A 271,664-nucleotide genomic window follows, 5' to 3' on the forward strand; every position below is an offset into this window, starting at 1 on the left:
TCTTTTATCGGCTCGCGCCTGTCTGCCTCTCCTTGCTGGCCTTCCAGACATGGTAATGGCCTGAAGGGAGTTGGGTAAAACAGTAGTTGGGTAGTTTATATTGTGCTGGAGGCACACAACACCCACTAACTCCTGCAGATGCCTTTTTTATAGAACAGCAGAGTTAAAGGGGTATATACAGATGTATACTGTGCTGTGCTGGAAGCACACACAACTTCCAATAACTCCCGCAGATGCCAATCGGGCCCAAATAGAGAACAGCTATGTAGGTGGATAATAGCGGTATGTACTGGGTACAGAGCAGGCACACAGCACGCACTATCTCCTGAGTGACACTACTGACTGCGAGCTCTATTGTTAAAGATGGACCACTAGCTATATAGGTGAGGTGAATATCACGGTGTATACTGCGGTCAGGGCACGCAGACAATAACAAGAAAACAGCAGAGTTAAAGGGGTATATACAGATGTATACTGTGCTGTGCTGGAGGCACACACAACTTCCAATAACTCCCGCAGATGCCAATCGGGCCCAAATAGAGAACAGCTATGTAGGTGGATAATAGCGGTATGTACTGGGTACAGAGCAGGCACACAGCACGCACTATCTCCTGAGTGACACTACTGACTGCAAGCTCTATTGTTAAAGATGGACCACTAGCTATATAGGTGAGGTGAATATCACGGTGTATACTGCGGTCAGGGCACGCAGACAATAACAAGAAAACAGCAGAGTTAAAGGGGTATATACAGATGTATACTGTGCTGTGCTGGAGGCACACACAACTTCCAATAACTCCCGCAGATGCCAATCGGGCCCAAATAGAGAACAGCTATGTAGGTGGATAATAGCGGTATGTACTGGGTACAGAGCAGGCACACAGCACGCACTATCTCCTGAGTGACACTACTGACTGCAAGCTCTATTGTTAAAGATGGACCACTAGCTATATAGGTGAGGTGAATATCACGGTGTATACTGCGGTCAGGGCACGCAGACAATAACCAGAAAACAGCAGAGTTAAAGGGGTATATACAGATGTATACTGTGCTGTGCTGGAGGCACACACAACTTCCAATAACTCCAGCAAATGACAATCGGGCTCAAATAGAGAACAGCTATGTAGGTGTATATAGTGGTATGTACTGGGTACAGAGCACGCAGACAGCACGCACTAACACTACTGACTGCAAGCTCTATTATTAAAGCTAGATCACTAGCTATATAGGTGAGGTGAATATAGTGGTGTATACTGCGTTCAGGGCACAGACAGTAACCACTACACAAGAGCAAAATAGTAAATCAGCCAAAAACGATTGGTGTGTAACTGTGTTGAAGGTACACAGAACACCCACTGCTTCAGATGCTAACAAACACTACACGAGGCCACCTGAAAGGCAGCTTTATATAGTGTGGGGCGTGCACTACACAGCCTGAGCTATGATTGGCCACAGGCAGGATGCCTGTGGCCAACCATTGCTCTCCTCGCTACTGGCGCTGCGATTGGCCAAGCATGCGGGGTCACAGTGCATGCTTGGCCAATCGTGAGACAGCAATGCATTGCGCCATCGCAATGCATTGTGGGCCACACGAATTTTGCCGCGAACGGCCCAAACGTTCGGAATTCGGCGAACGCACGAACGACCGATGTTCAAGTCGAACATGCGTTCGACTCAAACACGAAGCTCATCCCTACACAGGATATAAGGCTGCTGCTCCACAGTGGGATACACACACATAAACATAGACAAAGTCAATGGAAACTTTATGTTATCCAAAAAAGGAAGACGATCGCACCACAGTGATTCCACACTTCTTATCACTATAGTGTCCCACCACCGACAAAATAGTGCGCTTACCAGACGGTAAAAACACAAGGAGCGTTTAGAGTACCAAGCCACCGACAGCTCCTCGCCTTCAACAGACACTTTATCCTTTATCCCTCAGGAACGAACGATCCATACACTGTAGCCGCTCCACATTCTCATAAGTAACCCAGTTTCACGTTGGTAATGTAAAAAGAAAAGAAGCCTCCCATAGTGTAAAAAACTTCAATGCTTTTTTAATTAGTAAAAATACACTTACATAAAAACAAACGATTTCCCCATGTAAAAACAAGCCGGCCGGCAAAAAACGAGAGCCCGTCCTCCTCTCATAACACGTGGTGACGTCACAGCGTGCCCTGCCATACGCGTTTCGTCATACGTGATGTTTTCAATGGGGGGGTTGACTATTTGCAACAAAATGTTTGATGGTTCTGTGATCACGCCCCAATATCTTAGCAATTTCAAAAGTGTTGCATCCCTCTTTGGATGTATGTAGTACATCTAAAGAGCTGAACTGGGTAACTGTAGTGTCTCCCTTTTATTGTAAAACCCTGCACAAACTCTTGGAGCTATATATAGTGGGTATATATATAAAAAAAACACTCCCCCCCCAATAAAATATATACAAAATAATCACATTTTGTTGCTTCGCAGCCTGAAATTAAGACAAATATAAGATACAACCTTTGGCTTGGGGAGGGAGATCGCTGTGAAACCGCGGCAAATCCATGCCTCAATCTCACATGCAAACAATGCCAAAATGGAAGTCACTTCCGGTTTCAGATGCACCATTTCCTGACACCGGTACAACCAAGTGACACATCTAACCAAACCAATCTGTGCTTTGTTGGGTGGTGTGAAGGCCAGGGTAGACATTGGACCCCCTAATGTCTCCATAAGGAGTACCTATCACCTGCCTAATGCTATTACATAGGGATTTATTAACCCCTTGTGATAGCAATCAAATAAAAATAAATGAAAAACATAAAGGAAAAAAATAAAAATAAAATAAAAATATATATATATATATATAATAAAAAAAATTTGCATAACCCCTGTTGCCCACACACCTGCGCATACGCAAGAACGCAAGCCCAGGGTGTGCATAGATATGTAAACCACAATCGCACCACACATGTGATACATGACCGCAAACATCAGAGTGAGAATAATAATTCTACACCAGAGCTCCTTGTTAATTCTAAACTGATGAGCTTTAAAGGCTTTTAAAGGACAACCTATGGCAGGGGTGCCCAACCAGTGGCCTGGGGGCCACATGTGGCCCTTGGAGCCCTCTGATGTGGCCCTCGACCTCCTTCTTTAAGATGGCAGGTTGGCAAGCCCATATCACGGGTTGCCGACCAGCCATCCCAGAGCAGCAGTTTTGTGAATGAAGCCACTGGTAGTGGAAGCAAGTGGCTGCGGAGCAGAGCCACATAAGTCAATGCTTCCTGTATAGTGCCTGCCAAACCAAATGCACTCCACCTAGGACAGCAACAGCCAGAGATACCAGAATGGAAGATGGTTATTAAAGGTAAGTTTACTACTAAATTCAAAGTAGATATGGATATATCTGTTTTGCAGTGGTTACTGAGCTGCTTTCACACTGCATTGAGCCATAGACGTCTGTTATTACCTGCGGGTTTTTGGCGCCTTCAGAAAGTGCGCCACACCTGCAGGATATAATAGAAGTTTATGGCAAAGTGCAGCTAACCCACAGAAAATCCACAGGTTCACTGTGCTACACCCACGCTTTGGGCAAATAGCAGCGCATCAGTGTGAAAGCAGCCTTAGGCCCCTTTCACATGATTGGTCAGACCCAATCGGACTTACTATTCACCACTATGGAGCAGCAGATGTAAACGGACTTGTGTCTGTTTACACCCGCCTACCTAAAAACAAAAAAAAGAAAGGGATCTGCCCCTTCCGTCTGGACGAATCGGATTGGATCATAGGGCCCATAGAGTAGAGTAGCCTGTGTCTGTGGACACGGACCTGTCATCCTCCCGCTCCGCTCATTGTGGCCCGCAACCAATTCACATAAGTGGCCCTCGCTCTTCAAAAGGTTGGGCACCCCTGACCTATGGTGATTTTTGGGCACCGTCGTTTTTGGCGATATTGCAGGTGCACACAATTTTAATAAATGGAATGTATGGTATCTATTTACTCAATGCAACCTCATCTTTTAAATTTTAACCAAAAATGTGTATTATATTGTGTGTTTTTGCCTTAAAATTAATTTTATTATATTTTTCATGAAAATTTGTATTTATTAAACAGTTGCACAAATATCATGTGACATACAAATTTGCAACTATCATCTTTTTATTCTACAGGGCCTATGCTTTTAGAAAATATATAATGTTCTTGGAGTTAAAGTAATTTTATTGTCAAAAATTATGATTTTTACATGTATGCGCAAAACAAAAAAAATTGCTCTTGAGCCAAACTGGTTACAACACAATTAGGTAAAGGAAGGATTAGGAGGGCCTTGCAATCAAAAGCAGCATTTCTCAACCTTTTTTCACCAAATTCCTTTTTAGGTCTTAGGGAACCCCTGCTAAAATAAATTCATGGGGGGGGGTCATTGGGAAGAAAGACAGACAGCTAAAAAGATCATGATGTCATGGTGATGGTTCTGCCAAGGGGTGTTGGTCCCAGAACTATGTAGGCACCATTATATAAGAGGTCAATCAGCCACAGTTCAAAAGTTCAAAGAACCCCTAATAACCTCTGGAGGAACCCTACGGTTCAAAAAAACCCTGGTTGAGTTGGCGGATGCAAAGGGAGGGCATGTGATACAAAGGTCAACTCTGGAGCTATTTTATGAGATTGACCCTGGGCTGCTGCTGCTGATCCTTGATCCAACTGTGCCACATCTACCTACTATAATTTAGAGGTCTGATCGTTTTGATTAGGAATGCACATATAGCTGGCGCAGCACTTCACAAGAATTTCTCTGGTTGGATTTGCACATCAATCTTGAGACAGTTTATGAATTTGGGACTTTTTACTTAGGAAGGGAAAACCCTCACCATGCCAACATCCAAAATATATGCGTAAGGATTGAAGAAGTAAAAAATAAGTGGACTTTGTGGGCACATAATGAGAGAGAAAGACAGTAAAAAAAGTATACATTTTATTACAGCATCTTTAAAAAACATATAAACAACACCCTGTATGAACACAGTTACCAGTTACCCAATAATGCAGTTACAGAGGGCTGGATCTAAAGTACAAGAATTGGTTTGGTAATATATCAAAGTGAAAAAGGAATTATTGATCCAGCAACGCCTCCAAGAACTTGCTCATAGATGCGTTTCACTAAAATATTAGCTTCTTCAGGACAGATACTGGGTAGGTACTGGTATATTTAAAAACAAAAAAGTCTTAAGATTGAAGATGTAAAAATATTAAAATGTAGGTCACACACAGAGGTAAGGGGTCAAAGATTCTCACTATAAATGTTTTCCAACAAGGTATCTGAAAACAGAACCAAGGTAAAAATCATAATACCCTGCTCAAAGGGGTAATATCTAATTATAGATTCTGTTTATTTTCTTTGTTAGAATAAATTAAATTTAGAATGGAATCTATTTGAAATTAAAATTTTGGAAGATGCGGGTAATATTTAATTATAGATTCTGTTTATTTTCTTTGTTAGATTCCATTCTAAATTTAATTTATTCTATTTGAAATTCAAATTTTGGAAGATGCTTATATTCTTTCTATTCTAATGTTTTTTTTCTATTCTATTCTTTTCTATTCTATTCAAACTTATTCTTTTCAAAATTTGAAGTTCAGAAAACAGTTAAATTGTTATATTCTTTCTATTCTATTCTATTGTTTATTCTATTCTATGTTATTCTTTTCTATTTTATTATTTTATTTTCTATTCTATTATTTTATTTTCTATTCTATTCTGTTCACATTGGAATTTATTCTATGTAGTCTTAAGGTATACCTTTTTATTTTAACCTTTTGCTTTATTTGCTTCGTTGTATCAATACTTTTGTGTTTACTTTTCTTCCAGGATTAGTCTTTTAAAACTCACACTTAAAATGTTCTGTATGTTCAGCATCTCCCTGGGTTGTCCCCTGATACCTTCATATATTTATTTACTCCAGCGGCTCTTCTCACATCCTCACTGTGTCTGGCACGCAGCCAAGAACGTAGCCCTCCCTGGTATATATAAATAATGGTAGAAGACGTCACTGGATCACCAGGTGACACAGAGCGGAGTGCAGAGGGCATGCAGTGTACAGTATGGAGCTTTTTCAGGTCATTGCTCCTGACACAGGAACACCAAACCCTCGGGATAGGCCGAGATGTGTATATAGAAGTCACAGCGGGAGACAGGATGTCAGATAACAGGGACAAGATAGGATAACACTGGGCGGATCTATTCTGAGTGCAGGCCAGATAATAAATTATAAATATGTGTTGCATTAAAGCTGAGCTCCAGCCAATTAGCTAATACACACATTTAATACATATATGGGGGCTGTTTTACCAGCCAAATAATTTTGGCTGCTAAAACTGTCCATCCAGCCCTGACATTTACACAGCTCTCACACACAGCACAGCCATGCCTGGTGGGGCAGCAGGCCTGATTTTTCACTGCTGCAGTTCAGTGACACTTACAGGCAGGCCCGGACTGGGACAAAAAATAGGCCTGGGCAATTTAGACTGAGCAGCCAATTTTCCAGCAACCGCCCATTCGCGAGGGCAGTTGGTGATGGGATAATCACAGAGTCAGTCCTCTGTAATGTAATGGGGGCACTGTGATATAAAGGGGACTGCACTGTAAATGAAACTGTAATGATTACAGTCCCCCTTTACAGTACCCTTTTCATCAAAATGCCCCTACCAATCACAGCCTTCCATTACAGTGCCCCTTGCAGTCATGCCCCCTCATTTTTCTCTGTAATCGCAGTGGCCCCTGTTACTGTCTGCCTCCCCTGCACAGTCCTACCTTTGGCAGCCTGCATGTCCTCTACCATCTCTCCCACCCCTCCAACAATGTCATCCTATAAGCAGAGTAGGGAGCGGGAGGAGCTGTAGATCAGGATTATATTAACAAACGGGTGATTACCTGCTTGTTGTTATTAAAAGACTCCCACTTTATTGAACCTGTATTACCATTGATTAGGTCTTTCTGCACCAAGGCTTTGTTCTCTTCTTTTTTCACCTATAATATTTTAGGTTTTCCCATTTTCTATTTTTCTTTTTTTTCTTATTCCGGTTTTTTACTCTTCATGTTCTTTCATTTTTATCCTTTATTTTTTATTTCTCCTTTTTTTCCTTTTCTTTTATTATTATTTATATTTTTATATTTATGTTTTATTTATTTTTTTCACACTTTATTTATTTTTTATTACTTAGGTAATTTTCTTGTTTTTTTTTTGTTTTTTTAAAGTTTATTTTCATAAATTTTTCTCAGTTGTACCTTATCCTCTTAAATTGTCTCCTTTTCCCACTCATTTATTCCTTTTTTCCTATTTTCATTTCTCTATTATCTTTATGCTTTTTTTATTTTTCACTCGTATTTTTCTCTAATTTTCCTCTCCTTTTTCTGTTTCTTTTTTCCTTGTTTTTCCCCTTTCTTTTCATATATCCCCCCTTTTTTTATATCTTTTCTTCTTCCTTCCTCCTCCTCTTCTTCCCCCTTTCTTATCTCCTTTTTGTCACCATTCATTTTCATCTATTTACACTTTCCTGTGTCCTCCATTACTCCTTTTTTGGTTTACCTGTTTTCCTTCTGTGTCTCCTATTCCTTGCCTCCCGCTCTGATGGCTTCACTTCTCTCTATGCACTTACACTTGCTTCTCACGTTTCCTGTCTTCTCACTCCTGTTGGTTTTTTGAATGGACGTAATCTGCCTGGGTGGGCGCGGTCTCCAGACGTCATACGTTTCCATGACATCAGCGGCCCCAGCCCTGGCAGCGTCCCCGTTGCCTAGCTATCGCCGGCAGCAGCGCGCGTGCGCGGACAGCAATCACTGTTTTGATTGGATCAGACATGCTGCCTAGCAACCACGGATCCCTGCACTCACGCTGTTCAGTGTCTCCGGCTCCTCCCGCCCCTGCTCTGCTAATAGATTACATTGTCAGCAGGGCAGGAGAGCCTGGAGAGGAGACACAGGCACAGCCGCACGGTGAGAGGTGACCGCGGCCTGTGTTAACCCTCTCCAGGCCGTGGTCAATGCTTAACTACCGATGTGCGGCCCGGTAATCACCAGGTATCGGACTGCGGCCCCGATGTTGATCCCGGCGGGTCCGGCCCACCGGGCAAATGCCCGGTGTGCCCTATGGCCAGTCCGGGCCTGCTTACAGGTCTTGTCCCTTCCCTCAGCCTACAATTGGACAGTAAAAGGAGAAGCAGCAAACTGATAGGTTAATCTTTCTGGCACAATGCTCTTCCCCCCATCAGCATATATTATGATTTGCTGGAGTTTGGATAGTCAAAGGCATCCCTATATATACATATGATAGGAAACGAGAAATGGGACTTAAAAGGTGCCACAAAAACTTGCAAATAGATATATAAAAATAACAAAATTTATTAATACAAAAATGTATAAAACCAACAGCATTTCATCATACAAAAAACATATATTGAGTAAACAAGAGCAGTAACTTCTTCGCTCTACATGTTTCACCAAATAATGGCTTCCTCAGGAGACTTCAGATAAGCACTGCATGTATGGTCACTATAGAGTAAAAACAATATATTAGAAAATGCAAAGATGATAAACAACATCGCTTCATAAACTCAAATGTATACAAAAATTTAAATTTTCTCAGATGTGCATTAAATGTGGAACTAAACCCCAAATCATCCCTACCTAAACTGTGATGCGCGTCCCATATAAACATCATGCGGCTATTGATATTACGGAGATATCTGATGTGCCAGAGAGAAGGACATAAAAACTCCAAGAAAGGGGCTTTCCGTCTGGAAAAGGGGATATATTATTTTATATCTCAATTCCAAATACAAGGAAAAAAAATAAATTTAAATAACCAAAGAAGAGATCTAAACTACCAATTGATCCAATGTTTGGGGTTTGCTAATCAAGAGAAAATCCAGTCCTAGCATCATTTGTCACTTTAGCACATGAGCACTTTAGCAAAACTGATTGGCTCCTGGTGCTGTTTCTCCCTCGCCCACTCTGAGCTCTGCTGTGGAGGGATTGCAAGAGGCTCATGCTGAGGCATATTTGGGTACTTGCACTGCTTGCAGTAACTGCTTTAATTTGTTTCTTTTATATCTGCCTTGAGTTTAGCTTGAAAACCCAACTCAGAGCTACTGTTAAATTACCCATGCAGACCCCCCCCCCCCCCGCACTGCATGGGTTAAATGCTTGTTTTGCTAAGGGAGAAAGGAAAGAGTGCGAATACTTACCTTATTATCTGCTCCCCCCGAGAGCTGACACTTTCCTCTTCTGTCCAATGCTCTGGATCATGGGTCTTCAAACTATGGCCCTCCAGTTGTTCAGGAACTACAATTCCCATCATGCCTAGTCATGTCTGTGAATGTCAGAGTTTTACAATGCCTCATGGGATGTGTAGTTTCACAACAGCTGGAGGGCCGTAGTTTGAGGATCCCTGCTCTGGATTGTGGGTGGGCTTCCACTGTCACCTGTACAATGATAGACCCAAAGAAACCATTAATGATTGGACTTCTATAGTAATTATCTATAAGGCTTGGAGATCAGAACGTCAATGAACTCCATGCAACTTCCCCAGGCACAGGAGCAAAACGATCCTCATTCACAATAGAACAATAGAACATCAGCGCTTGAATGGAACTAGGTGGTGGTGGGGGGAATGGGATCGCAAAAAACAGGGCTATGTGTTTTGTGCAACAGCACGTTTTCAGGGGGGTAATGTGTGCTGGGAAAACCTTTGTTTATTTGTGCTGTACAAAGTCCTTCTATGTACGCCTTACTTCAAAAGCTAATTATAAATTGGGGTGGCTGGCATTTTTGCATAGTTTGCGTGCTGAAATCAGAGTGGAGACTCACTGGATGCCTGCAGCTGCCTTTGTGTTCTTTCTAGTCTTCTAATTTGTCCCTGTGCTCTTAAGGAGGAATGGGTTGCCTTCAGGCATACCTGCCTTTAACCACTTACCAACCATATGCTGTAAATATAAGGCGACTCCCCTGGGCTGGATCACACAGCTGTACGTGATTCTGCACTTCCAGGTCTGGGGCGTGCACGGTGTCACCAGCAACCAGGAGCCATTTAGCGGGGAATGGAATGTCCACTGGGACCCGCAGATCATTCGTGATGCAGGCAGAATGGCGGTCTGTAAACAAGGCAGATAGCCATTCGGTGAAAAGGGAAGGTTGTGATCCTGTGTTCCTACTAGGGATGGGTGAACAGTTTGGCCTGAGCATAAGTTGGGGTCGAACTTTCATTGTTTGGACATTCAGCGAACATCCGAACAAACAGGGCCTTCAACCGTATGTACGCCCCCCCCCCCCCCCCCCAAACCGACCACAGTGCATTGCAAGCCCTAATTGGCTGAAGCAGTGAAATCCTCATTTTTTGAGGGGGAAACACATGTACTTGGTTACTTTCACTCCATTTAGCGGTCATCCAATACTCATTCACATAGGGTGGGGGGGCCGGAATCTGGGGTCCCCTTATTAAAGGGTGCTCCCGGATTCTGATAAGCCTGCAGACCCCGACAACCAATGGCCAAGGTTGTCAGGAAGAGGCTCTTGTCCTCATCAACATGGGGACAAGGTGCTTTCGGGTGGGATTCCCCTTTAAACCCATACCAGGTGACGGGGCTCGCGAGGTGTCAGTCTCGCCAATGGAGGCGGCGACATTGACTTCCTGCGCTAGTCCCGTCTATCTGGAGCCACGTTCAAAATGAATGGACTTTACTCCGTGTGTGGGCAAGTCCGTTCATTTCAAAAGTCCGGCGGACTAGCACACAGACAGGTGGATTGTCCGCCAAACTGCCGAGTCTGGCGGACAATTTTGAGTCAAGACTTCTTTCTAAGTCCACCGGACTTTTGGGAACAAAAAGTCCGCTGGAGCCCACACACGGGCTTATTGTCCGCCGGATAATCTGATCGTGTGTACATGGCATAATATGAATAAATTCACATATATAAGTTCATGAGTTAAATCTGTGTGCAAAATGATATATGTGAATTTATTCATATTAGTGTTTATTACTTGTTGGACTTTGTTTTTTGAATTTCACCTTTTACACTCCAGGAGAACAGTGGATTTATTCAGAAATTTTTATTTTTCACATTTCTTTTTTTTTTTTTTTTTCATGTATGTCATTATATCATTAGACTAGGATTGACATATAATTTTTCACTTGATGCACCTTATATACACACTGGATGTTAAAGATTGCTGTTTGGAATCTGTGGCATTGGTGCACTTTACCAGTGATCTAGAGAAGAGTAGAGAAGATTTTTTATTTGCACTTGCCTATTCTGTTCTGCACGCTTACATGTCAGGTGTGTGAGCAGTTCTATTTAGTATTTATATACATATTGATTCATTTCTGCACTTTAGTTATTAGTTACTTTTATATGTTGGCAGCTTCTCCCATCCTTTTATATCCTATTCTATACAGTTTGGTTTTGCGCATTAGTTCCCCATTTCTTTATATTTGATTTAAAAATTACGTTTTTCACAAACTTTTTTTTTATTGATACATGTCCCCCAGCGCCGGACCCTGACCCCTATAACCATTGTATGCCCAATTACTTGCATATAAGCCTTCAAAATGGGCACTTTTTGAACTTTCGCAGTGTTCAAAAGTTCTGGTGAGATCTGTACAGGGGTTCGTTCGGCCCATCCCTAGATCCTACAAAGCAGGAACACTGATCTCTGCCTTCCCATAGTAAAAGCACCTCCCCACACAGTTAGGAAGCACTCCCTAGGCCCACATTTATCCCTTTGATTGCCCTGTTAACCCCTTCCCTGCCAGTGTCATTAGTACAGTGACAGTGCATATTTTTAGCACTGATCATTGTATTTGTGTCACTGGTCCCCAAAAAATGTCACTTAAAGTGGTTGTAAACCCACAATCCCAAAAAAAACCTGCAAGACAAAGGCATAATGAGCTAGTATGCATAGCATATTAGCTCATTATGAATTACTTACCTTAGATCAAAGCCCCTGCAGCGGTCCTCATACACTGCTCCAACATCTCTCCTGGAGCTACTTCTGGGTACCGCGGGCTCCGATTCTGTAATTGGCCGGAGCCACGATGACGTCACTCCCATGCATGTGCGTGGAAGCCGCCAGCAACGGCACACTCATGGAAGCAACGGCATGTACGTGCCATTACCTCTTTGCGCATGTGCCAATGATGTCGGCACATGCAGATGCAGGGGATATCTCCTAAACAAGTTTAGGAGATATTCGGGGTAGCTACAGGTAAGCTTTATTATAGGCTTACCTGTAGCAAAAAGTGGTTGTAAAGGGTTTACAACCACTTTAATGTCCGTTTTGTCCACCACAATGTCGCAGTCCCGCTACAAGTTGCTGATCGCTGCTATTGGCCCTCTGATCCCTCCTGTATTGATTTGTATTGTAAGTGTACTGTCTGCCCTCATGTTGTAAAGCGCTGCGCAAACTGTTGGCCCTATATAAATCCTGTATAATAATAATTACTAGTAAAAAAAAAAATTCCATAAATCTATCCCATAGTTTGTAAACTCTATAACTTTTGTGCAAACCAATCAATATATGCTTATAGGGATTTTTTTTTTACCAAAAACATGTAGCAGAATACATATTGGCTTAAACTGATAAGGAAATTCGATTTTTTTATATTTTTATATATATAAATATTTTTTAATTGTTGGTCTTTTTTTAATTATTGTGCAAAAAATAAAAACCGCAGAGGTGATCAAATACCACAGAAAAGAAAGCTCTATTTGTGGTAAAAAAGGACATACATTTTATTTGGGTACAGCATTGCATGACTGCGCAATTGTTAGTTAAAGTAACCAAGTCCACCGGATAGTCCGATCGTGTGTACGCGGCATAAGAGGAAGAAGAAGAAGAAAGGAGCATGCAAATAGGAGGAAAGAGAAGAGTGACAGAGAGTTGAGCTCATCATGGCGCTGCTTCTCCTTTCACTGTCCGGTAACAGGCTGGGAGGGGTCCAGGATGATCTGGGATGAGAGGAAGGGGCTTGAATGATGCTGGCCATCAGACTGAGGACATCTAATGGTAGAAAAAAAATACTGCGGGGGAAATCACTGCATTGAAGCTGAATACTTCAATAAAAATGAGTTTTGTTATTTTAACCTTTATTAGGCTATTCATTTTTATCTTGTTCTGTCTTCGCCACATGTTACCATGTGAGCAGCTCTACATGCAGCTAAACCTTCCTATGCACCAAACAAACAGACTGTATGAAACATTTCTGAAGCTTTATTGAAATGAACAGGGTGATGTGAAACTGGGAACAAATAGAAAGAAGCATACAGTAAGGATACATTAAATATAACAATAGTGTCTTTGTTACTGAAGTTTGTGGTAAGATACTAGGTACAAGTAGATCCAGTTCTTACCAGCGATGCCACCACTTAGACAAGACCCATGTGTAGCTCTCCACTGTAGACATGCTAAGGTGATGAATAGGCTTTGCAGCTTTTTCTTCTTTACATGTGCTCTTGCAAAATGAAACATAGGATCTCCAGGATGCTTCTCACTGACATGAGGGATGATGGAAACCTTACAGGTTTGTTCAAACACTAATAAATAAAGTTCTGTTAACCCAGGGGTGCGCCCGTCTATTGTGGGCGCCACCCCCCCATCCATGCCCCGCCATCCTCCCTATCCATGCGTCCGACCCCTTTCAGGACGCTGGGCGCCTGAATTCCAATGGCGGGGATGGGTGGGGGTTGTGTTTTTTGAAGCACTAATTAGAGCCAGAGGCTCTAATAGGCTTCAAAATAGGGTTGGCTCGGATCGCAGAGCATCGTGTCCGAATCCCACCCAGGTGTGTTGCAACAGAGAATTAATATTCGCTGTTGCAGCACTGATCTTCCTCCTGGCCAATTTAGAAGTGAGGCTGATACCTGTCCCCCAATTTTCTGAAAGGACAGGCGATCCTTTCGGACACCTAGGAGGAGACGCACAGTGGGATCTAGGAGAAGAGCCACTGGTTGATGTCTGGATGCTCGCCAATGTCCGATCCCCACCGCTGCCTGTTGCCCCGATCCCCGCTGCTTCTCGGGTCCCCCCCCCCCGATCCCTGACGCTCCTCGGATGCCTGATCCCGCCAGCTAGGTGGGGTAACGGCCGGTGGACCGATCGGCAGACAGCAGCGAGTGGGGGGGTTTGATTGTTTGCCAACCCCCCAAACAAAAAAACATCAGCTGCCACTGTGTTAACCACCTCAGCATTACCCCCTTCCTGCCCAGGCCAATTTCAGCTCTGTCACACTTTGAATGACAATTGGGCAGTCATGCAACACTGTACTCAAATTAAATTTTTATCATTTTTTTTTCACACAAATATAGCTTTCTTTTGGGGGTATTTGATCACTACTGCGTTTTTATTTTTTATTTTTTTGCACTATAAACGAAAAATGAATGAATATTTTGAAAAAATACCAATATTTTTTACTTTCCGCTGTAAAACATATCCAATAAAAATATAAAAAAATAGAATTTCTTCATAATGTATTCAGCTGCATATCTTTGGTAAAAGAAAAATCACAATAAGTCTATATTGATTGCTTTGTGTAAAAGTTATAACGTCTACAAACTAAGGTGTATATATATATATATATATATATATATATATATATATATATATATATATATATATATATATATTTATATATATATTTATGGTTCAGAGCCCTATGGCCGGTACGGATAAGGATGACAAACAGGGTTAACATAAAACTTACCACTTGAAATAGACCTGAAAGTGTGCCTTGGTCTAACATACGGTATACCAAAATAAGGGGGCAAAAACATACAGGTAGGGATTGTGCTTTATTGATTTGATTTATTTACTCAGTGAGCTTGGCAAAGGCCTGGGCCATCTCCACTTGTGGATTGGGGATATAGCGGGCGAAGCAGTTAGACTTCCATCTGCCCAGTTTTTTGATCACGTGATCCGGGACTCCTTGCCGGGAGGCTGTTGAGGCTGCCCCGATGTGGAATGAGTGTCCGGAGTACTGAGCCGGGTTGAGATGGAGGATGCGTAGTAGAATTCTAACATGTTCCATGAACCGGGCCGTACTTAGGGGTTTAGCCTGGAACGGCAGGAGTGGACTAGTGTCTGGTTGATCGGCCAGCAGGGACCACAGACGGGTAAGAGTAGAGACTGGTCACCAGCTGTTATTAGTTTTGTAATAGTGAACATCCGTACCAGAGCCAGTCTGCTGTGTCTTGGAGACTGCCAGGTGTAGGGTAAAATGATCTCCGCAACGGACCAGGTGGTGTTTGCGAAGCGTGCGTCCTATGGGGCTGCTACAGGTGAATTCTCCTGGCCGTAAGAAACCATAGAAGGCCAGGTGTATGGCTGCCTGTAAGACTATGCTAGAATGTAGGCCAAAAGGTGACGTGGCCAGGATGTCTGACATTTTTCTAAAAACGTCTCCTGTGATCGGCAGGCGTTTGGTGCTGCACACCGGCTGCCGCCTCTGGATGCCGCGCAAGACGGCTCGTACCGCATGGCAGGAGAACACCGAGGGCTCAGAAGGGTTTTGGAGCGACGTGAAATGTTGAATACCGGCTAGATACAACCGGATTGTATTGTGCGACAAAGTGAGTTCTGAGTGACAGTAGGTGACAAAGGCCAGGATTTGTTTGATGCGGGATGTCTCTGTATGGTGGCATGTCAGAAAACGGTTGAAGGCCCTCCAGGCCGCCTGGTATGCCTTGAGGGTGTTGCGTGAGAGTGATAGATTGATGAGGTCTGTTGCTGCTAGAAGGTGTGGGGTTAGTCCAGGCTCAGCTGAGACCAGGCCGGGATAGGTGCTGATGTTGGCACGGCTTCCGGTACCTGTTCGAAAAACGAAACCAGATTAAACCGTGAGAGAGCATCTGCAGCAGAGTTGTGTCTACCAGGGATGAAGGAGCAGTAAACGTTAAATTGGTGTAATAAGGAGAGCTGGACCAGCCGACGCAGGAAGGACATTATTGTTAAAGACCTGGACCTGCCTTTATTGATAATCTCTGCCGTGGCCAAATTGTCTGTTGAGAACGCCACGGTCTGACCTGACCAGCTGTGACCCCAGACATGCGCTGCTGCTACTATGGGGTATATCTCAAACAGGGAGGATGTCTCGGAAAAACCAGGTATAGCCAAAATTTGGGGAGGCCAGGGAGCTGAGAGCCATAGGTGGCCAAAAATTGCCACGAAGCCTGTGGAGGCGGCAGCGTCGGTCACCACCTGGGGCGAGAGAGAGGACACCGATGGAATAAACAGGGATACACCATTCCAAGATGACAGAAACTCTTCCCACATGAAAAGATCCGCCATGGCGGCGGTATCAAGGCTGAGGACCTGCTCCGGATCCTGGGTGTGGGATAGTAGCGCTAGTAGGTGGGAAACGAAGGAGCGACCCTGGGAAATGATGCGCATGGTGAAGTTTAACATGCCGAGGAGAGACTGCAACTGCTTCTTGGTGCATGACCGGGAATGGGTGAAGTCCCTCAGGACGGTCCTGATGCGAGATAGCTTGTCCGTGGGGAGGCTGGCCTGCATGGTATTGGTATCCAAATTGACCCTGAGAAAAGTAATGGCCTGCGCTGGACCATCGACCTTATGCTCTGCAATAGGGATATTTAGATTACCAAAAACTACCCTCAATCTATCCAAGTCCCCAGGCATAGAAGTGGGTGGCTCAATCAACAGGAAGTCGTCGAGATAATGTATGACCTCCCGACATCGGGCTACGTGTAGTAGAACCCACTTAAGTGCCTGGGCAAAAGTATCAAAGAGCCAGGGACTGCTCTTGGACCCGAAGGTCAGTTTGGTTGCAAAGTAATAGCGGTCCCTCAACTTAACGCCGTGCCAGCACCAAAGGGACGGGTGGATGGGGAGGAGCTTAAACGCGTCCGCGATGTCGGCTTTAGAGAGCCAGGTGCCTGTACCCGTCTTTAGTATGGCGTGGATAGCCATGTCCACTGAGGCGTATTTAAGTGAAAACTCCTCGGAGGGGATGAGGGAGTTGAGACTGGGAATAGAAGAGGAATAAGGCGCTGACAAGTCATAAACCAATCTTAGTTTATTTGAAAACTTTCCCTTAACAAGCCCGATAGGGCTGACTCTCCAGGTGTTGAAGGGGGGCTGGGTGAAAGGGCCTATCATAAAGTCCCGATCTAGCTCGGCTTGCAGGAGCTGGTCTATGGCTGGTTCGTCCAAGGTTGCTGATCGTAGATTCCGGCACTCATGCGTCACATGGGGAAGAGATATGAGACCCGTATGAAAACCTTGGGTGAAGCCTTGCATCAGATAGATGGACAGCATTGGAGTGGGGTGACCTGCCAGGTAGAAACTCAGCCAGGAGACGTTGACCTGGCTTAGTCATTTTTTCTTGAATTGTTTCACCTCACATGTAAGCCTGGGGTGAGCCCTTTGACACAGGGTACAGATATGGAGCAGCTTGCATTGGCTGAAGTTGCATGACCCGTAATTATAGTTATTACAGATCGCTGCGCCGCCTACAGTTTTGACCGGACGCCCAAACCTGTCTACCTGCGGTAGGCGTGCGGGGGCCTTTTGACCCTGAGCATCACCCGAGGTTGAAGGGTTCTCTGAGGGGCGAACTGCCGTTGAGATGGCACACCAAGTGGCGGTGTGGATGGCTGACTGACAAATAGCACAGAGGGGAGAACGTAAGCCCACAAAGTGGCGGCAGAACAATTCTGTGTCTACGACGCTCCAGTCAGTTGGCACCTGAAACTGTCGAAATCTAGCGGCTGCTCTGGCAGAAAAGGAGCGATGATAGTCATAAAATCCGAAGCCACCGTATTTGTAGCCCAGCTCCACCACTAAGTGGAGGTACCGGTCCAGCTCCTCCCTCATGTTGGGGGAGGAAGAGCAGAGGACGTCCCTCAGCATGCCAAAGGCCAAAGTAAATTCGATAACAGAAAGTTTCCTGTCCAGCCTGGGGTCTTTGGTCTTGAGGACCACCGAGACATCTCCCCATGTGTACGCTTTGTTCTCCGCGAGATCGTGCACGGAGATGAGCAGGGAGGCAAGATTGGCGTCCTTGCCCTCCAGGATGTCCTTCCTGACATTGGCCGGAACCAGATGGGAAGGGTAAACCACGGTGCCGCCTCCTGAGGTACCTGTGGGAGGAACAGCCACTGCCTGTGCCGTTGGTTCAGGAGAAGAGCCGGGCAGGGGAGTTTCCAGGAGCGCTACCCTATTCTGGACCTCGGAGACTGAGGTAGCCAGGGAAGACACTAACGCATGCAGTTGTGTAATGGAAGAGGCGATGGACTCCAGGGAGGCCTGCTGGACACTGGGGCCTGTCATGGCTGGAGGTGGGAAGAGGAGTTTGAAGAGCTCGGCCTTCCGGGCAGTCGCAGGGAAGGGAATGCTTCTACGCCTCAACTCCGCTGTCAGCCTGGGAATGGTCCAAGCCCTGAGGGACCGTAGGCTGCCATCCTCTGAAGCTGGGGATGGGGACAACGGGGCTGTGAGGTCCTCACTGCCAGCTAGAGACATGCTGGAATAGTCGGATCAGCTTGTGTTTGGGGTTGACTTTCCTTCTGAGCGGAACCTATATAGGGTGACATTAATTACAACACTCGTTGGTGATCTCTGATGGGATACATACCTAATAGAGAGGAGGGGCACTCCTGCTTCCGTGCGCCTCCTCCCCCGTACTCTCATATATATTTTTCTTACCTAAGAAGGCACCGTCCAAACTGGTGCAGGGTGGACCTACTGTGACTCGACTGACCTAAGAACATGAAAGTAAAATTGCTGAGAGTTCCGACCTGTTTAAACAAAAATGGCTAAATAGTGACTTGCGTGAGGTGACAAGGTGTGTTGTTCCCTATTCCCTATTCATCGATTCTTTTTATTTATTTTTTCCTTCTTTTTTTTTTTTTTCCTTTTTTTTTTTTTTTTCCATCATCATTCATTTTTTTCCATTTTTTTTTCCCCTTTATTTTTTATTTTTTTTGAGATGAAAAATGAAATGAAATGAAATGAGACGAACGAACATAAACGCAATGTTGCCTTTGCTGAGAACCTGCCATGACAGAGGCGCAGCTCGGTCGTGTCGCCGGCGCAACTGACAGCAAGCCGGACTCTGGAGCATGTACTGAAATGAGGCAACTTAGTGAAATGAGGCCAAATGAGCACGGCCCCTTGGCTAGAACCCGAATTTGTAAAACAACTAGGTTTGAACTGAGGTGCAGGAGGTGACAGTGAAATGAGTGAATCCGCCATGATAGAGGCCCGAATCGCCATGCCGTAATTTTGCGACTGAGCACGAAACGGACTCTGGAGCATGTACTGAAATGAGGCCAGTCCTGGGGCACGCCGAGACGATTAAGAGCATAGGCGTGACTATTCATGTCGGAGCGTGATAGATGAAACGAAATGATACCCATGACAAAGACAGGGGTCAATGGCTGCGCTCAAGAATCGACAGTGACCCTGTTCTCTGGAGCATGTACTGAAATGAGGCCTGTCCTGGGGCACGCCGAGACGAATTAGTGCACGGGCGTGATTTATTCGTGTCGGAGCGTGATAGGTGAAACGAAATGATGCCCATGACAAAGACGGGGATCAAATGGCTGCGCTCAAGAATCAACGGTGAACCCTGTCTCTGGAGCATGTACTGAAATGAGGCGAAGCAGCTGGGCACACCGGAACGAATCGGTGCATGTATCTGCGACAGGATTTGAACCGGAGCGTAATAAGTGACACACCATGACAGAGACCGGAATCAACGACTGGCCCACCGATTCGGTAAAGAATCCGTCTCTGGAGCATGTATAGAAATGAGGCCAAACAACTGGGCGTAACGAGGCGAATCGGTGCATCGGTATAATGCGACAGGTTTTGTAACGGGGCGTGATAAGTGACCAGAAATGATATGCCATGACGAAGACAAGAATCGAAAACCGAGCCTGAACCTGCGAACGATTCTGTCTCCGGAGCATGTATTGAAATGAGGCCGACAACTGGGGCACACCGGAGCGAATCGGTGCATCGGAGATGCGACTAGATTCGAATCGGAGCGCGATTCGTGACCGAAATGAAATGAAATGAAATGATTTGAAATGATCGAAATGATTGAAATGATCGAAATGTTTGAAATGATCGAAATGATTGAAATGATCGACATGATTAAAACGATCGAAATGACTGAAATGAACGAAATGACTGAAACGAAATGATTGAAATTCTCCGGTTTGGTTTAGAATGTAGAACGTCTGTTTGGGAATTTTCGAAATGATCCGAACGATTCGGACGTAGAGACCAGTGATTTGGTCGGTATGCGGAAGGTTTAGAAAAGTGAAATGCTCGATGCGGTGTCATGAACGGGTGACCACGACTTTTATGAAATGGAAGAAATGATTCGAAATGATCGAAATGATTGAAGTAATTGACATGTTTGAAATGATCGAAATGATTGAAATGATCGAAATGTTTGAAATGATCGAAATGTTTGAAATGACCGAGGTGATTGAAATGATCGAAATGATCGAAATGATTGAAATGATCGACGTTCTCCAGTTAGTTAGACCTTAGAACGTCTGTTTGGGATTTTTGAAATGACCCGAACGATTCGGATGTAGAGACCAGTGATTTGGTCAGTATGCGGAAGGTTTTTGAAAATGAAATGCTCGATGTGGTGTCATGGACGGGTGACCACGACTTCTTTCGAACAAGAGCGTGCAACGATATCGGAAAAAACGATGGTGACATTTCAGTGAGTGGTTCGTGAGTTCAACACATCACAGTTTAGTGATATGAAATAACATGAAATGAGAAAATGGGAGCCGAAGCCCTACCTGCGACAGCCGGACCAGATGCGTCGTACGACACCAGCAAGTTTTCGAGTATTGCGACACTCAGACAAATACACGAACGCACACGACGACAAAACAGACTGTAACACGAGGACAAAGACAGGACTTCTAACGAACACGGAACTCACGAACACTGCACTCACTCTATCGAATGGTCTCGAATAGTCGGCCCTAGAACTGTGACGTAGTAACGTTATATACCCTTCCGGGCTCCTCCCATAATTTCAGGCCACCATACTGGCCTTCTTATATATATATTGGAATTTTTATGTATTTTTTGTTATACTATTAATGGCGGTGATCAGAGATCAGTAAAATAGGATTGCAATAGTGTAGCAAACAATCTGACACAAACTGATGCTGGGGGGGAACTGACTAACTGCCACTGACACTAATACAGTGATCAAAAGCTAATAATGTGCACTTTCACTGTACTAATGACACTGGCTGGGAAGGGGTTAATATCTAGGGTGATCAAGGGGTTAAATGTGTGCCTAACAATGTTTAGTGTGTGTATTGTGCGCTGTTATTACTAAGCAATGTGCTGGTTTTTACTCCCTGCTTTTCAGGGAGCAAAAAGTACCAGTTACTTACCGGTAACTGTCTTTCTGGGAAATCTTCCAGGACGGCACACCTGAGAGATGAGAGGCTCCTCCCTACAGGAAACACAATCAATCGACAGCTGTTTTAAGTCCCCACCCTTCCCCTTGATCCTCAGTTTGTAGAGAAGTAACTCCTGAACCAGGTTCACAAGGGAAATCATTCCTCATAGGTACTCACCTTCTAGTGTTCTAGAATTTTCCCTCCTCCAACGGGCGGGAAGTAGGCCTGCCGTCCTGGAAGATTTCCCAGAAAGACAGTTACCGGTAAGTAACTGGTACTTTTCTCAAGTCATCTTCCAGGACGGCACACCTGAGAGGATAAACAAGTACCTCAGGCCTACCTTAGGGTGGGGCCACTGCAAAACCCTCTTGGCGAACCTTGGCTCTGCAGTGAGCTTTACCTCCACTCCATACGCTCATATGCTTGATGAAGGCATGTTAGCTGGATCATGCGGCTGATCTGCAGGTCTGCTCCACAGATGTTCCTGCCTTTTCCGCTTCAGATGCAGTATCTAGGTGAAATGGGCTCTTAAAAATGGAATCAGAAAACATGTTAAACTTGTAGGTTAGCAATGTTGCCTATCTCACACATCTAACAACCATGGCCTATTATGCCTGTAGGTGCTACTTAGAACCACTAAAAAGATAAATAAGAGACCTGTGTAAGACAAGGACACTACATTAATCAATAAGAGGGCCTGTCTTAACACTATCCTGTTGAGGGAAATAAAACTGCTTCCCTTTTATCTTTATGTCAGCAAAAGACTAAAGGGAAGCCTACTTAAGGGAAATAGATTAACAGAAACTTGAACCCTGGGTTTAAGGCACGCCCAATCTATGTCCTTACTTACGCCTGAGAGCCTTCTTCAGGAGATTAAAGTCCCTAACAGGAGTAGACTACCCATATTGCTATGTCTAGTTTTGCTAAAAGGGCAAAATGAAGGCCATGCACCGAGCCGAAACCTATTCGATCGGGTATACATCATCCTCAGGCCCTAATACTCCTCTGAACAGAACTCTCCAAGTTCTTACTAAACAGGGCGATTCATTATCCCCTTCCTCCAGTGTCCCATAACCCTACAGGGCTTCAACCCTAGGAAATGGTTCTGGCATCCCTGAATGCAAGTGGTCAAGGTTTTCTGACATGTGGCAGCTGCAGCCCGAACTCCTGGCCCCTCCATGGAAAAGAAGGCTGAAATACAAAAAGGTGATACATGCATTAATAATATCACAAATAAAATGATCATAGATTGTGGGCACGGCACAATAGATTTAGACAGAAAGGACACAAGCATAGACAACAATGTTGTGTGCCTGAGTGTGACTAGCTAAACCAATATATCAAATATGGGAAGAGACCCAAATCTGAACCTCAACGTAGACAAACAGTCCTCATAGTCTGGTTTTCTGATGTGCTGCCAAGACGTAAAAACATTAAGACTCAAGCAAACCCTAAATGCTGCGTATTTCTTTAGTGCAGCTAGCTAGGTCATAACTGATATATAAATACGGAAAGGACAGGAACCCCCTTTACTGTTGTGCTTTACCTATGTACAGCAAAACAAGGCTATAAAGACAGAAAGACCCAAACTTCTATGTTGTGTATTTCTGACAAACCACCAAATACAGTTATAAGATTAATATGAACACCAACTGCCGTGTTGTGCATTTCTGCTATGCCACAGGGAAAAATATGGAACACAAGACAATCCTTTCTGTCATGCACTTCTGTAGTGTAGTTCAGATAGAACCAACACTGAGAAAGGACACAAGCAACCTGCAGCATTGTGTTTTTCTGAAACAGAAAGCACCAACAAGCTTCAATCTTGAGTATTTCTGCTGTGCAACAACATAAAAGCAGACACTGAGGAAAAAGACAGACAGCCTTTACAGCTGCAATCTTTCTGGTCTGCTGCAAAATAAAACAATAACGCCATGATGAGTATTCCTGCTGTGTAGCAAAACCTCAATCAGAAGGGACAGATAAGTTTAGGGTTCCCACACCCGTGCGACCCAACCTGCGACTTGGGACTGCAAGACGCATGAGAAGTCATATACTATGGCTTCCAATGGGTACCATTTGTGTCTGTGCGACACCAGCAGTCCCTGATTCCTGGATCCACAGACCTCAAGATTACACAGGTCGCAGGGAAAAAAACAAATAGCAATCTTCAGGTCGAACAAGTGAGGGGTCCCCAATGCTGTGACTCCCTGGAGGATTGCAGCCAACAAACCCCTGCTGTGTATCCCTAAGATGCAGAAAGGTAGATCCATTAGAAACACTGCTTAGCCTGATATACAAACGATAAGGCAGTAAATATAGGACATACAGGACACAAACATTCAATCTTTGTGTATGTCTGATGTGTAGTAATATACCAATACTGAGCAGAGAGGCCACCATCCTCAATGTGTCTCTCAGCTGAGCAGCAAAAACAAAATCAGAAAAAGACAAGCAACCTTCACTGCTGTGTCCTTTCTGATATGCAGCCAATAAGGCAGTATATGCAAGACATAAAAGGACAGACAACCTTCAATCTTGTATATGTCTGATGTGCAACAATATAACAATTCTGAATAGAGATAGCACATCCATATTGAAGCGATTTGGCCTTGCGACTCAACATGTCAAATCGCATGGCTAAAATCAGCACAACACCACTTTGTGGTGCTACATGGATTACCAAAGGCAGTATATGTACTACACCTGGCAGGGGTTCAATTTGTATTTCTACTATGTAGCCCAACAAATTCGAACCATCAATTTTCACTGCTGCCTTTCTGATAAGGCAGTAATACAGGACACAAAACCTCACAGACCTTAATGCTGTATAAATCTGATGTGCAACAATAAAACACTATGAATAGAGATAGCACATCCATATTGAAATGATTTGTCATGCGACTCAACATGTCAAATCGCATGTTTAAACTCGGCAGCCATTGCTGTTAATAGCACTGTCTGAATCAGCACAACGCCACGCAGATCAGGACCATCAGACTTCACTGCTGCCTTTCTGATAAGTAACCAACAAGGCAGTAAAACAGGACACAAAGCCCCACAGACAGACCTCAATCTTGTGTATGTCTGATGTGCAGCAATATAACCATTATGAGCAGAGATGTCACCCACACAATGATGTGCATTTCTGCTGTGCAGCACAAAACCAGGAAGTACAGACCACCTTCACTGTTGTATTTTTCTGATCTGTAGCCAAACAAAGCAGTACCTTTAGTATATAAAGGACAGCAAACAAGCTTCAGTGCAGTGCATTTCTGATGTACAGCAATATAGCCCTTATAAGCAGAGATGTCACAAATCTCAATGTGTATTTCTGCTGTGCCACAAAAACATCCCAGCAAGCACAAACCTTCACTACTGAGGTCTACTGGTGTGCAGCCAATGAGGAGTCATGGTCCATCCCTTTATGAAATAACCAACAGGCAATTTATTTCATAGGCATAGCCTGGGCTGTAGATACTAAACCTTCACCACCAGAGAAGGAACAGATCCTAAAATGGTTGGACACCCTACTATTAGTAGTAGTTGTTGTCCTACCTTACCTCCATAGACTGAGCAAACGCTAGCCAGCACATATCCAGGTGGTGCTGATTAGCAACTAAAGTCTCAATGAGCCCAGCCCTAGAGACCAATTTAAGACCTCTCTAGAAGAGGTGGTTACCAGTTTAGCCTGGGAGGTAAATAGCTATTTGCAGGCTTCAAACAATTAATTATGTAGCTCTTGCATAGGTTTGCACAGAAAATCCTCAATTAAAAGGATGTAGGGAGCGATCTATGGTGAATCGCCTTTAGATCTGCCACTGCGTGGATTGTAGCCCAAACCAATAAAAAAAGTTTCTTCTTACCTCCTACACTATAATATAAACACAGTGTAAAGGTGGAGTGGGAGGTTGGAGCTTATGAAAGTTAACTATAGCCCCAAAAGGAGGATCTGTGACAAGGGAACCCCTACTGTGCCACACAGTAGCTTGGTCTCTGCCCATCCTTGAATGTTAGGTCAGCTTTTAAACATTGTGAAGCAACTTCAGATTCCTAGCAGCTGGGCTAATAGGGCCGGTAACCTAGTGCATCTGCTGACCAGGGGAGCTTCTGAATCCACCAACCACTGCCCAATTAATAACCTGTTCAGTGGTATACCTGGCCTGTAAGTAACTTTGTATCTACCAGGTCCCCTCTGTACGCTATATTCATCCCTACTAATGTACCACAACTGGGCATGTAGGGAGAGGCTGGCAACCTACTGCTGCGATAACCACAGTGTCTCTGCTGTAAGAGGGAGCTGTGGCTGGTGGTTTTAGCAGTGGTGTCTGCGCTATTTGTATCCCGACCCCAGGTTCTGCACTGCACCAGTCAGTATATACACGGGGAAGGGGGAGCAATGGCCTACCTACCTCTTTCTCATCTGAGGTGGTTTAGGCACACTCGTTCCTCTGCACCACCTGTCCACCATACAGCTTCTCTGATGTAAGAGGGAGCTGCGGCTGGTGTTTTTAGCAGAAGCTTAAGGGCTATTTGAATCCAGACCCCAGGTGAGATCTCAAATGCCCAGGAACCCTCTGGCTGGAATTGGGGATTTTGCAGCTAAATTCCCACGGCAAAAGGAAAGTAAAGTACTCACCGTTGTCGTCTTCCTCTTTTTGCCACAGCCAGCGGGCTTGCTTTTCCATCCTTATGGTCCACACGCAAGGAGGATAGCCGCCAAAGTGCTCCCCCCCCCAACTGCTGTCCCCATAGGGAAGTCAGTCTATATACATGGGGGGGGGGGGGGGCAATGCCTTCCATTCCTCATTCCCATCTTCATATCTGAGGTGGTTAAGGCAGACATCCACCGTAGTAAACTGGTGCCTCCTCGCTCTAGAGAAAGGAGGATGTGGGCGCCTGCTCCTACTGACTCTCAGCCTTCCCTCCTGGGTAAGAACGCCGCTGCCATTTTCCCGAAGTTTGAAAATGACGCGGGTGCTTGTTGCCACGCCCTCTCCGGCAGCCCACGCGAGCTACCGGGGACCCAGGAGTCGGGGACAAGCCCCCTGGAAAGAACCGATGGCCAGCACCCCCGTCTGAACAGCCACCTGTACAGGTAAGGAGGGGGGAGACAGGATAATGGCCCCTGAAGTTCTGGGTACACCACTGTACCCAGGGTCCTTCAGCTCTCAGGGGGGCTCTTCCAATTTCTGCTGCCCGCCCTGAGGAAAAGATAGGGGAACCCCCCAGGAAGGACAAGAATATCCTACCAGACCCAGAGGCTTCCCAGGCTTGTGGTCCGGCTCCCAGGGGGAGACCACCAGCCCCAGGCTTCGGGTCATTTGGAAAAAAACAAACAGTTTCGCTGTGTAGGGAGAAACACAATCAAAAACTGAGGATCAAGGGGAAGGGTGGGGACTTAAAACAGCTGTCGATTGATTGTGTTTCCTGTAGGGAGGAGCCTCTCATCTCTCAGGTGTGCCGTCCTGGAAGATGACTTGAGAAAAAAAAGGGTACATCGTTGCTGTCAGTAGAGAGCCCTGTGTTGCTTACCTACACAGGGCTGTCTTCCATCATTTGCTCAGCCAATCAGTGGGTTCTGGCCGTAAATCATTGGCTAGGCCCCGCTGATCGGCTTGTGCTGTAGCGAATGGCAGCACGGCCGGGGTGGTGGGTGCACGCTTGCGTACTCCCTACCCAGGAATACAAAATCACATACATGTACGGGATCCAGCGCAGCAGGGCCGCCCTAATGTAGGATTGCACACTGACCACTAGGTGGCGATCAAGACAAATTTAACATGGAAACAATAAACATTATAAACTGTTTGCTGGAGGCATGACAGATGGAGTTCTGCTTTAACTTTTAATTTTCAAGAGTTGATTGTCAATATCTTCCAATGGAGTTAAAAAAAAAGCCCCTTTATAAAGTGTACCTATAGTGTGGATGAATATTGAGTGGCATCCATGACCTTACTGTACTAGGAGAATCCCAGCTGCATTTATATAGTGTCCGTACAATGCTGGCTGTGGCTTGCTCATATGTGGAAAAAGTGAACTCTGCGTGTTTTGGGAATGAACTCACCTTGAACTCGCTGCCTTGTCCAGGACACTTGCTCCGTGGGCTGCGCTGCAGCAAGGGAAGGGCTGGAGCAGCTGCGGGAAGGAAAAGACTTAAAATAACTTCGTGTTTTCTGCGGTGACAGATTGATTGGAGAATGCGGATTGCAATAAGGTGAAAGGGACCCTGATTTAGAAAAATATGTTGGCACAGCTAACCCGTCCAGGAGTCTGATGCTTATCTGTGCAAGCAAATACACACAGGATGCATGGCACATAAAGATAAACATATCAACTAACTTTTCACCAACAATTCAGAAGTTTGACAAAAGCATGTATCCTAACACAAGAGTAATATAATATCTATTTATCTATCTCTGCCTATCAGGAATGAGTGAAATTAGAAGTTTTAATTTTTCTGAAATTTTAAAGGAAATTTCGAGAGTTTTGGTGAAATGTGTCATTTTGGCAAAAAGCATTGGAGAAAGGGGAAATGAAATGTTTTTTGTTGGTTTTGGTAAGGATGAAATGGGCTTTAAATGGCTTCTGAACGATAATGAAAGCTCCTTTGGTTTTTATTCAGATTTTCGAGTAGACAAAATACAGCATAAAGTCAATGATTACAAAACAAAGCAAATGTAAAGTCAGCAAAATGAATTACAAACTTTGAATATTGGCATTAAACACCTGCATAGAGTTGTAGCAATCCAACAGAAGAAACAAGGATTGCACAAGAAACGACTTAGAATATTTTGTGCAATAAAAGTAAGAATTATAATAAAACGTAAAGAGAAACAAATAAGAAAAGAAGGCACCAACCATACATAGTAGCAGTGGTGTATTTAGGTTCTGAGCTGCCCTAGGCCTGAATAAATTCATGCACCCCCTAATTTAAATAGGACCCACCCTTTCCTGTCAAAGCCACACCCCTAACTATTTAAGACACACCCTAACATCTGTAAACCACACTCTGACCTCTTTAGGCTCCACCTTTTCCTCTTAGAGCTCCACCTCTTCCTCTCTGTACATTAACACACACAATCACGCACTATTTACTCCATACTTACATCAATCAATCAATCAATCAATCAATCAATCATCATCAATCAATGAAACGGACATGATGATGTTTTTAATAACTTAGATAACTTTAATTAAACGTATCAGGGCCCATCAGTACAATCCCATCAGTGCAGACTCATCAGTACTGCCTCTATCAGTGCAGCCTACCAGTGTCTATCAGTGCAGCATATGCCCACGTACACACGGTCGGAGATTTTGGCAACCAAATACGTCGGATTTTGCCCGTCGGATTTAGTCCGACGGATTGTGTCCGAAACTGTTGCATACACACGGTCGGGCCAAGTTGGCGAAAAATCCGATTTTTCAGAATGTGATGACGTAATTTCGTTACGATGGGACTACATTCAGGCTAGTAGCCAGTAGCTTTGATGTAGGAATTTGATCTGAGCATGCGTGGCACTTGGTCCGATGAAAATGCTCTACACATGATCGGATTAGGTCCGTCCGGCCCAGTTGGTCGGGAAATATTTCCAACATGTTAGAAAATTGGGTCGGACGGAGATTCGGACGGAATCAGTCCGATGCATACCACACACAGTCGGATTATCTGACGACACGGTCCGATAAGACTCTTTCCGACAGATTCTCAGACCGTGTGTACGTGGGCTATCAGTTCTCATCAGTGCAGCCTACCAGTGCTCATCAGTGCAGCCTATCAGTGCCGCCTATTAGTGCCCATCAGTGCCACCTATCAGCGCTCATCAGTGCAGCCTACCAGCGCTCATCAGTGAGTGCAGCCTATCAGTGCCACCTATCAGTGCCCATCAGTGCTGCCTACCAGTGCTCATCAGTGCAGCCTACCAGTGCTCATCAGTGCAGCCTACCAGTGCTCATCAGTGCCGCCTATCAGTGCCCATCAGTGCCGCCTACCAGTAGTGATGGCCGAACGGTTCGCCCGGCGGTCGTTTCGCGGCGAATTTCCGACTTTCGCCGTCCGCGGGTTCGAACGCCTTTTTCCGTCGTTCGCCCCGGCGGACTTACGTGTTTAATGTATACAAGAACTTTAACCTTTCGTGACACGTTTATCATGTGTTACAGGACAACCAATTGAGACATGACAGCTCATGGACACTTGGACATTCCCCCTAACCTATAAATACACCCGATCCGGTGGCCATTTTACATTCTTTCTTCTGTCACTGTAGGGAAAGGATCCTGTGTGGAGTAGTGATGGACGAACTTCCGACGGGACGTTTCGCGAACGCGAAATGCGAACGGACCCAAACGTTCGCGAAACCGACCGTTCGCCGCGGGCCCCATTGACTTCAATGGGAGGCGAACTTTGCAAACCTTCATGTCGAATTTGCGGCCACGTGGTAATTATTAGGGGGTAAAACGTAGTCCCACCATCTGGACAATGACATAATACATGTATGAGGTGAATTTGGGATCGATAACTACAAGCATTTTTATTTTATTTGGGAAATTGTTCTAACAATTCAGGACTATGGAGCTAATGAAGGCAATGGAGGAGAGGGAAGGTCAGGGACCAGGGTAGGCAAAGAAGAGGGTGCAGGAGATGATCACCAGCAGCGTGACATACCGGAATGACACATGCACCGTGATAGAGGCATCTGACAGCAGCACCGTAATACAGAGCACTGACAGCAGCACCGTGACATACAGCGCTGACAGCAGCACCGTGACATACAGCGCTGACAGCAGCACCGTGACATACAGCGCTGACAGCAGCACCGTGACATACAGCGCTGACAGCAGCACCGTGACATACAGCGCTGACAGCAGCACCGTGACATACAGCGCTGACAGCAGCACCGTGACATACAGCGCTGACAGCAGCACCGTGACATACAGCGCTGACAGCAGCACCGTGACATACAGCGCTGACAGCAGCACCGTGACATACAGCGCTGACAGCAGCACCGTGACATACAGCACTGACAGCAGCACCGTAAGCAGCCCCAGGAGGAAGTCAGCACAGCACAGGGATGGTGTGATCCCCTCATAATAAGAACCCCCAGGAGGAAGTCAGCACAGCACAGGGATAGTGTGATCCCTTCATAATAAGAACCCCCAGGAGGAAGTCAGCACAGCACAGGGATATCATAAGCAGCCCCAGTAGAAATATGACACCGCTCAACCTCTTCAAAGAGGAGGGTAGGGGCATATAGTACGGTGTGCTTTTTTGGGTCAAGGAAGTGAGCCAAATGAATTAAGAAGGTCTGTGTGCTTGATTAAAAAAATAGTTTATAGACATATACATGGTCTACTGGTCACATGTGTTGAATTCCTCCGAGATCCATGCCTCATTCATTTTTAGAAATGTGAGGTAGTTAACACTGTGGTGAGCTAGGCGAGTACGCTTATCGGTCACAATCCCCCCTGCTGCGCTGAACGTCCTTTCGGACAGGACACTGGATGAGGGGCAAGCCAACAGTTCGATTGCAAATTGGGCAAGCTCTGGCCAGAGGTCAAGCCTGCCCACCCAGTAGTCTAGGGGTTCATCACTCCTCAGAGCGTCCACATCGGCCGTTAACCCAATGTAGTCGGACACCTGACGGTCTAGGCGTTCCCTGATGCTGGATCCGGATGACACCTGTCGATGGGTCGGCTGAAAGAATGACCTCATATCCGAAGTCACCAACACATCTTCAAACCGGCCTCTTCTTGCAGGCGCTGTTGGATTGGTACCCGCAAATCCTTCTCTGGGAGTGGGAATTGCTCCTCTGCCAGCGCACGCAAAAGCAGAATGCAGCATTTCTCGAAGCAAGGCCTGGAAGTGCTGCATTCTGACAGCCCTCTGCGACGGCGGTAACATTTCCGCCATTTTGTGTTTGTACCGGGGGTCTAAGTACGTTGCCACCCAGTACTGGTCCTTGACCCTCATGCTTTTTATACGGGGGTCCCTATTAAAACACTGGAGCATGAAGGCCCCCATTTGCACTAAAGTGGAAGCGGTGTGGTGGCCTGGCTCCTGCTCATCATCCAGGATAATGTCGTCCTCTTCATTCTCCTCTCCCCATCCTCGCACAACAGGGATCCCAGAAAGGTTTAAAGCATGCTCTTCTTGCTCCTGCTCATCCGCCCCGGCACCATCCTCCTCTGACTCCTCATCAGACTCCTGTTGTTGACTTGTCTCAGATAGAGTAGCCCCCCCTGGGAATTCATCCAGCATTGCGACTTCCTCATCTTCCCGCTCCTGCTCCTCCACAGCCTGATCAATGACACGACGCAATGCACGCTCCAGAAAGAAGGCATAAGGTACCATGTCACTGATGGCGCCATGGCTGCGACTGACCAGTTTGGTGATCTCCTCAAATGGCCGCAGAAGTCTGCATGTGTCGCGCATGAGCAGCCACTGGCGCGGTGAAAAAAAACCCAGCTCCCCAGAACCGTTTCTTTCGCAGAGTTCATACAGGTAGACGTTAACTGCACGTTTCTGCTGGAGCAGCCTATCAAGCATATAGAAGGTTGAGTTCCATCGCGTCGGGCAATCGCAAATAAGACGTCTGACCGGCAGATGGTGTCGCCGCTGAATGTCAGCAAGGCGAGCCATGGCCGTGTAAGATCTTCTGAAATGGGCCGAGATTTTCCTTGCCTGCCGCAAGATGTCCTGGACCCCAGGGTATTTGACAAGGAATCGCTGCACGACCAAGTTTAAGACGTGTGCCATGCACGGCACGTGCGTGATTTTGCCCTGTTTCAATGCGCTAAGCAGATTGGCACCGTTGTCACACACCACTTTACCAACTGTCAAATTGAGCGGTGTTAGCCACTCATCTGCCTGTGAACGCAAAGCTGAAAGGAGTGCCGGGCCAGTGTGGCTCTTTGCTTCCAGGCACAACAGACGCAGCACGGCATGGCAACGTCTCACCTGGCATGTGGAATAGGTTCTGGGGAGCTTGGGCGGTGCAGTGGAAGAGACGCTAGCAGCGGAAAAGGAGGAGGCAGCTGAGGAGGAGAGGGAGGAGGATGGAGTAGGAGGAGGAGAAGAAGAGTCAGGCCTGCATGCAATCCGTGGCGGTAAAACCAAATCTACACGGGTGCCACGGGTTACATGCTTGACGGCCGTCAGAAGGTTCACCCAGTGGGCAGTAAAACTGATATACCTTCCCTGCCCGTGTTTGCTAGACCACGTGTCTGTGGTCAGATGTATCTTGGCACCGACACTGTGTGCCAGAGATACATTCACTTGCCGCTGAACATGGCCATATAGCTCTGGGATGCCCTTCTCTGAGAAATACTTCCTTCCTGGGACCTTCCATTGTGGTGTTCCAATGGCCACAAATTTGCGAAAGGCCTCCGAGTCCACCAGTTTATATGGCAGTAGTTGGCGGGCTATGAGTTCTGACAAGCCAGCCGCCAACCGTTGGGCAAGAGGGTTATCCGGCATCATCATTTTTTTACGCTCAAACATTAGGCCCACGGAAGCCTGCCTTTTTGCAGAAAAATGTGAGCTTGGCGTGATGGAAGGTGGAGTGGAGGACAATTGTGAGGAGAGAGGAGAAGGAGAAGTAGAAGACGAGGCTGGACGGTGAGAGCCTGCAGTGTGGCTTTGTGTGTTCCGTTGCTCCCACTGGGCTCGGTGATGGCTGCTCATGTGCCTTCTTAAGGCGGTCGTCCCTAGGTGAGTATTGGGCTTACCGCGACTAACGCGTTGACTGCAAAGATTGCAGATGGCAACGCTATTGTCAGCAGCGGACACGTTAAAAAAAGCCCACACTGCGGAGCCATGTGCCGGTGTCCTGGGAGCGCCAGATGTGACCGTACATGGTCGATGACTCGCTCCTGATACATTTGCAGTCTGCTTTGTCCCTGCTGTGCAATGTAAGTCATTGCTGCTTCTCCTCCCTATCTGCTGGTCCATATCTCCCTCTGAACTCCCCTCCTCTTCCTCTCTTGTGGGCACCCACGTGACATCACTAGACACGTCATCATCAACGTCACCTTCCCCACCGCTATAAGTAGAGATCTCGGAGTAGGCAGCAACACCGGGGACCAACCTCCTCCTTGGGCTGATCTGGGTACTGGCGTCAGACTGCTGAGTAGCGCTTGTTGCTACCTCCTCTTCCTGATCCAATACCAAGAGTGGCTGCGCATCAGAAATGTCCTCTTGATATGGATCGGAAAATAATTCCAGTGACTCAAGCGGAAGGTATGTGGTGGTGGTGGTGGTGGTCGTGTTGTTGGTGGTAGTGTCTTTGGGGGTGCACATAGCAGAGAGTGAAGAAGAGGGTGCAGATCGAGAGGATGAGGAGGGTGCAGAAGAGTAAGGCTGAGCGAGCCACTCAACCAAGTCTGGTGCATCCTTTAAAGTAATTGAACGCACCTTCTGCAACTTCCCACTTTGGCTCAAGCCTGTTGCTCCTGCCCTACCCCTACCACCCCTGCGGAAGGGCCTGCCTCTTCCTCTGCATGTCATTTTTTAAATGACCCTGTGACAAAACTCTTAGTCCCTATACCGCTGAAGGACTGCTGCAGTATAGGTGAGCGGTCAGCAGTGGTGCACGTCAACCCTATCTATTGTGGACCTATAGCGGTCCTTACAGAACAGCAGACTGTACCGCACTCAAGCCTATGTACCGTAGCACCCTATACCAAGTTACCAGTCCTTATAAGAACTTTTGTGGACCAAGCAGGTTGTGTATTAGTGTTTAGCAGACTGTACGTCAGTCCCTATACCGCTGAAGGACTGCTGCAGTATAGGGCAGCGGTCAGCAGTGGTGCACGTCAACCCTATCTATTGTGGACCGATAGCGGTCCTTACAGAACAGCAGACTGTACCGCACTCAAGCCTATGTACCGTAGCACCCTATACCAAGTTACCAGTCCTTATAAGAACTTTTGTGGACCAAGCAGGTTGTGTATTAGTGTTTAGCAGACTGTACGTCAGTCCCTATACCGCTGAAGGACTGCTGCAGTATAGGGCAGCGGTCAGCAGTGGTGCACGTCAACCCTATCTATTGTGGACCGATAGCGGTCCTTACAGAACAGCAGACTGTACCGCACTCAAGCCTATGTACCGTAGCACCCTATACCAAGTTACCAGTCCTTATAAGAACTTTTGTGGAACAAGCAGGTTGTGTGTTAGTGATTAGCAGACTGTACGTCAGTCCCTATACCGCTGAAGGACTGCTGCAGTATAGGTGAGCGGTCAGCAGTGGTGCACGTCAACCCTATCTATTGTGGACCGATAGCGGTCCTTACAGAACAGCAGACTGTACCGCACTCAAGCCTATGTACCGTAGCACCCTATACCAAGTTACCAGTCCTTATAAGAACTTTTGTGGACCAAGCAGGTTGTGTATTAGTGTTTAGCAGACTGTACGTCAGTCCCTATACCGCTGAAGGACTGCTGCAGTATAGGGCAGCGGTCAGCAGTGGTGCACGTCAACCCTATCTATTGTGGACCGATAGCGGTCCTTACAGAACAGCAGACTGTACCGCACTCAAGCCTATGTACCGTAGCACCCTATACCAAGTTACCAGTCCTTATAAGAACTTTTGTGGAACAAGCAGGTTGTGTATTAGTGTTTAGCAGACTGTACGTCAGTCCCTATACCGCTGAAGGACTGCTGCAGTATAGGTGAGCGGTCAGCAGTGGTGCACGTCAACCCTATCTATTGTGGACCGATAGCGGTCCTTACAGAACAGCAGACTGTACCGCACTCAAGCCTATGTACCGTAGCACCCTATACCAAGTTACCAGTCCTTATAAGAACTTTTGTGGAACAAGCAGGTTGTGTGTTAGTGATTAGCAGACTGTACGTCAGTCCCTATACCGCTGAAGGACTGCTGCAGTATAGGTGAGCGGTCAGCAGTGGTGCACGTCAACCCTATCTATTGTGGACCGATAGCGGTCCTTACAGAACAGCAGACTGTACCGCACTCAAGCCTATGTACCGTAGCACCCTATACCAAGTTACCAGTCCTTATAAGAACTTTTGTGGAACAAGCAGGTTGTGTATTAGTGTTTAGCAGACTGTACGTCAGTCCCTATACCGCTGAAGGACTGCTGCAGTATAGGTGAGCGGTCAGCAGTGGTGCACGTCAACCCTATCTATTGTGGACCGATAGCGGTCCTTACAGAACAGCAGACTGTACCGCACTCAAGCCTATGTACCGTAGCACCCTATACCAAGTTACCAGTCCTTATAAGAACTTTTGTGGACCAAGCAGGTTGTGTATTAGTTTTTAGCAGACTGTACGTCAGTCCCTATACCGCTGAAGGACTGCTGCAGTATAGGGCAGCGGTCAGCAGTGGTGCACGTCAACCCTATCTATTGTGGACCGATAGCGGTCCTTACAGAACAGCAGACTGTACCGCACTCAAGCCTATGTACCGTAGCACCCTATACCAAGTTACCAGTCCTTATAAGAACTTTTGTGGAACAAGCAGGTTGTGTGTTAGTGATTAGCAGACTGTACGTCAGTCCCTATACCGCTGAAGGACTGCTGCAGTATAGGGCAGCGGTCAGCAGTGGTGCACGTCAACCCTATCTATTGTGGACCGATAGCGGTCCTTACAGAACAGCAGACTGTACCGCACTCAAGCCTATGTACCGTAGCACCCTATACCAAGTTACCAGTCCTTATAAGAACTTTTGTGGAACAAGTGAGTTGTGAATGTTTAGCAGACTGCAGCAGAAGGGCAGCAGTCAAGTATAATATCCTTTCTATATTTGGAAGAAAGAATATTATACATGTACAAGCCTATTACTGTACCACTGATACCAGTCCTGAAAAGAACCTTTGTGGAACTAATAATAACAGCAAGTCTTTAAAATTACCCTCACTGCCTGACAACACTGCTTCCTTCCTGTCCCTATACAAATTGGCAAAAAAAGAGAACGATTAGTGGTTACTGGAACAGCTCTTTTGTGGACCTTGATAGTAACAGCTAATGATGATGATGATGATGATGATGATGAAAGACTAATCTGGCTGTCCCTGTAGCATACACCGTCCTTTCCCTTTCTCTAAACTAACAAAAGACACTCAGGCTGCTGCAAGAATCAGCAGCACAGCAAACCTATCAACACCTAACACCTATACCAGTCCTGAAAAGAACTTTTGTGTACCAAATAGCTAGTGGTTTATCTCTCCCTACTCCACACAGGAACCTGTCCCTATCTTAACAGAAGAAAGAATGTAAAATGGCCACCGGATCGGGTGTATTTATAGGTTAGGGGGAATGTACAAGTGTCCATGTGCTGTCATGTCTCAATTGGCTGTCCTGTATCACATGATAAACGTGTCACCAAAGGTTAAAGTTCTTGTATACATTAAACACGTAAGTCCGCCGCGGCGAACGACGGAAAAAGGCGTTCGAACGTGCGGACCGCGAATGTCGGAAATTCGCCGCGAAACGACCGCCGGGCGAACCGTTCGGCCATCACTAGTGTGGAGTAGGGACAGAGAAAACGCTAGCTATTTGGTACACAAAAGTTCTTTTCAGGACTGGTATAGGTGTTAGGTCAGCAGCCTGAGTTTCTTTTGTCAGTTTAGATAAAGGGACAGAGCGCTGTATGCTGCTATTTTAGGGACAGCTCAGCCAGATTAGTCTTTCTTCATCATCATCATCATCATCATCATTAGCTGTTACTATCAGGTCCACAAAAGAGCTGTTCCAGCTAATCGTTCCAGCCTACTCTTTTTTGCCAATTTGTATAGGGACAGGCAGGAAGCAGTGTGTCAGGCAGTGAGGATAATTTTAAAGACTTGCTGTTACTATTAGTTCCACAAAGGTTCTTTTCAGGACTGGTATCAGTGGTACGGTAATAGGCTTGTACACGTATAATATTCTTTCTTCCAAATATAGAAAGAATATTATACTTGACTGCTGCCCTTCTGCTGCAGTCTGCTAATCATTCACAACTCACTTGTTCCACAAAGCTCTTTATCAGGACTGGTAACTTGGTCTGTCTAGGGTGCTACGGTACATAGGCTTGGGTGCGGTACAGTCTGCTGTTCTGTAAGGACCGCTATCGGTCCACAATAGATAGGGTTGCCGTGCACTACTGCTGACCGCTGCCCTATACTGCAGCAGTCCTTCAGCGGTATAGGGACTGACGCACAGTCTGCTAAACACTAATACACAACCTGCTTGGTCCACAAAAGTTCTTATAAGGACTGGTAACTTGGTATAGGGTGCTACGGTACATAGGCCTGAGTGCGTTACAGTCTGCTGTTCTGTAAGGACCGCTATCGGTCCACAATACATAGGGTTGACGTGCACTACTGCTGACCGCTGCCCTATACTGCAGCAGTCCTTCAGCGGTATAGGGACTGACGCACAGTCTGCTAAACACTAACACACAACCTGCTTGGTCCACAAAAGTTCTTATAAGGACTGGTAACTTGGTATAGGGTGCTACGGTACATAGGCCTGAGTGCAGTACAGTCTGCTGTTCTGTAAGGACTGCTATCGGTCCACAATACATAGGGTTGCCGTGCACTACTGCTGACCGCTGCCCTATACTGCAGCAGTCCTTCAGCGGTATAGGGACTGACGCACAGTCTGCTAAACACTAATACACAACCTGCTTGGTCCACAAAAGTTCTTATAAGGACTGGTAACTTGGTATAGGGTGCTACGGTACATAGGCCTGAGTGCAGTACAGTCTGCTGTTCTGTAAGGACCGCTATCGGTCCACAATACATAGGGTTGCCGTGCACTACTGCTGACCGCTGCCCTATACTGCAGCAGTCCTTCATTGGTATAGGGACTGACGTACAGTCTGCTAATCACTAACACACAACCTGCTTGGTCCACAAAAGTTCTTATAAGGACTGGTAACTTGGTATAGGGTGCTACGGTACATAGGCCTGAGTGCGTTACAGTCTGCTGTTCTGTAAGGACCGCTATCGGTCCACAATACATAGGGTTGCCGTGCACTACTGCTGACCGCTGCCCTATACTGCAGCAGTCCTTCATTGGTATAGGGACTGACGTACAGTCTGCTAATCACTAACACACAACCTGCTTGGTCCACAAAAGTTCTTATAAGGACTGGTAACTTGGTATAGGGTGCTACGGTACATAGGCCTGAGTGCAGTACAGTCTGCTGTTCTGTAAGGACCGCTATCGGTCCACAATACATAGGGTTGCCGTGCACTACTGCTGACCGCTGCCCTATACTGCAGCAGTCCTTCATTGGTATAGGGACTGACGTACAGTCTGCTAATCACTAACACACAACCTGCTTGGTCCACAAAAGTTCTTATAAGGACTGGTAACTTGGTATAGGGTGCTACGGTACATAGGCCTGAGTGCAGTACAGTCTGCTGTTCTGTAAGGACCGCTATCGGTCCACAATACATAGGGTTGCCGTGCACTACTGCTGACCGCTGCCCTATACTGCAGCAGTCCTTCATTGGTATAGGGACTGACGTACAGTCTGCTAATCACTAACACACAACCTGCTTGGTCCACAAAAGTTCTTATAAGGACTGGTAACTTGGTATAGGGTGCTACGGTACATAGGCCTGAGTGCAGTACAGTCTGCTGTTCTGTAAGGACCGCTATCGGTCCACAATACATAGGGTTGCCGTGCACTACTGCTGACCGCTGCCCTATACTGCAGCAGTCCTTCATTGGTATAGGGACTGACGTACAGTCTGCTAATCACTAACACACAACCTGCTTGGTCCACAAAAGTTCTTATAAGGACTGGTAACTTGGTATAGGGTGCTACGGTACATAGGCCTGAGTGCAGTACAGTCTGCTGTTCTGTAAGGACCGCTATCGGTCCACAATACATAGGGTTGCCGTGCACTACTGCTGACCGCTGCCCTATACTGCAGCAGTCCTTCATTGGTATAGGGACTGACGTACAGTCTGCTAATCACTAACACACAACCTGCTTGGTCCACAAAAGTTTTTATAAGGACTGGTAACTTGGTATAGGGTGCTACGGTACATAGGCCTGAGTGCAGTACAGTCTGCTGTTCTGTAAGGACCGCTATCGGTCCACAATACATAGGGTTGACGTGCACTACTGCTGACCGCTGCCCTATACTGCAGCAGTCCTTCATTGGTATAGGGACTGACGTACAGTCTGCTAATCACTAACACACAACCTGCTTGGTCCACAAAAGTTCTTATAAGGACTGGTAACTTGGTATAGGGTGCTACGGTACATAGGCCTGAGTGCAGTACAGTCTGCTGTTCTGTAAGGACCGCTATCGGTCCACAATACATAGGGTTGCCGTGCACTACTGCTGACCGCTGCCCTATACTGCAGCAGTCCTTCATTGGTATAGGGACTGACGTACAGTCTGCTAATCACTAACACACAACCTGCTTGGTCCACAAAAGTTTTTATAAGGACTGGTAACTTGGTATAGGGTGCTACGGTACATAGGCCTGAGTGCAGTACAGTCTGCTGTTCTGTAAGGACCGCTATCGGTCCACAATACATAGGGTTGACGTGCACTACTGCTGACCGCTGCCCTATACTGCAGCAGTCCTTCAGCGGTATAGGGACTAAGAGTTTTGTCACAGGGTGATTTAAAAAATGACAGGCAGAGGAAGAGGCAGGCCCTTCCGCAGGGGTGGTAGGGGTAGGGCAGGAGCAACAGCCTTGAGCCAAAGTGGGAAGTTGCAGAAGGTGCGTTCAATTACTTTAAAGGACGCACCAGACTTGGTTGAGTGGCTCACTCAGCCTTATTCTTCTGCACCCTCCTCATCCTCTCGATCTGCACCCTCTTCTTCACTCTCTGCTATGTGCACCCCCAAAGACACTACCACCAACAACACCACCACCACCACATACCTTCCGCTTGAGTGCAAATGGGGGCCTTCATGCTCCAGTGTTTTAATAGGGACCCCCGTATAAAAAGCATGAGGGTCAAGGACCAGTACTGGGTGGCAACGTACTTAGATCCCCGGTACAAACACAAAATGGCGGAAATGTTACCGCCGTCGCAGAGGGCTGTCAGAATGCAGCACTTCCAGGCCTTGCTTCGAGAAATGCTGCATTCTGCTTTTGCGTGCGCTGGCAGAGGAGCAATTCCCACTCCCAGAGAAGGATTTGCGGGTACCAATCCAACAGCGCCTGCAAGAAGAGGCCGGTTTGAAGATGTGTTGGTGACTTCGGATATGAGGTCATTCTTTCAGCCGACCCATCGACAGGTGTCATCCGGATCCAGCATCAGGGAACGCCTAGACCGTCAGGTGTCCGACTACATTGGGTTAACGGCCGATGTGGACGCTCTGAGGAGTGATGAACCCCTAGACTACTGGGTGGGCAGGCTTGACCTCTGGCCAGAGCTTGCCCAATTTGCAATCGAACTGTTGGCTTGCCCCTCATCCAGTGTCCTGTCCGAAAGGACGTTCAGCGCAGCAGGGGGGATTGTGACCGATAAGCGTACTCGCCTAGCTCACGACAGTGTTAACTACCTCACATTTCTAAAAATGAATGAGGCATGGATCTCGGAGGAATTCAACACATGTGATCAGTAGACCATGTATATGTCTATAAACAATTTTTGGAATCAAGCACACAGACCTTCTTAATTCATTTGGCTCACTTCCCTGACCCAAAAAAGCACACCGTACTATATGCCCCTACCCTCCTCTTTGAAGAGATTGAGCGGTGTCATATTTCTACTGGGGCTGCTTATTATGAGGGGTTCCCACCATCCCTGTGCTGTGCTGACTTCCTCCTGGGTGTTCTTATTATGAGGGGCTCCCACCATCCCTGTGCTGTGCTGACTTCCTCCTGGGGGTTCTTATTATGAGGGGCTCCCACCATCCCTGTGCTGTGCTGACTTCCTCCTGGGGGTTCTTATTATGAGGGGATCACACCATCCCTGTGCTGTGCTGACTTCCTCCTGGGGCTGCTTACGGTGCTGCTGTCAGCGCTGTATGTCACGGAGCTGCTGTCAGCGCTGTATGTCACGGAGCTGCTGTCAGCGCTGTATGTCACGGAGCTGCTGTCAGCGCTGTATGTCACGGAGCTGCTGTCAGCGCTGTATGTCACGGAGCTGCTGTCAGCGCTGTATGTCACGGAGCTGCTGTCAGCGCTGTATGTCACGGAGCTGCTGTCAGCGCTGTATGTCACGGTGCTGCTGTCAGCGCTGTATGTCACGGAGCTGCTGTCAGCGCTGTATGTCACGGAGCTGCTGTCAGTGCTGTATGTCACGGAGCTGCTGTCAGCGCTGTATGTCACGGAGCTGCTGTCAGCGCTGTATGTCACGGAGCTGCTGTCAGCGCTGTATGTCACGGTGCTGCTGTCAGCGCTGTATGTCACGGAGCTGCTGTCAGCGCTGTATGTCACGGAGCTGCTGTCAGTGCTGTATGTCACGGAGCTGCTGTCAGCGCTGTATGTCACGGAGCTGCTGTCAGCGCTGTATGTCACGGTGCTGCTGTCAGCGCTGTATGTCACGGAGCTGCTGTCAGCGCTGTATGTCACGGAGCTGCTGTCAGCGCTGTATGTCACGGAGCTGCTGTCAGCGCTGTATGTCACGGAGCTGCTGTCAGCGCTGTATGTCACGGAGCTGCTGTCAGCGCTGTATGTCACGGTGCTGATGTCAGTGCTCTGTATTACGGTGCTGCTGTCAGTGCTCTGTATCTCCTGCACCCTCTTGTTTGCCTACCCTGGTCCCTGACCTTCCCTCTCCTCCATTGCCTTCATTAGCTCCATAGTCCTGAATTGTCAGAACAATTTCCCAAATAAAAAAAAAATGCTTGTAGTTATCGATCCCAAATTCACCTCATACATGTATTATGCTATTGTCCAGGTGGTGGGACTACGTGCTACCCCCTAATAATTACCCCGTGGCCGCAAATTCGACCTAAAGGTTTGCGAAATTCGCCTCCCATTGAAGTCAATGGAGCCCGCGGCGAACGGTCGTTTTCGCGAACGTTTGTGTCCGTTCGCGTTTCGCGTTCGCGAAACGTCCCGTCGGAAGTTCGTCCATCACTACCTACCAGTGCCCATCAGTGCAGCTTACCAGTCACATCAGTGCAACCTACCAGTGTTCATCGGTGCAGTCTATCAGTGCAGCTTAAGAGTACCACCTCATCAGTGACAATCAGTGCACCCTCATCAGTTTCAAAATATCACAGCTTACCGGTGTAAATAAATTAATTATGTTTTGATTATAGCATGGCGGACATTGCAGTGCATGCATTTTCACTAAATGTGGATTGTTTAATAGGTTTGCATTAATTTCAGCATGGAGCACTTTGCATGTGCTGGAATCTATGCAAACTTATTAAACAGTACACATTCAGTGAAAGTTCATGTACTGCAAAGTTTGCAGTACATGAACTTTTGTTGACTGTGGACTGTTTCATGAAATTGTAGCATGCATGGAACACTTTATTGCAATATGCTCTGAAAATTTACATTTAATCCATATTGAGCACTTTATATGGACATGATGACTTACAAAAATAATCGTAATTTACTTACCTGCTGTCCTGGCCACCACCCCCGCAAAGTGCTGCCCTAGGCCTTGTTGGCCTAGGCCAAGATACAGCACTGCATAGTACTATGGGTATTCAATACTAGAATCAGTACTCAGTGCTAACTATGAAGGAGCTTGCCTACCACTAGGGATGAGCGGAACACCCCCCGGTTCGGTTCGCACCAGAACTTTCGAACGGACCCCACGTTCGTTACAAACGTTAGAACCCCATTGAAGTCTATGGGACTCGAACGTTCGAAATGGAAAGTGCTAATTTTAACGGCTAATATGCAAGATACTGTCCTAAAAAGGGTTTGGAGACCTGGCTCCTGCCCCAGGGGACATGGGTCAATGCAAAAAAAAGTTTTAAAAACGGCCGTTTTGGCGGGAGCACTGATTTTAATGACGATTAAAGTGAAAAAAAAAAAGTGAAATATTCCTTTAAATATGGTGCCTGTGGGGTGTCTGTAGTATGCCTGTGAAGTGCCACGTGTTTCCCGTGTTTAGAACAGTCCCTGCACAAAATGACATTTAACGGAAATAACACCATTTAAAACTGCTTGCGGTTTTAATGTTATATCTGGTTCCTGCAATATGGTTGAAAATCATTCAGAAAAATGGCATGGGTAGCCCTCCCTGCCCATTACCAGCCTATTTGGGTCTTGTACGCATATTAAGGGGAACCCTGTACCCATATTAAAAAAAGGAAATGCGTGTGGCCCCCAGGCCCTATATACTCAGAACAGCAGTATACAGGCGGTGCAAACAAGACAGGGACTGTGTAGGTTTGTTGTGTTAAGTTGAATCTGTTTGTAATTTTCAACTGGTACATTTTTAAAGTGTAGCAAGTGTTCCAAGCTTTTTGGAAAACATAGGGAAGGGTTATCACCCCTGTATAATTTGTTTTGTCGTCCATCTTTTTTCATCTCACTTGCTGCTGTCTCCTTGCGTTTGCAAGTAGGAGATGTTTGTAAGTTGGATGTTTGAAAGTAGGGGCCTGCCCTATATGCTCTGCAGAAATGGCGGAACAAGGTGTTGGTTTTGCCACAACATTGTAAGCCCTCAAAGTGACTCTTGGTGGGCGCTGGAGCGCCCTGCTGTGAACGATTATATCAAGAATTGTAATTACATGCCATTGTTGAACAGTGGTAGAAAAATTGACCTTTGGTGGTTGTGGTGCTGGTGCCACAACACTATAAGTCCTCACCGTTACTCTGGGTGGGCACAGGAAGGGGCCCTCCTGTGAAATATTATATCAAGAATTGTAATTACATGTCCCTGTTAAACAGGGGCAGAAAAATTGGGCCTTAGGCACTGGTGCTGGTGCCACCACACTGCAACCTCTGCCATATACTCTAGTTTTATTGCAGGAATTAGCCCTGCTGCAAAGCATTGCATCAGAAATTGTACTTAAACGCCCCTGTTAAACAGGGGCATAAAAATTGGGCCTTAGGCACTGGTGCTGGTGCCACCACACTGCAACCTCTGCCATATACTCTAGTTTTATTGCAGGAATTAGCCCTGCTGCAAAGCATTGCATCAAAAATTGTACTTAAACGCCACTGTTAAACAGGGGCAGAAAAATTGGGCCTTAGGCACTGGTGCTGGTGCCACCACACTGCAACCTCTGCCATATACTCTAGTTTTATTGCAGGAATTAGCCCTGCTGCAAAGCATTGCATCAAAAATTGTAATTAAACGCCCCTGTTAAACAGGGGCAGAAAAATTGGGCCTTAGGCACTGGTGCTGGTGCCACCAAACTGCAACCTCTGCCATATACTCTAGTTTTATTGCAGGAATTAGCCCTGCTGCAAAGCATTGCATCAAAAATTGTAATTAAACGCCCCTGTTAAACAGGGGCAGAAAAATTGGGCTGCTGGCATCACCCAGAACCAAAAATGTTCTTCCAACATATCAGCGGAGGAGGAAGAGGATAGACAATCAACATAACAGGACAGTCACTCAGCATCAGCATAGGCAGTCTTGAAGGGATGTGGTATTTCAAAAAAATTATTCGGTTACATCAGCTTCAGGTGCTTGGTAGCTGTGGGTGATCCAAGACTGATTCATCTTGATGAAGGTCAGTCGATCAACTGATTCGGTGGACAGGTGCACCCTGTGATCGGTAACAAAGTCACCAGCAGCACTGAAGGTGCGTTCCGAAAGAACGCTGGATGCAGGACAGGCCAGTAGCTCAATTGCATACTGTGCAAGCTCTGGCCAGTGATCCATCCTCAAGACCCAGTAAGCCAGAGGATTTTCGGTGGGAAAGGTGTCCAAGTCTGACCTTGCCCCTAGGTATTCCTGCACCATGTAAATCAGACGCTGGCGATGGGTGCTGGAACCAATCATACCTTGGGGCTGCGGACTAAAAAATTGTCTGAAAGCATCAGTCAGACGGCCACCTTCTCCACCGCTCCTTCTGACCAATGCCTCAGCAACACGTTGTCCAGGACCAGGAGTTTGTAACCTCCCAGTCTCTGGGAACGCGTTGCACAGACCTTTCTGCAAGGCCTCCCGGAGATGTCTCATCCTCTGCTCCCTCTGCGATGGCAAGATAAGGTCGGCAACCTTACCCTTGTACCGTGGATCAAGGAGAGTGGCCAGCCAGTAATGGTCCCTCTCCTTGATCCGAAGAATACGAGGATCCTTCCGCAGGCTTTGCAGGATCAGGGAGGCCATGCAGCGTAGGTTAGCTGAGGCATTCGGTCCGGAGTCCTCTGGGTCACTAAGGACAACATGATCCGCAGCTACCTCCTCCCAGCCACGTACAAGTCCATGTGTTTCTTGGGACTGTAAATCATCCCTATAAGACTGCTGCTGCTGATGCTGATGCTGAGTGCCAGCCTCCACCTCCATGCTGACACAATCATCCTCCTCCTCCTCTTCCTCCTCCTCATCCTCTTCCTGTGTGATGGGTGGCACAGCAGGAACACTGTCTGGATAAAGGGGGCCTTGAGAGGCAAGGAAGTCCTCCTCTTCCTGCCTCTGTTCTGCCTCAAGTGCCCTGTCCATTATTCCACGCAGCGTATGCTCCAAGAGGTGGACAAGAGGTACAGTGTCACTGATGCATGCACTGTCACTGCTCACCATCCTTGTGGCCTCCTCAAACGGTGACAGGACAGTGCATGCATCCCTGATCATGCCCCACTGGCGTGGTGAGAAAAAACCAAGCTCCCCTGACCCTGTCCTGGTGCCGTAGTCGCACAGGTACTCATTGATGGCCCTCTGCTGCGTGTGCAGCCGCTGCAGCATGGCCAATGTTGAGTTCCATCTGGTGGGCATGTCACATATAAGGCGGTTCTTGGGCAGGTTCAACTCCTTTTGGAGCTCAGCCAGCCGAGCACAGGCATTAAATGATCGGCGGAAATGCACACAGACTTTCCTGGCCTGCTTCAGGACATCCTGTAAGCCGGGGTACCTGCCCAAGAACCGCTGCACCACCAGGTTAAGGACGTGAGCTACACAGGGCACATGGGTCAGTTGTCCCTGTCGGAGGGCGGAGAGGAGGTTGGTGCCATTGCCGCAAACCACCATTCCTGGCTTAAGCTGGCGTGGCGTCAACCACCTCTCGGCCTGCCCCTGCAGAGCTGACAAAACATCCGCCCCAGTGTGGCTCCTGTCTCCCAAACAAACCAGCGCAAGCACGGCATGGCATCGTTTTGCCTGCGTACTTGTGTAGCCCCTGGAACGCCTACGGAGCACCGCTGGTTCTGAGGACAGAGCACTGGAAGAGGCCATGGAGGAAGAAGAAGAGGAGGGGGTGGAGGAGAGAGGTGTGTCACAACCAATAGTAGCATTTTGGAGGCGTGGTGGCGGAACAACCTCCAACACTACTGCACCTTGTCCTGCATCCTTCCCAGCAGCCAGAAGAGTGACCCAATGGGCCGTGAAAGACAGGTAACGTCCCTGTCCATGCCTGCTGGACCATGAGTCAGCGGTAATATGCACCTTACCGCTGACCGCCCTGTCCAGCGAGGCAAGGACATTGCCTTCCACATGCCGGTAGAGAGCCGGAATCGCCTTCCGTGAGAAAAAGTGGCGTTTGGGGACCTGCCACTGAGGAACCGCACATTGTACAAACTCACGGAAGAAGGGCGAGTCTACCAACTGAAAAGGCAGCAGTTGAAGTGCTAGCAATTTAGCCAAGCTAGCATTCAACCGCTGGGCATGTGGATGGCTGGGAGTAAACTTCTTCCGCCGGTCCAGCAGCTGGAGCAGGGACATTTGCCTGCTATAATCGGACGTGGGTGTACCACTAGCAGAGTTCCCGGAAGCACTTGGCTGTGACACACCTAATTCTACACCTTCATTCCTCTCAGAGCAGGTTTCAGAGAGGACTGAAGGTCTAGTGGGGTTGGAGATGCCATGCCGCTTTGTTCTTTGGTGTGGGTCTTTGAGGTACGCTTGCCAACGAGCTGCATGGCAGGTCAACATATGTCTGGTCAAGCATGTGGTGCCCAAGCGGCTGATGTTTTGGCCACGTGAGATACGCTTGAGACATATGTTGCAAATAGCAGCGGTGCGATCTGATGCACTTGTCTCAAAAAAGGCCCACACCAAAGAACTTTTAGAATAACGCGCAGAGGCAGCGCCCTGCACAGGCGGAGCTCTGCGGTGTGATTCAGTCGGTGTGCTGCCCCTAAGCTGGCCCCCGGAGGGCATCCTGCCTCGTTGGACATGTTCCTCCTCCTCCCTCCTTCCAGGCACCCACGTGGAGTCAGTGCCCTCATCATCCCCTCCCTCTTCATCGCTGTAGCAAACCTGGCAGTATGCTGCAGCTTGTGGAACATGACTGCCAGATTGCTGTCCTTCTTGAGCATCCCCTCTCTCTGCGCTCACGCTACTGCCTTCCTCTAGCTGAGTGTCATCATCAGAGCCCACCAAACACTGGGCATCCTCCTGGAGCATGTACCCAACACTGTGCTCAAAGAGTTCAGGAGACTCGTCAGGAGGACGTGGTGGGTCTAGGGAAGGAGTCACTGATGATGACATTGAGAGGAGGGAAGACGATGCGTTGGCAGCTGCTTTGCTACTACCCTGAGACTGGGTGAGAGAGGATGAGGAGGATGAAGAGGGCTTGGTCATCCACTCTACCAAGTCAGAGAAAAATGGAAAAAAATAGGAATTTTTTCCAGGAAAGGGTTAGGGACTTTTAGGAAGCCAATGCCGGGTAAGGTCATGTATTTCCATCCCTGGGGACTTACAATGATATCATGATTTGGTAAAGTCATGAATATCCATCCCATATACATTTGGACAAAAGGGCGTATCTAAAAAAAGATAAGGAAGGTGGGACTTTGTATGAAGCACCGGACAGCAAAAGGGTACTAGGATGAATATACGGAATTTTATTGGAAAGCTCAGTTGAAATTTTAAACATACATAATATCAATAAACAGTTACATGCATAATAATTGGGTCATTTAGGTACAATCCATACAAATTGATGGTGATAACAATAATGAGCAATAAAAATAATAGCAATACAGTTAATAGTAGTAATACATTAATATAGATACATAAAATTCCACAATTCATCTCCAGGGAAATAGATAAAAATGGTATTCAAATGGTATTGCCTGCAGGACCTATGGCCTCACTGAACCTGAGAGGATAAATTAATAATCATTTGAAAAATCTTGGTAGGTGAATAAGTACACGGCAACCGGTAGCTCTACGCATTTCGTGGCTTTCACGCCACTCGTCAGGAGCAAGCGCGTGTAAAGTCTGCAAAACATTACTAATGTAAAATGAGAAAAAAATTAACACAGGTGCGGAAGACAAGGTTGGGGGTAGAATGTAAAACCCCAATAACCAAGGCATACCTGCTGAGGTTGAATGAGTTGCTGATATGGTGGCAGGGCCCCATAGATAGTCCGATAGTAACTCCCACCGGGAGCTGTGGTGGAACCCGACAGACTGGAAAGGGGGCAACACCCAGGGCAGGCGCGGCAAGCGAGGATGCTCTATAAGGGGAGAACACGGTGTGATCAAAACCATAGGGGAAGGGGGTAAATAGAAAGGGGAGGGAAGGGGAGGAAGGGAAGAGAAAAAGAGGAGGAGGAAGAAAAGAGAAGAAAGAAGAAGGGAAGAAGGGAGGGGGAGGAATAGTGAGGGTATGGGGAGAGATGAGAGGGAATAAAGTGTGTGCACATGGTAGGGTGTGATGGGGGTGATGGAAGATGGACAAGGATAAGTGGTGGAAGAATGGGGGCCAAAAATAATAATAATATGAAGTGCAGGGGGACAAATTTACCTAGTGGGGATGAGAAACCCCATATGGGGGAGCCAAGGGGATCAGGAGTAGTCAAATTAAACTGGTATGTGTAGAGAGGGCCACGCATGCCGGGACCGCTCGGGGATCGCCCCTAAATAGACCAGGTGAGGAAGGTCCACCAATGGCACGCCGTGCACTGGAGGGCGGAGCCCCATGCGGCGTATTGCCGGAACTCCAGCATCGGCGCACAGTCACCTCCTCCATTGTACACGTGCATAGTAAACACATCCTGCACGTAGCGGCGTCACAGAGACGCCGCGCGTACAGCGTGAGGTGCGTGACATCGACGTGCAGTAACGGTGCGTCCGTCCTCCCCGGTCATAGAAGACGCAAAGGGGAGGAGAGGAAGCCCGGAAGGCACGTCGCAGCTCCCGGAACAGGAGAAAAACCAGACCACAGTGGCGCCCAAAATATATCCACCAACAGCAAACACAATGTCTACTATTAGACCTGTTTAGAATGTAACATTAACATAATTGGGAAAATAACAAGTTAATATGGTACAAAATTAATAAGGTAAGGTAGGGGACAAAACATAGGTCAGAAAGGGCAGGGAAGATAATGCAACTCGACTGGTAAAGCTAATCCGTGTGCTTCCATCCCTAATTATATTCAGAGAAAAATGGAAAAAAATAGGAATTTTTTCCAGGAAAGGGTTAGGGACTTTTAGGAAGCCAATGCCGGGTAAGGTCATGTATTTCCATCCCTGGGGACTTACAATGATATCATGATTTGGTAAAGTCATGAATATCCATCCCATATACATTTGGACAAAAGGGCGTATCTAAAAAAAGATAAGGAAGGTGGGACTTTGTATAAAGCACCGGACAAAGTCCCACCTTCCTTATCTTTTTTTAGATACGCCCTTTTGTCCACTCTACCAAGTCGTTGGCATGTTGCGGTTCAACATGTCCAGCTGCCGAAAAGAAGGACAAGCATGTCCCATGGCCACGTGTTGATGACAATGCACCGCGTCCACGACCAGCACTGTTGTCTCTAGACACAGAGCCTGCTTGCCCTCTTTTATCGGCTCACGCCTGTCTGCCTCTCCTTGCTGGCCTTCCAGACATGGTAATGGCCTGAAGGGAGTTGGGTAAAACAGCAGTTGGGTAGTTTATATTGTGCTGGAGGCACACAACACCCACTAACTCCTGCAGATGCCTTTTTTATAGAACACCAGAGATAAAGGGGTATATACAGATGTATACTGTGCTGTGCTGGAGGCACACACAACTTCCAATAACTCCTGCAGATGGCAATTGGGCTCAAATAGAGAAGAGCTATGTAGGTGGATTATAGCGGTATGTACTGGGTACAGAGCACGCAGACAGCACGCACTATCTCCTAACACTACTGACTGCAAGCTCTATTCTTAAAGATAGATCACTAGCTATATAGGTGAGGTGAATATAGTGGTGTATACTGCGGTCAGGGCACAGACAATAACCACTACACAACAGCAAGATAGGAAATCAGCCAAAAACGATCGGTGTGTACTGTGTTGAAGGTACACAGAACACCCACTGCTTCAGATGCCAACATACTACACGAGGCCGCCTCAATGGCGGCCTTATATAGTGTGGGGCGTGCACTACACAGCCTGAGCTATGATTGGCCACAGGCATCCTGCCTGTGGCCAATCATGGCTCTCCTCGCTGCTGGCGCTGCGATTGGCCAAGCATGCAGGGTCACAGTGCATGCTTGGCCAATCATGAGCCAGCAATGCACTGCGCCATTGCAGTGCATTGTGGGCCGTAAGCACCACGCGAATTTTGACGCGAACGGACCAAGTGTTCGGATTTCGCCGAACGGACGAACAGCCAATGTCGAGTCGAACGTACGTTCGACTCGAATACGAAGCTCATCCCTACCTACCACTAACCAGGGGGCATTTCTGGAAATGCTAAACTCCATCATTTCCACTTTGGGGGTTATTTACTGAAACTGGAAAGTGCAAAATGTGGTGTAGCTCTGAATAAAAACCAATCGGCTTCCAGGTTTTATTGCTAAAGCTTAATTGAACAAGCTAAAGTTAGAAGCTGAGTGCTCTAGCTTTAGTAAATCCCCCCTTTGTCTGGAAGCTAGCACAGGTTTGGGAGGTATATGCAAAGAACCTTTCATATTAAGGCTCCTTTCACATGGCCGATCTGTTCGGGTCCATCTGCCAGTTTTTCAGGTGGACCTGAATGGATGCTCCATAGAGGTCGATGGAACGTCGGATGTCAGCGGTGACAAGTCCGCTGAAATCCGACATGCTCCAATCCGAAAAAGTGTAACAGAGAAAAAAGCTATTTTTCCATCCGTCATCGGATCGGGTGACGACGGATACTGCAATCTGTCGTCACCAGATCTCCCATAGGAGCGCAGTGTGCAGAGACGGACCTGTCCTCTGCCTGCTCAGCGGAGATCGCTCCAACGATCCCCGCTGTGCAAGTGGATATCTACAGGGCGGATCATCACTGATCCGCCCCGTGTGAAAGGACCCTTACATTGTGTGCATACTTTAAGGATGCCATGTCAGGATGAAAGGTTTGGGGCTGTAGCTTTTTTCCAATTAAAAGTAATGGTAAGACGGGCAGCAATCAATACATGTTAAAAAAAAAGGGAAATTCAGAGAAGGGAGGATTATTGTGGTGCCAGAACAACTCAGTCAAGAAGTTGTTAAAAAGGTAAATTTTATTACAAAATATAAAGTAAAGGTAATATAAACACATGAATTGCTAAACAAAGCTACACATTAAAAGGGGAGCACATAAAAATGTACTAATGACCAAGATAGTATAGGCCTATATATAAGTGCAGGTCAGGTCTTCCCTACATGTTTCGCCAAGACATTGGCTTCCTCAGGGGGTAAGAGGCAACCAATAAAAACACAATTAAGTCTGGAAAGAATTTGAAACAGGGGCGCTGAGAAGGCCAGTGATGGTACAATTAAACAAGGCCAAACTGGAATTAGATGGTATGACTGAGGTAGAGTGACTATCAAAAATAATAAACTTATCTAGGCTATCAGAAAGTAGCTCAAATGGACGGTAGGCGATATGCAAGGTGGAGTACCTGGGCAGAAAGTCAAAACACTCCAAGGATATCCAACCAAAAAATCCTTGTATAAAAGGAACGAAAGAAACAGCGCCCCTAGGAACCAGCAATCAATATATGGGTAATTATGGTTCACGTTTGCACTGGGAATTTATTGATTGTAAGGTTAAGGATAGCTAACCCTGGGAAGGGGCAATTATATTTCCTGTAATTGAGGACATAAAGGCAAATATGGAGTTCCAGAAACTATGGAGACTTTTGCATTCCCATAGTATATGTAGCAGATGGCCCTTTTTGGCACATCCTCTCCAAGGAAGCTCCTTTCAACGGTTCTGAATCTCTTCTTGTGCCAAAAAACAACATTTCAATATCCTCATTATTTTATTTATTATTATTATTTTAATACATCTGCTTTTTATCCCATACACTATAATATTTACACAGCTGAAGGTTTCCCATAGTATAAAGCAGGGGTGTCCAAACTTTTTTCAAAGAGGGCCAGATTTGATGAAGTGAACATGCTCGAGGGCCGACCATTTTGTCTGACATTCTTTAAACCATTAAAATTCGATCTAAGTGTGTTCATCCGAGCACTAATACACGGCCCAACAAGAATTATCTTGCCTTTGTGCTGTGTGTGGTGAACAGATGAGCTCGGGTGTGTTATTTGGATATACTGTATTTAATCGGCTTATACCACGCACCTTAACTTTAAAAAGGAAGTCTCAGGAAAAAAATAAAAATAAAAAAATCTTACATTTTAAATAAAGACATGTGAAGCAAAATAAGGGTCAGTGCCCATCTGCAGCCCCCAGCGTATTGCCATGAATGCAGCCCCCAGCGTATTGCCATGAATGCAGCCCCCAGCGTATTGCCATGAATGCAGCCCCCAGCGTATTGCCATGAATGCAGCCCCCAGCGTATTGCCATGAATGCAGCCCCCACCGTATTGCCATGAATGCAGCCTCCACCGTATTGCCATGAATGCAGCCCCCAGCGTATTGCCATGAATGCAGCCCCCAGCGTATTGCCATGAATGCAGCCTCCACCGTATTGCCATGAATGCAGCCCCCAGCGTATTGCCATGAATGCAGCCCCCAGCGTATTGCCATGAATGCAGCCCCCAGCGTATTGCCATGAATGCAGCCCCCAGCGTATTGCCATGAATGCAGCCTCCACCGTATTGCCATGAATGCAGCCTCCACCGTATTGCCATGAATGCAGCCCCCAGCGTATTGCCATGAATGCAGCCCCCAGCGTATTGCCATGAATGCAGCCCCCACAGTATTGCCATGAATGCAGCCCCCACAGTATTGCCATAAATGCAGCCCCCAGCGTATTGCCATAAATGCAGCCCCCAGCGTATTGCCAGGAATGCAGCCCCCACATTGCCAGGAATGCAGCCCCCACATTGCCAGGAATGCAGCCCCCACATTGCCAGGAATGCAGCCCCCACATTGCCAGGAATGCAGCCCCCACATTGCCAGGAATGCAGCCCCCACATTGCCAGGAATGCAGCCCCCACATTGCCAGGAATGCAGCCCCCACATTGCCAGGAATGCAGCCCCCACATTGCCAGGAATGCAGCCCCCACATTGCAAGGAATGCAGCCCCCACATTGCCAGGAATGCAGCCCCCACATTGCCAGGAATGCAGCCCCCACATTGCCAGGAATGCAGCCCCCATATTGCCATGAATGCAGTCCCCACATTGCCATGAATGCAGTCCCCACATTGCCATGAATGCAGTCCCCACATTGCCATGAATGCAGTCCCCACATTGCCATGAATGCAGCCCCCATATTTCCATGAATGCAGTCCCCACATTGCCATGAATGCAGCCCCCATATTGCCATGAATGCAGCCCCCACATTGCCAGGAATGCAGCCCCCATATTGCCATGAATGCAGCCCCCACATTGCCATGAATGCAGTCCCCACATTGCCATAAATGCAGACCCCATATTGCCACACATTGCCATGAATGCAGCCCCCATATTGCCATGAATGCAGCCCCCATATTGCCATGAATGCAGACCCCATATTGCCACACATTGCCATGAATGCAGCCCCCATATTGCCATGAATGCAGCCCCCATATTGCCATGAATGCAGCCCCCATATTGCCATGAATGCAGCCCACACATTTTCATGAATGCAGACTCACCATTACCATCAGTGCAGCCTGATTCATGTCCTCTGCAGCCTTGGAGGAGACAGGGAGGGGGGCGGGATGAGCGCCGACAGACATACAGGAGAAACTCCTGTTTCTATCGACGGCCTCTTTAATTGAAAGTCCCGCCTCCTGTGATGGACAAAACGGTTGTCCAATGGCAGCGCAGGACGGGACTTCCTTTTAAAGTATCCAAGGCACTCGTTCCGCCCCCTCCATGGCAGCCAGCACATCTATCTTTTGTGGCCCCCGGCGATCGGGGATTCGTTGGGGGCCACAAAAGATATATATGGGAACATGACCAGACGGGCCGTCCGAAACCGGAATGCGGGCCGCGATTGGCCCGCGGGCCGGACTTTGGACATGCCTGCTTTAAACCATTAAAATTCGATCTAAGTGTGTTCATCCGAGCACTAATACACGGCCCAACAAGAATTATCTTGCCTTTGTGCTGTGTGTGGTGAACAGATGAGCTCGGGTGTGTTATTTGGATATACTGTATTTAATCGGCTTATACCACGCACCTTAACTTTAAAAAGGAAGTCTCAGGAAAAAAATAAAAATAAAAAAATCTTACATTTTAAATAAAGACATGTGAAGCAAAATAAGGGTCAGTGCCCATCTGCAGCCCCCAGCGTATTGCCATGAATGCAGCCCCCAGCGTATTGCCATGAATGCAGCCCCCAGCGTATTGCCATGAATGCAGCCCCCAGCGTATTGCCATGAATGCAGCCCCCACCGTATTGCCATGAATGCAGCCCCCACCGTATTGCCATGAATGCAGCCTCCACCGTATTGCCATGAATGCAGCCCCCAGCGTATTGCCATGAATGCAGCCCCCAGCGTATTGCCATGAATGCAGCCTCCACCGTATTGCCATGAATGCAGCCTCCACCGTATTGCCATGAATGCAGCCCCCAGCGTATTGCCATGAATGCAGCCCCCAGCGTATTGCCATGAATGCAGCCCCCACAGTATTGCCATGAATGCAGCCCCCACAGTATTGCCATAAATGCAGCCCCCAGCGTATTGCCATAAATGCAGCCCCCAGCGTATTGCCATAAATGCAGCCCCCAGCGTATTGCCATGAATGCAGCCCCCAGCGTATTGCCATGAATGCAGCCCCCACATTGCCAGGAATGCAGCCCCCACATTGCCAGGAATGCAGCCCCCACATTGCCAGGAATGCAGCCCCCACATTGCAAGGAATGCAGCCCCCACATTGCCAGGAATGCAGCCCCCACATTGCCAGGAATGCAGCCCCCACATTGCCATGAATGCAGCCCCCATATTGCCATGAATGCAGCCCCCACATTGCCATGAATGCAGTCCCCACATTGCCATGAATGCAGTCCCCACATTGCCATGAATGCAGCCCCCATATTTCCATGAATGCAGTCCCCACATTGCCATGAATGCAGCCCCCATATTGCCATGAATGCAGCCCCCACATTGCCAGGAATGCAGCCCCCATATTGCCATGAATGCAGCCCCCACATTGCCATGAATGCAGTCCCCACATTGCCATAAATGCAGACCCCATATTGCCACACATTGCCATGAATGCAGCCCCCATATTGCCATGAATGCAGCCCCCATATTGCCATGAATGCAGACCCCATATTGCCACACATTGCCATGAATGCAGACCCCATATTGCCATGAATGCAGCCCCCATATTGCCATGAATGCAGCCCCCATATTGCCATGAATGCAGCCCACACATTTTCATGAATGCAGACTCACCATTACCATCAGTGCAGCCTGATTCATGTCCTCTGCAGCCTTGGAGGAGACAGGGAGGGGGGCGGGATGAGCGCCGACAGACATACAGGAGAAACTTGTGTTTCTATCGACGGCCTCTTTAATTGAAAGTCCCGCCTCCTGTGATGGACAAAACGGTTGTCCAATGGCAGCGCAGGACGGGACTTCCTTTTAAAGTATCCAAGGCACTCGTTCCGCCCCCTCCATGGCAGCCAGCACATCTATCTTTTGTGGCCCCCGGCGATCGGGGATTCGTTGGGGGCCACAAAAGATATATATGGGAACATGACCAGACGGGCCGTCCGAAACCGGAATGCGGGCCGCGATTGGCCCGCGGGCCGGACTTTGGACATGCCTGCTTTAAACCATTAAAATTCGATCTAAGTGTGTTCATCCGAGCACTAATACACGGCCCAACAAGAATTATCTTGCCTTTGTGCTGTGTGTGGTGAACAGATGAGCTCGGGTGTGTTATTTGGATATACTGTATTTAATCGGCTTATACCACGCACCTTAACTTTAAAAAGGAAGTCTCAGGAAAAAAATAAAAATAAAAAAATCTTACATTTTAAATAAAGACATGTGAAGCAAAATAAGGGTCAGTGCCCATCTGCAGCCCCCAGCGTATTGCCATGAATGCAGCCCCCAGCGTATTGCCATGAATGCAGCCCCCAGCGTATTGCCATGAATGCAGCCCCCAGCGTATTGCCATGAATGCAGCCCCCAGCGTATTGCCATGAATGCAGCCCCCACCGTATTGCCATGAATGCAGCCTCCACCGTATTGCCATGAATGCAGCCCCCAGCGTATTGCCATGAATGCAGCCCCCAGCGTATTGCCATGAATGCAGCCCCCAGCGTATTGCCATGAATGCAGCCCCCACAGTATTGCCATGAATGCAGCCCCCAGCGTATTGCCATGAATGCAGCCCCCAGCGTATTGCCATGAATGCAGCCCCCAGCGTATTGCCATGAATGCAGCCCCCAGCGTATTGCCATAAATGCAGCCCCCAGCGTATTGCCATGAATGCAGCCCCCAATGAATGCAGCCCCCACATTGCCAGGAATGCAGCCCCCACATTGCCAGGAATGCAGCCCCCACATTGCCAGGAATGCAGCCCCCACATTGCCAGGAATGCAGCCACCATATTGCCATGAATGCAGCCCCCATATTGCCATGAATGCAGCCCCCACATTGCCATGAATGCAGTCCCCACATTGCCATGAATGCAGTCCCCACATTGCCATGAATGCAGTCCCCACATTGCCATGAATGCAGCCCCCATATTTCCATGAATGCAGTCCCCACATTGCCATGAATGCAGCCCCCATATTGCCATGAATGCAGCCCCCACATTGCCAGGAATGCAGCCCCCATATTGCCATGAATGCAGCCCCCACATTGCCATGAATGCAGTCCCCACATTGCCATAAATGCAGACCCCATATTGCCACACATTGCCATGAATGCAGCCCCCATATTGCCATGAATGCAGCCCCCATATTGCCATTAGTGATGGACGAACTTCCGACGGGACGTTTCGCGAACGCGAAATGCGAACGGACCCAAACGTTCGCGAAACCGACCGTTCGCCGCGGGCCCCATTGACTTCAATGGGAGGCGAACTTTGCAAACCTTCATGTCGAATTTGCGGCCACGTGGTAATTATTAGGGGGTAAAACGTAGTCCCACCATCTGGACAATGACATAATACATGTATGAGGTGAATTTGGGATCGATAACTACAAGCATTTTTATTTTATTTGGGAAATTGTTCTAACAATTCAGGACTATGGAGCTAATGAAGGCAATGGAGGAGAGGGAAGGTCAGGGACCAGGGTAGGCAAAGAAGAGGGTGCAGGAGATGATCACCAGCAGCGTGACATACCGGAATGACACATGCACCGTGATAGAGGCATCTGACAGCAGCACCGTAATACAGAGCACTGACAGCAGCACCGTGACATACAGCGCTGACAGCAGCACCGTGACATACAGCGCTGACAGCAGCACCGTGACATACAGCGCTGACAGCAGCACCGTGACATACAGCGCTGACAGCAGCACCGTGACATACAGCGCTGACAGCAGCACCGTGACATACAGCGCTGACAGCAGCACCGTGACATACAGCGCTGACAGCAGCACCGTGACATACAGCGCTGACAGCAGCACCGTGACATACAGCGCTGACAGCAGCACCGTGACATACAGCGCTGACAGCAGCACCGTGACATACAGCACTGACAGCAGCACCGTAAGCAGCCCCAGGAGGAAGTCAGCACAGCACAGGGATGGTGTGATCCCCTCATAATAAGAACCCCCAGGAGGAAGTCAGCACAGCACAGGGATAGTGTGATCCCTTCATAATAAGAACCCCCAGGAGGAAGTCAGCACAGCACAGGGATATCATAAGCAGCCCCAGTAGAAATATGACACCGCTCAACCTCTTCAAAGAGGAGGGTAGGGGCATATAGTACGGTGTGCTTTTTTGGGTCAAGGAAGTGAGCCAAATGAATTAAGAAGGTCTGTGTGCTTGATTAAAAAAATAGTTTATAGACATATACATGGTCTACTGGTCACATGTGTTGAATTCCTCCGAGATCCATGCCTCATTCATTTTTAGAAATGTGAGGTAGTTAACACTGTGGTGAGCTAGGCGAGTACGCTTATCGGTCACAATCCCCCCTGCTGCGCTGAACGTCCTTTCGGACAGGACACTGGATGAGGGGCAAGCCAACAGTTCGATTGCAAATTGGGCAAGCTCTGGCCAGAGGTCAAGCCTGCCCACCCAGTAGTCTAGGGGTTCATCACTCCTCAGAGCGTCCACATCGGCCGTTAACCCAATGTAGTCGGACACCTGACGGTCTAGGCGTTCCCTGATGCTGGATCCGGATGACACCTGTCGATGGGTCGGCTGAAAGAATGACCTCATATCCGAAGTCACCAACACATCTTCAAACCGGCCTCTTCTTGCAGGCGCTGTTGGATTGGTACCCGCAAATCCTTCTCTGGGAGTGGGAATTGCTCCTCTGCCAGCGCACGCAAAAGCAGAATGCAGCATTTCTCGAAGCAAGGCCTGGAAGTGCTGCATTCTGACAGCCCTCTGCGACGGCGGTAACATTTCCGCCATTTTGTGTTTGTACCGGGGGTCTAAGTACGTTGCCACCCAGTACTGGTCCTTGACCCTCATGCTTTTTATACGGGGGTCCCTATTAAAACACTGGAGCATGAAGGCCCCCATTTGCACTAAAGTGGAAGCGGTGTGGTGGCCTGGCTCCTGCTCATCATCCAGGATAATGTCGTCCTCTTCATTCTCCTCTCCCCATCCTCGCACAACAGGGATCCCAGAAAGGTTTAAAGCATGCTCTTCTTGCTCCTGCTCATCCGCCCCGGCACCATCCTCCTCTGACTCCTCATCAGACTCCTGTTGTTGACTTGTCTCAGATAGAGTAGCCCCCCCTGGGAATTCATCCAGCATTGCGACTTCCTCATCTTCCCGCTCCTGCTCCTCCACAGCCTGATCAATGACACGACGCAATGCACGCTCCAGAAAGAAGGCATAAGGTGCCATGTCACTGATGGCGCCATGGCTGCGACTGACCAGTTTGGTGATCTCCTCAAATGGCCGCAGAAGTCTGCATGTGTCGCGCATGAGCAGCCACTGGCGCGGTGAAAAAAAACCCAGCTCCCCAGAACCGTTTCTTTCGCAGAGTTCATACAGGTAGACGTTAACTGCACGTTTCTGCTGGAGCAGCCTATCAAGCATATAGAAGGTTGAGTTCCATCGCGTCGGGCAATCGCAAATAAGACGTCTGACCGGCAGATGGTGTCGCCGCTGAATGTCAGCAAGGCGAGCCATGGCCGTGTAAGATCTTCTGAAATGGGCCGAGATTTTCCTTGCCTGCCGCAAGATGTCCTGGACCCCAGGGTATTTGACAAGGAATCGCTGCACGACCAAGTTTAAGACGTGTGCCATGCACGGCACGTGCGTGATTTTGCCCTGTTTCAATGCGCTAAGCAGATTGGCACCGTTGTCACACACCACTTTACCAACTGTCAAATTGAGCGGTGTTAGCCACTCATCTGCCTGTGAACGCAAAGCTGAAAGGAGTGCCGGGCCAGTGTGGCTCTTTGCTTCCAGGCACAACAGACGCAGCACGGCATGGCAACGTCTCACCTGGCATGTGGAATAGGTTCTGGGGAGCTTGGGCGGTGCAGTGGAAGAGACGCTAGCAGCGGAAAAGGAGGAGGCAGCTGAGGAGGAGAGGGAGGAGGATGGAGTAGGAGGAGGAGAAGAAGAGTCAGGCCTGCATGCAATCCGTGGCGGTAAAACCAAATCTACACGGGTGCCACGGGTTACATGCTTGACGGCCGTCAGAAGGTTCACCCAGTGGGCAGTAAAACTGATATACCTTCCCTGCCCGTGTTTGCTAGACCACGTGTCTGTGGTCAGATGTATCTTGGCACCGACACTGTGTGCCAGAGATACATTCACTTGCCGCTGAACATGGCCATATAGCTCTGGGATGCCCTTCTCTGAGAAATACTTCCTTCCTGGGACCTTCCATTGTGGTGTTCCAATGGCCACAAATTTGCGAAAGGCCTCCGAGTCCACCAGTTTATATGGCAGTAGTTGGCGGGCTATGAGTTCTGACAAGCCAGCCGCCAACCGTTGGGCAAGAGGGTTATCCGGCATCATCATTTTTTTACGCTCAAACATTAGGCCCACGGAAGCCTGCCTTTTTGCAGAAAAATGTGAGCTTGGCGTGATGGAAGGTGGAGTGGAGGACAATTGTGAGGAGAGAGGAGAAGGAGAAGTAGAAGACGAGGCTGGACGGTGAGAGCCTGCAGTGTGGCTTTGTGTGTTCCGTTGCTCCCACTGGGCTCGGTGATGGCTGCTCATGTGCCTTCTTAAGGCGGTCGTCCCTAGGTGAGTATTGGGCTTACCGCGACTAACGCGTTGACTGCAAAGATTGCAGATGGCAACGCTATTGTCAGCAGCGGACACGTTAAAAAAAGCCCACACTGCGGAGCCATGTGCCGGTGTCCTGGGAGCGCCAGATGTGACCGTACATGGTCGATGACTCGCTCCTGATACATTTGCAGTCTGCTTTGTCCCTGCTGTGCAATGTAAGTCATTGCTGCTTCTCCTCCCTATCTGCTGGTCCATATCTCCCTCTGAACTCCCCTCCTCTTCCTCTCTTGTGGGCACCCACGTGACATCACTAGACACGTCATCATCAACGTCACCTTCCCCACCGCTATAAGTAGAGATCTCGGAGTAGGCAGCAACACCGGGGACCAACCTCCTCCTTGGGCTGATCTGGGTACTGGCGTCAGACTGCTGAGTAGCGCTTGTTGCTACCTCCTCTTCCTGATCCAATACCAAGAGTGGCTGCGCATCAGAAATGTCCTCTTGATATGGATCGGAAAATAATTCCAGTGACTCAAGCGGAAGGTATGTGGTGGTGGTGGTGGTGGTCGTGTTGTTGGTGGTAGTGTCTTTGGGGGTGCACATAGCAGAGAGTGAAGAAGAGGGTGCAGATCGAGAGGATGAGGAGGGTGCAGAAGAGTAAGGCTGAGCGAGCCACTCAACCAAGTCTGGTGCATCCTTTAAAGTAATTGAACGCACCTTCTGCAACTTCCCACTTTGGCTCAAGCCTGTTGCTCCTGCCCTACCCCTACCACCCCTGCGGAAGGGCCTGCCTCTTCCTCTGCATGTCATTTTTTAAATGACCCTGTGACAAAACTCTTAGTCCCTATACCGCTGAAGGACTGCTGCAGTATAGGTGAGCGGTCAGCAGTGGTGCACGTCAACCCTATCTATTGTGGACCTATAGCGGTCCTTACAGAACAGCAGACTGTACCGCACTCAAGCCTATGTACCGTAGCACCCTATACCAAGTTACCAGTCCTTATAAGAACTTTTGTGGACCAAGCAGGTTGTGTATTAGTGTTTAGCAGACTGTACGTCAGTCCCTATACCGCTGAAGGACTGCTGCAGTATAGGGCAGCGGTCAGCAGTGGTGCACGTCAACCCTATCTATTGTGGACCGATAGCGGTCCTTACAGAACAGCAGACTGTACCGCACTCAAGCCTATGTACCGTAGCACCCTATACCAAGTTACCAGTCCTTATAAGAACTTTTGTGGACCAAGCAGGTTGTGTATTAGTGTTTAGCAGACTGTACGTCAGTCCCTATACCGCTGAAGGACTGCTGCAGTATAGGGCAGCGGTCAGCAGTGGTGCACGTCAACCCTATCTATTGTGGACCGATAGCGGTCCTTACAGAACAGCAGACTGTACCGCACTCAAGCCTATGTACCGTAGCACCCTATACCAAGTTACCAGTCCTTATAAGAACTTTTGTGGACCAAGCAGGTTGTGTATTAGTGTTTAGCAGACTGTACGTCAGTCCCTATACCGCTGAAGGACTGCTGCAGTATAGGGCAGCGGTCAGCAGTGGTGCACGTCAACCCTATCTATTGTGGACCGATAGCGGTCCTTACAGAACAGCAGACTGTACCGCACTCAAGCCTATGTACCGTAGCACCCTATACCAAGTTACCAGTCCTTATAAGAACTTTTGTGGAACAAGCAGGTTGTGTGTTAGTGATTAGCAGACTGTACGTCAGTCCCTATACCGCTGAAGGACTGCTGCAGTATAGGTGAGCGGTCAGCAGTGGTGCACGTCAACCCTATCTATTGTGGACCGATAGCGGTCCTTACAGAACAGCAGACTGTACCGCACTCAAGCCTATGTACCGTAGCACCCTATACCAAGTTACCAGTCCTTATAAGAACTTTTGTGGACCAAGCAGGTTGTGTATTAGTGTTTAGCAGACTGTACGTCAGTCCCTATACCGCTGAAGGACTGCTGCAGTATAGGGCAGCGGTCAGCAGTGGTGCACGTCAACCCTATCTATTGTGGACCGATAGCGGTCCTTACAGAACAGCAGACTGTACCGCACTCAAGCCTATGTACCGTAGCACCCTATACCAAGTTACCAGTCCTTATAAGAACTTTTGTGGAACAAGCAGGTTGTGTATTAGTGTTTAGCAGACTGTACGTCAGTCCCTATACCGCTGAAGGACTGCTGCAGTATAGGTGAGCGGTCAGCAGTGGTGCACGTCAACCCTATCTATTGTGGACCGATAGCGGTCCTTACAGAACAGCAGACTGTACCGCACTCAAGCCTATGTACCGTAGCACCCTATACCAAGTTACCAGTCCTTATAAGAACTTTTGTGGAACAAGCAGGTTGTGTGTTAGTGATTAGCAGACTGTACGTCAGTCCCTATACCGCTGAAGGACTGCTGCAGTATAGGTGAGCGGTCAGCAGTGGTGCACGTCAACCCTATCTATTGTGGACCGATAGCGGTCCTTACAGAACAGCAGACTGTACCGCACTCAAGCCTATGTACCGTAGCACCCTATACCAAGTTACCAGTCCTTATAAGAACTTTTGTGGAACAAGCAGGTTGTGTATTAGTGTTTAGCAGACTGTACGTCAGTCCCTATACCGCTGAAGGACTGCTGCAGTATAGGTGAGCGGTCAGCAGTGGTGCACGTCAACCCTATCTATTGTGGACCGATAGCGGTCCTTACAGAACAGCAGACTGTACCGCACTCAAGCCTATGTACCGTAGCACCCTATACCAAGTTACCAGTCCTTATAAGAACTTTTGTGGACCAAGCAGGTTGTGTATTAGTTTTTAGCAGACTGTACGTCAGTCCCTATACCGCTGAAGGACTGCTGCAGTATAGGGCAGCGGTCAGCAGTGGTGCACGTCAACCCTATCTATTGTGGACCGATAGCGGTCCTTACAGAACAGCAGACTGTACCGCACTCAAGCCTATGTACCGTAGCACCCTATACCAAGTTACCAGTCCTTATAAGAACTTTTGTGGAACAAGCAGGTTGTGTGTTAGTGATTAGCAGACTGTACGTCAGTCCCTATACCGCTGAAGGACTGCTGCAGTATAGGGCAGCGGTCAGCAGTGGTGCACGTCAACCCTATCTATTGTGGACCGATAGCGGTCCTTACAGAACAGCAGACTGTACCGCACTCAAGCCTATGTACCGTAGCACCCTATACCAAGTTACCAGTCCTTATAAGAACTTTTGTGGAACAAGTGAGTTGTGAATGTTTAGCAGACTGCAGCAGAAGGGCAGCAGTCAAGTATAATATCCTTTCTATATTTGGAAGAAAGAATATTATACATGTACAAGCCTATTACTGTACCACTGATACCAGTCCTGAAAAGAACCTTTGTGGAACTAATAATAACAGCAAGTCTTTAAAATTACCCTCACTGCCTGACAACACTGCTTCCTTCCTGTCCCTATACAAATTGGCAAAAAAAGAGAACGATTAGTGGTTACTGGAACAGCTCTTTTGTGGACCTTGATAGTAACAGCTAATGATGATGATGATGATGATGATGATGAAAGACTAATCTGGCTGTCCCTGTAGCATACACCGTCCTTTCCCTTTCTCTAAACTAACAAAAGACACTCAGGCTGCTGCAAGAATCAGCAGCACAGCAAACCTATCAACACCTAACACCTATACCAGTCCTGAAAAGAACTTTTGTGTACCAAATAGCTAGTGGTTTATCTCTCCCTACTCCACACAGGAACCTGTCCCTATCTTAACAGAAGAAAGAATGTAAAATGGCCACCGGATCGGGTGTATTTATAGGTTAGGGGGAATGTACAAGTGTCCATGTGCTGTCATGTCTCAATTGGCTGTCCTGTATCACATGATAAACGTGTCACCAAAGGTTAAAGTTCTTGTATACATTAAACACGTAAGTCCGCCGCGGCGAACGACGGAAAAAGGCGTTCGAACGTGCGGACCGCGAATGTCGGAAATTCGCCGCGAAACGACCGCCGGGCGAACCGTTCGGCCATCACTAATTGCCATGAATGCAGACCCCATATTGCCACACATTGCCATGAATGCAGCCCCCATATTGCCATGAATGCAGCCCCCATATTGCCATGAATGCAGCCCACACATTTTCATGAATGCAGACTCACCATTACCATCAGTGCAGCCTGATTCATGTCCTCTGCAGCCTTGGAGGAGACAGGGAGGGGGGCGGGATGAGCGCCGACAGACATACAGGAGAAACTTGTGTTTCTATCGACGGCCTCTTTAATTGAAAGTCCCGCCTCCTGTGATGGACAAAACGGTTGTCCAATGGCAGCGCAGGACGGGACTTCCTTTTAAAGTATCCAAGGCACTCGTTCCGCCCCCTCCATGGCAGCCAGCACATCTATCTTTTGTGGCCCCCGGCGATCGGGGATTCGTTGGGGGCCACAAAAGATATATATGGGAACATGACCAGACAGGCCGTCCGAAACCGGAATGCGGGCCGCGATTGGCCCGCGGGCCGGACTTTGGACATGCCTGGTATAAAGTATAAAGGAGTAGATTCCAACCTATCCAATTCCAACCCAATTTAGACCAATGTCTCTTATCAGGGAGGGCACCTTTGACTCACCCCCTTACATATTGTCATTTTTAGATTTATCTCAGTGGTGGTTCTCCCATAGATTAGAACACAACATATTTGCATAAACAGTTTAATATTGCCTTTCACATGCCTTTCACATACAGTATAATATCTGCATATGCAGGGTGATCTTAAAACCAGGCTTTATGGGATCAGAAGGATCCCATAAAGCCAGGCCATGGGAACATTGTTTTTGCAATTTTTTGCTTATTGGAAATTTAAAAGTATTTGAATGCATTGTCTTTTGGTTAAACAATACAATAGGTTTCATTAAAGGAGAGGTAGGGTGTCTTTTGGCCATACTTCTCCTGTTGGTCACCGGAGTGCACCTAGTTCTGCATAGCAGGCTGAAGTCATACCATTGCATCGCTATTTTATTTTATAACCTGGGTTCCTGGTATTTGTTACTAATCGACTAATGATACGAAAGTGTAAGGATTTTACCGCTCACTGTGAGGGTAGTTTGTAAATCTTTTTCCCATCGATTTAGGAATCGGAGCAGGGGCTCAAGGTTTCTGATAGAAGTCATTTATATGAAAAGGAGAGTGCATGCCACACTGTACCCTCAGTCTGACAATCTCGCTCAAATTGGCTCATGTGCCATTGGAAAAGATGAGAGTTGGGCAGTGATTTGAGGTAATATCAAAGTTGTAGGTTGTTCAGTGGTCCCATTGACATGAAATCAGGGTGTTATAGCATGAAATCAGACTGTTAACCTGACTTGGTTGGTTCTGTAATGTTTTGCCTGTGTTTTGTTTTCTGATGCAAGTGGTTAAAGCCCAACTCTGGGCAAAAAAAGTTTTCCCATGCAGTTTTTGTCTAGGGGATTGGAAAAAGCTTATACTCACCTGATCCTCCTCTCCACCTACAAACAGTGCTCCCCCCATGATCCAGCAGTGGACTGTTCCTGATGTCCTCATGTCCAGAGCAGGTCTAAGGGCGCAATGACGTCAGGAACAGTCCACCGCACAAGACCGCTAGACTGTGGGGTGGGGCGCAGGAGTAATGAGGATGAGTCTTGTGCGGATTAGGTAAGTATATCTCCGCTCTCCCCTGGACAAAAACTGCATGGGAGAACTTTTTTTTGGTGGGAGTTTGGTTTAAAAGGCAATATCTTGTAGGCCGGATTCAAACTGTGATTTTCCCAGATGGCAAATAAACATGAGGGAGATGGTGAAATATGCTGTAAATGCCTGATTATATACACTCACCGGACACTTTTAGATAACCTTGCTAGTATCGGGTTGCTCCTTTTGCCCCCCTGATGGGTTTACTTCCTCTTTGTTTCCCTGCAAAGGTAAAGCATAATGGGGTATTATGCATCTCATAGTAGCCCATTATGTGTCACTTACCTGACACAGGAGCCAGTGATGTCACCGCTGTCCCCTCTTTCACGGAGCGTCCATCTTCTTTCTGGGTATCGTGGCTCCGGCACTGTGATTGGCCGGAGACACGATGACGTCACTCCCGCGCATGAGCATGGGAGCCGCCACTAACAGCATATCGCCATTAGCAGCGGCATGCTCGGTGCGCCTCCGTGCCGCTGTCTATGGCGCATGCGCCGTAGACAACTGTGCCTGTCTTTTTGCAAATATCTCCTAAACCGTGTAGGTTTAGGAGATATTTCTTGGACCTACAGGTACGCCTTAATCTAGGCTTACCTGTAGGTCAAAGTGGTCCGTAAGGGTTTACAACCACTTTCAGAACTGCCTTACTTCTCTGTGGCATAGATTCAACAAGGTGTTGGAAACATTCCTCAGAGATTTTGGTCCATATTGATATGATAGCATCACGCAGTGTCTGCAGATTTGTCAGCTGCACATCAATGAAGTAAATCTCCCATTCCAACACATCCCAAAGGTGCTCTATTGGATTTATGGATCTGTGGAGGCCACTGGAGTACAGTGAACTCATTGCCAGTCTGCCCATTATCCTCTTACATCAACAGGACATTTTTGTCCACACAACTGTTGTTCACTGGATATTTTCTCTTTTTCTGACCATTCTCTGTAAACCCTAGAGATGGTTGTGCATGAATATCCCAGGAGGTCGGCAGTTTTTTAAATACTCAGACCACGCATCTTGCTCCAACAACAATGCCATGTTCAAAGACACTTAAATCCCCTTCCTTCCCCATTCTAATGCTCAGTTTGAACTTCAGCAAATTGTCTTCACCTTGTCATGCTGCACATGATTGGCTGATTAACAATAAAGTGGCCGGTGAGTGTATATGCCAGGTCGGTGAAATAGTGGGATGTTTATGGAGTTCTGCTGTTGGAAACTTGGTGCATCACAGTAAGGTGCTTAAGGGTGTAGAGTTGTCCGCTTGTTCCATACCAACTTGCTGCTTTGTGTTGTAGTGTCTGTGCCAGTCCAAAGCTCTCATGAAGTGTACAGCAATCTGGTATACAGTAGTTTAACATCTGGGAGTGACATGCCTCCATTTTGTTCTACAATATGTTCTTTTTATTGTGAGCAGGTTTTGAGGCCCCTGATTATGATTTTGAGAGATCTTTTTTTATTATTCTTTAGAACAAGGAGCACTGAATGTTCTCATTGTAAAAGGAAATCTTACCCTCCTCCTACCCCGTGTTCAGTTATGATTTATTGTATGTATCCCATGTATGAGCAAGATCCTGCTTGGTTAATATTATATAAATCTTTCTAGATGTGTCTCCTCAAGAAATAAATTTCTCGGAATTGAAAGAATGTTTGGATGAGATCCCATCTAAATCAAAAGCTATAAAAAATATTTACCTGGATCGTTCTTTGAACCATAGTAGTAAAATGTTGCGCAAAATGGGAAATCCTACATGCTGTATCATGCTATGCAGGGGAAAAATGCAGATATGTATATGAACTTTGTACCAATCTTCACCTAATATTACCACTAGCCTTTTGTTTTTTTTGTTTACAAACGGTTTTTATTATAGAAAAGGTCATGGTACAAAATATATACAATGAAGGAAAAGTACAAGTGAAGGGGTAATCTTATGTATAAGTATATGGTATATCATGAGGGAAATAACAGGATTTTTAACAGTAGATGCATAATACAAGTGTAAGTATGGTTTCGATAGGTATCAAGAGGTAGTGGTTTAGTAATCTTTATGAATAACATAGCAGTATAACTTAATGTCTTTGTGACATTAGTGATGTTTGTCCGGGACGCCACCACCACCACCTCCAATTAGCAGTAAAATTACATGATGACCTCTCTGGGTATGTTCTATGCAGTTTTAGTTATGATGTGTCCTTTATTGTTTATAATCATTTTTTGTTCTGTTATTTATTATTGTAATTAGATTTTTATCATACAGTGTGACTCCTTCCTGACTATTGCCGCTGACGAAGGGACGGTGTGTCCTGAAACGCGTCGGGTTGTCTGGATCCACACGGATATTTATCATCATTGTTAATCAATTTTAGTTCTTTGATTTTTTTCATATTTGTATATATGTGTAATTTTTGAATAAACTATATTTGTAGTATTGTATCTTTGTTGCCATTAAAGTCCCAGCTCTTTTTGGGGGTTACTTCCTTCTTTTACTAACTGTATAAGGGATGGTGGCAATTATTTAGTAGTGTGGTTGGATGTTCTTTTTCTATGTCCAAGTATTAAATCTTAAACCAGTATATTAATTTGTATATGGTGTCCATTTATATGTATATGCATGGTACCTTACAGTTTAGAACCTGGGTCCTTGGGATGTTAGATGAGCGCCAGTTGAATGCTATAGTCCAATGGATAGAACTAAATAAGGTATGGATTAATCTAGAACTGGCTGTTGGGATATCTTGTATGGGGGTGAACAACAGGCATAATTTAGGTGTTAAAGGAATTTTTCTGCCTGTAATTCGTTCTATCATGGTACCAGCATTGTGCCAAATATTTTTGAGGTGAACACAGTCCCAAAAGGTATGCAATGTAATATTTTTTCAGGGGTAAGATACAATCTATAGAGTAGTTTAGTGGCTGATTCTCTGATAGAAGTTGTTTTGGTGCACTTATGTCGATTTTCAAATATAGTATCCCATTGTTCATGTGAGAATAAGTCTAAATCAGATTCCCACTGGAGCATGGGGTGTGATTTTTCTGGCATGTTGAGTTAATTTAGACTTCTGGATATTAAAGTGGTTTTAAACCCTTACAGACCACTTTAACCTACAGGTAAGCCAAGATTAAGGCTTACCTGTAGGAGCAAGAAATATCTCCTTAACCTACACGGTTAAGGAGATATTTTCCAAAAACGGGCACCAATGTCTACAGCGCATGCGTTCTATACTCCCCCTGACAATGCCTTGATTTGCTTTACCCTCTTATAACCGCTTACGGTCCAGAAGTACCGGTACTGGATAGGAAGGGTGGTGTCAGTGTTTCTGCTGGTAAAAGTAATCCAAGCTGCAAAAGAGTTGTGAATTACTTTTACAGGCGTGGAAGGGGGTCCCACCCCCCTCTCGCAGCCTTTACCAGGTTCTTCCAAGCGATTGGGTATCCCGATAAGGATGCGACCGGTGGCATCCGACTACGGGCAAACAGAGGAACTGATATTGTTCCCTCCACTGTGTGATATCAGAAACTGGAAGCAAGGTGTCGGTTTAATAAGATTTATTATATTATAATTTATTTATTATATTATAATATATTTACCTCTCTATGAGCGTTCAGAGAATATAGCGTAGTGTAGCAACACCTATAGCAGTCCCTGTATCTATAAGCCAAATAAGGCTAGTTTACTGGTACGTGGATGCCCTCAGGAATGCCATATTCACCTGCCAGAAAGTACAGAAAGCTGAACAAAGGGTGAATAAAAGAGTCCCTGTGGTTCCAGGAATTAAGTTGTCAGCAGGGAGATGGCTGAGACTGGTGTCTCACAGGAACATGTGAGAGCAAGTTTGCTTAGCAAACAGGCAAAGGATCAGTCTGGGAGGCAGGTAGAAATGTTGTCAATAAACAGGCAAAGGATTGGTCAGGATTGGTTGATTAGACAGGAAAAAGATTAATTCAGGTGGCAAGCAGAAACATGGTAGAGAAACAGGCCAGGGTCAGTACAGGCAGAGGCAACACTACACTGGTGTGTTGGTGATCACGAACACTGTTGCTGGCTGCACTGCCCTCAGGAGTAAGCCGTCACACCATTTATGTACAACGGCTGTACGACAAGTGGTTAAACTAAGCCTATCATGAGAGAACATGGTAGGCTGCCATGGTTAACTGCTTCCCGACCAGCTGCCGCAGTTATACTGCGGCAGGATGGCTCCCCTGTGCGAGCCATCGTAGCTGTACGTCGGTTCTTTAAGACGCTTTAGCAGGTGTGAGCCCACATACGCTATAATCGACGAGCACCTGCAATTGCTCGTGACAGAGCGAGAACTGGGATCTATGTTTGTAAACAGACAAATCCCAGTTCCCGCAGGGGAGTAGAGACAGATCGTGTGCTCCTAAGTAGGAACACCGATCGGTCTCCTCCCCTTGTCAGACCCACCACCCCTACAGTTAGGACACACTTAGGAAACACAGTTAACCCCTTGATCTCACCCTGCCGGGGGCGTGGGGAGTGTGACTGATCGACCAAATGGGGGGGGGGGGCGTGTGGTTTGTTTGCCGCTCCCCCCCCCAAAAAAAAAAAGGTGGAGCACCAGCCACCACTGGATTTTGTGAAAAGCAATAACCAAATCTCTCCAAATTTGAAGCGCCTAGCAGTAAAAGGCAGCAGTTCTTTAGGCCTCACACTGTAGATAAATAGCGAGGAAGCTATAGAACAGGAGTCCTAGGCATACTCAGATACCAGAAGTTGCTTTTCTTTTGCAGTGGTAGTCTAAGACTAAAGGGCACTGCATAGGCACAACTAACATTTCTACACTTTCTCAATATTATAACAAATCTTCACTTTTTGAGATCATTTCTTCTTTATGTTTTCAAGGATTATTATGACATTTTAACAAAAAAAAGCAAAGAGGAAGCACAGTATCCCTCTTATCACCCTCTTCGAGTAGGATGCTTAAAGCTCTTTATATTTATTTTAAATCTGACTCAGCACACACTGCATTACCCAGTATCCCTTGGGGGCTGGAAGATAATATCCAACTCTCATGCATTCATTCTCCAAGATATGGAATATTTTTTTTACTCTGTGTCTCTAGACTCATAAAATGGGATAGAAAACCAGCTAAGAATATGATTGACACTGTATTTATGAATACCTATTGCTGCCATTCTATGGACTGAGCCATTTTTGGGTTGCCTGTCTCTTAGAGCTGAACTCTATGCAGATTTAAAACACACAGATTTAAAACACACCTGCAGCCACATTACAGTGGTGTTGGGGTGTCACTCCTAGGGTGGACACCGTGCTCATCATGCCGCTGGGGATATTGGGGTAGGTACCGGGATTTATGGGACTATGGAGTGTTGTTCACCTCTGGGTGGTGTGGGAACCTGAGAGCAGATCTGTTTGATTCATGTTGCCCCACAATTCCATGCAGTATATCATTGTTCTCTTGTTAGGCTTGTGTGGAAATGTTTAAAATAGGTTATGTTTTTTACTGTTTATTTTTATTGTTCTATAGAGCTCTCTATCAAATATTGGTCACGTCCTATTCCCCTGATGAAGCCAATGTTTTGGCGAAACATGTAGACCTGACCTAAAACTGTATCAAGGCCTTGATCAATCTGGCCCTTTATTGATTGTAATGTGCTCCCTAACTTTTTATGATCATTATTTGTTTATAAAATGTGTATTTTGATATGATGCAATAAATGAAATATATTTTTTAAACTTGCTTTCTGAGTAGTTTGGCACCGCATTAATCCCTATGTTTTCTACCCCCCACTTTCTGAATTAATTTTTTGGGATGAAGTGCCTTATCTAAAACGGACCCTACTGGCACTTTTCCCAAAACACACAAATCATTCAATATAAGTGTAGCGCCGGTACTCCTAACTGTAAAGAGTTTTGGGACTAATTGTGCTAAATTGTACTTTGGCATCAGTTTGGCTGGGCTGTATAGAAGTTCTGCCTGGTCATAGGTGGGGTTGTACACCTGTGGGAGACTATAGAACATAGTCTGGTTGGACGCATTGGGTACCAATCTCTGTCTCGGAACCAATCAGTGGGAGTTTGTCTCACTGCGTAACCCGGGAAGGGGTACTTAAGGTGCCGAAGTCATGTGGTTTGGGGTTCCGGTCAAGAAGTTGTTACTGACTCCGTGGTCCTGGTCCTCCTGACCTGCCCCCCAGGGGCCCTCATGGCCTGGGGTGTGGATCCATCAGTTTCCGAGCCTCAGAACTAGCTAGTTCGAGGTGCAGTAACTGGAAGGATTCTAAGGTGTTCCGGTGCCTTCTCAGGTTTTGGAGAGGCCCAGCAACTCTACATGCGACCAGGGGAGGACTCTTCCGTAAGAGAGTCACGCACAAGGCTGGCTGCTCAGTAAGAGCCTGGAAGCTGAGCTGCCAAGGACATTGATTGAATCCACAATTCTTACGGTATCGCCGGACCGGCTGAAAGATTCTGGCACAGTAAGAAAAGTTCCTACTTCTACCCTTCCAGTTGTAACTAAGTTTCAAGTTTCCAACCAAGTCTGCGTGAGAGACTTTGAAAAGCTAGAATTACCTTTTGGCTGCTAAACCCAAAACTTAAGGATTTATCCAACAGTTAAAGAGTCCAGTTGCGAGCCGGTGTTCCCTGGACTGTGTACAGAGAGAGACTTTATTTAAAGTCAACAGTTCCAAGCACCTGAGCTAAACTCTACCCTGATACCCTCTATTCCCAACTTGGAGACAGTTTGTTCAACCGTTTTAGGCAAAATATAAATCCTAACAAGGAATTCAAGTGTCGGCCTCTACAGTTACTGGGTTATCAACCCTGGGAACCCCTAGACAAGGACAACGAGTACGAGCTGGAGGAGGTAATCGGTAAGCCCGAATCAAATTCAGCCGCTCCTTCGGGGGTCAGTGCTACATAAGTATTTTAAAACAATACAGTGCCAGTACCTAAATTTGATCTGATATTGGCTTCTTGCAATACCCTGTAGAGAAGGGTTCAGAGAAGCAGCACAAGTGACCAGTTGTGCTGCATGTCAATAGAAGGAGAGAGCGAAGTGACAGAGAAGTGAGCTCATCATTCTACTGCTTGTGTTCAGTCACAGGCTGGGGGAGGGGTAAGACCCATAAATATAACTTAAATACAGCAGAAAAATATCAGGTCTACTGATGCTGTCATTGGCTGATTGCCCAATGGATAGTCAAACAAACAAATTCTTTGGTACGTAAAACAGTTATATGAATTTCATCTGTGTGCTTAGCTGTTTGCATTATTCAGCTTTAAGTTAGCCATAGATGAGCAGATATATTCCTGACATTTATGGGTGGTGATATATCTGCCCTTTCTTTGTCACAGTTGACTAACCTGAAGGCTTTAACCTCCCTGGCGGTACGATTATTTCAGATTTTTGATGCTGAAAGCGGTACAATTATTTTGCATGACAATTTGGCGTTTTATATTGTAGGCCTGTAATTCTTAGGAATAACTCACTTAAATCTGTCCAAAACAAGAGTCAAGTAGACATCCCGGGTATGAGAAAGTTTGAAAGACGAGATCATAAATTATAATATAATAAATAATTATAAAAAAATTAATAATAAAAATGATTCAATGATGTAATCAAATAAAAAACACTGACTTTTTCTCAGTTGCAGAATTGTTGCTGTCATTACTTTCAGTGTTTGATGACGAATTTAGCCACAAATCACTATCGCTTAATTCTGCAAGTGATACTAATTATTATCGCTGTTTTCTAGCTGGTCTAAAACCACTTTTGATGTAAAGGGACGGTTTTGGTTGCTATGGACAATCTCCAGTTTTCCAGGCAGAAAGAACAGTATTTATGATATAAAAGTGCAAGCAGGGCACTGGACAAACCACTAGGGATAAAAGGGATGTGAAATGAATTGATACAGTAATTTCATCTGTAAGATTACAGTGTACTGTATATATATTGTGTTTTTACTTTTTAAATTTGGCGCCGTTCTCCATTCCCGTGCTCGCAGGGAACGGAGCTCGGCTCTGTGATTGAGCAGAGGATGGCTCACACACAGAGTGGGGAGGACATCGCAGGATCCTGGGGACAAGGCAAGTTTGCTGTACCTGAATCCTGCGATGCAATCCTGAGTGTGGCTCGGGGGTTATCGCTTTTGGTGCTGAAGATCCACCCCATGCCACACTCGGGAATACCGTCAGGGAGGTTAAAGCTGAACCCCAGGCAGATATAGACAGCACAAAATAATGTCGCTCTGTCATTAAAGTGGAACTAAACTGTATCTGAGCACCACAAACTGCAAACACACTTTAATTCATTTTAAATATTCAAAGCACACTCACCCATCTTTTAGAGCAATCACTTTGAAAAACTATTTCTCGCCATGGCCATGAATTTTATCTGGTATCAGCTTATTGCAATCTTATGTACTGCAGAGCTCAGTTAAAAAAAAAAAAAAAAACAATACCAAGGATTGGAATGTAAATATGTTTATTTTATTAATCATTATATGTTACATTTTATTCCTAAAACCATCAGTAAGAAGTACGCCCCATCAGGGTGTGCAGGTTAAGTCATCAATAGCCATGGTGATCACAGCCACCTCATTACCTGCTTCAATCAACCTTGGTTATATCTGTATTATACAGTGTATACATAGCTACACTATCAATACAATCACTATCTACTTGTAGAAACCGATACTTCATTGAGTGGCCCAACCAACTGAAGACATGACATGGGGATGCATTTTATACAAATATATTTTTGGGTGCACAAGGGTTAGACAGTTGTTACCTGGGTGTGGGGAGATTACAGTTATTTAGCACTAATACAGTGAAGTTCTTACATAAAATGTAAGTACATATAGAAGCAACCCAGCTGCAAACTTTACAGTGATGGGACCTTTAGGCTGGGTTCACATCGCAGCATGGAGCAGCTCACAGCAGGTGGTCGGTGCGTCCCCATTCACTGCTTCAGGTCCAATTTCAGTCTGAATTTTTGGCTAAATTTGGACCTGAAACGGACCAGAAGACTCACAGGACTCCTGTGCAATTCGCACCGGAACCGCTCTGGAGATGTGTGAACCAACTCCATAGAGAGCCACTCACAATCTCCTGACATGCGAATTGGATGCAGAGAAACCCACATCCAAATTGTAATAGTGTGAACCCAGCCTTAAAGTGTATGGATGGCCAAATCTTTTTGTTTCGAATAGAGTAGGGAGGAGTTAAACCCTCCAGTTCTTTTTTTCTGTCTGTGTAGAGATTTTCCCTCACTTCCTACCCTGAATATATAAGGAATCTTTGCTAAATCTTTGCTAAATGAAGTAATGCTCTTCTTGGATAGTTGTCACCAGAACACGCATTGAAAGATTTCCCCTTCACATCTTGTACTTGTGACAGATGCAAAATTTTGGATTTGCCATTACGTCCTGTGTCAGGGACAATGATCACCAGGACTAATAGAGAGGATGAATTTCCAAAATAAAAGTTTCATCCAAAAGAAAAAATAAATACTTATACATTGACTTTAAGCTCCTGGTGCCCTTCCAAAGATGCCCTTCCAAAGATGCCCTTCCAAAGACTTTTACAGAGGGTGAACCTCCATAACAGTAAAAACCTAATTTGTAGAAAGCAGTAATGGTGTAACACCAATGTCATAGAGTCCAGTAAACTGTTCTATGAAATAACTGGCAGGAATGGGAATGGCTAATTCCTAAATATGTATATACAGTATATATCTAATCGATGACCTATTGAGTTTATTTACCACAGGTACTTATATAGCGCTGCCAATTTACACAGCCCTTTACATTTATATATTGTACATCCTCATCAGTCCCTGCCTTCATAAAGCTTACAATTTAGGTTCCCTAACTCACATTCATACATATACATACTAGGGCCAATTTAGACCGGAGCCAACTAACCTTCCAGCATGTCTTTGGAGTATGGAATGAAAACTGGAGTACCTGGAGGAAACTCATGCAGGCAGAAGAAGAACATGCAAACTCCAGGGAGGTTTTGCCATGGTTGGGTTTCGAACAGACGACCCTAGTACTGCCAGGTGGAAGTGCTAACCACTTCAGCCAATTACTATACTATTAAAAGCCTTATTAAGGGGGAGTATCTGAATCCACAAAATATATTAGATTTCTTTTTCAATTAACTTTTCTGGACTCTATAAACAATGATGTGGGGCCATTACCGCTATAAATTTACATTTCCCTCAGGACCCCCCTCTTGTTGGGTTACTCTGGTGTAGGTGAGCAGCCTCACTAAAATTAGTCAGATTAAAGCGCAGCTCCACCCAAAAGGGGAAGCTCTGCTTGTTCGCATCCTTCCCTGGCACATTTGATCTACGACATTTCCGAACCTCCTTCCTTCCCCCTGCTGCCTTCTGGGACACACACACAGGTCTCAGAAGATGGTGGTGGTTCAGAAAGTGCAACGCGGCTGACACCTGAAGGCTTCACTGCCAGTTTTCCTTACTTACAATGCCGCGGGTGCACCCGAAGCCAATTGACTAATCAACTTGGAGTGCCAACATTACAGGATCACTGGACAGGTAAGTGTCCTTACATTTAAAGTCAGCACCTCTTTGTGTTCAGAGGATATCTTTGGCCTTGTAAAAAAAAATGGATCTCAAGACTACAGGGGTTGGGGGTTGTATGCAGGTCATACACACTCCACTTATTTTTTTTATCTGATCAACCATCAGTTCCAAACTATTAAACATTTTAGATAACAATTGTTTTATATAAACACCAAATGCAAATTTGATAAGTCAGTCAATCGCATAACTTGCAATAACAAAAGTCAATAAAAGTTAGTTAAATGTTACCCTGAAAACTTTGGTTTTGTGCTTACATTGAAAATTACGCAATCAGTGACAATTTTGAACTGGTATTGAAAGAAATATCAATGGGACAAACTATTTGTCAGCGATTGTTTGCCTAAACATTTGCAACCCATCCAATCATTTACAGCTACATCAGGATGTTGTGAAATAGGTCTTAGAGGTCTAAGTAGTAATTCAAAAATATTCAGCATTGACTAGATGCAGTCAAAATAAGCAATCAATTGGTTTATCGAATGCGTGAAACGATATACGGTACGTATGACCGAAATATAAGGACTGCCATTGCTTAGCTGACCTGACAAAGAATGCAAATCAAAGTCAAACTTTTATATATATTTGTTCCAACTTATAGCCTCCAAAAATATTGAAGCATAACATTTTTTACTATGTCAGCCATACTGTAATTTCATTGCTTTCTAAAAAGAATACTCCATTTTAATCTGCAGAAAAATTCAATTTTCTAACACTGATAAAGAAAAAAAATTTGCATATCTTTTGGGCAACTCAGGAAAAAACAGGAACCCTGGAAGGGGGCCCCAGAAGAGGAGGATTGAGGCTGCTCTGTGCAAAAAAAAATTGCGCAGAGCAGGTATGTACAACATATTTGTTATTAAAAAAAAAAAAATAGAAAAAAAGATCCTTTACAATCCTTTAATGCAGAGCTGGAGAAGTACCTGCATTATATGTTAAGCTGACCATACTTAACTCAATATGTGTTTTATTCAGGGTGGATGGAGATGGAGAACCTGCAGCTGCCTAAATACAATGGCACTGACTGCATCTGATAGGATTTAGTCATTTTTCGGATGATCATTTTCCACCTGGATCAGTTGATTTTGAAATCTACCTTTGTTAAACCAGATGGTACTTGTAGGGCCACCCTTGGCTCGAATTAAGGCCAATTCAGCAAGCATTGGCTGGAGTTCAAGCTGTCTATGGCCAACTTTAGATATCAGTAGTTTGTAGCAGAATGGTAGGGCCTCTCCACTCTCATACTATGAAAAATTCTAAGATACTACAGACATAATACAAAAGATGGTAAGAGTCTGTGGATATGATACAGAAGATGATCAAAGGCCGTGGACAAGGTAGGTGTGTGGTTGGAGACTGAACTCCAACAGTCACAGTAAAATTGCTAGAAATCACTACCAATAGAGCCCCTACCACATCAATGTTCCCACCGTTACCTGAAAGTTCAAAAGAGACACAGGCTGAAATCGGGACCTAATTATATCCTGAGGAATCAAACATCAAGCCTGAAATGCATCGAAATCCAGTGAAAACACTGTATCTTATATGAACTTGTCTTGACAATTCTTCCTCTGTCACCTCCTGCAGCATTCGTTTTATGCTATCAAAACGTCTTTAGATCACCTGCCGGACCATCTATACTCCTCATCTTAATCCATGTACAGTAAGTCTTCATGTCTCCACCACCCTGTAATAACAATATTCTAGAAGAACATGAACGAAGCTTGACCCGATTCCTGGCTACAGAAGAAGAAAGTGCAATGTGCAGAAACCTTTAGCAATTACCAAACTGTATTAATTTATTTCTGTAGAATGCTCCAACCTAAAATTTTCCAGACTGTAATCTACAAACAACAATGCAATGGGAAGCCCCTGACTATCTTGCTACACTCTACTGTTGGATGTGGTGTCACTGGTGGCTGGTGTTCAGCTTCCACTTGCTCCTTACACTGCTCCAATGGAAGAATTATTCCATAGCTTATTAGATAGCTCAAAAGATCAATGGTGTCGGTGGGAACTTATCTAAGAGGCAGAAATTGCTTATTGCTCAAGAAACCCCTAGCAACCTCTGGTGGAACCCTGATGGATCACGTGAAAGTAACCCCTGCTACATGTGGGTTTTACAGGTTCAAGACAGATTTACATGACTGATAAGGCTGCATTGATGGGCTGTAATCCTTATTTTTCTCCAAATTTCTTTATTTAAAATTTCATTTTTTTCCCCTGAAACTTCCCTCTTAAAATTAAGGTGTGTGTTATATGCTAATAAATATGGTATTTAAAAAGATTACAAAATTATTTGAAATCAATAATTCCACTGTAAAGGAAATAATGTGGATGTCAAACAACTGCTAATTTGTCCAGGACTGGTTGGCCCAGCCAATTCAACTCAACCTTATACAACCAGACAGTTTACACCAATTCAACCTGCATGAGAGATGTGATGGTTTAACAAAAACAAAATCTCATGCTGTCTAAAAATAATATTACAGCATGATTACAGCTCACAATTGCACATACAGGCAAATACAGGGCTTTCTGAAGACTCCTCAACAAAAAGATAGAGTTGTTTGGTCACAGTAACAGTAGACATGCTTGATAGTTTATCAGGAGAAAAATATAATACCAACTGTAAATCATGATGGTGGTAATGTTTGGGGTTGCATTGCTGCTTCAGGGGCTGGACAGCTTACAGTCATTGACTCAATTATACATTTGGCACCATATTATAGTGTGCTGAATAAGATTGTGAGGCCATCATTTCAAAAGTTAAAGTGGGTCTGGAAACAAGTCTTTTAATATTATAATATTATCACACTAGGAAATGAACCAAGGAGAAGTATTAGAGGGTTTTGGACTACCACAGTCCATAACCCTCTAAAGGAAAGCCACAAAACATTGTGCAACTGAAGGAATTTTGCATGCAGAAGTGGTCAAACATTTCAGAGACTAGTGGGCAGTCACTTTTGCTAAAGGGGCAATACCAGATTTGATACAAAGGCTATACATGCTTTTATACATCTAATAATATTGTTATTGAATAAATGATGGAAAATGCCAACGATTCTTATTCAAGTACATCACCTTTATCTGTAGGCACTTATTGAATACAGATCTATAATGCTTGTTTGTTCAAATATGTTGAAAAAGTCAATAGTTTCCATGGGGTGTACTTACTTTTTCACATCTCTGTATTTTCTCTGGGGTTTAATTGAAGGTGAATAGCAATTCAACTCAACACACATATACAGTGCACTGCCTTACATTGTAATAACGCATCTAAACTGCAGGAACACTAAACACTCACAAGCTTAGATCCGATTGGCTCCTGCTGTATACCTTGAAGCACTTCACACATTACTACTGCTATGCACAGTGCCCAATAAAAGAATCCTATTTGTGTGTCCACCTGTGTACTTCCTACAATTACGACTTCCCGATCCTCAGTGTACAGAGTGTAAATCAGGACGATGAATCATACGGACAAATCACACTATCAGATCCAACATCACATTCAGACAAAGCAAGGAAATTAACAAGAGCTGGGAGTGGAAGAGCTTAGTAAAACATATAAATACAGTAAAATATAGAATTACAGTAAAACACACCAAGCAAGACTTTGAAGTATATATTTATAAAATAAGTTACATAATATAGACAAAAGATAAAAATACTATTTTTTTTTCGCACTATTTTGCAGTTTTCTTATCCTGGATGGAGATTTACAGTAAAAGTTCTATGGGGTTGCTTTAGTAAAACTGGAGAGTGTAAAATCTGGTGCAGCTCTGCATAGAAACCAATCAGCTTCCAGGTTTTTTTTTGTCAAAGCTTAAAAGCATAACTCCCCCCCCCCCCCCCCCGGGAGATCTATGTACATTACAAGGATTATAACAAACTTTGTTGAAGCTTCCTACCTTTTGTTATTCTGAAGAAATCCACGTGTCTCTGTACTGAGTGGGTCTAATGGGAGTGGTTTTATAATTATCAGTCAGCTGTGCAGCTGCAGGGCATTAATGAGGAAATCTGCTGGGCCTGCATCCCTTTAGACGTGCTCCTATTGGAAGTATCGCACCAAAAATTTTATTTTTGTTGCAGGGGATGCCTGAATTTCAACTTGTATATTAGGCAGACTTCTGGGAAAATTGGTGAGCCAATCACACAAGCAGGAAATGATGTTTCTTGGGAGTGGTCAGTACACATTGTGTACAGAACAACTCCAGGTAGCCATATTGCATTGCATTTATAGAAAATGACAGCAGCTGCAGATTGAAAAGGAAAGGCAATTTTTAATAACATTGAATTACAATATGACGTGTGTCACAATTGTATACGCTATATTATTTTTTCTTTATTTGCTATTTTTTTTCTCCACGAAAGTGGAGTTACCCTTTAAGGGAACAAGTTAGAAGCTGATTGGCTACCATGCACAGCTGTACCAGATTTTGCACTCTCCAGTTTTACTAAATCAACCCCACAGTATTCTTAGGCCAATGGCAAACTAGCAATCTGAGAACTTGCCAGCGACAGAATCGCTAAAATGTGCGCTCACATGTCTATGTGTGGCTCCTTCATTGGCTGGATGAGTAAGACGTCACTCAAAAAAACACTGCAGAATCTAAGTAGCCAGAGAGCAAGCAAAGCCTTCCTTATCCAGCAGATGAGTGTCTCACTGCCCTGCTGGGTCCTAAAAGATCAACACTTGTGAGTTCAAGCCAGCACTAGGACCACTAATGCAACATGGGCCTTACAGCTAAACTAAATACACAGATGGAATACATTTGGCTCTGCCTGCATTGATTCAATGAGCAGACAGATGATGGTTCCCGCCGATCTGCAAGGTGACAGATTTGTGTAAATTTCAAGTCTGGTTGAGCAGAATTAAAATATTTTGACAGGTAACAGCTCACATATACACTATATGGATTAATATTTATAGAAACCTAAAATCTAAATGATCAAGTTCAGGTGCACAAAGCTAGCTCTATAAAGACATGGTTTCATGAGTTTTAAGCCTCATACACATGACCGGATTTTCGGCAGACAAAGCATCAAACTTTTGTCCGAAGGTGTGTGCCGTGAATTTTCTTGCATACAAACAGCACACAATTGTCAGCCAACAAACACGAACGTAGTGATGTACTATGTGGAATTTCAGCTCTTGAGCGCTGCCCTTTGGGCACCTTCTGTTAAAAACCTGTTTGGTGAGTATTGATTCCGAGCATGCGTGTTATACTTTCGACTTTTGTGTGACGGACTTGTGTACACACATCACAAAAATCTGACAACAGACTATTGTCCGGCAAAAACTTAGTAGCCTGCCATCCAACATTTGTTGCCCGAAAGTTGGACAACACTAATGGTTGGATTTTAGGCAAACAGTCTGTCTTCACACAATTCCGTGCCAAAAATCTGATCATATGAACGAGGGTTTATGCTTTATTTTATGCTGCATTCATCAAAGTCGCATGACAAGTCATTTTCCATGTTTTCCAATGATAACCATTCATATACACTACCATTCAAAAGTTTGGGGTCACATTGAAATGTCCTAATTTTTGAAGGAAAAGCACTGTACTTTTCAATGAAGCTAACTTTAAACTAGTCCTAACTTTAAACAAATATACTCTATACATTGCTAATGTGGTAAATGACTATTCTAACTGCAAATGTCTAGTTTTTGGTGCAATATCTACATAGGTGTATAGAGGCCCATTTCCAGCAACTATCACTCCAGTGTTCTAATGGTACAATGTGTTTGCTCATTGGCTCAGAAGGCTAATTGATGATTAGCAAACCCTTGTGCAATCATGTTCACACATCTAAAAACAGTCTAGCTCCTTCCAGAAGCTACAAAACTGACCTTCCTGTGAGCAGATTGAGTTTCTGGAGCATCACATTTGTGGGGTCAATTAAACGCTCAAAATGGCCAGAAAAAGAGAACTTTCATCTGAAACTCGACAGTCTATTCTTGTTCTTAGAAATGAAGGCTATTCCATGCGAGAAATTGCAAAGAAATTGAAGATTTCCTACAACGGTGTGTACTACTCCCTTCAGAGGACAGCACAAACAGGCTCTAACCAGAGTAGAAAAAGAAGTGGGAGGCCGCGTTGCACAACTAAGCAAGAAGATAAGCACATTAGAGTCTCTAGTTTGAGAAACAGATGCCTCACAGGTCCCCAACTGGCATCTTCATTAAATAGTACCCGCGAAACACCAGTGTCAACATCTACAGTGAAGAGGCGGCTGCGGGATTTTGGGCTTTAGGGCAGAGTGGCAAAGAAAAAGCCATATCTGAGACTGGCCAATAAGGACAATGACCCTAAACACACCTCCAAATTGTGCAAGAACTATTTACAGCAGAAGCAGGCAGCTGGTATTCTATCGGTAATGGAGTGGCCAGCACAGTCACCAGATCTGAACCCCATTGAGCTGTTGTGGGAGCAGCTTGACCGTATGGTACGCCAGAAGTACCCATCCAACCAATCTAACTTGTGGGAGCTGCTTCTAGAAGCGTGGGGTGCAATTTCTCCAGCTTACCTCAATAAATTAACAGCTAGAATGCCAAAGGTGTGCAATGCTGTAATTGCTGCAAAAGGAGGATTCTTTGACGAAAGCAAAGTTTGATGTAAAAACAATGTTATTTCAAATACAAATCATTATTTCTAACCTTGTCAATGTCTTGACTCTATTTTCTATTCATTTCACAACGTATGGTGGTGAATAAGTGTGACTTTTCATGGAAAACACAAAATTGTTTGGGTGACCCCAAACTTTTGAACGGTAGTGTATGTGTGACTTAAAGAACTTCAAAGTAGTTTATGAACTAATTTGGTCAGATTTCATGCAACTTGCAGTCCATAGACTTCAATGTTAATCCTCTAAAGTTGCATGAAAGGTGTACCTGACTGTTATACAATGCAACAGTTGTGTCACAGTTGTCCATTATCACTGGGCAAAGCCAAAGTCATATCCATGTTGCACCCATTCAAAGTGGCATCAAAATTGCACTCCTAAGTCAGCACAACTTTGGAGTTGTACAAGTGGGAATGGAGCTTTATGTGGTATAATGCCGCGTACACACGGTCGGAATTTCTGACAACAAATGTTCGATGTGAGCTTGTTGTCGGAAATTCCAACCGCGTGTAGGCTCCATCAGACATTTTTTGTCGGAATTCCCGACAAACAAAATTTGAGAGCTGGTTCTAAAATTTTCCGACAACAAAATCTGTTGTCATAAAGTCCGAGTGTGTGTAGACAGTTCCGACGCACAAAATTCCTCGGAATCAAGCAGAACAGCCGCACTGGCTATTGAACTTAATTTTTCTTGGCTCGTTGTACGTATTGTATGTCACTGTGTTCTTGACATTTGGAATTTCTGACAACATTTGTGTGACCGTGTGCATGCAAGACAAGTTTGAGCCAACATCCGCCAGAAATAAATTCAAGATTTTGTTGTCGGAATGTCCGATTGTGTGTACACGGCATAACTTTTGTAGCCTGTACAGGGCCCTGCCCCCAACCTTACTAAACACCATTTGGATGAATTGGAACACCATCTGTGACCCAGGTCTCCTCATTCAACATCAGTACCTGACTCTAGTAACACTCTTTTTGCTGAATGGGCACAAATTTCGAGACTTGTTCCAAAATCTTGCAGAAAGCCTTCCCGAAGTGTGGTGGCTGTTATAACGCCAAAAACGGCCAAGTCCATATTAATTTCCATGGTTGGGGAATGGAATATCCAACAAGTCCATATAGGTATGATGGTCAGATGTTTACAAATGTTTCACCATTCAGTGTATATATTTCAAATTTGTGTTTAGCAATTTGCTTGTATTAAAAGGGCCAGTAGACCGAAGATTGCTGACTCCACTATACATGAAACAGCTATTCTGAACATTCAAAAATGTGTATGCAAAAAGTTCCTTTACCAACACAGAAAAAGAGATAAATGACCTTGCATTCACTGGGCAACTGATCACATCCTTTATCATCCCATGTAATTTGGCTGTAATTTAGGCTGAGAAAGGGCTAATTTGCAGGTTAATTATTAGGATTACCAATAGGAAGTCACCTGCGTGCAGGTCAGAAAAAGATCTCCTCTTGGAAACAGACCTTCAAGGGTTATAAAATGATTTTCTATTACTAGCTGAAAATACTCTTATGCTCCGTAGACACGATTGGACTTTCCAACAACGAAACTATGGATTTTTGCTCGAAGGTTGTTGGCTCCGACTTGTCTTCCATACACACCGTCACACAACTGTTGGCCAACAATTACGAATGTGGCAACGCTGTGACGTACAAGACGTATGACGAGCTGAGAAAAAGAAAGTTCAATAGCCAGTGCGGCTCCTTCTACTTGATTCCGAGCATGTGTGAACTTTTGTGCATCGGACTTGTGCACACACGATTGGACTTTCGGAAAATGTGTGAACCTGCTAGCCAGTTGGCGGAAAGTCCAACAACAAATGTTCAATGGAGCATACACATGGTTGGACTTTTAACCAACAAGCTCACATCGAACATTTGTTGTCGGAAAATCAGTTTGTGTGTATGGGGCATTAAAAGCACATTTATAAACCAGTTTGTATCTAGGTTTACTGTTATGTGCACAGAACTATGGTGGCATTTCCAAGGAGTCAACTAATAGTCCTGAAAATGGAGTCTCATAAAGACTGATTCCATCCTAATGACAGCTGACTCTACTGTCCGTGTGATATGAGGGGCTTATTTGATTGAGCAGCATTTAAAATCATGGAATTCACAGCAACAAAGAGGCTGGGAACAGTGAACATGAGATATCATCATGCCTTCTACTTACTTATCTCAATGGATTTCCCTCCAAACAAGAAACAAAGATGTATTCCATTAAAAGGGGGCTGCAGCAAGAAGAATACATCATTTTAAAGGTAACGTTTAATCCACTTTTCGAACGGACTAGGTCCGACGGAATGAATCTGTCGGATATTACGATCGTGTATGGGCTCCAGCGGACTTTTTTTCCCCAAAAGTCAGACGGACCTAGAAATAAAACATGTTTCAAATCTTTCCGACAGACTCGAGTCCGGTTGAAAAATCCATTTGTCTGTATGCTAGTCCGATGGATGAAAACCGACACTAGGGCAGCTATTGGCTACTGGCTATGAACTTCCTTATTCTAGTCCGGTCGTACGTCATCACGTTCGAATCCGCCAGACTTTGGTGTGGTTGTGTGTGGCCAAGTCCGTTCATTTGGAAAGTCCGTCCGAACTCCGCCGAAAGTCCATCGGGAAGACCTAGTCCGTCAAAAATTCCGGTAGTGTGTATGCGGCATAAGGCTTCATGTACAAGGGACGTTTTTACAACCTCTTCTGAACTATTTAACTTGACAGATAATAACCAACATTTAAAACATCAGTTTTGCCACGTCTACATGCCATGTTTAGCGGGGTTTTGGCACGTTTGCGATTCGAAGCATTCTATTTAAAAAAATATGATTTTTTTTTTAAATAGTCAAAAATAAAGAAACGCCCCTAAAGGAAATGCGGCTAAACACAAGTTACCACGTTTAGACGTGTTTGGCGCTTGAGATGCCTCTAAACTCAGCTTCTGAACCCATTTTTTGCTTTCCAAAAAAAGGCTCTAAACTCAACTAGAAATGACTATTAACAACCATATGTACATGTACTGCTGATAAGATGACATAGAGGAGAGTTCAGGAGCAGTTGAAAAAAATGGCCAACTGCTCCTAAACGTCCGTTTACCAGCAGCAATGTACATGAGGCCTAATGCACATTGTGAAAGGCTCACAGTGTGCAGTGAAATCAGTGCAGGAGAGGAGTCTTCACAACTGTACAAGACTGACTACAGGGTAGAAATTGTGTTAATTGTAATTATCAAAAGCTGCACAATGTTACTTTCCTTTGTGTTGTCTTATCTAAACTTGTATAAAGTCCATGCCAAGTCATTTAAATGACAACTTGAGATTTTTGGCTCTTGGTATATTTGCTCTGTAATATTTTGTTAATGTTCATATTAATCCAAAATCACACTTACATTGCCATCTTGTTAACCTCTGGCTAAATCTCTCTCACAGTGCTTAATTTAAAGGCTTGGTTTTCACTAGTGCGACTTGGGACTACAAAGTCACACGACAAGTTGTACCCCATGATTTCCAATGAGTAACATTCATATCTGTGCGACTTCAAGTCGCAGCAACTTCAAAATAGACCCTGCACTACTTTGGTCCAACTTTGATGCGACTTGAGGTCCATAGACCTCAAGAATACATATGCATTGCTTTAAGACGTATCAAAATCACACGATTTTCAGGCTGCAATAGTGGAAACATAGTCTAAAGGACCAAGCATGACACCATACAACCTGCTTTGCATGACACCATACTATCTGCTTCGCATGACACCATACTATCTGCTTTGCATGACACCATACTATCTGCTTCGCTTCGAATGACATCATACTACCTGCTTCGCATGACACCATACTACCTGCTTCACATGACACAATACTATCTGCTTCGCATGACACCATAATATCTGCTTCGCATGACACCATACAACCTGCTTTGCATGACACCATACAACCTGCTTTGCATGACCCCATACTATCTGCTTCGCATGACACCATACTATCTGCTTCGCATGACACCATACTACCTGCTTCGCATGACACAATACTATCTGCTTCACATGACACCATACTACCTGCTTTGCATTACACCATACTACCTGCATTGCATGACACCATACTGTCTGCTTCGCATGACACCATAATATCTGCATTGCATGACACCATACTATGTGCTTCGCATGACACCATACTACCTGCATTGCATGACACCATACTACATGCTTCGCATGACACCATACTACATGCTTCGCATGACACCATACTACATGCTTCGCATGACGCCATACTATCTGCTTTGCATGACACCATACTACCTGCTTCACATAACATCATACTAACACTAACTTATGTAATCTGTGTAAGAAAGATGTATATACTTATCTATGCTCAGGCCGCTCTGGTCCGGTCACATGATCCGGCTCTTCTGTGTCAGTCAGCACCGCTTGCTGGGGAGAGAGGAAGGAACGCTGACAACAGATGGGCCATGGCAGCCTATGGGTGATGTCACCGCTGCCGGGCATTGCCAGTCGTTGTTGGCACTCCCTCCTCTCCCCTGCAGCCGGCGCTGGCTGACACAGGGGAGGCGGATCACATGACCTGACCAGAGTGGCCTGAAAATAGGTAAGTATACAGACCTTTCTTCAATAGATTTGTCAACATTGGCATTAAGAGGGGGGGTGGAGCATTTTTAAGATTAGTTAGGTATAGCCTGTGCGTCCACTTTAACACCATGCTTTCTATGTTTCAGTTAGATCTATTTCCTTTTTGAATTTTAGCCATATTAGAATAGGATTTACCTATACTTTTATTAGATTCATTAATTAATGTTTCCTTCGGGCGTAGTAAAGAATCATTTCATATTTGAAATTTTACGCAATTCGATTTTGGGTCTTCACAATCATCTGTTTATTTTAGAGCCCTGAAGGAGTGGGGGATCTTTGTACTCTCAAAATATGTTGGCTGTTTATATTGACTTGCTGTGAATGAATTATCATTAAAATATTTTGGACTCTCAGTTCTAATCTGGTGCTTTCATTGGAGGTTCTACGGGTTTGATTTACAAAAGGCAAATAGACTGGGCACTTTGCAAAGTGCAGTTGCACTCTAAAAGAGCAGTTGCTCCAGAGATTAGTAAAGGAGCAGGAACTCTGCTGACTTCCATCATCCAATCACGTGCAAGCAGAATTGCAGTCTTTTAAATTTTCCTTGCACGCGATTGGGTATTCTTTGCAAAGTGAAGCTTTACCTCATTTACTAAGCTCTGGAGTAACTGCTCTTGCAAAATGCACAGTTTATTTGCCTTTAGTAAATCAACCTCTAAGTCCACCTTGTACTGACTGGCAGCCTAGTTAACACACAGCATAATATGAAACTCCAGTTAGATCAATGTAGCTGCAGACTCAGATATTAAAGAGGGGAAGTGGTATCAGTGGACCTATATTTTTAATTCTTTCACACGTTCCTGACAGACCTGGTCCCCCATAAAAAACATTTTCCTTTAATACCCCATTGGAGCACATTGGAGCTAATGTTACGTGGCACAAATAGATGTAAATATTACAGATTTTTTTTTTTTAAGTTTCAGTTTTACACAGAATGAGAAAAGTTACAACGTCTGCCATATTTCTTGGCTTGGCCCCCACTAAGGAGACTTTGGGGTTGATTTACAAAAACTGGAAAATGCTAATTCTGGCGAAGCTCTGCATAGAAACCAATCAGCTTTTTTTTGTCAAAGCTTAATTGAACAAGCTGAAGTTAGAAGCTGATTGGCTGCACCAGATATTGCACTCTCCAGTTTTAGTAAATCAAGTAAATCAACCCCTTTGTGTCACTACCTGTCCGCTGATGGAAGTTCAATAAACAAACATCTTTCTTAGAAAAAACTTCTATCATGTTTTTTTGCTGTCTATGTCCCCAACTGGAGAGATTTCCCCTCACTGTGAGTCATTGGGGGTTATTTACTAAAGGAAAATCCACTTTGCACTGAAAGTGCACTTGGATGTAAAGTCGCTGTAGATCCGAGGGGGACATGCAAGGAAAATAAAAAACAGCATTTTAGCTTCCACATGATTGGATGATAAAATCAGCAGAGCTTCCCCTCATTTCAGATCTACCCCTTAGATTTAGAGTGACTGCATTTCCAAGTGCACTTGCAGTGCAAAGTGGATTTGCTTTTCGTAAATAACCCCCATTGTGTCACTGTAAGGGGAAATTTGTCCTGGTGACCACTGTCACTGGGACAGAAAGCTCAATTCCAGGCAGATATAAACAGGCAAACAATAATGCAGCTCTAATCAATACATAATGAAATGTATTTTTGAAATACATGCAGTGTAAGTACTCAAATTTGACCTGGTATCAGTCTCTTCTACAGCAGAGCTCAGATTGGGGGAGGGAGAAGTATCTCAGAGAACCAGTAAGGTGTGCTGCACTGCAAGGAGCATCCTGATAGGTGGAGAGAGCAGAGTGAGAGAGATGCGCTTATTCGTTTTATGCTTCTTCTTTAACTGTCCCATCAAAGGCTTTAAAGTGTTACTAAACCCAGGACCCTGCATTCACTATATCTGGTCTCCCACAGTACACAGAACATGGAAATGCAATTATTTTAGTAAATCTAAACGTCTAAATACATTTTCTCATCAGCAGTATATAACAGTCTTATGCCTTCTATGAGTAACTGGGTAAAGCTTGTAGGAGTTGTCATTCTGCTCTGACTGTCCGATGAGGCTGCAGGACCCCTGACCCTCTGGACAGTGCTGATTGGCACCCTCCCAAGAAAAAAATAAAAAATAAATCTGTAGCAATACACACAAAACTGAGCATGTGCAGTGTGCCCCCAAGGCTCTGTTCTATCAGGAGATGGATTGGGGACAGTGGAAGAAGGGGAGGATCAGAGAAGACAGGTTTAAACAGCCTATTAACACAATGCGGAGGATTAACACCTTAGGTTCCACAGTGAGTATAATAAGCATACTTTACTGCATATACAGACGGATTTTACTGCTGTGGGTTTAGTAACACTTTAAGTGACATAAATACAAATTCTTTGGTGGGTAAAACAGCTCCCATAGATGTACAGTTTTCCATCTGTGTATTTAGCTTCTTGCCTGGAGGTTATTACACCAAAGCAGGTGAAAAGGGGGAGATCAGAGGTAGAGCTTCCCCTCTTTTTGGAAAGATTTACACATCTCCAGGACAGGAAGTGAAAGGAATTATTTCAGCTGGAAAAAATAAGAACCCAACAGACATTGTAACCCTTTCCCATTGTAATCAGTTTTAGCTGGATCAGACCTTCTGAGACCCACATCCATCAACCATTCTCACTAAATCTCAATACCACTTGACATTCCTCATACATAAACACTGTCCTGTGAAAGATAAAACAACAAATGTGCTAAACTGTCATCATTAAGATCTAGCTACAAGGATGTATTACAGGAATTTCCATATCACGGATGACAAGATGGCTACATACATAGAACATCATTAAACAACAAACCGATAGGACACCGATGAGGTATTTAGATAGCAAAGAAAAAGAAATTGTAAGCACAATACTGCGCAACACAGACTGGGAAGTACGGCATGTCTTTTCAAGGTCTCTTTTTTTTCCCCCTTCTTCAGAAATGTTTATTTTAGTAGTTGTCAGCCCGAAAACAAAAAAAAAACTCCATTAGCTTTAGGTTATTCTGTTAATAAAAGCTCTGCGTCCTTTTTTTTTTTCTTTAGCATAGCATCCTGATATAGATAGAGAATTATCAACCAAAATGCTCACAGTAGGTTCACTTCACATTACACATTTGAACTTCTTGTGTCTCCTCCGTCTTTATCTGGTTAAAATTACCCGACCATTTTTCTTTTGGATGGTGGGATGAGATGGCAGGGGAGATCGTTGGGAAGCTCATGACCTTCTAGTTTAACCTTGATGAGGTGATTGGCTAAGGCAAACTCTTCGTCGTCTAGCAAGCCGTCCTTGTCTATGTCGGCCAGTTTCCAGATCTTGCCTAGCACCGTGTTAGGCAGTTTGGACTTTACCATTTCCCTCTTGGCATTGGCCCCAGTGACCTTGCCATTGACCGGAGACAGAGTGTAGAAGATTTCATCGTACATGGGCTTGTCTCTGGATACCACCCAGTCTGCATCATCGATGCCTTCTCCTGCCCCCTCGCCATAACCGTGTCCAAATGGGCCATTCTGGGTGCCCTCAAATGCACCTCCCTTGACTATCTGAACTGGTTTCTGAGTTTCCTCCTGTCTAACTAGGACCATCAAGTGAGCGATGTCATGTGCTAACATCTCATCCACGGTTTCCAGAAGCTTGTTCTTTATGGGTTGGAATTTTGTGAAGTCTTGGGATTGTAGAAGATCCTAAGCAAAAGAAAAAAAAGAAATTTAGAAGCTCACACAACAGGTATTTAATCTGTACTTGCAGCGTTTCTGAAGTAAAACTCAGTGCACAAAAAATTCCTAATTAAATATGTTCTTCAATAGCCACAGAGGAAATAAATCCACTCTGTGTTCACTAAATGAAACAAAAGAATGCTTGTAGTAATGGATTTTTCGGGGGGAAAAAGCAATTGGCACCACAGAATGAATTCATAAAACCATAATGTTTATTATACAGGTATTAAAATTGTATATAGCACTATGTCCAATATTTGCAAAGTATTTAATTTCAACACCCACATGTCATCTCAAAGCGTTTCTTATGCTTTAAACATCTTCATCAGGAGCACATGTGAACCGTATCCCTGTAGGTGAACTCAGTTGTGTAAAATCAAACATTTCTGTACAGTTTTCTGGAGTAGTAATTCTTAATTCCAGCAGGGAACATCTGAGGGACAGTAAAATTGTAATCCAGAAAAAAAATATTCTCATAGCCCTATAGCTTCTCACATCAAGTCTGGGGGACTTCAAAAACAAGCAACAATATTTATACAAAAATTCTAACTTTTTCTGATCTGGAGCTGAATCCAATCATCCAAAGAAATGATGCATCAACAAGCTCAGATTTACAACCCACATAGCAATGTATGCAATGCAATCCAGTTTGATAGAATATGCTCGGGGGATGGACTCTGAAGTACCTCTCATCTGCTGATTAGTAGGGTTGCATACATTGCTATGTAGGTTAAAGATCTAAGCTTGTTGATGCACCCCTTCTATGGATGGTTAGATTCAGCTCTAGACCATAAAAAATAAAAATAAAATTGTATGAATATATTGTCTCTTGTGTTTGAAGTCCCCCACTCTTGATGTGAGAAACTATAGGACTATTTTTGAGAATTATAATTTTCTGGATTGCCAATTCGCTGTCCCTTGGATGTTTCCTTCTGGAATTGTGAATTCCTACTCCAGCAAACTGAACAAAAACTTTTGATTTTATACTACTGGGTTTCCCTATAAGGATACTGTTCACATGTGCTCCTGATGAAAAGGTTTAAAGCAGTCGAAATGCGCTGAACTGACATATGGTTGTTGAAATGAAAATAGAATTGTATGGACTTTACGTTGCAAATATTGAGCATGGTACTATATTATATTTTATCTAGAGGTCGACCGATATGGGTTTTTCTCTGGCCGATGCCGATATTTAGAAATCATGGCGGCCGATAGCCGATATGTGATGACGATTTTTTTGGGCCGATATGTTAGGCCGATTTTATTTTATTTATTTATTTCCTTTTTTATTTATTATTTTTATTTTTTTTAATCCCCCTTGATCTCATAAAATCTAACACACCTTTCCCACTGGGGCATTTTTCAGGCGCTTTTGGGCTAAAAATAGCGCCTGTAAAGTGCCTGCAAAATGGCTCCCCTGCAGTCTGTGTGAAAGACAGAGTGCTTTCACACTGAGGCGATGCGCTGGCAGGATCTTTAAAAAAATGTCCTGCAAGCAGCACGTTTGGAGTGGTGTATACCGCTCCTCCACCATTCCTGCCCATTGATATGAATTGGCACCACTGCTGAAGCGCATGCTTCACGGGCGCATTTAACCTCTTCCTTGGCCGCTAGCTGGGTTATATGTGCCCCACTAGCAGCCAAATAGCACCGCTAAAATGATGGTAAAGAGCCGCTAAAACTTGCGTTTTACCATCAACGCCTGCCCGCTCCAGTGTGAAAGCAGTCTTCATAAGTGATACAGAAAATTTCTTACATTTAAACATTTATTAAACAAAACAAACCTCCAATCAGTTTACTTGTATGTATGATTTAGATAAAAAAAAAACAAAAAACGATATATTAAATAAAAACAGGTAGTCAAAACTTTTGGACGAAAAAAAAAAAAATGGGCTAACTTTACTGTTTTTATTTTATTTTTATTTTTTAAATAGTGTATTTTTTTCCCAAAAAAATGCATTTGAAAGACCTCTGTGCAAATGCCGTGTGACATAAAATATTGCAACAACCGCTATTTTATTCCCTAGGATCTCTGCTAAAAAATATATATAATTTTTTGGGGGTCTACGTGATTTTCTGGCAGAAAATACAGGATTTTTACTTGTAAGCAACAAGTGTCAGAAAAGATTTAGTCTTTAAATGGTTAAACTGAGAACTCTACACACAGAGATGACTTCATTCATTCAAGTGTAAACATTGTATCTCTTTGCTCTTTTCTTGGCAGACTGCCCAGAGAGGAGGAAAGTCGTTTCTATGACGACTCAGGCAACTTACACTGACTTCTATTACAGAAGTCATTTCAAAGTCCCGCTGTAGTTCTAAATCAGCTTTTTATCAGCACAATCGGCCGATGCCGATTAATTAAAAAATGGCAAATATCGGCCGATATATCGGTCGACCTCTAATTTTATCATCTGTACAATAAACGTTATGGTTTTATGAATTCATTATATGGTGTCATTTATTATATGTCCAGAAAAAAATCCATTGCTACAAGAATTCTTTTATTTCACACATATTTCAAGATAAGGACATATAGGACAGAGAACCTTGTACGTTTTTTGTTTGTGTGCACCAAATACTTTGCAAACCCAGATATTATTATAGCAGTGGTATTAATACTGTGCTTCAATTAACTTGTGCAGAGTGCAGATCTGTGGGAGGGATACAGCAGACCCCACCAACCACAGGCTTCCTGTAGAGAACTACAGGAGGGGGCAGGTACAAGACCAGTCACACTGTGTAAAGAGAGGGAACAGCAGTGACCGGTCTTTATTACAGGAAGCTCCTGCACAGAAGAAAAGTTTTACACTGGATTACTGCAAAAATCTGGAAAAAATATACCAAAATTCTAAATATAATACACATTTCACTGGTATTTAGAAAATATTAACTTATCCCTGAGTTCAGCTTTAAATAGACAAACCATAGGGAAATGTGCATGTATTCCAGGAATGTACCAAATATAATTTTTTTTGCCCATGCCAGCATTTTAACCCTCCACATAATATTGCAGAATCAAGCTTTCCTTGCCACAGAATAGACTAACATCTGAGCATGCAGACCCAGGAGGATCCACATTACTAACATATTATAAATGAGGTCCGTACAAACATAATACAGAGAGGAATCAATCACAGATATCCCTTTACTTGTGCCAGAGCCTTCTTTTGAAAAAAAAAATTAAAAATGTTTTCTGCTTGGATCTTCTTCCCTCGGGACAGAGCCAAGTTTACACCAGCGGGATCTGGAACTTATCACTGCTCCTTGCCATGGCTTATATTAATCTAGTAGATGACAGTGTTGCCTTGGAAAAGTTTGACATTTTCCTAAATAAACAAGAAAGCTCACTTAAATTTAGCCTTTTTTAATCTTTAGAAAAACTGCTATAGAATTTTTCTAAAACCAAACGATGTCCGAACAATATATTTTAAAAAGTCACTCCACTTAAAATGGATATTTCCTGACGACCTCATATATTTCAGTTTTTGGTACATGCTGATAAATTAAACCACCTAACTTTTTTCTTATATCTCTCAGTGACTCCGTAGGTGAGGTCAAAGTTAACAACTAGGTAGAGTAACACAGATCTCGCCCTTTAAAAAATACTTCTTTGTTCCAGCACCTCCAGGCTCCCTTGGGTGCTGACAGATGAAGGAATTATGGAACTACTGACATGTAAGCATTAAACCTTAATGGCTGGACTACTAGCTATTATTTTAAGTAAATCTGCAAATTGAAAAAGATTAAAAACAACTTTTGAAATTAGAGCTGAACTCGCAGCTGGAGACACAGTTAGCCATGTGCCCCACCTCCAAACTGTCTAGAGCAATGATTCTCAACCAGGGTTCCCCCAAAGGTTGCTAGGGGTTCCTTCAGCATTGGGCAATTTCTGCCTCTCAGTTAAAGAGGAAGTAAACCCTGATGAGTTTACTTCCTCTTTCATTCCCTGCAAAGGTAAAGCATAATGGACTACTATGCATCGCATAGTTGTCCATTATGTGTCACTTACCTGACACAGAAGCCAGCGAAGTCACCGCTGTCCCCTGTAGTTCCGAGCATCCATCTTCTTGGTGGGTCTCACTGCTTGGGCGCTGTGATTTGCCGGAGCAGCGATGACGTCACTCCCGCGCATGCGCACGGGAGCCGACACTCTCGGCATATCGCCGCGATCTGCGGCTTACCCAGTGCGCCTGCGCGCCGCTGTCTTCAGGTAAATATCTCCTAAACCGTATAGGTTTAGGAGATATTTCGTGGACCTACAGGTAAGCCTTAATCTAGTCTTACCTGTAGGTCAAAGTGGTTTGTAAGGGTTTACAACCACTTTAAGTTCCCACTGGCACCATTGATCTATTTAGATATCTGTAAGGAAGTAATTCTTCCCAATGACCACAAGTGTAAGGACCATTCTTCCCACTGACCATCACACTAATGTATCATGAGTTGTAGATTTCTAATTTTTAGCAGGGGTTCTCAGAAACCGGAGAACTATTTCAAGGGTTCCTATGTGTTGAAAAGGTTGAGAAAGACTGGTCTAGAGCAACCTTTCTCAACTGTTTTATCCCAGAGGAAGCCTTGACCTAATTTTCCGGTCTCAGGGAACTCCTGCTAAAACCACTTTATCAGAGCCCCCCCCTATATTTGTGGTCAGTAGAGAAACTATCCCTTTAACAGTGTTTAACAGTGGCGGTCATAATGCCATCCTTACAGATAGCGTTGACCCTGAAGTATGCAAGCACATTCAGAAGGGAGGTCAATCTGTCACAGCTCAAGGAACCCCTAGCAACCTCTGGGTTGCACAAAACCCAGGTTGAGGATGGCTGGTCTAGACGATGATAAATAGAGTTACTTTATTACTCCCTGAGGAGCTGGCGCTCTTCTCTGGCACTCCCATGGTGTTGGCAGACACTTGAAGCCTTTGTGTACAATGCAGGACCACTAGTCTTGCACTGAACACGATAATGTCAGGGCGACTGTTTGGGCAGCGATGACAAGCAGCTTTGGGTACTGGTTGTGTAGTATGGAGAAATTCTGACAAAGCAAGAAATAAGGTACCGTATTTTTCGGACTATAAGGCGCACGTAAAAGCCTAAATTTTCTCACAAAATCGACCGTGCGCCTTATAATCCGGTGCGCCTTATATATGACCTGTTGACATCGCTGGAGTTCTTTGGTTAATGCACCCGGAATGATGGCAAGCACCGAATTAGTTTTCTTCACTTTGGCTTTAACAGTATCTGTCAGATGGGCGCGCATGGAGTCACAGATCAATAGGGATGGAGATTCGTGGAAAAAGCCACCCGGTCTCTTGACGTAAACCTTCGGACTATAAGGCGCACGTAAAAGCCTAAATTTTCTCACAAAATCGACCGTGCGCCTTATAGTCCGATGCGCCTTATATATGGAAATATCCATTTTATCAGCCGGTCGTTGCTAGTGCGCCTTATAATCCGGTGCGCCTTATAGTCCGAAAAATACGGTACATGTTTCCCCTTATTCCCAATTCCCCTAGACAAAATAAGGCAGCTCTTGCAGTACGGGCAGGGGCCCACTGTAAGGGTACCTTTTTCTTCAAGGAATAAATATGTGAATGAATGAGCTTGTCAAGCCCAGACAAACTACAGGAGTGGTCTAATAAACCAGGCATACTGTGGGCGGTAATTGTAATGAATCTACCAAATGGATGGATCATATAAAAAACTAAAAGTACCAAATGAAAAATAAGGGATGAAAATTTTAGAAAATGATTGGTAAATGACCAAACTAATGATTTATAACAACAGTATTAAAAGATGTGTGTGGGATAGCCCAGAGTGCTAAAACTAGCTAAAAGTAGGAGCTGCAGCTAGAAGACCAGGGAGGGTGCTCACTTTCCAACCACTGGGAAAATAAAAGAAACAACAGCACAACTCCATGTAGCATTAATAAAAAAATAAATGAAATTTAAATTAAACTTTTTTGAAAAGTAGAAACGTACTCACTAAAGTATGCATGTTTAAGGCATGACATAAAGGTGACTTGGGAGCCAGAAATTTTCGAAGTGCAGCCAGAGGACCACAAGCCTTGACCACTGGATGGGGATGAAGCGTGCTGAAGATGGAGGAAGCCGATGTCACTGCAACTGCAATCAGCGTTCAGCCCAGGATAATGTAATCCCCAACGCCACTGTAGACACGTGTTATAGACATGCCTCAGCCTGATGAATAAGTCAACCAGCTTGGAAATGTGCCCCATGTCTACAACGCATGTGTCTACCATAATGTCGCGGATTCCAGTCCTGGGTTGAACACTGACTGCAGTTGCAGTGACAACAGCTTCTTCCATCTTCAGCACACTTCATCCCCAGCTGGCAGCCAAGGCTGGTGGTCCTCTGGCTGCCCCCTTGGACATTTCTGGCTCCCAATTCACCTTTATGCCATGTCCTACACATGCATTCTTTTGTGAGTGCATTTGTATTTTTCAATAAATTGCCTTTTTTTTCTTTTATTAACTTTTTCTCCATCCACGATTTCAGCTATAACATGGTAAAGGTTATATGGAATTTTAGTTATTAGATTTAGATCTGCTGGGATCTAGGACAATGAACAGGATGGAGAAGCAATTGAGCAGGCACCTGGAGGGGGCAGCTATGTGATACCAGTGGAAGTACTGCATGGCTTCAGGTTTTCTTTCACCTAAACAGAGCCCCTAACATTAAAGGGGTTGTAAACCCTTGAGGTTTTTCACCTTAATGCATTCTATGCATTAAGGTGAAAAACCTTTTGTAGTGCAGCAGCCCCCCAGAGCCCCCCCTTTTACTTACCTGAACCCGATCATTCCAGCGACAGCTCCAGCTGCCATCTCAGGTTCTCATTGGCTGTACTGATAGCAGCATGAGCATCGGCTCCCACTGCTGTCAAAGCCAGTGAGACAGGAACCGGGGGTCAGGGCAGAGTTATGCTGTCTGTGCCAACTCAAGTGGACTCGGAAGCATGCCTACACGAGTGGCCCCTTAGAATGCGGGTCTCCGTGGGGACACTCGAGAAGAGGAGGAGCCAGAAGCGCCGCTGGGGGACCCCAGAAGAAGATCGGGTCTCCTCTGTGCAAGGGTTTTTTTGCTAAGTATGACATGTTTGTTATTTAAAAAAAATAACACCTTTACAACATCTTTAGAGGCGGTTCACACTGAAGCGACTTGAAAGTCGGCACAACTTTGCTAGGCAACTTTGAGGCAACTTCAGGGAATTCCTGGGTAATCTTCCTGTAATGTCGGATCCAAATCACATAAATTAAGATATGGATCTGACTTGCAGGCAATTTCCATTGAAATCTATGGGTAGAAGTCAGCTAGAAGTCGCCTTGAAGTAGTACAGGAACCTTGGAGGCTTACCAGCTAGCAAGCCTTTAGGGCTTGCGACCTAAATCCAGTCGGGGCCTTTAAATGTTAGAGATGTTTAGAGGGCCTTTAATTCGGATCTCCTCTCCCTGGGACACGACACAGTTAATAGGAATCAACTGAACACCTTTCTCCAGCAATGGGAAATATTCAGACAGCTCACTGGAGCAGACCTGAAGTGTGCCCTGGTGTGATGGTCGGTATACCAAGATAAGGGGGCATACCCTATAAATGAATATTTGAGAAGAGGAGTGAATGTGAGAAATGCCCTGAAAAGGGGATGGGAGGGTGGGTATCGCGCACACGAAACCGACAAAGACCACAGGCGAGTGGGCTGGTTAAATACCCCCCGGGCTCCTCCCATAAATTCAGGCCACCATACTGGCCTTCCTACACACATTTATATATATATAAAAGCATAATCAAAAGGCTCACTAATTACTTATCACCATTTTTGCTTATTGTTTTTTTGAATATAATCCTCTCCTTGCAATCATTATATATTTATTCATTCATTTTTAGTTTAGCAGCACTTTATATTCTGATAAAGCTTTGGAGCCTATTTACGAGGTGCTGCATCACTGCAGTCGAAAAAAACTGCCAAGAAATCTGCATCAAACCGGACTGAGTGGGGCACACACAGGTGCAGCATTGTATTCATAAAACTTTGGAAAGGGTTTGTATTTGCAACAGTACTTGAACTATCCTTTCAGCCCCACACCCAATCACTGTCCAAATGCTGCTGCCTTAAAGTGGTTGTATAGTAAATTTTGGGACTTTAACCTACAGGAAAGCCTATAATAAGGCTTACCTGTAGATAAAACAAATATCTCCTAAACCTGTACGGTTTAAAAGATATTCCCCTCGCAATGCGCCGCTGACTGCAGAGGCGCATGCGCACAGGGGATTCTCGGATGAAAGTCCGGCAGATGCCGAACCCTGCCGGAAAGAAATCTCCCGACTATATCGCGGCTCCGGCCACTCACGGCGCCGGAGCCGTGATACCCGGAAGAAACGCAGAGGGAACATGTCAGCTCCCTCGGCGTGGATCGGGCCAGATGTCGGGGCCTTGTTCTAAGGTAAGTATTTCATAATGAGCTAGTATGCGGTGCATACTAGCTCATTATGCCTTTTCCTTTGCAGGTGAGTAAAAAAAAAAAAAAAACGTCAGTGGGTATACAACCGCTTTAACCTCTGCAACATCTCCAAAATATGCCCCTTTCTAACCAATGACACCACAAAGCTCCTTATTCACTCCCTGGTCATCTCTCACCTCGATTACTGCAACTCCTGCCTCATTGGCTTACCTCACTTCCATAACTTTTCCCCAGCCTCTACCATCCTATGGAACTCCCTACCCCAATATGTCAGCTTATCTCCTACTCTGCTTGTAGATGATCCCTGAAAACCATCCTTTTTGGAGAAGCCTATTCTGTCCCAACAACTGTATTTTTATTTTCTGAATCAGCTCAACCCCCAAAGTTATTACCTTTTATATCACTTGACCCTCCCTCCTAGATTGTAAGCTCTAATGAGCAGTGCTCTTTGATTCCTTCTGTATTGAAATTGTAATGTTTGCCCTCATATTGTAAAGCGTTGCACAAACTGTTGGTGCTATATAAATCTTGTATAATAATAATACCTGCATCTTCTTAAGGTTGGGAAAGTCTCCTGGTGAGATCTGGTGTTCTTTCTCAATTCGACTGTAGATATCACCCAGACTGGCAACCAGCTCCTTCTTTTTGTTGTCCTTGCCAAACACCGTTGGCATCTCCTTCTTCAGGGAGCTGATAATATATGCGTGAACCTACGACAACAAAGCAGAATCATGAGATTATTTCTGAAACTCAACTCCAGCCAAAACTTTTTTGTTAATGTGTGACAGAGAAGGGGCAGAGGAATCTATGCCACCCGTTGGATAGATGTTCGCCTATTTCATTTTGGAATTGGAAGTTTTGGAAAATGTCTCCATTGGGGATACAGACTAGAAAAGGGCACTTCTTTTTCATTAAAGTGGGGATAGGTTCTAATTGCTATGCACGTTTCCCTGTCCTGGTAACCTCCCGTCATTTCCTGGTCTGCTTTCACAAGGATAGGAAGAAAGGTTAAATCTCCCTAACAGGGTTAAGCATAGAAAATGTTGTTTTTTTCTCTTCTCAAGTTTATCCAAAAATTTCAAAACCAAAGCCTTAGGGCTTATACACAATCTAATCCCAGCTCTGTGCTAGGACGCTGTGATGTGAATGCTGGAGCCCAGGATGGCAAGCCACGTCCCTGCTCCTCCATACACCAAGCTAGTAGATGGGACACCTGCTGGCACCTCTGCTGTCCCTTGTGACCTAATACTCTGTGTGCGCTCTGCAACAGAAGGTCCAGGACGGCTGCAATGAAGGACCTGGTGCTAGTGCTCACTTGCGCTCACTTATACATAAAAATTTGAAGAGACATTTTTACAAATTTTCTTAGAAAGCATTACTTACTACTTTACTGACACTAAAATAGGCTTCTATGTTCAATCCTTGTGTAATTCTATTCCTATAGAGTAAAGCCTGTTTACCCACATGCCGACCAGCCGCCGCAGTTGAACTGCGGCAGAATGGCACGGCTGGGCGAAACGACGTTAGGTAACGTGGCTTTGCTTTGTGGCAGTGCGCACCCCCCCTGCTAGCCCCCCAAGCCGATGCGAGTGCCCGGCGGTCTCGATCACCGCCGGACTCGGGGCACACGGAGAACCGGGAGCTGTGTGAGTAAACACACAGTTTCCGGTTCTCTGAGGGGAGAACTGACAGATCCTCTGTTCATACAGAGTATGAACAGAAGATCTGTTATCTTCCCTGCACTGTCCCCATCCCCCTTCAGTTAGAACACAAACTAGGACTCACTTAACCCCTTCACTGCCCCCTGGTGCCAGTGACATTTTTACAGTAATCAGTGTATTTTTAATCACACTGATAGCTGTATTAATGACAATGGTCCCAAAAATGTGTCAAAATTGACCGACGTGTCTGCCATAATGTCGCAGTCACGATAAAAAACGCTGATCACTGCCATTACTAGTGAAAAACCAATCAATATATACGATTATTGTGATTTTTTTTAAACAAAAATATGTAGAAGAATATGTAACTAAACTGCCGGAAAAAAAAAATGTAAACATTTTTTGGGGATATTTATTATAGCAAAAAATAAATAATAATGCGTTTTTTTTCAAAATTGTCGCTCTTTTTTTGTTTATAACGCAAAGGAAAAAAAATGCAGGGGTGATCAAATACCACCAAAAGAAAGCTCTATTTGTGGGGAAAAAAAGACATTGATTTTGTTTGGGAGCCATGTCGCACAACCGCGCAATTGTCAGTTAAAGAGACACAGTGCTGAATCACAAAAACTGCTCTGGTCTTTGGCCAGCCAAATTTTCAGGTAATCTGCAATTAACAATGATATGCACTCAGTTTGCACTGTATAAAGTACAGACCACAGGCTGGGATTCAAAACAAATCAGATGTCCTTCTGGGTGTGAATGCTGCTTCCAGAGTTGGAATCACGCGTAATAAGGGGATGGCGGTACTTGAATATCCTGAAGCAGCTTGTGGCCTGTTCCACCTGTGATTACATGGGTGTAGTGCAGCACATAAAGTATCATCTGTGGCACCTGGCACTTGCAATACTGAATCAAACAGGGAGTGGCCCACTATACAGTTAAACAGTGCAGGCTGTAGACAGACTAAGGCCGCGTACACACGCGGGGACTGTTCGCCCAACTTTGTCCGTCAAACAGTTTCGGCAAACAGTCCGCTCAAAATTAGCATGGACGGACATGGCCACACACGACGAACGAACAGTTTGCTGAAACCGTGCGCGATGACGTGAACGGCACGTACGACGGGACGAAAAATACGACGTCCTATACACTGCATTATAACTTTCGGCGTGTAAATCCTTTGTTTCAGCAGACAGTTTTTCGGAATTTCCGAAAAACCTTGTTCAGCGGACTGTTCGCTGAAACTGTCCGCTGAAAGCCCACACACGAGCGGACTGTTTGCCGAAACACTGTTCAGCGGACAAAGTTGGGCGAACAGTCCCCGCGTGTGTATGCGGCCTCAGGCTTGATTCACAATAGCGCGTTTTTTTATGCATTTTGCAGAAATGCAAGGGCATTTTTTAACATGGGTTCCTATGGAACATGTTCACATCAATGCATTTTTGTGCCTCTGTGTTTTTGGAAAGGGTCGGGGCCTTTATTTCATGCAAAATGCAGCGTTTTGCATGTAATAGAAGTCAATGGACCTGCATCAAAAACACAAGTACCGCCTTTTTACCGCGTTTTTGCCACGATTTTCTTTTTTTTTTCTTCATTTTTTTCACTGTATATATCTGGTTGCTAAGCAACCACAGTGTAAAAAAGAAAAAAAAAAACGCTGGAAAATCTCGGGAAAATCGTGGTAAAAACGCGTCTCCAAAAACGTGACAAGCACCGCAAAAAGCACCGCAAAAACGCTCAAAAGCAACATGCATAGATGTGAATCAAGCCTAAGGCTGGATTCACACCTATGTAGTTTTAGTGCTTTTTGCATTTTGCAGATTTGAGCTACAGAACGTGTTCCATAGGAAACCATGTTAGATGGACTGTAGTGCAAATCTGCAAAATGCAAAAAGCACTAAAAATGCATAGGTGTGAATCAAGCCTAAAAATAAAGAAAGTGAAGATTATACTGGTCTGGATCTGTGAACACAGCCCTCAAAAGCACTGGAAGAAATTGGCAGAGTTTATCTTTGTAAAACTACTTGGTGCTGGATATACAGTACAAAAAGAGTTAAAACATTTTAAAAGTGCAATTTATCTTAATGGTAAATATTGTAATAATTAATCAAAATATGTGCTCAGTATAAATAAACAATTGTTTCCCTAAAAATAGCTAATTCAAAACATTCTTGTGTCCCTGGCTTCCAAATATTTAAAATGTAACCATTTAAACATTCACTAAAGGCAGACATCAACTGCGCATTTAACCACCAAATAATGATAATCTTGTGCTAGAGGATAATGCTGCACACTATGTTCCAGATACAGGAAAAAACAAAACAATAAACAAAAAAGTGTGCAAAACCATAAAAAAATAACGATGAAAACAAACAGTAAAGTGATACAAATAATATCAACAATAATAAAGCCACCAATATAGTGGGAAAAAAAAAACATATTCAATCGTATAATAGAACTGAAAGTCCACTCCCAAAGGAATATTCAGGGCTCCAGTAGAGGCCAATATAAACAATGGTGTGTGAAAATGAAGCTCCAGTCCCGAAAGAATATTTCAGGGCTCCACTAGGGGACCAGTGTAAAGTCTTTTGTGAAAATGAAATGCCACAGTTACCACCTCGGACATAAATATATTAATCTTCTTACCGGATAACCAGGATCACCAGATTATAAATAAGAGATCACTAATGCAGCATACACCAAATGCAAATCACACCTGGGTATAGTAACAATCGCCACGCCCACCAAGTCTTCCACTGCCCTATTCCAATAAACGTAACTGTTATTAATGAAGCAGTTAATGTGCCCTGGTTCAATAATAACAATTACTTTTATTGGGGGGGGGTCACATGATTGGAGCACATTCCACTGGTTCCTAAATGCAAACAATGACCGGGAGCATAAAGTGAAAAGTCTGGATGGCCGCAGTCCCATAAAATAACCTTTATTGATCCATGATAGAAAAACGAAAATCCATACAGCAATAGAAAAACGACAAATACAGCACAGCGAATGCATTACACACCTTCACTGGTGCTTAGTCATAGCTATGACTATACACACCTTCCCTGGTGCTTAGTGATAGCTATCACTAAGCACCAAGGAAGGTGTGTAACGCGTTATGCCCGGTACACACAAGCCGATTTTCCGTCAGAAAAAACTTGGATGGTTTTTCCGACAGAATTCCGCTCAAGCTTGGCTTGCATACACGCGGTCACACAAAAGTTCTCGGAACTTTCGACCGTCAAGAACGCGGTGACGTACAACACCACGACCAGCCAAGAAAATTAAGTTCAATGCTTCCCAGCATGCGTTGAAATGTTTCCAAACATGCGTAGGAATTTTGCACGATGAAACTTGTACAATCGGAATTTCCGATCAGAACTTTTTCAGACCGAAAAATTGAGAACATGCTCTCAATCTTTTGCTGGCTGAAATTCCGCCAGAAAAAGTCAGATGGAGCATACACACGATGATAGCATTTTGCAACCAAAAGCTCTCATCGGACTTTTGCTGGTGGAATTTCCGATTGTGTGTACAGGACATAAGCTGTGCTGTATTTGTACCCCCATTGCTGTATAGATTGTCGTTTTTCTATCATGGATCAATAAAGGTGATTTTATGGGAGTGCGGCTATCCAGAATTTTCACTTTATGCTTCCTGATGCATGCAGGGCCAGCACCCTTTCCATATGCAGATGTAGTGGAGCAGAGGGATTTTGTTACCTGGAGTGGTGTATTTTTCTTCAATAACCGGTAGCAGTCGTACACAATTTGTTGTTTGATAAAAACACGCAGTGGGCACGCTTTTAGTACGGAACCTTGGAGCAACGCGGATGTATATATATAAGGCAGCTGGTTGTTAAAGTGGTAATAAACCTTGTAAAATAAAAATCCACCCTGCAATGCAATATCATAACGTGCTAGTATGCATACTCTCTGTGTCGGGGACAGTGACAGCTGAAGCCAACAATTTTGTTTGTAAACAAACATCATGTGATCTCTACGATAATGAACCTTAACCAATGGCTGTCAGTGATAACCCAGACTTAGAACTAGCAGAGCTCACAGCTTTGTTCTTTTAGTTCTAAAATAGTACCAGTTAACTATTCCTTAATATAATACAAACATAGATGAATATTTTCTTAGTATCAGGTGTTAAAGCATCAGCAACGTGACTCACTTTTGCCAGCCGCGCCCTTTTGATCAAGTCATTGAGTTTTCTCAGGGCTGCATTTCGTGGAAGACTCTGGATATCTCTGAAGAGGTCTTGCTCCTCGGCTTCAAACAGTTTGCGATTATCAGGGATGAGAAGTGGGTGGGACCAGAATGAACCAATGTAGACTCTGATCACCTCTGGGGTGTTGACAATTTTCCCTAGGGACCACATGAGAGCACCATAGACCCTCATCAGCTGCTGGGTCTCTATCTGGTCAGCCTTGTTGAGGACTACACGCATTTTGTCTTCATGGTTCTTCAGAGCTTTGATGACTTCTGAGAACTCATCAGAAATGTCCAGCTTGTGAGCATCGAACAGCAGAATGATGCGGTCCACCCTCTCCGCGAACCACTCCAACACGGCTGCAAAGTCATATCCTGCAAAGACACAGTACATGATAGAGTCATTACAGGCCATAGTATAAAGAAAAACATGGAACTGAATTATAAGGTCTGTTGGGAAGAAAATCCTGCACGTTATTATATTAGGAAAAAAAAAAGTTAAGTAACAGAAATACAGGTGAAGTTAATCTTGTGATATTAATAAGACTAAAGCTTTTGTATGCTATTAGAGATTAGGGTTACACCGATACCAGTAATCGGTATCAGTGCCGATACCGAGTATTTGCACAAGTATCAGTAATTGTGCAAATGCACTGATACCTAAAATCGATACTTTCAGACTCGGTTCTTTGAGCTGTCGGTGGGGATGAACAAATGTTCCTCTGTTTAACCCCTTATTAACCCTTAATTTACTCGACTCAGTCTTAATTAACTCCCTATTCTCCTCCATTTAATTATTATTTGACTGATTTTTTTTTTGTTCACGTCTATTTTATAAACGATAAATAATTAAAACTTTTTTTGTTTGCTTTGTTAGCGAATATTTTTACCCATATATATTAACACATATATATATATATATATATATATATATATATATATATATATATATATATATATATATATATATATATATATATATATATACGGTATATATACATATTTATATTTACACATTTCACATTGAAAAAGCGCAAAATTAAAAACCAAACTACATTTAGTTTGTAAATAACTTTTTTAATGCTTTGTACCATTTCTGACAGCTGAAGTGAAAACAAAACAGTTGCGGTAGGTATCAGTAATTCGTATCAGCGAATACTAAAAAAAAAAAAAAAAAAAAAAAAAAAAGAAGTGTATCGGTACTCAAAAAAAAGGTATCAGTGCATCCCTATTAGAGATCTAGACAGGGTTTGTTCCATTCTCTTTACAGTCTTCAGCTGCTGCAAATAAGACAGTTAATAGTGGTGGAAAAAGTATACCTACAACTCAATTTGTTGTGCATCTAAATCTGAACTTTAGCTACTGAACTCTGTAAGCAATGCAATATTTCTTTCAATAAGGCAGCTCAGAATAGACAGGTAAACTTGTGAAAGCTGCAGCTCCACCTTTTGGGTTGAGATGATAACAATGATAACAAAGGAAGTAAATTTAAACATCTGTGGAATAAACACAGGTCTATTTTCAGATAAAAATGTTACCAAAAAAAGGAAAAACTCAATGAACCACTTGGTCTTTCATGTTTCTAACTATTGTAGTGCAACATTACAATTGATTCAAGTAAAAAAAAAAAAAAAAAAAAAAAAAAAAAAAAAAAAAACACATTTTAAAAGAATTTTTTATCTATACCATAATAAATAAAATAAAAAAGATTCAGTATATCTCTGCAATAATGCTAATTTTCCCATATTTTGGCCCTACAAAATGCTTCAAGTACAGAAACCTATGTGTTTATCTTGCCAGAAATCCATTGGACTCCTAACTTTCTGTAGTGAGCTGACAACACTGCTCCTACCGCACTGAAATGTCAGGAAGTGTTGTCAGCCCTGATTACGTTCTTCCCAGCTTGACTACAGAATGACTCCCCATGTTATGGAAGAGAGGAGAGAAAGAGGTGATATGATGTCAAAATCAGGATAAAAGCCTAGGGTGACAATGTGGCTGCTCCATGGTCGGCACCCAGGATGACATCCAAAATAGTATGTCTTTATTAAATACATGTACAAAGCTGTTTTACACGTTATGGATTCATTGATATGCCTCATTTTCACTTCCATCATGTAAGTGTTTTTAACTCTTCCTTGTTATTAAAGTGGAGTTCCACCCAAAAGTGGAACTTCTGCTCACTGTACTCCCCCCGCCCCCCGGTGCCACATTTGGCACCTTTCGGGGAGAGGGGGGACAGGATACCTGTCTTTCACAGGTATCCTGTTCCCACTTCCGGGAGCCTCAGCCATGAGTATTGACATCACCGCCTGTCTCCTCCTTCCCCGGCCACCCGGCCAGTAGGAGAGAAGAGCGGAGCCTCGTGCATGAGCAGTAGGGTTCCCGGCGTGAAGCCGTAAGGCTACACTACCAGATTCCCTTACTCGCAATGGAGGAGGCATGCACCCGACAGCCGATGAAAACATCAGCTTTGGTGCCGACAGGTAAGTGTCTGATTATTAAAAAAACTTTTAATTTTTGCAGCAGTGGGCAGACCTCCACTTTAAAGTGTTTTATTACTGCACTTCGAAGCGCCTTCTTCTCTGCTTTGTTTTTCCTATACAGTCAACACTGTCACCTGAGGACAGGAGATGTGTTACAGGCAAGATCACTAGATGAATATAAAAGGAAAAAATAGCCCTACAAAATGAAAACTAATGCAACCACCTCATCTAAGGACAGGTAAGCTGCAATATTTTACATTTTTGTACATGGGTTTAGAAACACTTTAGGTTTATGAGTCTAACAGTACCTTTCGCTGGAGATATTAGATCTTAACAGTCCTTAGCAGGGACATTTCCTGACAAACATTTGACCATTACAAAAGCCATGCAAAATGTAACATCAATAATTTTTCTTTTAATTACAGAATATGACCGTACTTAAAATGCATTAGGTTTTTCACTTTAAATCATTGTCCTAATAACTTTAAAAGTGCTGGATCTGGGCCAAGCTGGAACTGATCTGCTTATTCCCAAGGTATAAGAAGAGTCATCGTCTACAGAAATATGATGTCTTTCTGGTGAATGATGATCTCTTTAGCAGCGCTGGGCAATGCTGTTCACATTTATCTGCATTAAATGTCACTTTTAGGCTTTCATATTTTCCAAGGAAGGTTGGTCGCTTGCTGCCGATACAGGAAACTGTATTGTTCTCACAAGGTTTATTTGTGTCTGTTATTACCGCCTTGGTGTGTGCAAATACTGGCTAGGGGGTTTCAGAGCAAGATACTATCACAGTGTGTTAGCACATCCAGTCAACACATAGATTCTTCTCCCCTCTCCTTGCCCAAGCCAGCTCTCCAATTGGCCAAATTAGGTTCTGTTGTGCATATTTGTGACATGAGTCAGGTAATTCCCAGTCTGAACACAATTTCAGGAATAACTAAAGCATTGTTAAAATATTATGTTTACTTAAGGTTCACTTCGATTTTATGCTTTTTGTTGAGGTTCACTGAAGACTTTTGAAGAAGGTTTAAATGTAGATAATATATGGCAAACATTTGTGGACATCTGAAAATCCCATTCTATTTTTTTTGTCTTATTTCAGATCAATTGATCTGGCTTTTTGCTGGGGGTCTTTTTGGACCTTCGTTTGGGGGATCCCTGCGGAACAATTTGAGGCCACATGAAAGCATGTTTTTCTATCCTTTTATCTCATTACTATATGGGATCTTTCTTATTCTCACGACACATGGGCCAACTATATTGTCTGGTATGTGAGCCACAGCTACTGTGTGTGCATTTATGTAATTTTACTTCAGTTTTTTATCCTTTTGAGATAAAATATATATACTGTTTGTATTGAATATTCATTTAATGATGTATATATTTTTCTAATAGACACCTGGCTCTGGATGTTAAAAAAACCCTGAAGAAGGGCATCAAGCCGGAAACGTTGGGTTCATCCATTAAGTCTAGATGTGTCTGTATACATATTGCAATCCATTTAAATGTACAAATGCTGATGTACTCTTTTGCCTTTGATGACTTAATTCTTTTTATACAAATATGTTTTCTGTATGTACTTCTATTTTTGATTCAATTTATTGTTTTTGGTAATTTTTAAAGTCCCATCCACCAATGGGGGTTTCATGTGTTTATTCTAAAACTATAGGCATTAATATGAAGTTGCCCCCTACCCCCCTCTTTGTGGCTTTACCAGCCTCCACAATTCTGAGAAGGAAAGCTTTCCATAAGATTTTGAAATGAGCTTGTGGGAATTTGTATACATTTAGTCAAAAGAGAATTGGTGAAGTCATGCGGTGATGCTGAATGAGAAGACCTGACTTGCCATCAGAGTTCTAATTCATTTCCAAAGTGTTCAGTAGGGTTCAGGTCAGAGTTCTGTGAAGGCCACTTGCAATCTTCCATACTTAACGCCATGTCTATGGAGTTGGCTTTGTACACAGGGGCACAGTCATGCTGGAACAGCAACGGACCTTTCTCAAACTGTTACCCCAAGGTTGGAAGCACGCAATTGTCTATAACATCTTTGCATGCTGTAGGCATTTAACAGTTCCCTTCCTTGGAGGAACGTAAACTCAGAATCATTTGGAGTAGTATGTGCCCATATAGTAGGTGTGACACTCAGGTGTCCACAAACTTTTAGCAATACAGCGTAGATCAGTCTTTTTCAACAAGGGTGCCTTCCAGTTTCTTCAGGGGTGCCTTGAAAAAAAAAAGGCTTAAAAAATTGGCAAAAAATTGTACACAAGTCAGTGGGTGGATCAAGCCTGCCTTTTAGTTACACAAAGCCACATGTGCACCATTACAACCTTATAGACACCTATGTCCTAATAACTAATGATATCATCAGTTGATAAGGAGGACATCAGGACCCTGCACAGCATCCTTGTTTGTCCCTCCCCTGTCCCTTTCCATCATCACTGGGGTCATATTAATTGAGCGAGGGAAAGAAAACGAGGGAGAAGAGAAACACTATAATACTAGGATACCAGAAAAAAAGTCAACATTGCTAAAAGGTAGAACAGAGGAGCTGTGATTGACTTGGATGGGATTGAAAATTCAATATTAGGAAAAGGGTTGTTTTGGCTTTAAAACAGTAGTAGCATTAACACTTTTTTGTGAACTTGTACCTACAGGTAAGCCTATAGTAAGGCTTACTTGTAGGTATAGTGAATATCTACTAAACTTGCGCTGTTTAGGAGATATTCACACTGGATACATCCGGTGATGTCACTGGTCTATTCGCTCTGAAGGTCCAGCATACGGTACTGGATCTTCAGAGCTCTCTGCCGGAGCTGGGGGCTATAATGACATCATCACAGCCCTGGGTATTATGCCATTGCCTTACAGGGGAAAGTTTTTGGAATGGGATGTTTTATAGCCACATAAAAGTGTGTTACAGATGTGATGATCGAGAGGCAGCACACCTTTGGGCATATAGTGTACAATAATAGGTGAATATCAGAGCAGATGTATTTGCTCATAGCATATGCAGGCTCTGCTTCCTTCTTCGTAATACCCAAAGTACAACTTTAATTTTTAGTTTTGGAAAGAGTGCAGAGGGATTTGAACAGCTATTAGCTTTTTATTGTTGTCTGTGCCTCTGTTAGGGGGACAAACACTCTCTATTTGCGCTGCTTAAAATTTTTGGATAGTCACCAGAACAGTAATAGAGAGGAAGAACATACACTGCTCTTGCATATAAACATTTAAACAAGACCTTGTCTAAGCTAATCCCAGAATTTGTTAATCACATGTGGATCAAGTACATACTATGTCAACCCTCCAGGACCCCCCCATCCCTAAAGAGAACTACCTCCCTTAATGTTCACAAACAGGACATACTATAAGGTCCTAAACTATGAATAAAAGTCACCCAGCTGTGAAACAACAGAACACTGGTGAAAAAAGAACGACTTGGACAAGCACATTGTTGGATCCCGGGACAGGGGAGTTTCTGTTTATTACAAGCCAGCAGCTACAGTTTTTGAATATACACCAATTCAACTGGAGCTCCTCTTTAACTAATAGTAGTTTTTGTGACATTCAATTGGACCTGGTTAGAATTAATAAAGATGTTACAGAGGCAATCCACATTTTCATGAACAAAATGATGATTTTAACATGTGTAAAATAAAAGATGGCCCAGCAGAGAGAGGGTTACATGTATATGGGAAAATTATCCATTTATTATTAAATCTTGTTTCTGTGTAGAATTGTTCATTACATAGGCATGCTCTGTGTCCTCCTTTGCAATACAGCACAACAGTGCTGGGACAAGGTCATCTACAGCCCAGGGCAAACATACCAAACTGCACCCCCATCCCTCCCTAAGATGTATGAGCATTTTGTGTCAGCAAAAATCCCCCCCCCCCAAAAAAAAAAACTATTTGAGCACTAATCTGCAGGCTTACTCCCTAATATCCTCCCTCCTCTCAGTACAAAGCTGCCTCCTGCTGAAATCACCCCCCCCCCAAAAAAAAAATTCCCCTCCTAGCACAAATTCTTCCATATAATTCTTCCATATCCGCTCTTCTAGCACAAACCCCAAAAATCCCACTCCTAGCACGAATCCTCTTTCCCCATCTCAACATAAATTCCCCCAAATTACCACTCCTAGCACACCACCCCCACATTTTCCCTCCTAGAACAATTCCTACCCCCTGCTGCCCTTCAGGATTCCCCCTCCCAACACAAATCTCCTTCCCCAACCCCCTTGTGGCACCCCTCCCACGTCACATGATTCCACATCACATGATTCCACATTGCACAGGGCAGCCTCCCCTCCTGCCCACCCCTTGCCCTGGCCCTGCAGCACAATAGTGATTGCATGATGTTCCTCTCCGCCAGTGTCTGGTATAAAATCAGTGTGTCTAAGTGTGTGCTCATTGAAATACAGTTTCCTTGTAGGGGAAGTGCCATTATTCGAGGAGACAGTGGGCTCAGGGCCCCTATCATAACAGAATTTCACCAGCACTGCCAAGAACACAGCTACATAAACCAACAATTCTTGATCTTTTTTAAACCAGGTCAGAGGTAATGGAATCCCGCTGTTAGTAAAACAAAGAGCCAAGCGCGGTCCCTGGATTTACCGGACTTACACAGCGGGATTATCACCCTTTACACATCCTGAGCTTAAAATGTTTACGCAGCACTAACCAGCTGCTTACATACATTGTGCGGTGTCACTGAACAGCGCTTCCTCCCCCATCGCCCTGAGAAGGGTGAACGCAGGGCTTAGCGGGCCACTGTCCATTCCAATTAACCTCATGATGAGGAGGGATATATAAATCAAATCTAATGCGACAGCAATCGCAGAAGAAAGTGTCTGGAACGACTGATGTCAAATATGAAGTATCCTTCTCCTACAGGAATTACAAACAACATGATGGAGAATGGCTCACGGCTCTGACTCCTGTGAGAGACTAGAAAATACCTGTCAAAAACAGCTTAGGCTAGGCTGGAGAAATGCATGGCAAGAACCAAAAGCCCAAGAATGCCCTGAATGCCAAAGGGCACAATGCCACTAAATAGGTTGATGCCGTGCCTTATGTATTAAAGAAGGGATTGTTTGTATTGTCCATAGCAACCAATAAACTGGGACATGTATAAAAGTTTTTGAATGAAGAACCCTTGTTGTTCAAAATACTTGTACCAAATTAGCAAAAATGGAAGGCGAAATTTCATTGGCTAAAAAAGTTTGTTTGCTAATATGCACAGAGCCCAATCTTTCTTCCTATAATGGGACAATCTGCCATTTTGACACATTTATTTCAGTTTTTCATAGTTGAAGCCTAACTCTGGGTAGAAATACAATCATTAAACAGGTCCTCCCAAAACCTACCACTCACGGAGCTGCCCAAATAAATTTAACAAGGCGTGGAATCTGTAGATAAAGGGAAGCTGGCAGCTCGATCTTCCATGGTTATGACTAAGGCTACACACCAAAACGCGTAAGCCCTGTAATATTTTGTACCACAACTGGATTAATAAATGTATTAATTGTGGAAGATTGACCTAGGAGGACACTACAAGCCAGTGCAGCGACTGCTCACCACCTTTGGAAATTGCTACAGGTGTTTTCTACTATATTCAATGTGTGGGATCTATGGAGTAACTCTACAGCTGGGACGTATGCAATTTAAGTCTCCCCCATATTTGTTGCTTGAAACGTTCTAGTGGATGGTGCTCTGAACAGTATTTTATATTTGCCTCATGCATTCTTTGCCGGGGGGGGGGGGGGGGGGGGGGAGTATCCATCTTTCTTGATTGGGGACATATTATCCGACACTTACTCTCTACTTGTAAGAAGAGTTCTAAATGAGGTTCTGTCTCCTTTTGACACTTCTTCCTACCTTGTGGACCTGAGCAATTGTTTGGTTGCTTTCTGCATTCATGTTTAGCCAGGAACTGCAACCTGTTGTCAGGAGCGTCTAAACATTCCTGTTCTTTGACAGCTGCTGGTCTCATTTCAGCATCCTGATTTTGGCTATGATGCATCCCTGTCTGTCTGTCCACCTGCAAGCTGATTGATGTGACCAGTATCTGGGTGGAGACCAAACCTGATTTAGGCCAGCCAAGCCTGCAGTCTCATGCTTGTGATATTGCATTTATTACACATATTCCAAACTCACTGTTTGCCCTGCTCTGCTAGATTGGATTCCTCCTCTTACTGTTTATTTCCTGACCCTCTGTCTGGACAGTGCTGATTGGCCCTGTTCTGATCAATTGCACCCTCCCATAAAAAAATTAAAATAAAATTCTCAAGCAATGCACACCAAATTGAGCATGTGCAGAGTGCCCCGAGGCTCACTACTGTCAGAAGATGAATTGGGGACAGTGGAAAAAGGGGGATCAAAGAAGACAGGCTCAAACAGCCTTTTTACACAATGGTGAGAATAAACCTCTTAGGTTCCACAGTAAGTGAGCATAACAAGCTTGCTTTACTGCATATACCGACAGATTTTACTGTTGTGGGTTTAGTAACACTTTAACTTGACATGCAAATATTACACTCAAAGTGCACAAAACTAGCCCACGCAAGGACACATACATTTTTATTTTTTTTTGCAAATAGAACTAAAATTACAAAAATATATATACCAGTGGTATTGTATCATTATGTTTTTTGAAGGGTACCAGTCAAGCACACATAAAGCAGGCAATTCTTGAATGCAGCATTAATTCATGGCTAGAAAAGTGACACAACAAGTTACAACTCGGAAGCCAAACACAATAAAGGTGTGTGACAAGTTGAAGAAGGAACTAAACAATTCCATCAATGTTCTTTCTTATGAATTCTATTTCACAAGTCTGCTAATCACATTATGGGGGATGCAATCAGTTGGACAAACTATACAAACTGAAAAATCTTCCCTTATATAAAGCAGTAGTAAATACCGCTTGCTTCCTTGAACCTATAGCTAAGCTTATAATAAAGCTTACGTATAGGTACAAGGTATATATCCTAAATGTGCACCGTTTTGGAGACATTCACTACTTCTGCAACCGGTGCACGTGCACTGTGCTCTGAAGGGACGGCATGCCATTGAAACGGCCAGGGCCCACAAACCTGGAAGAAACACCAGGTGAAGATGGAAGCCCTGTGAGCCAGGGGAAGTGCGTCGCTGGAGGATTTTAAGGTAAGTCTCATAATGTGCTAGCATGTGATGCATATCAGAACATCATGCCTTTACCTTGCAGGGGGAAAGTTTATTTTCTTTTTAACTTTACTACAGGTTTAGAAAAAGGTCAAAATATTAACCTCTTCGCACCTGTGCCTCCCGGCCCTTTAAGAGGTTTGTGATGCTGGGAGGCAGGGAGGAACTTAAGATCATGTGACTGCGATTGGCTGTCACGGTGGTTACATGATCTGAACACTTTGATTTAGGCGCCGGTAGCTGTGCCAGGAGTGCCTCGGCACAGCTGTATTGATGGCAATTAATGCAAATATGTGGCCTCTCAGCACCAAGAGGCCGCATATTTGTGTGTGGATGGCGCCAAGGGGTTAAAGGCCTTTTGGATGAATGTGTTCTTATTAAAAACTCAAAATACTTCTCCTCCACTACAAATTAGCATTAGGCGTGCTCTAAAAAGTGTGGTCCTGTTTGGTGGCTGCAGGTAAAATACTTTGTTTCCTAATAAGAACACATTAATACATAGGACCTTAAAATGGTTGTAAACTGGAGGATAAAGGACAGCCCCCCCTTTTCACACAGAACACATGGAACAGAGATGATGCTCTCAATCACAGGCTGCGTGCTGGAGCTCCCTTCCCTGTTACCTTTTTTTCCCTCTTAATGACAGGAAAAGCTGTCAGAAGTGACTGATGCAGATAGAGGAACAAGGCAGCGGACAGAAATTACACCTAGTGTTCTGGTTTGAGACAAGTGCACAATATACAGGGATGTGCTTTGTTTATATCTTATATCTGAGGTTTGCAACCACTTTTAGAGTAAGAAGATTGTATCAATATCCCCCTATACATTGACACTTGAGGTTCCATCCCCCCATTGGCACTGGGGGGATTGGACAATGACACACTGGCACTTGGATCCCCAAACAATTACACACTGAAACCTGGGGGCTCCTGAAATAAAACACCCACACTTGGAATGCCAGAATAATGACACACTGAAGCTTGAGGAGGCTGTGAAACAATGATGCACCCACGCTTTGAATCACAGAACGAAGGCACACTGTCACTTTGTTTTCCCTGAACAATGACACACTGACACCTCGGGGGGACCCAAAACAATTACATGCTGACACTTGGGGGGCCTTGAAACCATTACACTCCGACAATCCCAAAACAAAAACACATTGACACTTGGGGGTCTCAGAATCATGACACGGACACGCCAGGGCCCAGAACACTTGGGGTTCATGAACAATGAGACCTGAGATCCCTGTATAAAAAGTCATTGGCCTTTTCTAAAAATGTATGCACATTTCTGTTCATTTACCAACTGTGGTCTATTAGAGGAATTTACGACTGCGTTTTTACTCATATGTGCACAATTTAGAACAATTGTAAAAAACTGCCAGGATATTTTTATTTAATCCCATAGAAGTCTTTCCTCCAGAGCCCATGAACGGAGGTCTATTTTTATCCTGCGCATTACAGATGTATCCTCTTTCTTTCTCCATGATATACACTTCTTATTGGATTGTTATGAGTCTTGATATCTTGGTCATGGTTCTGTTCTGTTCTAAAGGGCACACAAGGACACCAAAGGGTCAAATTTTATAGAGAGGACAACAAAAACAAAGGGGGCATTTATTTTTCACAAAACAATTGACTAATTTGGATGAATTGGCATCCCCTTCCTGCAAGTCTACCAAGCAAACGTGATTTCCTCTGCAACGGGGGAGCTGCGTCCTTTCATCTTTAGCAGAGTGGTGTCATGGGGATTATTTCTTATGAAGAAAAACTTTGAAACTAGAATAACTAACTTTTTTCAGCAGGGAAAGTGTCTGGCTGTTGAGGCAGCACCCTCTGGGGACTGAAAATTTAGGAGAGCGGATCTGGAGCACAACAATGGAGCAGATTCATAGAGAAAGTAGGAAACCTTTACAGCTGCCTTCCACAGCTGACCTGCATCATGGCCCACTCTTAACCCTAACAAGCAGTTTTACTGGTCCTGCTCTTAGAGGCTTGAGTTGTTCCAGCTTTCCTTGAAAATGTGTATATTATGAGACATATTAATTAGATCCACAAAGAACAACCCGCATTTAAACACCAACTGGTTTTATAGGTGGGCTCTGAGAAAGTTAAGTGGCATTGGCAAGCATTAGTAATTGTATGGGATCTGATAAGGACACTACTGCTGATCACCACTTCGATTTATTTATCTGTTCACCTCGTGATGACTATCAGTCCAGAAGTCTGCTTGGTCATCTAATGCCCCGTACACACGATCGGATTTTTGGACAACAAATGTTGGACGTCAGCTTGTTGGTGAAAAGTCCAACCGTGTGTATGCTCCATCGAACATTTGTTGTCGGACTTTCCGCCAACAAATGTTGGCTAGCAGATTCTCAAATTTTCCGCCAACAAATGTTTGTTGTCGTACTTTCCGATCATGTGTCCACAAGTCCATCAGACAAAAGTCCACGCATGCTCGCAATCAAGTACGAGCCGGAGATATAAATTGCATTATTAATTGAGATATCACATACGTCTTGTACGCCACTACATTCGTAATGGTTGGCCAACATTTGTGTGACTGTGTGTATGCAAGACAAGTTGTAGCTAACATCCTTCCAACAAAAATCCACTTTTTTTTTGACGGAATCGTATGTACGGGGCATAACACAGCGGTCACCAACCAGTGGTCTGTGGACCACTGATGGTCCACAAAAAAATGTTGGTGGTCCCCAGGGTTCCTGCTGCACATCAACATTGCAACAGATGTATACAACCCAATGTTTTGAGTGTTCTCACTGTGCGCTGACAGTTAATACTGGGGGCAGAGAGCACTGTGTGTGTAAGGCATGTAAAATCCATGGTAGCGGTCTGCGGGATTCATAATTGTGAGTTTAGTGGTCCCAAGGTCCGAAAGGTTGGCGACCACTGATCTAACACAAGGTGATTAAACAACCTCAAGGCCCATGCAGAGCAAAGTCAAAGGATCACTTTAGGAAGAGGAGAAATAACCTGAAAGTCTGCATAGGAGGGTGACTCCTATCCCATGCCACAGCACTGGTGCTTGCTGATAGGCTTCCCAGGCATCTAGCATTGTCACATAGGGTTGGGAAGAGTCCAAGGCTAGGTAAACTCCAAGTAATGAGTTTGAGCAGGGCTTCTTCTCTTTGCTCCTGACAGCAAAACAGAGAAACAGAGTAGAGAAGAGAAGGTAAGTATAAGCTGCTGGTGGGGGCATTGTTAAAGGGAGCCTAACACTTTGCCATTCATGGGTAGAGCCAGGGCCGTCTTTAATATTGATTGGGCCCTGGGCAAAAAAATTCTTAGGGCCCCCCTCCCCACATGCAATTTCGCTCTTCACCTTCTTTGAGACATACCATAAATAGCAGCTAGACTTAAAATCAGTTTACTGTATCAGATCAGGCAGCGATTGGTTGCCAGAGGTTACAGCATATCATGACTGCTTACTGACTGGTTGCTAGAGGTTACAGCACTCCTTAAGGCTCACTGATTAGTTGCTAGAGGTTACAGCACATTTCTGCTTGTTGATTGGCTGCTAGAGATTGCTGTACAGTAATACTGCTCACTGGTTGCTATAGGTTACAACACATCTTCTCCTCACTGCAGGGGTGCATGATATACCTATGAATGCTGCCTTTATTTACATATCAATGCAGTTGGCCTCAGCTATTTACATATGCATGTCACTGCTATTTACATATGAATGCCAGTATTTACATGTAAACACAGGTCTGCAGGCGAGTCTTCTGTACACAACAATAGGGCAGAGCTGGGCAGCATTAGTAGCAGCACAGGACTAAAACTTCAAGGGACAAGGGAATGTAAACTGGGATAGTTGGCAAGTATGAGGCATCTGCTTTGGGCCCCACAACAATGACAGGGCCCAGGGCAGCTGCCCCTTTTGCCCTGCCTTAAAGACGGCCCTGGGTAGAGCACAAGTTAACTTTGAGGTTATACCTCCACAGGCCTTCAGTTTGCTCTGCCATAACGAAAGCTTGGCACTGTGATTAACCATATTACAGCGTATGACATGGCAACCCTGATCTTCAACAGTAAGCCTTATCCATTATTATATTAGTAGCCAGGGGTGAGAGGCGATAACTGTAGCCTACTGAGAGTTGGAATCTACAAAAAAAAAGGCAGATAAGTCCCAGTTAACTACCACCAGGAAAAATGAAGGTACCATGGCTAGCAATCTCATTGATCATCCTATTGATATTTATGTTCCTTCTCCAAAATCTGGACCTAAACAAGCTGAAGATCCATTCTACTAGTCTAAAGCCAAGTTCTATGTGGCCTGTCCAAAACCTAAAACTGGGCAGTCTCAAACTTTGTTTTCAAGCCTAGGCCTGACCAAAACTTGGGCCTAAACACACCCAAGCATCTTACATCAGATCACCAAGGCCTACTGTATATGGTCTCGCAAAAAACTGGGCCTGCTAAGCTTTCAGTCTTTAGATAACACCACTCTATCATTTATCATTCGGGTAACCCTTGTTATAATTTACAATGTTTTACCCCTTTCTCCTCATTTTTTGCATATCCCTTGGCTTTTCTTGTTCTAAGTTCCTTAAAATTGACCAATAAGTTTGTCTTTCACAGCTATTCGTTTTACAAGAGAGAGCGAGCCCTGTATTGGGTGATGTTTCTAAATCTAGTTCCTTGGAAAACTGGACAAAACAGGTGATTTAGGTTTTGTGTCATACTGTATATACTATGTATAAAGTATTACCTTCATTTTTATTATTTTTTTTACCAAGAAACATAAAGTGAAAGAAAAGTTGGGCCTACAGAAACCTTGAAACTGTTGTAGCAGTCTACTCAGCCTAGGTAGAACCAAGTTCTGCTGGTCTCTGACAATGGCCTGTGCCCAATCTATCCACAATCTGAGCCTTTGGCCTGGACAAGCTTCATTTCTGCCTAATCCATATCTTCTTTTGCAAGCTAGCAGCAGGCAGCTTGTAGTTTATTATTCCTTTGCTATTACACCCAGAGAATTTTATAGTGTAAACACTAGATGATTTGCCAACATTATTAAATATATGATAGCAGTTATAATAATAATACTAGTCAAATAAAAATAAACTTGTAAGTAACTGAATCAATGCAAAATGAGGGTTTTGCATTGCAGCCGATGCTCGTTAGCGGTTACTTTGTTGCGGTTACATTGTCAGAGCTGTTAACAAAACATAAGTTCATGCAAGTCAAAGCCTTATAGAAAGTTGCAAAAAGCTCTTGTGCTTTTGTTTCCAATACCTCCGTAAACGCATCGGTGTAGACCACTATATCCATTCTCCTCTCGTGCTGAACAGGAAAATAAAAAAACAACAACAGAGAAAGACATCAAGCATGCGGATAAATGTCAGCCAAAAACACGTGTTCTGTTCCCTAATAAGGCTGCTAAAGAGATAAGTAATATTGTTATACGGTTCCCGGTTTCCTGGGCAGTGTTAGGTCGCCTCTCCGCAGCTGTACAGAAGATACTCAGGAGGAAATCTGTTACATATTTCAATGTTAAATTCCAAAATTCAAGGACTGAGTTACTGTCAAATTGTGAAGATAAAATACATTTTTGCCAAAAGTGATCTAAGATTTATAGGACACAAGGTTAACATACTGTATTCAACACTGTAGTTTAGAGAAGCATCGTTATTGCCCCCCTTCTTAAAGGGTCTGTTCACCCAAAAATGATATTTTGGTCAAAGGTGCGGTTTTACTAGACTGTGTCATCCCTGGTTTTTAAGGCTTTTTTCCTCTGCTTTTTTTTTTTTTAAATGGGTCCGGCTCCAGGCTCCAGGCTCTACCGCCCATCGGAAAACAGATCCACTGTGGAGTGCTTTTTCAGAGGTGGCTTAAGCCCTTATACACATATGAGTTTTTCCTTCAGATTTACCAAAACCATGTAGTGCAAGGGCCTGCCTGATTGCATACACATTGAAACTTCTAAGGTTTGACCTCATATTATATGGTTTTGGTAAATCTGAAGGAAAAACTCAACAGAAAAACTGATAGTGTGTATGGGGCTTTAGAGATGGTTTACAGGCATTCAGAAGGTGACACTGCCACCTTTTGAATGCCTGTTTTTTTCAATCCTTTGCCATAACCACATGCCAAACACTCGTGGCTTTGTTGCGTATTAAAGTTTAACTCCAGGCACAAATACTCTCATTTAAATATATTCCTCAATAACCACAAAGGAGATGTATGTATATATATATATATATATATATATATATATATATATATATATATATATATATATATATATATATATATACACACACACACACACACACACAGGATGGCTATAGAAATCTACACGAAGGGGCGGAGACAAGACCAGTCACCTCACATAAGGAGAGAGCAGCAGTCTTTATTACAGGAAGCTCCTGCACAGAGGGAAAGTTTCACGTTGGATTACTGCACAGATATGGAGGAAATACACAAAGCACACCGAGATTTATATAACAATACACAAGTCTTTTGTATTTAGCCAACATTTGCTTATGCTGGGGTTCAGCTTTAAATATCTGCAAAGCTGTTGCATATCTAAAGGCCCATACACACGATCAGACTTTTTGACAAGAAACATGCAAATGAGCTGTTTTGGTTGCAACATCCGACCGTGTGTACGCTCCATCGGACAAACCTTTTTGGTTTTCATCGGACTTTTGTTGGCTGTGCGAACGGACAAACTTTCTGGCAACAAAAGTCCGATGGAGCAAAGTCTGATCGTGTGTACAGAAAACCATAGGCCTTTTGTACAAAGTACAAACGGGCATGCTCAGAACCAATGCAAAAGATCAGACAACAATACAGAAGTTGACCAAAGGTGGCGGTAAAAAGCAGAAAAACCACGTGATTTGGTGAAAGTTGGCTGAAAAAGTCCTGCTGTGTGTATGCAATACAAGTTCAGGGCCGACGCCCTTTGTACAAAAATCCAAGGGAAAGTTTGTAAAAAGTCCTATCGTGTGTATGAGGCTTAAGGCTGCTTGATGCCGCGTACACACGGGCGGACTGTATGGTGTACTTAGTCCGTCATACAATCCGACGGACAGTCCGTCATACTTTCGACTGAACGGACTTGACCACACACGGATGCACAAACAGTCCGTCGAAAGCTTGCGCGATGACGTGTACAGCACGTACGACGGGACTAGAAATAGGAAGTCCAATACACAGCAAAGCACCCTTCCGCCGTGTAAATCCTTTCTGAGCATGCGCCATTCTTAGTCCGTCGAACTAGCCTACTGACGAGCGGATTGTCCGCTGAAACCAAAGTACGACGGACAGAATTTCGAAAAATCCGAAATACTTAGTACGCCAGACTGCACGCTGAAAAAGTCCACTGAAGCCCACACACGAGCGGACTGTCCGCTGAAATGTGTTTCGACGGACTAAGTATGCCATACAGTCCGCCCGTGTGTACGCGGCATGAGAGAATATTTCTGTTCTCACAGGATACATGAAACTCTCACACATTTATTTAATCAAATCCAATGAAAAAAATGTGTAAATGAAAGTTTTCTTAAAGCGGAACTTCAATCTCTCAGTCAACATTGACTAGTTTTAACTCTTATGCTGCTAGCATTGGTAAATAGATTGTAATGTATATTATATTTACTTGTTATAACCTTTTTTTTTTTCAGTTACTTCCTGGTTTCCATGCCTAGGCAAATTATGTCATACATCTCAGGAGTCTCAGTAGGGGGAGGGGTTCTCTTAGCTAAGCACTCCCTCCTGCCTGTGTTTCATCAGAATCTGTGACCCATCAAATTAGGTAACGGAAGTGACATTCCGTCAGCTGCGCACATGTTCCACCGCTACCAGGTTTGCTAATCTGACAGAACACCTGCAGTCAGAAGAAGGCGACAGCAGACATCTTACTACACCCAGCTATGTCTTGATTTTCACAGTAATTCTACCAATAAGTGAGCGTATATTAACCTCTACAGATCCGTGCTATAGGCGAATGATGGCTACAGGGCGGACCTGCTTTGCCAGGAAGATGTCTATTGACGTCGTCCCTTGCCCGAGCTGCCTGCAGGGCGTACACGCCGCGCTCTGTGATCAGCGAATCTATGAGACTCGCTGGATCACAGATCGGAGTAAGGGGTCGATCCCAACCCCTTACCACATGGTCAACTGTCAGCCAATGACAGCTGATCACGTGATGTAAACAGAGCCGGTAATCGGTGACAGCGCGAGGAGAGAAAAAAAAGCTGATCACCGACGGCTGTGATGGGGACATTAGTCCTGATCATGGCTAGCTGCTGCAGATCCCTAGTGCCCACCTGTGCCCCTTAGCAGTAGGCAACAGTGCCGCTTACCAGTGCCCACCAGCGCCACTCATCAGTGCCCACAGTGCCACTTATCAGTGCCTCAACAAAGGCGGCACTGATGTACAACACTGATCAGTGCCCATCAGTGTCACCTACCAGTGCCCATCAGTGCCATTCATCAGTGCCCATCAGTGCCACCCATCAGTGCCACCCATCAGTGCTGCCTTATCTGTGTCCATCAGTACCGCCTTAACTGTGCCTATCAGTGCCCATCAGTGCAGCCTATCAGTGCCCACCAGTGCCACCTCATCAGCACATATCAATGAAGGAGAAAAATTACCTGTTTGCAAAATGTTATAACAAACTATGAAACATGATATTTATTTATTTTTTTACATCTTTTTTTGTTTGTTTAGAAAAAAATAAAAATACCAGCAGTGATTAAATACCTCCACAAGAAAGCTCTATTTGTGGGAAAAAAATGATAAAAATGTAATTTGGGTACTGTGTTGTATGACTGCGCAATTGTCATTCAAAGTACATCAGAGCTGAAAGGTGAAAATTGGTCTGGGCAGGTTTAAGTGCCCAGTAAGCAAGTGGTTAATAAATATAGTATGCTGACATCTGTGATGCTGTTTTCATGTTACATTTTGAAAGAAGCTGGACACCAGCAGTAGGAAGGTGGCGGAGGCCATGTTGGTACACCCCACACTGGTCAACGCTAAACCTTTAGCCTTTCAAAATTAAACATCCAAACAGCATTGAAGATGTCAATATACTATATTTATTTATATATGCTCACTTTATTACTAAAATTACTGTGAAATTCAAAACGTAGCTGGGTGTAGTAAGATGCCTGCTGCCGCCTTCTGACTGCACGTGTCAGATTAGCAATAGCAAACCTGGTAGCAGTGGAACGCATGCACAGGTGACGGAACGTCACTTCTGTTACCTAATCTGATGGGTCGCCGATTCTGACGAAAAACACCTGCATGTTTAAGCTCAGGGCAGATGGATTCCAGGAAGTAAATGCTACATGAATTATCTGCCCTTTCTCATGGCCATGCTTTCAATTTTAAAAAATGAATTAATCAATGTTTTTGGTTTTTAGTCCTCAGATGCAACGAAGTTCCACTTTTAAACCTGTGTAAAAACAGTTATGAACAAACCCCCAGGTCGTCTGACGTGATTACAACAAGCTACCCGCAATGGCACTTGCTTGGCCTCAATATCTACAGGACAAAAGCAGGTAAAAATCTAAGATACAATTGTTTAAGATTCTTTAGTATAAAGATGACCTGGAGGGATTTGTTTTCCTTTTAATAAACAAAAGTTTTAACTAAGGTTAGGTTCACGTATGTGCAGGTCGGGAACACATGCATAATTACGTGCGCTCCTGACCCACACACAGAAACGCCCTGCTCTTTAGCAGACACGCAAGGTGCCATTCGTTCTTAATGCCACCCCCACGCATTAGCAGCCAAGCACATATTCGCGTGTGTGGCACAGCTTGTTTTTAAAAAAGGGTCTTCCGGCTACAGCAGCCCATTCAAATGAATGGAGGTTCACCTTCCAGCAGGACAACAACCCTAAACATACAGCCAGAGCTACAATGGAATGGTTTAGATCAGTGATTCTCAACCAGGGTTCCGAGGAACCCTATGGTACCTCCAGAGGTTGGTAGGGGTTCCATCAGCATTGGGCAATTTCTGCCTCTCAGATAAGTTCCCACCGACACCATTGATCTTTTTAGCTATCTGTAAGGAGGCAATTCTTCCCAATGACCACAAGTGTAAGGACCATTCTTCCCACTGACCATCACACTACTGTATCACGAGTTGCAGATTTCTAATTTTTAGAAGGGGTTCCCCGAGACCAGAGAACTATTTCAAGGGTTTCTCTGTGTTGAAAAGGTTGAGAAAGGCTGGTTTAGATCAAAGCATATCCATGTGTTAGAATGGCCCAGTCAAAATCCAGACCTAAATCCAATTGAGAATTTGTGGCAAGACTTGAAAATTGCTGTTCACAGACGCTCTCCATCCAATCTGACAGAGCTTGAGCTATTTTGCAAACCAGAATGGGCAAAAATGTCACTCTGTAGATGTGCAAAGCTGGTAGAGACATCCCCAAAAAGACTTGCAGCTGTAATTGCAGTGAAAGGTGGTTCTACAAAGTACTAGTAATCGGGGGGGGGGGGCATACAAATGTACACTTTGTGTTGGTCTATCACATAAAATCCCAATAAAATACATTTACGTTTTGGGTTGAAACATGACAAAATGTGGAATATTTCAAGGGGTATGAATACTTTTTCTTGGCACTATACGTCAGAAGTATGCCCTTGACTATAACAAGAAGCATGAAGTACAGGAAAAATGTTTTATTAGCTTTACAAATATATTTAGCAGACAAAGAAGGTCAAAGAAAAAAGAAAAGAATGATTGACCCCAACAAACCGCTGTCCTTTATACACAGCAGGAAGACCCAGCGTGGAGCAGAACCGCAGAATAGAGCAGTGCGGTCACTGTGCTGTGCAGCTGGAGAGGGTAAACACAGCTGAGCATAGAGGGACACTTATCCATAATTCATTACCTTCTATTCAGGACACTTAACAGCAAAGGGCCTGACGTAGCTTGTGAATGTTGGGCACAAGTGGAAAATTACACTTTTAGCTTCTGTGCCAAGATCACCATCCTAGTACAGCCCCAGGAGGCTAGTCCAGAAAATTTATAGCATAAATTCAGTTTCCTTTTCAGGGATGCGATCAAGACTAGAATCAAAATGTCATTTTCTACAGAACACTTAAAGCTGTATTCATCTGCCTTTTCTTTTTTGTTTTTTCTTATACCTGCAAGGCAAAGTTATAATGTGCTAGTATGCATCAAATACTAGCACATTATGTGAAACTTACCTTAAAACTAAGCTCTCCAGGGTTACGCTGTCACCGATACCAGTGCTTCCATCTTTACTCGGTCTTCCTATCGGGTTGGCGTGCTCCAGACCTTTGATTGGACAAGCTGCAATGACTTCATTGCATGGTTTTAACTATTAAAGTGTATGCATGGCTAAAACCTTTTTTTTTTTTGGGATACAGCATGAGAGTTTTGGAAGCTCTGCCTTGTTTTTATTACTGTTTGTGTCCCAGCTGGTGAGATTCACTCACTCTAAGCCCTTGTACACAGGGTCGGAGAATCTGTCGGAATGAGTCTTATCGGACCGTGTCGTCAGATAATCCGACTGTGTGTGGTATGCATCGGACTGATTCCGTCCGAATCTCCGTCCGACCCAATTTTCCAACATGTTGAAAATATTTCCCGACCAACTGGGCCGGACGGACCTAATCCGATCATGTGTAGAGCATTTTCATCGGACCAAGTGCCACGCATGCTCAGATCAAATTCCTACATCAAAGCTATTGGCTACTAGCCTGAATGTAGTCCCATCGTAGCGAAATTACGTCATCACGTTCTGAAAGATCGGATTTTTCACCAACTTGGCCCAACCGTGTGTATGCAACAGTTTCGGACACAATCCGTCGGACTAAATCCGACGGGCAAAATCCGACGGATTTGGTTGGCAAAATCTCCGACCGTGTGTACGTGGGCTAATGCCTACTACACACGATAAAAAAAAAAAATTCTTTATAAGCTTATGTCCGATAATCTGATCATTACTACACAGCTTTCGAGAGCCAATCAGGACAGCTCATGCAAAAAAATTATATGAATGGACAAGCACGGAAAATGTTCTTGTACGATAACAGAACAAATTAGTATGATATTTGTAAGAAAAAAAATGGGTGAACAAGATCACACATGCTTGCAAATGAAAGAATACATTACAAACAGTAGGGAATCTTTGGGAGACATCTACTAATTGTGATAACCCTGTTAGAAAATATTTCCCTCCATTCTGGAGAGATTTACTCTCACTTTCTGCTGTGCCTCTAGGACAGGAAGTATGTAAAAATCTTACACAAAGAAGAAAAACCTGACCAGTGATTTAACCATTCTCTCTTCCATTCAAAACTAAACAGAGTTTTTGCAGATACGCAGCATGGATGGCATTTAGTGGAACCAATTCCCTGTATTTTTCTCCTGCAGCAGATGAATGCCAGCTTCTCCTACTCTCCCTCCGGTATTCAGCTGCTGCAGGAGGAAAATACAGGGAATTGGTTCCAGTAAATGCCACCCCTCCTGCCCAGGTTGCCCTTCCTTCGTCTACCCGGGTTCCCCTCATAGGCGTGTGCACAGGATGTGTCGGATGTGCCTGGGCACATCCTAATCACTTCATGCGCATTAGTACTATCACTCTGTGTGGCCGCAGGAAGAAGGGAATGATCTCCCTCTTGTGGATATGCCATAAGAGAAGTGTTTAAGCTGTTCTTTCACTGTGCTACAAGGGAGATCAATGTGTCGGGGTCATATATATGTAGGCACACACACCCACACGTGTTTGAGCTTTAGGCCCCTTTCACACTGGGGCGGTGCGGGCGTCGGCGGTAAAGCACCGCTAAAAAAAAACGCTTTTTAGCGGCGCTTTACTGTTGTTTTAGCGGCAGTATGCGGCCGCTAGCAGGGTGGTTTTAACCCCTGCTAGCGGCTGAAAAAGGGTTAAAACCACCCGCAAAGCGCCGCTGCAGCGGCGCTTTTCAGGCGGTATAGCCGCGCTGCCCCCATTGATTTCAGTGGGTAGGAGCGGTTTAGAAGCGGGGAATACACCGCTCCAAAGATGCGGCTAGCAGGACTTTTTTCACCGTCCTGCCAGCGCACCGCTCCAGTTTTTTCAGGCGCTACACAGGCTCTAATTTTAGCGCTGTAGCGCCTGAAAACCGCCCCAATGTAAAAAGGGCCTTAAGGTGCACAGCCTAATGCAATAGGCTGCGCACACCTATGGTTCCCCATGTATGCTCCCTGGTCCCCCATCCCCATCTTCTCCTCTCCCATCGGCTGCTGTGCTGTCAGGATAGAGAGCAGAGTATATTGACCAAGCCCTTTCTTTTCTGAATGAACACAGTGAGTTATTGGTAATGATCAGTCACTGTGTTCATACCGAACTGAAGCATAGTGTTGACTATGCTTCAGTTTGTGAAAGCACATGGAGACATTCTTGTTCATTCATCGTGTGCAGGCTACAGAAATGGAAGATTGAAGACTGTCCCCAATCTCCTTTCTCTGTCTCAAAAGTGACATATCAGGGCTCTGTTTAGATCCCTTACATTTCACCAGAGCCCCTTCCCCAACAGGGCTGCTAAAAAAAATTAAGAAATACAAAAATGAAATTGTAAAAAATAATAAAAAAAATAAAAAACGACTGACACTGTCCACTGCTCTACTGACTGATACTGACAACTTTTAAGGTAGGCCAAGTTTATATTTTTACAGTGACATTTGTTTAACTATATTTTTCTATGTGTTCCTTACTGTTTAGTACTAGGCCTTGCTAGTTAATTTCATAGGGTGCCAAACTCCAGTGATCTTTGATTTCTTCTTGTTGTTCAGGTGGATCTCCTCCTCTCAAAGGATGCCTATCCTGCTTTAAAGTGTATGTAATGGCAACATATTTCATAGCTGTGTATAATGTGGAAGAATTACTGTCATAAACAGTGATTTGTAAACACTAATGCAGCGTACACTAGATTGGAATTTCGGCCAGCAAAAGACCAATGAGAGCTTTTCATCGGAAAATGCGACTGTGTGTATGATCCATCGGAATTTAGCTGGTCGAATTCCCGCCAGCAAAAATTTTATAGCATGTTCTCAATTTTCCCGATGGAAAAACTTTCTATCGGAAATTCAGATCGTGTGTATGCAATTCCGACACGCAAAAACTCACACATGCTCAGATTCAACTACGAGATGGAAGCTATTGGCTACTAGGTTTTGAACTTCCTTTTTCTAGTCCTGTCGTATGTGTTGTACGTCACCGCAATGTTGGCGGACGGAATTTGGTGTGACCATGTGTAGGCAAGACAGTTTGAGAGGAATTACGTCGGAATTCTGACGGGAAAATCATCAGAGCTTTCTCCGGCAAGAATTCCGATCGTGTGTATGCAGCATGAAAGAAAGATTTTTCGACTTGTATGGATCATATCAGAGGCTACATGAAGATACAAATGTCACAGAGGTTCTTGGGAGCATACTGGAGGCACAGGGCATGCTGCAAGTCACTAGAAGACAAGAGATTTACTGGGGCACACTTGGAGTCACTAGATGACATGGGGGGGTCCTGGAGGCACTGAAAAACAAGGTGGTGCACTAGAGTCAGTGGCGGGACAAGGTCATCCAGAGCCCAGGGCAAAGATGCCAAAGTGCACCCCCCTTTCCCTTAGGGTTAGGGTCAGGGTGCCCCCTACCCCTGCAATAAACCATTGCGCCAGGGGAAGCCGTCCCTCCTGCCCACCCCTTGTCCCGGCCCTGACTAGAGTCACTAGATAATGTGACTGGGACTGCATTTGGGGGTTGATTTACTAAAGACAAATATACTGTGCACTTTGCAAGTGCAGTTGTTTCAGAGCTTAGTAAATGAGGCAAAGCATCACTCTGCAAAGAATACCCAATTATAAGCAAGAAGAAAAAAAAAACAGCATTGGATGATGAAAGTCAGCAGAGTTACCTCTCATTTACCAAACTCTGTAGCAACTGCACCTTGTAGAGTGCAACTGCACATGAGAAGTGCACAGTCTACTTGCCTATAGTAAACCCACCCCTTGGAGTCACTGGGCACCAACGGTGTTGAAGACACTGAGTACCAAAGGCTGGAGGCAGATACAGAGGACACAGGAGGTACAGATGGGTGCTCCAGCAGAGAGGCTTGGCTGAGGAGTAGCTCAAACTCCGAGCCATGTATCACTTTAAAATTTAAGGTGGCGCCAAACAGAACAGTTGTCTACTAATTGGCTGTGGGGTTAAGAGAGCAGTCTCCTGGCTGATCATGGTGCCAGCACTCTGGGTGAAATCTGGAAGTGTCAGGGGCAAAGTGCCAGGGAGGAGACCAAGTGCTAGGATCCCAGGAGATCTGAATGTGACAATTAGAACCTCTGTGTCATTTTTTTTTTCTTTTACAAAGTTTTTATTAATGAATAGGAAAAACAAAAATGTTGTTGGCTTTGGCTGATGGCAGATGGTGGCCTTAAACATTGAGGCAGTGGCAGATGATGGCCTTTACATTGATGTATTGATGAGGTAGAGTTATAAGGGGATATATGGAATCTATAACTGGATACTCTTTGACCCTGGGAATTATGGACTCTTATATGGCTTGATCATGTTATTTGCACTACATCATTGTCCCTTTATCTTTGATAATCCATCAGGAACCAGTTTGATCCAGTTATTACACCTCTTTATAATAGAGAAATATTGGCCCATACCTTGCACCATTGAGGATTTGGACAACATGTATGCCTCTATGTCCACCCACCAGACGCTTCTAGGTTGCTCTATCCTTGTTATTGTTTTCGCCTACTTACCCTCTCTTATCCTGATGAAGGGACAGTACCAAGAAACTCGTTGGCATACTTCTGGATTTGGTACATCCTGTTTATATATAATATTGCTATATTGCTTTGTTTATTCATCAATGTTCAGGCCTTTGAGTATGGATCCAGTAGAGGGTATTTGATTTTATGAGTGGGTTCTTTACACCATTTTATATGTATTGTGGATATTATAAGTGAATTTTAATAAAGTATGAATTTTTATATAATTGATGGTCTCGTGGTGTGCCTATAAAGTCTGCATTTAGGGGTCCTTTTGGGGATGTTTGTCCTCACTTGGACCTCCTCCTACTCTCTAGTCTTATAGATTTGGATGTGGCACTTGGAAAGTTCTCATATTAATAAAAAAAAAAAAAAGTACAATGATACTATTTGCAGTCAAATGCTGCAGTGATTCAACCTATTTATCATGTTAAACAGTGGGGGGTTATTTACTAAAGGAAAATCTACTTTGCGCTGCAAGTGCACTTGGAAGTAAAGTCGCTGTAGATCCGAGGGGGGCAAGGAAAATAAAAAAACAGCATGTTAGCTTGCACATGATTGGATGATAAAATCAGCAGAGCTTCCCTTCATTTCAGATCTACCCCTTAAGCCGCGTACACACGGGCGGACTGTCTGTCCAACTTAGTCCGCTGAAACACATTTCAGCGGACAGTCCGCTCGTGTGTGGGCTTCAGCTGACTTTTTCAGCGGACAGTCTGGCGGACTAAGTCTTTCGGAATTTCCGTAATATTGTCCGTCCAACTTTGGTTTCAGCGGACAGTCCGCTCGTGAGTAGGCAAGTTGGACGGACTAAGTATGGCGCATGCTCAGAAAGGATTTACGTGGCGAAAGGTTGCATTGCTGTGTATTGGACGTCCTATTTCTAGTCCCGTCGTACGTGCTGTACACGTCATCGCGCAAGCTTTCAGCGGACTGTCTGTTCATCGTGTGTGGTCAAGTCCGTTCATTCAAAAGTAGGACGGACTGTCCGTCGGATTGTCTGACGGACTTAGTTGGCCAGACAGTCCGCCCGTGTGTACGCGGCTTTAGATTTAGAGCGACTGCACTTTCAAGTGCATTTGCAGTGCAAAGTGGATTTGCCTTTCGTAAATAGCCCCCATTGTCTCTGGTACAAAAACAGCGAGGAATTCTTCTGATGGGGAAACCTGGCGACAACTGTTCCTTCCCTTTGGAGAGATCTCTGCTTTCATCCTGCTACTTCTCTGAAGGCCAAATCTCTCCATTGAGACACAGACAATAAAAAAAATAAAAAAATAAAACAGTCCTTCTTGTAAAAAATAAAATAAAATAAAAAGTGGTTTAGACTTTGCCTAAACGTAATTCTTTCCAGAACGGCACATGCTTCCACTTCACCGCTGACAGCATGCGGCCTGTCTACAGCAACAAGATCATAGAATAAGAAGTACAACTACGCAGCAAAGCTGGAGGTATCCTGTGAAAGATTTATAACTTTTAGATTATTTGCAGCCTGTGCACCTCAGAGAGAAGAATTCTGTTTCCAACAAAGGCATAAATCTTTATTTCACAAGGTTTCCACAATTTCCACCCTGGCTGAATTATGAACTGTAAAGACCAACATCCTGACTACAAGAAGGAAGTCAAAGTGAGAGATATAAAAAGGGAAAGCACATTCTATTATGGGAAAAGTGATGACTACAAAGGGTTTTTCCTACATGGAGGTTCCGAAAAAATAAAAAAGGTGAAGTAAATAAGTTGCCTTCTAGGGAAGTTCTTGTGAATGGTCACTATTCAGCAGCAGGAAGAATATGAACCTGTTTAATCAAAGACACACTGCACTAAAATGTATTCTTACAGAGACATTTCTGCCTGTAATTTTTTGGGATTGTTTGGAAGAAAAATTGCTTGCAGCAAAAATGGGGGCTTTCTTCAGTGGCTTAGTGGTTAACACTTCTGCCTTGCAGAAATGGGGTCTTGGGTCAGGACACTATCTGCATGGAGTTTGCATGTTCTCCCAGTGCTTATGTAGGTTTCTTCCCTCACTCCAAAAACATAGGTAGATTAAATGGCTCCTGTCCAAAATTGGTGCTATTATGATATTCTATTGAGCGAGCACAAGAAAGCTGCTTCACGATTTACCTCAACAGCAGATGAATTATTTACACTTTAGATTGTATGGTGCTTCATGAGCCTTACTCACAAAATAAATGCACCATCACTTCTTTTGGGCAATGCAACGCACGTGTAATCACATCTGAGTGTTGTAGTGCGTTGAAGGGAAGGTGTGTGCGTTTTTGTATTCTATAGGCGTACCTGAGCAGACCATCCATTGCCCTCTGTTGAATGGCGGATGTCAACGGACGAGTCCATTGACACCTGCCGACATCTGATCCTATCCGCTAAAAACAGATCCGTTCCCCATCCACCCATTGAGGAAAGTGGGCTGTACCTGTGTCCACTCTGCATAAGTAGAGCGCACGCGGACTTATCCGCTTGCTCAGTGGACAAATTTCCCTGTTGAGCAGGCGGATCTCCTGGTAGAGTCCATCCATCTGAAAGGAGCCTTAATGTGGTGTCCACCCTCTCACTTTGATGTTCTATGCCAGGGGCCTCCAAACTGCGGCCCTAGGGTCAGATGTGGCCCTTTGCTAGCCTTTATCTGGCCCTTGGGGCACTATTCCTCCTGCTGACACCAACAATGGGGCACTATATATTCCACTGATACCAATGATGGGATACTATTCCTCCTACTAATAGGGGCACTACTCCTCCTTCTATTGACCACCAAACCTGACGCCAGATTTATTTTAACTGATGCTGGGCCCGTGACATTTTCTGCCTCTGCTGGCCACAATCCGGCCCTTCTAAAGTCTAAAGGACAATAAAAAGGCCCTTTGTTTGAAAAGTTTGGAGTCCCCTGCTCTATGCTAGCACACATGAATACCCCTAACAAGAAGCACACTCTCACTACCTGTTGCTGAGAAAGAAGGGGTGTATTCTTTAGAATACGGTTATGGCACCCATTGGACTGTACAGTCTAATTTAAAGCTGAAGTTTGGGTATGACTTTTCTTGCATAGTTACGTTGGTGCAGCTTGGATTTTTGCATTTTTCATTCCTAACCAATACCTATGTAAGCTGCAAATCATTGTAGTAGTCGCCACTATCACAGTGATGTCAGCAGTCTTCCATGTCCAGTGCACAGCGACTACCCCTCTGCATGGTAACTACAAAGGCCAGTTCGATCAGCACTACTGCCATTCAGAGAAAGCCTTGTATTTTTTCACTGAATACACAATCCCCACCTTGTCCTATCAGAGAATGCCATGTATTGGACCCACTCTAGACCCAGATGACATCTGCTATTAGTGTAGGAGCAAAGACTACTAAAGTAATTTGGAGCTTACATAGGGATCACTCAGGTATGAGATAAACATATTTACAATGGGCCAGGCTGAACGAATATTATGCAGGATAAAAATTGTACCTAAACTTCAGCTTTAAAATTGTTGTAAACAATTACAAACCACTTTGACCTACAGGTAAGCCTAGATTAAGGCTTACCTGTAGGTCCAAGAAATATCTCCTAAACCTACACGGTTTAGGAGATATTTACTAAAAGTCAGTCACTGCTGTCTACGGTCTACTATCGCCATTAGCAGCATGGGCAGGAGTGAAGTCATCGCTGCTCCGGTGCTGTGAGTGGCTGGAGCAGCGATACCTGGAATAAGATGGACGCTCCATACTACAGGGGACAGCGGTGACATCGCTGGCTCCTGTGTCAGGTAAGTGACACATAATGGGCTACTCTGTGATGCATAGTAGCCTATTATGCTTTACCTTTGTAGGGAGACAAAGAAGAAGTAAACCCATCAGGGTTTACTTCCTATTTAAGCACACTTCACAACTATTATAACAGGAAAGTGGAGGCAAGATTGTGAAAATAAAGGTTTTTAAGCATGTAAAACATTTTTAAGCTGTGTATTAAAGCAGCTGTCATAGCCGCTGCTGTAAAAAAAAAATGGACCTTACAAACAGTGATCAATTGCAAGATAGAGAGATATAAAGAAACAATGTTATTTTTTGTATCTACTCTGTTTCATTCACCTACAGATCGAATGGATCTGCATATGATGTCAGTTAAGGGTCAGTTCATGCTAGGAAGCACACGCAAACTCGCTGTACATTACCATGGGATCCACATTCGGTTCATTGCGGTGCAATTTCAGGTCATTCATTTTGAATGGGCTCAAATTGCACTGCACTAAAAGTAGTGCATGCACTACTTTTGGATACTCACTGCAAGCAGATCACAGGGCACAGAATGCATTTGTAACCTGCGTTTGGGGTGCCATTAACTTAACATTGGCCCGTGCGGCAGATTGCAACTGCAGTATGTTTTGAACGTTATGCAGGAACTGCACACGGAATGCGGGTTGGGGCCTAAAGTAACCTGATCAGTAAAAAATAAGTAAATCAATATAATTTGTTGCCATTTAACTCCATAGTTTGCCCTTTATCAGCTTTATTTAATGCCGTAAAAAAATAAAATAGGCACTGGGCAGTTTAGGTCATAATGTGATAGCATGCATGGTATACTAGCACATTGTGACAGACTTACTTGAAAACGAAGCTCTCCAGCGGCCTGTTGTTACCACTGAAGGCGCTTCCATCTTCACCCAGTCTTCCTTCTAGGTTTGCAGGCTTTGGCCATATGAATCGCTGGGTAGGCAATGACGTCACACCTGCACATGCACGCGGGAGTCGTTTATCGCACGGTTCTGTAGGTATGCCGTTCTTTCAGCGCATGCGCCGGTCATGGTACCGACTGCATTTAACGTTAATATCTCCTAAACAGTGCATGTTTAGGAAATATTTACTGTACCTATAGGTAAGCCTTATTATAGCCTAATGGTAAAAATAATACATGGTAGTTTACTCCCACTTTAACTCCTTTTTTTTCCCCCCTAAGAATTAGTATTTCAACTTTTTTCTTCTTAATTCATTTTTGTTTACTGCTGCACTAAAAAAGAAATGTCATTAGTGTCATTTTAAATAGAGCAAATTATAAAAAGTATGACTTTTATTCTATGTACAGGAGCAACATTGAAACAAAGATCAAAGTTGAAAAAAGATCTGTTTCTCTTTGTCTAGATTGTAGAGCTGCACGATTAATCGTTAAAAAAAAATCACGATCTTGATTCAACTCCCTTACGATCTTAATCCAGCATTTCCACGATTTGAGTACAGAGCCATTCTCTACTCACAGCTGTCAAATAAATAAATAAATAAATAAATAAATAAATAAATGGCAGCCGGCAAACTTTATGACAAAATTGCTCAGCGCTGAGAGATAAAAAGAAGCATTGGGGCTTATTTTACTAAAGCTAGAGAGGGCAAAATTAGTCACAATTCTGCAGAGAAACCAATCAGCTTCCAGGTTTTATTGCTAAAGCTTAATTAAACAAGTTGAGGTTTGAAGCTGATTGGATTCTCTGCAGAATTGTGACAAATTTTGCCCTCTCTAGCTTTAGTAAATAAACCCCATTGCATCATTTGGTTCTTTTAGATCAGAGAGATGAACTTCGGTCTGCAAATGGGGTTAGCTTAACCCTTTTAGACTCCGTTCACATCTCCGCGTTCCGAATTGCGGCGATTCCGCCCGTGATTCGCAATAGCAGCAAATCGTGGAACGTCCCGTGCGTTCACAATGCGTTGCCCGTTGATTTTAATAGCACCCCAAACGTGGTGTGATTTTCCCGATTCTTCTGGCGACAATCGCAGTAAAAGCACGCAAACAGAAACGCGGGATGCCCGTCAGTTTTTTTACTGCAATTGTCGCCCCCATACGTGGAGATGTGAACGGAGCCTAAAGCGTAAGTCTTTTTCTGACACTTGTTGCTTACAAGTTAAAATCAGTATTTTTTTTTGCTAGAAAATTACTTAGAACCCCCAAACATTATATATTTTAGCAGAGACCCTAGAGAATATTCCAATATTTTATGTCACACTGTATTTGCACAGTGGTCTTTCAAAAACAATTCTTGGGGAGGAAAAATAGACTTCAATGAAAAAAATAAACAAACAGTAAAGTTAGCCCAAGTTTTTTGTATAATGTGAAAGTTACGCCGAGAATCGTGATCTTTATTCTAAGCAAAAAAATTGTGATTCTCATCTTATCTAATAAGCTCTAATAGATTGATTCAAAAAAATGTAATAATTTTTGGAAGAAATGTCACCAAAAAAAAACGACTTTATTATTTTAAGTAATCACAAAGTTATAGCTGACTATAGGTCCATAGCAGAGATGTAAAAGCTGCTGTGGTCCATAGGGGGTGCACAGATATTAGGCCTAAACTGGTTAAAATTCTGGTGTGTTCTATTGCAGGTTAGTGAAAGTTCTTCACTTAGAGGGTAACATGAATCTGTGACTAATCAGCCTTCTGATCTCAGTTTCCAGTTTCAGGTGACCGATCCCTGGAATGTGGACACCAGGCACTGTATGAGGCTTGCGGCTCTTCTAGAAAGTTTTACTAGGCTTCTAGGACACTGAAGAATGTTTCACCCCTGTAAATATTTATACGTAATCCACAAGAGTGGGAGAATGAGATAACGTAGTGCCGCCAAATCCACACAAGCATCTAACGCAGGCATGTCACTAATAACATGTGTCAATTTTAATAAAGGCCTCACATAAAAGGGAATTTTTCAGAAAAAAACATGGAAGCTTTCTTTGCTAAAGTGAACCCAAAAAAGCAAGCAACCAATGAAGTTTCGGAACACACATTGGGGTTGATATGCTAAAGCTGGAGGGTGCAAAATCTGGAACACCTCTGCATAGAAACCAATCAGCTTCTAAGTTCAGCTTGTTCAGTTAGGCCTGCTTCACACCAATGCATTTTGCGTTTTCAGTTTTGCAGAAACACACTACAGTCCATTTCCCATGGATCACGTTCACATCTGTGCATTTTATGGAAAGGGCCAGGGACCAGCGGGTTGTTTTTGGCTCCATAGACTTTAATGAATCAAAAATGTGTATTGAAAAAACACAAAATGCACCTGGAAAACGCAAACTGCAACCTGCATAGGTGTGACAAAACAAACCTGGAAGCTGATTGGTTCCTATGCACAGCTGCCTCTGTCTCCAGTGCACCCCTGTGTTTTCAGCACATCTTGTATGTGTCAACCTGTGACCCCCGTGGCTCCATTGAATCTTCAAATAATTGGTGATCACTGACTCTAGAGTACCTTGTATCCTGTGTCATCGTGTGGCCCCTGTGATCCAATGCACCCTGAGCATCCTGTGTCTCCTGTGCACCTTGCATCCTGTGCCATTATTTGACCCCTGAGAATTCAGTGAACCTTGAGTCTTCCTGTGACCCCTGAGACTGCAGTGTACTTAGCATCCCGTGTGCACCCTGTCACCTCTGTGACTCCAGTGCATCCTAAGACCCCTGCGACTCCACTGCCTCCCAGGACTCTTGCGACTCCACTGCCTCCCAGGACTCTTGCGACTCCACTGCCTCCCAGGACTCTTGCGACTCCACTGCCTCCCAGGACTCTTGCGACTCCACTGCCTCCCAGGACTCTTGCGACTCCACTGCCTCCCAGGACTCTTGCGACTCCACTGCCTCCCAGGACTCTTGCGACTCCACTGCCTCCCAGGACTCTTGCGACTCCACTGCCTCCCAGGACTCTTGCGACTCCACTGCCTCCCAGGACTCTTGCGACTCCACTGCCTCCCAGGACTCTTGCGACTCCACTGCCTCCCAGGACTCTTGCGACTCCACTGCCTCCCAGGACTCTTGCGACTCCACTGCCTCCCAGGACTCTTGCGACTCCACTGCCTCCCAGGACCCTTGCGACTCCACTGCCTCCCAGGACCCTTGCGACTCCACTGCCTCCCAGGACCCCTGCGACTCCACTGCCTCCCAGGACCCTTGCGACTCCACTGCCTCCCAGGACCCCTGCGACTCCACTGCCTCCCAGGACCCCTGCGACTCCACTGCCTCCCAGGACCCCTGCGACTCCACTGCCTCCCAGGACCCCTGCGACTCCACTGCCTCCCAGGACCCCTGCGACTCCACTGCCTCCCAGGACCCCTGCGACTCCACTGCCTCCCAGGACCCCTGCGACTCCACTGCCTCCCGAGACCCCTGCGACTCCACTGCCTCCCGAGACCCCTGCGACTCCACTGCCTCCCGAGACCCCTGCGACTCCACTGCCTCCCGAGACCCCTGCGACTCCACTGCCTCCCGAGACCCCTGCGACTCCACTGCCTCCCGAGACCCCTGCGACTCCACTGCCTCCCGAGACCCCTGCGACTCCACTGCCTCCCGAGACCCCTGCGACTCCACTGCCTCCCGAGACCCCTGCGACTCCACTGCCTCCCGAGACCCCTGCGACTCCACTGCCTCCCGAGACCCCTGCGACTCCACTGCCTCCCGAGACCCCTGCGACTCCACTGCCTCCCGAGACCCCTGCGACTCCACTGCCTCCAGAAAGCCTTGTGCCTCCTGAGACCCCTTTGACTCCAGAGCATCCTGAGACCCCTGTGGACTCCAGTGGTTCCTGAGACCCCTGTGATTCCAGTGCCTCCCAAGACCCCTGTGACTCCAGTGCCTCCCAAGACCCCTGTGACTCCAGTGCCTCCCAAGACCCCTGTGACTCCAGTGCCTCCCAAGACCCCTGTGACTCCAGTGCCTCCCAAGACCCCTGTGACTCCAGTGCCTCCCAAGACCCCTGTGACTCCAGTGCCTCCTGAAACTCCAGTGTCTCCTGAGACCCATTTGACTCCAGAGCCTCCTGAGACCACAGTGAACTCCAGTGCCTCCCGGGACCCCTGTGACTCCAGTGCCTCCCGAGACCCCCTGTGACTCCAGTGAATCCTGAGACCCCCTGTGACTCCAGTGAATCCTGAGACCCCTTGTGACTCCAGTGAATCCTGAGACCCCCTGTGACTCCAGTGAATCCTGAGACCCCCTGTGACTCCAGTGAATCCTGAGATCCCCTGTGACTCCAGTGAATCCTGAGACCCCCTGTGACTCCAGTGAATCCTGAGACCCCTGTGACTCCAGTGAATCCTGAGACCCCTGTGACTCCAGTGAATCCTGAGACCCCTGTGACTCCAGTGACCCCTGAGACCCCTGTGACTCCAGTGACCCCTGTGACTCCAGTGACCCCTGAGACCCCTGTGACTCCAGTGACCCCTGTGACTCCAGTGACCCCTGAGACCCCTGTGACTCCAGTGCCTCCTGAGCAGCCTGTGATAATTGTGACAACAATGCATTTTAAGACCCCTGTGACTGCAGTGCATGCTGTGTCCCCTGTGACTCCAGTGCAATATGATCCTGTGTCGCCCAGTGCCATGTTGTGTGCTTCTGCAACACCAGTATCTCTACGTAGTTTCAAGTATGTTCCAGCAATCACCTAGACCGGTGATGGCGAACCTTGGCACCCCAGATGTTTTGGAACTACATTTCCCATGATGCTCATGCACTCTGCAGTGTAGTTGATCATCATAGGAAACCTAGTTCACTGACCCGGACTGTCCTTCTGTGTACATAGTCCCCTGTCTGTGACAGTCTGCACACCTACTGTGCTCATTATGAGGGATGAGTGAGATTTTGTATGATTATATATATATATATATATATATATATATATATATATATATATATATATATATATATATATATATAAATAAAACATTTATATTCCCCAGTTTCCCTCGCTGATAACTCATCTGCAGGACAGGTTTGTTGTGCAGATGTATTGTGGTAAAGCAGAGGTGAACAACTGTGGCTCTCCAGCTGTTTTGGAACTACATGTCCCATGAGGCATTGCAAAACTGACAGTTACAAGCATGATTCCCAGAGGCGGAGGAATGATGGGACTTGTAGTTCTGTAATAGCTGGGGGTCGCAGTTTCCCACCCCTGCGGTAAAGTGACAAGCCCTTGTGCAAAGTAGAAGGCGAATGGAGGGGAAAACTGGCATTGGCCAAACCCACAATGAGATCATTTACCCCAAACAAACTGAGACATGCATACTGTCATTCTTTTCAAGTGGGAAAAACTCAGATAAATAATTTTTTTTGGTTGCTATTTTAAACTAGATCATTATAGTCTGGCTTAAAAGAAAAAAAAAACCCCAAAAAATGCAAGAACAAAAAAAACTAAAACAAAGCACAATCAAGATTGTGAGATCAGTCATTGCAACAAAATCTATCAGTCAAAATAAATAAAGGAACAAAATAAGAATATCATTGAATTTGAAGCAGAAGGAGGGGAAAAAAAAAAAACGTTCCTAGAAGATTAAGCTGAGACAGAAAAAAAGTTTGCTGCTTATAGCAAATGAACACTCTTGAAAGCCAAAAAGTACAACATAGCCAATACCAGTGTGACGGACTCTGCTCCTTCCTCTATCTAGCTCTCTTCTCCTGAAATACTCTGCACTGCTGGAGGACTCGGCTCTTTCCTCTATATAACCCTCCTCTCCTGAAATACTCTGCACTGCTGGAGGACTCAGCTCCTTCCTCTATATAACCCTCTTCTCCTGAAATACTCTGCACTGCTGGAGGACTCGGCTCTTTTCTCTATATAACCCTCCTCTCCTGAAATACTCTGCACTTCTGGAGGTCTCTGCTCCTTCCTCTAAGCAGGGTATATACAGAGAGAAAATGGCCGGTTCAGCAGGCTGGTCTAATGACTGGCTTCTGTTGCACAGCCATGCTGGAAAACCAGCATTTGAACAGCACTGATCTGTGTATACTGGCAGTGGAGCGCCCCCTGTCAGAATAGAATAGCATGGCGGAGCAGATCCCTGCATGAACATTGCTATGTTGATGCGGGGATCTTTCTGTTTTTTTTTTGTTCAACCTTCTAGTTTAATGAAGAATTGCATGTATATAACCAGCATAACTCTACTCTCCTGAAATGTGCCTCCCTTCTGTCTTATGCAGCTTTTTGATCCTTTTTTTAGCTTTGTTTTCTGTCTTATACAGTCGTGCCCAAAAGTTTTGAGAATTACACAAATATTAATTTTCACAAAGTCTGCTGCTTCAGTGTTTTTAGGTCTTTTTGTCAGATGTTACGATGGTATACTGAAGTATAATCTCATGCATTTCATAAGTGTCATAAGGGCCACACCCTGACTGATGGCAGCCCATTCTTGCATAATCAATGCTTGGAGTTTGTCAAAATTTGTGGGGTGCTTTTTGTTCACCCGTCTCATAAGCTAGACCACAAGTTCTCAATGGGATTAAGGTCTGGGGAGTTTCCTGGTCATGGACCCAAAATACTGATGTTTTGTTCCCCAAGTCACTTAGTTATCACTTTTGCGTTCTGACAAGGTGCTCCATCATGCTGGAACATGCATGGATCATCGCCAAACTGTTCTTGGATGGTTGGGAAAAGTTGCTCTCAGAGGATGTTTTTGTACCATTCTTTATTCATGGCTGTGTTCTTGGACAAAATTGTGAGTGAGCCCACTCTCTTGGCTGAGAAGCAACCCCACACATGAATGGTCTCAGGATGCTTTACTGTTGGCATGACCCAGGACTGATGGTAGCGCTCACCTTTTCTTCTCCGGACAAGGTTTTTTCCAGATACCCCAAACAATCAAAAGGGGATTCATCAGAGAAAATGACTTTACCCCAGTCCTCGGCAGTCCAATCCCTGGACCTTTTGCAGAAGAACAGTCTGTCCCTGGAGAGAAGTGGCTTCTTTGCTGCCCTTCTTGACATCAGAACATCCTCCAAAAGTCTTTGCCTCCCTGTGCGTGCCGATGTACTCACACCTGCCTGCTGCCATTCCTGAACAAGCTCTGCACTGGTGGTGCCCCGATCCACCGAAGAAGACAGTCCTGGCTCTTGCTGGACTTTCTTGGGCACCCTGAAGCCATCTTCACAAATGCAGTGCAAATGTTTTTTATGGGATTAAAGAGGTTGTAAAGGCAGAAGGTTTTTTATCTTAATACATTCTATGCATTAAGTTAAAAAGCCTTCTGTGTGCAGCAGCCCCCCTAATATTTACCTGAGGTCCCTTTATATCCAGCGATGTTGCAGGAGTGTCTTGGCTGTCCTGGACTTCCCTCCTCATTGGCTGAGACAGCAGCACTGCACCATTTGCTCCTGCTGCTGTCAAAGTCAGTCAGCCAATAAGGAAAAAAAGGGCGAGACCGGGTCACGGCTTCATGTCTGAATGGACACAGAGAGTGCCCCCATAGCAAGCTGTTTGCTGTGGGGGGCACTCAGCAGGAGGGAGGGGCCAGAAGCACTGAAGAGGGACCCAAGAAGAGGAGGATCTGGGCTGCTCTGTGCAAATCCAAGGCACAGAGGAGGCAAGTATAAACATGTTTGTTATTTAAAAAAAAAAAAAAAGACTTTACAATCACTTTAAGTTCATCTTCATGGCAAAGCAGGACTTTGAAATTAATTACAATTCATCTGATCACTCTTCAAAGCATTCTGGATTATATGCAAATTGTCATCATAAAAACCGAGACAGCGGACTTTGTGAAAATTTATATTTGTGTCATTCTAAAAGCTTTTGGCTGTACACGGCACACACAAGACAATGAAATGACACGCAGTCTCTGTACTACATGTACTAAAGGAAATCAAATGGAATGTAACACTTGATAATATTTTGTATTGTGGACTTTGCTGTATTCTAATAGTCGGTCATCCTATCACATTTCCTTTAGATAACTTTACTTCCATATGACCTGACCTATTCCAAAACCCAAGTTTCTAATATCTCATGTCGAGGAAATTGACTGTGACAATGGCAATGACCCCTAGAGGGCAGCATGCAGCTTCCCCCTATCATCCCCAGCCAATGGCAAGGTCAGCTCAGAGGAAGGGAGGAAGAGATGAAATTCCAGATGATGATAAATGAATCGGTGGAAATTCCAATTTTACAGGAACAATTCAGTGACACATCGGGGTCCGCACGGAACTTTCCAACTGCAATATACAGGAGGGGGTTTCTCTGAATGAAATGACACCTTTATTGGAAGTGATCCCTCTGGCTTTAAAAGGGAAATTACAATGTATTTTAAAATCATGCAGTCCAAATCACTACTATTGTGTGTACCTGAAAGTTATTTTAATGATTTTTACATTTTTGTTGTTGTTGTTGCTTGATGTATAATTAAAGCTGAACGCCAGCCTTCCCTTCAGTCTTGCACAGGTGTACAGGTTCTTCTCCTGTACTGAAATTGCTTATTCTGATTTCACTGCATACTGTGAGCTTTTCACTGTGTGCATCAGATTCTGCAGTAAGTCTGATAGCGCCTGTCTCACCTTGCTGGAGGATGTCCAGCATCATCTAGCTCTTTCCTTCCCAGCCTTTTAGTTCCTGGTCTGCCCTTTTCATCCATAAGATTTTTGTTTTTTCAATCATGGGGACTCAATATTACATGTGGGTGCTACCTAAAGCCCTGTGCATGCAAATGCCTAGGAACATCCACCCTTCTGGACTGACAGACACCCATCAAGGTGTTTTGGTATTTGCATAACTCCTCCCCCAAGAGCCATCCCACTGCTTACATCAGGGCTGAGGACTTAGGAGAGAAGAACTAATCAGGATGCTGGGATGTTTTCCAGGAAGTTCTGTACAGCACCCTGCCGCCTCCTCCCAACAGCCATGATCTACCTGCATTGCAAAGAGAAGCACAGTGACCCAGTCATGATGTCACTGGGTCTAAAATAAAGTATGTAAGGCTCCGTTCACACCTGAGTGATTTGGATCGCGGGCGGAATCACCGTGATTCTACCTGCAATTCCAGAATTGCAGCAAAACGCACACAAGTTTGCGCTGCCATAACTTCTTACGTGGTGAGATTTTGCCGCAATTAATGAGCGACAAAAACGTGGTACAATCGTGGCAAAAATAGCACCCGCAAACACTCTTGGCTCTGTGCCTAGAGATGGTACATGAGCTTCTTTGAAGTGTTTTTTGGAGTGGAGGGAGGTCTATTCAAGTTAAAAGTGCCGCTCCATAAACAAAAAAGATAATAAAAATGCACTGCAGCAGCTGTCACTGTGCTACGCTTAGGTGTGAATGGAGCCTAATAAAAAAAGACAAGTTTAAAAGACAAAAAAAATAAAAGCATTAGTATGTAGGTGATGGGAAGGGAGAAGGGAACCAGAGAAGATGAAATACAAGCAGATTAAACTTCAGCTCTAAGACCCCTTTCACACTGAGGCAGTTTTCAGGCGTTTTAGCGCTAGAAACAGCGACTGGAAAGCGTCTGAAAACTGCCGTCTGCATGTGAAAGCCCGAACGCTTTCACAATGGGGCGGTGCGCTTGTGGGACGTTAGAAAAAGTCCTTCAAGCAGCATCTTTGGGACGGTTTGGGAGCGCTGTATACATCCCCCTGCCCTGCCTATTGCAATGAAGTGCCTGAAAAGAGATTCCGAACGCCGCAACACTGGCATTTATAACCCCTTCTTCAGCCACTAGCAGGGGTTAAACCCCCCCCTCGCTAGTGGCCAAAAAGCACTGTTTAACCAGCACTAAAGTGCCGCTAAAACAATTGGCGCTTTAGTGCCAACCCACGGGCAGCCCCAATATGAAAGGGATCTAATGCCCTGTAGACACGTTAGGATTTTCCGACAACAAAATGCATGTTTTTTTTCGGACGGATGTTGACTCAAACTTGTCTTACATACACACGGTCACACAAATCTTGTCGGAAATTCCGAACATCAAGAACACGGTGGCGTACAGTTTATATATATATATAAAAACTACTGGGCGATATCTTCTTGAGATTAGTCTGTCTGTTATGCAAACAGAATTGTACTTGAGTCTGTTCTTTTGGATTCATTACTGTGTCTTCTATATGTTTATAAATAAAGATTTAAAAAAAAAAAATTTTTTTTTAAAAATTATATAAAAAAAATATATATTATTAAACCTTTAACACCTTGATAAGTTTAGGTACATTAAAAGGGAACTCCAACTAAACATTTTATTGGTTTTAGAAAGAGTTACGTTTTTATTGCTGTCTGTGTCCCTATGGGGTAGATTTCTCTTTCCTTTCTGTGACATGGGAGACAGGGAGTGTAAATCTTCCCAAGGAGAGGAGAATCCCCAACTCTGATCCCCCCTCTGTTCTATTCCGGTGATAATTCTAACACGTTGTAGTATTACACTTGCAGGCAATGTAAAAACCTGAATCTGAGTAGTAAGTATCCTCTTTTTGCGCTCCCTGTACAGCAGAGATGAAGTGTGGGAGAAGAGCATTTGTCACTTTTTCAGGCTTCTTACATGTTTTACAAGATTTAAAAGGCTAGAGCAACACATTTGATTTGTAAAATAAATTATTCCTCAACAGCACTTTAACCCCTTTCTGCCCATCCCCAGCATCAGGGTCTTTACACTTGGTGGGTGGGAAGGACTGCCCGATGATGTGACCACTGTGATTGGCTGTCCCGCCAATGACAGCTCGCTGACTGTGCTGGGAGGGTGAAATAAGCGCAGTCTTAGAACAGAAACCTCGGACGCATATTCGCAGCATGTGCCCTGTAAAGTCCATCCTTATTGATGCCGCACATATTGGTTATGTGGGCAGCAACAGGTTAAGATTAGGAATGATCATCTGCTGCAGAAAAGGCTTCCGAGCATCATGGCGGGATGTGTGATCCAGAACTGCTGACACTATACTCCTGCCTGTTCACGGTGATAATGTATTCTTCCTTTATGTGCAACATGTTTTGCTTAGGCTGGCCATAGGCAGATCGAAATTTGGGCATTTCAGCTGGGACTGGCAGAATTTTTACCCATGGGTGGCCGTCTCTGCTTGACAGATGTTGATCGTTTGACTGACCTCTGTTGAAATGACAATGCTGGAAAACATTTGTCGATCAAATGCTGGTCGGTGTATTCTAAGTCCCACTGTCAAAATACATTGGAGGGGCTTCCGCCATACACCTGATTTGTGTGGATGGAGGAATCTATGGCTAGTTTTTTGTTCTGTTATGTTATCTAATTACAGGTTATTTTGTTGCCTTTACTGAGCAGAGGTGTAAAGTTTCAGATAACATTTTCCCCAATTTTGTATAGTGAGGTGTCATATTATACAGATCTGAATTACTGAAGTAACTTTTTATTTCAGTTACTTATATATAGCGCCATCAATTTACACAGCGCTTTATTGATACACATTGTACATTCACATCAGTCCCTACCCTCAAGGAGCTTACAATCTAAGGTCCCTAACTCACATTCATACATACTAGGGACAATTTAGATAGGATCCAATTAAACTACCAGCATGTCTTTGGAGTGTGGGAGGAAACTGGAGTACCCGGAGGAAACCCACGCAGGCACAGGGAGAACATGCAAACTCCAGGCAGGTGGTGTTGTGGTTGAGATTTGAGCCAGCTACCCTTCTTACTTGCTAGGCAAAAGTGCTATCCACTACACCACTGTGCCACCCCTCTTTATTAGTGAAAAAACAAAAGCCCTGCAGAATATCAATACGTAATGACAATCAATCGGGACATAATTTTATGGTAAACTTTGTTTTGTTAGCTAAAAGAAAGTCGGAGACTGAGAAGTGCAGTGACAGCGGAAAGAGAGAGTCTCACCTCGACTGATCCTCTGCTTCTCCCCAGACAGGATCCCCGGAGTGTCAATCACACTAATACTCTCCAGAACCGGATTCGGCAACTGTGCACAGACAAACCTACACAAGAGAAAAAGGATGGAAACCATGAACATTTCTAATATACTGATGGATGTATGAATACTACATAAGAACCGATGTGAAAGGAGCTTCCCAACACCTCCTAGGGGGTCTCTACTCCTTCCTCCATTTCCCCTTTTCCAAAATACTATAATACCCTGCACTGTTGGAGGAATCTGTCCCTTCTTCTATCTAACTCTCCTCTCCTGAAATACTCTGCACTGCTGGAGGACTCTGCTCCTTTCTCTATCTCTCCTTTTCCAAAATACTCTGCTATGCTGGAAGACTCAGTCCCTTCCTCTATCCAACTCTCCTTTCCGGAAATTCTCTGCATTGCTGAAGGACTCTACTCCTTCCTCTATCTAACTCTCCTCTCCTGAAATGCTCTGCACTGCTGGAAGACTCTACTCCTTCTATCCAACTCTGCTCTCCTGAAATACTCTGCACTGCTGGAAGACTCTGTCCCTTCCGCTATCCAACTCTCCTCTTCTAAAATTCTAGGTACTGTTAGGATACTCTGCTCCTTTCCCTAGCTAAAGCTGGCCAGCGGGTTCAATTAAATAAACTGACCCAATACTCTATAATCCTCCATGCTGGGTCATTGTATTCTGATGGTGAGTTGACTCCCCCACCGTCAGAATACACAGATCAATGCTATAGTCTATAGCTTGCAGCACTGATTGAGCAGAAATTTTCCAACAGCGCGAATGAACAGAAGTCGATCGGTAGGTGTCCATAACATGGATCAAAATTTGGTTGGTCCCTGGCCAGCTTAACTCTCCTTTCCTGAAATACTCTGCACCAGGCCTGGACTGGGGGAGCCAGAGAGCACAGGAAGGGAGCTGGAGGGGGGGGGGGGGTATTTGGGAACGACCGGAGAGTACTGGAGGGGGGGGGGGGGGGGGAGCACCTGAATATAGAGGAATTGATCTCTCCATTTTCCTCCTGCAGCCACTAAATGTCCACTTCTCTGCCTCTCCCTCCTATAGGCATTCAGTAGCTGCAGGAGGAATATGACAAGATCAATTCCTCTATATGCAGCTGCCCCCCCCCCGCTACTCCTGCTATCCAGCTGCACAAGGGGCAGCACGGGCACTCACTTTCTCCCCGGTCCTGCAGGTACCAGGCAATGGGGTCTATAGCAGCTCCTTGGCCTTCATGCTCATGGGGCAGCTGAGTAGTTTCTACCCTCCAGCCTCAACTGTTGAACTGAATAGGTGGCTGGCACGGCACGGGCTCAAGGAGCAGCCCAGCTACTGCAACTGCCTTGGGCCCTACATGGAAATGCAGCCCGGCGGTGACGGCCCACTGGGCAGATGCCCGGTGTGCCCTATGACCAGCCCGGGCCTGCTCTGCACTGCTGGGGCACTCTATTCCTTCCTCTATCTAACTCTCCTCTCTTGAAATACTCTGCACTGCTGGAGGACTCTGCTCCTTCCTTTATCCAAAGCTCCTCTCCTGAAATACTCTGCTCCTTCCTCTATAAAACTCTCCTCTCCTGAAATACTCTGCACTGCTAGGGGTCTCTTGAACTATTACTTGTCACCAATAATTTGGAGGACAGTTTGAATAAAAAGCTCTACGGAGATCCTATGTCCTAGTATAACACTAGCTGATTGCCGATCTTATCAGATTGGAGTTTTGTTTTACATACTGTAAGTTGGACATAAATGGGCGAGTTTTAGCGTAGAGGAACGTGTCGGAAAAAACAGACTCTGCAAACACGGCTTTGTTTTCACAGAGCCGCTGTGTTTGTGGAACATATTCGCCATGCAGTGTTTGTTCCAAGTATGAAATTATAAACTGACAGAAAATCTGGAACCTGATCAAGCTTGGCCTGTAACCCTCCGTGAGATGAGGCTTCGGCTTCACAATAATAAAAGATTTAACAGCAGCCTCCAGCATGGTTCTCACTTAAAGGCATAGTCCACTTTTCATCCTACAACACATTTTTTTTAGGGTGGAACTCAAAGCATGGCCACATACATCATCCACCTACACCCAAGCAGCACCCCTTTAGACTTTGCGGGTCTCTTTTGCAATAAAGAGCTTGCCAGCTCGCTGTGATAGCGGGACTTTAGATCTGCGCTAACAAACTGTCAACGCACAAAGAAAAAACACATGACAACGCATCTGTCTAAGGCTCCATTCACACTTGTGCGACTTGTCATGCAACAAAGTTGGACATCAAAGTTGCATGACGAGTCGATTCCCATATGTTCCAATGATACCCATTCATATATGCGCGACTAAGCCCCCGTTCACATTGTCATATGAACTCACAGGTCAAATCACACGTCAAGTCGCATCCTATTGCCAGCAATTGCACTATTAAAATTGGAGTGACACCGACTGTGGTGCCGCACTGATTTGAAAAAGTAGTACATACACTACTTTTGCCGATTTTGGGTGTGACTTGAATAGACATCTGTGCATTAAGTCACACTGATAGCTTCAAAGTCGTACACCCGAGATGCGGCTTTGAAATTATGCGATTTCAGATGAAGTTCCACAATTTCAAAGCCACCGTCTATGTGAAGGGGGGGGGGGGGGGGCTTCAAAGTAGCTCATGCACTACTTTGGTCTAACTTTCATGCAACTTGAGGGTCATAGAGTCCAATTTTAACCCTCAGAGGTTGCATGAAAGTCATACCTGAATGTTATACAATGTAACTTGTGTGCAACAGTTGCCCATTATCACTGGTCAAAGCCGCATCCATGTTGCACCCATACAAAGTTGCACCCGCCAAATCGGACAAAACTTCAGAGTCATACAAGTGTTAAAGGAACCTTACACTACAAAAAAATGCAACTCTTTGCCCACACATGCATCTAAATGGGCTCCATTCACACTTGTACGACTCCAAAGTTGAGCCGACTTTGGAGTGCAACTTTGGATGGTTGCAACTGTGATACGACTAAGTCAGGTCCATAAATATTGGGACATTGACACAATTCTAATCTTTTTGGCTCTATACACCACCACAATGGATTTGAAATGAAACAAACAAGATGTGCTTTAACCGCAGACTCCCAGCTTTAATTTGAGGGTATTTACATCCAAATCAGGTGAATGGTGTAGGAACTACAACAGTTTGTATATATGTCTCCCACTTTTTAAGGGACCAAAAGTAATGGGACAGATTAACAATCATCCATTAAACTCACTTTAATACTTTGTTGCAAATCCTTTGCAGTCAATTACAGCCTGAAGTCTGGAACACAGACATCACCAGACGCTGGGTTTCATCCCTGGTGATGCTCTGCCAGGCCTCTACTGCAACTGTCTTCAGTTCCTGCTTGTTCTTGGGGCATTTTCCCTTCAGTTTTGTCTTCAGCAAGTGAAATGCATGCTCAATCGGATTCAGGTCAGGTGACTGACTTGGCCATTTCATAACATTTCACTTCTTTCCCTTAAAAAATTATTTGGTTGCTTGTGCGGTATGCTCCGGGTCATTGTCCATCTGCACCGTGAAGCGCTGTCCAATGAGTTCTGAAGCATTTTGCTGATTATAAGCAGATAATATTGCCTGAAACATGTCAGAATTCATCCTGAGGCTTTTGATCATCAATACAAGAGAACCAGTTCCATTGGCAACCATACATGCCTATGCCATGACATTACCACCACCATGCTTCACTGATGAGGTGGTATGCTTTGGATCATGAGCATTGCCTTTCCTTCTCCATACTCTTCTCTTCCATCACTCTGGTACAAGTTGATCTTGGTCTCATCTGTCCATAGGATGTTGTTCCAGAACTGCGAAGGCTTTTTTAGATGTCGTTTGGCAAACTCTAATCATGGCGTTCCTGTTTTTGAGGCTCACCATTACATTTTGTGGTGAACCCTCTGTATTCACTCTGGTGAAGTCTTCTCTTGATTGTTGACTTTAACACACATACACCTACCTCCTGGAGAGTGTTCTTGATCTGGCCAACTGTTGTGAAGGGTGTTTTCTTCACCAGGGAAAGAATTCTTCGGTCATCCACCACAGTTGTTTTCCATGGTCTTCCGGGTCTTGTGGTGTTGCTGATCTCACCGCTGTGTTCTTTCTTTTTAAGGATGTTTCAAACAGTTGATTTGGCCACACCTAATGTTTTTATTATCTCTCTGATGGGTTTGTTTTGTTTTTTTCAGCCTAATCATGGCTTGCTTCACTGATATCTGGATCTCACATTGACAGTTGACAGCAACAGATTCCAAATGCAAATAGCACAATTGAAATTAACTCTGGACCTTTTATCTGCTCCTTGTAAATGGGATAATGAGGGAATAACACACACCTGGCCATGGAACAGCTGAGCAGCCAATTATCCCATTACTTCTGGTCCCTTAAAAAGTTGATGGCACATATACAAACTGATGTAATTCCTACATCGTTCACCTGATTTGGATGTAAATACCCTCAAATTAAAGTTGAAAGTCTTCAGTTAATAAAGCACATATTGTTCATTTAATTTCAAATCCATTGTGGTGGTGTATAGAGCCAAAAAGATTAGAATCGTGTTGATGTCCCAATATTTATGGACCTGACTGTATGAATGGTTATCATTGGAAAGCATGGGGAACAACTTGTCATGCAACTTTGATGTCCAACGTTGCATGAAAAGTCGCGTGTGAATGAAGCCTAAGGAAATGTATAATTCTGATAATATCTGCATTCATCCTGCCTGCTCTGTACACCACACATTCAATTAGAGCTTACAGGACAAATATTCCTGCTATGTAAGTTGGAGATGGACTGAGCAATAGCCATCTCTGAACCTGACCTCACAAGTCCCTGTCCAATAATCAGAACATAGCTGTGAAAATTCACACCATACCCACTGAGGAAGACCCAACCCTGAGTCTTCTCTACAGTCCATACAGCTCTGGTGGCCTAAGGCTGGCCATAGATGGGTCCAAATTCCTTCCATCAGCAGCTGATCAGCATATTCTGGCAGTGGAGTCCCCGCTGTCAGAGTACAATAACAGTGCGGAGGATATCTCCATCAACTTTTCTTTGTGTGGATTAAAAAATCCATTATTTTTAAATTGCCAACTGATTGAAAAAAATTATCCATCTATGACCAGCCTTAATTGGAAGTTCAACTGAAGTGTATGTAAACCCTAACAATAAACTTCTTTTATTGTTTTCCCTTTGGCCTGTTAAATTTACACCTAAAAGGGTTTTGTGAGATCTGTTTGAGGAGTGCAAAAAATACTTGTTGATTTTGCCAGAAACCCAGTGAACTTCCTGTGCTCTCCACCTGCTCTGATTGCTGTCAATTAAATTGTTCCCAGCTATCTTTAAAAGAGATGTACAGGGTTCTCTTTTTTTAAGGATCATACTTAACTAGGTGGATACTGCATCCCAGGTGCCTCTAACAATGGAAACCAATCGATCTAACACCGCAGATCGCTCGGTTCTTATAGCTCCCTGAGCAGAGAGCTGATGACCGTCAGTGAGCAGCTCTCTGTTCTGCCCCCCTCACTGGAGCACTGGGCTGTGGAGGTACTTGATGATGCCTTGTGGGAGGGTGAAACGCGTTGACGTAATTTCCGGTTATCGAGTCCAAACTGCGTCACTTCCAGTTTCAGTGGAACACACGCTGGATGCGGCATTTCCTGATGTTTATTCTTGCAATTTCGATGCTTGATTAATGTTTTTAGCCTGTAAGTACCTCTCCACGTTTGCAAACTAAAGATCTGCCAAACTTCAAGGTACACCTTGAAGTTTGGAGCACAACTGCACTTTATGATCTGAGCACATTTGCACAATGTATATGGATGTTTTTTGTCATTTTTTTCCACTCATTAATTTAATTGTTTATATTATTGCGAGCACTGTAATTATATATACTTTTTATAAATATCTATATTGGCCAGCAAGGTACTCTCACTGCATTGGGGGCAAGCGGGTAGAGTCAGAGGACAGCAGTGTTTTTCAACCTTTTTTTCCCCCCATCAAGGCACCCTTTAGAATTGTGAACAATCCTGGGGCTCACCAGTTTGAGGGCTTGATCACAGCAGGAGGTGCGTCTGAGCGCACACACACTATTTTGTGTGTTTCCATGCGTCGTGTTTTTTTTTTTAATGGGCTGTTCTATGTGCATAACAAGCAAAAAAAGGTGCCAGCATGGTTTTTAAAATCGAGCCACACCAAAATGCATGGTACTGCGGTGCTATGCATTTTAGTGGGTGCGAACACACACACATTTGCTAAATGCGTGACGGTGCCATAAAGAATTAATGGCACCTGCATGCATTTGCAAAAGGCAGTACATTTTTGTACGGTGTGGGATTTTGTACGCATTACCGCACTGCACCTGGTGTGAACAAGCCCTGAAATGTAGTCTATAAGGCAGGGTTCAGTGGTCTGTAGGTTGTAAACCCACTACAAAATCCCCTCCTCCAAAATCCCTCCTTCTAGCACAAATCCCCACCTCCAAAATCCCTGCTTATACCACTCATCCTCCCTTCCAAAATCCCCCTCTTAGCACAAATTGCCCTCTTAAAACCCCCCCTCCTAGCACAAATACTTCCCTCCAAAATCCCCTCCCCAATCCAAAATACCCCTCCTAGCACAAATCCTCCCAATCCAAAATCCCTCCTAGCACAAATCCTCCCAATCCAAAATCCCCCCTCCTAGCACAAATCCCCCCATCCACAATTCCCCCCCCATCCAAAATCCCCCTCCTAGCACAAATTGCCCTCTCAAAAATCCCTCCTCCATTATATAAAGTTGTGCCAGTCACCAAATATGTCCTTAGCAATGGATGACGTCATTGGTAGGATGCGGGCAGGTGGTTGGTACAGCTGCCTAGGTTTCTGACAGGAGTAGAGATAGGGGCAATGAGGAGGAGAGTGCTGAGAGGAGGTGCGGGCTGTGCTCTCTCCCTCCTGTCTGTGTACCGCAGTTAAGACAGAACACATAGATCGGACTGTACATGCAGATTTTTGTCTTTTTGCCATGGCACCCCTGAGGACCCTTTACAGCAGGGATATGCAATTAGCGGACCTCTAGCTGTTGCAAAACTACAAGTCCCATCATGCCTCTACCTCTGGGTGTCATACTTGTGGCTGTCAGAGTCTTGCTATGCCTCATGGGACTTGTAGTTCTGCAACAGCTGGAGGTCCGCTAATTGCATATCCCTGCTTTACAGCATCCCAGGGTGCTGCGGCACACCAGTTGACAAACACTGGAGTAGAGGACACTTCATTTTAAAGTGAAAGCAATTTAAAAAAGCAAAGCTTGGAAAAAATCTAAAAAATAAAAAAAATCTAAAAATATACTACTGTTACACCCGCCTTCTGGTGCGCTCGTCTAAGCGAGGTGACGTCACTGGGCCTTCTCCCAGGATCCTGGAAAAGCCAATGGTTTTAAATCATAAGAGGATGAAGTTTGCACAGTGCTGGAGTCTTTTCTTATGATATTTGGGATCGCTTGGTAATAATTGTAGAATATTTAATTTATTTGATATTGGCGGTGGGCATTAAGGTTTTCACTGAAAAAAACATTGTACTTTCCCCTTTAAACCAGATGGCCGATATCTAATGGCTTTTAGGCTCTCCAGTCTCTAGAGCTTTCCTCCTCTCTCCTGTAATGGTGGGTTGGTTATCTCTGTGTTAGTCCATGTGTGGAGTGCTCAGTACAAACAGCACTCAGGGGAATGCAGATATTCCTCTCAAGCCTTTCAGTGCCTCGTTCTGTATTGTCCAGGCTTTGGCAGCACATTAGAGAAGGGCGTGTGGACAACCCTCGGTACAAAGCAAATTCCAAATGTTTGGTTAGACGCAACCCACACCAGGATCTACACATGCAGATCAGAGGTTCTTTTCTGTATCTTTAGCACTATCCTTGCCCAGCCTGTTAGACCACATACATATTAATGCTGAGCCTTACAATAATAAATATTATAGGCCTCAGGAATCGAACACAGTGTTAGAGCTCATTCACACCAGCCCTGTTGGGCTGAGTTAGAAAGTGTTGCCCAATGCAGTTCCAACACAGGAAATTGGCCCTTTGTGCCAAAGCTTCATTTCATACCAGTGCGCTGTGTTGGCATGCGCTGAAAAGAAATGCATGTTCTATTTTTTTTTCACAGTGCAACATGTATCAAAATGCTATGAGGCTCCGTTCACATCTAGGGGTATGGGGGCGACAATCGCGGTAAAAATGTGCAAATAGAATCACGGGACGCCCATCACCCAAAAGAAGATCCTGTATTCCTTTTGGGGCGACAGGCGTCCCGCGATTCTGTTTGTGCGTTTTTACTGCGATTGTCGCCCGACGAATTGCAGGAAAACACACCGGGAACACACAGGTGTCACGCGATTTGGCGCTATTTGCAAATTGCGGGCAGAATCGTGCCGATCAGAACATGGAGATGTGAATGGAACCAACATGCTGCACTGCATAAGGCTCCATGCACACTGAAGCTGATAAAGCGCAGTTTATTGGCGTTTGGGCGTTTTTTGTAAAAGCCCATAAACTCCACTCTATGTTAGCCTATGTGTCCATGCACACATGGACGTTTTTCAGCTTTAATGAGCAGTGGAGTTTATGGGCTTTTTTCTGAACGCCAGAAATTCGCGTTCAAAGTGCAGTTTTTCAGCAGCAAAAAACGACAAACGCTCATTAACGCTCGTTCATTAGTGTTCGGCATTCTATTTTTCAATGCATTGTGGGATTTTTGGAGTGTCCTCTGTGTATTTTTATAAAAAACGCCCATTAACGCTAACGCTGTAAAACGCTCATTAACGCTAGTATAAAACGCTGTTAAAAGCAGGTTTTTCAACCAGCGTTTTCTGCCAGCAATCTGGCGTCCAGAAATAGCTTTTTTGAGCTTCAGTGTGCATGGAGCCTAAAAATAACATAGTTATAAAAAAAAAAAAAAAAAAAAAAAGAATGTATACCACTGGGGAAATTTCCCTTCACTTTCTGTTCCAGGGATGCTTCAATGATAGCAAGAAAGAATGCCCTGATAAACATTTTTTTTCTGAATTTTTGTATGTACAGTTGAACACAATTAGATTGGTGTTTGGCCAGCTTTAAAGGGTAACACCATGTTTGTAGGGAAAAAATAAAAATAAAATAATAATAATATAGCATATACAATTGCGACTCAAGTCATATTGTAATTGAATGTAATTAAAAATGACCTTTCCATTTAAATCAGCTCTGTAATTCTCTGTAAAACGCAATGAAATACGACAACCTGGAGGTGTTCTGTACACAGAATGTGGAGTTACTCTAACCATTACCCCATCAGATCACTAGTCACCAAGGGGGCCGCTCTGGCATAATGAAGCAAAGTACAGATGAGCTGCAGGGAGAGCACATGCAAATCTGGAGACTAGTGAGCTGGACTGTACTTGTCTTTAATAAGCACATATTTTACAGTAATTGTTCTTTTTAATCTGGCCTTAGATTGATCAAACAGAACCAATTCAGCAGGGACTGACCAGGATTCGATCCATCTATGGACAGGCTGATTGTACTGAAAGCCAGTGGTGTCTGCTCCATTAGGGGTGTCACCCCCCCAATACTTGCATCTGGCCCCTAAGCTACATGCAGGGTGCCGGACACATGGATTAAGCATGTTTTTAGAGCCTGAGGCTCTAACTAGCTTCAAAAAAAGGGTGAACTCGGGGAGCAGAGCACTAAACCCTGAGCCCACCCAGTTGAGTAACAATAGTAAATTAATATTCACTATTCATTATCTTCCTGCTTCTCCTCCTGGCCAATCAGGAAGTGGGTCTTAAGACCCGATTGGCCAAGAGGAGAAGGGGATAAGTGACCGTATTGGCTGGGAGCAGGGGGGGGGCACTGAGGAGGAGACGCAAGGAGAAGCTGCCAAAGCTGCCCGTGACCTGCATGGAGTAAGTGCAGGCCTGATTGGTGAACAGGCGAGCAACGGGAGGGGGGCGCGTTTGTTCGCTGACCGATCGAGCGACGGGGGAGTGGGTTGGTTTGAGCGAGCGACTAAACGAACGGGGAGGGGGGGGGGGGTAAGGCCGGAAGGTTTGTTTGCTGCCCCCCCAAAAAAATAAGAGCACCAGCCGCCACTGCTGAAAGCTAAACTCTAGCTGAGGCTACATACAGCTCTGTGTTCTGGGTGTAAGCCGAGACCTTCTTGTCTCATACACGGAACACAATAGAGTTTATCTGAGCGGCGCTCAGCTATTCATAGAAAGCAATGTATTCTAGCAATGAATACAAAGCTGATTGGTTGTTAGAGGTTGTGACATCATCAGCTCACTTCTCTGACTCATTGATCGAATATATTGCTGTCTCTGAATGGCTGAGTGCTGCTCAGATAGACTCTACTGTGTTTTCCGGGTATTATTATTATACAGGTTTTATATAGTGCCAACAGTTTGTGCAGCACTTTACAACAAGAGGGCAGACATTACAGTTACATTACAATTCGGTACAAGAGGAATCAGAGGGCACTGCTCGTTAGAGCTTACAATGTAAAAAGGAATGGTCAACTGATACAAAAGGTAATAGAGACAGGAAGATCTCGGCTTGCACCTGGAACACAGTGCTTTATGATATATGTAGCCTCAGCTACGTACAGTTTATACTGCACATCTAGCGGCCTCACATGTTAGTGAGGGACATAGTTTGTTTGGCCAGCTTGGCCCAAACAAACTACGTAAAGTGTATGAAAAACTGGAGTTCAGCTTGAAGTCGATCCATCAACTGCATAATCTATGGGCTGCTTAAGAGAAACCTATCACAAGAGAAATATGGATTTGACCAATTCTGACTTCTCCTGAAAATGCTAGCTAACCATCTGTAATGCTTACCCTTCGTTCTTCAATGCCCTAAGTAACTATCTCAGAACAAGCGTGAACAAGCATGAAGACAGGGACTTCTGACATTCCTTATCTGTATACCTGTTCCAGGTCCGGAACACTTCCAGAAAGAACTGAAGCCAGTGGCTCAGCAAAATAGCCAGAAAAGTATCACTTTCAGAAGATGGATAGCAATGGCAACCACATATCTTTTAGGTCTGATTTACTTGAAGGAAATACAATGGGTTTGATTTATTAAAACTGGAGAGTGCCAAATCTGGTGCAGCTGTGCATGAAAGCCAATCAGCTTCTAACGTCAGCTTGTTCAGTTAAAGGGTAAGTCCACTGTTGTTGATCCCCTCTGGGTGATGTACTGTATGTACTTTGCAGGGATTTAAAAAAATACATTGTTGCAGACTCCTTCCTTTTGTTATACTGAAGAAATAGTTGTTTGTCCTCGTACTAAATGAATCTGTATGGGTGTGGTTTTATAATTATCAGTAAGCTGCTGCATCTGCAGGGCACTAATGATGAAAGCTGCAGGGTCTGCATTCCTTTAGAAGTAATTTTCCCTTTGGGAGTATCTCACCACTATCTGGGTACAGAATGCCCCCAGGTTGCCATATTGCAATGCATTTTACTGAAAATTACAGCACTTCAAATTGAAAGGGAAAGGTCATTTTAATAACATTCAAATACAATATAACTTTTGTTACAACTGAAAATACTATACCATTTTTTTTTGGCCATTTTTTCCCCCCACAAAAGTGGAGTTACCCTTTAAGCTTTCTTAACACCAGATTTTGCACTTTCCAGTTTTAGTAAATCAACCCCAATGTGTTACTTGGGAACACTGACCATAAAGCTGACCATACACTATACAATACAACTATGGAGCTCTACCAACTATGTTATGCAAGGTACTCCTCAGCCGATATTACATACTTATGGTAAATCTAAAAGGAGAATGTCCAAAAGTTGTAAGTTACGCGGTGAGCTTAAAAGAGATTGTACAGTAAGATTGTAACATATTCTTCCTTTTCCAACAAGTTCTTCTCTGGTGGAAGTAACAAAACATCTAAAGCACTCACCTGTTCAGGAAGGCGTTCCCAAAAGCATTCAGTTTTCTAAACGGTTTCTTGGGGTCCACCACTAGCGCATTGCCTGGAATGACCCCCTCAACGTCACCCTGCATTACCGCTATGAAAGAATCAGTGGTGGGTTCCGGTCCTATCCTCATCCCCGGAAAGTCTTGCTCTAGAAGATACCTGTGAAGACAGAAAGGATACGTGCAAATTTCAATTTCCGGATCACTTATAGAGCCAAACTATTCATTATCCTGAGTGAAGAGATAAAGCATAGTAACCCAAAGACTATGAGTTGCAGTGGATACTTCTGAGAATTTGCTGCTGCTTATTTTTAAACATGTTTGATGGAGAGACCTTGAGGTTCAGAAACTTTTTATTTTTTTAAACAAATCGGTTAATTTTTTCAATTAGCCCACACACATAAAATTGAATGGCATCCCGGTCTTAGTCCGAAGGGTTCAATATTGAGTTGGCCCACCCTTTGCAACTATAAGAGCTTCAACTCTTCTGGGAAGGCTGTCCACAAGGTTTAGGAGTGCGTCTATGGGGATGTTTGACCATTCTTCCAGAAGTGCATTTGTGAGGTCAGGCACTGATGTGGAGGAGAAGGCCTGGCTTGCAATCTCCGCTCTAATTCAACCCAAATGTGTTCTACCAGGTTGAGGTCAGGCCAGTCAAGTTCCTCTACCCCAAACTTGCTCATCCGTGTCTTTATGGACCTTGCTTTGTGCACTGGTCCACATCATTTGGTGGAGGGGGGAATATGGTGTGGGGTTGCTTTTCAGGGGTTGGTTCAGTAAAGGGAACTCTTAAGGAGTCAGCATACCAAGACATTTTAGACAATTTCATGCTCCCAACTTTGTTGGAACAGTTTAGGGATGGTCCATTCCTGTTCCAACATGACTTCGCACCAGTGAACAAAGCAAGGTCCATAAAGACATGGATGAGCAAGTTTGAGTCCTGACCTCAATCTGATAGAACACCTTTGGGATGAATTAGAGCAGAGACTGAGTCAGGCCTTCTCGTCCAACACCAGTGCCTGATCTCACAAATGCACTTCTGGAAGAATGGTCCAACATTCCCATAGATACACTCCTAAACCTTGTGAACAGCCTTCCCAGAAGAGTTGAAGCTGTTATAGCTGCAAAGGCTGGGCCAGCTCAATAGTGAACCCTACGGACAAAGACTGGGATGCCATTAAAGTTCATGTGCGTGTAAGGGCAAGCGTCCCAATATTTTTGCCAGTATAGTATAATATTTTTATATATATATATATATATATATATATATATATATATAAAATATATTTATTTGCTGCGATACTCACCCTTTTTTCCAGAGAGGTTTTCCTCCACAGAAACTCTGTTAGGTCACAGCCAGGTTGGATGACACACTTTCTGTGTGCCCACGCTATCATGGACAAGCCCCCTGGGGCATAACCATTCTGGGCTGTACTCACAATACAATACTTTCATAATGTCAGTACTGTCTGCAGCATTAAAGATCGCCCGCTGCTGCCGCAAGGAAGAATTGAAGACCGAGCATCATGTGACCCCATGAGAAAAAAAAAAAAAAAAAGAGGAGGGGGGTCTTTGAAGAGAATATTAAAAAAATAAAAGAGGTATGGAGGAGCATGGGGCAAGTCATTAACTTTTGCATTACTTGCCCCTCCCTTTTAGAATGTAAGCGGACCCCCCCCCCCCCCCCCCAATCCAATTGTATTGAATTACAACATTGTAACTGTAGTGTGTCCATTTATTTTGTAGAGTGCAGCAGAAACTGTTGGCGCTATATAAATCCTGAATAACAGTAATAATATTAATAATGTGAAGTGTTCATATTTGTGTGGGGTATATATTTTGTTTTGCTTATCTCAGTTGCCAGGTTAGGTTAGAGGGGTCAGAGCAACAAATTGACTGTCAGTGAGTAGAGAAAATTCATCTATCTACATGTGGAAAATTCATAAGATAAAATTCCATCACAGGGTGCCCTGAAATACCAGGAAGGTGTCAAATATGTAAAGCATTTCGGGTGTATAGGTTATGCGATTTTTTTTATGACGCACCTAAAAAACGAGGAATGTGAGTGCATGGAAAATGAACATACTTAGAGCGCAACTACAGAAAAAAAAAAAAAAAAAACACACACACACACACACACACACACACACACACACACACACACACACACACGTGATCACTCAGGCCGACCCTTTTCTTTTCAATGCTCTGCCAGCAGTTATCACATACAATGCTGGAGTGCTGGTTCTACATTCTATGTGATAAATGCTGGCAGAGCATTGAAGAGAAAAGGGTGAGGATGTAAGTGATGATGCCAAGGGTCCACTCACTAGCTGGAGACAAGAGAAGAATGCAAGGTGTCGGGGAATGAGGAATAACGTAACTTATTTTAAAATAAGTAAAATAAAATAAATAACTTTTAAAGCTCCTCAAGCTAAAAACATGCATTTAACCCTTGTAGTGAAGGGTGAGCCTTCCTGCAAGGATAGTTTAAAAAAAAAAAAATGCAGGTATGGCATTTTTACACAGTTATTTGATTTAGCTTGCACCAATGTAACTATGCCGCCTTCCTTGATGATGTCGTTTAGCGGAAACGCGTTGGGCGGAGCTATTTGTGACGTCATCATGCACACCGGCAGCTCCCACAGTTTCCACGTGTTATACAGCTTGCTATGTAACTGTATTATTCTTCTATTCTGCTCAGCACAAACGTCATTCAGAGAATGCAGAACTTTCTCTGATTAGACAAAGTGAATAGTGTGATGTCACAGCCCTGCCTCAGCACCTCATCCAATCAGAAAATACTTTGCATTCATTGAGAATATGCGAAGCATTCTCTGAGTGGCACCTGTGCCGACCTCCTGTGTTCAGAATGCAGCAGGGCGTTGTGAGACCCAGAAGCCAGTGAAGATGTTTGGAGCTACAATGTCTACTATAGTGATCTCCCCATAAGCATGTGCACATGATTTGCCAGGGCACGCCCTTATCACCCCATACCATGCCCTTTTCCCCTGCTTTCTGGGGCCCCCTGTCTCCCACCTGCAGTGCTGCCAGCTTCCCTACTCTCCTCTCCCACCGGCTTCTGCGGGGGATGTTTCAGGATAGAAAGCAGAGGAAGGGGCCAGTAAACAATTTACTTTACAGACTCCTTCCTTTTCTGAATAAACACAGTGAGTGATCTGTATGGATTGCTCCTGTGTTCATTCTTAACTGAAGCATAGTAAACTATGCTTCAGTTTGGGAATGAACAAGAAGCCGCTCAGCACAGAGCACTTCCCATTTGTTCACTCTCCAGCGCAGCTGAGGCTGCAGAGAAAGGGACTGAGGAATCTCTGTCTTCAGTCCCTTTCTCTCTTTCTCAAAAGTGAGACATCAAGGGTCTGTTTAGACCAGTGTTTCTCATTAATTTCAAGACAGAGGAACCCTTGAAATAATGGGGCTACTTAAAAATAATAAAAAATAGGTAAGGGGGCAGGATGAGCACCAAAAGATTACATACAGGCGGCCTCTTTAATAGAAAGTCACACCTCCTATGATGGACAGAACGGTCGTCCAATGGCCTTTCACACTGGGTTGTTTTGCAGGCGCTATTGCGCTAAAAATAGCACCTGGAAACTGACCTAAAACAGCCGCTGCTGTGACTCCAGTGTGAAAGCCCAGAGTGCTTTCACACTGGAGTGGCGCGCTGGCAGGATGGTAAAAAAAGTCCTGGCAACATTTTTGGAGCGGTGTGTATACCGCTCCTCCACTGCTCCTGCCCATTGAAATCAAAGGGGAATCATGGCTATACCGCCAGCAAAGCACCTCTGCAGAGGCGCCTTGCGGTGGTTTTTAACCCTTTCTTGGCCGCTTGAGGGGTGGTCGAATAGCGCCGCAAATCTGGCGGTAAAGCGCCACTAAAAATAGTGGCACTTTACCGCTGACACACCTCCCGCCCCAGTGTGAAAGGGGGCCTTACAGATGCTGCCATGTAAACAGGAAATTCTCCTGTGTGTACGGCACTCGTCCCGCCCCTTCCCTGTTCCCTCCAAGGCAGCCAGCATATATATATCTTTTGTGGCCCCAGCACTGGGAGATCGTTGGGGGCCACAAAAGATATATATATGTCAAAATAACCAGGTGGGCCGTTCAAAACTGTAATGCGGGCCGGACTTTGGACATGCCTGGTGTAAATAGTTACATTGGTCCAAACTGAACTAATATAAATATGAATATGTAAAAAATGCCATATCTGGAATTCTTCAAGGTTTCCCAGAGGTCAACTTTAAAACTATCATGATCTTCTCACAATCCCCTGCTTAGCAGGTCAACACTGTGAGCTATGTAGGATCTGCTGTACTGTAAAATGCTATCAATCTAACATGTTTCAGTCACTGGGGGTTGGAAAGAAGGGGAGGTACTGAAGCAGCTTTAAAAAAAAAAAAAGGGGAGCACACAGGGAGAACCTCACCAGTATGACCATCTCATCAGGATGAAAGGAGCTGCAGGGTGGTGAAGGGAAGGGAGGTAGAAGCAGCTCTACATTACATGCACATCATGGGAAAGGCTGGATGCCCTCACCGCCCTGTGCGTTCGCTCTACGCCAGCATATTGGCACACTGCAAGGCATGCACACTTAGCCCAGTAGGAAAAGAGAAAACAAGAATGAGTACATGACCCAGACAAGCGAGAGTTAATGATTACACTGCTCAGGACAGCCATACCCCGAGGAGGAATTATTTTGGCAAAAAAAAAAGTGTTCTGTGTATTCAGAAACCAACTACAAGGTTACTCTATCTATTCTTCTGGGAAAACAACAAAGTCAATGAATAAAATATTCCCAACAGTAATCATTGTGTGTACTTAAAGTGTAACTAAAGGCAAAACTGTTTTTTTTTTAGTTTTGCATAGAATGGAGAGGGATTAGAATGCTTGGCAGTTTTTATTGCCGTCTGTGTCCCCGTTAGGGAGATTCATCCTCTCCATTTATCCTGTATTTATCTTGTATACCATGATCATTGAAAAAAAAAAGTAAAAGAAAGTCCCAAATTTTGGGTTGTCCCCAGAAAAGTAATAGAGGGGAAATCTATCAATAAGGACACTAGTTCTGGTGACCCGGGGTGTCCCCAAGGAATTCTCTTAATTTGCAGAGATTTATTTACACTTCCTGTTTGGCAATGGGACAGGAAGTGAAGGGAAATATATGCAATGAGACACAGACTGTGGAAAAAAATCTGACAGAGGTTATTGTCCTGTCCAGCTCTATCCATACTGAAAAAGAAAAAACGTTTTGCCTATAGTTCTTACTTTAATACTTGGAGGTGAACAAAAGGATCTGTGGCAGATTGGCAACTTAACCACTTGCCAACCGCCTCACGCCGATATACGTCGGCAGAAGGGCTCATACAGGCAAACTAACGTACCTGTTCGGTGCCTTTTAAGAGGCGGCCTGCGCGTGCCAAGCTCTGTAAGTCGGGCCGTAAGTCAGCGGATACCTGCGATCGTCTCACACAAAGGAAGAACGGGGAGATGCTAATGTAAAAAAGCATCTCCCCATTCTGCCTTGTGATACTGTCACTGATCTCTGCTCCCTGTGATCGGGAGCTATGATCAGTGATGTGTCACAGCTAGCCCATCCCCCCTACAGTTAGAACACATCCCTAGGACACACTTAACCCCTACACTGCCCCCCGGTGGTTAACCCCTTCACTGCTAGTGCCATTTACACAGGAATCAGTGCAGTTGTATAGCACTGATTGCTGTATAAATGATAAAGGTCCCAAAAATGTGTGAAAAATGTCCGATGTGTCCGCCATAATGTCGCAGTCACGATAAAAATGCCGCCATCGCCACCATTACTAGTAAAAAAAAAAAATTATTAATAAAAATGCCATAAAACTATCCCCTATTTGGTAAATGCTATAACTTTTGCACAAACCAATCAGTACATGCTTATTGCGATTTTTTTCCCAAAAATATGTAGAAGAATACGTATCGGCCTAAACTGAGGAAAAAAAAAATGTTTTTTTTATATATTTTTGGGGGATATTTATTACAGCGAAAAGTAAAAAATAATGCGTTTTTTTCAAAATTGATGCTCTTTTTTTGTTTATAGCGCAAAAAATAAAAAACGCAGGGGCGATCAAATACCACCAAAAGAAAACTCTATTTGTGGGAAAAAAAGGACGTCAGTTTTGTTTTGGAGCCACGTCACACGACCGCGCAATTGTCAGTTAAAGCGACGCAGTGCCGAATCGCAAAAAGTGCCCTGGTCTTTGGACAGCAAAATGGTCCGTGGCTTAAGTGGATAAAGCGGACCTGTATATGATCAATCCTGCATAAATACATTCCTGACACGTTACAATATACAGACACAGCATCATTCTTCAGAAAAGCTCCACCTTTTATCATTTAAAAGCCGTCCTTGAGCTCCCATCCAGTGACTCTGCCTAGACCAAGATGATGTCATCAGTCTGCTGCAGACAGGATGAAGCCTTTCCACAGTCTCCTCTCCCTCAGTGATCAGATTGCAACATTGTAGAAAGTCATAAGGTGAGAGGCTTCAGCAGGGGGCTGATTTGTCTCATACACTTGTGCACACAGCCACAAACCGCATAGGCATCATTGGCATTTCAGGACATGTCTGGAGCTGAATGGCTGAAATCACCCTGAAAGAGGAACAGAGCTGGACATTGGAGAAGACTTTCTGCAGGGGAGGAGATGAGCACTGCAGCAAAAGGAATCCTCATCTGCCTTGTTCATTTTTTATTATTTTTAAACAATGTGGACAATATATATCTTTTTAAATATAAGTTACATTTTAGCCTGCGGTGAACCTGATGCTTTGTTCTGCATTGGTAAAGCAAGGGTTAAACATTGGAGGGATCCTCTAACAACCCCTAGAAAACCAATATTGCTGTACTTTCCATTTAAAGTATAACTAAAGGAGAAACATTTTCTTTTAGTTTTGGATAGAGTCAAGGGGGATTAGAACCCCTGTCAGTTTTTATTGCTGTCTGTGCCGCAGTTAGGGAGATTCCGATTAATTGTATTATGGAAATGAGGGATTCTTCCTATTCCATGTGTATGTGGCCTTATTATTCTTGATATTCTTACTATGCATTACCTACAGTTGCGAGCACGGATCTGATCGAGCTCCTCTGACCCATTTGTATTTACGGACATGTTATTGCTTTTGTCGATTTGTTTTATTGGGACTGCAAAACTAATAAAAAAAAAAAAAAAAAAAAAAAAAAAGATTAAACATAATTCTCCTGCTTTACCGAGCATATTACCATAAAAACGCAGCTATTGTGACGTTTTATCTGTGAGTATGGCTTGGTAGCGGACAAAGGCTTTGGCTCTATAAAGACATTGAGCAGTTCCCACACTGGCAGGTTGCAGGTGTCACATGTGTTAGCCTCCACGCACACTGGAGCTCAAAAACGTCAGTTTTTTGGCGTCTGGGCGTTTTTATTAACAGCCCACCGACTCCATTCTGTTATCCTATGTGTTCATGCACACATGGACGTTTTTCAGCTTTTATCAGCAGTGGAATTTATGGGCTGTTGTCTGAACGCCCTAAAATCGCGTTCAAGAGCAGTCTTAAAAACGTCAGATGCTGCTAAAAGCTGTTAAACGCGGTTTTACGATGTAAACAGAGCGTTAAGCCTCGTCAGTCGTTTCTCTGCCTCTATTCAAAATCAATGGAGCCCACTGATTTGAATAGAAGTCGCATCAGAAGTCGGATCATGATGATCCGACTTGCAGCGCTGAGGATGTTTAAGAGGAATCCCCCACCAAAATGAAAAAAAAAAATGGCGTAGGGTTCCCTCCTAAACAATACCAGACCCTTCGGTCTGGTATGGATTTTAAGGGGAACCCCCAAGCCCCCAAAAATGGCACAGGGCCCCCCAAAATCCATACCAAACCCTTATCCGAGCGTGCAGGCCGGCAGGTCAGGATAAATGGGGGGGGACAAATGAGCGCCCCCCCTCTCCTGGACCATACCAGGCCACATGCCCTCAACATGGGGGATGGGTGCTTTGGGGCAGGGAGGCCCCCAACCCAAAGCACCTTGTCCCCATGTTCATGAGAACAAGGGTCTCTTCAGGAGAACCCTAGCCGGTTGTTATCGGGGTCTGCGGGTGGAGACTTATCGTGATCTGGAAGCCCCCTTTAACAAGGCCCCCCCCAGGTCATGGCTCCCCACCCTAGGTGAATGAGTATGGGGTACAACATTTACCTAAAAAAAAAGTGTCAAAAATAAACACACTACACAGGTTTTTAAAGTATTTTATTAAAGCAGCTCCGGCTCTTCTCCCTCTTCTGGCGATGTGTTCTCTCTTCTTCGGTTCTTCTCCCCTCTGCGCTGTCCTCTCTCTCCGCTATCTTCTGCTCTTTTGCCGGGTCTTCTCCCCTCTCCGGTTCTTCTGCCCTCTGCGCTGTCCTCTCTCTCTCCACTATCTTCTGCTGGGTGTTCTCAATCTGTTCTTCTTCCGATGTTGACTCAACGCGATCTCCGGATGTAATGCTGGGTCCGCCGTGTGCAATGACTTATATTGGCATGGGGCAGGGCCACCTGTTGGCGTCCTTCGGAGTCCCAATCTCCTTATGACGTCATCGTCCCATCATGCCCCGGGTGGTGACATCATAAGGAGGTGGGGCCTCCGGATGACATCAGCAGGTGGCCCCGTCCCTTGCCAATATAAGTCATTGCACACAGCAAACCCAGCATTACACCGGGAGATCGCATCGAGTCAACATGGGAAGAAGAACAGAGTGAGAAGACCCAGAAAGAGAGCAGAAGATAACGGAGAGAGAGGACAGCGCAGAGGGGAGAAGAACCGGTGAGGAGAGAACACTTCTCCAGAAGAGGGAGAAGAGCCAGAGCTGCTTTAATAAAATACTTTAAAAACCTGTGTAGTGTTTATTTTTGACACTTTTTTTTTTTTTTTTTAGATGAATGGGTAGGGGTACCCCTTACACCCTGTTAAAGGGGACTTGCAGATCGCGATAAGTCCCCGCCCGCAGATCCCGACAACCACCGGCCAGAGTTGTCAGGAAGAGACCCTTGTCCTCATCAACATGGGCACAAGGTGCTTGCCCCCCTGCCCCAAAGCACCCACCCCCCATGTTGAGGGCATGTGGCCTGGTATAGTCCAGGAGGGGGGACTCGTCCCCCCACTTATCCTGACCTGCTGGGCTGCGTGCTTGGATAAGGGTTTGGTATGGATTTTGGGGGGGGGGGCCCCCACACCATTTTCTTTTCCTTTTGGCGAGAGGTTCCCCTTCAACATCCTCAGCACACAAGTCGCACCGCAAGTCGGATCATCATGATCCGACTTCTGGTGCGCCTTCTATTCCAATCAATGGGCTTCCATAGGGAACCAGTGATTTTGAATAGAGGCATAGAAACGCGGCTAAAAGCTAGTGTGGCTAAACACGCATTGACGCCAATGCAAAATGCTGATAAAGTCAAGTTTTTAAAGCCACGTTTTCCTGCCAGCAATCCGACATCCAGAATGACTTTTTTGAGCATCCTGTGTGCATGGAGCCTAATAGAGAAGGAGGATGCTGGGACTTCTCCAGAGCTGCAGGGGTTAATGAAGCAGTAAGTGTAACCAGGCCGCAGTAACATACTCAGTGGTGTGGACTCTGACTTTTGCATACCACACATCAGGGACAAATTCCAGCTCACTGATTGATACAATCTTAATAATAATTACAGACTGTGGGGGAGATTTACTAAAACCGGAAAGTGCAAAATCTGGTGCAGCACTGCATATAAACCAATCAGCTTCCAGGTTGTTTTGTCAAAGTTTAATTGAACAAGCTAAAGTTAGAAGCTGATTGGCTACCATGCACAGCAGATTCTGAGTGCTCCAGTTTTAGTAAATCTCCCCCTGTGTGTGACCTGTGACACGTTGCCTTTAGCCCTCGTTCACACTGAACACGACTTTGAAATCGTGCAACTTCATCTGAAACTGCAAGATTTCCAAGCAGCATGTCCATGCGACTTCGGGTGCAACTTGAACGACATCTGTGCGGCTTCATGCAGATTTCTATTGAAGTTGCACTCCAAATGGGCAAAAGTAGTGCAGTAACTACTTTTGCAAATCGGAGTAGTGCTGCAAAGTCAGCGTCGCATCGATTGGAACGGTGCCGGCGATAAGCTGCGACTTGCAAATCAGTTAAGTGTGAACCTGTCTAAATTGGCCCTAGTATGTGTATGTAAGAATGTGTGTTAGGGACCTTAGATTGTAACCTCCTTGAGGGCAGGGACTGATGTGAGTGTACAATATATATGTAAAGTGCTACGTAAATTGATGGTGCTATAAAAATATCGGAATATAAGAAAAAAAAAAAAAAAAAAAAAAGGTATTTTAAAATATAATCTGTTTTCAGAAGATGTCATCACTGGGTCTCTGTGTGTCTCCATGCAATGTGGCAGATCACGGCTGGTGGGAGGCTTGCAGGCTGCTGTACATGGCTTCCCGAAAACATGACAACACCCTGCCTCAGTACTCCTCTCAAGAGCCCTCAGCTCTGATGTCACAGTGAGCTGGCTCCTGGGAGGAGTTATGCAAATCTCAAAATGCCTGCAGTCCACCATAGGGAACGCCTGCATGTGATGCTGACCCTCCATTATTAAAGTTGAAATCCACTGAATAAAAAGGGTGGGCTAGGGACAGTCAGGGAGGGAGGAAAGAGCTAGATGACGCTTGATGTCCGCCAGCCAGGAAATGAGATGAGCTCTATCTGACTTGCAGCAGCTTCTAATGCAAATTGTGAGAAGCTCACAGTGTGCAGTGAAATCAGAGTAAGACATTTCATGACAGAAGAGAAACCTGTACATCGGTGCAAGAATGAAGGTAGGGCTGGAGTTCCGCTTTAATAAAACAATGATTGAGCCCCCGGAAGCTCCACACTTCCTCCCTTCTGATTCATTCTGAGTATTGTAGATGCAATCAGAGAACACTAATGCAACCCCCCCCCCCCCCCCCCGGGTATATCTATAGATCCGCTACAAAGGAAAGGACATACAGCACTCCAACTGCAGGAATACATTCAGGATAGAATCCTCTAACAGCTGTCCACGCCGATACTTAAGCCTGGCACACACAATGAGATTATCCGACAAATGATCGTCCAGTTTTTTTTTTGTTTTTTTTTTGCATGCCAGTCTCATATCGAAAATTAAGAGGTTACTAAAGCACAAAAATTCTCGAATGACATAATAAAAATTTGGAAATGATGTAATGTTGTGTATTTGTATTGTGTTTTCAGATGAAAACTGTACTGATTAACCACTTGCTTACTGGGCACTTATACTCCCTTCCTGACCAGGCCAATTTTCAGCATTCAGCACTCTCACACTTTGAATGACATTTGCTAAGGAAAGAAAAAAAGACCGAAAAATAATAAAAAAAAAACCTTTTTCGATTTTGGTATAACATTTTGCAAACTGTGGGGGCACCCAACAGGAGGGAGGGGCCAGGAGCTCCAGCCAGGGACCCGAGAAGAGGAGGATCTGGGCTGCTCTGTGTAAAACCATTTTAGAGGAGGCAAGTATAACATGTTTGTTATTTTAACTGCTTCCGGACCACTTAACCGCTGCCGCCATACTGCGCCAGGTTGGCTCCTCTGACGAGCCGACATAGCTGTACGTGGGCTCTTTAAGATGGCTCCGGCAGTGTGCACCTACGAAGTGTGTCCCCGGAGCCGATGCGAGTGCCTGGCAGGCGCAATGACAGGTTACAGAACAAGAACGGTGATGTGTGTGTGTAAACACACACATCCCAGTTCTCTCAGGGGAGAGGAGACAGATCGTGTGTTCATACCAAGTATGATCACCAATCTCTCTCTCCTCCTAGTCAGTCCCATCCCTCCCTACAGTTAGAACAAACCCAGGGAACACAGTTAAGCCCTTGATCGCCCCCTAGTGTTAACCCCTCCCCTGCCAGTGTTATTTATACAGTAATCAGTGCATTTTTATAGCAGTGATCGCTGTATAAAATTTCACTGGTCCCAAAAATGTGTCAAAACTCAAAAGTGTCTGATTTGTCAGCCGCAATATCACAGTCTGATAAAAATTGTTGATCGCCGCCATTACTGCTAAAAAATAATAAAAATGCCATAAATCTATCCCCTATTTTGTAGACCATATAACTTTTGCACAAAGCAATCAATATACGCTTATTACAATTTTATTTTTTCCCAAAAATATGTAGTAAGATACATATCGGCCTAAACTGAGGAAAAATGTATTTTGTTTTTTTTCAATTTGGGATATTTATTATAGCAAAAAGTAAAAGATATTGTGTTTTTTTTTTCTTCAAAATAGTTGCTCTTCTTTTGTTTATAGCTCAAAAAATAAAAACCACAGAGGTGATCAAATACCACCAAAAGAAAGCTCTATTTGTGGGAAAAAAAGGATGTTAAATTTTGTTTGGGTACGGCATTGCACAACCACACAATTGTCAGTTAAAGTGACACAGTGCCGTATCGCAAAACATGGCCTGGTCATTGAGCAGCCAAATCTTCCGGGTCTGAAGTGGTTAATAGAAAAAAAAACAAAAAAAAAAAAAAAACTTTACGATCATTGTAACAAGTGGGGTTTGGGCATCCATGTGGAAGAGGTATTTTCAGCTGCATCCATCACTGACATTTTGGGCAGGCTGGAAACTACACCTGACAAAGTGAAAGACCCCTCGAAATGTGTTGTAAAAAGTTTTTCTGAAGATTTAATCAAATAAAAAGTCAAAATGTCCCAAACTTTGTTCACTTGAAGAGCTATGCTGGTCAAGGAATCTTCAGCATCTGATACGTGACGGGGGAGATTTACTAAAACCAGAGAGTGTAAAATCTGGTGCAGCTGTACATGGTAGCCAATCAGCTTCCGTTTTTTTTTAATGAAAACTTATGCTGGCCACCCATCAATGCTCACTAGTGGTGCAAATCAGTGCCACATATCAGTGTAAGCAATCAGTGCCCATCACTGCAATCAGTGCCCATCACTGCCACCCGTCGGTGCCCATCACTGCCACCTCATCAGCGTACATCAATGAAGGAGAAAAATGACCTGTTTGCAAAACTTTATGACAAAATATAAAACTTTTTTTTTATTTTTATTTTTTTTATTCGGTCTTTCATTTTTTAAACAAAAACTAGAAACCGCAGAGGTGATCAAATACCACAAAAAAGAAAGCTCTATTTTTGGGGAAAAATATGCTAAAAATTTCCTTTGGGTACAGTGTTGCATGACCGCGTAAGTGTCATTCAAATGCATCAGCGCTGAAAGCTGAAAATTGGTCTGGACAGGAAGGGGGTTTAAGTGCTCAGTAAGCAAGTGGTTAAAAAAATAAAAACACAAACCTTTAAAATCACTTTAAATCTCCCCTGAGTTGTTGAATGGCAACAGTATGTCTCCCTGATGCATAAGGCCTTGTTTATACATGTTTCTCTCTGTGAAGTGCAATCTGCAGTGGATCTCTTTTCACAGAGCAGGCAGGGATAGATAGATAGATAGATAGATAGATAGATAGATAGATAGATAGATAGATAGATAGATAGATAGATAGATTTTCTCATCTAGCCAAATGTTTCGGAGAGGTTTAGTATTACAGTGAATATTTTCCCATGCTTGGAATTTCTGGAATTAATGTTATTCATAAATCTGTGCATACTAGGAAACATCTGTATACTGTACAGTGATATATATATCTTTAGGGAGGTGTCCTTGCTGTATCTGGTAGATAACACATGGTGGGGACCAAGACCAGCTGTTTAATGGGCTCCCTATGGGATTGTTGAGTACTGTACTTAGAGCATACGGGTGTGTTTGTGCTGCTTCTATCTGATGTGGGCCGAGTGCAGGCATGCGTTTTCTTAAATCCTCGTGTGATTTGTATATTTCTTCCAGATCTGTGCAGTAATTCAGTGTGAAACTTTCCCTCTGTGCAGGAGCTTCCAGTGATAAAGACCGGTCAGTGCTGCTGTCTCCCCTTGTTCAGGGTGTCTGGTCTTGTCTCCGCCCCCTCCTGCCGTTTTCTGCAGGCAGCCTGTAGTGGGTGGGGTCTGCTGGTCCCTCCCACAGCTCTGCTCTCTGCACAGGCTATGTACAGCACAGTGATGATATCACTGCTACTTTTACAAGGTAATATCTGGGTTTTGAAAGGCATTCAGTGTACACAGAGTGGATTTATATCCTTTGTGGCTATTGAGGGAGACATTTAAATGAAAGTGAGTGTGCTCAGAGTTCAGCTTGAATGAACCAATACTTTTTGTAAAGTATTTGTGGCTTGAGCCCAATAAACATTAAACAAAATAACAGAATACCAAATAGCAGATATAACAATAAGGAGGCGATTACATTTCTATGGTGCTCACTGCAAATCCAGATTTTCTCCTTTAACTGGAGAGAGAACGCTTCCCAGAATACCGGTTTATACCGGAAGCGGTGTGATCTGCGTGTGCAAAGCATCACGTCTCTGCATTTCTAAACCTGCTGAGAGCGAGTCAGACCTTGTCTAGGTGGCCTTGACATGTCATATGAATGTCACATTTATTCTCCTTATATACGGTATAAGGACACCACACATGACCGATGATGACTAATGTGGTCGATTTTTTCATCTTAAAGTGGTTGTAAACCGCGGCTGGTAAATAAATAAAAACACCTGTAAGGTAATTGTATAATGTGCTAGTATGCATTGCATACTAGCACATTATGGAATACTTACCTTAGAATGAAGCCCTCCCAATGTTACCGCAGGGCTGACATCTTCCCCCGCTCCAGCTGTGTGATTGGCCAGAGCCAAGATGATGTCACTCCCGGTTCCGGCACAAAGCGCTGAAGTTCCGGCAAGGAATGCCGGACCTTCAGAGAGCATGCTCCAGTGATGTCACTGGCTGCATGCAGGGTGACTATCTCCTAAAAGGTGCACATTTAGGAGATCTTAATTTTACCTACAGGTAAGCCATTATATGCCTGCCGCAATCTCTCATCTTGTGATTTGCTGCAGAGTTGCAATGTTGCAGTCTGATCTTTGGGGGAGAGGAGACTGAGGAAATACTTCTTCCTGCCTGCAGCAGAGTGATGATATTTCAGTCTAGGCACGGTCACTTGGATGGAACACAAACAACGTGGATGGCTTTTTCATTATAGAAAAGGAAAAGGGTTTTTGGAAAGCTGTATACTGTGGCATGTCAGGAATGTATTCATGCAGACTTGTAGTTATTTAACCGGTTGCCGATCGCTCCCCGACCGCTCCTACAGGCAAAATCATGTACCTGTACGTGATCACCTTTTCCGGGTTTGCGATGCGCACGTCCTGCTGCCGGTGACCAGCTCTAATCGGCGGATCCGGTATCTGCTGGGACCCACTGATCATTCACGAGAGAGGCGGAGTGGCGGTAAACAAGGCAGATCGCCGTTCTGTAAGTAGGGGAGACAGAGATCCTGTGTTTCTGCTAAGTAGGAACACAGATCTCTGTCTTCTCACAGCCAAAGCACCTCCCACATAGTTAGCAAGCAATCTAGGAGCACATTCAACCCTTTAATTGCCCCTGATGTTAACCCCTTCATAGTCAGTGTCATTAGTACAGTGACAGTGCATATTGTTAGCATTGATCACTGTATTGGTGTCACTGGTCCCCAAAAAGTGTCAGATTTGTCGCTGCAATGTTGCAGTCCTGCTATAAGTCACTGATCGTCGTCATTACTAGTAAAATAAAAATTCCATAAATCTTTCCGATAGTTTGTAGGCGCTATAACTTTTGCGCAAACCAATCAATATACGGTACACTTAGTGGGATTTTTTAAAATCAAAAATAGGTAGCAGAATACATATTGGCCTAAACTGATGAAGAAATTACATTTTTTTTTTTACATTTTTATTATTGGGTGTGTTTTGTAGCAGAAAGTAAAAAATAATATTTTTTTTCAAAATTGTTGGTCTTTTTTTGGTTATAGCCCAAAAGTAAAAACCACAGAGGTGACCAAAAGAAAGCTCTATTTGTGGGAAAAAAGGACATCAATTTTATTTGGGTACAGTGTCGCACAACCGCACAATTGTCAGTTAAAATAACGCAATGCAAAAAAAAAAAAAAAAGAAAAAGGCGGCCTGGTCATGAAGGGAGTAAACCTTCCGGAGCTGAAGTGGTTTACGGTTCACTATATAGCCAATATTTTTTATTTGGTTTTAGAGAAGAGGAGGAAGGGGATAGAAGCTCTGACAGGTATTTATCGCTCTCTGTGTCACCATTGGGTAGATTCACGCTTTCATTGTCATAAAAGAGGGATTTACTCTTTGTTTGTCCTGGTGACCACTGTTGCTAAGACAGAAAGTGATGGGAAACTCAACATTTGGCAAGTATTACAAGTACAAGAGGCGAAGGGAAACCTTCTAATGAGTGACCTGTTCCCGTGATGAACTGTCTTGGTTCATATTGGTGCGCTGTGCGAGATCGCATGTGCAAATCACATATGATGTCCGTGCAATGCGATTTCAGCCATACAGATAGTATGACTGAATTTGCATCACATTCTGACCAAACTTGCACAGGACCCTTTTTTGGTCTGAATCAGAATCAGATCGCATGGGATACATGTCCAACTGTCAGTTCGCATTGCGATATGCGAACTGAAATGGGGGTGTCATTAGCATTGTATTGCCTCTCCCAGCAGTTAGCATAGGGCAGTGTGAACAGCCTTGCGAGTCAGGTGCGATGCTGCAACCCGCAGTGGATTCGCAGTGCTCCCGCATTGCACCTATGTAAACCAGGACCGAGGAGAGCTCAGCTGGTTTCACACTGCTGTGCCACTGTCTGGCCGCAGTGCGGGTGTACCTGCCATTTGCGTGTGCTTAACCCTTGGTTTCCCATAGACTTTCTACTAGGTTGAGCGTTTTATGAAAACGCACCAAAAGTCCTGTATGCTGCATTTTCAAAAAACACACCAAAAAAAGTGCGATCTAATAGAAAGTCAATGGGAAACTGGAGGTTAACCATATGAAAACCACGGGCACACATCCTGCGGTTAGCAGTGTGAAACCAGCCTTCCCCCCACTTTAGAGAGATTTCCTCTTACTTTCTGTCACAATTTCTGGACAGGAAGTGAAGGGAAATCCCCCCAACCAGACACGGAAAAGTAAGCCAGTAGAGGTATTAACCCTTTCTTGCTGTATTTTAAACAAAACAAACAAAAAAAAGTTTTGGTGGTATTAAACTCAAGTTCCCAGTAAGGCCCCATTCACACCTAAGCGTTTCAGGCAGAAAGTTGTGCGATTTTACATCGATTTTGCGTTTTTTTCTGCAATTTTGTACAGGCCAAAAGGTCACCCATGTAAAAACGCCCAAATCTCTAAAAAAAAAAAAAAAAAAAAAAAAAAAAAAAAAGTTCCAGAACTTGTTTGAACTTCAGGCATTTTGGAGCTTCTGGCCTCAGGCATTTTGGAGTGGAGATGTGAAGCATCTACATGGAGAATAATGGATTTTTTTTCCCTCCAGTGTTTTGTAGCTTCAGGCTTCAAACTACAAAATGCTCAGGTGTGAATGGGGCCTAACACCCACCCAACATAACTTTCCGCATATACACCGAACACAGATCCCGGAACAGCATCTCCTCCAATAAAACTTTATTACTGACACATACTGCCCACAAAGTAACAACCTCTAATACGTTTTAGCCTACAGGACTGAAACACATTAGCGGTTGTTACTTTGAGTGCAAGATGTGTTATGAATAAAGTTTTATTGGAGGAGATGCTGTGTGTCGGGATCTCCTTCTCAGAGTCCAGAGAAAAGGTATTTCAACTGTACACTGAAAAGATGGTGGGTGGGGCACTTCACCTTACACAATCCATTCTGTTAAAGTGGTTGTAAACCCCTTACAACCACTTTAACCTACAGGTAAGCCTATATTAAAGTGGCGTTGCCACAAAAAAAAAATAGCTTAAAATTCATAAAAATATTTTTTTTTACTCACCTCTAAATGCCTGTTGCTAGAGGGTCCCTCATAGTCTGCCTCCTTCAATGGCCGGGCTGGTGACATCACTTCTCCTCGCGCCGCACAGTCATCTGGGACCTGTCACGTGTCCCAGCTGACTGTGCGGCGTATCACGGCGCCGCTCGTGCATGTGCAGTGGGTGCCCGGCTGTGAAGGCACAGCCGGGTGCCCACAGTAAGAATGCCGGCGCCGCGAGCGGATCGGGGAATGAGAAGGGGGTTTCGTTCCCCCGCATCGCTGGACCCTGGGACAGGTAAGTGTCCGATTATTAAAAGTCAGCAGCTGCTGACTTTTAATTTTTTTTTATTTTTTTTATTTTTTTTAGGGGGCACCCCACTTTAAGGCTTACCTGTAAGGTGCAAGAAATATCTCCCAAACCTAAAAGGTTTAGGAGATATATGCAAGAATAGCGGCACCGATGTCTACGGCGCATGCGCCGTAGACATCGGGTGCACGCGCACTGAGCGTGCCGTTTCTAATGGCGGTCATGCCTTTAGTGGTGGCACCAGCACGCACGTGTGGGAGTGATGTCATTGCGGCTCCAGCCAGTCACATCGCCGGAGCCACGATACCCGGAAGTCACTCTGGGTATCATGGCGGCGACGGAGGTGGTGACCGAGGACCGCTGCAGGGGCTTCTATCTCAGGTAAGTAATTCATAATGAGCTAGTATGCTATGCATACTAGCTCATTATGCCTTTGCCTTGCAAGGTGTCTTTTTTTTCTTAAGAGGCTTTACTTCCTCTTTAAGATCCAATAAAGTATACTACTGTACTACATATTAGGCTACTTTCACACTTAAAGCGTTGGGCGTCGGCAGTAAAGCGCCGCTAGTTTTTCGGCCACATGCAGGGTGCTTTTAACCCCTGCTAACAGCCGAAGAAAGGGTTAAAATCGCCTGTGTCACGGCGCTGGCGGATCGCTTTGCAGGTGCTGCAGCAGCTCTTACCATTCATTTCAATGGGCGGGGCGTTTGGGAGCAGTGTATACAGCGATACCCCAAACATGCTACTTGCAGGACTTTTCAGAAGCACACCGCCCCAGTGTGAAAAGTTTTCAGGCATTAGTTAGAGGCTACAAAGCCTGAAACCCACCTTGGTGTAAAAGCAGCCTTATTGGTGCATTAAAGGGAGATTTCATCCTCATGCAGCCACATAATCCAACTTGACAATTCACTGAGCTATTCATCAAAGCAATATATAGAGCACTGATGCCATACAAGTGCAGTAACCCACAGCAACTCGTAAAGAATTCATCGCAGTCACATTTAAAGTAGATTTATAGGCAAAACTTTTTTCTTTTTTTTTTTAATTGAATAGAGTAAGGGAGGGTTATAACCCCTGTCAGGTTTTTTGTGTCCCATTGCGGAGATTTATCTTCACTTCCTGTCCCATAGCCAAACAGGAAGTGAGGGGAAATGTCTGCAAATTAAGGGAATTCATTGTTCACCATTGGAAGATTTCACCTTTATTACTTTTCTGGGGACAACCCAAAATGTAAACTTTTAATAACGGTAAACAGGACAAATAGAGAGGGTGACTCTCCTTAACAGGGGGCACAGACAGCAATACAGCCTGACAGGGGTTTTGATCCATCTCCGCTCTATCCAAAACTAAAATAAAAAGTTTTACCCTTAGTTATACTTTAACTACATTTTATATCTAACAGTACAGAGTAAGCAAACTCCATTACTCTTAAATTCCAGGACTGCACTGACCGAAGTCCTGACAACAGATCCACTCTGAGATTTACAATGCCCTTCTCACAAGTGCTTATTGCTGGACTCCAAACCCCTTCAGCATTAAATGTTTTCAGAAACCCAAATACTACCTTGTAAAAGTAGCAGTGACATCATCACTGTGACATCATCACTGTGCTGTACATAGCCTGTGCAGAGCTGTAGGAGGGTCCCAGAAGCTATAGGAGGGGGCGGAGACAAGACCAGTCACCCTGCACAAGGGGAGAGAGCAGCAGTGACTGGTCTTTATTATTGGAAGCTCCTGCACAGAGGGAAAGTTCACACTGAATTACTGCACAGATCTGGCTGAAATACACAAAGCACACCGAAATACAACAAGGAAAACACATGCCTGTTGTATTAGCCAATATTTGGTTTCCCCTAGAGTTCAGCTTTAAGTTAGATGTAAACCCTAACACTGGATGACATTTAGTTTGCCAAATCAATGTGCTTTATACATTGTTACCATGCTTTATGTTCTAAAATCTCCCCCCCCCCCCCCCATTTCAGAGCTGCTGATCTCCTTCATCCTCTTTTAGCCACTTCTTGTCTACATATATTTTCTCCAATGTTGGCTGCACATCCAGCTGTGGCTTAGATAGTGACAATGATAGAGCATAGCAGTACAATGTGTTTTGTCACAGACATTTGTAGTCTCCACCAAGGATGCATGTGACAGGGTGACAATCCCAGAGCAAAACTGGGAGACAGCTGACGCCCCATAACAGGAAGTTCCTAAATAATGACCCTCATGGCAGGATCACCAGGGATTCCTTTTCATGAAAGATGCAGATTCAGAAAAATTTACAACTTTTGGAAAAAAAAAAGCTAGTGTGCACAGAGCCTAAAGCTTGTATAGGATTTTAGCTACTGGGTGCAGATTCACTTTACCAATGTACATTAATTGACTGGAAGGCATGGCAAGGATCCAGCTTGGAGCTCACATCGGGTCTTCAGGTCATCATCAATACAAAGTTGGTTTACTAAAGGCAAATAGGTGGTGCAGTTTGCAAGTGCAGAGCTTGGTGGAAGCTCTGCTGACTTCCATCATCCAATCATGTGCAAGCAACAATGCTTTGTTTTATATTTTATTTTCCTTGCATGTGATTGGGTAATCTTTACAAAATGAAGCTTCACCTCATTTAATAAGCTCTGGAGCAACTGCACTTTGTAAAGTACACAGCCTATTTGCATTTAGTAAATCAACACCAAAGGATTTGGCTGTTTATAAAGTCACAGACATAAAGTAAAACACAGGAAAGAGTCGAGAAAACCTAATTCGATGTTTTGGGGCGCAGCATTATTGTTCTACACCCAATTCCAGATACCAAGATCACAAACCTCAGCATTCCCTATCAGCCACAGCCAAGCTGAGACTTGTAGTTCTTCAGCACTAGAGAGCGGTCAACACCCCAGCCCTAACTACTGCACCCCCCAGACCAAACTACTTATCATTACTGCTAACTACTGCACTCCCCAGACCAAACTACTCATCACTACTGCTAACTACTGCACCCCCCAGACCAAACTACTCATCACTACTGCACCCCCCAGACCAAACTACTTATTACTGCTAACTACTGCACCCCCCAGACCAAACTACTCATCACTACTGCTAACTACTGCACCCCCCAGACCAAACTACTCATCACTACTGCACCCCCCAGACCAAACTACTCATCACTACTGCACCCCCCAGACCAAACTACTTATTACTGCTAACTACTGCACCCCCCAGACCAAACTACTCATCACTACTGCTAACTACTGCACCCCCCCAGACCAAACTACTCATCACTACTGCTAACTACTGCACCCCCCAGACCAAACTACTTATTACTGCAAACTACTGCACCCCCAGACCAAACTACTCATCACTACTACTAACTACTGCACCCCCCCCCGACCAAACTACTCATCACTACTACTAACTACTGCACCCCCCGACCAAACGACTCATCACTACTACTAACTACTGCACCCCCCTCCCCCCAGACCAAACTACTCATCACTACTGCACCCCCCAGACCAAACTACTCATCACTACTGCTAACTACTGCACCCCCCAGACCAAAATATTCATCACTACTGCTAACTACTGCGCCCCCCAGACCAAAATATTCATCACTACTGCTAACTACTGCGCCCCCCAGACCAAACTACTTATCATTACTGCAAACTACTGCACCCCCAGACCAAACTACTCATCACTACTACTAACTACTGCACCCCCCCAGACCAAACTATTTATCATTACTGCTAACTACAGCACCCCCCCTCCAGACCAAACTACTCATCACTAATGCACCCCCCAGAGCAAACTGCTCATCATTACTGCTAACTACTGCACCCCCCCCAGACCAAACTACTCATCACTACTGCTAAACTACTGCACCCCCCCCCCCCCCCCCACCAAACTACTCATCACTACTACATACTTCAGCCCCAGTTGTATATTACTACTAACTACTGCACACCCCAGGTTGTAGATAGAGTTGTTCCATTCCTATCCCTTCCACTTTTGCAGTCGGGTCCTTTCACACGGGGCGGATCAGTTCTGATCCGCCCCGTGGATGTCCGTTTGCTCAGCGGGGATCACTCCGCCGATCCCCGCTGAGCAGGGAGATGACAGGTCTGTCTCCGCACACTGTGCAGGGACGGACCTGTCACAGCGCCGCTCTCCCCTATGGGAGATCGGATGACGACGGACCGCAGTGCCCGTCGTCATCCGATCCGATCCGCAGACGGATGGAAAAATAGCTTTTTCCTCCGTCACACTTTTTCGGATCGGAGCGGGTCGGATGTCAGCGGACTTGTCACCGCTGACATCCGACGCTCCATAGACCTCTATGGAGCACCCGTTCAGGTCCGCCTGAAAAACTGACAGGCGGGCCTGAACGGGACGTTAGTGTGAAAGGGGCCTTATTCTATTTACTTTCAGTACAGTGACCAACAAAGATATGTCAAAGGCTGATCAACACACAGCAGCCAATAGAAAACCATCTCCTAACTGGCATGACTGCAAGAAACCGAAACACTGTTACTGATGACACTCCATATCCCTGTGCACCTTGCCATTGATCTCCATTACATCGTACAGTAAAATACCCGCCCCACCCAATGAACTAACTAATGCGGGCAATGACATCTCTAATGTTAGCTATCATAGATGGTCTTTGCCCTGAATACACTCATTACTAAGAAGAGATACTTCCAGAGGCCAGGGAACCACAAACCTCAGCATACCCTGCTAACCAGAGCCATGGTGGGTCTTGTAGTCCTTCAGCACCAGAGAGCTGTCCATAGCCTAGTCACAACTTCTCAATACTACTGCTAACTACTACAACCCCCCCCCCCCCCCCAACCCCAACTGTTCAATAAACTATCTACTACATGTCCCCAACCCCAACTGTTCAATATACTAACTACTACACACCCCCAACTGTTCAATATACTAACTACTACACACCCCCAACTGTTCAATATACTAACTACTACACACCCCCAAACCCAGCTGTTCAATATACTAACTACTACACATCCCCAACTGTTCAATATACTAACTATTACACACCCCCAACGCCAACTGTTCAATATACCAACTACTACACCCCCCGACCCCAACTGTTCGATATACTAACTACTACACACTTCCAACCCCAACTGTTCGATATACTAACTACCACACACACCCCCAAACCCAACTGTTCAATATACTAACTACTACACATTCCCAACCCCAACTGTTCAATATACTAACTACTACACACCCCCAACTGTTCAATACACTTAACTACTACAAACCCCGACCCCAACTGTTCAATATACTAACTACTACACCCCCCCAACCCCAGCTGTACAATATACTAACTTCCACACACCTCCAAACCCAACTGTTCAATATACTAACTACCACACACCCCCAAACCCAACTTTTCAATATACTAACTACTACACACACCCAACCCCAACTGTTCAATATACTAACTACTACACACACCCAACCCCAACTGTTCAATATACTAACTACTACACACACCCAACCCCAACTGTTCAATATACTAACTACTACACACACCCAACCCCAACTGTTCAATATACTAACTACTACACACAACCAACCCCAACTGTTCAATATACTAACTACTACACACAACCAACCCCAACTGTTCAATGAACTGTCTACTACACGTCCCCAACGCCAACTAATCAATATACTAACTACTACACATCCCCAACCCCAACTGTTCAATCCTACTGCCAACTTCTGCTTATCCCCATCAGTTGAATAATGCTACAGTTAATTACGACACATCCCCAGCTGTTCAATACTACTGCTAACTACTGCACACCGAGCCCCAAATGTTCAATACTACAACTACTGCACATCCTTAGCTGTTTAAGTTTAATACTATGCATACCCCTAGCTGTTTGAAACTACTACTAACTGCTGCTGCACATACCTAGCTGTTCAACACTACTGCTAACTAAAGCACATTCCCACACATCCCCAGCTGTTCAGTGCTACCACTGCACCACCCAACTGCACATCCCCATCCGTTCAATAATACTGCTACTGCACATCCTAAACTGTTTAATAGCACTGCACACCCCCAAGTTGTGGAGCATCTCTTTAGACTATCCTTCCACTCTCTATCATCGTATTTGCTCAGGCAGCACAAAGGGCTATAAACCATCAGAACCAATCAGAAATCTAGCAGGACTGGAAGAAACTGAATCCGTTGCCACGGGTGATGGCACACCTAGTATCACCATTGCCCCTGGCAACGACCCCCATCATATCATCGCCCAGCAAATGACCCCCGTCACCCAGAAGCTAGAATTACCTGATGAAGGTGGTCTTCCCGGTGGAGTACTGTCCCACCAGCAGCACCATGGGCTTGTTATCGAAGTCAGCATCCTCTAGTGCCGGCGAATGGAACTCATGGAACTTGTAGTACTCCTCCAGGGGGAGAAGCTTGGTCTTGTAGAGCTTCTTTAGCCCATCGCTGACCGTCTGGAAGACCTCGGGGTCCTTCTTCCTCCGATCGTCGGTCCCCAGCCAGCTGAACATGGTGCAGATACAGGCAAGAGAGGCAAAATTAAATAAATCTAATTACAAATTCAGCAGCAAATTATTATTATTTTTTTTAAATCAGAGATTTGCAGAAATGCTGTCAGAGCTGTCCAGGGCCAATGCTGCAGCCTGATGATGGGCAGACTATAAAGAAGAATGCTCTTTTTTTTTTTTTTTCTTGCTATTGCTTCTGCAGCTGCTGATCAAGGCAATCACTGGCAATGACTAGGTTGGAGAATGATGTTCTCTCAGCTGTGTGCTGCTCTGCTGATGGGAGGTCAGGGCAGAGGATCCAAAGATGCACATCAGCCTTTTCCAGCTGGATTTAAATGCCAGCAACCCAGGAAACCGGTGTACACCGGAAGTTCCCATCTCCTGGCAAGCCGCCCCCCCAGCCGTGAGCATGGGGTGAAGCCGAAGAGGGCGGGGCCAAGTTGGTGAGTGGTGTGGCTCTGTCAGATCCCGAGCACTGCAGTGACGGGGCGGGGCAGATCCAGCGCTGGCACAAGCATCGCCGTCTGTCCTCTGCGTGTGCCGCACTGACATCTAGCGGCCGGTGGCGGTAGCGCTGGTCACCTTTGCTGTTCTAAATTTAGTCTCTTGCTAAAAATAACCTGTGACTTCATCAGTTGTTTTCTTATAACGGCCGTGTGAACTGTGATTAATGTGTGAATAAGCCACTATATAGGTTTAACAGCCCAATAATGACTACCATAGGGTAATTAGTTGCTTTAACCTATTGCAGGCAGATTGCAGTGGTGCTTCAATTGCGAAAGGGATTCATTCAGTGAGGGGGGTGGATAAAACTGGAGCAGTTGTTGGCAGCCAGTCAACTTCAGATTGCTCAGTTAAAGCAGTATTAAACCCAAAATTATTGTATTGCAACTTACCAATTCTTAGATGTGGTGGCTGCATTAGTTTCATTTTTAAGCTTAATTTATTCTACTTTCTTCTGGTGATCCAGGCAGCAAGTTTGTTGTTTTTTACAAACTCAAGCTTTCCAGCAGCATGTATCAGTTTACAGATATTAGACAAACCACTTAACACTGGCAGGGGTGATTAAAATGAGTATCTTTTATTTATTCATGCAAAACCTTTATCTCAAAAATAAAAAAAAACAAAAACGATTTGCTGTAGCTGATCATAAAGTGTGAACTGGAGTTTGACTTCAATTTTTTTTAGCCCCGTTTAGACTTGCGGTCACGGTGTCACAAAAATGCACAGTTGACCTGCGTTTTTTGCCACTCACCAGCCTTCTCCTCTTAAAGCGGATTTCCACCCAGAAGTGGAACCTCCACTTATCTGCTCCCACCCCCCCCCCCCTCCAGTGCCACATTTGGCACTAGACGTGTGCGATTCGTTTAGTAAAAATCGAAAATTCATACATTCGGGAGGATCCGACGGCGAGGAAGAAAGCCGGGCTCCTCCGCTAGCAAAAGAGCTACAAGAAGATAGCGGAGGAGTCCGGCGAGAAGACCCCCGAAGACGGAAGACCCCCGGAGCTGTGCAATAAAATATTTTAACCCTGTGTTGTGTTTTTTTCACAGGTGAATGGGTAGGGGTACATTGTACCCCATACTCATTCACATAGGGTGGGGGGCCGGTATCCGGGGGCCCCCTTATTAAAGGGGGCTCCCGGATTCCGATAAGCCCCCCGCCCGCAGACCCCGACAACCAACGGCCAGGGTTGTCGGGAAGAGGCCCTTGTCCTCATCAACATGGGGACAAGGTGCTTTGGGGTGGGGGGGCCGCGCGGCCCCCCCTTCCCCAAGGCACCCCCCATGTTGAGGGCACGTGGCCTGGTACGGCTCAGGAGGGGGGGCGCTCGCTCGCCCCCCTTTCCTGGCCGGCCGGGTAGCGTGCTCGGACAAGGGTCTGTTGTGGACTTGGGGGGACCCCCACGCCGATTTTTTTCGGCGTTGGGGTTCCCCTTTAAGTCCATAACAGGCGGCGGGCACCGCCTACCTGGATACCCGCTCGAAATGAGCAGACTTTTCTCCGGGCGGGAAAAGTCCGCTCATTTCAAAAGTAGGGCGGACTGGCACACACACGGGCGGATTGTCCGCCGAAATGTGAGTCCAGCGGACAGTATTTCCAACATTCCGAAATACTTAGTCCGCCAGACTGTCCACTGAAAAAGTCCGCTGAAGCCCACACACGAGCAGACTGTCCGCTGAAATGTGTTTCAGCGGACTAAGTTGGACAGACAGTCCGCCCGTGTGTACGCGGCCTAACTAAACAATCAACATAAATACATGTCATATCCACCATGAATGCAAAGAAGCATTGATAAAATCCATATTATACCCCCCCCCCCCGTACCTTTTTTGACACTGGGCCAAGCATATTTTCTGTTCTGCATTTTTTTGCATTGTAGCAAGTTTAACAAAATTTGGGCAGCAATGCACATTTCTGCCCATGCTCCAGGAACGCTTAGGTGTAAATGCAGTCTTAGAGAGAAGATAAGGTGGCAAAATAAGAGGATCAAGATTAGTTGCTAATATTTAAAGAAGAATTCCAGGTACAGATATTTTTACCTAGTTAGGTTGGTCCCAGGTTGCCAGCGGCTTTCCATGTGAGTCTAAAGGCTTTTAATAATTTGATTTTAGATGACTTTGCCTATATTTGATAATACATTTACAACACCTTTGGGGATCATTCCGGCTCTTTGTGAGCTCTATTTACCCCAGTTGGAGTACAGCAGAAAGTACCATTGCAAGTGGTTGGCCGCATTGATTCCCTGGGACCACCAAATTGTTACATGTGTATACACTGCTGTAATGGTAGCCATATCTTTTGGTGAGTGTTAAATTCACTTGATGTTGGTGGCTGGACTTCTATACACTTTAAGAAAGAGTCTTTATTGAGAATGAAGTTCAATCAATTAATGGAACGGAAGACGCCAGGACACCATTTTTCTTTATGCGCTGTCTCATTTTTTTAAATGTGAGAGTCCGATTTTATTTGTAATTGATTGAACTTCATTCTTTTAATAAATACTACACTATCAGAGCCCCTTTCTTCTCCCTATGTTTCTTTTTTGAGCGGCACTTATCAGCAGAAATCGCCACCGCAGACATTAGCTACCAATACAGGGATGGTTGGCCCCCTGGTGGCCTAGCATGGATTTTCATGTTATTCCAGTCAGCTATTATTGAAGATCCCCTGGTGGTTAAGGACAAAACGGAGGCTGTTTGGTATACTTGATGTGCCTGTTTTTAAAAGATCTGAGGTGAGAGTTTTGGGAGCCCAGAGTTTCCCGTGCTTATAGGAGCACCTTTACTTGCTGCTTCTTTGCATTATCATTTGCATGCATTTGACGTCATTGAACGTTTATTCTGGGATTTTCATGGACTGTTTTTTGTGCCTGTTTTGTATTTATTAATATATATTTTTTTAGCACTTTCACTAGTATTTGGTTTGCGCAGGACCATCTTATATTTATAATACATTGTTAATGACACCCCCATTTCAGCTCACATATCGCACTGCGAACTGACAGTTCGGACATGACTTGGATTATGTGGGTGTGAACACATGCGATCCGATTTCGGTGTAGACCAAATAAAGGATCCTGTGCAAGTTTGGTCCTAATGCGATGCAATATCAGCCATACTATTTGTATGGCTGAAATCGCATCACACGGACATCGCATGTGATTTGCACTGCAGTGCAGTGTCAATCACATGTGATCTCGCAGAGGGCACATTTGTGAACTGGCACTAAAAAGAGTTCTCTCAGAAGATCATATCAGTTACATTGTTTTTGCAACCGCAGCAAACATGAGACTCCATTATATTGCATTTCAAAAAAGCTGTACAGTAGCATCTTCTTGTATAGCTGTTAGACATTGCCCTCTAGTGGAGATTTTACCTATTGCATGCATTTAAAAAATCTCAGCCTTGCACAGATGAAAGATTGCGAACAATCCATTTGTGAAATTGCTAAACTTTCCAGGAGTGCTTTTGTACTGTCCAGGTGCACTGTTGCTTAGGATAAGTGCACCTCTGGAGAAAAACTGCAATACGAACAGCAGACCCTACAGATTACCGGCACAGAAAGTATCAATTAATATGTTTGCATTCAAAGGGAAATTGCATAGAAACTTTAAATAGGGCTGCTGTTAGAAATAATGGGGCCCCATACAGCTTACCTGAGAGGCCCAGCTCCTCAACACAGAACATGTGCATTAAGAACCACTAACCCAGCCCTGTCCACCTGACAAATAGCCTGCAGATACTGTATACCCATAGAGTCACAGACGGTTTCAGATATATGAGCAAGCCACTCATTTATGGTAAAACACCATGGTTGAGCTGCGCTTTTACCACTCCACAACTTCTACCCTCTTTAGCTGTAGAGGCAGCAGCTGGGGATGCAAACATGCCACAGCAACAGCAGGAATTATTCTCCCTCTCAAACGTGACCCTTTGAAGTGAACGGTGCTGCTATGCAAGTGCCCCACAATCACATGAACTGCACACGGTTGCAGAGTGCTAGTGTGGGGTACAAAAGTTAAAGCAGGCGGTATGAAGGTGATACAACACCTCCTCACCGCCTGTCAGATGCTCTCTGAAGAGTAATCTGAATGTGGTTCGCACTTTAGAAAGCAAAACGTGTGAACGAGCCCTTCAATGTTTTTGTTTTATTATTTTTTTTACAATTTTATTTATTTTCATTTTACATTTTTTAACAGCCCTGTTTGGAGGACATTGGTGAAATATCAGAGGTCTAAACAGACTCCTGATGTCTCACTTTTGAGACACAGATTCCTCAGTCCCCTTCCGCAGATGAATGTACAGGAAGCACTCTGTAGAGGCTCCCTTTTCATTCACAAACTGAAGCATAGTAAACACAGTTTTGATGCTTCAGTTATGAATGAACACAGGAGCGATGATTGTGTTCATTCAGAAAAGAAAGAGCCAGTAAATATGACATATTTACCACCCGCCTCCAACTCCCCATCCCATCCCCCTGTTCTCCACAGCAACTGCATCTGGCAGGAGGGAGAGGAGGAGAAGAAGGCTGACCTGCAGAGGAAAGGGCACACAGGGATTTAGAGCAGCAGGAAAGGGAGGTGATCAGAGCAGAGGGGGACCAAATACTGGAACCAAGCCCCCTGTGGCTCCCCCTGCAGCAGCTGAAAGTCGATGGGAGGGGGAGAAGAAGCCAGCTGCATTGTAGGGGGAGTGACAGGGGGATTGTTTTCATTGCCCCCACCCTCCATTGCATATGACAAACAGGGAAGTCAATAAGGCAATGCAGCCATTCTACTTGTACTGCTTTAACGGCGGCCCTGACTTTAATCTATACTCGAGCATACTCATTAGAAAGATGGTACTTACCTAATTCGTGAACTGTTGCATGTGGAAAAATGTTGTGTTGGTAACAACTTCCCAAATCTCTCAATTCCCTATCAGTCCCCACTCACTCCTAGTACTATATACAGTATACAAAAAAAAAAACACTGGGGCAAATGGAAACAGACAGTCTTTATTTCACTCAGTATCCAGAGGGAAACAACCTGTTAACACCAGAAGTTGGTGATAGTCTGCTGGCCTAATCCACATTGAACTTTGACAAAAGAGGGAAAGTGTTGACTGTCACAGAGCCAGTAACTTTAAGGCCGCGTACACACGCGCGGACTGTTGGCCCAACTTTGTCCGTCCAACAGTTTGAGCGAACAGTCCGCTCAAACTTAGCATGGACGGACATGGCCACACACGACGAACGAACAGTTTGCTGAAACCGCGCGCGATGACGTGAACGGCACGTACGACGGGACGCAAAATACGACGTCCTATACACTGCATTATAACTTTCGGCTTGAAAATCCTTTCTGAGCATGCACGGAACTTAGTTTGACGAACAAGCCTACACACGGGCGGACTGTTCGTTGAAACAAGGTTTCAGCGGACAGTTTTTCGGAATTTCCGTAAAACCTTGTCTGTCCAACTGTCCGCTGAAACTGTCCGCTGAAAGCCCACACACGAGCGGACTGTCCGCCCAAACACTGTTCAGCGGACAAGGTTGGGCCAACAGTCCGCGCGTGTGTACGCGGCCTAAGAGTGCATAAAAGAACCACCAGTCACTACCATCATTAGTGCTTAAAGGGACATTATCCCGAGCACTCTGATGTAACAGTTGGGCCCCAACGAGCTGGCCAGCAGAAGGCAGTATATTGCAGACCACTGAACTCTGCTGTAATGGTGTAATTCTCCTTAGTTAGGATTACACCCAGTGTAGGGTTTAGGAGAAGTTGCTCTCTACACCCAATGGTTGTTTTCACAATATATTTCTTTCTACTGTTCACCTGTTTACAATATATTCCTTGCTATAGTTTAACTGTCTGCTGTATCATTGCTATTGTTTTATATTTCCTCTGCTACCAGGGTACTGCATAAACATCTGCAAGGTGTGTCAGAATGTGTGGTGCTATCTGCAGAGCAGTAAGTACAGGAACAGGGGACCCAATATATCCAGTGGATCATTCGGGGGCCGTACAGGTGCATGCACAATCCTAGGAATGATCTGTTCTTTGGTCTTCCATGTCTAGGATAGGCAGAACAGTAAATGGAGACCTGGAGCCGTTTGCTCCAATCTCTCTGCCCATCCCCATGCTCCACTCAGTGTAGAGCATGAGGGAGAAAGAACCATGCATGCTCTGCTCATGTAAGGTATTCACTGCACAAACAGGGGAAGGGATGTGAGCTGTCTATTGGTTAGTCACACCTGGAGGGAATCTGCTCAGGTGCAGACCTATGCTAGTTTCTATTTGACTCTGAAACAGAAACTGGCATGGGTGACACAGATAGACCTGAAACAGGCGCACTCCACTAGTGACTGTTTCCTATGCCATTATAACGGTGCAAGAAGCTTAGTTAATTCATTAGACTGTATTTAGGTTTAGCACCCTCTAGTGTGTGCTACTAGTAGTGAGAGTAGGTAAACTATACTCGGACTCATGTTTAGATGGTGAGTCTGTCATTGGGTCAGGGTTACTAGAGTTCAGGACGACTCATCCCGGCAGCTCTTTGGTGCCTCCCCCTGTTTCTAGAATGTTGGAGAACATTCTAGAAGATAGTGGGCAGAAGCTGGAAGGGGTTTCCTTGAATATTTAGGGGCCCTTGGCCAATTCCCAGGAGTGGGCCTGGCAGGGGACTATGGGTGGAAGATGGAGAAGCAGTGCTGAGGAAAGGCTGTCGGTGGCCCTTGAGGGACCCCGGCCAAGGAAAGGTTTTACCTCGGGCTGGAGCTCGGGAGGCTGGCCCGGAAGGATCTCATCACAGGAGGCAGTTGGGGGGACCCTAACCAAAGAGGCACAGAGAGCAAGGGGAGACAGTGAGTAGATCAGCACTTTTCAGGGACAGATAAGGGGAGAGACTGCCAGCTGTAGCAGCGCTTCCTTGAAGACAGTGGAGTGCCAAGTCCTCATCCAACCATTCTCTGGAAGATCTCCATGTGTGTGTGTCTGTTGGAAGGACTGGGAAGAGAAAGCAGCCAGGTGAGGTATCGTTTCTGCAAGCAGTAGAGCTGGGATCAGTGTCTACAGAGAGGCAGAAGGTGGTGGGAGATGCTGTTCACTCCACATGTGATACTTTACAAAGAGAGTGCGAGTTCCTAGCCTGTAATGGGCTGTTGCTGAGCTAACAAGTTACTGCTGGTTCCTCCAGGAGTGACCCAGCAGGGGCTGTACAAAAGGGAACCAAATTTGTGCAGGTGGAAGTAAGAAGAGGGATCTGTAAATAGGGAGGAAGTTGTCCTTAGTTTGTTTGTTGAACATTTTCAAGGTGGTCATCCCACAATCCCTTCCCCCATCCAAGTTATCACCCCCTAATAAAAAACAACAAAAACAAGCCAAAGGACTGATTTCTGTATCTGAATGCATGTAGGTAGGGGCGTAACTATAGGGGGTGCAGCAGTCGTGACCGCAACTGGGCCCTGTGCTGCTGGGGGCCCATGCAGCCCCCTCTACATATGGCCGGCAGCAGCATAGGCAGCTAGGGGTACCAGTGCACCATGCACACGGGTGGCTGGAGGGTGACTAGCAGAGCTCCATGCTCGACTATCGCACTGGCTGCTCTTTAGTTGTGCATTCCCCGCATGACCTGTGTCCTCGGCTGGCTCCTCAGAGTACCCCTCTCCTGCTCCATGCATTGCCTCTCAGTCCGATGTCTGTTCTCCCCAGCCAGAGCCCCCCCCCCCCCCCCCGAGTCCGGCCCACACTGCACTGCATACTCCCGCGTAAACAAACTTTAAGCACACAGATGCAGTGCAGCCCTATAAAAAGCCGGCTCCCCGGAGGACACTGCAGGCTTGTCTGACAGCCCCTCTCCTTCCCTGTCCTACACAGATGATGAAAGGTCTTTCTGGGAGATATGCTGATCACCCGTCCAGGCCAACATGGATGAGTGCACGGCCTGCAGCTTGGTCATGGTGAGTGAGAGGACCCCATCCCCCACACACCATTACTTACCCCCTCCATCTCCCCCTGGGGACAGGGGCCCCTTCTCACGTGGGGACAGGCACCCCCATCTCCCCTGGGGACAGGGACCCCTTCTCACCTGGGGGCAGTAACTTCATCTGCCCTGGAGAAAAGGACCTCATCTCTTCTGGGGACGGGGACCCTATCCTGCCTAGGGACAGTCCCCGAATGGGGCACCTAAAAATTAAAAAAATAATAATAAAAAAAAACTACTGATGCCAGTGGTGGAACTACAGGGCTCACAAAGGTCATACCTGTGACCACGCCCTGGAGTTCCACCGCCGGTCTCGGAAGGAAGGACCCTGGCTGGGGTTCAGGGGGGCCCTTCATGGTTTCTTGCATCGGGCCCCTGAAGGTTCTAGTTACACCACTGCATGTAGGAAATGCTATGTGACTGGCTGTTGACATTTGCAATTCCTGGGGGGGGGAGGTTAGTGCTACATAAGTATATAAGTATTAACAACCACAATAAGATTTACAGACCACACACTTGAAGTTTATATACTGTATGTTTGGTGTGAATGGCAAAAAATAAAGGCAACCATACACTATACAGTCTTATTGTACAATCTCCGTTAGATCTACCATCATCTATGATTCAAGAACTACCTGATTTAACACTAATTGAATTGACTGTTTAGATTTGTCCTCTTATTACATAGTTTTGGTGAATATAAAGGAAGTTGTACATACAGATTGCATAATGTACATCCAGCTTTACTCTACTGATGACTGATGTCCCCTCTACTAGTGGCCAGCTGGTCACTCTATAAACATGTATGAAGTCCAGCATGTGCTGTACAATAAGCCGCAGTAACATTCCTCTCCGGAGTTCAGCATACTCTGCACTAGACATTCTTCTTTTCAAAGTCAGCGCTTCATACCGCACTTATGCAACGCTGTGATTTTCTGCCTCCTGAGCACAATGTCTTCACGTGAAGGACAATTGTATAACTTTCTACAAATTGTTATATACTTACTGACTGCTGTAAAATTCTGAACATTGCCTGGAGCTGCTGACAGCGAAACATTACAAGATTAAAATCAAGCCGGTGATTTGGTTTAGAGTGGAATAGTAATATCATAATTATTTCTTTTGTTTGTTGGAAGTTATGGTCACATTCACTGAAATTAATATATTTACATTTTAACTCCTTCATGACCAGAGCTAATTGAAGCCTAGATGCTCAGATTAAATTTAGCAGAGTCAGTATGCACTGGATATCTTGACACCAAGGAAATATGAGCAAAAAAAAAAGCATGCAGCTAGGGCAGTGATGGCTAACCTTGGCACCCCAGATGTTTCGGAACTAGATTTTCCATAATACTCATGCATTCTGCAGTGTAGGTGAGCATCATGGGAAATGTAGTTTCAAAACATCTGCGGTGCCAAGTTTTGCCACCACTGAGCTAGGCGTTTAGCAACACAAAAACATAGACGTCAAAGGCAAATGGGAAAAACAGGAAGACTCTAAATAGCCACCTGATGTTCACCGCGCACTCCCACAAGTAGTGGTCATTTTTGCTTCAGAACAGCTCCCAGGTTTGAGCCCTCAGGTACATCAATGCAGGTGGCAGATCTGGATACACAAGATACTGCGTAGTTACTGGAGACACCAGAAGTACATGGGGTCCCTGGAGACACCAGAAATACAGGGGGACCCTGGAGACACCAGAAATATAGGGGTCCCTGGAGACACCAGAAGTGCAGGGGGTCCCTGGAGACACCAGAAGTACAGGGGATCCCTGGAAACACCAGAAGTACAGGGGGTCCCTGGAAACACCAGAAATACAGGGGTCCCTGGAGACACTAGAAGTACAGGGAGTCCCTGGAGACACCAGAAGTACAGGGGGTCCCTGGAGACACCAGAAATACAGGGGTCCCTGGAGACACCAGAAGTATAGGGGGTACCAGAAGTACAGGGGTCCCTGGAGATACCAGAACTACAGCGGTCCCTGGAGATAACAGAAGTACAGGAGTCCCTGGAGACACCAGAAGTACAGGGGGTCCCTGGAAACACCAGAAATACAGGGGTCCCTGGAGACACTAGAAGTACAGGGAGTCCCTGGAGACACCAGAAGTACAGGGGGTCCCTGGAGACACCAGTAATACAGGGGTCTCTGGAGACACCAGAAGTACAGGGGGTACCAGAAGTACAGGGGTCCCTGGAGATACCAGAACTACAGCGGTCCCTGGAGATAACAGAAGTACAGGGGTCCCTGGAGACACCAGAAGTGCAGGGGGTCCCTGGAGACACCAGAAGTACAGGGGGACCCTGGAGACACTAAAAGTACAGGGAGTCCCTGGAGACACCAGAAGTACAGGGGGTCCCTGGAGACACCAGAAATACAGGGGTCCCTGGAGACACCAGAAGTACAGGGGGCACCAGAAGTACAGGGGTCCCTGAAGATAACAGAAGTACAGGGGTCCCTGGAGATACCAGAACTACAGCGGTCCCTGGAGATAACAGAAGTACAGGAGTCCCTGGAGACACCAGAAGTACAGGGGGTCCCTGGAAACACCAGAAATACAGGGGTCCCTGGAGACACTAGAAGTACAGGGAGTCCCTGGAGACACCAGAAGTACAGGGGGTCCCTGGAGACACCAGTAATACAGGGGTCTCTGGAGACACCAGAAGTACAGGGGGTACCAGAAGTACAGGGGTCCCTGGAGATACCAGAACTACAGCGGTCCCTGGAGATAACAGAAGTACAGGGGTCCCTGGAGACACCAGAAGTGCAGGGGGTCCCTGCAGACACCAGAAGTACAGGGGGACCCTGGAGACACTAAAAGTACAGGGAGTCCCTGGAGACACCAGAAGTACAGGGGGTCCCTGGAGACACCAGAAATACAGGGGTCCCTGGAGACACCAGAAGTACAGGGGGCACCAGAAGTACAGGGGTCCCTGAAGATAACAGAAGTACAGGGGTCCCTGGAGATACCAGAACTACAGCGGTCCCTGGAGATAACAGAAGTACAGGAGTCCCTGGAGACACCAGAAGTACAGGGGGTCCCTGGAAACACCAGAAATACAGGGGTCCCTGGAGACACTAGAAGTACAGGGAGTCCCTGGAGACACCAGAAGTACAGGGGGTCCCTGGAGACACCAGAAATACAGGGGTCTCTGGAGACACCAGAAGTACAGGGGGTACCAGAAGTACAGGGGTCCCTGGAGATACCAGAACTACAGCGGTCCCTGGAGATAACAGAAGTACAGGGGTCCCTGGAGACACCAGAAGTGCAGGGGGTCCCTGGAGACACCAGAAGTACAGGGGGACCCTGGAGACACTAAAAGTACAGGGAGTCCCTGGAGACACCAGAAGTACAGGGGGTCCCTGGAGACACCAGAAGTACAGGGGGCACCAGAAGTACAGGGGTCCCTGAAGATAACAGAAGTACAGGGGTCCCTGGAGACACAGGGTTGCAGGGGTCACTGGACAGTAGCTTACCTGTAGGTAAAAGTGGTGTGTAAAGGTTTACCACCACTTTAATCAGCCACATAACCTGTGTAATTAATATATGTTTGGCTTTATAGGGATGAGGTGGCAACCCTAGTCTAGTTGTTTGCGGTGCCTGCAGAACCCAGATGATGGACAATGCACAATGGCCACAGATACTCAGCACTGGAATGGGAGGCAGTTCAATGTGGAATTACCCCCTTCCTCCTTTTTCATGGCCTCCTAACTAATTATTGTTTCAAAGGAAAGCAAGGATGGAATCTCCTAATGAGAAGGGGGTCTGATACATCAGATGCAAGTATAGGGATGGTCCACATTGTTTGGCTATTATTGCTATGTGGACCCTGGACCCAACTCCCTTCTCCTTGCATAGAACTATCACCCACCATATTATGTCATCTTCGCCTGGCCTAAAGCCCGCTCATATTCCCACATATTCCCCATTCTCACATATTCCCAGCCTGAGGCTGCTACCCGGAATAAACAAATGTCCAGACACATTGCAATTTCACTGCTTTACTGCATAAAAATCACTCCAGCACAATTCTTCAGTTACAGCGCAGCACATTGACAGTCCAGACTTACTGATAACAGTTGGCAGTGCAGAGCACTTTCCTCTTTCTCAAACTTGCTCTGCAGTGCTTAGAGATGTGCGATTTGTTTTGTTACAAATCAAAATTTGGATGTATACGCACACAATAGTAATTGATTTCAACAAATACAAAATAAATTATAATTTAAACAATAACATTCATTTGTTTTCATTTGGTTCCTAAATAACAAATGATCCAAATTTATTTGGATCTATTTTGTTTTTATGTTGCATTAATATTTTTCATTATGATAAATAAAGCATTACATATGAAATGGAAAAATATTGCAATAACTACAGTAAGGTATAAAAGTGAAATAGGAGGATTCCTACTTATTGTGTTTGGGTTGGATGGAGGAGGATCCATCAGAATCTCCGAATCATAAAGTAACGGATGAATCCAAAATGAATTTAGTTTCATTTGTTATGTTATGATTTGAAGATTCTGATGAATCCACCTCCATCCAACCCGAACAGAGTGCATAAGTAGTCTCCCGAAATAACAAATTAACCTTTTAAAACAATAAATAAATAAAGCCAATAAAATAAAATAGATTCCAAAATACGAGTAGATAAGGAACATATGCCAAACGAATCCAAATATACAAAATTCATTCCGAAAATGAATCATTCTAACATAACGAAGATGGCGAAACAAAAGATACTCCAACGAGCGAATCTAGAACTAAATGAAACCAATTTTTCCATTGTGCACATCTCTATCAGTGGCAGAAGACCATGGTCTTCTAAGTCAGTCATCTTCCTCAGATGTTACAGCCTATTTAGTGAGGTATTACTCATTTAGGGTGTCCCTCCTTCCACACAAAGGAGATCCTCCATAGGCCCAGGGGCCATCAAATCTCAGCCAGAATTCTAGGCCTCCTCCTAAGTGTCCTCTCCCATCCCCCTGACAGTTCAGCCCTGCAGAGGGCTCTTTAGGTCAGCTCCAGAACTGTATTACATCTCTGCAGATCAGAGGTGTGCTCATACCATATCCCTTATGTACTGGGTCCCACCCACAGCTGGTATATCAAGAGGCTCTGGGGTTGATGTACTATAGGCGAATAGACTGTGCACTCTACAAGTGCAGTTGCTCCAGAGCTTAGTAAATTAGGTAAACCTTCACTTTGCAAAGAATATCCAATCATGTGCAAGAAAAAAACTAAAATCTGAATTTTTCCTTGCACATGATTGGATAATGGAAATCAGCAGAGCTTCTGCTCATTTACTAAGATCTGGAGCAACTGCACTTTGCAAAGTTCATAGTCTAAATCAACCTCACTATCTCCACTAATTACATCACTACATGAGGGGCAACAACTAAAGGGACACTAACACCTGCCAACATCCCCCCCCCCCCCCCGTTAAATATGCTATGTCTCTATGCCAGTGAGTGCCCATAACAAGGAAGATGGCTTCAGAAATTTACACAGATTAAGCAGAACTTTTCTATAAACAGTGAATATTACTCTAGGCATAATAATAGATCATACCTGGTATGATGCAGTGCACGACGATATACGTTGGCACAATGGCATGGCTGTGCAAATGGGTGTACAGGTACATCTTCTTTAAGACGCGGCATTGTGGGCGTGCGCACCCGCCGCGTGCTCTGTGACCGCGCCCGCAGGTCCCGTGGACTCGATGTACAAAGGTGTTCCGTGAAAGCATTTCCCCGCTCTGCCTAGTGACATGACAGAGATCTACTGCTCCCTGTCATCGGGAACAGTGATCGCTGTCATGCCCTAGGTAGCCCATCCCCTCCACAGTTAGAATCACTCCCTAGGATACACTTAACCCCTTGATTGCCCCCTAGTGTTTAACCCCTTCCCTGCCAGTGTCATTGATACAGTAATCAGTGCATTTTTTTATAGCACTGCCAATGACAAATGACAATGGTCCCAAAACAGTGTCAAAATAATAATTAATAATAATAATGTCACAGTCACAATATTTGTTGGGGGTATTTATTATAGCAAAAAGTAAAAAATATTGCTTTTTTTTTAAATTGTCGCTCTTTTTTTGTTTATAGCACAAAAAATAAAAGGTGATCAAATACCACCAAAAGAAAGCTCTGTTTGTGGGAAAAAGCAGGACATCAATTTTGTTTGGGTGCAGCATCACACGACCGCGCAAATGTCAGTTAAAGGGACGCGGTGCCGTATCGCAAAAAGTGCTCTGGTCTGGAAGGGCATACCTCCCAACATTTTAAAGCGGGAGTCCGCCGGGATTCCGCGTTTTTTTTTTTTTTTTAAAGCCAGCAGCTACAAATACTGCAGCTGCTGACTTTTAACCACTTGGGTACCGCGCTATTGCAAAATGACGGCAACAGCGCGGACCCACATTTCCGGGACTACGTCTATTGACGTCGTCCCGGATACGAGCGGCCTGCGCGCCCCCTGAGGGGCGCGCGCGGCGCGCTCTGTGATCGGCGAGTCCGTGAGACTCGCCTGATCACCGATCCGTGTAAGGGGTCGATCCCGACCCCTTATCACGTGATCAGCTGTCAGCCAATGACAGCTGATCATGTGATAAAACGGAGCCGGTAATCGGCTAGTATTCCTCCTCGCGCTGACAGCGCGAGGAGAAAAAAAAAAAGCCGATCGCCGGCGGCCGTGTTCGGGACATCAGTCCCGATCACGGCCAGCAATTTAAGCGGACACCTGCCCCCTGCCAGTGCCCACCTGCCACCCGCAGTGCCATCCTGAAATAAAGTAAGTGCCCCCCTGTCAGTGCCACCCAGCAGTGCCCATAGTGCCCACAGTGCCACCCAGCAGTGCCCACAGTGCCACCCAGCAGTGCCCACAGTGCCACCCACAGTGCCACCCAGCAGTGCCACCCACAGTGCCACCCAAAATCTGCCTCAAAGGTGCTGCACCCCAGTGCCGCCCATCAGTGCCCAGCAGTGCCGCCCATCAGTGCCCAGCAGTGCCGCCCATCAGTGCCCAGCAGTGCCACCTATCAGAGCCACCTATCAGTGCCACCTATCAGTGCCCATCAGTCCCATCTATCTGTGGTACCTATCAGTGCCCATCCGTGCCACCCATCCGTGCCACTTATCCGTGCCACCCATCCGTGCCATCTTATCTGTGCCCATCTTTGCCCATCAGTGCCGCCTTATCTGTGCCCATCGGTGCCGCCTTATCTGTGCCTATTAGTGCCGCCTTAACTATGCCTATCAGTGCCCACCAGTGCAGCCTATCAGTGCCCACCAATGCAGCCCATCAGTGCCCACCAATGCAGCCCATCAGTGCCCACCAATGCAGCCTATCAGTGCCGCCTAATCAGCGCACTTCAATGAAGGAGAAAAATGACCCGTTTGCAAAATTTTATAACAAACTATTAAAACATGATTTTTTTTTTTTTTTTTTGCATCTTTTTTTGTTTGTTTAGCAAAAAATAAAACTCCGAGCTGTAACTAAATACCACCAAAAGAAAGCTCTATTTGTGGGAAAAAAATGATAAAAATTTCATTTGGGTACAGTGTTGTATGACCGCGCAATTGTCATTCAAAGTGCATCAGCGCTGAAAGCTGAAAATTGGTCTGGGACTGAGGGGGGTTTAAGTGCCCAGTAAGCAAGTGGTTAAAATAGTGACACTTATCTGTCCAGCGCGCCCGCGATGTCGGCACCCGAAGCCGATCTCTTGATCGTCTCTCGGGTGCTGCCGCCGCCATCTTGGGTATGGGAATCAGGAAGTGGAGCCTTTCGGCTTAATTTCCTGGTTCCCTACTGCGCATGCGCGAGTCGCGCTGCGCAATAAGGATGGACCCGCTGCCTCTGGGATCTGTGTGTTTCCCAGCAGGCAGCGGGGGGACTTTCGGAAAGGGGCGTAATCTACGCCCCTTTCCGCAGAGAGCTATCCCGGAAGTGGGTGCAGATACCTGTACTGTACAGGTACCTGCACCCCCCTCCCCCCTGAAAGGTGCCAATTGTGGCGCCGGAGGGGAGGGGGGTTCCGATGAGCGGAAGGTCCACTTTAGGGTGGACCTCCGCTTTAAGATAGGAACGAGGGACGCCTACTAACAAACGTATGTAGGCATAGGACACACCTCCCTGCCACACCCCCTTAAAGGAGAATTAACCAAAAAAAAGTTAATTAAATCCAAATTTAATAAAGTGCTTTTTTTGTATCACTACTATTCCTTTATATTGGCTTTTAAAATGTACACATGCAGGAATTTAGAAATTGGATGAAAGGTTTAGCACTGAGAAACACTTTTTGAAAGATATAAAGTGCATTTTATATACAACTATATAGATCAGACCAAAATGAGGGACAAATGAGGAGGAAAGAGGGACAGAGGGACATTGCTCCAAATCAGGGACAGTCCCACAAAATCAGGGACAGTTGGGAGCTATGAGGAAGGGGGTAAATTCTTCCAGGGTTGAAGTGGTTAAACAGTTGCAAACAAGTACATCAATTATATAAGAACAGATAAACAGGGTGAGTACCCACAGTAATGTACACAGTATGCAAAAACTATGCTCAGTCGAATATTAGTAAGTTAACATCACATACATGGTAAGCAGGAACACAGTAGCAAATACAGACAATCTCAGTCATCCATGATAAAAAGAGCTTCTTGTCCTCTAAGAACTTTAACACAGTAAAACATTTTACAAACTCTCCACAGCAGTATTTTGTAAAATTAGGGGGTACTGTCGCCATTCCCTGGTCCCCGGATGTTACCGCTGCACATAGTAAGTTATGTCTGTAACTTTAGGTTTGGCTACCCCCACTTTGTCCATATACACTTCAGCCCCGGAAGATTTGGCTGCTCAATGACCAGGCCATTTTTTGCAATTCAGCACTGCCTCAATTTAACTGGCAATCATGCGGTTGTATGACGCTGTACCCAAACAAAATTGACGTCCTTTTTTTCCCACAAATAGAGCTTTCTTTTAGCGGTATTTGATCATCTCTGCGCTTTTTATTTTTTGCGCTATAAACAAAAAAAGAGTGACAATTTTGAAAAAAACACAATATTTTGTAATTTTGCTATAATAAATATCCCCAATTTTTTTTTTTTTTTTTTTAAAGCAAATTGTTTCCTCAGTTTAGGCTGATATGTATTCTTCTACATATTTTTGGTAATAAAAATCGCAATAAGTTTATATTGAAGTTATAGCAACTACAAAATAGTGGATAGTTTTATGACATTTTTATTCTTATTATTTTTTTTTTACTAGTAATGGCAGTGATCTGCGATTTTTTTATTCGGGACTGCGACATTATGGCGGAGACAACAGGCACTTTTGACAAATTTTTTGAAGCCATTGACAATTATACAGCGATCAGTGCTATAAAAATGCACTGATTACAGTGTAAATGTCACTGGCAGGGAAGGGGTTAACACTAGGGGGCAATGAAGGGGTTATGTGTGTTCCCTGATTGTGTGTTCTAACTGTGGGGGGAGGGGACTGACTATAGGAAATGACAGATTGTGGTTCTCCTCTGCCTCTCCTCTCCTCACAGAACAGGGATTTGTTTGTTTACACACACATGTCCCTGCTCTGCCTCTCGCGTCCACGATCAAACACAGCCGGCGGTCATCACAACCACCAACCACGAGCATCGGCACCCCCGCAATGCAGCGGGCGCACGCGCACACACTATCCTGCTTAAAGGAGCAGACGTACAGCTATGACGGCTCACGGTTTGTGCCGAACTACCGAAGTATAATGACAGCTTGTTATTGGCAAGTGGATATAAATGCAAAACTCTTTAGCCAGCAGTGGCTCCTTCTCAGAGGAAAGCTGAGACTCAGGCACCCTCAAGTGTTCCTATATAGCTGTTTCATAAATTTTGGGACGTTCTCCGTACAATAATCAAAACAAAGGTTGTGGAACATGACATAATTCAATTCCCGGACATAATGCACCAGATATAAGTGAAGCTGGGTCAATCGTTGAACTCACCGTAGTCCAAGGGGCAAATAAGGTATAAGCCACAGCCCTAAATTCACCTCAGGCCCTCACTTTGATTTAGAAATAGGTCTCCTCAGCCCCTGAACTCTCCGGAGCACTCACTGCCTCACTCTCCAGCTTCTTCCTGGGCTCTGCAGCATCCTCTGCACCCCTCTGGCCATTCCACAAAGACAGTGGTCTGTCCTTGGCACTGACACATCTTGTATGAAGACGTCCTCTTCCTTAGGGTCCAACTTCGTAGGGTCCAACTCTGATGATTCTGATATAGTTACATAGTTACATAGTAGGTGAGGTTGAAAAAAGACACAACTCCATTAAGTCCAACCTGTGTGTGTAATTATATGTCAGTATTAGGTATATCCCTGTATGTTGTGGTTGTTCAGGTGCTTATCTAATACTTTTTTGAAACTGTCAATAATCCCCGCTGAAACCAAGGCCTGTGGAAGGGAATTCCATATCCTTGCTGCTCTTACAGTAAAGAACCCTCTACGTAGTTTAAAGTTAAACCTCTATTCTTCTAATTTTAATGAGTGGCCACGAGTCTTGTTAAACTCCCTTCCACTAAATTTTTTTATCCCTATTGTGGGGTCACCAGTATGTTATTTGTAAATTGAAATCATATGTCAAGCGTCTCTTCTCCAGAGAGCATAAGTTCAATGTTCGCAATATCCTCCACACCCTTTATTAGCTTTGTTGTCCTTCTTTGTGCTCCATTTCCAGTACATCCTTCCTGTGGACTGGTGCCCAGAACTGGACAGCATACTGCAGGTGAGGCCAGACCAGAGTCTTGTAGAGTGGGAGAATTATCACTTTATCCATGGAGTTAATCACTTTTTTAATGCATGCCAATATTCTGTTTGCTGTGTTAGCAGCAGCTCAGCATTGCATGCCATTGCTGAGCCTATCATCTACTAGGACCCCCAGGTCCTTTTCAATCCTAGATTCCCCCAGAGGTTCACCCCCTAGTGAGTACAGTAAAACCTTGGTTTGAGAGTAACTTGGTTTGAGAGTGTTTTGCAAGACAAGCAGCATTTTTAAATACATTTTTACTTGATATACAAGCGATGTCTTGATATACAAGTAGCATCACGTCACAATGGAGTACAAAAGAGAAGAGAGGCACCACTAAGTGTAGCAATATGGTTACATTTAATGAAGGTACAACATTTAGCAACTCATATGGTTGATGATTAAAAGAGGCACATCTAAGTATGCAGGCATCCGGGGAGTTGCTAAATGTTGTACTCTCTTCTCTTTTATACCCTGTAGCGCCTGCTGGAGTTTGCTTCTCATCCGCTTTGTGGAGGCTGCCATTTGTGGATGGACATTTTGCAGTTACACAGCCTATCACATTGCTATAATCTTTTTATATGGACTTTAAACTGAAGGGCTGATGAATAAATGGATGTGGAACGCATCACTTGAGTTTCCATTATTTCTTATGGGGAAATTTGCTTTGATATACAAGTGCTTTGGATTACAAGCATATTTCCATCATCAGATGCTCAATGACTGGTACAGGGGTTATGACTGCAGATCCTCCTCTTGGGACTCTCTATAGAGTAGTTCAGCCCCGCTGTTTCTGGGGGAGCTCTGAGGCAGGACCTCCTCCACCTGCTGCATCAGTTCCAAAGAGCCTGGGTGCACTTCCTCCAGCTGCTGTTCCGTATTCTTAGCATCTTTGATGACCTTCCAGGTGGCATCCTCCTACCATGGCACCCACCGCTTACAAAGTGTCTCTCCAGATGAGAATACATTGCATAGTGAGGTTGTGAATCCTCCTCAGCGGTCCCAAGGTGCCAAAGCAGATATTGGGGCACCACATTCAGTGCACACCGGGATCAAGGTCTCAGTTGTCCCTGTGTGACACACAGCCAGTCTATGCCTTGGCATTACCCTCAGCCTAGTACCTAGCATGATGTCTTTAATGTTTAGGGTCACAAAGCATGGTAGAACCACAAAAGCCAAAGTTACCCAGCATCTGGAAGGGGGGGCAGGTGCGTGTGGTATTACCCCCCTCTCCCCCTCCTCCTTTTACAGGGTCTCCCTAATCATCATTGAGGGTCTGACACATCAGATGCAGGTGTAAGGTGGGTCCGCATTGGTTGGCTATTGGTGCCATGTGGACCCTGGACCCGCCCTGCTTCTTTTTGTAAGGGACTGTCACCCACCTGTTGTTTTATAGAAACTCCGTCATATTGTGTTTCACAGACTTTGTACCCACAGATTCTGCTTTCATTACTGTACAACAACAAAAGTGAATAGGCCTATGCCCTCTTTCACTCAGCTTCAATGGGGCAGCCTTGACTTTTGGGCTTACCGGTTACCTCCCCTTGGCTTGTTCTTCCAGGTCTAGGGGTTCCCAGGGTTAGTACCCAACGACTTTGGACGCTGACACCATAAAAGTCCTTTAGAAAGGTTTTTATTTGCAGGGGTATCCAACAAACACAGTCTCGTATAGGAACAGAGGGCAAGGTGAAGAAACTCAGGCACCTCAGGCACATTAGAAAGTCTCTAATACAACCCAGAGAGTAGCCAATCGCAGCTTTGCGCTTCAAAGCTGAACAAATCTCTAGCCAGAGATTATGGCAGTCAGCACCTTAATCCGGAAGTTGTGAAATCTCTGACCTTGAATAAATTTGCAACTGGAAGTGAACAAGAACCTTTCCTCAGTACCTGGAATGTTCTTTGTCTCCTTGGCAGTACTGGAAAAGCGTGGATTCGTTAGTGTCCTTGACAACCCCGCAACCAGGCACTTCTAGGGGTGCCAGCTTGTTGGTCCTCCTCTGAAGAGTCCTCCACCGGTCGCTTACACGAGCTGCGGTGCCCCTCCAAGTTGAGAGCACACCCAGACGCCTTGAATCCTCCCTCAGTTACTTACTGCGCCTCAGGCCAGCCGGTTCCAAGACTCGGGAACAGATGGATCCTTACCCCAGACCATGCGGGTCTAATGGGGCTAGTCAAGCTACCATGTCGTGGGGCGGCACATGCTCCCGTGACCGGGACCCCTCGTGGGGCTACCCCGGTCCTGCTTCAGGAACAGGCAGCTCTGGCCTAACGAACCCCCCACATGTGACTTCAGCCTCTTAAGTATCCTTCCCCAGACTCCTCAGTGGGGCCAGCACAACCACTGATTGGCTCCGGGGAACACTGATACCCAAAACGTCCAACCAGGCCTGGATCTGGGCCTGTCATGTGCACCTAACTGTACACATGACCAGGCAGAACCCTAACACAGCCCAGCCAAACTGATGCCAAAGTTAAACCTGCACAATCAACCCTCAGAACCCCTTTACTGTTCTGAGGAAAAAATACATTTGTACATAGCGGACACCTTGTCAAAAGTGTCGCCGCTACATAAGTATGTGTGTTCTTTCCTACCTCTGTTTATTTTTTCTGTGTTGTATTGAACTAAATCAGGTTACTATTGTTCTGTAGTATGCTGACATCTATAGAAGGTTTAAAGTGACACTAAAGGCTACTTTTTTTTTTCTTAAATAACAAACATGTTATACTTACCTCCACTGTGTTTTGCAAATAGTGGCCCCGATCCTCGTCTTCTGGCTCTCCTCCCCACATCAGATAACCCCCTGGGAGAAGCGCTCTCCCAGGGGGTTACCTTGTGGGTGTGCTCCTGAGTCCAGCAATGCAGGACTTTGCCCCGCCCCCCGGCGGCCGCGTCATTGATTTTGATTGAGAGCAGCGGGAGCCAATGGCTGTGCTGCTATCAATCTATCCAATCAACAGCCAAGAACTCTCTAGCAGAGAGACAGCGCGTCCCCTTGGGACAAGTTTGAGGGTTCAGGTAACTAAAACGGGGGGGGGGGAGGGAGCTGGGGGCCGGTCACTGACAGGTGTTTTTTCACCTTAATGCAGAGGATTCATAAGGTGAAAAAACACAAACTTTTGCAACCCCTTTAAAGCCACTACAACTGCATGTGTTTTGTGATTTTTTGTTTTCTTCCACGTTGCCTTGGTCAGTGTTAGTAGTTTGCAGAGACAGGGCTTAGGAAATAAATGAGGTTGATTTACTAAAACTGGAGCGTTAACCACTTTCAGACCGGACCATTTAGCAGGCCAATGACCAGTCCAATTTTTGCGATTAAGCACTGCGTTGCTTTAACTGACAATTGTGCGGTCGTGCGACGTGGCTCCCAAACAAAATTGACGTCCTTTTTTTCCCACAAATAGAGCTTTCTTTTGGTGGTATTTGATCACCCCTGTGGTTTTTATTTTTTGCGCTATAAATAAAAAAAGAGCGTCAATTTTGAAACAAACGCATTATTTTTTACTTTTTGGTATAATAAATATCTCCCAAAAATATATATAAAAAAATTTTTTTCCTCAGTTTAGGCCGATACGTATTCAAGCGATTATTGATTGGTTTGCGCAAAATTTCTAGCATTTACAATATAGGGGATAGTTTTATGGCATTTTTATTAATGTAGCGGCCATAACCCTTGGCAGGGCGGCCCTACATTTTGGGATTTCCATGTCTAGGGGTTCCCAGGGTTAGTACCCAACAACTTTGGACGCTGACACCATAAAAGTCCTTTAGAAAGGTTTTTATTTGCAGGGGTAACATCCAACAAACACAGTCTCGTATGGGAACAGGGGGCAAGGGTGAAGTAACTCAGGCACCTTGAAATGCTAATCATCAGAAAGTCTCTAATACAGCCCAGAGAGTAGCCACTCGCAGCTGGTCGCTTCAAAGCTGAACAAATCTCTAGCCAGAGATTATGGCAGTCAGCACTTTGATCCGGAACTTGTGAAATCTCTGACCTTGAGTAATTTGTAACAGAAAGTGAACAGGAACCTTTTCCTCAGTACCTGGAACGTTCTCTGTCTCCTTGGCAGTACTGGAAAAGCGTGGATTCGTTAGTGTCCTTCACAACCCAGCAACCAGGCACTTCTTGGGATGCGCACTTTTTGGCCCTCCTCCGAAGAGTCCTCCCACGGTCACTTACACGAGCTGCGGTGCCCCTCTAAGTTGAGAGCACACCCGTACGCCTTGAATCCTCCCTTAGTTACTGTGCCTCAGACCAGCCAGTTCCGAGACTCGGGAACAGATGGATCCCTACCCCAGACCAAGTGGGTTTAATGTGGCTAGTCAAACTACCATGTTGCGGGGCGGCACACAATCCCGTGACCGGGGACCCCTTGCGGGGCTACCCCGGTCCAGAATCAGGAACAGGCAACTATGGCCTCACTAACAACCCAGAACACGTAACTTCAACATCTTAAGTACCCTTCCCCAGACTTCTCAGCGGGGCCAGGCGCACTCACTGATTGGCTCCGGGGAACGCTGATACCCAAAACGTCCACCCAGGCCTAGCTCTGAGCCTGTCATGTGCACCTAACTGTACACATGACCAGGCAGAACTCTAACACAGCCCAGCCAAACTGATGTCAAAGTCAAACCTACATAATTAACCCTCAGAACCCCTTTACTGTTCTGAGGCAAAAACTAAATTTGTACATAGCAGACACTTTGTCCAAAGTGTCGTCGCTACATTAATAATTTTTTTTCTAGTAATGGTGGCAAACAGTGATTTTTATTGTGACTGCGACATTATGGCAGACACATCGGGCATTTTTGACACATTTTTGGGACCATTGTCATTTATACAGCAATCGGTGCTATACGAATGCACTGATCCCTGTGTAAATGACACTGGCAGTGAAGGGGTTAACCAGGGGGTGGCAGTGTAGGAGTTAAGTGTGTCCTAGGGGCATGTTACTAACTGTGGGGGGCTGGGCTGTGTGCCAGTGAACACTGATCTCTGCTCCAATCACAGGAAGCAGAGATCAGTGTCACTTGTTGCTAGGCAGAACAGGGAGATGCTGTTTACAACGGCATCTCCCCGTTCTCCTTCTCCGCGAGATACCGGCGGCGCGCAAATTCAACTGGATGTACCTGTACACCAGTTTGTCTGCCTGTGCCATTCCACCAACGTACATCTGGTACAATTGGTTAAAAAACAAAAGAAAACCAAACTAGCAGCTGATCGGCTACTATGCACCCAATTGCAATGAATTCAAAGTCCGTGTCTTATTGAAAAATCAAGCTGCCTGTAGATGGTGCCAAGTCAACAAGTGACCATACTGTCTGGACAGACTGGATCTAAGAAGGTATGTTAGTACATAAAATGGCATTTGAAACAGAACAATGTGAAACAATTGCTTTGCATTGATAAAAATCGCCAAAGCCAATGCCTGTTTTACACCAATTGCAAGCGGCCTAGTTCCCATGGATTGTTTCCCTCGCATTTGCGCCTCATTATGTGGATTTTGATCTTCCAGTGTTTGGTAGATATTGGATACTTGTATAGTTTGATCACAACTAAACTGAAGTGCACCACAAATGCATTGTAAATGCTGCTAAGGCAATTGGCACATGTCTATGGAGTGATTCGGCAAGGATTTTTCCTTGTTTTTCTTCCCAAAATAAAGTTATAAATGTAATACTATAGGTGTTTTAAATGACTTTACTTTTGATGTCTGTGTAAACCTACCCCATGTTTACATTTTTATAAGTGTAGCACCCTCTAGTGTGCAACTAGGGTAGGTAAATTTGTTTGGTGTGACTCATGGTAGCTGTGTGTTTCTGTAATTAAGTTACTACAGGTTATGCTGAATGGCTCTACAGGGCAGGGTTCTTGTAACTCCCCCTGGATCTAGACGCTTGGAGAAGCTATCGGAGGTAGCTGTCGGGTGGCCTGGGAGGGGACCCAGGGCTCTGCCTTCAGGCTGGAGCTGAGAAATTGACGGAGCCTAACACCCCTTTCACATCAGGGCGTTTTGCAGGCGCTATAGCATTAGAAATAGCGCCTGCTTTTCGCCCTAAAGAAGCTGCACCATTATGTGTAGTGTGAAAGCCCGAGGGCTTTCACACTACAGAGGTGCGCTGGCAGGACGTCAGGAAAAAGTCCTGCCAGCAGCTTCTTTGGAGCGGTGAAGGAGCGGTGTGTTTACCGCTCCTCCACCGCTGCTCCCCATTGAAATCAATGGGGCAGCGCTGTAATACCGCCGGCAAAACGCCACTATTGCGGCGTATTGCCGGCGGTTTTAACCCTTTCTCTGCCTCTAGCGGGGGCTAAAAGCGCCCCGCTAGCGGCCGAAATGCGCCACAAATCCAGCGGTAAAACACTGCTAAAAATAGCGTAGTTTTACCGCCCACGCTATGGGCGGTGTGGTGTGAAAGGGGTCTAAAAGAGGAATCTCCAATACCTTTGGACATCCGGGCTGGCATGGGAAGATCTGATCAGTTGGAGGCCTTGCCCAGTGTGGTAGGGAGCCAAGGACAGTGTGAGTACCTCAGCGCACCCAGGGGCATACAAGGGGAAAGACTGCCAGATGTAGCATACTTTCCAAAGACAGCATTGTGCTAAATCCTGATCCCTTGTTCTGGGGAGTTTTCAGAGCAGCCAGGTGGGCTGGTAGTCAAGTAGCCAGGTGGGCTGGTAGTATCTGCAAGCATCAGAACTGGGTGAAGTTCTACAGAGGAAACAAGATACTCCTGCATACAGTTTGGACTTTTTGCAAATTCTTTAAAGTTGACTGAGAGCCTCTGGTTCATAAAGGATTTTTGTCACTGATCCATAGAGACTGTGTTTATACTGGAGAGAGTACAGTCCAGGATCTTCACTTTTGTACATAGAAAGGGAAGTTTGTCCTCATCTATTGTTCTTCATGTCAAGTTGGGCATCTTATAATCCCTATACCCTATCCAAGTTTTTTTTCCCTAATAAAATAACAAAAACAAACTCATGGACTGATTTTTTTGTGTCTAGATGCAAGTTGGAAATGTGTTTCGCCTGGCTCTGCAAGAATAGGGAAACCAGTAACCAGCAGCTCCTGCGGGGGTAGCTAAAGTAGGTAAATAGTAAATTTTTAAACATTTTCTACTTTGGAAAATCTTATAACAAATACTGTTGTTTCATTAGTAGCAGGACTTTTTTTTTGTAGGAATGCAGGGGAATGCAGTTCCGCCACCTCCAGCACTGAATGTACTTTATGTAATGGCAAGGGGTGCTGGGGTGTGCTGGAGAGTCTAATGATGCTGTATGCTGAGGGATCTATTGTTGCTGGAGGGGATCTATTTTTGTGCGGTGGTCTATCGGGTCTGTGGAAGTCTGTTGTTGCTGATGGGAAATCTTTTGTTGTTGGGAGGGGTATTTATGCTGCTGGCGGGGGAGGGGGTCAATTCTTGCTGGAAGGCATCAACTGTTGATGGAGGGGTCTATTGATGCTGGTTGTTGAAAGGTCTGTTGTTGCTGGCAGAGGGTCTATTGTTGCTGGGGTGGTATTTTGTTGCTAGGGTGATCTATTGTTGCTGGGATGGGGGCTATTACTGCTGGTTACGGGGGATCAATTTGACTGCTGTTCTTCTTATAATTAACCACTTCAGCCCTGGAAGGATTTACCACCTTCCTGACCAGATCACTTTTTGCGATTCGGCACTGAGTCGCTTTAACTGACAATTGCACGGTTGTGCGATGTGGCACCCAAACAACATTTTTTCCCCACAAATAGAGCTTTCTTTTGGTGGTATTTGATCATCTCTATGTTTTTTTTTTTTTTTTTTACGCGATAAACAAAAAAAAGCAACAATTTTGAAAAAAAATAAATTTCTTTTACTTTTTGCTATAATAAATATCCCCCAAAAATATCAAAAAAATGTTTTTTCCTCAGTTTAGGCCAATATGTATTCTTCTATATATTTTTGGTAAAAAAAAAATCGCAATAAGCGTATATTAATTGGTTTGAGCAAAAGTTATAGTGTCTACAAAATAGGGGATAGTTTTATAGCATTTTTATTTTTAATGGTGGCAATCTGCAATTTTTTTTTTGCAAGTATCAGTTTATTATGTTTTTTAAGAACACAAAAAAAAGTATATAAAAGGTCAACATTGTAAATGGTATTAAAATAGGTTACAGCTACATAGATGCAGTGGAAGGGCGCAGCCCTCAAAACAGAAGAAATCCCAATCCGGGCTCTCAGCCGCCCCGTACTACTACCACTAGGGTCACTTATCAGAAATAATACTTCTGACTTATTTCCGGGAGCAGGTAATGGGAAGCAGATCTATGTATCGTCCCTTCCTGTGCCCCAGGAGTAGCTTTGCACGTCCGCTGTAACTTTTCCTGAACAGTTGTAGAGTGAGCGATCTGCGATTTTTATCGGGACTGCAACATTATGGCGGACACATCGGACACTTTTGACACTATTTTGGGACCATTGTCATTTATACAGCGATCAGTGCTATAAAAATGCTTTGATTACTGTGTAACTGACACTGGCAGGGGAGGGGTTAAATGCTAGGGGGCGATCAAGGGGTTAAGTGTGTCCTAGGGAGTGAGTCTAACTGTGGGGGGGGTGGGCTACTACTCACATGACAGCGATTACTGCTCCCGATGACAGGGAGCAGTAGATCCTTGTCATGTCACTAGGCAGAACGGGCAAATGCTTTGTTTAAAAAGGCATCTCCACGTTCTTCTGCTCCGTGACACAATCGCGGGCACCCGGCGGACATCGAGTCCGCAGGACCCACAGAGCACGAGGTGGGCACGCATTCCCACAATGCCGCATCTTAAAGGGGATGTACCTGTATGCCCTTTTGGCCACCCGTGCCATTCTGCCGACGTATATCGGCGCGCGGTGGTCGAGAAGGGGTTAATTAAATTCTATACAAATTACTTGTGCCACAAAATGATACTTGGCTCTGTATTCTTTAAAAAACGCGGTACTAAGAGATGGGTAGGGGGTAGAATCAAGGGACAACGCTCGGAGGTGGATAAGGGGGGGGAGGTGGAGACAAGAATTGACTCAGAAGGGGGCAGTTCCTACACCTTTTCTCTTAGAAAGGAAAACCTGATTAGTAGAATTGCTTATTAGTATCACTATTCTGATTGCGTTTCATCACACTGAGCACTAAATGAAACTGTCACTAAATATCGAAGCTGTGAGATGTGGAAACATAGCACGGAATAATCTTCTCTGGAAGTAACAGACTGCATAATGCAGGTAATTAATGCAGATTTATTGAGCTTTGCTCTAGGCGCTTCTCACTTTTCTCTATCTGTCATCTGCAGAAGTAACTTCCTAAGAACTTACCTCTCCTGCCTTTACTTGTCATGGCTGGTTCTTTTGAAGATGATGGGATCACGTGATATGTGAACAATGTAATGATTCACAGGAGGGGTGGAAGGAGTTGACTGAAGATCAGAACATACTTTTATCCAAAATTCCTCTGTAGTGTAAGAAACTGATGTAAATGTTTCTGTACTACATGTTCCTAAGTGCAGAGTAGTGACTGTTGTATCCGGAAACACATACATTCAGTAAAGGGTATGTACCAATGAATGAACTTCCCTTATTTGTTATGTTTTGGTCTGTTAAATATATCATTAAAAAAGTTTTTTTTTTAATTTGTTTGATAAATGCAAAAAAAAAAAAAAACACACACAAAAAAAAATGATCTGCCTGGAATCAAGTGAGCTGATCATTTCCTGTTGAATTTATTATTATTATTATTATTATCATAATACAGGATTTATATAGCGCCAACAGTTTGCGCAGTGCTTTACAACATGAGGGCAGACAGTACAGTTACAATACAATTCAATACCGGAAGAATCAGGACGCCCTACTCGTTAGAGCTTACAATCTAGAAGGGAGGGTCAAGTGAAACAAAAGGTAATAACTGTGGGGGATGAAATGATGGAGCAAATGAAAATATAGTTGTTAAAGCTGAACTTCAGTCATTCTTTTAATCTTTCCATCTATTAAATTTTCTGCCCTTTATGTTTTAATTTTGGATAGTAAAATAATTTATCTTATACAGCCCAATTCCTGTTTCTTGTCTGGGCTTATGACATCATGCACAGCTCTCTCTCTCTACTGCCCCGTACACACGATCGGAAATTTGGCCAGCAAAAGACAGATGAGAGCTTTTGGTCAGAAAATACGACCGTGTGTATGCTCCATCACACTTTTGCTGGCCGAATTTCTGCCCGCAAAATATTAAGAGCATGTTCTCAATTTTTCAGTTAGAGAAAGTTCCTATCCGAAAATGCGTTCGTGTGTATGCAATTCCGACACGCAAACACTCACACATGCTCAGATTCAACTACCAGACGGAAGCTATTGGCTACTGGGTATTGAACTTCCCTTTTCTAGTCTCATTGTACGTGTTGTACATCACCGCATTCTTGACGGTTGGAATTTGGTATGATCGTGTGTATGCAAAACAGCTTGAGCCAAATCCTGACGGAAAACCATCAGATCTTTTTCCGACCAAAATTCAGTTTGTGTGTACGTGGCATAATTCTCGTGAGAGTTTGCCAGGAAGGGAAGGGTGATGAGTCATAAGAGGGCCAATGAGAGCTGCAGGGCTGCAGAGCTAGAAGTGTGCCTTTTTGTGTGTCTGTGTAAATCCAGGAAGTGAACAGGCAGCAGCTTCAGTTGTCCACAGTTAAAATGGATGCAGCCAGACTCAGTGGAGGGAGATTTCTGAAGCATATTTGGCAAGTACAGAATCACAGCATATATAATATAATATGAAAAGTGGTTGGATGGAAGCTTCAGAATGACAAAGATGTTTTTATTACAAATTATGTGAGCAGACTGCAGTTCCTCTTTAAGTGTGGGTAGGATAGGCTTCTCCGAAGAGAAGGGTTTTCAGGGATCGTCTAAACGCTCATATAGTAGGAGATAATCTGACAGATTGGGGTAAGAGATTGGAGGAGGATTGGAGAGGCTCTGGAAAAGTCCTGGAGCGGAGCATGGGAGGAGATGACGAGGGAGCTAGAGAGCAGTAGTAGGGAAGTACATCGACGTGTGGCGTTTCGGAAGTGGTTAAGTATGGGGCTGACAAGTGCATGTTTTGAGTTGGGAAAGATGCCAGAAGAGAGGGAGAAATTGAAGATGTGGGTTAGAGAGTGTAGAATAGAGCCAGAGGGTGAATGTAGCATTTGTGAGGGAACAAGATCCAGAGGGCAGGTGGTTAGCTGGATGTTAGCAAGTAGTTTAGCAACCTCATCTGTAGTGATGGGGTTGAATGACGGAAGTAATGATTGTACCTGTGGGCATGAAGTGTAATGTGTGGTGGGTATCTGAACAGCAGAGATCGCCTCACAAATTGTATCAATCTTCTGTTTGAAGTGATTGCCGATCTCCTGGGAAGTGAGTGAGTTAGTGGGTTTAGGCAGTGGAGGACAAAGTAGAGAGTTGAAGTTAGAGAAGAGTTGACGGGGACAAAATGATAAGTTGTTAAGGAGAGTGATAAAATAGTTCTGCTTGGCAGCGAGAAGGCTAGAATTGTATTTTTGGAGGGCAGATTTATATTGGTTGAAATCTTGGACTTTGTCTTATGCCACGGGTGCTCAACAGCTTGGCTACATTTTTTCAGACTTCTAGTGTCATCTGTTTGCCAAGGCTGGAGGGGTCGGAGCCTGATTCTGTGTGTAATGAGGGGGGCCAGTGTGTCCAGGGAGGCTAAAAGTGAAGCGTTGTAGACAGAGGTGGCTAGGTCGGTGCAGGACAGGGGTGAGATCTTGTCATAGAGGTGGTCAGTAGCAGAGTAGGGAAAAGAAGGGTTGAGATGGCATAGGTTTCTATGGTTAGCTGTTAGGCGGTTGGAGAGAGAGGAGGTGGAGGAGAAGGAGAGAGTAAAACTAATAACGTAGTGATCAGAGAGAAGGAAAGGATAGTTGGAAAGGTTGCATGGAGTGCATCTGTGGGAAAAAAAACAAGGTCAAGGGTATTGCCTTCACAGTGAGTAGAAGCATGTATCCGTTGCTGCAGGTCAAAGGTAGACATGTGCAAAAGGAAAAAATTTGTTTAGTTTCGTTTCGTTTTAATTCGTTAATTCATTAATTTCGTTTAGTTATATTCGTTAACTTCCTTAAATTCGTTTTCGGATTTCGTTTAGTTTTCTACCGAATTCGAAAAATCGGCCACATTCGAAAATATTTCAACGAAATTCGAAAATATTTCTACCGGATTCGAAATGATTTCAACATGATTCGACATTATTTCAACCACATTCGAAAATATTTTGTGACCCGACTTTAGGGCCATGTATCTCGGGGTCACTTGGTGCTAGAAACTCCAAATTTGGATATGTTATAGCTCTAGTACAATTGTGTTTGCATACCAAATTTGGGGGTTCTAGCTATAAGTGACCCCGAGATATGTGGCCCCAAAATCGGGTCGCAAAATGTTAATAGTTAATAGAGCAGAGAATGACATTTTGCGACCTGAGTTTGGGGCCACATATCTCGGGGGCACTTATAGCTAGAAACCCCAAATTTGGTATGCAAACACAATAATACTAGCTCTACAACATATCCAAATTGTGTCTAGCACCAAGTGACCCCGAAATACATGGCCCTAAAGTCGGGTCACAAAATATTTTCGAATGCGGTTGAAATAATGTTGAATCATGTTGAAATCATTTCGAATGCAGTTGAAATAATGTCGAATCATGTTGAAATAATTTCGAATGCATTCGAAATTATTTCAACATGATTCAACATTATTTCAACCGCATTCGAAAATATTTTGTGACCCGACTTTAGGGCCATGTATCTCGGGGTCACTTGGTGCTAGACACTTCAAATTTGGATATGTTGTAGTGCTAGTACCATTAGCAGGTAGCAGGAGTGTTAGTATTAGTAGGGATATTGAAGTCCCCCAGAATGATTGTGGGTATTTCAGAAGCGAGGAAGTAGGATAACCAAGCAGAGAAGTCATCAAGAAAGGTTATTAAGAGATCGTGGATTGGCTGGTTGGAGGAGAGGGTAGCCTTATATGCAGACCACCTTTTATTATTTTCGAATGATGTTGGACCCCGGCTCCAAGGAGCCTTGGAGATACTGGATTCATTTTCAATGGTTACAGGGCTGAAGGTAAATTGGACTAAGTCCTTGTTGTTTCCAATAGATATGGAGGCCCGTAGCATGGCTTTGAATGATATTCCAATGCAGTGGTTAGAGAATTTGTAATTTTCCGCCAAGTTTCTGATTTTATTTCTTTGAATTTGACTCCGATTATAGGAGACATTGGGTCAAAATTGAAAGCATGGAAGTTTCTACCATTGTCCTTATTGGGACGTATTAACCTTTTAAAAATTAAAATTATACGAAAATGTATGTATTTATTTAGACATTTTCCTCAGTGGCTCCCTGTATCCTTTTTTATGGGGATCGAAGAACCCCCGGTATAAATTAAGCACCCTGATACACCCTTGTGAACAGGGAGGCTTAGCTTTTCCAGATTTATATATGTACTTTTTGTCCAGTCAGCTGGTTACGGCTGCATGGTGGCTAAGCCCAGATTTATATAACTCCTCTACTCGGCTGGAAGCAGCAGTGGTAGGTTCCATAGAAGCTCTTAAGGTACTTTTATTTAGGGACTGTAGGGCACCCTACCAGGTGACTACTCTTATGCTGTTATCCAAAGGGTGCAATTTCTCCAAATGGTTCAATCCTACTCTTCCTCAATTTTTTTAAGTACCAGAGCCTATTGCATGGACTAAATATAATATTAAATTACTTTCTCAAGTCATTACTAATCAAAAACTATATACTTTTTCTACATTTGCCTCAACTTTTAATTTACCTAATTTCCATCTATTTAGATATTTCCAGCTTCTCCACACTTTTCATGCGCAGTTTCCTCAGGATAGTTTAATGATGATACAATCCATTCCAGGGGCGAATCCAAGGGGGCAATGGGGCAATTGCCCCCTCCGACAATACGGCCAGCGGATGACAGCGCGGCCGGTTCCGCGGGTGCCAGCGCGGCCGGTTCCGCGGGTGCCAGCGTGGCCGGTTCCACGGCCGGTTCCGCGGGTGCCAGCGCGGCCGGTCCCACGGGTACCAGTGCGGCTGGTTCCACGGGTGACTGCGCTGAGTGGACGGGTGAGGGGGGGGGGGGCAGCTGGGTGGCTTAGGATGGCTGCTGGCCAATCAGGAAGCCAGCGGGCAGGGGAGCAGGGAGATTACATCATCTCTCACTGCCCTGCATCCCTCCAGTTCCGCCCTCACTGTGCAGGAAGCTGTGTGCAGCAGAGAGATTATATCTTCACTCTGGGACTCAACAAAAGAACACTTTAGCAGAAAAGTGACACAGTAGGTGACAATCCGCAATGTGTGACAGGCTACGTGGCAAGTGGCAATCCACAATGTGTGGCAGGCTACGTGGCAAGTGGCAATCCGCAATGTGTGGCAGACTAAGTGGCAAGTGGCAATCCACAATTTGTGGCAGGTGACGTGGCAAGTGACAATCCGCAATGTGTGGCAGGCTACGTGGCAAGTGACAATCCGCAATGTGTGGCAGGTGACGTGGCAAGTGGCAATCCGCAATGTGTGGCAGGCGACGTGGCAAGTGACAATCCGCAATGTGTGGCAGGCTACGTGGCAAGTGATAATCAGCAATGTGTGGCAGGTGATGTGGCAAGTGACAATCAGCAATGTGTGGCAGGTGATGTGGCAAGTGACATTCCGCAATGTGTGGCAGATGACGTGGCAAGTGACAATCCGCAATGTGTGGCAGGCTACGTGGCAATCTGCATCTGGTGGTAGGTGACTTGGCAAGTGGCAATCCGCAATGTGTGGCATGCGACGTGGCAAGTGACAATCCGCAATGTGTGGCAGGTGACGTGGCAAGTGACAATCCGCAATGTGTGGCAGGCTACGTGGCAAGTGACAATCAGCAATGTGTGGCAGGCTACGTGGCAAGTGGCAATCCGCAATGTGTGGCAGGCTATGTGGCAAGTGGCAATCCGCAATGTGTGGCAGGTGACGTGGCAAGTAACAATCCACATTTGGTGGCAGGCGACATGGCAAATGACACCCTCAAGGCTCCCACTGATTCTGCATTATGGTGAGTTGAACCATTTAATTTTATATTACAATGTATTAATAGAAATAAAAAACCCTAACAGGAAACCTTAACCCCCAACCCTAACCTTGTTCTTTAAGGGGGAAACCATAACCCTAACCCCTTAACCGTAACCCTAATGGAAAACCCAAACCCTAACCATAAAACCCTAACCTGAGAGTCATGTTGTGGGGGATGGGTGGGCTGAGTACACATCGGTATGAAATGCCTGCTGAAGTTGGAACTTAGAAAATATCAGACAGGGTTAAGACACTAATTAGATAAGTTAGAACTTGGATGAAGGGTGGGTGTCCAAGATATTGGGTTGAGGGGAAGAGACAGTCCTGTGAATCATTGTTGAAGCTACCAAGAATTTAACATGAAGGCAAAATGCAATTAAAAAATCCAGATATTAAATTTCATGCAACTATGTTTGATCAAGTTGGGTGTCAAGCTTAATGGTGGGGGCATTTGGTTCAAATCTAACAATATGTAGGTCAAACTCCAATTCTACTTTGGCTAACAGCAATGCTAGTGGTGTATTGGATTGGATCATGGGCTCATTAGGGGTATATACATGGTCTATTTTTTTTTTTTGTGTTTTTTCATCATTTGCTATCATTTTTAAGTTTTGTAATGTAAAAAAAATAGGAAACCTTTGAAAACGCTCCTAAATGAAACGTTTGGCGTCTGCAAAATCGGAAACCTTGGCGTCTGAACTAATTTTTTTGCCTTCAAAGAAAAGCCTATAAACGCAACTGCCTAAAAACGACATTAAACAAACCTGTGTACATGTACACATAAGATAACATTGGGTGAGTTCAGGGGCAGCTGAAAAAAGCATCCAACTGCCTCTGAACGTCTGTTTAGCAGCAGCAGTGTACATGAGGCCTTAACAGTCACAGCATTGATCCAATTGACCCTGATTATTTCAGTTTCCCAAAAACACACTGCACCCTATTTCTAGACAGACAATTTCCCAGTGCTTCTGTCAAAAAAGATTAGTAGAAGAATGAGCTGTCATCACACGTTTCATGTATTCAAGGCTGGGGAAGCCAGTGCATGTTGACTGCCAAGAGACACTGTGTGGCAGCAGCTTTGACAAGGAAGAAATACTGTTTTTGGGAGGAAATCTGTACACTAGGTCAATTTCTCTACTAGAAAGGAACTAGATGTGGTAGGATTTATCTTCATATAAAATGTTCTATTGCCCTGGACAAGCTACTTAACCCTTTCCTGTCCACGCTATAGCAGAATGACGGCCTACATTGCCGGGAGGCTGTCAGTAGAGGTTCTCCCCTTTGCACACTCCCTGCACACACTCTGTGAGGCGCACGCGACGCACTCTGTGATCACCAAGTCAATAAAACCCAGCCCCTTACCATGTGATCAGCTGTCAGCAAATGACAGATGATCATGTGATGTAAACAGAAGATCAGTAAACTTTTTTTTCTCCTCACACTGACAGCATGAGGAGAAAAAAGAGCTGATTGCCGGCTTCTGCGAAAGGGACATCGGGCCCGAAGAGAAAGATCACCTGTGACCACCAGTGCCGCCTGCCAATGCCCACCAGTGCTTATCAGCACCACCAATCAGTGGCACCTATCAATGCCCACCAGTGGTGCCAATCAGAGCCTCATCAGTGCCAGCTAGCAGTGCTGCCTATCAATCTCACCTATCAGTGCCACACATCAGTGCTAGCTATCAGTGCCACATTTCAGTGTCCTTCAATGCCACCTATCAATGCCCTTCAGTGTCACCTATCAATGCCCATCAGTGCCACCCGTCAGTGCCACCTCTCAGTGCCACCTATCAGTGCCCACCAGTGCCACTACATCAGTGCCTGCCAGTGCCACCTATCAGTGCCATCTCATCAGTGCCCATCAGTGCAGCCTATCGTTGCTCATCAGTGCCACCTGTTAATGCCCATCAGTGCAGCCTCATCAGCATACATCAACGAAGGAGAAAAATTACCTGTTTGCAAAATTTTATAACAAAATATAAAACTGTTTTGTTTTGTTTTCAACATTTTTGGTCTTTTTTAAATCTGTTTTATAAAAAAATCAAAAACTCAGTGGTGATCAAATACTACCAAAAGAAAGCTCTATTTGTGTGAAAAAAATGATAAAACTTTCATCTGGGTACAGTGTTGCATGACTGCACAATTGTCACTGAAAGAGTGACAATGCTCAAAGCTGAAAATTGGTCTGGGCAGGAAGGGGGTTTAAGTGCCCAGTAAGCAAGTGGTTAAAGAGTTCCAGCCTGTAAAAAATAAAAAAATAAAAGTCAGCAGCTACAAATACTGTAGTTGCTGACTTTTAATATAAGGACACTTACCTGTCCAGGGATCCCGCAATATCAGCACCCCCAGCCAATTCGTCAATCGGCTTCAGGTGCAGGCTCTGGCATATGTAGTAAGGGAAACAGGAAGTGAAGCCTTGCGGCTTCACAGCCAGTTTCCTACTGTGCATGCGCAAGTTGTGCTGTGCTTTCTGTGTGTCCCAGAAGGCAGCGGGAGGCAGGAGGAGGTTCCGGGAATTTTACAGATCGCCATTCAGCAATCCAGAAGTGGGAAAGTGTACCTGTCAAAACCAGGTACCCGCTCCCCCCCAAAAAGTGTGAAATGTGGCAGTGGAAGGGGGAAGGTGCGAACAAGCGGCGCTTCCCCTTTTGAGGGGAACTCTGCTTTAAATCATTTAAATGAAATCTATGGTCTCAGCATACATTTTCATTTTAAAACATCAGCATTGTAATATCAATGCAAACAAGTTAGATTTGACAATTCGATATCAGCTTACTTGAAAAATTTCCTATCATGTTGTAAGTTCTGTGTTTCTACTGGCCATCTCTTTCCGCAACTTCCTAGATTCCCTGCATGCTTTGCAGCTTCTCCTCTGCTGTTTACTTTCCATTTCTAAGGACTACATATCCCATGGAACCTTGCTACCTGTAAGCAGTGATTCTTGTCCTGACCCCGCCTCCTGAAACTCCTCCTCTCAGCACCTCTATAGCTCACAAGGCAGGCAGTTGACCCTCCATTCTTTATCATATTTCTTCAACCGGCATCACCTTCCCTTTATAGGGTAGATGTGAGAAATATATTTGGCCGAGTACTGTTTAGAAGAAACATCTATTTTTTTCTATTAATAACTTTTTATTATATTTTTTCCATATATTGGGATTTAAATTACAATATTCTTTCCCTTTATATATTTAAATTGAATGTAAACCAATATTTTTCCTCGTGGGGTAGTTAATAAGGGGTTAACATTAGAGAGAGGGCGAATTTGATCAAATCCTTTTTGTCATTTTATTTATATATATATATATATATATATATATATATATATATATATATATATATATATATATAATTTTTTTATTATTATTATTAATAAAGGAAAAAAAAAATTTTCAGTAGATTTTTCTCAGTAATTTTTATTGTTTTTATAACAAATGCAATGTAGTGTTATGACCATAAAAGTTGTCATCATGTTCCATTTGAATTCAGTTGGAATAAAGGTCAGACAATTGAAAGGTAAGTGTCCTTATTAAAAGTCAGCAGTAGTGATGGCCGAACGGTTCGCCCGGCGGTCGTTTCGCGGCGAATTTCCGACATTCGCGGTCCGCACGTTCGAACGCCTTTTTCCGTCGTTCGCCGCGGCGGACTTACGTGTTTAATGTATACAAGAACTTTAACCTTTGGTGACACGTTTATCATGTGATACAGGACAGCCAATTGAGACATGACAGCACATGGACACTTGTACATTCCCCCTAACCTATAAATACACCCGATCCGGTGGCCATTTTACATTCTTTCTTCTGTTAAGATAGGGACAGGTTCCTGTGTGGAGTAGGGAGAGATAAACCACTAGCTATTTGGTACACAAAAGTTCTTTTCAGGACTGGTATAGGTGTTAGGTGTTGATAGGTTTGCTGTGCTGCTGATTCTTGCAGCAGCCTGAGTGTCTTTTGTTAGTTTAGAGAAAGGGAAAGGACGGTGTATGCTACAGGGACAGCCAGATTAGTCTTTCATCATCATCATCATCATCATCATCATTAGCTGTTACTATCAAGGTCCACAAAAGAGCTGTTCCAGTAACCACTAATCGTTCTCTTTTTTTGCCAATTTGTATAGGGACAGGAAGGAAGCAGTGTTGTCAGGCAGTGAGGGTAATTTTAAAGACTTGCTGTTATTATTAGTTCCACAAAGGTTCTTTTCAGGACTGGTATCAGTGGTACAGTAATAGGCTTGTACATGTATAATATTCTTTCTTCCAAATATAGAAAGGATATTATACTTGACTGCTGCCCTTCTGCTGCAGTCTGCTAAACATTCACAACTCACTTGTTCCACAAAAGTTCTTATAAGGACTGGTAACTTGGTATAGGGTGCTACGGTACATAGGCTTGAGTGCGGTACAGTCTGCTGTTCTGTAAGGACCGCTATCGGTCCACAATAGATAGGGTTGACGTGCACCACTGCTGACCGCTGCCCTATACTGCAGCAGTCCTTCAGCGGTATAGGGACTGACGTACAGTCTGCTAATCACTAACACACAACCTGCTTGTTCCACAAAAGTTCTTATAAGGACTGGTAACTTGGTATAGGGTGCTACGGTACATAGGCTTGAGTGCGGTACAGTCTGCTGTTCTGTAAGGACCGCTATCGGTCCACAATAGATAGGGTTGACGTGCACCACTGCTGACCGCTGCCCTATACTGCAGCAGTCCTTCAGCGGTATAGGGACTGACGTACAGTCTGCTAAAAACTAATACACAACCTGCTTGGTCCACAAAAGTTCTTATAAGGACTGGTAACTTGGTATAGGGTGCTACGGTACATAGGCTTGAGTGCGGTACAGTCTGCTGTTCTGTAAGGACCGCTATCGGTCCACAATAGATAGGGTTGACGTGCACCACTGCTGACCGCTCACCTATACTGCAGCAGTCCTTCAGCGGTATAGGGACTGACGTACAGTCTGCTAAACACTAATACACAACCTGCTTGTTCCACAAAAGTTCTTATAAGGACTGGTAACTTGGTATAGGGTGCTACGGTACATAGGCTTGAGTGCGGTACAGTCTGCTGTTCTGTAAGGACCGCTATCGGTCCACAATAGATAGGGTTGACGTGCACCACTGCTGACCGCTCACCTATACTGCAGCAGTCCTTCAGCGGTATAGGGACTGACGTACAGTCTGCTAATCACTAACACACAACCTGCTTGTTCCACAAAAGTTCTTATAAGGACTGGTAACTTGGTATAGGGTGCTACGGTACATAGGCTTGAGTGCGGTACAGTCTGCTGTTCTGTAAGGACCGCTATCGGTCCACAATAGATAGGGTTGACGTGCACCACTGCTGACCGCTCACCTATACTGCAGCAGTCCTTCAGCGGTATAGGGACTGACGTACAGTCTGCTAAACACTAATACACAACCTGCTTGTTCCACAAAAGTTCTTATAAGGACTGGTAACTTGGTATAGGGTGCTACGGTACATAGGCTTGAGTGCGGTACAGTCTGCTGTTCTGTAAGGACCGCTATCGGTCCACAATAGATAGGGTTGACGTGCACCACTGCTGACCGCTCACCTATACTGCAGCAGTCCTTCAGCGGTATAGGGACTGACGTACAGTCTGCTAAAAACTAATACACAACCTGCTTGGTCCACAAAAGTTCTTATAAGGACTGGTAACTTGGTATAGGGTGCTACGGTACATAGGCTTGAGTGCGGTACAGTCTGCTGTTCTGTAAGGACCGCTATCGGTCCACAATAGATAGGGTTGACGTGCACCACTGCTGACCGCTCACCTATACTGCAGCAGTCCTTCAGCGGTATAGGGACTGACGTACAGTCTGCTAAACACTAATACACAACCTGCTTGTTCCACAAAAGTTCTTATAAGGACTGGTAACTTGGTATAGGGTGCTACGGTACATAGGCTTGAGTGCGGTACAGTCTGCTGTTCTGTAAGGACCGCTATCGGTCCACAATAGATAGGGTTGACGTGCACCACTGCTGACCGCTCACCTATACTGCAGCAGTCCTTCAGCGGTATAGGGACTGACGTACAGTCTGCTAATCACTAACACACAACCTGCTTGTTCCACAAAAGTTCTTATAAGGACTGGTAACTTGGTATAGGGTGCTACGGTACATAGGCTTGAGTGCGGTACAGTCTGCTGTTCTGTAAGGACCGCTATCGGTCCACAATAGATAGGGTTGACGTGCACCACTGCTGACCGCTCACCTATACTGCAGCAGTCCTTCAGCGGTATAGGGACTGACGTACAGTCTGCTAAACACTAATACACAACCTGCTTGTTCCACAAAAGTTCTTATAAGGACTGGTAACTTGGTATAGGGTGCTACGGTACATAGGCTTGAGTGCGGTACAGTCTGCTGTTCTGTAAGGACCGCTATCGGTCCACAATAGATAGGGTTGACGTGCACCACTGCTGACCGCTGCCCTATACTGCAGCAGTCCTTCAGCGGTATAGGGACTGACGTACAGTCTGCTAAACACTAATACACAACCTGCTTGGTCCACAAAAGTTCTTATAAGGACTGGTAACTTGGTATAGGGTGCTACGGTACATAGGCTTGAGTGCGGTACAGTCTGCTGTTCTGTAAGGACCGCTATCGGTCCACAATAGATAGGGTTGACGTGCACCACTGCTGACCGCTCACCTATACTGCAGCAGTCCTTCAGCGGTATAGGGACTGACGTACAGTCTGCTAATCACTAACACACAACCTGCTTGTTCCACAAAAGTTCTTATAAGGACTGGTAACTTGGTATAGGGTGCTACGGTACATAGGCTTGAGTGCGGTACAGTCTGCTGTTCTGTAAGGACCGCTATCGGTCCACAATAGATAGGGTTGACGTGCACCACTGCTGACCGCTGCCCTATACTGCAGCAGTCCTTCAGCGGTATAGGGACTGACGTACAGTCTGCTAAACACTAATACACAACCTGCTTGGTCCACAAAAGTTCTTATAAGGACTGGTAACTTGGTATAGGGTGCTACGGTACATAGGCTTGAGTGCGGTACAGTCTGCTGTTCTGTAAGGACCGCTATCGGTCCACAATAGATAGGGTTGACGTGCACCACTGCTGACCGCTGCCCTATACTGCAGCAGTCCTTCAGCGGTATAGGGACTGACGTACAGTCTGCTAAACACTAATACACAACCTGCTTGGTCCACAAAAGTTCTTATAAGGACTGGTAACTTGGTATAGGGTGCTACGGTACATAGGCTTGAGTGCGGTACAGTCTGCTGTTCTGTAAGGACCGCTATCGGTCCACAATAGATAGGGTTGACGTGCACCACTGCTGACCGCTGCCCTATACTGCAGCAGTCCTTCAGCGGTATAGGGACTGACGTACAGTCTGCTAAACACTAATACACAACCTGCTTGGTCCACAAAAGTTCTTATAAGGACTGGTAACTTGGTATAGGGTGCTACGGTACATAGGCTTGAGTGCGGTACAGTCTGCTGTTCTGTAAGGACCGCTATAGGTCCACAATAGATAGGGTTGACGTGCACCACTGCTGACCGCTCACCTATACTGCAGCAGTCCTTCAGCGGTATAGGGACTAAGAGTTTTGTCACAGGGTCATTTAAAAAATGACATGCAGAGGAAGAGGCAGGCCCTTCCGCAGGGGTGGTAGGGGTAGGGCAGGAGCAACAGGCTTGAGCCAAAGTGGGAAGTTGCAGAAGGTGCGTTCAATTACTTTAAAGGATGCACCAGACTTGGTTGAGTGGCTCGCTCAGCCTTACTCTTCTGCACCCTCCTCATCCTCTCGATCTGCACCCTCTTCTTCACTCTCTGCTATGTGCACCCCCAAAGACACTACCACCAACAACACGACCACCACCACCACCACCACATACCTTCCGCTTGAGTCACTGGAATTATTTTCCGATCCATATCAAGAGGACATTTCTGATGCGCAGCCACTCTTGGTATTGGATCAGGAAGAGGAGGTAGCAACAAGCGCTACTCAGCAGTCTGACGCCAGTACCCAGATCAGCCCAAGGAGGAGGTTGGTCCCCGGTGTTGCTGCCTACTCCGAGATCTCTACTTATAGCGGTGGGGAAGGTGACGTTGATGATGACGTGTCTAGTGATGTCACGTGGGTGCCCACAAGAGAGGAAGAGGAGGGGAGTTCAGAGGGAGATATGGACCAGCAGATAGGGAGGAGAAGCAGCAATGACTTACATTGCACAGCAGGGACAAAGCAGACTGCAAATGTATCAGGAGCGAGTCATCGACCATGTACGGTCACATCTGGCGCTCCCAGGACACCGGCACATGGCTCCGCAGTGTGGGCTTTTTTTAACGTGTCCGCTGCTGACAATAGCGTTGCCATCTGCAATCTTTGCAGTCAACGCGTTAGTCGCGGTAAGCCCAATACTCACCTAGGGACGACCGCCTTAAGAAGGCACATGAGCAGCCATCACCGAGCCCAGTGGGAGCAACGGAACACACAAAGCCACACTGCAGGCTCTCACCGTCCAGCCTCGTCTTCTACTTCTCCTTCTCCTCTCTCCTCACAATTGTCCTCCACTCCACCTTCCATCACGCCAAGCTCACATTTTTCTGCAAAAAGGCAGGCTTCCGTGGGCCTAATGTTTGAGCGTAAAAAAATGATGATGCCGGATAACCCTCTTGCCCAACGGTTGGCGGCTGGCTTGTCAGAACTCATAGCCCGCCAACTACTGCCATATAAACTGGTGGACTCGGAGGCCTTTCGCAAATTTGTGGCCATTGGAACACCACAATGGAAGGTCCCAGGAAGGAAGTATTTCTCAGAGAAGGGCATCCCAGAGCTATATGGCCATGTTCAGCGGCAAGTGAATGTATCTCTGGCACACAGTGTCGGTGCCAAGATACATCTGACCACAGACACGTGGTCTAGCAAACACGGGCAGGGAAGGTATATCAGTTTTACTGCCCACTGGGTGAACCTTCTGACGGCCGTCAAGCATGTAACCCGTGGCACCCGTGTAGATTTGGTTTTACCGCCACGGATTGCATGCAGGCCTGACTCTTCTTCTCCTCCTCCTACTCCATCCTCCTCCCTCTCCTCCTCAGCTGCCTCCTCCTTTTCCGCTGCTAGCGTCTCTTCCACTGCACCGCCCAAGCTCCCCAGAACCTATTCCACATGCCAGGTGAGACGTTGCCATGCCGTGCTGCGTCTGTTGTGCCTGGAAGCAAAGAGCCACACTGGCCCGGCACTCCTTTCAGCTTTGCGTTCACAGGCAGATGAGTGGCTAACACCGCTCAATTTGACAGTTGGTAAAGTGGTGTGTGACAACGGTGCCAATCTGCTTAGCGCATTGAAACAGGGCAAAATCACGCACGTGCCGTGCATGGCACACGTCTTAAACTTGGTCGTGCAGCGATTCCTTGTCAAATACCCTGGGGTCCAGGACATCTTGCGGCAGGCAAGGAAAATCTCGGCCCATTTCAGAAGATCTTACACGGCCATGGCTCGCCTTGCTGACATTCAGCGGCGACACCATCTGCCGGTCAGACGTCTTATTTGCGATTGCCCGACGCGATGGAACTCAACCTTCTATATGCTTGATAGGCTGCTCCAGCAGAAACGTGCAGTTAACGTCTACCTGTATGAACTCTGCGAAAGAAACGGTTCTGGGGAGCTGGGTTTTTTTTCACCGCGCCAGTGGCTGCTCATGCGCGACACATGCAGACTTCTGCGGCCATTTGAGGAGATCACCAAACTGGTCAGTCGCAGCCATGGCGCCATCAGTGACATGGTACCTTATGCCTTCTTTCTGGAGCGTGCATTGCGTCGTGTCATTGATCAGGCTGTGGAGGAGCAGGAGCGGGAAGATGAGGAAGTCGCAATGCTGGATGAATTCCCAGGGGGGGCTACTCTATCTGAGACAAGTCAACAACAGGAGTCTGATGAGGAGTCAGAGGAGGATGGTGCCGGGGCGGATGAGCAGGAGCAAGAAGAGCATGCTTTAAACCTTTCTGGGATCCCTGTTGTGCGAGGATGGGGAGAGGAGAATGAAGAGGACGACATTATCCTGGATGATGAGCAGGAGCCAGGCCACCACACCGCTTCCACTTTAGTGCAAATGGGGGCCTTCATGCTCCAGTGTTTTAATAGGGACCCCCGTATAAAAAGCATGAGGGTCAAGGACCAGTACTGGGTGGCAACGTACTTAGACCCCCGGTACAAACACAAAATGGCGGAAATGTTACCGCCGTCGCAGAGGGCTGTCAGAATGCAGCACTTCCAGGCCTTGCTTCGAGAAATGCTGCATTCTGCTTTTGCGTGCGCTGGCAGAGGAGCAATTCCCACTCCCAGAGAAGGATTTGCGGGTACCAATCCAACAGCGCCTGCAAGAAGAGGCCGGTTTGAAGATGTGTTGGTGACTTCGGATATGAGGTCATTCTTTCAGCCGACCCATCGACAGGTGTCATCCGGATCCAGCATCAGGGAACGCCTAGACCGTCAGGTGTCCGACTACATTGGGTTAACGGCCGATGTGGACGCTCTGAGGAGTGATGAACCCCTAGACTACTGGGTGGGCAGGCTTGACCTCTGGCCAGAGCTTGCCCAATTTGCAATCGAACTGTTGGCTTGCCCCTCATCCAGTGTCCTGTCCGAAAGGACGTTCAGCGCAGCAGGGGGGATTGTGACCGATAAGCGTACTCGCCTAGCTCACCACAGTGTTAACTACCTCACATTTCTAAAAATGAATGAGGCATGGATCTCGGAGGAATTCAACACATGTGACCAGTAGACCATGTATATGTCTATAAACTATTTTTTTAATCAAGCACACAGACCTTCTTAATTCATTTGGCTCACTTCCTTGACCCAAAAAAGCACACCGTACTATATGCCCCTACCCTCCTCTTTGAAGAGGTTGAGCGGTGTCATATTTCTACTGGGGCTGCTTATGATATCCCTGTGCTGTGCTGACTTCCTCCTGGGGGTTCTTATTATGAAGGGATCACACTATCCCTGTGCTGTGCTGACTTCCTCCTGGGGGTTCTTATTATGAGGGGATCACACCATCCCTGTGCTGTGCTGACTTCCTCCTGGGGCTGCTTACGGTGCTGCTGTCAGTGCTGTATGTCACGGTGCTGCTGTCAGCGCTGTATGTCACGGTGCTGCTGTCAGCGCTGTATGTCACGGTGCTGCTGTCAGCGCTGTATGTCACGGTGCTGCTGTCAGCGCTGTATGTCACGGTGCTGCTGTCAGCGCTGTATGTCACGGTGCTGCTGTCAGCGCTGTATGTCACGGTGCTGCTGTCAGCGCTGTATGTCACGGTGCTGCTGTCAGCGCTGTATGTCACGGTGCTGCTGTCAGCGCTGTATGTCACGGTGCTGCTGTCAGCGCTGTATGTCACGGTGCTGCTGTCAGCGCTGTATGTCACGGTGCTGCTGTCAGTGCTCTGTATTACGGTGCTGCTGTCAGATGCCTCTATCACGGTGCATGTGTCATTCCGGTATGTCACGCTGCTGGTGATCATCTCCTGCACCCTCTTCTTTGCCTACCCTGGTCCCTGACCTTCCCTCTCCTCCATTGCCTTCATTAGCTCCATAGTCCTGAATTGTTAGAACAATTTCCCAAATAAAATAAAAATGCTTGTAGTTATCGATCCCAAATTCACCTCATACATGTATTATGTCATTGTCCAGATGGTGGGACTACGTTTTACCCCCTAATAATTACCACGTGGCCGCAAATTCGACATGAAGGTTTGCAAAGTTCGCCTCCCATTGAAGTCAATGGGGCCCGCGGCGAACGGTCGGTTTCGCGAACGTTTGGGTCCGTTCGCATTTCGCGTTCGCGAAACGTCCCGTCGGAAGTTCGTCCATCACTAGTCAGCAGCTACTTTTTTTTTAGCTGTTGACTTTAAAAAAAAAAACACCTCAATAAAGTGCAGTTACACCCCCTTCCTGACCAGACCAATTTTCAGCTTTCAGCGCTCTCACAGTTGAATTACTCAGTCATGCAACACTGTACCCATATGAAACTTGCGTCCTTTTTTCCACACAAATAGAGCTTTCTTTTAGTGGTATTTAATCACTAGTGAGTTTTTTATTTTTTGTGCTATAAATAAAATAAAATGTAAATTTTGTGAAAAAATTCCTTTTTCTTTGTTTTTGTCATAAATTTTTGCTAATTAGTAATTTTTCTTCATACATTTTGCCCAAAATTTATACTGCTACATATCTTTGGTAAAAATAACCCACATTAGTATATATTATTTGGGCTTTGTGAAAGTTATAGAGTCTACAAACTATGGTGCCAATCACTGAAAATTGATCACTTCTGATCAGGCCTTCAGTACATCAGGTGTACCTCATTTCTTGAGACACTAACAAGTAAGGAAAGTACAAATACCCCCCAAATGACCCCTTTTTACAAAGTAGACATTCCAAGGTATTAAGTAAGTAGCATGGTGAGTTTTTTTAAGTTGTCATTTTTTCCCACAATTCTTTGCAAAATGAAGATTTTTTTTATTATTATAATTTTTTTACAAAATTGTCATATTATCAGGTTATTTCTCACACACAACATATGCATACAACAAATTACACCCCAAAATACATTCTGCTACTCTTCCCGAGTACGGCGATACCACATGTGTGAGACTTTTACACAGCATGGCCACATACAGAGCACCAACATTGATGTAGTACCTTCAGACGTTCTACGAGCAAAAATGATGCATCTCATTTCTCAACCACCTATTACACTTTTGAAGGCCCTGGAGTACCAGGACAATGGAATTTCCCATAAAATGACCCCATTTTGGAAAGCAAACACCCCAACGTATAATCTGTGAGGCATAATGAGTCTTTTGAATGGTTCATTTTTTTCCAGAAGTTTAGAAGCTTTTGGAATATGTGGAAAAAAATTAAAACGCATTTTTTTTACACAAAATTGTCAATTTATGAGATATTTCTAACACATAGCATGTATATAGCAAAAATTACAACCCACAACACATTCTGCTACTCCTTCCGAGTATGGCGATACCACATGTGTAGGACTTTTACACAGCCTGGCCACATAGAGAGGCCGAACATTGAAGTAGTATGTTCAGAGCATCTCGTTTCATTCCTACCTATCACACTTTTGAAGGTCCTGGACCACCAGGACAGTGAAATTACCCACAAAATGACCCCATTTTGGAAAGCAAACATCCCAACGTATATTCTATGAGACATGGGCTGCAAATAGGTACTCGGGTACTCTGATGGGCTGGAGATAGGTACTCGGGTACTCTGATGGCCTGGTGACAGGTACTCGGGTACTCTGATGGCCTGGTGACAGGTACTCGGGTACTCTGATGGCCTGGTGACAGGTACTCGGGTACTCTGATGGCCTGGTGACAGGTACTCGGGTACTCTGATGGCCTGGTGACAGGTACTCGGGTACTCTGATGGCCTGGTGACAGGTACTCGGGGTACTCTGATGGCCTGGTGACAGGTACTCGGGGTACTCTGATGGCCTGGTGACAGGAACTCGGGGTACTCTGATGGCCTGGTGACAGGTACTCGGGTACTCTGATGGCCTGGTGACAGGTACTCGGGTACTCTGATGGCCTGGTGACAGGTACTCGGGTACTCTGATGGCCTGGTGACAGGTACTCGGGTACTCTGATGGCCTGGTGACAGGTACTCTGTTGGCTTGGTGACTGGTATTTGGGTACTCTGAAGGGCAGTGACAGGTACTCATATGGACTGCGACAGGTACTTGGGTACTGAGATGAACTGTGACAGGTACTCAGATGAACTGTGACAGGTACTCGGGTACTCAGATGAACTGTGACAGGTACTCGGGTACTCAGATGAACTGTGACAGGTACTCGGGTACTGAGATGAACTGTGACAGGTACTCGGGTACTCAGATGAACTGTGACAGGTACTCGGGTACTCAGATGAACTGTGACAGGTACTCGGGTACTCAGATGGACTGGGACAGGTACTCGGGTACTCTGATGGGCTGTGACAGGTACTCGGGTACTCTGATGGGCTGTGACAGCTACTCGGGTACTTTGATGGGCTGTGAGAGGTAATTGGGTACTCTGATGGGCTGTGACAGGTACTCGGGTACACTGTTGAACCGTGACAGATACTTGGGTACCATGATGGACTGTGACAGGTACTCGGGTACTCTGATGGACTGTGACAGGTACTCGGGTACCCTGATGGACTGTGGCAGGTACTCGGGTACCATGATGGACTGTGACAGGTACTCGGGTACTCTGATGGACTGTGACAGGTACTCGGGTACCCTGATGGACTGTGACAGGTACTCGGGTACCCTGATGTGCCGTGACAGGTACTCGGGTACCCCGATGGACTGTGACAGGTACTCTGATGGACCGTGACAGGTACTCGGGTACCCTGATGTGCCGTGACAGGTACTCGGGTACCCTGATGTGCCGTGACAGGTACTCGGGTACTCTGATGGGCCGTGATAGGTACTCGGGTACTCTGATGTGCTGTGACAGGTACTCGGGTACTCTGATGTGCTGTGACAGGTACTCGGGTACTCTGATGGGCTGGGACAGGTACTCGGGTACTCTGATGGGCTGGGACAGGTACTCAAATACTCTGATGGACTGTGACAGGTACTCTGATGGACTGTGATTGACAGGTACTATGAGGGGTGGTGACAGGTCCACTTTATTGGGGGGGGGGGGGGGCAATCAGTGTGATTGGTGTACACTAGGCGGTAACGAGATGTTACCGCAATCTCCTCCTCACACACGATCGGTGTGTGAGCAGGAGAACAACCCGGTAACATCACGTTACCGCGGTTTGTTTACATTTTAGTGATCGGCTGTGAAAGGATCACAGCCGATCACGTGGGTAAACAGCCGGCCAATGGCTGTTTACCAGCGTCGGTGACGAGCAGTGTTCCCGGGGAACACGCCGCCACCGACGTGCACACGCAGCGTGCTCGCGATCGCGCTTATGCGCCGCGCACAGCCGGGGTGTGACCATGTGTGATCGGCCGTGACTTCATTATGGCCGATCACGTGGTAAACAGCCATAACCAATGGCTGCTCACCCCATTCGGTGGCGAGCGGTGTCTCCGTGACACGCCGCCACCGAAGAAACAGGGATGCGCGCACGCATTCCCTGTTTAAACGGGAGGCTGTCATATGACGGCCTCCCGCCACAATAGGTGCGCCGCCTGGCCGTCATTTGACGGTCGGCGGTCAGCATCTAGTTAAGGAAGTAAATGTGTGGGGATCTTTGCAAAGTAAGTTTACAAACTTCCAGATAATTCAGATTGATTGATTGAGTAGGCTAGAAATGATTGAAATACAATGTGGAAATTAATATAAGATTTCAAATTTTGATTATAGATATTCTTTAAAGTGGAGTACCCCCTAAAAAAAAAAAAAAAAAGTCAGCAGCTACAAATACTGCAGCTGCTGGCTTTTAATAATCGGACACTTACCTGCCCCATGGTCCAGCGATGCGGGGGAACGAAGCCCCCCCCTCGCTCCCCGCTCCGCTCACGGCGCCGTCATGCATACTGTGGGCACCCGGCTGTGGCTTCACAGCCGGGCACCCACTGCGCATGCGCGAGCGGCGCAGGGCGCCGTGATACGCCGTACAGTCACCTGGGACACGTGACAGGTCCCAGGTGAATGTGCGGCGCGAGGGGAAGTGATGTCACCAGCCCGGGCAATGAAGAAGGCAGACTACGAGGGACCCCCTAGCAACCGGTATTTAGAGGTGAGTAAAAATTTTTTTTTTTGCCAATTATTTTTTTTTGATTTTTTTAAAGAATTTTAAGTAGTTTTATTTTTTGGGGGGCAACACCACTTTAATGTTGAAAGTGCTTGTTTAAGCTCTTAATCTCTATGTTGTAGTGGCCCTGACCCTCTCCCCGCTCATACAATTTTTTTAAGGCTGAACTTTGGGCATTAAGAGTTTTGTTTCTGTGTATTTCTCTATAGCTAGAAATTATAAGAATTTACTTTGTGTGCACCAGAGGCTTTTGCAAACACAGTTATTACCTTGCAAAAGTAGCAGTGATATCATCACTGGGCTGCACATAGCCTGCAAGCTGTGGGAGGGGCTCAGTAGCTCCTTCTGCTCAGGCTGCCTGCAGAAAACTGCAGGAGGGGCGGAGACAAGACCAGTCTCCCTGCACAAGGAGAGAGAGAGAGAGCAACAGTGGGATTTATTTCTAATGGAGTACTGCATATGCATTAGTGATGGGAAGTCCGGATCTTTTAACTGAATCGGTTCATTTCGAACTACTCAGTGAAATGAACCGATTCAATGAACCGATTCTTCGGTTCTTCGGTTCACTTGCTGAGTCTACTGACAAGCAAGTGAACCGAAGCTCTGACTCAGCCTTCTTAAATGATTAGAATCAAAAGAATGATTCTTCTCAGAAGGCTGGCAGGTCCTGGGAGGTTTATTTGCATTTAGTTCCTTGCTAGTAGCACAATCCTATTATTCTGTCAGATCAGCCGCGTCATCAATTTTGGTGACACATAAAGCTGTGAAAATGAAAAGCGGATTTTTGTGCATATGATGGGCTAACTACACAGTTAACATTGCTAGACATATTTTTCCGTTCTCTTTACAGCGCATTCACAGGAAAAATGATTGTATTTTACTTCCGCGTGCAGGCGAAGTGTCCACGGTAGTAAAATCCAATCGTTAGGCTCCTTTCACACTTGTGCGACTTGAAAGTCATGCAATTTTTGCCACGATTTTTACCGTGACTTTGATGCGATTTTGATGTGACTTGAAGGAATACTTATGTAATCTTGAGGTCTCTGCCTCAAGTCGCATCAAAATCGTACCAAAGTAGTGCAGTAACTACTTTGAAGTCGCTGTGACTGGAAGACCCACAGATATGAACGGTACTCATTGGAAATCTTGGGGTACGACTTGTCATGCGACTTTGTAGTCCCAAGTTGCATGAAAAGTCACACAAGTGTAAAAGGAGCCTCATTATGCACTGTAAAGACTACGGACAAATCTGATAGCTAGCAATCTTACCTGTGAAGTTGGCCCATCAGAATGCAGAAAATACACACAAAAACACGCTTTTCATTTACACGACTGTTTGTGCATCACCGAAAGTCGCAATATTGGCTGCTCCTATAGATCGCTTGATCTGACAGAACACCTGCTACCCAGGTCACTGAGCACAATCCTATACTCATATAATCATATACCAGACCCCATATGCAATAAAGAGAACCTGTCACTTCAACAAACGATCACATAGGGGCTTGTTAAGTGAAAAATTTATAAAATAAAAACTAAAACCATCCCCACCAACCCCGATATCTGCATGTGAATAAATGTTTTTTTTTATCGTAATTATTCCAGTACTTTCAAATAGTTTTATATTGTTCTATTAAAAACTGTTGATTTTTTTCCTATTTTGTCTGTTATTTTTTATACCACTATTTAAAAAATGGTCATGGTTGGAGGAATTAAAAAAAAAAAATAATAATCTAAGGATCCAGGGGGCATAGAAATCTCAGGACCAGAACGCAGAAAAATATTACCATAAAGCAGGATAAAATGTATTTTTGTGTTATAAAAATTAGACAGCTCTCTCATTCAGTTATATAGCTACTAAATTAGACACATGTCCCAGAAGGCATTCCTGTCCTTCTTAACATGAATATCTTCTTTAGCATAAACCAACTAAATATTAAAGGGTTAAATAATTAATCTGAATGAGGATATCTTCTTATCCTGACTCTGTCCTCTCTGTCTATAAAGCAGTCTGTAAGTGTACTACTGCTAGCTGATCATTGATTTAGTGTAGTGTTCTCTACTGGTGGTGACTCATGGTTCTTTTAGTGTACTGTGTTCTAAAAACTGATATGATTCTTTCACTCGGTAACTCGGTAACTTGTACGATTCTTTAACTCGGTGTACTGTTCGATTCTTTAACTCGGTAACAAGTACGATTCTTTAACTCGGTGTACTGTTCGATTCTTTAACTCGGTGTACTGTGTACTCCTGGCTCTTGTTTTAAGTTTGTATCCAGTTCCTGAGTGTCACTGTGCTTAGAGTCAGCTAATTGGTTGCAGGGAGGGGCCGAGCTCTCTCACTCTAGGATCATATTACCACTGCCAGCTCTGCTGCTCTGCTATGTACTGAGTGCAGAGTGAACTGTTTCAAACGAATCAGTTCACTGAAAAGAATCGATTCATCCAGTTCACTAAAAAGAACCGGTTCAAAAGAACGATTCGTTCATGAACTGGACATCACTAATATGCATCTGCAATAGCTATTCCCCACCCAGCCAGGTGTGTCGGAGTGCTACTATGGTGCTATTATCAGAGTCATGGGTGCAGAAACAGGGGACCCAATACATCCAGCAGCGCCTTCCACAGTAAGTGCTAAATTAAGACAATATTTTCTTATCCTAGAATTCACAATAAACTAGCAGCTAGAATGGGCAATATTGGGGGATATTATGATATTACAAATAATGAAGGTGTGTGGTAGTGGGTAAGATATGCAGAAGAGTAAATAAATGTATGCAAAGCTTTTTTCCATGGATCTTAAAGCGGGAGTCCACCGGGACTCCGCGTTTTTTTATTTTTTTTAAAAGCCAGCAGCTACAAATACTGCAGCTGCTGACTTTTAAATAGTGACACTTACCTGTCCAGCGCGCCCGCGATGTCGGCACCCGAAGCCGATGGCTCGCTCGTGCCGCCGCCATCTTGGGTATGGGAATCAGGAAATGGAGCCTTTCGGCTTCATTTCCCGGTACCCTACTGCGCATGCGCGAGCCGCGCGGCGCAATCCGGACGGTCCCCGCTGCCTCTGGGAGCTGTGTGTTTCCCAGCAGGCAGCGGGGCACTTGCTGAAGGGGGCGGGCGCTTGCGGAAAGGGGCGTAACGTATGCCCCCTTTCCGCAGAGAGCTAGCCCGAAAGTGGGTGCAGTTACCTGGATTATCCAGGTAACTGCACCCCCCTCCCCCCTGAAAGGTGCAGATTGTGGCGCCGGAGGGGGGGGGGATTCCGATGAGCGGAGGTCCATTTTAGGGTGGACCTCCGCTTTAAAGCTTAAATCTTAACTTTGCCTCTATTAAATCTTCTGCACTTGTTGTTTTAACTTTGGATAGTAAATAATTTTTTTTCTGCCAGTAAATACCTTATACAGCCTTCCTCTTTCTTGTCTGGTCATTAGCCTAGGCTTATGACATCATGCACAGCTCTCTCTCTTGTGAGAGTTTGCCAGGAAGGGAGGTGGGATGAGTCATAAGAGGGCCATTGAGAGCTGCAGGGCCTGCTTTGCTGGAGGTGTGCCTCTGTGTGTCTGTGTCAATCCAGGAAGTGAACAGGCAGCAGCTTTAGCTGCCCACAGTTAAAATGGATGCAGCCAGACTCAGTGGAGGGAGATTTCTGCAGCATATTTAGCAAGTATAGAATCACATTATATATAAAATAATATGCAAAGTGGTTGGAGGAAAGCTTCAAAATTACAAATTATGTAGAAGGAAGGAACTTTCTGAGGGGACACCCTTCAATCCCTCCCCGTATTGGAGGGGATTAGTGTAGTGAAGGCTACCTTTGTTTATTTAAAGAAATGCCAGGCAATTAATTCAAAAAATATATATATTGTTTTAATCCTGGAGTTCTTTTTAAAGTTTTGCAGATGCTGGGAGTGCAATAAAGTTAAAAACCTGAATGGCTGTGGAGACTCTCGCTACCTGTATTATATCCCCCTTGTCTGTCTCAAGATACGATAAAAGCAAAGCTGCTGGTAACGCAGTAGAGCTGCACAATTCTAGCCAAAATGAGAATCACAATTTTTTTGCTTAGAATAAAGATGATGATTCTTGCTGCGTAACATCATCTTTCACATTATACAAAAAAATTGGGCTAACTTTACTGTTTAGTTTTTTTAAATTCATTTAAGTGTATTTTTTTTAAAAAACATTGCATTCCAAAGACCGCTGTGCAAATACAGTGAGACATAAAATATTGCAACAACCACTATTTTATTCTCTAGGGCAGTGATAGCGAACCTTGGCACCCCAGATGTTTTGGAACTACATTTCCCATGATGCTTACCTACACTGCAGAGTGTATGAGCATCATGGGAAATGTAGTTCCAAAACATCTGGGGTGCCAAGGTTCGCCATCACCGCTCTAGGGTCTCTGCTAAAAAAAAATATATATATATAATGTTTGGGGGTTCTAAGTACCGTCATTTTCTAGCAAAAAATAATGATTTTAACTTGAAACCAACAAATGTCAGAAAAAGGTTTAGTCTTTAAGTGGTTAAACTTCCCTCATTTACACACCGAAGTTCATTCCTTTGATCTAAAGGACAAAATGTTACAATGTTTATAGTTAGTTCTGCAGCTGCGGAATGTTGTGATATTTGGCGGACATCCTGTTTTGTTTTGTTTTTTTTTGTTTGTTTTTGACAGCTGTCGGCTTCAGCAGAGAATTCTCTGCTTAGAAAGAATCAGGAAAATGTTTTGTCCAGATCGCAAGGGAGAAAAAATTGCGATAACCATTCTTAAAGAGGGATTCCGCCAAAAAAAAAATATTAAAAGCCAGCAGCTATAAATACTACAGCTGCTGACTTTTAATAAATGGACACTCACCTGTCCCGGGTTCCAGCGATGCCGGCAGCCGAGGCCGATCGACCGATCGGGCCTCGGCTGCTGCCGCCGCCATTCTAGGTGAGGGAATCAGGAAGTGAAGCTAATCGGCTTCACTTCCCGGTTCCCTACTGCGCATGCGCGAGCCGCGCCGCGCAATAGGAAATCTCCGCGCTGTCACTGGGACCCGTGTGTGTCCCAGCAGACAGCGCGGCAGGGCAGGAAATGGCGTAGACTCCCGTGGGAGTCTATGCCCGGAAGTGGGTGAAAATACCTGTCTTTGACAGGTATCTCCACCCCCCTCCCCCCTGAAAGGTGTCAATTGTGACACCGGAGGGGGGGGGGGGGGGGTTCCGATCAGCGGAGGTTCCACTTTAGGGTGGAATCCCGCTTTAATTAATCATGCAGTTCTATAACACAGTGCATAAAATATGGGAGTATTTTGGGAAATGTGCAGACTGCAGACCACTTGGCTTTTTACAAGAAGCCTGGAGCCACTAATATATGATATGTCACCATAATTGCATGGGAAAGTAAATTTTTCCAGTTGTCAATGAAAATGAAACCAGAAGGTTTCCCTCCTATGTCCTCCAGTGGCACCCCAAGAGTTTAGTACTGCATGCAATGAACAACCTGTTTAGCCGGTTTACTAATTATTATTTGTTCTGACATTCCAGTAGCTGACAGCCTAATGCTAAAACATGTTTATTACAGTTTGTGACACACAGAAGGCAATTTAGCCTGAAGTCATTCAGGGCACAAAATAAATGAGTAAATGGAAGGTGTAGACAAGGCGCTCATATTTAATTTGATAGTAAATGCAGGTCAGTAGTGGCATCGCTGTTTCAGCTGGTGGATGCCTGCATTGGGAGGTAAAATTACAGTTGCAATAAGAAATGAATAAATGAATTTACATTTAAAAGATTTGAGGTGGCTCTACTGCACTAGTACGGGATCCAGAACTTTCTGGTTGGTAGCACAGGCTGTATGAGCATTCATACAGAAATTGCATTTATATACTTGATATCCAAGTTGTCTTTGCAAGGCAAATGTAATATTCCCCAATGCCCTGAGAACACTCAGGCCTCATGCATACCGGACGTTAAAATAACGTTATAAAAATGCCAGTAGCTTTGCAGTGAATTTTTCAAATTTTTTAAATGTTTTTGCAATAACGTTTTATAACACTTATTAGTGTTTTTCTGTGCTAGTGGCCTTTAGCGGGTTTTTTTTTTCAATGGATCAAAAACGTTGGTGCGCTGCGTTTATCAGCGTTTTTTTCTATGTTAGATTGTTTTTACAGCTGAAAACAGCTGAAAAACTCTCAGAACCCACTAGTTTTGGCAATTTTTTAAAGCCATAAAACGCCCCAGCCAAAAACTACTGATAACAGCCTATGTGTGCATGGACACATAGGATAACATGGTGGGGAGTTTATTGACTGTAGAAAAAAAAAAATTGAAGCCTAAAACAGCTGCTGTAAAAATGTCCAAAAACGTCCAGTGTGTATGAGGCCTCATTCCTAAGAGAAACAGCCTAACAATGTTCAGCCAAAAATAGCCACAAAACAAAAACCTTATGAACATTCAGAAAATAAACTTTTGTTATCCACCCCTGAAGGAGCCGCTTGATAATTTGGGTTCTCTGTTCTGCATATGGACCCCAAAAACAATCTCAGCCCCTCTTACACATCTGGTTGAGTTAGCTACTGCAATAACTTATAGTAACACAAGTGTGGATACCTTTAACTGTGAATCAGTTTTAGGAAATAGACACAAAACTGTTCAGTGGTAAATTAACTCAATGTATTGGTATGGGTTAGAGTAAATAGTGGTTTGATCATACAGAAGGTAGGCTCAGACATAGTCTACTAGACCGTATAATCATTATGCCAAAATACCTTAGAATAGAGTTATGTACCACTAGACTGAATCATGAATAAGCAAAGTCAGCAATCAACAGTGCATATAAGCATTAGCTGTGACGATTAATACTATAATTAGTCTAGAATGAACTCTACGAGAATGGCTCTGATATGGTGCAAAGTCCCCTGAGAGGTACCTCTTATCATAAGCAATAGGTGAACTTCTATTTGTAGCAGCTGTAAAGGGACAGTTTTAGGTCCTAACTCTTCAGCCAGCTAGCAATGGGGCCCATTTGTACCGTTGGTGCACACAAGCATAGTCCCAGTCAAGCCTGCATACAGCAATATAGCTAATAGATGGCTGTATGATCAGTTCCTAAAGAGCTCAGTTTCTCCAGCAGCAGATAGGTATTTTTTCATTTAGCAAAAAATAAAAATAAAATACCACCAAAAGAAAGCTCTATATGTGTGAAAACAAATGATAAAAAATTAATTTGGGTACAGTGTTGCATGACCAATTGTCATTCAAAGTGTGACAGTACTGAAAGCTGAAAATTGACCTGGGCAGGCGGGGGTAAAAGTGCCCAGTATTGAAGTAGTTAATCTAGTGGTCTGTAGAAAGAGGTCAGTCTAATCCAACGGCTGGTAACCAGAATTGCACCATATCTTGGTGAACAGAGCTGGGTCTAATTAGATGTCTGGTGTCCAGAATTAAGTTTTATCTGAGGTTGTTAAATGGAGATGGGTCTAATCTGGTGGATGGCATCCAGAACTAAGTCTAATCTGCTGCTGGTGAGCAGAGATGGGTCTAATCATCTGGTGGATGGGGTCCAGAACTAAGTCTTATCTGCTGCTGGTGAACAGAGCTGGGTCTAATCTGGTGCATGGGGTCCAGAACTGAGCCTTATCTGATGGTGAACAGAGCTGGGTCTAATCGGGTGGATGGGGTCCAGAACTGAGCCTTATCTGATGTTGGTGAACAGAGCTGGGTCTAATCTGATGGATGGGGTCCAGAACTGAGCCTTATCTGATGTTGGTGAACAGAGATGGGTCTAATCGGATGGATGGGGTCCAGAACTGAGCCTTATCTGATGTTGGTGAACAGAGATGGGTCTAATCTGATGGATGGGGTCCAGAACTGAGCCTTATCTGATGGTGAACAGAGCTGGGTCTAATCTGGTGGATGGGGTCCAGAACTGAGCCTTATCTGATGTTGGTGAACAAAGCTGGGTCTAATTGGGTGGCTGGTGGGCATAGCTGATTAAAGCCTGATGGTCTATTGTGGTGTATAAAAGGTGGAGCTGAAATTGATGGCTGGTAGCCAGGGGAGAGACCTTTCTGGTTTTAAATAGGTAGCCTGTAACATATATTCTTGGAATGGAATTACTATGGGCACTACCGGATAAGAGATGAGTATTGCAGTAGAGCTGCTTTATTGTCTTAAACCCTTTCTGGTGGTTTATTTGTATTTTAATTTAGCCTGGGTTAAGTCTGCTTAGATGTTGCCTTCCCTGGTCTCTCAATCCTCCATGTCAAAGTAGAACTATAGGCGAAATGGTATTTTTTTTATTTTGGAAATCCTGCAAATTAAGGGATTCCTTGGGAACCCTCAGATCACCAGAATTAGTGCCCCTTTTGGAAGATTTCCCCTCTATTACTTTTCTGGGGACAACCAAAATTAGAAATTTTCTTTTACTTTTACTTTTATTGATAATGATAAATGTGATAAATAGAGAGGTTGAATCTGCGGTGGCACAGATGGCAATAAAAACTGACAAGCATTCAAATCCATCTCCACTCTATACAAAACAAAAAAAAAGTTTTTCCTTTAGTTATACTTTAATTAAACATTTAAATAAAACCTTTCCAAGCTCACAACATGCTTATTTTAGGCCTAGTGATGTAGGGGGCAGATGCCATGGACTGAGGTGTCAGAGGGGAAGATGCCGTATGGTGAGGAGTTAGGGGGGCACATGCCATGTACTGAGAAATTAGGGGGCAGATGCTGTGTACTGAGAAATTAGGGGGGCAGATGCCATGAACTGAGAAATTGGGGGGGGGGAGATGCCATGTACTGAGGGGTTTGGGGGGCTAGACGCCATGTACTGAGGGATGAGAGGGCAGATGCTGTGTACTGAGGGGTTAAGGGGCAGATGGCGTGTAATAAAAGGGTTACAGGGACAGATACTGTGGACAGAGAAGTTAAGGGGGGAGAATAAAGTATACTCTGATGTTTTGGGGGGGGGGGGGGGGTTGGTGAGAGGTATAGCATTTGAAAATGACCTGCAGCATTCAGGTGGACTATTTAAAGACATTTGATGCCCATGGGACTAGTTGATTTTAGTTGATTTGATAACGGTTTATACCACATTAAATAAAATATCACATCTTTTATTACTTATAACAGTTAAAAATTAGGATGTACAAGTAGCCAGGTAATTCAAAGATACAAGATATAAACATTAATGTCTATGACACTTTAACACACAAATCATTCCACAAAAATCAAATACCGATAATGATCTTGACGCGTTTCGTGAACAATGTTCATTTCTTCAGGAGATGGGGAAAACCAAATACATATCTATAGAGAGACCATGTCTTTAAAAATAAATAGATATTATAATAAGAAAAAATATTCCCCAATTCCTATAAGTAAAAAAACAAAACAGGATACTCACACCCACCAAAGTCTCTAGAGCACATGTGTCAAACACACGGCTAAATCCAGCCCTCCAGGCCATTTCATGTGGTTCTCGCACCTCTCCTGCAGCTGTGGCACCCCCCTCGTCTCTGCTCCACCTTGTCTCAGAAGTAGGCAGCAGAGAGGAGGACAGAATTCCTCTGCCAGATCCTGCACTTATCTACACAGCCATGCAGAGGCTTGTCTCTGCCCCCTCCACTTTTCAGCAGTCAGCAGCAGAGAGGACAGGACTCCTTCTACAGATCCTGCTCAAGGGCTCATCACTGTTCCCCCTGGTCTCAGCATTCAGCAGACTCTGGCAGCTGACTTCAGCCATCCTCTGGTCCCCTAGCTTCTTCCCGGCAGCAGCACAAGGCAAACTGTGATGTAAGGGAGGGTGGGGGACACATGATTTCTGTTGGTGGGGGGGCTCTTGACATCTGACAAAAGGGGGGTGGTGCTCTGGAGGGTGATGCAAGGGGGGTGGTGCTCTTGAGGGTCGCACACTTTTCAGACTTGCATCATCAGGAGTGTGGGTTGGCACCGTGCCAGTCTGCACCTGCCCTTCACCGCTTAAAGGAATTGTAAAGTCTCAAGGTTTTTCACCTTAATGCATTCTATGCATCAAGGTGAAAAACCTTCTGTGGTTCAGCAGTCACTTTTACAGCAGCTCGGGTCCTCATTGGATAGATTGACAGCAGCGGGAGCCATTGGCTCCCGCTGATGTCAATCAAATCCAGTGACACAGGAGTTGGGGGGCGTGACCAAGTCCTACTGTCTGTGTCAATGGATGCAGCAGAGCGGGAGCGCGCATGCACTAGTGCCCCCATGGAAAACGGCTCTCCAAGGGGGCTCCGTGGAGGCACTCAATGCAGAGGGGGAGCCAGGAGCACTGCTGGGGGACCCCAGTAAAAAAACCCTTGCATAGAGCAGGTAAGTATAACAGGTTTGTTATTTAAAAAAAAAACTAACCTTTGCAATCATTTTAAGTCTTATTACTAGAAACCAGTAATAATCGAATGCAGAAGCAATTATTTTATTTGATAAAGAGTAGATACATTTTTTGTAAAGTCTTACAGATACAACCAGTTTTGGAGAGCAACCATCATGCTGATGTGGCCCACCATGAAATTAAGTTTGACACCCCTGCTTTAGAGTATCACAGGAACTAGACTAGACATGTGCAATTCGTTTCGTTTCCAAATTCGTTTTTCAATGAAATTCAACAAATTTGTTAAATAGGATAATAATGACAATATTTTTTTTTTATTATTATTATTAGTGTTAGTTATTATTAATTCACTACATTCCATTCTTTTAGATGCAACATTTGTTATTTCGGATAGTTTGGAGAAATATTGGTTACGTTCGCTAACAGCCAAATTTGAAAGGAAATTCCAATACCTATGATTTAATAGTTAGTTATTATTAGTTAGTTAGTTATTATTTTGGATTTTCGAATTTTCGGATTTTCGAATTTTTGGATTTTTGTTCTTAATTTTGAATTTTCAAATTTTTGAATTTTCGCATTTTTACGAATTATCGAAGTAACGAATACCGCATCTAAACAAATGGAATGTAGTAAATTAAAATTTTTTCTGAAGTTATACATTTATTTGATGTAATGAATTTCGATCATAACGAATGACCCGAAAAAAAAAAAAGAATGAAACGAAAATATTTTTTTTTTTTCGGCAGTGCACATGTCTAACAGGAACTAAAAAATATCCCAAACTGGCAGGTGCAAAATAGGGCTACATCAGACAAGTCTCGACCGAGAGCTGAATGTAGGGGGGGTCGCCCAGAAGGGGCAGGCAAAAGCGACTCACAGAGTCAAGGCCAGCATGCTGTATGTATATGAATCAATAAAGGCCTGTGTACAAAACTGTAATAAATAGTGAACGAATGTGTTCAGCGGCATTCAGTTGGAAATTAGGTACAGGCGACAATTCAATACAACTAAACTTGTTGATCTTTTCATCCCTCCTGTATACATATTTCCTTAATTAGAGGAATGTGTAAAGCTTTGTAATCATTTTTCATTGAATAATACTTCTACAGTTCTTAAGCAGAAAAAGCTTACCACAAAGGATAATTACACACTACTAGGCACATGAAAGCCACCAGAAGATTCCCTGTCAATGTCAGGTTTTAGAAGTTCAAGGTGTGTATCTCCTTCTACCTAGTCTCAGCTTGTCTCTGTCAATACATTTAACCACTTCAGCCCCGGAAAATTCGGCTGCTCAATAACTAGGCCATTTTTTGCGATACGGCACTGCGTCACTTTAACTGACAATAGCGCGGTCGCGTGATGCTATACCCAAACAAATAGAGCTTTCTTTTGGTGGCATTTGATCACCTCTGCGGCTTTTATTTTTTATGCTATAAACAAAATAAGAGCGACAATTTTGAAAGAAACACAATATTTTGTACATTTTGCTATAATAAATATCCCCAATTCTTTTTTTAAAAAGCTAATTTTTTCCTCAGTTTAGGCCGATATGTATTCTTCTACATATTTTTGGTAATAAAAATCACAGTAAGTGTATATTGATTGGTTTGCGCAAAGGTTATAGCATCTACAAAATAGGGGAAAGATTTATGGCATTTTAATTATTACTTTTATTTTAATTTTTTTGGGACCATTGGCATTTATACAGCGATCAGTGCTATAAAAATGCACTGATTACTGTGTAGATGTCACTGGCAGGGAAGGGGTTAACAGTAGGGGGCGCTCAAGGGGTTAATTGTGTGTCCTAGAGAGTGATTCTAACTGTCGGGGGAAGGGTCTGCCTCAGTGAGGAGAGTGATCGTTGTTCATACTTAGTATGAACAACAGCTCGCTCTCCTCACCCCTGAGAACACGGAGATCTGTTTGTTTACACTGACAGATCTCCGTTCTGTCTCTCTGTGGAGCACATCAGCTCCAGCATCGCGCTGCGGGCGACCCCTAGTGGTCAAAAGGCAAAGCGATGCAAGGTAACTTCGTTTTGCCCAGGGGAGCCAACCTGCCGCAGTACAACTGCTGCGGCTGGTTAGGAAGGGGTTAACAGCTATGAAAACTATGGCTATTGGTAACAAAAAGTCTTTTGAATTTTGGACGCTCATTTGGACTTCTTTGTATAAGAAAGCATTAAAGTAAAATTATTTTTCTTGGGGGGGGGGGGGGGGGGGGTGGTCTCCATATGAACTATTCACAATGCAAGTGAAGTTTATTGCAGATCCATAGCTCCTTAGCTTTAATGAAAATGATGTAAGCATTACCATACTATTCATACGTAGAGTTTTGCTCTATCCATAAAAAGTGCATGAATCCATAACAGAACATCAAATCAAGTGAAAAATATATACATAATGCATATGTGCAAAATTAATCAATTACTTAAATTAGAGAGAATTCATATAAAATCCAAAAAATCCATCAAAGATGTGCAGAAATGTTGATTAATACGCTTATGTGTTTATTAGAAATATGTGGTTTGTTTCCTTCCGAATCAAAATGTTAGTTTTTCTGAAATTCAGATGTATCCAAACTTCTGAATTAGAACAGTACTAAATTTAAACGAATCCGAAATAACAAAAAAAAAAAATTTGGAAGAAATTCGAATTCGAAAACTTTTTGAATTCAAAAAGTTTTCAAGCGTTTATTGATTGGTTTGCGCTAAAGTTATAGTGTTTACAAAATAGGGGATAGTTTTATGACATTTTTATTAATAATTTTTTTTATTAGTAATAGCAGTGATCAGCGATCAGCATTATGGCGGACAGATCGGACACTTTTTTTGGGACCATTCACATTTATACAGCCATCAGTGCAATTAAAAATGCATCAATTACTGTGTAAATGTGACTGGCAGGGAAAGGGTTAACCACTAGGTGGCGCTGTAGGGGTTAAGTGTGTCCTAGGGAGTGATTCTAACTGTGGCGGGGGGGGCTGTGTGTGACACGACACTGATCATCGCTCCCGATTACAGGGAGTAGTGATCAGTGTCAGTGTCACTAGGCAGAACGGCGAAATGCTTGTTTACATTAGCATTTCCCCATTTTTCCTCTCCGTGAGGCGATAGCGGGTATCCCCACAGACATCGGGTCCATGGAACCCGCAATTGCGCTCACGAATCTCCTGATGGGCACGCACCCACAACCTCCCTCTTAAGGGGCAATGTATAGGTAATTTAACTGACAATTGCGTGGTCGTGCGACGCTGTACCCAAATACAATTTATGTCCTTTTTTTCCCCATGAATGGAGCTTTCTTTTGATGGTTTTTGAACACCTCTGCAGTTTTTTATTTTTTTGCGCTATAAACAAAAAAAGACTGACAGTTTAAAAGAAAATAAATGTTTTTTATTACTTTCTGCTATAAAACATATGCAATAAAAATATGTAAAAAATCGAAATTCTTCATCAATTTAGGCCAATATGTATTCTGTTACATATTTTTGGTAAAAAAAAAACCCCAATAAGTGTATATTGATATTTCACAAATTAGAGCGTCTACAAACTATGATCTGAATACTTTGAAGTGCAAAGGAGGGATTTGGGGTCTTTTAGACCCCGATCCCTCCATAAAGAGTACCTATCACCACCTATTACTGTCACAAGGGATGTTTACATTCCTTGTGACAGCAATAAAAGTGATCAATTTTTTTTTTAAAAACAATTTATTAATTTTAAAATAAATAAAAAAAATAAGATTTTTTTTTAAAGCTCCCCCTGTCGCCACGAGCTCGCGCAGCAAATAAAACGCATACCGAAGTCGCACCTGCATATGTAAACGGTGTTCAAATCACACATGCGAGGTATCGCCAGAGGGAGAGCAATAGTTCTAGCACTAGACCTCCTCTCTAACTCTAACCTGGTAACGGTAAAAAAAAATTAAAGCGTCACCTATGGAGATTTTTAGGTACCGTAGTTTGTCGTTATTCCATGAGTGCGTGCAATTATAAAGCTTGACATGTTTGGTAGCTATTTACTCGGTGTAACATCATCTTTCACATTATACAAAAAAATTGGGCTAACTTTACTGTTTTGTTTTTTTTCTAAATTCATGAAAGTGTCCCTTTTCCCAAAAAGTTGCGTTTAAAACACTGCTGAACAAATACCGTGTAACATAAAATATTGCAACAATCACCATTTTATTCTCTAGATTCTCTGCTAAAATATATATATATATATATATATATATATATATATATAATGTTTGGGGGTTCTAAGTAATTTTCTAGCAAGAAATACGGATTTTAACTTGTAAACACCAAATGTCAAACATAGGCTTAGTCATGAAAGGGTTATACTGTTCAAATATTCACTTAGTCAGTAAAAAATGCTGCGGGAGGTTGGCAACCCTGTACAGGGGGGGATCAGGAAGGCACGATACTGGGATCAGAAGGGCACAGTACAACGTGCAGACACTATCCTGGACATTGCCATCCCAGGACAGCTTAGTAAAAAGCGTGACTGTCCTGGCAAATTCAGGGCGGTTGGCAAGTGTGATGTTGTGCAAGATTATCATGGGCCACCCCCCCATGCACCTGGGACCCCTGGGCAGTGTCCAGGAGTACCCATGCATTAAGATGGCCCTGGATTAGAACACCTAGGAGGTTTTATTGCTGTCTTTGTCACCATTTGGGGGATTTATCATTCATCCTCTCTATTTGTCCTGTTTACCGTTATCAGTGAGTGAAAGTGAAAGAAAATCCCACATTTTGGGTTGTTCTGAAAACAGTAATGGAGGAGAAACCTTCCAATGGGCACACATGTTCTGATGACCCTCAGGACGACCAGGAGTTCCCTCTTTGAGAGGATTTCCTTCCAGTTCCTGTTTTGGCTGTGAGACAGGAAGTGAAGGGAAATCTCTAAAAATGGGACACTGATGACCAAAATAAAAAACTGGAAGAGCATATAGTCCTCCCTTCCCTATCCAAAATGAAAAAAAAAAAATGTTTTGGCTTTAGTTCTACTGTAACTAATGGTTAAAAGGGGGTTAGATAGGAGTATATTTTATTGAACAAACTGTTTTTATTTTACTTTAAGGTTACTTAAACTGATGTTACATGCAGATCAGAGGTACCACGTTTGATCTACGTATGAATGAAATAGTAATAAAATAATAAATACAATGAAACAATACATTGCATTTCCTCAATGACACCTACATCTAAATATCTATTGTGGAAACTGATCTTTTATGGTATGTGGACATGAAAGGTAAATTCCCAATTTGCTTAATCAACCCATTTATTTATTTTTTTGCTGTGCCTTTTTGTTGTAAATATTTTTGGTAGTGAGACTTTCCGTGTGTGAGATCACATCTGATGACAATATCGCACAGATACAATTGGGTATTACAGGATGCACACAATGACCCTTCCAGTAAACCCCATTTACCAATTAAGCAATATGTTCCCAAGCAATGTTATTCTTATAATAAAGTTCTTATGAATTTTATGTCTCTTTAGTCACTAATAAGTCTTTGCCAGCCTTCAGATTTCATTGTGTCGACAGGGAAGTACGAGGTCAGGTAAGTGCAGGTGATTGTCTGAGACTTTGAAGAGTTTACTGGAACTGATAATTAGAAAGCTTGTAAAGTGACATTTCTATTATGTTTATCCGTCTAAGAAACATATATGAGTTTTAGTATCTGGCACTAAAGTGTCTGACACTAACCATAGTGTCTGGGAAAAGCAAACGTAATAGAGTTCATGTATGAAAAGTAAATAAAAACTGTTCGGGCAACGTTCTAAGCTGAATTAAATTGTGGCGGAGGCGGCCAGCATTTGAAATAATGTGCAAGTTTACACTTTAGGCCTTTTCTTGCACTTTTTGTTTACATGTAAAAAAAATATTTTTTTTAAAAAAATGACTCAGAACCCCCAAACATTATATATAATTTTTAAAGCAGAGGCTCTAAATTAAAATGAGGTTTTTTAAAAAAATTTTTATGTCACAGAGTATTTGCGCAGTGGTTTTTTAAATAAAAAAAACACTTTTTTTAAAAATTGTAATTCACAAAAAACACAATATAATGCTCAGTTGTTTAGTAAAATATAAAAGGTGATTTACGGCAAGTAAATAGCTACAAAACGTGTTATGCTTTAAAATTGCCTGGCGACAAATGGCATACATTTTACTATCCAGAGGGGACATTTTAACAGCCTTTACAGGTGACCACTTTAGATTTACACAGGAGGTCAGGTGCTAGAATTACTGCCCACAACCTGAGGTTTGCGGTGATAGCTCACACGTGTGGGGCGATCGCTGTTTTCGTGTGCGCAGGGACCAATGTGTGCTTTCGCCTTTCTGCGTGAACACACGAAGTCGGGGGCGCTAAAATTTTTTTATGTTATTTATTTTATTATTATTATTTATTTATTTTAGATTATTTTTACACTGTTGTTTTTAATTCTTTTAATTTAATTTTACTTTTTTTTAAATGTTTTTATCACTTTTATTGTTAGCACAGGGAATATAAATATCCCTTGTAAAGGCAATAGGCAGTGACAAGTACTCTTTATGGAGAGATCTGGGGTCAATTAGACCCTAGATGTCTCCTCTGCCCTTAAAAGCATTTGCACGCACCAAGATTGGTGTGTGCAAATGCTTTACCTATTTAAAAATGGCGCTGTTTCCATCTGGGGAAACCGGAAGTGATGTTTGGCCCGTAGATGTGGTGTGTCTGGATTTTGCAAAAGCATTTGGCACAGTTCCCCATAAACGTCTCTCTGTATTTGCAGACAATACTAAGCTAAGCAGGGCAAAAACTTCTCCGCAGGATGTGGAAACTTTGCAAGAAGATCTGAACAAATTAATGGGGTGGGCAACTACATGGCAAATGAGGTTTAATGTAGAAAAATGTAAAATGTAAAATAATGCATTTGGGTGGAAAAAATATGAATGCAAACTATACACTGGGGGGAGAACCTCTGGGGAAATTTAGGATGGAAAAGGACCTGGGAGTCCTAGTAGATGATAGGCTCAGCATGCATTAAAAAGGAGATTAACTCCAGAGATAAAACGATAATTGTCCCATTCTACAAGACCTGGAATATGCTGTCCAGTTCTGGGCACCAGTCCTCAGGAAGGATGTACTGGAAATGAAGCGAGTACAAAGAAGGGCACCAAAGCTAATAAAGGCTCTGGAGGATATTAGTTATGAGGAAAGGTTGTGAGCACTGAACTTATTCTCTCTGGAGAAGAAAAGCTTGACAGGGGATATGATTGCAATATACAAATACTATACTGGTGACCCCACAATAGGGATAAAACTTTTTAGCGGAAGGGAGTTTAATAAGACTCGTGGCCACTCATTAAAATGAGAAGAAAAGAGGTTTAACCTTAAACTGCATAAGATGTGGAATTCCCTTCCACAGGCCGTGGCCTCAGCGGGGAGCATCGATAGTTTCAAAAAATGATTAGATAAGCTCCTGAACGACTGCAACATACAGGGATATACAATATAATACTGACATATAATCACACATAGGTTGGACTTGATGGACTTGTGTCTTTTTTCAACCTCACCTACTATGTAACTATGTAACTATGTAACTATGTATGCTCATTGTTTCTGGTTTCCTATATCATAGAGGTGATCAGGTCCCTGCTTACCCCGTGGTCAGCCAGAGGAGAGCCAGAGACAGTCACGGAAGGTGGCAGAAGGAGAGAGATGTCCCCTCCCCCTGCTTGCAAAAGCAATCCAGTGGCTAGTTAGCTGCTAGGATTGCTCTACAAGAAATCTGGTCATCAGCTCTAAACAAAAAAGTACCTGGGATGATGCCTGCAGCTGTAGGCGTCATCCTGGTATAACCAATTAAAGTCCAGCTGTTGTCGGATCAGCCACGGCAGAAGGGGAAAGGGTCAGATCGGTACTCATAATTAGGGTTAGAAAGCACTTAACAGCATGGAGAAAGTAGAACACATACTTTTTCCCATAGAGGACAAAACTGTAAAATAAAAATGATAATGATAGATCTTCATTAAAGGGGTTGTTCATTCTATGCATTAAGATGAAAAAACATCTGACAGTGCTGGCCAACCCAGCCCCCCGTTTTACTTACCTGACCCCTCGAAAGTCCCGCACTTGCCCCCGACATCCTCTCTGCCGCTCACCCTGGCCGCTGATTGGCTAGAGTGGATGAATTGAAAGCAGAGCAGCCATTGGCTCGCGCTGCTGTCAATCCCATCCAATGACGCGGCGTGTCGGGGGCAGGGCCGAGTGATACAGTGGGCTGTATCACGGGAGCGCGCCCACAAGCACTCCACACCATGCAAGGGAGCTTGCATGAAGTTGTGGAGTCCTTGCGGGGAGGAGCCGAGACAGCCGCAGAGGGACCCCAGAAGACCAGGTTCGGGGCCACTCTGTGTAAAACGAGCTGCACAGTGGAGGCAAGTATAACATGTTTGTTATTTAAAAAAATAAAAAAAATGCCTTTAGTGATCCTTTAAAGCAGCAGTAAACCTTAAAAACAAAAATTTTAAACCAGGTAGACTCTTTTGGTAGGCTCTGGTATTTTTTGCTGCATTGATTGATCTTTCTGGTAGAGGGTCAATACATTCATTCTCCATGATCCTGCTGTGTGCAGGAATGCAGCCAACCTAACTTGCTCGCTCCTGAGATGGACTATGAACTATGGGATTTGTAGTGTGCATAGAACAGTGCAGGTTCTGCCCCACGTTTTATGTCTTTTTTATGTCTTGTATTGTACTGCAATGGGGGCATCATTTTTTTAGTGAGCTGACATCCAGTGGCCGCTATAATTTGTTTAGTAATGTGATTTTGGTTTCTTCCTCTGTCCACCCCTCTTGGTTAGTGCTGGTTAATAGAGAAGTTTCGGATTAATTTTATTTTTTTAATGAATCACACTTACCTAGGTGGATGCAGCATTGATTCCATGCTGCATCTGTCCTCCACTGGCTCTAAGACTGAGAACTGAGCGATCAAACCCTGCCGATCGCTCGGTTCTCAGGGCTCCCTGAGCAAAGAGCTGGTGACTATCATTCACTGCTGTCTGCTCTTCTCCCCCCACCCCCTCCAGTGCTTACTGGGGTGCTGGGCTGTGGAGGGGCATGAGTTACCCACCCAGAACCCTTGACTGTCACCTGCCTCAGCCTCTCAGAAAGTCGCTGAGAGCCTGGGGCAGGTGACGGTCCAGGGTTCTGGGTGATAGCGACCATTTGGTTGCGATATTTCCCCAGCCTGGGCCGGTTCTGTGATGTCAGCCAAAAATGGGTCACAGGAGTGCAGAACTACACTCCCATAAACCACAGGAGAACAGCCAAACAAACTTTGATGGTACTTCTCCTGTAATTTAGTCCTAGCTAGTCCCTCTCTGCTTCTTCTATGTTCCTCAGTCAGTGTTAATTATTCTCACAGACAGGGCTTAGGAAATTCATTGTCATAAGACTAGAAGAACATTCTCTGCACTGCAGTTAGTTGAAGTAAAATTGCCTTGGATTCAACTTCTGTGTCTTATTGAGGAGTTAAGCTGCCTGTTAATGGTGCCAAGTCAGCAGGTGATCACATTGTCTGGACAATTTTCCTGGGGGCACCCGTGTGTGCTCACTCCTGAGTCACGCTGCTGCGTTCATGGACACAGACAGTGGGACTCTGCCCCTTCTCCCATGTCACAGCTTTTGAATGGCTGCAGCGGGAGCCAATCAATGGGAGCCAATGGCTTCCAGTGCTATCAATCTGTTCATTGAGGAGAGCGACAGCACATTGCTGCATCGAATCGGGCTCAAGTAAGAAAAAAAAGGGGGGGGGGATTGGTTCAAGGTGAAAAACCTTAAAGGAGAAGTCCAGCCTGAGCTTGTTGGCTGTACTTCTCCTATGGGTCACATGCAATTTGTTTTGCACTCCTGTGACCCATTTTCAACAGGGAGCGGAATGAAGTCTGCTCTCTGCTGACGTCACCAATGTCTGTCCAGGCACCTCATCATCCCGACAGTGGAAGCCTTGATCCATCAGGTGCCTGGACTGACACCCATCTCAGCCTCTCAGTGAGCCGCTGAGACCCTGAGATGGCTGCTCCCCACCCCTCCACAGCCCAGCGTTCCAAGGAGTGAGGAAGGAGCAGAGCGGAGAGCTGTGACTGACAGTCTACAGCTCTCTGCTCAAGGAGCTTTGAAAATCCAACGATTGGTGATGTTCGATCGCTCGGCTCTCAGTGTAGAGGTGCTGGGGGACAGATGCAGCATTGGACCGATCCACCTAGTTCAGTATGAATAAAAAAAAACCTGATAATTGTGTGGTCGTGTGACACTGTACCCAAATACGTTTTTTGGCAATTTTTCCCAACAAATAGAGCTTTCTTTTGGTGTTATTTGATCTATTCTGCAGTTTTATTTTTTGCGCTATAAACCAAAAAAGATCGACAGTTGTAAAGAAAAAACAATATTTGTAACTTTCTGATATAAAACACATCCAATAAAAAAATGGTAAAAATCTAATTTCTTCATCAATTTAGGCCAACATGTATTCTGCCATATATTTTTGGTAAAAAAAACATAGACATATCGGACACTGACACTTTTGACACTTTTTTGGAGAACCAGTGAATCTGTAATACAGTGATCAGTGCTAAAAATATGCATACTGTACTAATGACACTGGGGCTGGGAAGGGGTTAACATCAGGGGGATCAAAGGGTTAACTGTGTGCCTAGCCAGTGTTTTAGTGTAGTGGGGGAGGTGCTTTTACTAGGGGAAATCATGGATCGGTGTTCCTGCTCTGCAGGAACCCAGGATCCATGTCTCCCTTACTGGCAGAATGGCATTCTGCCTTGTTTACATAGGCAGATTGCCATTCTGCCTCTGTACCGAATGATCAGAGAGTGCCAGTGGGCATGGAGTTTGCGGAACCCTCTGACTGACTCCTGCTGTGCAGAATCACAGCGGGAGCGAGCCACTGATGGTGCACACTGATTCCTGCTTCCCAGAAGTGCAGGCTCGCATATAAATACGTGATCCTGCGCAGTGCGGCTGCCCTGTGTACATGTATGAATTATTTTTAAATAGTAAGGACATAATTTAAGGCCTCATGCACACCGGACGTTAAAATAACGTTATAAAAACATCAGTAGCTTTGCAGTGAGTTTTTCCACTCTTTTCAAAATTTTTGCAATTATCAGCGTTTTTTAGCATTTTTCCTCGTTAGCATGTTTTTTTTTTGAAGAAATTTATTTTATTAAATTTTTTTAATGGATCAAAAACGCTTAAAAACACTGGTGAGCGACGTTTTTGATAGATTATCAAGGTCTATCAGCATTAGAGCGTTTTTACAGCTGAAAAACGTTTCTCAGAACCCACTAGTTTTGGGGGTTTTGTACTGCTCAAAAACGCCACTGCCCAGATAACAGCCGATGTGTGCACGGACACAAAGAATAACATGATGGAGCATTTAATGACTGTAGAAAAAAAATGTCTACAGCCAAAAACAGCTGCTATAAAAATGTCCAGTGTACATGAGGTCTAAGGGGCAGGTAACCCTTGCAGTGCAGGGGGACCTGACTGCAAGGATGCTTTTTAAAAATGCTTTTTAAAAAAAAAAAAATCCTGGAGTTCAGCTTTCAAAAAATTGGTGATGGATAATTTTTTAAACTTCATTTAAAAATTGTAACTCGTCCAGACATACAATATGTTTGTGGTATGGTGTATGTGGGATAGACCTATAAAAAGCTCTGTGTGACAGTATTCTACAGAAATACACAGAAACACCTCGCGGCAACACAACAAAGCACTTCCTAAGAAGGGGTTTTTGTACTGCTCAAAAACGCCACTGCCCAAAACTGTTGACAACAGCCTATGTGTGCACGGACACATAGAATAACAAGATGGAGCATTTAATCACTGTAGAAAAAAACGTCTACAGCCAAAAACAGCTGCTGTAAAAACGTCAAAAAACGTCCAGTGTGCATGAGGTCTAAGGTGCAGGTAACCCTTGCAGTACAGTGGGACCTGACTGCAAGGATGCTTTTTTTTAACCACTTGCCGCCCGCCATATAGCAAAATGAAGGTGGCAAAGTGGTTTTAATATCCTGACCGGACGTCATATGACGTGATCAAGATATTAAGCCGCTGCGCGCCCCCGCAAACTACAATCTCGGTAAAGAGTCTCTGACGGAGACTCTTTACCACATAATCAGCCGTGTCCAATCACGGCTGATCACAATGTAAATAGGAAGAGCCGGTGATCGGCTTTTCCTCACTCGTGTCTGTTAGATGCGAGTAGAGGAGAGCCGATCGGCTGCTCTTCTGACGGGGGGGTCTGTGTTGATCGATTATCAGCACAGCCCCCCCGAGGATGCCCACAGTGGACCACCAGGGATGCCACCAGACCACCAGGGATGCCCAGCACCAGGTATGCCCCCCTAGACCACCAGGGATGCCAGTCAGTGCCCATAATTGATGCCAATCAGTGCCCACAATGGGAATCACTGATTGCCTTCCATTTTGGTTTGGCACTGATTGGCATCCATCCCTACAATACTTTACAATGCCGCCTATCTGTGCCGCCTATCAGTGCCCATCCATGCTGCCTATCAGTGCCCATCCATGCTGCATATCAGTGCCCATCCTAGCCGCCTATCAGTGCCCATCCATGCTGCCTATCGGTGCCCATCCATGCCGCCTATCCATGCCCATCCGTGCTGCCCATCCATGCCAATCCATGCCACCTATCCATGACAATCCATGCCACCTATCAGTACCTATTTGTGCCACCTATCAGTGTCTATCTGTGTCGCATATCAGTGCCACCTATCAGTGCTGCCTATCAGTGCCACTTCATTGGTGCCACCTCATCGGTGCCCATCAGTGCCGCCTTATCAGTGCCCGTCACTGCAGCCCCATCAGTGCCCATCAGTGAAGGAGAAAACATACTTATTTACAAAGTTTTGTAACTGAAACAAAAAAAAATATGTTTTTTTTTTTTTTAATTTATTTGTTTAGCAGAAAATAAAAATACCAGAGGCAATCAAATACCACCAAATGAAAGCTCTATTTGTGGGAACAAAATGCTAAAAATTTCGTTTGGGTACAATGTAGCATGACCGCGCACTTGTCATTCAAAGTGCGACAGCGCTGAAAGCTCAAAATTCGTCTGGGCAAGAAGGTTTATAAGTGCCCTGTATTGAAGTGGTTAAAAATACTTAAAAAAAAAAAAAAAAAAAAATCCTGGAGTTCAGCTTTAAAAAAATCACTGGTGATGGATCATTTTTTTTAACTTCATTTAAAAATTGTGACTCGTCCAGACCATAGGGATAGACCTATAAAAAGCTCTGTGTGGTTGACAGTATTCTACAGAAATACACAGAAACACCTCGCGGCAACACAACAAAGCACTTCCTAAGAAGTGAGACCATATAGCACAGGTGTTTGTTTGTTTTGCACTGGAGCACAAAATGTCCAACAAGAATGTCAGACATTGATGTAGAAATTAATTGTTGAAATGTGTAATGAAATGTTGACAGTTAAAGCTGAAAATTGGCCGTGAAAGATGGTCATTTGCCTAGTAAAAAAAAATCAGGCCTATTGATATGTGCCCCACCTCTGGCTGCTGCAGTGTTTGTTATATATCTTACTTTAAGACTAGGGTAACATTTGTGCAGGTCGGGAACACTCACAAAATTGTACATCTTCCCAACCTGCAGGTTAAACGTGCTGCTCTTTAGCAGATGTGCAGGGTGCCATTTGAACTGCAAGATTAATTGTTAAAAGATCGCAATCTCGATTTGACCCACCCCACACGATCTTAATCCAGCATTTCCCTGATTCATGTAAAAAGTGCAGAGCAGTTCCCTGCTCACAGCCATCACAAAAACAAAACAAACAAAAAAACAGCAATGTTTATCAACAGAAACATTATATCTTTCTGTTTATTCATTTACAGATCAAAGGCATGAACTTCAGTCTGCAAATGAAGTCAGTTTAACCTCCCTGGTGGCATTCCTGAGTGTGGCTCAGGGTTAAATTTCAGTACCATTAGCGGTAACCCTGAGCCACACTCGGGATTGCATCTCAGGATTCCAGGATTCTGGTCCAGGTTACTTACCTTGTCCCCAGGATCCTGCGATGTCCCCCCGTTGTGTCTGCGGGCTGTGTCCTCCGCTGGATGCTCTGTGTTCTGGGCTCCGTTCCCTGCAAGTGTCGTGATGCATGGGGGTGGAGCCTGGCGGCAAATTCAAAAAGTACAAAATTCATAACACATACTGTACACTGTAATCTTATAGATTACATTACTGTATGTTTTCACATCCCTTTTGTCCCTAGTGCTTTGTCCAGTGCCCTGCATGCAGTTTTATATTACATATACTGTTCTTTCTGCCTGGAAACTTGAGATTGTCCATGGCAACCAAACAGTGTCCCTTTACATCAAAAGTGACACAGGAAAACGGGTCATAGGAGTGCAGAACTAACTGCATTCCTGTAAACCACAGGAGAAGAACAGCCAAACAAACTTCTCCTGTCATTTCCTCAGTCACTGTAAATTATTCTCACAGACGGGGCTTAGGAAATTCATTGTCATAAGACTAGAAGAACATTCTCTGCACTGCAGTTAGTTGAAGTAAAATTGCCTTGGATTCAACTTCTGTGTCTTATTGAGGAGTTAAGCTGCCTGTTAATGGTGCCAAGTCAGCAGGTGATCACATTGTCTGGACAATTTTCCTGGGGGCACCCGTGCGTGCTCACTCCTGAGTCACGCTGCTGCGTTCATTGACACAGACAGTGGGACTCTGCCCCCTCTCCCATGTCACAGCTTTTGAATGGCAGCAGCGGGAGCCAATGGCTCCCACTGCTATCAATCTGTTCATTGAGGAGAGCGACAGCACATTGCTGCATCGGATCGGGCTCAAGTAAGAAAAAAAAGGGGGGGGGGATTGGTTCAAGGTGAAAAACCTTAAAGGAGAAGTCCAGCCTGAGCTTGTTGGCTGTACTTCTCCTATGGGTCACATGCAATTTGTTTTGCACTCCTGTGACCCATTTTCAACAGGGAGCGGAATGAAGTCTGCTCTCTGCTGACGTCACCAATGTCCGTCCAGGCACCTCATCATCCCGACAGTGGAAGCCTTGATCCATCAGGTGCCTGGACTGACACCCGTCTCAGCCTCTCAGTGAGCCACTGAGAGCCTGAGATGGCTGCTCCCCACCCCTCCACAGCCCAGCGCTCCAAGGAGTGAGGAAGGAGCAGAGCGGAGAGCTGTGACTGACAGTCTACAGCTCTCTGCTCAAGGAGCTTTGAAAACCCAACGATTGGTGATGTTCGATCGCTCGGTTCTCAGTGTAGAGGTGCTGGGGGACAGATGCTGCATTGGACCGATGCTGCATCCACCTAGTTAAGTATGAATCTAAAAAAAAACAGATGCCTTTAGTTCCCCTTAAGACTTTACAACCACTTTAACCACTTGACCTACGGAAGATTTGCCCCTTCTTGACAAGGCCATTTTTTGCGATACGGCACTGTATTGCTTTAACTGATGATTGTGCGGTCGTGCGACACTGTACCCAAATAAGATTTTTGGCCATTTTTCCCCACAAATAGAGCTTTCTTTTGGTGGTTTTTGATCTATTCTGCAGTTTTATTTTTTGCGCTATAAACAAAAAAAAAAAGCAACAATTGTGAAAAAAAAACAATATTTTTAACTTTCTGATATAAAACACATCCAATAAAAAAATTGTAAAAATCTAATTTCTTCATCAATTAAGGCCAACATGTATTCTGCCATATATTTTTGGTAAAAAAACAAAACAGACATATCGGACACTGACACTTTTGACACTTTTTTGGGGAACCAGTGACACTGTAATACAGTGATCAGTGCTAAAAATATGCACACTGTACTAATGACACTGGGGCTGGGAAGGGGTTAACATCAGGGGGATCAAAGGGTTAACTGTGTGCCTAGCCAATGTTTTAGTGTAGTGGGGGAGGTGCTTTTACTAGGGGAAATCATGGATCGGTGTTCCTGCTCTGCAGGAACCCAGGATCCATGTCTCCCTTACTGGCAGAATGGCATTCTGCCTTGTTTACATAGGCAGACTGCCATTCTGCCTCTGTACCAAATGATCAGAGAGTGCCGGTGGACATGAAGTTTGCGGAACCCTCTGACCGACTCCTGCTGTGCAGAATCACAGCGGGAGCAAGCCACTGATGGTGCACACTGATTCCTGCTTCCCAGAAGTGCAGGCTCGCATATAAATACGTGATCTTGCGCAGCGCGGCTGCCCTGTGTACATGTATGAATTATTTTTAAATAGTAAGGACATCATTTAGTGTTACTTTAAGGCCTCATGCACACCGGACGTTAAAATAATGTTATAAAAATATCAGTAGCTTTGCAGTGAGTTTTTCCACTGTTTTCAACATTTTTGCAATTATCAGCATTTTTTAGCGTTTTTCCTCGAAGAAAATTTTTTTATTTTATTTTTCAATGGATCAAAAACGCTAAAAAACACTGGTGAGCGACGTTTTTGATAGATTATCGACGTTTATCAGCATTAGAGCGTTTTTACAGCTGAAAAACGTTTCTCAGAACCCACTAGTTTTGGGGGTTTTGTACTGCTCAAAAACGCCACTGCCCAGATAACAGCCGATCTGTGCATGGATACATAGAATAACATGATGGAGCATTTAATGACTGTAGAAAAAAAATGTCTACAGCCAAAAACAGCTGCTATAAAAATGTCCAGTGTACATGAGGTCTAAGGGGCAGGTAACCCTTGCAGTGCAGGGGGACCTGACTGCAAGGATGCTTTTTAAAAATGCTTTTAAAAAAAAAAAATCCTGGAGTTCAGCTTTCAAAAAATTGGCGATGGATCATTTTTTTAAACTTCATTTAAAAATTGTGACTTGTCCAGACATACAATATGTTTGTGGTATGGTGTATGTGGGATAGACCTATAAAAAGCTCTGTGTGACAGTATTCTACAGAAATACACAGAAACACCTCGCGGCAACACAACAAAGCACTTCCTAAGAAGTGAGACCATATAGCACAGGTGTTTGTTTTGCACTGGAGCACAAATTGTAAGGCTCGGTTCACACAGGGGCGACTTGTCCAGGCGACTTCGCCGCCTGACAAGTCGCCCCCGTTCTGTACTACGGAACCGTTCTAATAGGAGCGACTCGAGTCGCTCCGACTTAGAAAAAAGGTTCCTGTACTACTTTTGCGGCGACTTCGGGCGACTTGCATTGACTTCTATACAGAAGTCGTTTTGCAAGTCGCCGCTGAGGTCGCGGCAGGTCGCGGCGCTGCAAGTCGTGCCGCGCCCTGTGTGAACCGGGCCTATCAATCAGCAAAGTCCAACAAGAATGTCAAACATTGATGAAGAAATTAATTGTTGAAATGTAATGAAATGTTGACAGTTAAAGCTGAAAATTGGCCACGAAAGATGGTCATTTGCCTTGTAAAAAAAAAAAAATCAGGCCTATTGATATGTGCCCCACCTCTGGCTGCTGCAGTGTTTGTTATATATCTTACTTTAAGACTAGGGTAACATTTGTGCAGGTCGGGAACACTCACAAAATTGTACATCTTCCCAACCTGCAGGTTAAACGTGCTGCTCTTTAGCAGATGTGCAGGGTGCCATTTGAACTGCAAGATTAATTGTTAAAAGATCGCAATCTCGATTTGACCCACCCCACACGATCTTAATCCAGCATTTCCCTGATTCATGTAAAAAGTGCAGAGCAGTTCCCTGCTCACAGCCATCACAAAAAAAAAGAAACCAGCAATGTTTATCAACAGAAACATTATATCTTTCTGTTTATTCATTTACAGATCAAAGGCATGAACTTCAGTCTGCAAATTAAGTCAGTTTAACCTTCCTGGCGGCATTCCTGAGTGTGGCTCAGGGTTACATTTCTGTACCATTAGCGGTAACCCCGAGCCACACTCGGGATTGCATCTCAGGATCCTGGTCCAGGTTACTTACCTTGTCCCCAGGATCCTGCAATGTCCCCCCGTTGTGTCTGCGGGCTGTGTCCTCTGCTGGATGCTCTGTGTTCTGGGCTCCGTTGCCTGCGAGCGTCGTGACGCATGGGGGTGGAGCCTGGCGGCAAATTCAAAAAGTACAAAATGCATAACACATACTTTACACTGTAATCTTATAGATTACATTACTGTATGTTTTCACATCCCTTTTGTTCCTAGTGCTTTGTCCAGTGCCCTGCATGCAGTTTTATATTACATATACTGTTCTTTCTGCCTGGAAACTTGAGATTGTCCATGGCAACCAAACAGTGTCCCTTTACATCAAAAGTGACACAGGAAAACAAGGTCATAGGAGTGCAGAACTAACTGCATTCCTGTAAACCACAGGAGAAGAACAGCCAAACAAACTTCTCCTGTCATTTCCTCAGTCACTGTTAATTATTCTCAGAGACAGGGCTTAGGAAATTCATTGTCATAAGACTAGAAGAACATTCTCTGCACTGCAGTTAGTTGAAGTAAAATTCCCTTGGATTCAACTTCTGTGTCTTATTGAGGAGTTAAGCTGCCTGTTAATGGTGCCAAGTCAGCAGGTGATCACATTGTCTGGACAATTTCCCTGGGGGCACCCGTGCGTGCTCACTCCTGAGTGGAACTCTTCCCCAGCTCCCATGTCACAGCTTTTGAATGATAGCAGCGGGAGCCAATCAGTGGGAGCCAATTGCTCCCACTGCTATCAATCTGTCCATTGAGGAGAGCAACAGCGGCTGGAGCTGCACATTGCTGGATCAGATCGGCTCAAGTAAGCAAAAAAAGGGGGGTGGGAATTGGTTTAAAGCAGGCGTTTCCAAAGTGCGGCCCATGTTCCGGTTTGATGTGGCCCCCACTTGGAATTTACATATATATCCATCTGTGGCCCCCAAGCTCGAGCGTGTTATGTTTTTTTGCTGTGAATATATCTATCTTTAGCTGAACAAATCCCAGAGCGCCGCGCTTATTGTTCGGATGAGCTGGGGAATGTGGCTGGGCATGTGGCTGGGGCATGTTCAGAAGTGGATGTGCCAGAGCCACTATGAAGCTGACAGCGCGCAGAGCCAATCACAGGCACAGTGACTATTCCCAATCTCTGCATCTGTGGACTGCAGATGCAGAGATCGGGGAAATGTCACAGTGCCTGTGATTGGCAGCGGTGCTGAGCACTGCCAGCTTCCTTGCGGGCTCGGGCACATCGACTTCTGAACACGCCCCAGTAACACACCCAGCCACACGCCCTGGTTCATCCTAACAATGAGCGCAGCGCTTTGGGATTTGTCAGGCTAAAGAAGATAGATATATTCACAGCAAAAAAAAAAAAACATAACACGCTCGAGCTTGGGGGCCACAGATGGATATACTTGGGGGGCCACAGATGGATATTCTTAGGGGACCACAGATGAATATATATGTAAATTCCAAGTGGGGGGCACATCAAACCGGAGGCACTGGTGAATTAGGATGACTGAAGGAAAGATCATCATTTAAAAAAATAACAGAAAACACCCGAGCTCACCCTTACAGTCAGAGGCACTGGTGGATTTGGTTGGCTAAAGAAAAGATTAGGGAAAATGGTTAATGGGCCTAATTTGGACATTTTCACTTAGGGGTGTACTGTCACTGCTTTACATTGTAGCAAAGTGTCATTTCTTCAGTGTCACATGAAAAGATATAATAAAATATTTACAAAAATGTGAGGGGTGTACTCACTTTTGTGAGATACTGTAACTTTTCAATGCTTTGTACCATTGCTGACAGCTGAAGTGTAAACAAAAAGGTTCCTGTAGGTATCGGTAATTGGTATTGGAGAGTACTAAAAAAAAAAATACCCTAATATAACTTTATGGTAATTTTTTTATTTCTTTACACATTCCATTATTTTTCATTACATTTCTTTAAATTTGATTGAAGCAAAGAGTATTATGTCTTATTTTTATTGCCATCTTGTTTGATACTAACACATCTACCAAAGCATAAATATATATACACAGTAAATTGTGGCCCTATAACAGACTATTAAACACGTGCAAAAAAAAGTTAATGATGCTATGATATCACCCAGTGAACAATAAATGAGTAAAGTCCAGTGAAAATAAGTCCTAAAATTAACAAGACATAAATGTGTTTGATAAAGGAATCTGCAATGAATCAGTCTTGCTTGAAATCCCCCACCACACCACGTGAAGAGCATGCCACCACTTCCCCATAGGGTATCAACTCACCAAAAACAATTGCCTCACATTCTCATGCTCGGCAAATCAGGCAATGTACCCCTCAAGGGTTAAATAACATTCAGCACTGATCTCCAATCTTCAATGGTGACTCGCAGACATTCCATATATGTGAAACAAAAGAAAACCCCAATAGTGCAATACTGTTTAACACAAGTTTATTAAAAACAAAATTAAAAGCCTCCGAATATTGCAATCACATTGAACACAGTTAAAATTTTCATATATCAAAGCGGCACTAAACTGGCATATCGCGGTTGCGGCAGACCCAAAGTATGGTAAGCAGTGTCTCACCCAAACAATGTGGACTCCGCTGGAATGTCACGTCACTATGTTTTATGTCACTTTCCGTTGCCGTGCAGCCATGTACCGATGCGTGTCGTCATTACGACTTCATCCAAAATAAAAAAAGTTCTTCAGACTTGTGAGAGAATCGTGATCTCTATTCTAAGCAAAAAAAAAATTGTGATTCTCATTTTATCCAGAATTGTGCAGCTGTAGGTGCCATTAATTCTCAACATGCATTGACAAAACTTCTGCCTTATCCACAGAACGTGGGTCGCACTGATGTGAACCAAGCCTTACTCAAGCAGAAGTCTCCTGTTGGCACCGAGACTTCTGGTTGCAGCATATTCAGTAAAGTGATCACTTTGGATTGCTTGCTTTGCACCTTCCCATTCATAAAGAGCTCTGCGTTCTTCATAATAATTTCCTCACTGTCAGGGCTGGGCTCAGCCCTTCCTTCTCTGAGCTGGCCGCTCAGCTGTCGGCTAATTGCCAGCTCCTATCTCTCCACAGGTAATCAGCTGTTAATGATATCCTACTCGTCAGTTCTGCCTACTTAAGCCATCCAGCCCAGAGGAGCTCTGCCTTCGCCACAGGCTGGATTCACACCTGTGCAGTTTTAGTGCTTTTTGCATTTTGCAGATTTGCACTACAGTCCATTTAACATTTCCCATGGAACACGTTCTGTAGTGCAAAACTGCAAAATGCAAAAAGCACAAAAAATGCATAGGTGTGAATCCAGCCTTAGTCAACATCACAGAGACACTCTCCTGCATTCCTGTTAATGACTTGCTTGGCTGACATCCCTTCTGGCTCCAAATCCTGCTTGCTGTTTTACTACGCTCATCTCCAGCTCCCTGAAGTTTGGCTTGTCTGACTGTCCGTTCCGGTTCCTGAACTCTGGCTTATTTTTATTATTAAACAAGTGTGATTTAACTGTACTTCTGTCTTAGCCTGATTTAATGGTTTCTGACAATAGGCGAAGGCCATGAATTTAGAAGATACAGTCAATCCACTTGTTGGTAATATTTTTTCCAGATTGGATGAGCAAGATTACTGCGTGGATCAGTTTGTCTTGGCGTTACAAACGCTCCTGATTCACAGCTCACCTGGAATCTCCCACTGTGGCTTCTCTGGTACAACCTGAGTTGCAGGCCGTCCCTGCTGCTGTGCCAATCTCTGTGCAGGCACCCGCCTCAATTATTACCTTTATGAGAGGTATGTCTGGTTCCGTTCTGCTTCTCCAGTGATTTGGGGGAGACTCAGTTCAATGTAGAGGGATTCTAAACCAGGTTGAGATATATTCTGAGATGCTGCCCCAGGTGTTTTCCACGGACAAAGGCAAAGTAGGTTTCATTATATCTTTGCTTTCTGACAGCCTTGGCCTGGGCAAACCCTTTATGGGAAACGCAAAAACCTGTTGTCTTGAGTTACCCTAAGTTTGTGGCCTCCTTTAAAAGGATATTTGAGGTTCCCACACACTCCGCTTCTGCTGCTTCATGTCCATCTGAGTACAAGAACTGTTGCCGACTATGCCATTGAATTACATACTCTGGCAGCAGAGGTTGCTTGGAACAATGAGGCCCTTGTGGCTGCTTTTTCTCATGGTGTCTCAGATTCCATCAAAGATGAGATGGCAGCCTATGATATACCCACTGAGCTGGAGAAGTTGACCACGTTTGTCTCATTGACTCCAGACTCAGAGAAAGGCTCTCTTTTAATGAGAGCTTGCGGTAGCCTCCTGTACATTTGCCTCCGAGCTTTGCAGTCCCACCTGTGCCTCCCTCACCTCCCATGCCTCCTGGTACTGAGTCGGTCAGTGAAGATGAACCCATGCACTTGGGCTTCATGGGTCTCTGCGGATTAGAGAACCTTTAGGAGGAGGGGGAGATTGTGCTTTTATTGTGACCAGGCAGGTCACTTTTTGAAGTCTTGTTCTACCCGTCCAGGGAATGCCCGAACCTTGAGGTCCTGTCATGGGCTTGTTTCGTGCCCAGTTATCCAGAAGGATAAGCCCCTGGTTTTGGTCACCCTTTCTTGGGCTGAGTCGTCTGCCGAGATACAGGTGCAAATCGACTCTGGGGCTGCAGGCAAGTTCATTGATGTTGCATTTGAATCGGAGCAGTCGATCCCGCTGCAGCTGCGTGACACTCCACTTGCCATTGAGGCTCTTGACGGGAGACCTCTAGAGCCTGCCCATGTGACTTATGAGACTGTTCCGTTGTCCATGACAATAGGGGCTCTTCACCATGAGATAATCAAATTCCAAATTATTTCCTCACCTAAGTTTCTGTTGGTTATTGGTTATCCTTGGTTACAGAGGCACAACCCCTCTTTTGATTGGCTCCATGCCGAGGTTCTCTCCCAGTCGCCACAATGCAAGACTTGCTTCCAGAAGGTAGCCAAGGTCCTGTGCACCTCTTCACTCTTCTCCCTGCCGGAGCAGTACCGTGATTTTAGTGATGTCTTTGACAAAGTTCAAGCTGGTAGTTTGCCTCCACACTGGCTGTATGATTGCGCAATTGACATTCAACCTGGTGCCATTCCCCTCGTGGCTGTTTTTGCCCTTTGTTGGTCTTGGAGGATAAGGCCATGGAGGAGTATGTTGCAGATGCACTTTCTCAAGGTTTCATCCGCAAATCCTTGTCTCCTGCTGGTGCTGGTTTCTTCTTCTTGAAGGGGTCTCAATCGTTTCACGATTAAGAATGCCTATCCAATTCCATTGATTACGGAGTTATTTGACTGCCTCAAGGGAGCAATGGTTTTCACAAAGCTTGATTTGAGGGGCATACAGTCTTGTGAGGATTAAGGAGGGCGACAAGTGGAAAACTGCGTTTAATACCAGAACAGACCATTATGAGTACCTCATAATGCCTTTTGGCCTTTGTAATGCCCTGGCAGTTTTCCAGGAATGCATTGAAAAATTGTTCCCCAAGATTTGTTGCAGTTATGTGTGGTGGTTTATCTCGATGATATCCTCATATTTTCCAAGTCCTTGGAGAGCCACCACACCACTTCAGAGACTAAGAGAGAACAAACTCTATTGTAAATTGGAGAAGTGCGAGTTCCATTGTGAACAGGTTAAATTCCTTGGCTATGTCATTTCCACTGCTGGTTTTTTGATGGACCCAAAGAAACTTTCTGCAGTCCTACAGTTGTCTCGACCCGTGGGTTTACGACCTCTGCAGCGTTTCCTAGGCTTTGCCAACTATTATCGGAAGGTTATTCGTAACTTCTCATCTCTGGTCAAGCCCCTGACTGATATGACCAAAAAGGACGGTAACCCAAAGAGTTGGTCTCCAGAGACCATTAAGGCCTTTAAGAGTCTCAAGACTGCCTTTGTTTCTGCTCCTATGTTAGCACATTCTGATCCTACGTTACCCTTTATCCTTCAGGTTGAAGCTTCTGAGACTGGAGTTGGCGCCCTTCTGTCTCAACGTCCTACCTCTGAGAGTGCTTTGCATCCTTGTGCCTACTTTTCCAAAAAATTGTCAACTGCGGAGTGCAGTTACAAGATTTTAGTCCTGAAAGAATGGAGACATCTCCTCAAAGGTACCACTGTGCAGGTTCTCATTCCTACTGACCATAAGAATTTCATGTTCTTGTCTGAGGCAAAATGCCTCTCTCCCAGAAGGGCACAATGGGCTCTTTTCTTGTCAAGTTTCAATTACATTGTCTCATTCTTTCCCGGTACTAAAAATGTAAGGGCTGACGCTTTGTCACAACAATTTTCCTCCACTTCCAAGATGGAGTCAGTTCCGGTTCCTGTGATTCCTACTGATTGTATTCTGGGTACGGTTCGGACCAGTCTCACTTCTCCTTTGGGTGACAAAATTCTTTCTGCTCAGGTTCATGCTACTTCTGGGAAATCTTGTGACCGCTGCTTTGTCCCGGAGAGTCTCTGTACTACCATGCTCCAGACTTAAGCCCCGTACACACGAGCGGACTTTTCAACATCCAAAGTCTGACGGACTGATTCCGTCAGACTATTCGATCGTGTGTGGGCTGCAACGGACTTTTGACTCGCCAAAGTCCGAAGGACTTTAGAATATGGAACATGCTTCAATTTTTTCCGAAGGAACTCGCCGGACCAGGTCCCTTCGAAAAATTTGCTCGTGTGTATGCTATTCCGACGGACTAAAACCGACGCTAGGGCAGCTATTGGCTACTGGCTATGAACTTCCTTATTCGAATCCAGTCGTACGTCATCACGTTCGAATCCGTCGGAGTTTAGTGTGATTGTGTGTGGCCAAGTCCGCTCAGCCGAAAAGTCCGTCAGAACTCTGTCGGAACTCCGGCAGAACTCCGACGGAACTCCTTCGGAAGTCTGTCGGACATAAGTCCTCTCGTGTGTACGGGGCTTTTCTGTTCTCCCAAGGCTGCTGGCCACCCTGGGAAGAATCAACTCTTTTGGGCCATTTCCCAACAATTCTGGTGGCATACTCTACGTGCTAATGTAACCGCCTTCGTAGCTACCTGTCCTGTGTGTGCTCAGAGTAAGACCCCAAGACATCTTCCGGTGGGTCTCCTACAACCCACACCCAATGGAGAGCGTTCCTGGAAGCACCTGTCTATGGATTTCATTGTGCAGTTACCCAACTCCCAGGGCAACAAAGTTATCTTTATGATGGTTGATTGGTTCTCAAAAAGTTGCCCACTTCTAAGGAACTGGCTTCCAATTTTTATTGTCGTGGACAGGGGTAGTCAGTTTGTGTCCCGGTTCTGGCGAGCCTTTTGTGCACAGTTGGAAATTCAGCTTGCTTTTTCCTTTGCATATCACCTGCAGTCTAATGGGGCCCCAGAATGAGCCAATCAGTCCTTGGAGCAATTCCTACCTTCCTATATTTCTGACCATCATAACAACTGGTCAGACGTATTACCATGTTCAGAGTTTGCTCACAATAGTGCCTAGAATTCTGATTCCCGATTTTTCCCATTTATGGCGAACTATGGTTTCCAACCTTCCATGTTGCCTGACTCATTTGTTCCGCAGAGTATTCCTGCATTAGAGGTGCATCTCCGTGGTCTTTGTTCCACTTGGGCACCCAGTCCA

The 271,664-nt window shown here is 44.6% G+C and overlaps 1 protein-coding gene and 1 long non-coding RNA gene across 3 annotated transcripts; both read right to left on the reverse strand.

Moving 5' to 3' along the window:
• Positions 1–9,200: 9,200 nt before the first annotated feature.
• On the reverse strand, positions 9,201–55,130 carry LOC143987265 (uncharacterized). Its single transcript, XR_013276621.1, has 3 exons — positions 54,437–55,130; positions 27,516–27,586; positions 9,201–10,140 (listed from the first exon to the last, which is right to left on the reverse strand). It is a non-coding gene; the product is annotated as an uncharacterized LOC143987265 (long non-coding RNA).
• Positions 55,131–91,428: 36,298 nt separating this feature from the next.
• On the reverse strand, positions 91,429–185,989 carry EHD3 (EH domain containing 3). Of its 2 annotated transcripts, XM_077485877.1 has the most exons (7): positions 185,360–185,989; positions 160,770–160,946; positions 148,795–148,892; positions 121,709–121,756; positions 106,737–107,149; positions 101,439–101,603; positions 91,429–92,388 (listed from the first exon to the last, which is right to left on the reverse strand). In XM_077485877.1, exons 1-7 carry the CDS (start codon positions 185,584–185,586, stop codon positions 91,861–91,863), a joined length of 1,656 nt encoding a protein of 551 aa, XP_077342003.1. In that variant the 5' UTR covers positions 185,587–185,989; the 3' UTR covers positions 91,429–91,860. The 2 variants fall into 2 exon arrangements, with proteins under 2 accessions (XP_077342003.1, XP_077342004.1); XM_077485878.1 differs by lacking the exon at positions 121,709–121,756 and having other exon boundaries at positions 185,360–185,987.
• Between the last annotated feature and the right edge of the window lie 85,675 nt (positions 185,990–271,664).

The sequence above is a fragment of the Lithobates pipiens genome, unplaced genomic scaffold (genome assembly GCF_037356315.1).
Source record: "Lithobates pipiens isolate NorthernLeopardFrog02 unplaced genomic scaffold, aLitPip1_a1.2 Scaffold_18, whole genome shotgun sequence".
NCBI lineage: Eukaryota > Metazoa > Chordata > Amphibia > Anura > Ranidae > Lithobates > Lithobates pipiens.

Excerpts from the sequence above, each read along its gene's own strand:
- EHD3 (XM_077485877.1), bottom strand. The coding sequence starts at position 185,586 with ATGTTCAGCTGGCTGGGGACCGACGATCGGAGGAAGAAGGACCCCGAG. Across the intron at positions 148,893-160,769 it reads GGGAACGCCTTCCTGAACAG|GTTTGTCTGTGCACAGTTGC; the intron begins GTGAGTGCTTTA and ends TCTCTTGTGTAG. Across the intron at positions 101,604-106,736 it reads AAAGGGCGCGGCTGGCAAAA|GTTCACGCATATATTATCAG; the intron begins GTGAGTCACGTT and ends TTGTTGTCGTAG.